The following is a 288,358-nucleotide window of genomic DNA, read 5'->3' on the forward strand; positions in this document are numbered from 1 at the left end:
TTGGTTGGTTTATTTTGTTTTACTAATACTACTTTAGTATGACGCTTACTATTAATACTACTACTGCAAGTTTTGTCTGGTAATGCACGCAGCAGATAACTTCTGTGATTTGATGATGAAAGAAATACTGTATACAGCGTTGAGTGATGTTCCCGTAATACGGACAGCACACGAGCCGATCTTCTTTTTTTTTCAACAAAGGAAAAACGAAAAATTAGCTTCACATAAACCAGTGATTCTCAAAGTGCGCGTCGTCAACCTTTGTCAGGGGTAACGTGGTGTGGCGGCATTGATGTGTTCAGTGCTGTAGAACAGTGGTTCTCAACCTGGGGCCATATGGCCCCTTGCGGCCCTGGATATTCTAAGGGGGCCACAGGTAAAAATCGGATGAAAGGGGGAGCCACGACAAGTGATGAAGAATAAATCATTTATTCTATGTCTATGGAAGAAAAAAAGCTTCCAGTGAAATATTTGGTGGGTATAAAATGTTACTAAATTCTGAATCCCCACACACACACATAACAGAGCTGTTCATAGAACCAGGGCCATCTCAACCCATGGGCAAATGTGTTCATGATCCAGGGCCATCTCAACCCATGGGCAAATGTGTTCATGATCCAGGGCCCCATATCCAAAGGAGGCCTACACGATGAAGATCTGGTACTATGATTTTCTAGTGTAAGTATGTAAATACGTAAGCTGTTACTTCCAGCTAAATGTGGAGCCATAAAACATCACTTTGCCCGAGGACCCTTGATGACGGCCGTGCATAATATCCCCCCCCCCTTCCCAAGAAGGAAGTTCACTGAACTCTAGACTAGGCTGATGTGTCGGGAGGGTCTATTTATCGTGTAGGTCAGTTGGATCGTTAGTTATATTTCACCTAGATATATTTTCACATATAATTGGGCTCTCTTGGAAGCGGTGATCGCCCACCTTCTGGATCCGTACCCAGCCCAGGATTCCAGACAGAGAGATCGATGTTATTCATAATTTTTTTTTTCATTATAAATTTAGTTTTGATTAGATTCACTTCGATATGTAGAAAGGGTCTGGCTGTTGGTCGAGACTAGGGGCCGTGGATAAGACGGGGGGGGGGGCACAAGAAAAAATATGGTTCAAAGGGCGGAGAAATCCACGGGTTGAAAAGGTTGAGAAACACTGCTTTAGAGGGTTCATTGTTAGATTATGGAGCCGCGGATGAACGTTGACCAAGGCAAGGGAACCACGAGTGACAAAATATTGAGAGCAACTGACATAAGGGGCCATTCAAGTATTATGTCAGCATCGATGGGGGTGGGGGTTCGGATTTGCTGACGTTTGATGATAAGGGGGAGTGGGATTTGAATGATGCTTACGTCATCAACTACCCTTTATAAAAATATGAAATATTCTTAACGACATCTACTCGGTGTGTCAAAAATACCTTTCACTAGTTTGTGAGCACCTGAACTAACATTCATCCTATTGATAAGTCCTCTACAGAGCCACTTTAGTGATCTCAAAATGTTCCGCGGATTCTTCAAGTCATCTGTAAATTTGTCCGGACCGCTTAAGTGCTCTATAAATGTGTCGCCGGCCACTTGAATGCTCTGGAACTGTGCTCCGCGTCACCCAAGTTATCCCATAGCTATGCCACGGGTCACTTTTGTAATCTAGGAATGTGCCGCTGGTAACGAGTGATGTAGAACTGCACTGGAAACCACTTAAGTGCTCTAAAACTATGCCACATATCACTCAAGAGATCTCTAAATGTGCCACGGACCCCTTAAGTGTTCTGAAGCTGTGTCGCAGTTCACTTAAGGATCTGTGAATGTACCACGGGCCTATTGAGTAATCTGAACTGCCACGGGTCACTTCAGCGATCTGTAAATGAGCCGCTTAATTCATTTTTACAATGTTAGGTTTGAGGTGGTGGGTGACATCAGATAACCACGAGGGCCACATTTGGCCCGACGGTCATGGGTTGAGCATATACTGTATATGGCTTAGAGCAGTGTTTCCCAACCTTTTGAAGTTTGCGGCACCCTTGGAAATAACATTGAAAACTTGTGTCACCCTTCCTTGAATACAGAATGGAGTTTACTACAACAAAAATCACCGAGTAAAAATACATCAATAAAGTTTTGTTCGATTAATCATTAATATGAAACTTGTGATTGATGCTTAGAAGAGCACAAATACTTGAAATCATTCGTTACAGTTGGCAACAACTGTACAGGCGTAAATTGTCCTGAAGGTCTTGCAATCTATTTATTGACAGATGACAGCACTACACATAACAATACAGTTAAACGACCGACGTTAGTTGAACCAAAATTGCAAGAAGGAACACGGCTATACGCGTTTCGGAACTATATGAAGTTCCTTCATCAGTAGCAAAAACAAAGAAAAACATAGTAAAATACTCCTTTTATAGCGGTAGTTACTCGCTGTTGTAGACAAAAGAGTCGAATTGTTGGAATTCGGATAGCCGTGTTTCTTCTTGCAATTTTGGGTCAACTAATGTCGGTCGTTCAATTGTATTATCTAACCCAAAAGGTAATTCATTTCTACTACACATATCAAGCATTACACAAAAACAAACTTCACGTTAGATTCACAACATATACGCGCACATTCTGGCATGTACCAATTCGATAGAGATTCCATAGAGGAAAGTGTGCAAGCTGCATGTACGGTTGAGTAGTAGTAGTAGTAGTCAATTTCTTGCTTTGTAGTTTATTGTCGCCATAGCAGAGAAGGCTTGCTCGCATAGATATGATGTTGAAAAGGACAAAAGTGCGTTAGTTGTTTCTTCGTTAGATCAAGATACTCCTCTCTCAGTCCAAGCCAAAAAAGCAGCAACCGACGCCTCACTCTTTTGGTGAACTCATCTTTGAGAGTGGAATCAGCGCAAAGATCAATAAATTCATCTCGTTCGCAAGCAGTGAAATTTATTTCCTCTTCGCTGATATCAAATGGTGAGACAACTCAGTCGAGATTCTCAGTGAAAAGAGATGAGATGGAAAGGTGATGTCACTCTCCGCTATTACTATGAAGGTTTCGACAGCTGGCTGATGGGAAGATGAATCCAAGAAAGAAAATTCATCCTGCCGGGTGAGCGCCCAAGACCATTAAACTGCAAAGCCAATGAATCCTCTTTCCTTTCGTGTGCGCTGAACCAACACCATCTATAGCAGAACGCATCCGCACGAAGCTTTGACGTCACTGTCCATTTCACCTGCGGCCATTGGATATAGCAGGCTGACGCATGTGGATATCTTAACTATTTTTTGCAGTATATCCAATGACTATAGATGGAATGGACTTCTTCATTGTCGTCACGAGCTTCGCGCGGAGGCTTTCCGTTATAGATGGTGTTGGCTGAACGGGGCCGTACATGGACAACTAGACCTAACTCAGACCAAAGTTCACATTGCTGACACTGCCACCAGATGGCGGCTTATCCGATGAGTCTGTCATGCATGAGAGTAATTAATTCGACTTGAAAAAATTTTTAAGACCTTAAGTGAACTGTCATATTTTTTTATCTGTTTCCATAATATCTCGCGGCACCCTAGGGTGCCATGGCACACCGGTTGGGAAACACTGGCTTAGAGGGTGGGTCGGAATACAAATACAAATACAACGCTACAACAGGCAAAATGTCCAAAGAGATGGCTGAGGAAAAGATGCCCATAAAAATATGGATGTCATATATTTCAAAATATCTTGACGATAAATTTCGAGTTCTTAGCCTTCAAATGGCATTGAAATTAAAAAAAATTACAATAACATATAAAGGTAAATTTTAATTTATTTAAAATTTTTTTGCATAAAAAAAATAAATTTTTGATCCTGAGAGAGAGCAACACCCCCCCCCCCTCCCGGTGTATGTCTCTGATTGATCCCAATGTTAGGAGGTAAGGGGGAAGAGCCCGCGAAATTTTGGTAACAAGGGGTCAAAAATGGCTAAAAATCTGCTGATGAACGATCCCTAAACCATTTGTCTTCTTTCACAAAAAATATTGTAACTAATTAGTTTCACTCAAAAACACTGAAAAACCAATTTGTCTGCCACAGTACTTGACGTAAGTAAAACTATGTAGACGAAAGAAAATTCCACTATTTTTATAGAAAAGGTTTTAGGAAAAAATCCACTCGAAGCAAATCCTTATGACGACATACATATGGTGTACACAGATTACGGTTGCAATGTAATAAGCATAACAATTCAAAACATTCATGTGACGCTTAATAAAAGGAATGAATACCATACTTTTTTACCTCTCAATATGCTATTTTTCACAAGTCGTGAAAAATAAATTCACATTAACCATCGGAGAAAAAAAATGAATAATTCAAAGGTCTTTTTAAGTAATCATTGTACATTTTATTTTCAGATTTGAACATGTTCGTTCGAGGTATTCGTAAGAAGCTTTATGTATTGAACTAAAATTATTTTAATTGAACTGAAAGTGGTTCGTTATATATCAGATGATGATATTCATTTACACATACTTCAGCTTTACGAAAAATGCTTTTCATACCTTTTGTCCCAGAAAACATTAGTCGCTCTGAAACGAAACTATTCTCGTGTAGAAAGTTTGTGAATAAAAAATTTCTGTAAAATAACTTTGTACTAAGTTTGTATTTGTGGAACGGTAATGTACCGTATTTGTACGGTTTTTTATTCAGTAAAATTTTTTAAAATTTCAGGTATTCGTGCACTTTTTTTTTATCTAATGCCCTCTAATTGCTCTAAGAACTATCCCGATGCAGTTTTTTTTGCTCCAAAAATCATCAATACTTCGTCACTCACCCACATTTTCATTCTTTGTTTTAGAAATGTGCAATAGATTACCGTGATGTACTTATAATCCTTATTTTACAAATTAAAAATACATATTCTTAGAAGCAAAATGAATGCGTTTTCATACCTCTTGAAATAAATCAAGTTGAAAAGATACATAGTTTACATAGTTACAATTGATGTTTCTCTTTCGTAAATGGAGAAGTTGGTCATAGTTCTTTTTTTAGAGTATTGAAATTTTAAAATTTTTCACGATGCAAAATTCAGTTGATATAAGAGTCAAACGACGTCGGATTTATTGACACAATTTTTTTTTAATTAAGTAAAAATCATTTCTTTGGTATGTAAGTATGTAACATTTTAATGTAAGTTTCGGTAATTACGGCATTTAAAATGACAAAGAATATTTTTTCGAAATATTTCAAGTAATTTACTAATAATACTCTTCTTGGACTGGGACAATAATTGAGTTCAAAATCATTGTTGTTCGTTTGTGATGCACAAAACGATACAGATACAGTAGGCTACTGTTTTTGCTAGATAAAGATAACCCACATCGTCCTATCTCTTTCTATCTCCCGTGGTATGCATCATAGGCTTCTATGTGCGTACTCCTTTCACAATATCGGGGATCGCGGAGACCAAAAATCAGTTGGATTAAACGGGGGATAGCACCCTAGATCACCCCTCCCATCAAATATGGGTAGCAATCCCCCCCCCCGTATCTTTCCGATATGTAGAGAAAGAACTGCACCACGTAAAGGGGCCACGCCTCTCTGGGAAGCCCCTACTGTTCACGCCTCGGCCCACACCCGCCATTGGCCGGGCTCGGGCCCATAACTCCCCTTCAACTTTCCACGGAGCCCTGGCTAGAGAGGCGAACCCCCAATGAGAAATGCACATTTGAAAAAATAGGAAAACTCGGTGCCAGAACAATGACGTTCTTTCGGCACCTTTTTATTCCCCCCCCCCTTCTCACAAATATGATTTTTCTGTCCCCTCTTTTCCCCTCTACTTCCTGGGTGACATAATAAATGTAAAATAAATTTTACATGATTTATATATTCTACGATCCCACGCGAAATCTTAACAATAAATCTCTCGAATCCTGTTCATTCTTTAAAAGTTCACGTCCTTTTTTTCCTCTGCATTTTCATCAGAAAAGAATCAGGACTTTATTATTACATTTTATTATATTTATTATACAACGCTGAAGTTTTGTTTTTTACCCCTGCTGCACAGTGTAAGAAGATATACGTAAGAAGACATCATGTTTGATGATTTGGTTTTTGTAGCAAAAAGTCTTCCCAATGGTAGATGTCTGTCCAAACACTACCTCAAAACACAAATAGAAAAATACTCTCGAAAACTATAACTTATACATTTTTCATCAAGAAGAATGAAAAGTCATGCAAATACAGTGATACCTCGGCTAATGAACCGAACGCCTCGGCATACGAATTTTTTTGGCTAACGAAGATTTTTTTCGTGATTTATATACCTTGGCAAACGAACGTTTTCGTTGATATGGATGCACGTGCTAATATAAAACAACCTTGTAAGGAGCAAAATTTTCACTCCAATCATCACATCAGGGTTAATGTCACTTGAGCTCGATTAACTCATGTCCACCTCGGAATATTTTTCTAGATGTATACCTGCACTTCTCGTTCTGAAACTTTTTCAATCATTTTATGTGCAATGAAAGATTCAGCTAATGCAATATGCTTCGAAAAAAAAGGAACCCATGTATTCAGAGCAGGCGTTCTTTCAATGCAAGATTCTTAGCATAAAACTGAACAGTCTAGGCATTCTAGGAGCTTAGCTTTTTCATCTGCAGACAGAAATGTTCAAAAATAAAACCGAATTCATCCAAAAAAAAATTTTAAACTCCACTTTTTATCTTATTTATCAAATGACCCTAGTAGATCATGGCCCCGACATACCTTGAGCAGGGCCCATATGAATAAAGTGGTGTGAGAACAATTAATACAATTCAAGGGAAAAGAATGAACGAATGATAAACACATAGAATAAACATGATCATAATATACCGACAAATAATAAGATAATATAGGTAACATATGTATTACGCTGGCAAAAAAAGAAAAAAATTAACAATAGAAATATATGGAACTCAATCCAAACAGAGCGAGCGTAGTCACATACACAAGATAAATACACTCTTTTGCAAAAAAAAAAAATAGAAAATACGAAGCACCATGAAGGAAGTGACTGTTTCTATTGAAATTAAATATGTGTAAAGAGTACACATATGTGTACAAATATGTACACAGATAATGAAATGATTAAAAATTCAAAGCCGTAGGATCCATCAATGACTAGCACACAATTGCACATCGAAAGTTCAAATCAGTAATTGGTGAACGCCCCCCCCCCCCGGTGGCAATACTAAAGATTCCTAATCTCATCTTGCGATATATTCTGCCAGGCATTCATCAATTGTTGCTACAGATCTGCAACATTTTGGGATGCGTCATGAGCGTAATCCCACCTCAGCCAAGTGCCGTGAGATGGTGTAAGGTACCACGGATGGTAAGGAAGAGGCTGCAGCACGTTGGATAGCAGGCAATGATGTCGTTGGGGTAGTTCGGGCCTGTAGCGCAATCTTGTAGCGATCTTGCCTCACATTCTTGCACCTTAGTCTTCCAGAGCCTTCATTCCGCTGATGAGTTCCTTGCAGCAACCATTGCTGCCAGCGCCTTTGCATAGCCGTGTCCGTACGGTGCAAATAGCGGCCTATTGCTCGTTATGACCAGCCAGAGCTTCACGTATCACGGCTGTGCAACCACGTTCGAAGTCGTCTAATTGGCTATAAGGTCTTCAACAAAGTCGTAACGGCGTTATTGGTTGTGTCTCCAGGGAACTGCACCGCCGACAACGACAAAAGATAAACCGTCTGCGATTGTTACCTGTTTTATACGATGGTAGTTTCACAGTCGAAACGCGCGCTATGACCAAAGTTAACATTCATTGGCCTTGAAAGTTTAACCATTTGCATACTTAGTATAAAGAAATTTGCATGCGAAATTTTGGGATGATCGGATTATTTTTAGGGCGGGGGGTGCTTCGTTGTTTTTTTTTCAAAAGAGTGTAGATATATTGAGTATACATTGTCAGTGATCGAAAGTAATTGAATTATATTAACGGGGCCTGAAAAGAGATTTAAATACTTGTATCGGATTAGAGTAAAAAAGTGCAGTGAAAAAATACATGATTCTAGTCCTCAAAAACCGAAAGGTTGCAATATGTATAATTGTTAATGGGATCTATAGAAACTTTTTTATCATTAACGAAAATTGATGTCTGATTAAATCTGAGTTGGGCAAAAACCCTTTTAATTGAGATTTGGAAAGGGAGAAAAAGTAATATTCCATCACACACAGGAAAGTTGTTTTTATATCTTTAGAGTGAAAATTTTTTTACTATTTACAATACGGGAGAAATCAGTTTCGACGTTCTGGTTTTTTACGTTCTCGATAATCAGTGGAAGATGAGCTTTTGCAAGACTTGGATTGTGTTGAACCCAAATAAAACCAAAGCCATCGTTGTCAAGAATATTTTTAACTTTTTTTAATCCAAATTATTTTTATTATTGGCGGACGAATTGCAAGAGTGAGATAGGTTTCCTTAATTTGCGTCACTGGTTTTCCTAATTTCACAAAAAACAATCAGTTCCGTAGGTTGCGAAGGTGATCTTGTTGTTTATTTTGGGTCGTGACTAAAAAAAAGGTTAAGCAAAATAAAATACTAAGCTGAAATACAGAATGAGACTAAAATCCTTGAAACCTGTTTTTGTTAAAATATATTGATTTCGAGAAACTGCATTTTTTTTTCCTTTGGAAATATTGTACTGACAGACAGACATGACCGCCCAGAGAGACCATCTTGGGAAGGTTTGCGCTCTTTCCCAAAGGGATGGACGGTCTCGGAGAGGGAAATATTGTACTGTATTTATAATCATTTACGTTAATGAACAAATTTCATCTTAAGAATTCTACTCACATACCATTTCGTGTGTGCTGTTGGTTAACCATTTTTCTCGTAACTTTAGCAAGAGCACCAATGATGTATAAAAGAAACATTAATGCCATTTTGACCTCTTTTCCGATTCGTGACAACTTGCACAATTTTTTATATATAACTGGTTACTTAAATAACATATTCGAGAAGTTTAAAAAAAATCAACATTACTTTAGCATATTTTTCTTTGTAATTATTTTGAATTAATTTAGTAATTATTTTCCAATCAACTAACTTAATTTAATTAAAATAATTAGTAGTTATTATTTCGAGAAACCTCATGTATCATGTGACAAAAAAATGTGGGAAAAATTATTTTTGTTCATGATCATGGAAAAAAATTGCAAATCGAAAATCAGGATAACATTTCCATAAAGTACATCTTTGAAAAGTCATAAAAAACCAAATTTCTTTGTAAAAAAATTCAAAAACATTACTATGGCACTTCATTAGAAATTTTGATTTCCATAAATGTTCGTTTCATACAAAAATTTGTATGAAAATGAATTGAAAAAGAAATTAAACAAAGCGTTGCGCAAAAGCAAAAAGCAGTCAAAAATGGGTTAGTTTTTTCAAACCGATGGTAATTTTGGAGTCTGTCGTTAGAAAGTCTTATCAATTTAAATATTAAAAAAAAAATTCAAAGCAGTAGCACTTTTGAACGATTCGATGAACTTTTTAATAGTACTGTAAGTTGGGGTTACTTGAACCCAAAACAAAAAAAGTGTTTTAAATCACTTCTGCTCCTGCTGTTATGAAAATATAGACGTGATTCACCATCTCTCTAACAGGTAGCAATACTAGCTAGAGTCTGAGGATACCACTAAACTACGTTCCCGCTCTTCTCGCGTTTTCCTAGTTTAGGTTATATTGCTTTGTGATGAAAACACTAACTTTTGTGACCTGATAACTTTCAACTTCGCTTTTTTACACACTGCAGTCACACGCAAGGTAAAGAGAAATTTACATTTCATATATAGTCCTTAAGAAAATAACAATAGTTTTAGCCAGATAGAGAGCCACTTAACACAGCAAAACTTATAAGTAATGATCAGTGTACAAATAAACAAAAAATGGGGTTACTTGGACCCAGCCAGGAAGTTTGTCTACTCAACTCTTAGCTATACGTGTTTAGTTATATATTTCCGAATTTCACCGTAAAAATAATTGATATCATTATTTTTTATCAATTTTCTTTCATTAAATGGTTTAGCCACTGTTTATGCGCATTTATTTGCAGATCTGAAACCAAAAATGCCTCGAAATTACAAGAGGTATCCTGGAACTACAAAGTTTGCGGATTTCAAAGCTGAAAAATTAAAGGAATATTTAAATGCTGTAAGGTCAGGAGAAATGTCTCAGAAAGACGCATCAGCCCACTTTAAAATAAGTAGGTCTACTATAAAAAGGAGAATGATTTATTAAAAAAAACCTGGACATCCACTCAGAGGCAGATTTAACGGCGAGCGCACCCCGACTTCTGAAGGGTCCCGAAAAACCCCAAACTTTACACTTTTTCCTAATTTAAGGGGGGCCAATTTTTCTCTAGCACCCGGGGCCTAAACCGACTAAAATCCGCTTCAGCATCCAATCGATTTTGCTAGTGAAGAAGAGTTGGCATTTGCCAGTCACATTTTCATAAAATTAAAACATTCTCACATCTTTATTAGGACTAGTTAGAAAAATATAAACGAGTGCTAAAATATATTTCATTTAACAGTACAAAATTTCTTAATTTATATTACGAAATTTCTTACTTTATACTACAAAATTTAGTTATTTCAAAAGTATTTTTTCAATATATTTTCAAATTAAATGTCAAATTACATAAACATTATTACAACTAAAATGTCTCCGAGTGTTTTTTTATAGATCCTAGGTCCTACTCTTTAGCCATCATTACCTATTTTAATTGTTTATTTCATGAGAAATGTAGCTTAGGTCCAAGTTACCCACACCCGGGGTTACTTGAACCCAGATTTCAATAATTTATTATGTATACATAAAATTAAAATTTTTGAAAAAAAACCTAGAATCTCTTAGAAAAATGTCACAAAAGTAGTAAAATTTTTTTTTATCACACATAATTAATGTTTTAAGGTTATCCTTTGCTAAGAAATATGCAAAAATTAAATTGGACCACTTTTTTTGGGTCCAAGTAACCCCAAGTTACGGTACAGTTTATTTGGTTGTCTTTGCAAGTACACTGCAGAACAGCACAAGTTTGCCTGTATGGGTTGGAAAAGTGAGTCTCTCTCTCTCTCTCTTTTGCTGAAAAGCCCAACTCTAAAATGGGGCATAAGAGAGGGAGGGGTGTGTTTGCTCATCCATCACGAGTGCATACATTGAGGGGAGTGAAAGGGGGGCAGTAAAGGGGCTGTTGATCGGGGCCCCCACGGGGCAAGTGGCCAATCTAAACCCCGTAGTATTGTTCAGCAAAGTGTATTCATCATTATGGAAGCTGTTCAATAGATATAGCGGAATAGAAACTACTCAGTTACACCATCTGCTCTTAGGATAGCCTTTAGAAACAAGATCCGACTTGAGTGTTGTGGGCCGCTCTTAAGAGGATCAAGAGTGTTTGAGCCTGAGTTTCTTTGATGAGCCACGCGTTCACATCTTTTCACTGGAATTCTAATAATGGCATTTAAACAGGTTCGTAAAAAATCGTCCCTTTTCCGACCATGGACTCCTGCTAATGCGGGGGAATGCTCATCTCAGAACTTGCAAAACCTTCAGTCCACTAAAGATCCACTTCAATCGTTGAAACAGTTTGTGGATAGTGAAACAGAAAGAAATGAAACTAAAATCTCTACCCCCGAATCTGAAACGCAGAAATCGACTTCGATTGAATGTAAACGCAGACCGGAAGACTGTGATACAAAGTCAAAGGAAATGAAAAATGTTGTTTTAAACTTGTATGAGAGTTCGTTAAGGTTTTCAAAAAAAGAACATTTAATAACTGATAGCGCATTCACTTCCGTGGCAAACACATCAAATTCTCAGGGTTACGGACAAACTATTCGTTCCAATACAAGTGATTCGCAAGAGATTAACGAATTTTTAACCGTTATTCCTCATAGCATCATCAACACGAATTCGTTGTTTTCATTCGCTTCCACATCCAGATATCCTCTGGGATCTGGAATAATTGAACCAGTGGTACAACCACTGCATAATCACTTATGGGACACGTCTGAAAATTCTTCTCTTTATCTACAAGCAGTGACCGGTGTGACGACAGCTTTAGAAAACGGCAGCATGCCTAGATTGAGGATGAAAAAGCAAAGACCGAAGCGATTCCAATGCACGCACTGTAACGTCTCCTTCAGCAACAATGGTCAGCTGAAGGGCCACGTTCGGATACATACAGGTAACAAATTGATAATCAGCATTAAAAAAAGTATAGTATGTTATTCTTTAGTGCAACAAAACCTGATGTATTACATTTTTGGGCTAAAAAAGCTAAGCTTAGTAAAAAAATTCGGCTCATCTCGTTATACCAAATAAATTTTTATTTTTCGTCTGAAAAGAAAAATACTAAATGAAATTAATGAACCCACCCAGGCAAATTTTAGTGAGAAATTTCTGATATTTGATTCATTTTACTAGTGCTTACAAATTCTTTGATGCTCAGAAATGTTTCACCTTGCATATGAAACCAAACTTCACAACAATACATCAGCACAGCAATTTAACTAATCAGAGTAGATTTTTTAATCAGATAAAATGGTTAATTAAAGGTAAACTATACACTTCGCCTTCATTTTATTGTTATTCATAAAAAGATAAATTCTTATTTAGAAAAATTAGAGAATTTTTACTTAGATTTTATTTTTAACCCCCCCCCCCCTCAATTTCGTGAGGTTTTATAAATCTCTGAACATGTAAAATTTCAGGAGTTCTCAAAAATGACACCAACAAGGGGAATCAACTCTTTCTAGAAAAAAATATTGCATTACACGTATTTTGTACTGAAATGGCACTAAAACATGTACATGTAGTTTTTAAAATACCAAAAAAAATTGAGAAAAGAAATAGGTATAACGAGTATATATTTTTGATCAGGTATTTTTGCTATGTATTTTCAAATATACACGGGACCTAGAGGGTATTTGATAAATAAATTTTAACAGTATTATTTTATATTGTGATGAATTCTTTGAATAATTAGAAAAATATTAGTTCGTTTCAATATAACTTTTTTTTCAATTCTCAGTATTTTTCAGTTTTTGTTTCTGCATGAGACTACTTTGCTTCATCACACTGAGCATTTTCCAATCATTACTATACTGATTTACACAAAGTAGAAAGTTAATTCATAAATTTAAATCGCGCTATTAGAATTCTAGTTTAATGAATTCAATCAAATATTTTTTAGGCGTTAGAGGTGATGGTGATTTTTTTTTGCGATAGAGAGAGATGAAAGTAGTTGATAAGCATGATAAATAACTGATTAATTTAATAGATTAAAAAGCATTATTTCTCAAGTTTTGGTCTCTGTCGAGAACTCTTTCAAGTTTCTGAAGTACGTAAATATTAAAATTACAATTGCAAGCAGTTCGTCATTTTTAGTTAAGTTCTAACTTATATACCCATCTTTCAATTATGAAATTCACTTTTTGCTAAAGCTGGAGAGAATAAAAGTCATTTTTATTATTCCCCTGATATGAAATACGTGTATGGAATACGCTGCAAGTATTTATTATAAAAATTTTGGGAAAGAAATTATCGAGGCACTTTTCAAATTTTGACATTTAGAAATTAAAATACTCTGTGCCTCATTATAAAAGAAACTTTCTAATAAATATCTTCGTGTGAAAATTATTATCTATCCATCTCTCTTGCTTTATGATTCATTCATTAATCATGGTGAAAAAAATAGAATCAGAATGCGAAAGGTTCTTTTAAACGCATTTTAAATCATGAAGTGAAAACTAATAGTTGAGTTAAAACTACAAAATGTATGAAGTAGCCTACCTTGAAACCTCACTACAATGACATGCTATACAACGATAAATCTCTCTACAATGATATTTTTGCAAATCTTATTTGTATTTACGTTTAATCTAAAGATAAACTTCTATTGATACAACTATATCTTATTGTACGATAAGAAAATTTCTCTATAACGAAATTTTTTACAGAAACTCTGATAGACCACAATGATATTTCTCTATATTTTGCTCATAATCGCCTTCAATCTAGTTTTAAACTTCTCGCTTGTTTTTGTTATGCTGAGGCTGGCAATAACATCGGTATTTTTCACCATCTGACCGAAAAAGTATTGATGAAATTCCGCTGTTACTAACTCCGCAGGGTGAAAAAACTCCAAGCGGTTAACAGTACTAACTACCGAAACGACAGAAAATATCCCGCGATCAAATATTTGGCGTATTAATTATCTGTCAAATCAATCGAATAAAAAGAGTGATAGTTGTGAGTTTGCTAAAGCTATTTGATTGGATGGTGCCATAGACATAAGATTACATTAGGTAGTTACATTATATCTATGGGCAGTGCCAAGTTTTTCAGCAGTAGAATTATTTAACAGCGACTATATAACACATAATGTATGTCAGCTATGTTTCTATGTTATGCATCAACAACGTATAAAAACGCATGTTTTTTAATCTATAAATTGACTAAGCAAATTTTTTTTTTTTTTTTGGGGATTATCGGTGTAATAATTTTCTACCAAGAATAAGACAAAACAGCACGAAAAATAAATCAGTTGACCATTAAAGCGAAACTAAAAGGTATTAATAATATTGATAATGGTGTCGAATAATTAGATGCTTTTAAATAATTAAAGATCATCGCGATCCACGATTGCTACTACTCTGAGAAAAAAACATTTAATTGGAAAAAGATGTGAATTCTAGTCAAAGCAACTCTTACTGGAAAATAACAAAAACTACAACAAATGAAGACGTACACGGAAATAGTGTATAACTCTTTAAGAATAGATTAATTTTTAAAGAGATGAATATGCCTTGGAATGGTTCTTAGAAAACGAGCATCTTATCATTAATCAACTGATTAATTATTTTTGTGTGACAGGAAAATACTCATAAGAATATTTGCTGGTAGTACCAACAATGCTGAACTTTTCAAGTTCAGATGCCAAAACAGCATAAATTTGGTGACGCGTGATAATAATACCTCTCGATGTAGATATACTCCCACAACAACGATATTTTTTCTTGGTCAACAGAATATCGTTGTCTTGAAATTTCACTGTACTCATTTACAAAATAAATATATTTGCTAAAAATAGTATAAAAGTGATTAATATGGTGATTATGTGTTATAAAGGTTTACTATGCATAACCACAGACCAATTTGATGCAACAACAAAACTCTATGTATAAATTTTGTTCATACACTGAGAATTTACCACATTAGGTGTTTAAGTATGATTTCCGGACATTATGCATGAACTTCAGTTTAAGAGGTTATGAATTCGACCCGTAATGTTGGTTTTGTTCACACATGTTGAAACCTGGAAACCTGGAAGAAAGCCACTATCACAAGACCGATAATAATTTTTGTTTTCTATCTTCATTATGCTTATTTTAATTTAATTTTTATGGCAAAATACGTGTAGTTCACGAACCACATGTGAGCTAAACTAATAAGTGGTTAAATGTAGGTGGTGAATTTTTCCATACTTATCAAAGTCATCAACAGCATCTATAATTATGCGTAAAAGTGATAGATGTGAAATCTATTAAACCGATACAACTGGGGTGATTATGCATGATTATTTCATCACTTTTTCATTAACATACATACTGTACTACATATACTGGAAGTCTCCTCTCTCTTAGAGGAAATTTCCAATTCCAAAAAAAAAAAAATTTCAAATGTTGTCACCCATGATAGTAAAAGCCGTTCTAAGTAAAAAAATTGCTTTCGAGAAATTTACGAAATTTAATTTGTATAGGTTCCTCTATATGTCATTTCTAGTAAAGAATTCTTCACGCATGACGTATTAAACAATATTAAATTCATTCTCTTATGACCAAAATTTGCCGTTATCAAACATTGATTTTAGGAAATATTTCTTTGTGGGAATGTGTAATAATTTTATATCTAATAACTACAGCTGGGAGTCGGTTAAACTTTTTAACTGTTCATCACAAAAATTTTTAATCTATTAATCGACTGATTGATCGAATTTTAATCGAATATATTTTGTAACCGTATAACATTAATAGAAGGTATTAAAAATATATTTTATTCATTTCTCACGCGCCAATTTGGAAGATGTAAACAAATATAGGAATAGATTAGAAATTAAGGCTGCCCGCTTGAATCAATTTAATATAATTTTATCAAAACCTGTAATTTCTTCCCTGGAATCTTGTGGTTTTTTTTTTGTTTTTTTTCCAGAAATCGGTTTCAGGTTACTCACTGATTTCGAAACTACTTTTGATCATATTGTTCCTTGTTTTCCTACAAACTCCTCCCGAATAGTACTTAGGAGAGGAGCCGATGCTTCCGAGAATACGAAAAACTACTGTTCATAGACAATAAATTTTGGTCTTGTCTTCTAAAACACCCATCAAACTCGATTTGAAACTGAAATCATCAGTTTCCGTTGAATCGGCTTATCGAAAAATGTGATAAAAAAATATTGATTAAAATATTTTTAAATATGGTCCACTTATCCAAAATGTTATGTAAAGGAACATTAATGTTTGTAAGACATATAATCAGTTTTTTTTCAAAAAAATCAATTCAAAAACTTTGAATAAAAATTTTGATCGAATTTTAATCGGATGATCGAGTCGATTATTACTCAACTAAAATTTTTAACTGCGATTAGCAATTGATCGATTAACCAACCCGATTAATCGGACCAGCCCTACTAATAACCTATATAATTTTCTTGAGATTACATTCAGCAACATAACATTAGAAGTTGTGAGGGTGCTTCTGATGAATAAATTAAATTAGTCAAAATTATTTCCCTCTGAAATCTGTATATATGACCTTTATTTCTCAGCGAAAGATTCTTCAACTCCAATTAGCTATAACTTGGTCAATATTTGTCGTAAGAGAAAGGTTTTTTTTTTTCCTTTTTGTTTCATTGTTTTCCTTTTTGTTGTATATGAAGATTTTTATCCAAGTATAATTTAATAACCCAGGGAGACCATATAAAAAATAAAATTTCGGAAGTTTTTCAGAAATATTTTTTTACCTAAAAAGCTTCTAGGATAATGGGTGACAAAACTTGAAAAATATTATTTTTTACAATTGGAAGGTTCTTTTCTAAAGCTAAATAATTCAAGAACTAGCTTTTGAACAACGATAAGTGTATATGTTACGGTAAATATGATAAATCGGTTCATTATGCGTAATAACCGGATTTATATCACATTTACAGTAACATATATTGTCGATAACCTGTATATACGTAGAAGAAAGGTGTTTAAGGGTGCACACTTAGTGTATTTTTGATTATAAAAATGAAGCTTGTATTTTTATAATTAAAGAATGGACGATTCTTTTTATAATCATGAAAGATTAAGTTTCAAAAATTTTACGAAACAGTTTATTGAATCAGGAATAGAGGTACAAGAAATAAAAGCGGTAACTTTATAAATAAATGCGTTACGAATTTTCTAAAAAAATGGGAGAATGCATACTTTTTCCTGCCTTGTTGGGTAAGAGTACGCAGGGCAGGCGGCCAAGAGTACGCATCCAAAGATCTAACAGTAACCACAAAAGAATGACCTCATAACTTCGTATATATATATAACTAGAACCACCACTCATTATATATTTCACACTGATTTTCATCGTAGGATAGCTCACTGTCTGGTCAAATGGACTTCTCGTCACATGCCAAACTTGTTGAAAAAATCGGTTTTTAGATGGAGTTTTTTAAAAACTTTCTCATGCGATTTCAGGGCTTTTTCATTGCAATTACCCTTTTTCTTCCTTTTATAGGCTCGACCCGGTCTTTGTTTTCTTCTTTTCAAGACTTCATTTCATTTTAATAGAGGAAAACTCGCATCACAGTCATGTGCGTAATCTTAGTCACCCGTATATTGCTTTTCTCTCTCTCTAACTTGCTCATAGATAACAACACTCTGGGATACAGTTAAAATCTAACGTCAGCAAATATTGTTTGGTAGAGAAATTTCATCATAATAGTTCAAAACTTAAAAGCTAACATGTGAATCTTTTATCCACAGAAAAATTAAGACTTTACAGAGAAATTGCGCACTAAAATGACAAAATTACATTTTACCTGATAAATTGGAGAGGATGTTATCAATAATGGGGGTATATTGAGAAACTTCAAAACACACGTATTAACTTGGTCATATTCGTTTTTACTTGGCCTGCTAACAAGAGCAAAAAAATTGCATATGTACTCTTACCATTGTGACCAAGAAAACAATATCCTTTTGGAGTAGTTTGCAAAATTAAGTTTAACTGTTTCATTAAATTTGCTTGTCGTGTACTCCATTAAGAAATTATGCATATATAGCTTTTTACTTATAAATTTCTACAAAAAACGAGCGTTTTACACGTATCGTGCAAACAGGTGGATAAGAGAATCAATAGAAAATTTCACTATCCTCTTAGTTTTATTCACAATGTGTGTGAAGATTTTATTTGTGACTAAGAACAGGCATTCATTTAAGTGGTTTTATGTATCCTCTAATATATATTCACTCATCCGGTTCCACGGAGATGCTTCAGTTTACGAATTTGATTCGTTGTTCAACCTATGGATGAAGGTGTAATTCAAAATTTCAAACATTTTTATCGTCTCTTGTATTTATGGAAAAAATGTCTTAAATCATAAATTTCAATATGAACATTAACTCCGTAACTCTTGAATGATTAGCAAAAATTGGAAACGTTTCGTAACAAACGATCATGAAATTTTTTCATAAAGCATACATTAAGCATAATCAAGAAATTGCAAAGTGATGCTCATTTCAAAATTGAGGAATAACGTTATAGCTACCATCTGTCTTTCTCAATAAGACACCTAACATCGCCTCAAAACAATGTTCCTTCTAAGCAGCTAGGTGAAAAAGCTTTCACGCACGCAAAATCCCTAAATTTACCATTGGTGTGTATGACAGATTGCCTTGCCGCGCATAGATCATAAAAAATTTGAGGGAACGTTTGTCCCAAAGCACAACATTCCTGATGATAGGCCAACATGACAATAACGTTATTTAAAAATTTGAAAAATTCTATCAGAATTGAAACGATATAAAAAAAAACATGATGCACTATAGATGCATGACAAAAACTCTGTGTTAATATTAAATAACGTGTTGGTGATGTAGTAGTGAAACCTCGGTATAACGGTACTCTGCGGGCCAAGAAAAGAAATTCGTCAAAAAAGTTGTTATCGTTACATCGAAAGGTAGCATTATCATCAGGCGTCGCCAAATTTACGCTGTTTTTATTTGCATCTCTTCTGAATTGACGCGCACGTTGTTAGTACCACCATAAAATTCATTTATGAGTGTTTATTCACAGCAAAAATTTCTAATTGATTAGTTGATGAATAAAATTCAGTTAATTGTTTCTCTCTGTGTAAAGTAGTTTACCACACAACACTTTTGTGTGCTACGGAGAAGCTAGCTCCACGGCAGCTTTATTAACACTTTCAGAAGGTAGATAGTGCAAAATACCGAAGTTATTAACCGCCCTCGAAAGAACAGAAACTGGCGAGGAATTTAATACTATATTGAAGGTGATGATTTTTAAGCGAAATACAAAAAATATCATTGCAGCCGTTTCAAAATCTCTTCAAAGAGATTGATTTATCATAGTAAAGGATATCATTATATCGAGAGGAGTTTAGCATTAGACTATATGCAATTCCAAACAAGATTTGAAAAAATATTGTTTTAGAGGGATTCATCGTTATATCGAGTATCGTTGTAGATAGTGAAGTTTCACTGTACATAATAATATATCTGTATGCCGGAAGTAAGCGGCCCATGTCACAAAAGAGAAATTTCACTGGAGAGCAGTTTAAATTCTTTTTTCTTCTTTTTTATCTTTCTATACAGCTTGCTTGTTTTATAAAGTGAATGTCTCTGTTACGCATTTATTGAAACGGGACTTGGTGTCCTATACTTCTGTATAGTGTGACGAAAATAAAGCAAATTAATAGCGTTATTTCATTATTGAAAAAAAACGACATAGTGCCCTTTACCTCCAGCGCATACAGGATATATTACTGTTTTTTTATTAAAATATAAAAACTTACATGTGCAACTTATTAAAAATCATATATTGATTTTTCTTCTTACATTTATATATTTTATATGGATCATACCCATGAAACTTAAAATAGGATTCAACACATTGATTAAATGTTTGCGCACCTTTTCGGTTGATAACTTTTGCAATAAAAACCGAATTCTTTTGCACGAATGTCGATTACTAATCTTTTTATTTTCTTCCGGAAAATTTTCCATACAAACATTAGCAGAGTTCTCAGAAACCATGTGGATCCCTATTGATTTCTTTTTTGCAAGTTGCAAATATATCTAACTTTTTTAAATCGGTGCATCTGTCATCTGCTTTTTAATTAAGGAATTCAGTCTAGACTCTACTTCATGGAACACGTCCGAGTGGCAAAATACGCTTATTTGTCATTTTTTATCATCTATCCAGATTTCTAAAAAAAATATTCTCAAAAACCTTACCCGGGGAGTGATGCAAGCTTATTCATTTTTGCATTAGTCATATTTAGTTTAACTCCTCGAAAATATTACAAATCTTCTCAATTCTTTAAACGAAATGCATTTCAAGTTTCTCTGAGTAGAAATTAGCCAAGAAAGGAAGATACGATTACATTAATGCGCGGTAATAAGGAGGAAAAAAAGAAATGTCTAGTTATATTGATTTTTTTTCGTGTATGGATTCCAAACTGGTTTTCATAATGCTATTTGTGCATAAAGATGTAATGTATAAAAATAGAAAAGGTGTAAAGTAACAAGATAACAACAATATATATAGATAATGTATAGATGCAGTACACGGAAACTGGGGGACGTTTATGAATGAATATTTGGTGAATTTTTATAGTTTTTTGCCGATCCTGAAAGTTGTATGAATAACATCAGTTTTTTGTAAGAACGCATAAATCAAAGACAAGAATAATATGCTCTCAGTAGGGACTTGTAATCAAGACCTGATGTTTTTATTTACCTTCAAAGGCTGAATATTTATGTAACATCCATGCGATTTTTTTTATTGAAAAGTGTGTAGATTTATTTTTATCAGTTAGTTTTGATAAGAGCTTTCGAATTCTTGAGCTATGCATAGCAGCATAGATGAGATGCAACAGGGCCGCCCTTCCCAGACGTGAGACCCCTTCACGATACGAATAGTGTTCTCTATAATTCCTTATACAGTAAAACTTCCCATAACGATCCTTCCCCGTTTTCGGACATTTTTTTTAGGCCCGTGAAATAGTATATTTTAGCTTTTTATAATAGTATTTTTTAGCTTTTTATAATAGTATTTTTTGGTTTTTTATAATAGTATTTTTTAGCTTTTTATAATAGTATTTTTTAGCTTTTTATAATAGTATTAAACTTTAATGCATAGTATTTCACTCTGTAATGACACAAAAGTTTTCAGTGCCAAGGGGGGGGGGAGGGTGTTTTAGCGCGAGATCTCATTGTATAACGTAGTCTTCTACTAATTTGGATAATCATTGTCAGACATGAAGAGCAGACAAATAATTTTATTCTTAGAAAAAAAATTCTATTTCGCAAGTGCAGAGCCCGTCAAAGTTCGGATCATGTGCTGCTGCAGCTTTCGCCCATCTCTGGGGAGGGGGGGCTCTGAACGCCGGACAAAGTATTAAATGAAACGGATAATTCAAACATTTGCATGATTTGATTTTTTTTTTTTTTTTGTTCTCTCTTAAATTCGAATCAACCGAGTTGAACTAAATGAGAGTAGATATATAAGTCAAGGTACAATAACATCACGTCAAAAATGACCAACAACTATTGTCATCACGCATAATATTTTAGAATTAGAAAATAATGAATTATATGTGATTTTATACAGGACTTCATATGATTTATGAGATCAGAAAATCATAAGTAAAAAAATACATTGCCATGATATGTTCGAGTCTTTTATCGACGAATTTATTTTAAAATACATCCTCTCAGACAAAGACCAGCGGAGAAAAAAGAAGATTTTGAGTGGAAAAAAGAACGTATTTTTAATCTTTCTCAGGAAATGTTTTTGGGTTGCTTTGTTATAGGCGCACACACGCGGCATAACAATAGCAGTGAAGAATGGTGTTTCTATTTCTTCCATTCAACTCCCGACGTAATATTACGTCAGAAACACTGGACTGGTTAAAGAACTATTTTATGGCAGCATCTAATTATATACAATTTCACACCAATTTTTTAAAAATCTCAACGTAAATACAACGGCAACTTGGTTATAACGGCACAATTCCATTGTCTATTAGATGTCGTTATGTCCAAGTTTGACTGTACGTTCAGGTTATTAGAAAGGAAAAGAATGTTTAGTGTGTTCGGAAACGATAACTTATTCCAAAGACATTTTGTGTTAAAATATTTGTTTAACATCGAATATATAAAACCTGTATTACATTTTTTTTACTCACTAATGGTGACTTGTTTATACAAATATGACCATAAAAACGATAAATCAATGTTTTCAAGAGCATTGGGGGATACGCTCTCGATTCTGTAATCGTTGAACTTGAGAGCTCTAGAAGCGATATAGCTTTAGCTACATCCAAAGTTTATTGTGCAATGGGGTTGCAAGACCTTGCAGCCCTTTTGAAAGTACATTGTCCGGCCAATTTCATAATTTACACCTAAGTTGCTGCAGTGAAAAGAAGGCTTTGAATGAATTGGCTATTCAAAAATGCCTTCTGAAGAAGGTCAGAGGCCGCTTTCTGAAGATCCAAGTCACTTTTCATGAACCGGTAAGAAGGAGGGCTTCAAGCTGTGTGAATGAGGGAAAGAAAGCACAAAAATGTCTTTAGAAGCTATTTCAAAAAAAAAATCTGTTCTTTCTGAGAGCATTGTAATGGACCTCTTAATAGAAATCGAAGAGAAGGTTGGAAAAGACGAGAAGGAATATAATAAATGGAAGTATTTTTTGCTTAAACGGTTGAGGGATTGAGATGTTTTTATCGCTTATAAGCAACTTTTCTTGAGCATTTCGAGCGAACTTAATTTGACCACACAAATGGGTTTTCTTCATTCTCCTGATTATAATTTTAAATGCCTGACAATGAAAAATTAATTATAAAATTTCATGATGCTTTAAAACTCATCAGAATACAAATTATAGGTTCTAAAATTATATATTTCTAAGTTATTATATTCATGTTTAAATGTGAAACAATGGTATCATAAATATAATATGCATCTCCTTCTTCTTCAGGAGAAAGACCTTTTGCTTGTGATAACCCAACTTGCGGAAAAACTTTCACCAGGAATGAAGAACTAACAAGGCATAAACGTATTCACACTGGTGTACGACCATATCCATGTGGGTTATGTGGAAAGCGCTTTGGAAGGAAAGACCATTTGAAGAAACATGTAAAAACACATCAACGAGTTCACGCCGTACCATTGCCAGCAACATTTCATACAATACCTTATTTCTTGGGAGACACGGTACCGTGGTTTTGAAATCATATGAATCATCAGAAATGATATTTAAAAAGCATATCAAACTTTCAACTATTTTCTGCCGAAGATTCATCTTTATGACTCAAATAGAAATACAAATGGCCAAATGTACTTTAGTTACTCTACAATGAACATTATTTAAGCTGCGATTTCGGCAAGGAGCTTATTCTGCCTATATGCAATCACGGACATTTTATTTGACTACGGCTTGATTGTACATATAATTGTGTATATGTATATATAAATATACCTATATCGTGTTTGTGCGTTTGCGTGAATAACAATGACTAAAAACTTAATCATATAAGAGTAAATTCCCGTGTAAGCATTTTTTTTATTTTAAACTTATTTGCTTTTTTAGGTTTTTCCGTAATTAAAAGTCACAATTATGAACATTAGAATCATGCAATATTTCGTTACTGCACGGTTAATAATATTATAATTTATCTAATCCGGCCCCTCAGGACCTAGGTGATCCCAGATTATGGATAAAGTTTTGTTTATTTCCCAAGTTTTCAAATTTGAAACAGTAATATATTGCTTTTCCAGCACTTTGATTCACAATTTCCTTTAATGAAAATTAATAAAATAATTCATATGCCTGTAATAACAGATAATTTAATTTTAAACTATAAGTTCTAATTTACATACCGTAACTACTTAATGAGCAAAAAAATCCCTTCACTCTTTTTCTTAATTTTTCTTTTTTGTAGGCATTGTGTTCTGATTCGAGAAATAACTAATAATTTTGGTTTGAAAATATATATGCATATTTTTTTTTGTTTCTGAAGATTGTAAATGCTAGATTTTTTGATTCCACATTCCTATTAATAATGTTTGGCGTTCTAAACTTTTCAATTTTCTCACTCATACTTGAAGCGTTACATTTCCGTTTACAGCGTTACATCACTTGACATTTTTGGTATGTTTGGAAATTCACTTAGATAATCGCAGAAAATAATACAGTGCTGAACAAATTCTAAAACACGAAGGTTAACTGAACAAGGTGGAGAAATGAAATGAAGAAAGAAATTTTTTTTTGATCCAAGCTGACTTTTTGAAAAATCACTTTCATTGCGACACGTAAGTGTCATTATTGTTTCCACTTTTCGAGAAGCCCAAAACAGCAGTGGACAACAACATTAAATCGGAAAAAAAACAAAGAAAATGGGTGAAAGAAAAAGCCGAACAGAATTTGGATAAAGGTAAAACATCAAAATCCCGGTTGAGAAAAAAATTTCTCAGCAGAAGTGCCCAGATTATGGATCCGTCCGGAAAAGAGAAGTTCTACTGCAAGGATGCTCAAGCTTTTGGGGAGTGAGGACCACTTAAGTGATCTGTAAATGTGCCTCAGGTGACTTAAGTGATCTGGAAGTGTTCCGCGGGATGATCAAGTGATCTGGAACATCACCCCAAGTCACTTAAGTAATCGTAAATGTGCCGCGGATCATTGAAGTGATCTGGAAGTGGGCCGGGGGTCACTGAAGTGAGCCGGTGACTAAATTGATCTGGTAATGTGCCACTTGGTTCATTTTTACAAAATTAGGTTTTGAGGTCACAGGCCACATCAGATGACTCCGAGGGCCACATTTGGCCCGCGAGCCATGGGTTTAGCATGCATGTTCTACTGCATATCATTTGGTGACGTTCATTCTTAATGAATTATTCAATTTATTTGTGATCACGAATCATTACATGTACATAATCTCTCAACTAATTTGATACATAATTTTTAATATTATTTTTCATTTTTAATTATTTTCATATGCGAAATGAAATTAAAGATACAAGTATTGCTAAAGATATACAAATTAAATTTTATAAAAAATAAACGTATCAAACGGTAATCAAAATTATTCCAATTAAAAAATAAGTTCGTTTTTATCATTTTCGAAAATACACACAATGATAAATATCGGTGAAACTGAGTAACCAGACATACAACATAAATTTGACTTAAAACTGGCCAATTCCCAGGATAAATAAAAAGAATAAATAAAGAAAGACTGTTAGGCTTGGATTACACTATAAAAGTTTGATAAAAGATGTTTTACAAAACGAAAGAACAACCACTAATCCTATTGGTTACATTCGCTCGAGTGTAACCGATACGCTTATAGGTTGTACTTTTTCAGTTTTATAAAAGAACTTTTATCAAACGTTTATAGTGTAATCCAAGCCTAACAATTTTTTTTTCTCTATACCTTCAGCGTGGCAAATTCTATATCATTTGTGTGAATGTCAAGTTTTAAGAAAATAATACTGGTATGCAAATTCTTTTCAAAAAATTATAAAACACCTTAGAAATTTACGAGAGCAGATCACAAAATGCTCAAATTGGAAAGCTCAAATTAACAGTAGGGTTGTAAATTGCATTTCATCTTCTAAGATGGTCTTCTTGAGCATATCGGTAACAAAAAACTTGCATTAAGTAGATTGAATGAGTCTTGAAATGTCAAATTACTTTTTCCTCTTTGTTTCAAAAAATTAGAACATCTGACTAAAAACGAATTATCACATGCATATTTCATGCAAATTTGCATCAACTTGATCGAATTCGTGTTTATGTCTGTCCTCGTTATGTATGTAAACCTAGAATCATTCAATCCGCGTAATATCCGGGTAGAAAAAACGTGATATTTCAGCAAACACAAAATTACTTGTGCATTTGCATGGACAGTAGGAGAAAACGCATGCTGATATTGTACGAATACATTGTGCTGTGCATCTTTGGCCTTGACCATGAAATTTATGCAGAGATTAATTAATTAATTAATTAATTTAATTTAAGATTTTGACCCTGTCCAAGGAGCTGAATCAATGCTACAGCAATTCACATAGGAAAAATTTTAATAGCAAATTAAATTTCCATCTACATACAAGTCTTCAACTTCTCGAATCAAAGCCTAATGTATACCTCCATCCATAGAAGTCTTGTGATTCATTTGTCTCTATTTTTTGGTTACAGCGGCTGAAAACAGTTTGAAGATGGAAAATGCAGATTGGATCAAGAATTCGGCAATGTCCATCCAACATCATCGATACTTTAGTGATTTCGTGATATCTGATAAGTGTACCTGATGCTGACTTCACCAAGAGATTGTGGAGCCGGGGTAAAAGAAAAACTAATAAATTGCAAGTCAGCTGCTATCGGCTCTAAAATAACGCCGATGGTATCAGATGAGGTCCGATCCAGATCTGTGCTACAGACATAAATTGAATGTCTTGATGCATAAAATCCATAGTCAAGGCCAAAGATGGACATGGTACAATGCATATGATATCAGCATGCGTTGCCTCATACTGTCCTACGAAATACGCATGCAATTTTGCGTTTGTAGAAATGTTCCTTTTTTCTACTATTGCAAAGATTGAATGATTCTGGGTTTACATACATAACGAGGAAAGACATAAAACATGAATTTCATCAAGTTTATGTAAATTTGCATGAAAATATTCATTTACTAATCCGTTTTAAGTCAGATGTTCTAATTTTTTGAAAAAAAGAAGAAAAAGTAATTTTTCATTTTAAGACGCATTCAATCTACTTCATGCAAATTTTTTTGCTACTGGTATGCTAAAGAATACCAGTTTCAATTCATTTCTTACAAGATGAAAATGCAAATTACAACCGTACTGTTAATTTTAGCTATGATTATCTCTCGTAAATTTCTGGGGTGTTCTAATTTTTTGAAAAGAACGCGTATGTACAGTATGTAAATAACTTTAACATTAGAGATTTTATTTTTTTAAAGGTTAAACTAGGAAAATGAGAACGAAGGTTATACGACTGAATATTTTCATTCAATGTGAAGTCTCATATTTTAACTGTAAGAACTTGTAAAATGATTTATTATGAGCCGATACATTTCATTTTACGTCAAACTTATCTGCGCAAAAATCAGTGTCAGTTTAAACAATGCGTTATAAAAAACTTGTAGTCTAAAACAGATGTGGTTAATCACACTACTGGCATGCCAAAGTATTAAGTAGGGGGGTTTCAGCAGGTTTTCCACAAAAACTTTTTCAAGTTTTAAACTTTCAAACTTAAAAACTTTTAAAGTATCAGAAAATTGAAAATTTTTCGTGTACGAATGTAAATATTCACGTGTAAGCAATAAACTGATAAAATAGCATATTGGATTTGTATGCTACAAATACCCGTGAATGCCATTCTTTATTGAAAAGACCTTGGAAGATACTGTGCATACCGCAACTAATATTTGCGGCTAAAAAAACCTCACAAATATTTTAATCGTTATCTGTAATCTAAATTTTAGAAAACCCCAATCATATCAAGCATTATTTGTCAGAATATGTCTCAGACAATATTGGATGCTACGTCTGTTCGGAAGAAAATTGGTGGGTTCGGCTGACTAACGGTACTATGTTACATTTTTTTCGAAATTGGGTTTTTCCTCTGAATAAATTCCAATTCTACAATTGGAACAACGGTCGATGTCACCATTGCGTTCATTGTTTTCTTCAGTCAGCCTCCCACATGGGAGTTTGACGGAATAACGGTGTTTGTTACTTCCAGGAAGGTGTTTCCTAATTCAGTGATGACTTTTATTGTGACTCATTTAAAGTTTAAAAAGACCCACAGAGACCGTTATTCTGCCAAACCCTTCAATTGATTAAAATTCTCTAATTTTCCAGAAAAAAATGAAACGAAGAAATTAACATACATTATTATTTATTTCAGGGCACAATTCACGGACTTTTTCACTCAAAAATACTTGAAAAATGAAAATGAAATATAATTTTTCTAAAATTTTCCATGGTTTACGTAAGCATATTCGATTATTTACACTTCGTGTTTAAAATATATGTTGCGTTTTGAAATTCTCTATTCAATACTGAATTGAATATATTCATAATTATTAAATATATTCTGAATTATTGAATGAATTAAATATATCTATTCAGTTAAGAGGAAAAAAAATGTTATATCCGCAGATCATGAAAAAGTACGTTTAAACGTACTTTTTTTTTACTTAAAGGAGGTTACTCTAGCTTTGCTCATAATCAGAGCCACGTAAGAGAGTTCTTATAGAGCTACACAAGTAGTTGTTATTAGTCTATTTCATGATGAATGAGAGATATCTAAACTCCCTTGACGTTTATTGAGCAAAGTGATGTTTTTTTTCAAATTGAATGACTTTTAAAGGGCTGATAGCTGACCTCAAACATCATTGAAATCCTGATATTCTATAGAAGAATTCGATACAGCTTACTGACTCGCGCCTCTTCAACAATAGCCGGAGTTTTTGTTCCATAAGCATCTAAATCTCGCACTTCTACAAGAATGCACCCTCTCACAACTTCTGGTCAATATGCTTCTAACTTTTCAAGCAAGCAGTTTGACAACAAAAAAAGTAAGTCAGATAAAGGGTGAAAGTGAAAGGTTTCGCAGGTGTGCTCTTTCACTTTATCTCACAATGAACGCGTGCTTTAATATGGCTCTTGTGGTTTCTATATATGCTTTTTTTTGGAAGTTCAAGTGATACAATATACTCTCGACTATCCAAAAATGCATTAAAAAGCTGCTTTTATGGAATAAGAAAGATTGATTTTCTTGACTGACGCACTCAAGTCTATTCATCACGAGAAATCCGCCTTCAGTTATCAAATGATACTTTTAAAAGTGTTACTTTTTTTAAATATAATCAGCTCATTTTTCGTTTTATCAATATTGCAATAAAAAGTCATCCAATTTCAGCTTTATTGAGAAATATTGCATCACACGAACACCATTTTGAGTGAAAAAATTGCAATTAAAAATTTGTATATTATATTTTACATATTTTACAGAGCATACTAGACTTACGTACTAAGGATTGCAATACATGCACTATACCGTATTATAGAAGTATTTTTTTATATTGCATTTTTAACGTGCAATGGCGACTGAATCTCTTGTATGACAATAGTAGCTGTTACCCGCGGCTTCGCTCGCGTGGATTTGGTAATCTGAAAATTATTCGGCGACGATTCCCCCACGTAATATTTTAAGGCCTCGTGACCCCCTTGGGGGTTGAATTTTCAGAAGTTCCGTCTTAGTGGTTGTCTTACTTCATACAACCTTTTAACTGAATCATGACACCACCCCCTCAGCGGATTCTGCTCGGCGTGATTTCTCCATGTAACCTTTGAACCCCACTTATGACCTCCCCTTATGGGTCTAATTTCAAAAAATCCCCTCTTAGTCAGTCTTACGTCATAAAGTGGAACTACTGACCAAATTTCATATTTGTAGCTTCAGCGGTTTCGGCTCGGTGATGGCGGATCAGTAAGTTAGGACATGTCATTTTATATGACAAATCGATTTTTCAAAAAGGTGACTTTAAAAATATTTCACCCACTTGCAAGTCAAATGCAAAAAATTTCGTGCCAATCCGTTAACCCCTCAAGCCCAGAGGAGATTTAAATGAATCCCATCTCGTAGGTCAAAGGAGATTAAAATGGAATCACACCGGTTTTTCCAGATGTTTAGTTAAATAATTAAAACTTTTAAGCTAAATATTGAATTAATTTGAATTTTTTTATGTTTATAAAATAACGTTTTATCTATAATATTATATAGCACCTGTGTGTGTATTGCCTTTTTTATATATATTTTCTTTTTTGGTAAAATTGTTTCTTTTTCCTTCTCCTACCATGGCCCAAAAATTGGATTTATCTTCTTTTTTATTTATGCAAGGCTTTATGCAACAAGGCCATCCCCTGTACAACATGAAAATTTTGATTGGATTTATGGATTTATAACTCGGCCTCGCGTTGCTATAACAAAGAACTACTAACTCAATTATACAGGACATTTTAGCGTAAAAGGACTTAAGCACGCTCTTTAAAATGATAATTACACAGGGCGTTTTAGCTCAACGGGCTAAAACATTCTCTTTTCAATAATATTCGGATCCCCACGCGTTAAGCAACAAACGTTCATTCCTCGCAATAAAATATGTAAATGAAAATAATTTAATTATCATGATTGTACAAAGCCACGTTATTCCTCTTTCGATGATACTAAACATGCAGAGATCGTGAATTAATATGATGGATTGAAAAATTATAAGGTAGCAGTTTGCCGCCGCGACGAACTCGACGGCATGTGAAGTCCGGGCCGCATATTTCGCCAGTATACCGCTATTCTGCGATTTTTTTCGTAATTTTTTCTGCACAGCCAATCACGTTGCTTCAGCATTTACGATAATTTGCGTAACTTTACAATATCTTCATTTCCGTATCTGATCGCCGAACAGCGGTGCAAGCCAGGTAGATATGGAACGAAACGATGAACCTCTCGACTAATTATATGAAGTACAGATGACTAGATACCAACCGAAGATAACACTGTTCAATACTGATTTTGCTATAAAGATATTTCAGTGATTTTAGGGTATATTGGGGCTGCTGATTCCGAATCTGACATTACTTTTGTCAGATTGTCTCTAGTTTTTGAGATAAAGGGAAAATTAAATTTAAATGGTAATAGCATAAGCAGCATTCAAACAACATTGGAATTGTGCGGTATAAACAAAAATAGTAAATGATTGCTAAAGATAATTCAGTGATTTCAGGATGATATTCGGGCTCTAATTCCGAATCTACCATTGGTTTTGACGAATTAACTTTATTTTTTGAGAAAATGCACTTTCAATAATATGATTGATATGCTGCTGTATTACTAATGAGAGAAAGAGAGAAATTTTTAATTTTCATTTTATCTCAAAAACTAAAGCCAATCTGACAAAACCAATGATTTCAGATTTGAAATCAGTGCGCCAAAATGACTCTAAAATCACTGAAATATCTTTGCCAATGATTTACTGTATTTATTTATAATGCACAGTTTCAACGTGATTTGTGTGCTACTTATGTAGAAATTTGATTCTTAATTTATCTCAAAAACTGGAGCCAATCTGATAAAACCTATGGCAGATTTAGAATCTCCAGTCCTAATATACCCCAAAACCATCAAAATTTCTTTAAGAACATGAAAAAAACATTTTTTTTTTGTTGAGTAGAGTAACATTTACATATGCTGTATACATTTTTTCTCAATAATGCGTTACACATTACAAAAAACCGTAGCCAAATCATCTTTTTCTTTGTCATATTCGTATTCAGCACATTAAATTATTTAGAAAATGGCTATTTTCATCTGGAAAGCAGAAAATGTTTGAAATTTTTTGTTGACCAGTGTAATTGGAGCGAAAATTCACGTTCCTCTGTGGGGAATCTCACCACCAGCCTCGCACTTTCCGGGCGCGTGCTCTACCATTTAGCTACAGAGGATAGGCAATTCCTTTCCTAAGAACACTGTTCCTTTTGGGTTGAACGGGACTGCGCAATAGACAGCCTCCCAACTCAGCAACAGCTCGTAATTAAATTAGCCCCGAGATGGCGACATCTGGGGGTGACCTTAGTGCCACTAAGGTCACTAAGGCGTCCTGGTGATGAATTTTATAATAAAGCAGAATCAAAGGGAAACTTCATTAGAAAAATCATACACAGATACACCACCTTTTACTCAAGCGACTACTTCATAGCGCTTCGGTACCCTCTGCTATAGACAAAGTCGTGCTATTTGAAAAGTACAAGAATTTGAGAATGCAATTTGTATTTGAATTTTGTTTGTCAAATCAGGCACTGATTTTTTACTCTTAGAAACTTGATGATATTTGTTATCTTGGAAAAAAACTGAAATTATGATATCCATCAACTCTGATATCATTTCAGGATAACGCAAAAACTGTACCCAGTATCGTAGATGTGGCATTTTGCGTGAGTGGGCCAGAATTTCGGTATCATAATGTATGGGTTCCACACCGCGAAAGCTGGGTTGAGTCCCACAATATCCCAACCTTGGGTTTTCTAACACGAGACACGAATCAAGCTTCTTTAAAAGGTCTCTCCACCAGTGGCGTCGGAGCCGGGGGTGCTGTGGGTGCTCAAGCACCAACGGTAATTTGTGGCATGGATCCGAACACCCCCAGAATTGATCCAGAAATTAAAATTTCCGATATAAAACTAAAGACGAGCACCCACAGTTTCGAAACACTTCTGACGCCCCCGCTCTCCACAGAGATTAGCTAATCTACGACACAAAAATTACAGTCATCCGCCGCTTTCTCACTTTCAATTTAGATTTCGGTGCTTGTAAATACATCACTAAAACCCTAGACACACCAGGTGTTTCACAAAAATATTTCAAAAGGAAGAAACATTCTACTGTTGATTCTATGTTTGAAATAATATATGTAAAAATTGCAAGAAGAGCGGGAGAATTTATTATGATGGTGGCTGTTCCACAAAAACAATTGGAAGAAACATAAAACTTGAAATTGCTCCCAATTCAAAAAAAAAAAAAATTCAGTCAGTAGAATTTTCCCCTCACTTTGCTGAAAGAAATTTACCTCGTGACATATTTGAGTAAAAATCTGCCGAGATATCGGGGATTCAAATTCTTGATTTTTTTTTTTTTTTTTGCCACTCTTTTCACGCTCATTTATCTTTTCAATACTTCGAAAAGTAGCAAAAACCCAAAATTTCAATCATCGATTCTCCTTCGAATTTTCATCCTTATGTGACGCGGTAAACATTTTTTAGTGCAATGAAGAAAGGCGCAAATTTTACTTTACCCTTGAGCTGAAATGACGAGTCCAGCTTGCCATGGAATTGTCTGTCTAAGCAGTGATGCCTGAAAATAAATTGATTCAAGGGGTTAATGGCGTTAATTTTATTAGGAATACTAATACTTTTTTGGAATTTAGATAGCTTGTAGATAAAAAAACTTCTCGATTCTCAATGCTGCGAGGGAAAAAAATTACTATATCAGGATTGCACAGAGCAGTGAAACTAACAAGCAATCACTGCATATCAGAATTTTATGGATATAGAGATATAAATACGGATGGAGTAAATAAATCTTTTGCATTTGTAATATGCATAAAAAAAATTTAATTACTTAATATTTCATGAGATGGAAGTCAAAAAATATCTTGAATTCTCTACCCATATCGCTGGGCAAAGGGTGACTTTTCCCACTTCAGAAATAATCTGGTACGTAACAAATTGACAAGTGGAATATACATTGGAGAGAGAAGTCTCTCTCTCTCTCTCTCTCTCTTTCTTTTCGTTTAACCTTTTAATTTGCAGCATTGAAATATCCAGAGAAGAAAAACTTTTAGGGGTCATATATATATCAAGCAAATGATGATGCTATTGCATGTGAAAAATATATATTTATTGTCAATATGGGACGTTGCACTTCAGGAGACACACTCTATAAATATGATTTAAGTAGATTTGAATAGTATAAAATGTCATTTATTGTTGGCCAACTTGCTTTTATCATTGTTGAAGAATGCACAACAATATGTCTCCTCCACACATGGTATTTCTCTTTAAAATGCAAAAGTTGAAAATCATTCTTGCTTGGCTTGTCAAGAAATAGGAGACGTGTACCTTTGAGCCATTCTGCTGTTAATTATGGAAACTTCATGAACAGCTCGCAAGTAAACACCTAATTAATGTTTAAGAGTCTCTTAGAAGCACCAATGCCGAAACGAGCTCAAAATATAAAATGTCTTTACTTGAAAAATATAAGAAACTCGTGTTGCTTTTTTAAGAGCAACGTTGCCAAATAAAGGGTTAAAAATAATCTAACAATCTAAATAACTCATGAATTTATTGGAATCAGCGTATTGTCGATGTATTTCTCGGACCAAGTCAAAATTTGTGGCGGATAAATTCAATAAATACGAGCTTCCCACTATTAATCATATATGCACACATGCTTTTATCGATTGGTGACGTTTATTTCCTGTGCAAAGGTTGTCGATAAAGCAATCTTTTGTCCCCTAGAGAGGAGGCCGTGTGTCAAGAGGAGCACCCACTAGGTCTCACCTACTCTCGTGTTATTTATTTCGAAGTGTTTGTTCACCCTGGGTTCTGGTTGGCTGCCCTGATACGAATTTATTCAGGGGGCTGTTCCCTTTTCTGATTCCCCCAACGCGAGTAAGATAATGATAATTCCTTTATCCACCCATTTTTTATTCGAAAAATTCCCACAACTATGTACGACTCAAATCATCTTCGATATCTGAAGATTTTTCAAATTATTCTTTCTAGAGAATAATGAGAATAATGTTCCCCAGTCGTTATTTAGGAAAATATTTCTAAAGATTTTCTCAGAAGAGTGTTTCGTTGGTACATTAACAATCTTCCTTCTGTCGCTGATGCACTGAGCATGCTTGACATGCTAAGATCAAATCATTTATAAAACGAAAGTTTTTCCGTCATCGACGAACGCCTTAAAAGAAACAACTCAACCTATGAACTCTTTCATTAGGGAAAAAAAGAAGCAACAAATATAATTCATTTATGTACATAATCTGTATATTTATTTATTTATATACAATATTGCTTGGCCGAGGCCTATACAAGGGAATGCGGTGGTGAAGTTTGATAGAGACGATTGATGTTAAAAAAGGAAATAAGAAAATATTGTACAATCAATATGTTTGACGGGAGGTTGTTCCAATCGGTTATTGTTCGAGGAAAGAAGCTAAATTTTAAACAATTTGTGGATACAAAGATGGGTTTCAATTTTTTTGAATGCTTAGTTCTTTTTGAAAAGTATGAAGCTGGAGAAAATTGGAAGTGTGTCGATATGAAAATGGCCATGAAAGATTTTGAAAAGGAAAGTTAATTGAGAGATATGTTTACGGGTGAAAGGCGGTTGGATATTGAGTTGGCACTTTTGAGTTCAGTGACGGAAGCAGAGGATGACCAACAGTTGAAGCGGGCGGATTTAATTTGAATAGATTCTAATTTGTCTATGTTTGAGAGAGTATGGGGGTCCCAGATTTCACAGGCATATGAGAGTACAGGAAGGATGTAAGTTTGGAAGCAGAGATGTCTGAGGTGACGGTTGGAGTTTTTGAGGTTTCGACGAAGAAAAAAAAAGTTTTTGGAAACACTTATGAAAGACGTAATCAACATGGAGATTCCCACGGAGGTCGGCAGAAATAATTACACCCAGATATTTATAATTAGAAACTTCGGTGATTAAAGAGTTATTGATAGTGTAAGAAGAATTGAAGGAAAGTCTTTTGCGAGTAATTTTCATAAAAACTGTTTTTGAAGAATTAAGGGGTGATTGCCAGAACTAGCACCATTCCGATACAATGTTGAGGTTATTTTGGAGAGATGCTTTGTCGGATTCGTTTTGCACTGATTGTTAGATGACGCAATCACCTGCAAAGAGTCTGATATGGCAATTTATAGAATTAGAAAGATAGTTAATATAAATCAAAAATAATAATGGCGAGAGGACCGAATCCTGGGGGGTGCCAGACTTAACCTGGAGAAATGGGGAGTTCTGGCCCTTGAAGAAGACAAACTGACTGCGGTTTGTGAGGAAGGCTTCCACCCATTTAAACAATTGAACACGTAGGCCAAGGTTTTGGAGTTTAAGTAGGAGTTAATTGTGGGGCACCCTGTCAAAAGCTTTAGAGAAATCCAAGAAAATTACATCAGGTTGGACGTTTTTGTCGATACTGCTTGATAAATCTTGTATGAAAAGAACTAATTGGGTAGTTACTGATAAAGATGATCGAAAGCCGTGTTGATGCTACTATGTGCTCAAAAATCTTGCATTAGGTAGAGGTGATAGCGACTGGTATGAAATTGAGGGGTTTGAATGAGATCCTAATTTATGAATAGGAATAATCTTATTAATTTTCCAGTCGGAGGAAAGTTAGATTAGTTTAATGAGACGTTGAAGATAATCAAAAGATAATTAGAGATTTCATCAGCGCAAAATTTGATAATATGATTTGAGATCCCATCGGGGCCAATGGAGTGGGGTTTCAGTTTTTTTAAAAGGTTCAGAAGGCCTGCTTTAGTGAAGAAGACAGGACTAGAGTTAGAATAATGAATCGGAAAAGGAGTACTGGGAAAGAGTGGGGTCAGAGGAAAAAGCCCGATTAATTCTGTGTCGATATCAAGATGAGAAGTAAGGTCAATGTTATCAATTTTAAGGGAAGAAGGGCCAGATGATTTAGGGCGAAGAAAATTCCAAAATTTTAACGGGTTAGTTTTAAGGTAATTAAGGTAAATAGTTAGTTACGTAATTTGTAATTTGGCGAAGGATGAGATCTTTAAGATCACGTGTAGAGACTGAGATCTTATTTCTGAGAGAAAGGGAGTAATTGAATTTTAGTTTGGAGACATTTCATCGAATTTTCGTTTTTAAATTGATAATATCACGATTGATCCAGGGGTTAAATATACATTTTGAACAGGTATTTTTGATGGAAACAGAGGCTTTTCATTTTTCGATAACAGCTTTGAATTTACTCCAGAGAATGTGAACATCATTTGAGGAAGATGATGAAACGAAATCAGGAAAATGGGTGCGAAGGATATTTTGCAAAAGGGAAAGTCGGCCTTGTCTAAGTTGAGTTTTGCAGCGTATGTAAAGGAAGGGAGAGTGTGATGGAGGGAAAAATTAACAAAAGGCATTTTGTGGTCGGAAATGCTATCAAAAACTGAGAAATCGGAAACCGGGATTTTATTTGAAATAGCAATTTTGTCTAATGTAGAGCTTGAGTGGTTCGAGATTATTGTCGGTTCTAGAATAGTTTGAACGAGATTAAACTTAAGGAAAAGAAAAAGAACTCCATATTATAGTATGTGTGTGTGTGCGCGAGAGAGAGAGATAAAGTGGTTACCCGAGAGGGACTCTATTTTGTGCCAGTCAATTCTGGGTGGGTTCCAGTCACCAGCTATAATTAGAAAGTGTGAATTATAAAATCTGTCTAAAATTGATTCCAATTCGACGAAACAGTGAAGATCTGGAGCGGGGGGGGGGGTAAATAAAAAGAAAATATTGCAATGGGAGTGCAGTTCGGCCAACGCCACTCAGCACCAACAATTTCAAGATTGGTGTCCAAAACAATTTCAAGAGGAATGGAGCTGGTAAAGATGAGGGCAACGCCCCCCCCCCCCGGAATTTCAATCTTTATGAAACACAAGGTAGTTAGGCGGTAAGAATTCGGTATTGCTAATATTTCTATATAACCAGGTTTCAATGACAGCAAGAAAATTGGGATTATGAACTAACAATATGGATTCGAAAGAATGAATTTTATTGGTAATGTTTCTAGTATTAATAGCACCGATTTTGAAGGATTTTTCCTGAAAATCAGGAAAAAATATCATTAGTGTTGGGATCCCAAATGTATTTAGTGTTATTGATGAGGGCAAAGTTATGAAATAATTTGACTTTCAAACTAGCATCGCGGAATTTCTGGGAAGCCCTCAAAATCTGTACCCTTCTTACCTTTTATTAGTAAATTTTTATAAAAATGAAATACTTCGCGAAATCGGAGTCACTCAAAGACATTCGCTTTTTTGACCGAATTTTTATTGAAAGTCACGTATATGTTACTGCCTAAGCCCGAAGTGTGGCCAATTCGCGACGGAGCCGTCCACTTCGTGAATTGGCCAAGAGTTTTGGTCAAAGCTCGAATTGCAGAAATGATTCGGAAACGAAATTTGAGAGAAAAAACTACAAAAATAATTATACAAACATATAGTTTTTTTTGCCAAATTTTGCAGAAAAAAATGATTACCGCATCGAGACTGCGGTCTGATGGGTTGCCATAACTAACGTGGACATAATTATCACGAAAAAATACGCCAAGTTGACGGTTATCCCGAGGTCTATATTTATGAAATTGACCAATTCACGAAGTGGACAGATCCGTCACAAATTGGCCAATTTCGGACTCTTTGGCAGTAACATATACACCAATGAGTCACAAGAGAAGCGCCGAGGTAGGTTTCAAAAATAATGTAATTATTTAAGAGTATGATATTATATGTATTAATAATAATAATAATAAAATGATACGTTTTGAATTAAAATACAGTGCAATAAATTACATATACAAATACTGTATATGTAATATGCATTGTAATTGAAGAGTCTAGTGCGAGAACCAGACAGCTTCATTCTTTTTCTATATTTTTCTTTGTATTTTGTTCATAAAAATGGACTCTCATTTGGTAAAACCCCACCAATTGAACCGAATAACATTCAACGAGATATGATAGTATACAGTGGATCCCGCTTATAATGTTTTTTATAAGAAACATCATGAAAATACGTTGTAAGCGGGAAAGCGCCTTAAACGGGAAGTGTCAATGAGAATTATAGTAAGCATTGTGACCACGATAGCGGCACTTGTGCTGTCACCGGTGGCAAGAATCAGACACCCCCAGCGGCTAACTAGTTATTACCTCGGTTTAATTCATGGTTTATCAAGCAAAAAAAAGTTCGAAAATTTAGCTGGCAATGAATTATGTTCCTCCAGATTACCAGCGGTTCCAAACAGTGCTGCTTAAAGTGCTTTGTGGACCTCCGGGTGGATTGATTTTTCTGAGGTTCTTTAGTTGACTCAAAATGCCTGTTTAACAGTTTAGGATGCTCAATCTCGAAAATCTTAACCAGTTTGTATTATCATGAAGCCTCCAGGCCATGCCCGGGTGTGCTCATGCGTTAAAACGGTACTGATTCCACAATTAACTAAAATAAGATTCCACAGTCAATGATGAACATTTGAGTGATGAAGCAATTGATACTGATAACTGTAATACTGGAGTGATAAACATAGTGAATGGTGATTCTCAGAGAAAGTTCTATAAACTTTTTTTATTATCTAATGTCAATAGCTCGTTCATTCGAAACGATTGCTTGCATAGTTTAACCATATGCAGTCCAACCCCGTTGTAGCACCAACACCGCTTACCGCCAAATTTTTTCAGTGAACAAATGTTTCATATCTGTGCTTCCCATATCTGTTTCCCGTATGATAAAGGCCGCATTAGTACTTGCAGGACAACCCCGTATATTGGGACAAAGTCTTCAGGCAAAGATTGAAAAAGCTGTAAAAACAGTGCCTCCTGTGACTTTGAATTGTCCATGTATTGTCGGATAATCAGCATGGGTTCAGGAAGGGGAAGTCATGTGTAACTAACCTCCTTTGCTTCTATGATTACGTGACTAAGGCTTTGGGTAAGAGCAAAAATGTCGACGTTGTTTACCTTGATTTCCAGAAGGCATTCGATCGGGTCCAACATGGCAAACTCTTGAAGCGTTTACACGAGATTGGAATAGGGGGCAACTTGCTGAATTGGATAGAATCGTGGTTAAGAGATAGGTCGCAACGAGTTATGGTGAACGGGGAATTCTCTGGTTGGGCAGACGTCACAAGTGGAGTTCCTCAGGGAAGTGTCCTTGGCCCCATACTTTTTTCACTTTTTATCGATAAACTCGATCAGGGTATCGATGGAATTACTAGCAAATTCGCAGATGATGTGAAGCTAATGGGGGTAATCGGGAATGAAAGCGATAGGGAGTTGCTCCAGACCAACTTAAACAAGATTGCAGCATGGGCAAATGAATGGAGCATGACGTTTAGCGTAGATAAGTGCATGGTCGCTCATTTTGGTTCGAACAACCCACGGTTCTCTTACGAGTTGAATGGTGTCACTATCCCGGATGCAACTAGAGTCACCGATTTGGGAATTCTCATTGACGAGCGACTTAAGTTTTCTGAACATTGTTCAGCGGTTGTCAAAAAATCGAATAGAATGCTTGGTCTCATTTTCAAAAAGGTCTCTTCGCGTTCTCCTAAAGTCATTCTTCCTCTTTTTCGAGGCTTAGTTCGTCCTGGACTGGAGTATGCTGTAAGGTTTTGGAGACCATACCTACAGAGGGACATAGACTTGGTTGAAGGGGTGCAGAGAAGAGCTACGCGTGTCCTTATTGGCACACAGGGCTTGAGTTATGAAGAAAGACTTCATTTTTTGAATATGTTTACATTGGATGAACGCAGGTGTCGAGGAGATATGATCGAAGTGTTCAAAATTTTCAATGGGATGGATAGGATGGACCATGAACTTTTAGTACACCGCCAATCGACTGCTTTTACAAGGGGACACCAGTATCGATTGGTGAGGGACAATGCAAGGTTATGGTGTCGCAGGGAATTTTTCTCCAATAGGGTTGTTAATAAATGGAATAGCTTACCCCCGGAGGTAGTAAATTGTAACACAATTGACACGTTTAAAAAGAAATACGATAAACATGTTGGGGTAAATCGAGAAGCTATCCATTCTTAGAATAAGACAACCATAAGTAATCTTTATGGGCATCGTATAATATTTTATCATGTGTATATATTGTTTGTAATTTGTGTTAATTGCATTTTTAATTGGGTTGCTGTATTTTTGAAACATATGACAACCATATTTTTATGGGCATCTTTTTATCAGCCACCTCGTTGGGCATTTTGCCTGTTGTGGCGTTGTATTTGTATTTGTATTTGTATTTGAACTGATTTCACCAGTGAATTTGATTTTTTTGCATTTAAAAAAATTGTGTAAATTTTTCTATTAACTTTTTCACTATCATTACTTACAATAATACGATGCTACGATATCCCGTTAGCATAAAAAAATACTTTATAAACACGAGATCTATTTTTTTATTCATTTAATCATACAATTACAAAACTTTTTGAGGGCTAAGCTGGCTTCTGAGCCCCCTATTTATCATCAACATTTTTGAAAATAAAACAGCATTGTGTTGAAAAGTATTACCAATTCTATTTTTCATGCGGAAAAAAAATTTTGATAACGGCTAGAATTTTTGTGATCTAAAAACTTATAGAGAAAATGCTCTAAAAAATGCATTTATTTTGTGTCTTGAAAAACTAAAATTATGCCCTGAAAAGTAAAATTATGCGTAAAAAACTAAAATTAGCCCTAAAAGATTAAGACTATGCCCGACAAAGTGAAAAAAAAACCCCTCAAATTATTCTTTTCTTTTTCCGGTAACATTAATTTCAGCAAAATAATTTGAGGATGATAAATTTTTATGTAACTAATACTATTTTACAAAAATTAGTTGTTGCTTTGACTGAAATTCTTCAGTTCGCTAATTACTACATGTGTATCACAGAATCAGTAGGTAACACGGAGGGAGAACCTAGGGATGCACCTTCGGGTACAATGGCCCAACGGTTATGGCCTTGTACAAAAGCAGCAAATGATGTGAAAATATTGAGGTCCTGTTATCTACGTGACCTGCCTGAAATTGATTGGATGGTGAATCAATTTACAGACATACTATTATTAGGGGGGAAAGACAGTTGCATAGGACCTTGAGGAACCACCAGGCAACCTTGACTGCATGACTAACTTACAATAAGTCTACTCCAGAACATTTTATCTCCAGCTTAACTCTTTGCTGAAGATACGCAAAAAAAACCCCAGAGGTTTTTCCGGCACTTCGTTGGTATAGTTCGTATTTTATAGTGCCGCCCTTGCAGTAAGGAAGACCCATGGATATTTTTTCCTTCTCAGTTTATGTATAGCTTATGGGTTCGGATAAAAATCCGAATGCACAGGGCCTTCCTATTAATGAAGTATCGTTGTTTCCTGATGTGGACCATATCGAATTCACCTCGACATAGGACCGCAAAATGTTAACGAAAGGGAGATTTAAGAATCGGTAAAGTCGATAAGATGAATGGGTACAGATGCGGCTAGAAAACCAAGATCCACCCCTCCCCCCCCGCCTTTATTATCTCAATATCATATAAGCCTTTCAGTGAGAAATAGAGATGGCTGGGGGAAAACCCCCATTTTCATTTAAAATGCTGATATATGCAAAACAAATGCACAAAAAGTAAAACTATGCCGTAAAAGGACTGAAAATGAAGAAAAAAATGCTCTGTCGTGTAAAAATAGCGAAATATGCAAAATCATTTAAAAAAAATTATGCAAAGTCATAGAAATCTAGCCCTAATAATGACTATAGCATTCGAGTTTGACAGGAACTGAAATTGAAAATTAGATATGGCAGCCATTTTTCTTTCAATTGTGACGTGCGTCGAAACTCGGAAGCTCAGCTCGCAAAATGAAGATAACACTGAAGCAAGCAGGCGATTGAGAAAGACTGAACAAGCAGAACGGATATGGTGCCACCCATACTCTAACTTCCGAAAAAGAAAACGAAAAGGAGTCAACTTGCATTCTTTTCTTCGCGGTCCATCCCCTCTCTCTGCGACTTCACAAGTCACGCTTGTCAGTTCGGTCACGTGGTATTGTTATCCCTACGATATAGATGAGTACCCGAGGACACACCTAGTTAGAGTGCTCTTGTAGTGCAAAAGTAGTAGATCGGAGTCACCATTACAACCATATTACAAGTCTGTCGGTTCTTCTGTGCGCTTGTTGCAACCCACTCAAGCAAGAAACTGTGAACGTCGCTGATTCCGATACCATTCTTGTTGAATGATATGTCAGGCTTTAACGAGCTCATACAAATTGCCGCGGCGCTTTACAACATGTGCGACTTTTCTTACAGAAGTTGGGTTCAATAAGAAAAAGAGTTTTCTTAAAGGTCGGCTTCTTTCTTCGGCGTTAGAGAACTACGATCAAGATTCGTACAAGCCATTCGACACAACTTTCCGCTCCTTGGAGCGAAATGGAATGCATGGATGGTCATGAGAACGTACATTTTACGAGTCCTCTGATGGATAGGATAAAGTTTCATGATCTGTTCTTCATATGTGAGATACATTTTCTATGAAAATAAACCCTTTCCGGCATTTTTCTCGGTATTTCACAAAACATCAATATGAATATTAAGAATTCAATTTGTAATATAATTGTAATAAGAGTAACTGTGTAATTTCTATGCCCGTGATTTCAAGTGTAACTCTTAATTGTTAGGCGTAATCAATGAATTTCATCGCGATCAGACAGTGTCGATTAATTTAATTAATTCGACCCACTCTATAATATAAGCCCACCCCATACATTTTTTTTTTAAATTTATGAAATTTGGTGCACATATATAATTTTATCCATATTACCTTTCTTTTTTTTTAATTTGACATTTAACACCAATATAAAATAAATAATCAAAGAAAGAAAGGAGAAAAAAAATAAAAAAATAAAACAAAGCATTAGCACACACATAAACGTTTACACATACATTTTATGACGCCGCGAGTCACAACAGTCTTTCTAGGAAGCAATAAATAACACACATTTATCACTGCTATTCGTCAAATCGAATGCGCAACATATTTGCTCATGTGCAATAAGAACAACATTTTTATAATTCCATATCACTTCAATTTGAACAAATGTTTTTTTCAAAAATCTCATTATTGTGTGACACATACTTACAATACGATACAATACACCATCAAAAATATTTTCCACAAAAAAAAAACTTTTAATTCTGATCAAACCAAAAACCACAATGTCACAAAAAGTTTTCAATTCAAATTATATTTCATATACCGCATTTTTTAACGTGTATAAGAAACCCCCTGATTTTTCGGGCTTAAAATAAAATTTTGGGAAAAAAGTTTTCGTCAAAGATATTTTTATATTTCAAGATATAAAAAGATATTTTTTGTTCATCATCTATTAAATTCCTCATCACTCTCATTCGATATACATCATAATCAGCGTATCAACTACTTTATTATCATCATCAGGTCCCTCTCATCGTAAATTGCCCAAGGAATTGGGTAATTTGTTTACATCGTTTGTGTATCGTTTGTTATATCAAACTGATGATTTAAAATTATCGTAAAATGATAATTTTAATTGTGTGTGAAATATTTTTATTTGAATAATCAAGTGCTGAAAAATTTTTAAAAATAAAGAGCCGCTGCTTTTTTTTTCTTGGAGTTGATTTGATCTCACGTGCTACTTGATTGTACTGCGAATTATGACATTCATATAATTTCGAATAGTGTGTGTATACGGTTTGGCGACAGATCCGCACAACGTCATTTCCACACAAGTGGAATTTGGGGACATTAACACGCACAACCATGGCCCCCACAAGGGCAGGGCTGACAGGACCCGTAATGATTCTTATCACTGAGATTTTTCACACTATAAATTAACGATAGAGGGGCTCCACCAACGATCCCAGCATAGAAGCCCAGCTGCAGGATTTGGGGGCCATGCACGCAACCAAGCCTTTACTTGAATTTCCTCTGGAGGCTGTTTCTACATCACATTGTTGAAGTTCAACTATTTTATCACTGAGTTGTCGGGAAATACTTTTGGAATATATTTCACTCCCTCGCAAGCTATTTTTTAATCGGCTAAGTCTTACGGAAAAAGTAGCAAATCAGTGATCATACATAATCACCAATCGCCTCGGTGAATTTTATGAATTTTAATGTGTTTGCCCCTTTCACCAGTGATTATCCCTACTTCCTGATTAAAGTAACATTCATAATTTTGATAAATTATGAATGATAATTTTGATAAAATAAACATGAAAAAAAATTATCTCATCTGTTCTCTTCATTTAATCAGTTTATTAGTTTGTGATACGTCCACGAGACAGGCATTTTGCCATAAAAATTGAATTAAATTAGAATGAGTGTTAAAACATTTTTTTCAACACACATAAACATTTATAAATCAAACTAACATTACCGATCGAATGCATAATCTATGGTAAATTCGCATAATTCATTGACGATTTATTACATGTACTAATATGACCTAAGACCGACCAACATAATCACCGATAAATGTGATAAATTCTTGGTATAAGAACAAAATCTATCATACCAAAATGATTATGTATAATCACCGAATTTTTCCCTTTAATTGTATCCACTAAAGTAATGAATATGAAATTTGGTCAGTAGTTTCATTTTATGAAGTAAAGACCCACTAAGAAATTATTTTTCGGAATTCGACCCCTAAAGGGGTCATAAGGGGGTTCAAAAGTTACATAGAGAAATCACGCGAAAATCACTGGAGCAATATTTATGAAATTTGGTCAGTAGTTTTATTTCATGACGTAAAGACTCACTAAGAAGGAGTTTTTCAAAATTCCACCCCTAAGGAGATCATAAGAGGGTTTCGAAGGTTATAAAGAGCTCACTAAGAAGGAGTTTCTCAAAATTCGACCCCTGAAGGGGGTCATAAAAGGGTTCAAAGTTTATACAGAGAAATCATGCCGAGCCGAAACCACTGGAGTAATTAATATTTGTGAAATTTGGTCTGTAGTTTGATTTCATAAAGACTCACTAAAAAGGGTTTTTTCAAAATTCGGCCCCTAAGTTGATCATGGGAGGCTCAACGGTTATATGGGACAATCATTGCTGAGCCGAAATCTCCGAAGCTATAAATATGAAATTCGGTCAGTATTATATTTTATAATTCAAAAACTCCACCACGACGAGATTTCTGGAAATGCAACACCCAAGGGAGTCACAAGGGATTCAAATGTTATTGGAAGGAATCCACGCGGGTATAACAGCTAGTATTAAATATAATACGTTGCTGCATGTTGTGTGTCAAATATTGTATTGTGTTTGATCCAGCCCACATGATGCCTCAGTCGTTCGCAGGAGAGAAAGAGAAGGGTCACACATGTGAAAAAAAAAAATTCTTGTTAAAATAACCTATCACCCAACTAGACATTAGATGTTCATGATGAATGCACATATTAGCATATTAGAATTTAAGAACTCATATAATCGATGAACCAATATTTTGCAGATTTAAAATCCGATTATTTATGCTGATAATGGGAGTCGTCATTCTTTACAAAATATTTGATCTCATTTTTCTTCACATGATCAGTTTTGTCACTCCGCCCATGATTTCTCTGGAATAAATCAACCGAACTTTTACCAGGATTTCGGAGGAAAGTTAAGAGAGAACACACTAGATGATAAACAAGATGCTGTTGACGTTATCGGAGAAATTTTTATCATTAGAAGATTTTTTTCCCAAAAGCTAAAACTGATAATTTTCAAAAGAAAACCATGAATAGTTTTGGGTGAAAACATAATAATATATACAAAGTTTAAAATTTATCGAGTAGCCTACACTCGCATGGTAGCATTGCGCTGGCTTCGAACAATAGTCAATAATTCCTACAAAAGTTAAATTGCAGTTCTTAGTAACTTGAAGAATTTCAAAGTTTGTTATATAGAGCAGTGGGGTCCTCTTAACCGGTGGTGCAGCGAAGCATTTTTAGGGGTGCGAGAAGGAAAAGAAACACTACATGCTGACTGATTATTCAGAAAAATTGAAATGATGAAAAAAATTGAATTTTTTTTCAATTCTTTAAAAAATGTGGGGAAGCATACTGTGACATTTTCATTTTGAAATGTGTCACAAAATTCGCTGCAAAAGTTTTTTTTTCGGTTAGCAATCGTATTTAATCATTTCGATGGAAGAAAAATACCATTGATACTCAAAACAATTTTCGGTGTGTTTAAATTCATACCTCGTGTTAAAACAGCGTGTTATGCTTATATAGATTTGATACTGTCGTGAGCATGACTCAGAAGAAAACTTCAAGAAATTTAATCAAGTGTCAAAAACTTGTATGTATTGTGTTTTGGCAGGAATCGATAAGTGAAAAACACACAATTCATATTTTTTTCTTCCAAAGTTAGAAAAATGTTAAAAAATGATACTTTTTTTGTTTAGTTTTTGAATTAAAGTTCGAAAAAAAAGAAACCGAAACAAACAATATAAAGCATAGTCAAAAAAGGATTTGGTAATAATTGCATGTAAAAGAATTTGTAAAAACTAATTGAGGGATAGCTAATGTAATTAATTACAAAAACTAAATTTTGTAAAAAATAGTAAACGCATTAATCAAGGGGTTGTTTGGAGGTAAATCGTATTGCGCTAGGGTTGCGGAACAGAAAAAGGGTTAAGAACTACTGTTTTAGAGATGATTTTTTTTCCCCTTTTCTAAGTGAAATAATGCATCAGACACAATATACTGTATTACTGATGTCATTTCCTTCACTTATCAATGCTACCGGAACGGCATTGTTACCAGCTAGCTTGAAATTGATACTGAAAATACTATTTTCTGGGGAAAATTTAACACCTTGGATCTAATTGAGGGAAAACTCTTTGATAATAAAGGCAGATTTTAATCGGAAGTGTTTCAGACCTATGGATGTTCAGCTTGAGTTTAGTGTGGGAGTTTTTAATTTCTGAATTAATGATCGAGGTGCTCCGAACAGAGGCGCATGCAAGTGGGCACGCAGGGGGTCCGTGTCCCATCCAAGACAATAAAAAATTTAAAATATTTTAAATATTTTCTCATAAAAAATTAAAATATCGAAGGAAAATACCTTCACAGTATGTCTGCTGTCTTAACCAATTTCTATTAATTTAAAATGCTTTTTATGTATCAGTAACTTGAAATTTCTCTAGAAGAAATTCCTGTGCTCCCCTCCCAAACCCCTTCAAAATTAACGGCATTTAATGGCATTATCGTATTGCGAGCTCATTACCGAGTAATCTAAACATAATTTCTGAATCCACCCAGGGTGCTGATGAAGTATTGAAAATCTGACCAAATAATAAAGTTGAGATATCATTGCATCCAATCCCTCATATTTCATAGAATGGAAAAATTAACAAAAACAATAATTCCAATCACAAATATGCATGAAAAACGATTTCAGCGGCCCAATTTCATGCAGAGATACAGCCCCCTTATAACTTCAGATCATTTATGGTAAAGAAGAACCCCATGTGTGTGGAAATGTGCCGTGCGGATCTGTCTATACACCATGTATACTTGGTGGTTTATCCACTTATTGGCCCTATATAATGAGGTTCCCTTTTCTGAAAAAATAAAATTAAAAAAATACACCGTTTTTTTGGGCTCGCTTTTTGGTTTTCTAGAGAATGATGAGAGGTCAGGTTTTTTTTTCAGATGTAAATATTGTAAATACTTATAAATACTCGCATTTAACCTACAGTACGTGTCGGATTGCATTTTATAATGCTGTACATAATCCCTTATCTGGATTTGAAATCATTTTTCTCTTGTTTATTTGAGAGACTCTGGTATGAGCTCCTATTTTTCATCGATTTGCATATTAATTTCTCTTGAATAGCCCAACCCGGGCATCAGGTGAACCTAAGTTTTCACCACACACAACCCAATTTATTTACTTTCTACATGGCTTATCGCACTACTGCTCGACAATCGGCAGAGTAATGATGATGAAGTTTAATGAGTTATTGCTCTCATTGGGACCTATATCACAAATTACGGTTTACAGATTTTCATAAAAAACTAAAGTTTAACTCATAAAATTTGATATACAGGGTGTTCTGTTAATGGACTGAGACAAACTTAGAGGGTTGTTAGTAGACATCAAGAGGAACAAAAATTGCAATGGAACATGGTGTCACAAACCACGTTGAGAGGGTGAAAATCTCAAAAAACGCATGCAGGTTTCAATGTCACGCTGGAACGACAAAAAGTACAATAATAACTACAAAAAGATTTATTTGTTTTATTATTACAAGAGTTGTTGTGGAAGTGGCGGCCGCTGACGTCATTGCATAGTCTACAACGACGAAAAAACGATTCCCGGACGCGCTCGAAGATACCAGGTATGCTTTTTGATGTCTGCCGCAGGGACTACAATCCGCGCTATGAGATCCTCCGGTGTGTCCACGGGCGTCGCATAAACGAGTGATTTAAGGTGACCAGATAGGAAAAAGTCACACGGATTGAGATCCGGCGATGCTGGGTGGAAGGATTGCACAATCTTCATGCTCATCATCTTCTAAATTTCGTTCGTAAACTTCATGTTCGTAAAAAGCCTAATTGTGAAAAAAAAATGGATTGGTTAAATCATGCATAAGTCGGGCCCTGGATCAGAACCACCCTTAAAGATGTGCAACAGATGCGGTCGCACCGGGCCCCGCACTTAAGCTAATAGAAGTGAAAAAAATATACACACATATGCATCAAATAAATTATTTTTTCGTAGCAAATAAGGTGTTTGAGCTTCAGGCGCGGATCTATGGGGAGGAATATGCATTATTGCACCCGATGCGGTAATTCATGAAATTTTTGGAACTTCTACAGGGTGGGCAAAAAGTCCGTAGAAACTTTAAAAATGAATAAAAACCGTAAAAATAACCGAAATAAAAAACGGTTTGCAAGGCTAGCATCGCTAGACCATGGGAATTTTTTAAGACAGGAAAAGAAAACAACAAACAGCCGATAGGTGGAGCTGGTACGATTGACTTCGGTAGAAATATGCAAATGAGATGGTTATAAGAACTTGCGTTCGTAATCCACAACCAGTTCACCGTTGCAAACCGTGTATGTGGACCTGCTGCACTGTGCAGTTGCTGGATTTTTGACTTGCCTGCAATGTGTTATCCCCTGTGGTGGAGGTCATGGAGAACACATTCTGCTGGAATAAACGATTTAGAGGTATTCTGTTCGTTATTTGCGTATCTTTTCTTCGACTTGTGTACGGCATCGCCAACTATCGGCTGTTTTTTGTTATTTTTTTTATGTCTTAAAAAAATTCCCGTGACCTAGCGATGCTAACCCTGCAAACCGTTTTTTATTTCGGTTGTTTTTCCGGTGTTTATGAATTTTTAAAGTTTTTACGGACTTTTTGCCCACCCTATACATAATAATATTGCATTCAATCAATCCGTTGCAAATTATCTGTATCAACGTTTTTGATTAAATAAAATATTCAAGAAAACTTCGACTAAAAAACGGGAAAAATCGGAACCGACGAAAGTAGGGAATGTTCCAAAAAATACGGGACAAAATGCGGAACGCAACGTATGGTCACCCTATTCACAACAATTTGCAAAATCGCCCTTCCCAACAGCGAGCTCTAGTCCACCCCTGCTGAGCTTCGACTGATTTGATTCTGAAATTTCCATCAATTCTTTAATTCCCATCAATTCTGAAATTATTTCTTTTATTAATTCTGAATTTTCATCAATTCCGGGATTTTTTTCCTCTCATTAATTCTGAATTTCCATGAAATCTGGATTTTTTTCATTAGTACTGGATTTTTATCACAATTCAGGAATTTTTCTTTCGTTAGAACTGGATTTTCATCAATTCCGAGATTTTTTTTCTCCCACATTAATACTGGATTTTCAAAATTCTGGGATTTTCTCTTTCATTTTTTCTGAATTTTCATTGGTGAGTAGATATTTTTCAGCATTTCCGTATATTCTGTGATAATCCACGAATCTTTGAATGAAAGCGCATTCCCTTTCCCTACAAATATAGAATTTGTGAAGAGCAAGCTTTAAAAAAAAGTCCCGAAATTATTTTCGCACCCGCGTCTGATAAGGGCGTCCCTGCCCTCGATTTAAGGAGGATGCCTGCTCACCAGGGCCGTCATTTCAACTGTTTCCAGGGGGGGGGGGGCAAACTTCTGCCGGGGGGGGGCAAATAGCACGTACTAAAGGTACGCATATATATATATATATATATACCATTTGTAGTGTATTTTCAAAAGCCAGGGGGGCAACCCCCCCACCCCAAATGATGGGTCTGCTGCGCACGCACCCTTAGTGACAACACTTATCGAAATTTTCGCAATAGATGGCACCACTATTCTGATCAATAAACCGGCCGCAGTAATAATGTTTCCTAACTTTAAAACAGAACCACTCAAAGCGTATCAATAATGCGTCTTTAATACGCTTTGGAACCACTAAAAAAAGCAGAAACAAAAAATTCTGGGAATTTCGACAGCCATTGGTGAATGCGTATAGGAAAAAAACACAAAAACACTCACATCAATGAAGAGATATATGTTTCAACTGGAGAAGCGATAAAATTTCCCTAGAAAAAAAAAAATAATTCCGGAGACCTGAAAAGTAGGACATAAGGGTGAATTTTTCAAAACGTAGGAAGACGCTCGAAATGACATCAAATAGGAGGACGGTTGGTAACCCTGTTGTAATTCCCCTCATTCATAGCTCCATGACATGTATATTTGTATTGCTTCGATCCGTCACTCCCATCTATTGGTAATGAAACGAATTGATGGCACAAAAGCATCTTTTCAATATTTTAATTTTAAAATAAAAGTAAAAAAATTTGAAACAAAATTAATATAGATTTATTTTAAAAGTATTTTATTAAAAATTTTAATTTTTCCGTTTCCATCGCAAGGGGTGGAAATGAAAATTTGATTTTTGTAGCAGCAAAAATGTTGTTCTTGTAGCTGCATTTATCAATTTTCTAGCACTTTAAAATTTTGGCAGTAAATAAAAAATACACAGTTTTTGACTATAAGATTCCATAAACGGGGTTGCGCCAAATTTGAGGATTTCCAATTCCGCCAAAGTTTTTCCTTCTTGGCGGCTTGGATTTTTTTGCTCGCCAAACATCCACAGCATCGTGAAAATGACCGACACACACAAAAAATTGAAATTTGGCATTCTTTTTTTTTTTTTTTTTGCAAGCTAGAACATCGTAAGGAGGAAATCTGGAACCAGTAACGAAAGCATTGGTTATAGGATTCACACCCGACCCATCACATTTGAGCTTCGAGTTCCTATTCTGGCAAATCCGACGCCACCAGAGTTTCTTGGTGCTATTGCTGTTTGAAACCATGCTATTGGCACATTTCGAGTGAGAAACTATAATTTTTTTGTAGTTATCGTGCTGAATTCTGTCAAAAACTGAGGTGTTTTTCGTCTGACTGAAGAATGCTCATCTATAAAAAAAAATTGTGAAATATTCCGAAGCAAAGGATGCATGATGACGAATTGGGCTTCGGCTCAATAAAATTTCAGTGATGACGAACACGATATAATGAGACTTGGGACGCTGGTGACAATAAGAAATGAAAATGGTGCAAAAATAGATAAGGGTAACACGTTAGCTTGAAAAACATTATTGTCACGAATGAAAAATTTTGAAAGAGCCATAGTGCCAAAGTAATCAGTTGGCGCCACAAAATAATCGCCACATGTGGCGCGACCCTGTTATGGAATATTGCCCAGTTTTTATATGCATATACGTAGTAGCGTACACAGGATTACTTTTTACTTTAAAAAACAGTGTTATCTCAGCTCAGAAAAAGAGGGTGTCCATGGCCCCCACAAGGGTGGGGCTGACAGTGTTCCAGCCCTGGTGCCCGGGATTATTCTTATAATTTTTTTTTCTCGCTATAAATTTACTTAAAGGGGCTCGTGAAATGTCTAGTCTAAGGGCCCGTCAAAGGTCTCAGCCTAGGGGCCCTGCTCCAGGATGTGGGACACATGGGGGTGTCCTTCCCCCCCCCCAAGGTACAAAATACATATAGATTTCCTCTAGAATAAATAATTTTTTTTTAATTTTTAAGTCAGAAAAAAATTTTGAGAGACTTCTTGATATTTATATTTTTACATTCTTTGCAATATCAACAAATGAGAGGCTTTTATCAGGCATTTTAACATAATATTTCAGATTTCAAAAATAATTTGAAAATGAGTATTTTTAGATCTATATACCTTGTAAACGTGGTAATCACTAATTAAAAAAACACTGCAGGAAAGACTTGAAACACTCATTAGAAAAGTAATTATTTTTCTTGTTTTTGCCGCTGATGCAAGTCTAAAAAGTTGTGCTTTTATTCTCTTCAGTTTCAAGCATTTTTGAACGTTTGATCTTGCTTCTTTTACCAGAATTTACCCATTTCATATTTAAAATGATAAGTGTTTCTTTTTGAGTTCGCTCTTGATCATTACCTCAGTTTGATTCAACATACTTCGAGATAACTTCTTTTGCTGGGTCATTCTTAGGATATTTATTAGAAATTCTAAGAAATTTAATAGATTTAAAACTATAGACTTAAATTATTTTTAACTTTAACTCTCTAGAAATAAGACTATTGAATAATGATTAAACTATTAGAAATTTAATAGAATGATGCACTCTGATTGAATTTTTTGTAAAAATAGAATATCTTTTTTCACTTATTTCGTTACTTTTCCGGGATTTCGTCACTTTTCCATGATCGTTGACACCCTGAATTTACCGACAGCTTTTGCGTCGCAGCTCCTGATGTTGAAGACAAATTCGTCATTGCTGTTTTTCCAGTGCGATAATACGTTCTTTCGCGAACTTTTCCATTCTGTTAAAGAATACACGAATGTTTCGTCAAATACAGCCAGTCAGGGAAAATCGACACAATTTAAGAAATAATTAATATAAGGAACACATGAATCAAAGGAATCAACTTTTTCTCGTAAAAAATATAGCTGGAAAAAGCGATTGAAGGGTTTTTTTTACATTGTTCTGTGGATGAGCGGCAATTTGCATAGTTTGACAAAATTGTATACGTTGTTGGAAGACTGTATCCCTCGCAAATACGAAAATTCTAGTTTCCTTAAGATCTTTTTCTTTGCAGGGCGGCTTAAGCGAAGATGCACCAGGGTGGCAGGTTGTAAAAGTAAAAATTCACATGGCAATCATGCTTTTAAGCCCTACGTTGATAGAGTTGGTGGAGGTGTTGAGTAAATAAGAGAAAAAGATGGCCTAGGACCGTAATACCAGAAACAAAAATGTAATCTATCACAAGGGGCAAATGTTGCATTTTGATGCTCTCAAACATTAATTTTTCTGGAACAGTAAAAAGCGAGATGTACCGTCAACAATTAGTGATATTACCGAAATTGAAGAAGGAATTAAATCTCACAGAATTAAATCTCACATTAATTAAATCTCACATTAATTAAATCTCACATTAATTAAATCTCACATTAATTAAATCTCACATTAATTAAATCTCACATTAATTAAATCTCACAGATTTAATTAATGAGACTGCTTCAGATTCGTCACGTACAGTTCCAACTAACAATTCTCTCATTATCCTTCAATGGATTAAAAACATGTGATCAAGCAAAAAAATAAATTTCGTCGTAAATGTTAGAAATGTAATCGCACTAGTTTATGTTATATATGTATGTGTATAGATGACGCTGCATGTCCATGAACCGGTCGTTTCTAGTTATCTGCGTAGGTGTGTATGTGCTTGTATACTGTGTCCTCTCTTGTATAATAAACATTCTTCTTCCTGACATAGAATCGTTCGAACCTCTCTCTTTAACAGCAGAGCGTGGTTTAGGTTTATGTTTTCGCGGTTTACGTTGGTTTCGTAAGCGATCGTCTCGTAGGTTTTATCGTGGCGGAAGGGAAACTTCAATATGTAGTGGAACCTTTCAACGGAGGGAATTATCCGTTGTGGAGTAGACGGGTGGAGGCTCTTTTTGCTGCGAAAGAGCTTGATGCTTACTTACTACGTGAAGCGGATGAGGCGAAACCAAGGGAGGTCAAGGAAGCCAAGCAAGCATACGCATTGCTGATGACTCTTATCAACGACAAGGTGTTGATGTCCATGTGTGAACAACGATCTGCCCTGCAGATATGGAACAAGCTGAAATCCACGTATACAAAGGATGGGACGGTGAGTCAGATTTTATGTCGCAAAAGGCTCGCTACCATGAAAAAGAAACGCGAATGTTCGATGCGTCAACACATCGATGAACTTCTCGGTATCGTGAACGAGATGAAATTCGCGGGGGCGAAAGTGGATGAAGCGGACGTTGTTGTTTATCTTCTCATGTCATTACCAGCGGAATATGATGTAATCAAGTCAGCGATAGAGAATCAGCCTAGTGACAATCTAAGTCTGGAATTTGTAACGAAAAGACTCGTTGATGCTGAAGCACTGATGCTAGAGAAAAGCTCATCGAAAGGACAATCGATCGAGAAAAATGCTACGTCGAATTGTGATGCTGCTTTTGGTGTTTCCAAGAAGAAAGGAAACTCATCGAAATTCCAGAAATATAAACCGAAGTGCTATGAGTGCGGTCGTGTCGGCCACTTCAAGCGGGACTGTTTATTTCGAAAAGATTCCGTTGCGAAGTAGTTTGAATCGGCTGCTGTGACTTTCGCTGTCGGTGGTGTCAACAAAGGATTCTTCATCGTGAATTCCGGTGCTACGTCACACATGTGTAGCAAGCGGGAATGGTTTGAAACGATGACATCATATAATGGAACTGTTGACTGTGCTTCAAAAACTGAACGGTTAAATATTCAGGAAATTGGAACCATCGTTGGTGAACTTGACGGGAGAAAGCTGACCCTGACCAACGTGCTGTATGTTCCGGAGCTCAACGGTGAGCTGATGTCTGTGAAACAAATTCAAGCAGCTGGATTTGCAGTTATCTTCTCAGAAAGCGGTGTTCGTGTCCGGAAGGGAAATCAAAATTTCTTCATAGCTCAACTCAACAGCAAAGGACAGTATGTAAGTGGTTTCGCTCCTCGCATAGCTTCATCGTATGTTGCTGAATGTAATCCGAAACTGTGGCATCGAAGGTTGGGTCATCCATCGAACTCAGCTGTAAAGGAACTTGGGTTTCCAGTTGAAGATTCATTTTGCGAAGTCTGTACATTTTCCAAACAGAGCGCTAAACCGATTGGGAAAGGACCGAGGAAAAGAGAAAACGAGCCTATGGTGATGGTGCACACTGATGTTTGTGGCCCGATCACTCCAGCGACCCACGCGGGTGAGGAGTATTTCATCACTTTTATTGTTGATCACTCACGATTCATGGAGGTTCGATTGCTGAAAAAGAAAAGTGAGGTTCCTACAGAACTGATAAAATTTCTCAAGCTGAATACTTCTGTGAAGAAAATAAGATGTGATAATGCTAGCGAATATGTGAAAGGCGAACTTGTTCGTTACGCAACAGAAAATGGTATCACGATTGATCCAGCTCCTCCTTATACTCCAATGTTGAACGGAGTTGCTGAACGTGCGAATCGAACTTTGCTAGACAAAGGGCGAGCCCTCATATTTGAAGCCAACTTGCCAAAACAAACGTGGGGCGAAGCAATTCGAGCTGCTGCGTACTTAAATAATCGAATTCCAAGCAATACCGTAAAGAACTGTACACCGTATAAACTGAAGTTTGGATCTGATCCCGATCTAAGCAATATTCGAGTTTTTGGATGCAGTGCGTACGTGTTAACTCCTGCAGCTCTGAGAAAGAAACTGATAAGAGATCGAAGAAAATTATCTTCGTCGGATACTCTTCAATGGGATACCGACTCATGGATCCAGAGACGAAACGTATCATAGTCTCAAGAAATGTAAAATTCAATGAAGAAAAGAAGGCCGTCATCAATGACAACATAGACGACCCGATCGATGATGCAACCGTGGAAGATAATTTCTCTTCTCAGGACAGTGATGACGATCCAACGAAGAAGGAAAGTGACGAAAACGGCCATCTCACACCAGAACCAAAAAGATCCGAAAGAGAAACGAAACAGCCGATCCGGTATCCTGATACCTATATGGCAATGGTTGCCTGTCAAGAAACTCTTGAATACAACGATATTCAATCGCTTTCGAAAGAGGAACAGCGACCCTGGAAGCAGGCCATGGACGAAGAGATGAAATGCATGATCAAGAACGACGTGTGGACTCTTGAGGAAATTCCTAGAGGAAAGCAGGCTGTCTCATGCAAATGGGTCTGCAGAAAGAAACGCGATGGTAAGCACAAAGCTCGGCTTGTAGCTCGCGGCTTCATGCAGAAAGAAGGACTGGATTACAACGAAACATATTCACCAGTCATTGATATCTCGGCTTTGCGACTTGTACTCGTGGTGATACTTCAAGAGAATCTACAAGTGTTTGTATTAGATGTGAAAACCGCGTTCTTGAACGGCGACTTAAATGAAGTGATCAACATGGATCAACCTCAGGGATATGACGACGAGAGTGGCCGGAAGTGCAAGCTGATGAAAAGTCTCTACGAATTGAGACAGAGCCCACGCCAATGGTATCAGAAATTTGTCAACTTCGTGGTCAAAACAGGCTTTATTCAATGTATTTCTGAACCGTGTATTTTTATCCGAAATTTTAATGATGCTAAGAAAATTATCATTGCTTTGTATGTAGATGATTTGTTAATTGCCGGCTCAGATGATAAGGAGCTTAAAATAATTATTGCTATGTTATCTAAAAAGTTCGAAATGTCACAATGTGAATTAGCAACAGAATTCTTAGGTATTCATGTGGAGTTCTCTTCTGATTGTTTATATCTTGATCAGAAATCCTATATTTTAAGATTGTTACAGAAATTTAATATGAATGATTGCAAACCTAGTGCTGTTCCAATGGAACCGAAATCAACATCTGCTAATTTTATTAGTGGGAATTTGTTCGAAGGACCGTACAGGGAGCTCATAGGTTCTCTGTTGTACCTGGCTCACGTTACTCGACCCGATATTCTGTTTGCTGTCAATTGTTTGAGTCAGCTCCAAGATCATCCAACTGATGTTGCTTTTAGTGCCTTGAAAAGGGTCCTCAGATATTTAAAGGGAACGGTTGACATGAAAATGAAATATAAAAGAAATCATTCCCCTGTTTCGAAATTGTCAGTGTATGTCGATGCAGATTGGGGAGCAAATCCCAATGATAGAAAATCAGTCTCAGGTAATATTATTATGATAAATGACTGTCCTATATCATGGTTGTGCAAGAAACAAAATTGTATTGCTTTGTCTTCTACCGAAGCAGAAGTTATTACTATGGTAAAAGCAGTTCAAGATCTTTTGTGGTTTAAGAACGTATCTTCTGAAATAATCAATGTTGAAAATGTTGTTGTATATGAAGATAATCAATCTTGCATTAAATGTGTAACAAATGAGAATAGTCATGGTAGGCTTAAGCACTTGGACATTAAGCTCAAGTTTTTACGTGATGTTATCAAAGAAAATAATATTCAAATTGAATATGTTTGTACTAAATTGCAAATTGCTGATATGCTCACGAAAGCATTGCCCAAATTGGTATTGTCTGAACTTATGCATTTATGCTGTCTGAAAATGTGCGATTACAGGCGGGTGTTAGAAATGTAATCGCACTAGTTCATGTTCTATATGTATGTGTATAGATGACGCTGCATGTCCATGAACCGGTCGTTTCTAGTTATCTGCGTAGGTGTGTATGTGCTTGTATATTGTGTCCTCTCTTGTATAATAAACAGTCTTCTTCCTGACATAGAATCGTTCGCACCTCTCTCTTTAACAGTAAATGGCAGAGAACACTGAACCCCCATATTTTCATAACAAATATCGAGAATTAAAAAGAGCATTATCTCGAGAAATTAAAGCATACACGAATGCAAGGGCGAATCTAAAGCTCGCTGTTGGGAGGGCTGATTTTTTTTTTTTTTTCATTGTTGTAAATAAATATGACCATACGTCCTGCATTGTCCCGTATTTCCCGGGAAGTCGCAATTTTTTCCTATTTGCCTATTTTTAGTCGTTTTCTTGAATTTGTTATTTAATCAAAAATATTGATACAAGTAATTTTCAACGCATTTATTAAATGCAATATTATCATATTCAAATTTCCGCTTGGGAGGAACACCCCCCCCCCCCATAGATCCGCGCCTGCATGAATGAGAACTTCCTTTAAGACGCCAACTGCTCAGACGGGACCCTTAACAAAATTTGTAAGCCAGCTCACTCAAGAATTCCTTATATCAGTGGCCCTAATGGCTCAACATATAATGATTGACAAAGCTGAGATTTTTACGGACATGTACCAACACCTCACAACAGCATATTTCTGCCACCGAAAGAGAGGTCGAAATCTATTTCACAGAAATATTAGGCCCGTTTATCCCACGGCCCTGTACCCAACAAGTAACGATGAAGTGCAAAAAATTATTAAATACCTCAAGAAGAAAAAGGCACCCGCCCGCCGGCCCAGATACTACAACAAATGATAAATACTCTGAAAAAATCTCTCAAACAATGTTCTTCAATACATAATCAAAATTTTCAACAAACTTCTAAAATTTAACTATCTTAATACAGTAAAACCTCCCAACAACAGCCACTGACGGGACCGTGAAAATGTGGCCGCTGTTGGGAAGTAGCCATTATTGGGAATGGTTGTTTTATTTCTTGAGGGGTCGTTCAAGTATTACGTAAGCAAATTTTTAGCCATTTTTGACCCCCTTCCCCCCTCCCTTGTCAGCAAAAGTCAGCAAAACTCTGACACCTCCCCCTGTCAGCAAAATTTCGTCATCAGCTTTGCCCCTCTGAATCTTAACGCGTATTGGTGGGATCAGAGACGTACACGGGGGGGGGGGGCATAGGGGCTCACCCCCCCCCCCTCCCCCACGATCAAAAATTTATTTTTTTAATGCAAAAAAATATTTTTTTAAATTGAAATTTCGGAAGAAAATACCTTTTTTTGTTATTATTATCAATTTCTGTTAATTTCAATGTCATTTGAAGGCTATGAACTCAAAATTTATCTTTCATAAATTCATTGCGACCCACCCTCTAAGTCATATAATGATAAATCGCATGAAGGCCCTTGGACGAAATATGACCCTGGGGGTTATCTGATGCGGCTTGCCCTCCTCAAACCTAATTTTGTAAAAATGAACTAAGCGACACATTTACAGATCGCTTAAGTGTCCCGTGGTACAATTCCAGAACATTTAAGTGGCTCGTGGCACATTTTCAGATCACTTTAATGACCCGGGACACAGTTCCAGAACACTTAAGCGATCCGTGACACATTTAGAGATCCTTGAGTGGCATGTGACGTAGTTTTAGAGCACTTAAGTGGACCCCCAGTGCGGTTCTACACCACTCAAGTTACCCGCGGCACATTCTCAGATTATTTAAGTGATCCGCGGCATATAATTACGGATCACTTAAGTGATGCGTGGCACAGTTCCAGAGCACTTAAGTGACCCGGCCACATTTCCAGATCTATTGGATCCGCGAAAAATTTAGAGATCACTAAAGTGGCTCTGTAGAGCACTTATCAGTAGGGGGGTTGGGGGAATGTTACTTCAAGTGCCCACAAACTATCGAAAGGTTTTTCTCGTTTTTGGCTCACCGGGTAAGATGCCATTAAGAATATTTCATATTTTCATAAAGGTTGCTTGATGACGTAAGCATCATCCAAACCCCCCCCCTCCCTCCCCCTTGTCATCAAAAGTCAGCAAATCGAAACCCCCCCTTCCCCCATCGATGATGACGTAATACTTGAACGACCCCTAAAAAACCACAACTAAAATTTGCAATCTATGTAACATTTAAAATGATAATCTATTCTGTAATTGATTATGATAACTATACAATTGATTATATTAAAATGTATGATTATACTGATATACTGTATTATAATAATACAGTAAAAAACTTCTCTAACTGCCACTTTGAACACGGTCGGGAAAAAAACACATCGCTTTTTAAAAAAAATAATTTTCAAGCTGATTTTCATGGGAGTTTTCCCCCAGAGCGCTGGCGAAAAAAAATTATGTATGGTTTTTCTTGGGTACAAATGCTAGATAGGTATATTTCCCCAGCATGGCCCGACCCACACGGGTAAAGGGCTTATATCCCGGAAGGGACAGAGCCCTGGCCTGTGGACAGGGATAAAGTGCCCTTAAGTGATCTATAGTTGTGCTGCGGGCGACTGAAGTGATCTATAGTTGTGCCGCGGGCCACTTAAGTGATCTTTAAATGCACCGCAGGTCACTTAAGTGATCTTTAAATGCACCGCGGGTCATTTAAGTGATCTTTAAATGCACCGCGGGTCACTGAAGTGATCTGAGAATGTGCCGCTTAGTTCATTCTTACAAAATTAGGTTTGGGATCGTGGACCACATCAGATGACTCCGAGGGTCACATTTGTTTGGCCCGCGTGTCATGGATTGAGTATGTATGGTCTAGTTAATCGAGGGTGGGAATAAATAACCATTTAGATTGTGGTACATCGTCTTGGTCCACATCAGTTTTTCTCGCCAAGTCGTTTCTGTTGTGTTCTACCTCAGCACACTGCAAGCCTAAATTTTAAGATACTAAAATAACGTGTAGATCGATTAACAGAGCCGCATCTAGATGCTTGGTCAGCCAGGACAAACTCAAATTTTTTTATGCCCCCCTTGTAATGTTTAAGAGAGGTTAAATGGTGAAATTTGTTCCTCCTTTGGTCGGGCACCCGAGGCACCAGACCCACCTGATTCTTCTCTATAGTTGCGACGTGTCGATTAATCAATTATTAAAATATTACAGTAGTGATTTAACCATACATTCTAATATAATCAATTATATAATTAACGCAATCAATTACGGAATGGATTATTATTTTATATGTTATACATTATACGTCGCAAATTTTATACAGTTACTTTTTTCAGAAATAAAACGACAATATCCAATAACGGCCACCTCCTAATAGCAACCACATTTTCACGATCCCGTTAGTGGCCGTTATTGGGAGGTTTTACTGTAATTGATTAACGACAAAGGGTGTGCTTGACCCTGCTGACCAAGCATCTAGTTGTGGTCTTGTAAATCGATCTACAAAGCTATTTTAGCATCCTAAAATTTAGGCTTGCAGTGATGAGGTAAAACACAACAAAAACGAATTGGCAAGAAAAACTGGCATAGACTACGACATGTACTAAATAGTTATTTATTCCCACCCTCATCAACTAGACCACACATATTCAACCCATGACGCGCGAGCCAAATGTGATCCTTGGAGTTATCTGATGTGGCCTAATTTTGCAAGAATGAACTAAGGGGCACATTCTCAGATCACGTCAGTAACCTGCAGCACATTTACAGACCATTTAAGTGACCCACGGTGCATTTAAAGATCACTTATGTGGTCCACAGCACAACTATAGATCACTCATGTGGCTTCTTCTCATCTTCACTACTTTCAATGTACCTATCTAGCATTGCATTTGTGTGTGTGTACCCAGGAAAAGAAAACATACATAACTTCCCCCCATAAAGTTTTGGGGGAGGATTCCCTTGAAAATTATTTTTCTCATAGCAATGTGAGTGCTATTTTTTTTTTTTTGACTCCAAGACCAATGGCCATTGTTCAGAAATCGTTGTTCGGAGATTACCTGTAATGTTAAGTCTGTGGGACGTGTTCGGTTCTAACAAAATGTGGCTGTTGTTCAGAGATTACCGTTGTTCAGACATGGCCGTTAGAGGAGATTTTACTCCGCCTTAAGTGTTCTGGAACTGTGTCCCGGGTCATTATAGTGATCTGAAAATGTGCCATGGGCCACTTAAATGTTCTGGAATTGTACCACGGGACACTTAAGCGATCTGTAAATGTGCCGCTTAGTTCATTTTTACAAAATTAGGTTTGAGGAGGGCAGGCCGCATCAGATAACCCCCAGGGTCATATTTCGTCAAAGGGCCTGCATGCGATTTATCATTATATGGCTTAGAGGGTGGGTCGCAATGAATTTATGAAAGATTTTTGAGTTCATAGCCTTCAAATGACATTGAAATTAACAGAAATTGATAATAACAACAAAAAAAGGTGTTTTCTTCCGAAATTCCAATTTAAAAAAATATTTTTTTGCATTAAAAAAATAAATTTTTGATCGTGGGGGGGGGGGCGCGAGCCCCTATGCCCCCCCCCCCGTGTACGTCTCTGATCCCACCAATACGCGTTAAGATTCAGAGGGGCAAAGCTGATGACGAAATTTTGCTGACAGGGGGAGGTGTCAGAGTTTTGCTGACAAGGGAGGGGGGAGGGGGTCAAAAATGGCTAAAAATTTGCTTACGTAATACTTGAACGGCCCCTCCTGGCCGTCCCCGCATGTCAGACAAAAATGTGCAACGCATCCGACAGTTTCGCACGTAGTTCACAGAAATACACTCGCAGCGGATGAAAACATGCTCGCAAAAGTTTGGGACGAATTTGACTACCGTATAGACATATACTGTGCATTACAAAGTGGACATATTGAGCACCTTTAATCTGATTTGTAAAAAGTATGATTAGCCATGTAATATAAAATTAATCTTAAGTGTCTATGTTCAATATTTTTCGTAATATACGCATTTCAAATCGAGTGATTCTTTTAGAAACACCCTGTAATTCTAGTCACCCTCCATCCTTCCCGATGTCGATCGCTATCCAGTCCGCTGCCTCATAGCCACGGCCGTAGCTGTAGGGTACTTGGGATCTGCCCCCCCCCCGAAATGACCGAAAAATGGGAAAAAGATGGCTAAATCTATTATCACTGTTCATCCCCGAACGAAATTTCTGGCTACGGGCCTGCTCGTAGTACATCAATTGTCAGCCTGATTTCGCCGTGCCTTCCTGGCAGGGAAGTCTTGAAAAGCATCATCAGCCCCCCCGGCCCAAGTGATTTTTCTGAGGCCCTTTCAGGAAAATTCTCAGAAATCTCAACCAGATCTCATTTTTGTGAGGCCCCTTTTCTCTTGAGACCTGGGGGGGGGCATGCCTTAAGACGGCACTGCTTCCTGTAACCTTGCCCGCGCCTTCCAAGGTCGTTATTGTCCACGGTGCACGTGTACCGAAAGTCGTTCAAACGGTTGTTACATTAGTGCAAATTAGTGCGCTTGAAAGTTAAGCAGCTCGCTCTTAAGCCGGATTTTCCTGGGAGTAGAATTTTTGCGCCGTGTGCAGCGTGAAAACACTGATTGGTTAAAAACCTGAAGTACAGGTTTTTTGACCAATCAGCGTTTTCACGCTGCGCGCACCATAGAAAACCTGCTCCTGGGAAAACCGGGCTTTAATGCAGCTTTGGTGCAAATGGACTAAATCAGTGGTACGTACGGTTGTTACATTAGTGCAAATTAGTGCGCTTGAAAGTTAAGCAGCTCGCTCTTAAGCCGGATTTTCCTGGGAGTAGAATTTTTGCGCCGTGTGCAGCGTGAAAACACTGATTGGTTAAAAACCTGAAGTACAGGTTTTTTGACCAATCAGCGTTTTCACGCTGCGCGCACCATAGAAAACCTGCTCCTGGGAAAACCGGGCTTTAATGCAGCTTTGGTGCAAATGGACTAAATCAGTGGTACGTAAAATTTTAGAAGCGCGACCCCCTTTTGACCAAAAAATTTATCGGTGACCCCTACATAGGATGACTATCCCGGCTTTTAGGGATATTCCGCTTTTTTGCCAGTAAATGTGTTACCCTGAAAGCCCTTTTTGGAACCCTTGTGTCGATTTTAATTAGGCAATATTGACTTCCAAAAGATATTCAATTTTTTTTAATATCATATAAATATTTACTTTGTTTTTTGATGTACTTGGTGTCCCTTATGCAAGATGGAAGTTTAGTGAAGTGTGGTCCTTGATTTTCGTATACAGGATGATTAAGAAAGAATCGTCCGATTTCAAAATGATTCTACACTTGAAATCGACATTAACAATAATTGTTCATAAACACATTTCCACCCGTATATTCACATATTATTTAGCATTCTCTGTGTTTATTAGCATCTATACTCTGTGTTTTAATTTTTAAGAAATATACAATTTTGAAATCGGGTGATTCTCTCCAAGTCACCCTGTAAAAAGTACTAACTTGATATTGTTGACCACATATGCCAGAAGCATGGATATACAATTTTTTTTTATCAGCTGTTTGGATACCTTGTTTTGATATCTAAGTTGTGCCTGAAACGCAAATGTATATCCCCTATTGAAACACATTTCAAAACATTTTAGGAAAATAACTTCCATAGAGTAACATCGACGCAGTAAGCATTCAAACGCCATATCCCACGATCTTTTTTTGCAAGGAACATTGCACATTCGTGATTCTGGCATGATGGAGCCGATATATTGGTTATTGTACACATAAGTAGAATTTTATAAAACTACATTGTATGATACATGGTAATTAGCTCTGCTGAATAAAGGCTTTCTTTAGTTTTGACAAATTTTTTAAATAAAAGTCAATTTCTTATTTGGAAGTTTCTATTTTGGAAAATATCTCGCGACCCCACTAGTCCATTGACGCAACCCACGATTTGCGCACTACTGGACTAAATTACGGACTGCTGCCATCGGTATGAGAAATCTTTTATTGTTTCCATTTTGTTTAATTGCAATCTAAGTAGCATCTGTTAAAATGTTAATAAATTTACGTTGTTAAAACTTAAGCAAAATATTTCTCGAATTATTTGTCTCTTTTTGTACCTCATGCACCAAATTCTCAAGATCAGAAACTGGGTCGTTGCACTCAACAATATTCAAGTGGAAGATGTGCAGGTTCGAAATCTTCTAAAAAATGTATGTGCAAGCAAAGCATCAGGACCAGATGATATCTATCCTAGGGTTCTCAGGGAATGCTAATGAACTGCTTGGGCCAGTCACACAGATTTACAGGAGTAGTATTGCTGAGGGTACCATCCCAAGGGATTGGAAGCTGAATGAATGAACGCCAGGGGCTCTGCCACCTGACTTATCCCGTTGCCGAGATCTCTTCCAGCCCGGCTTTGTGGCAGAGTCTGGAACAAAGTGAGTGCACCTAACAGTCTGAGTGTGCAGCTAGTGTTGTGCTTGATATTTCAGTGCTGCCATCTATACTTCGAATTGTAAGTGAAGTGTATTCATTGAATATGTGTTACGTTGTAGGCCTGTTGCTCTCTGTGGCGAGACTTTTTAATGGGGAGATCGGCTCGCATTCGCGGCTTGAAGTTGGAAACCACAGAAAACCAACTTCAGCCGACCACCACTGTGGCGCCGGTGGGGTTCGAACCCGGATCCTCGTGATGCGAATCCGTCACTATGACCACTCGACCACCACAGTGGCAGGGATTGAAAGCTAGCTAATGTTGTTCCGATATGATATATAGAGAAGCTGTGTCCAATTATTGTCCTGTGAGTTTGACAAGCTCCCTCTCAAAGTTTGGAAATCATCAAAAGGCTGTTTGTTAAGTGGATAGATGAGAATAATGTATTGTCGGATAATCAGCATGGGTTCAGGAAGGGGAAGTCATGTGTAACTAACCTCCTTTGCTTCTATGATCATGTGACGAAGGCTCGTTTAGCGTTGACAATTGGACGGTCACTCATTTTGGTTTGAACAACCCATGGTTCTCTTACAAGTTGAATGGTGTCACTATCCTGGATGGAATTAGGATCACTGATTTGGGAATTCTCATTGACGAGTGGCTTAGGTTTTATGAACATTGTTCAGCGGTGGTCAAAAAAGCGAATAGAATGCTCAGTTTCATTTTCCAAAAAGTGTCTTTGCGTTCCCCTAAAGTCATTCTGCTTTTCAGAGGCTTAGTTTGTCCCGGACTGGAGTATGCCGCAAGGTGTTGGAGACCATACCTGCAGAGGGACATAGACTTGGTTGAAGGGGTGCAGAGAAGAGCTACACGTGTCCTCCTATGTGGCTTGAGTTATGAAGAGACTTCATTTTTTGAATATGTTTACATTGGATGAACTCAGGAGTCGGGGAGATATGTTCAAAATTTTCAACGGTACGGACAGGATGAACCATGAACTTTTAGTACACCGTCAATCAACTGCTTTCACTAGGGGACACTAGTATCGATTGGTAAAGGACAATTCTAGGTTATGGTGTTGCAGGGAATTCTTCTCTAATGAGTTGTTAATAAATGGAATAGCTTACTCCCTGGGGGTAGTAAATTCTAACACAATTGACATGTTTAAAAAGAAATATGATAAACATGTTGGGGTAAATCGAGAAGTTATCCATATACTTGGAATAAGAACCATAAATATATTTAATGGGCATTGAATAATATTTTATTTCATGTATATGTATTGTTTTTATTTTTTTAATTGGGTTACTGTATTTTAGAAATATGACATCCATATTTGTTATGGACATCTTTTTCCTCAGCCCCCTCAGTGGACCTTTCGCCTGTTGTGGCCTTGTATAATTAAATTTGTGACAGTCTCTTTCTTTGCAGACATTCTGAATACAGATCAATAACTCAACCTCTAATTCACAATCTATCCATTCATCAATCACTCAAGGAAGTATCCTGGGCCCAACACTCCATGTGAACTATTTTCTAGTGGCCCTCACAGTACTTTATACTGATGACAATGCCCTCTGTGTAGTTGAAAAATCCCCATGGAAGATTTTATCTAATTTACAGGAACTTGTGGGACAAGTTGAACAGTGTTGTCTATGAAGCAGTGTTCAATTAAGTGCCGCAAAAACAGTTTTCATGTGTCATGAATAAAAGAGACCCTCCCATTAATGCACACATAGTTCAAGGAACACCCATCTTCCCTGTCAATCATACTAAGTACGTTGGTGTCATAATTGACAAGCATCTAAGTTTTGCCAAACAAGCAGCTGAGGTCATACGCAAGGCGACAACAGCCTTAATCATACTCAGTAAGATATAACACAAAAATACAAGGCTCCCCATTCACAATAAGTTAATCCTTTATAAACTGATAATGCAACCGGTATTATACGCCGCTCTGACCTGACTTCAAGCTGGACAATATAATCTAGTTCCACTAGAACAATTTCAATACAAAACGTTACGAATTTTCACAGCCCTCCTGTGTGTGGTTTTGGTGCAACATGCACATACGAAAGAACACAAAGGTGCCAACTACAACATCTTTTGCCAAAAAACTCGCCAAGAATTTTTTTAGAAGCTTACTTTTGAGAATCAGAACAAAATGACTATCCAGGCCCTTCAAACTAGAACGAAAGTTGTTCTCTGTTCAGGCCCTTCAAACTAGAGTGCAGCCAGAGTCAACCAGACCCTGTCTACAATTTTGTTTGTGCTAGACTATAATCTGGTCGATTTCAATCTTTTTGTAGTGCCTATATACACTTCTCCATGACTGCACAGGATACGTTAAACCCCAGCTGTTTTTAGTCCATCCCATTGATCCTTGGCCGACCTGAGACATTCCCTTAGCTTTTTGGTTGTCTTGAAGATGGTTTCAATGCCAAATTTTCTCAGGTGTTGTCCGATTCTGTCCGTAACTCGAGAAATGTAAGACAGGAATGCTTTTCCAGTCACTAGTTCTTCTACTCTCCATGAGGTGTTTTTATATGTATGGCCCTCATTACATTCCCTGCAGAGTATCCATTGGCCTGGAAGGTCCTAATCAGGTGTAATTTTTCATCAAAATGTTCTGGCTCACAGATTCTTCTTGCCCTTTCTACCAGAACTTTGATCATACCTTGCTTCTGGGCAGGATGGTGATTAGACTCTGTGTGTGTCTCTTTAAGGTATACAGTATGACCTAGTCTATTACATTTCATTGTTACCAAAACATCTAGAAACTGAAGGGTCCCTTCTTTCTCCATTGTCAATTTGATGTTATGATGTATACTGTTCAGATGAACTAGGGAGGATATATGTATGGTAGCACAGGTGACGGACATGATGGGTGGAGTTTTTCAGGTTATGATGAAGGAAAAAGAGTTTTGGAGATATTTATTAAAAATATAATCAATGTGAAGATTCCAGCGGAGATCGGAAAAGATTATAAAGCCCAGGTATTTATAATGGGAAACCTCTGAGATCAAAGAATTGTTTATCGAGTAAGGAAAATCATGGGGAATTCTTTTACGGGTAACTTTCATAAAAACTGATTTTGAGGAGTTGAGGGGCAATTCCCAGGTTGAGCACCATTCTGAAATAATGTTAAGGTTGTGTTGGAAAGATTCTCTGTCGGATATATTGGACACTGTTTCATAAATGACAATCATCTGCGAAGAGTCTGACACGGCAGCTTATGGGATCAGGAAGATCATTTATATAAATTCTGACAGAATCGGACAACACCTTAGAAAATTTGGCATCAAGACAACCAAAAATGATGAATGTCTCAGGTCGGCCAAAGATCAATGGGACGGACTAAAAACAGCTGGGGTTTAAAGTATCCAGTGCAGTCGTGGAGAAGTGTATATAGGCACTACAAAAAGATCGAAATCGATCATATTAGTCTAGCACAAACAAAATTGTAGACTGGGTCAGGTTGACAAGTCAAATGTAGCGGAGCATGACCTGACCAAGGATCACAAAATTCTTTTCGTGAACACCCAGGTGCTATCGAACAACACAAGATATTTTCCATGCATTTTTTGATAAGCATTCGAGATTCAAAAGTACTAGAACTGCTTCAACAGAAAAGAGAGGAGGAAAATATCAACAGTGCTTAGTTCCCATCTTAAAAATGATGAGATTGAAACCCAAGCATTATCCAGAGCCCTTTGAACAACTTCGGCCAATGGGGAAAATCTGGCTTAATGGACCAATCCCGACAAAGCAGCGTGACTCGGGGAGAAGGCGTAAGTAGTCGCCGTTTGCCTGCCATCATGTAATTCTTGAAAATGTTTGCCACTCATGCAAACAAAATGTCAAAAGACAAAAAGTATACATCACGTCGGCCAAAACACCCAAAAACTTTAAAATTGAATAGTAACTTTGTTTTGTTGTTGTTTAAAGTTAGCAAGTTACTCTTGAACCAAGCGGCAATTTTATGGATATAGTTACTAGCTGTAGAAAGATCCATGCTCGAGGATGTTATGGGTAGGTTTGTATCGTTGGCAAACAAAATTAGTTCAAAATTCGAATTTGAGGCTATAACATTTTGTATATCATTTATGAAAATTATAAACTATAAACAATAATGACCCCAAGCAGTTTTCTTGGGAAACACCATTACAAGATCAAAGTGATTCTGATTTTATATATCTCTACATACTGATATCTATTTTTGAAATAATTTTCAAGAAGTCACAATGGGATACCATGGATGCCAATGTGGGAAAGTTAATTATGTAGGATGACATGAGAAATTGTATCAAATGCTCTGGATAAGTCAAAAAATACTCTAAGACAGTAACGGTTTCTAAGTTGGATAGAAGGAAAGTTTTACGCATGTAAATAAAAGCAGTAGAACGACTTTTTCAAAAGCCAAATTGGCATGCTGATTAGAGCTTAAAATATTCAAGAAAACATGAACTTTGTTCATGTAAGAGAAGAATCGAAATAGGACAATAGTTTTCAACATTATGCCGATTTTCAGATTTAAACAGAATAGCATTAATCCAGAACAGTGTTTCCCGAAATGGAGAATACCACTTTCCCCAGGGACAATGAGATAGTCCAGGGAGGGCAGTAGAAGCTATAGAGACAATATGGAATCTTATGGATTGGCTTGAGTTGGAGGGGGGTGATGGAACAAAAACTTCGGGAAACTATATTTTAGGAAAACCAATTATGTTACAGGCAGTGGCATTGGGGTGCTTGAGCACCCACGGTAATTTATGGCATGGGTCTGAACAGTCTAAATTTATTTAAAAATCAAAATTTCCCACTTAAAGATCAAGATGCATGAGCACCCACAAATTCCAAACATTTCCGACTCCCCTGAGCCTAAGAATATGGAAAGTGGGTGAAAACCTATGATTTTTTGTGTCCAGTGTTTGTTATAATTATTCTAAAATGTTTATAAAGTGCATGTGCGATGATCAGTGGTAGTAATCCATCCTTAGTTTAATTTTTGGAGAAAGAAAGAAAAACTAGCTTTTTCGAGAATTTTGCTGTTATAATGAAAGCTTCCTAATTTTGCATCTCAGTATAAACACACACATATTTTTTTGTATCCTTAACATTAGCTCTTTGATAATCACAAGCAAATCAGTTGTAACAGCAAGATTCAGGTTGTAAGCATTACTTAGATATACCATAAAAGATATAATGTCTCATCCATTGTTAACAAGAGCAATTGTGATTTATTCATCGTTTTAACTCCCATTATCCTCCAGGTCCATAAATGTCTCACTGTGTAGATAACAGTAATTCATGCAAAAAAGGAATGATTGGATTGGGGGGTCGGCTGCCGATTACCCCTTCCCCCAAATGATGGGCTTTTGCAAATGTTACACAACATTGGAAACAGCTATGGAGCTGGAGTAAGCTGTCCTGGATATGGTTCAGCAATCATCTTTAGGAGTCTAACCACTGTTTGATATCTTCCAGATCAAATTCCTTCTCACAATTGAAGAAACAGATTTTAGAATCATAAAAACATTAAACTTGGTAACATTTAGTCATGATTTGAGTGCTCAAAAACATTCATCATACATTATAGAAAATGATAAATTTTATTGTTTTGTTTTTAAGTACAGAATAAAGTTCGTAAAAATACATACAACATACTGAAAGCATGTATTTTTATTTATGAGGAAAATATTCCTCTGGCATATATTATGTAAATGAAGAGATTGAACACAATTCAAAATGAAAAAGATCAGAAGAACTCTCTATAAACTTCTGTTGATGACACTGTGCATCTTTTTTTCTATGCGCAAGTATGTATTCTATCTTTATGCGGCATTTGACACAAATGTTTACATTGACAGCAACAATGATAGCCACACTTCAAATCTTCAGCTGAAAAAGATGAATATGGGACACTTTTTTTTAGCTTACTGGAATGACGATAGCAATTTTTACTTTTTTGCTCTTTCTCATATTTACACCGCTTTTTATTGTTGGGCAGAATGTTTGTTCTTACACAGGGATAAATATTAGAATCAAGTCCTAATGATGGGAAATTATTATCTTCTGAAGATGGTAACTTCATGCTCACAGTTAAGCACTTGTAATCAGAGGATGTCAAAGATGGAAGTTTATGAAAATGCATGCATGGAGCTTTTTTACTACTTAAGTTTTTAGATGATTTATTAAAAGATGCTCTATTACAGTGCATGGTATTAGAGGGCTCACTTCTACAGTCTGATATAGCAGGACTAGATTCTGATGTGTTTGATAATTTCAAATTTGTACTAACAACTGTCTTAGGTAATCCCTCTTTACGAAAACGGTGCATTTTTCGACGACGACATTTTTCAAAAAATCTTCTAGCAACAACATTTTGCCAGGGATCATAATAAAGTTTTGTAACATTCAATGAGTTGTTACTAGAGTTAGTGAAAGCTGATGTTGCAGGCAATGAGGATGAATCAAACGCACTTACTGTATCTTTTTCAAACATTCCCTCTTCTAAAGCCTCTTGATCAGCATTTGATGAGAGCATAGGCTCTCCAACAGAAACCATCGGGAAAAGTTCAATTTTAGTTTTTGAAATTTTTGATTGTTTCCGGCAAAATACTGCATTTGAACCAAAGCAGACCGCAGGACAACACCACCAAAAAAAAGTAAAACTATATATTCCAAGAGATAAACTTGAAATACAATATCCCACTGAAAACAAAAGTTCATCATAGGGCACGTGGTTTTCAAAAATGCGTGTAACTGAGGCAGCACCACTGACCCAAGCTATTAAAAAAATGCAAAGCAATGTGGCATGACCTTGAAGCAATATTTCATCAGATAATATATTTTTACTGCTGTCTGAACTTTCTATGTCATCATTACCTGGTTCACTTATTGCACCAGGGGTACCCAATGCACTGGGTGGGTAGCTACTATGTCTTACATTTTGCCGTAATTCACGAAAAATCAGAAGGTATAAACAACATATTCCAAACAAAATCAATACTGCTGGACAATATAGAGCTCCAAGACATGGTTTAAGTGACAAAAAACACCTACAAGGAAAATAATAAGTATAAATTAGGGAAAAATACACAAATTTGTCTTCTCTTCTCTACATATATACTAAGCAAGACAACTTAGATCAGTACAACGAAATACACATGTAATTTTGCGTTTGTAGAAATATCCCTTTTTTCTACTATTGCAAAGATTGAATGATTCTGGGTTTACATACATAACGAGGAAAGACATAAAACTTTATCAAGTTTATGTAAATTTGCATGAAAATATTCATTTACTAATCCGTTTTAAGTCAGATGTTCTAATTTTTTTTCAAACAACTTACGGGGTGTTCTAATTTTTTGAAACAAAAATGAAAAAATAATTAGACACTAAGAAACATTCAAATATGCAAACATTCTTTATGCAAATTTTTTGCTACTGATGTGCTCAAAAAGAACCTCTTAGAAGATGAAAATACAGATTACAACCAGACCCTTAATTTGGGCTTTTCAGCTTGAGCATTGTATGAACTGCTCTTGTAAATTTCTAGGGTGTTCTAATTTTTTTGAAAAGGACTTGCATACTGTAATCAACTGTGATAATCATTCCATATTAGAAATATGCTAAGTCAAATTTGCTCAAAGAAAAAGAAACACCTCCAAAAATTACGGCATTATGTCTACATGAATGGATGGTATTTTTTGAGTGTTTTAGATTTCAACTTCATCAAATCCCTTACACTTTGAAGAATAATAATTATTCATTAAAAGTATGGTTTTTATTTTTTGAATGAAAAAATTAATTTTGTATGGGTAAAATTAATTTAGAATGGTATAAATAACACAAAGTGTGAAGTGAAACTTACAATTTTTTACCACCATAATTTTCTATGTTCACAGCTGCTGAAATTCCTACAATAATGGATGGAATTCCCCACCCGACCAGATAAAATCTCAGCATAGGCTTTGGAGGCAGAGGGTACTCAGGAATCGAGTCATTGGATGGAGTATATAAGTTTTTGTACTTCTTGACTTTTTTGTATAGGTTGCTGTAATGAGTTCAAAATAAATAAGCAAAATATAATTTAAAAAATGACCTGAAATGCATTATTACTTTTTGGCATTAAAACCAATGATTATGAAAAAAATTAAAAAAAAACAAACTTATCCAATCAATAACAGAACTACCCTACTACAGTGGAACCTGTATGAAATCCAACATGGAAAACTCTTGAAGCGTTTACATGAGATTGAGATTGGGGGCAACTGCTGAATTGGATAGAATCATGGTTGAGAGATAGGTCACAACAGGTTATGGTGAACAGGGAATTCTTTGATTTTACAGGCGTCACTAGTGGAGTTCTTCAAAGAAGTGTCCTTGGCCCCATATTGTTTTCACTTTTTATCGATAAGCTCAAACAGGGTATCAATGGGATTGTTAGCAAATTTGCAGATGACGGGAAGCTAATAGGGATAGTCAGGAATCAAAGCAATAGAAAGTTGCTCTAGATCAACTTAAACAGGATTGGAGCTTGCACAAATGAATCAAGCATGGAGTTGACAAATGGACGGTCACTCATTTTGGTTTGAACAACCTACGGTTCTCTTACGAGTTGAATGATGTCACTATCCTGGATGCAACTAGGATCACTGATTTGGGAATTCTCATTGACAAGTGGCTTAGGTTTTGTGAACATTGTTCAGCGGTGGTCAGAAAAGTGAATAGAATGCTCAGTTTCATTTTCAAAAAGTATCCTCACGTTCTCTTAGTCATTCTTATGCATGCTGATATATATATACATTGTTTGTAATTATTGTGATTGCATTTTTAATTGGGTTGCTGTATTTTAATAATATATGACATCCACACATACTTGTTGTTGTTCTATTACTCTGAAAGAATTTTGACCACACTAAAATATTATTTTTGTCATCACACTGTGTTTTACCACATCATTTCGATCTGATTGATTTCTTACATATGTCAAATAATCCTTTGATCTTTCCCTTTCTAGTCTCATCATCTCTTACCCCTACCTATCTACTATCCTTTTATACATTTAGCATTCTGCCATCTTCTGTCTCACTTATCTTGTATTTTTTCTTTAAATGTATTTGTGTTTTCTCAAGAATCTGGTGCGACTCATGTTTGCACATTTTATACTATGTAAATGCAGGTGTTTTTTATAAATATTTTTGCAAGTATTTCAAGTACATAAATACATAATATTTTCGTACTTTTCCAGTCTCATGTTTCTTTTATTTTTCTTAAATAAAAGAAGCATGTCGCTTCTTTTTACTATCTTCATTAATGACGTGTATAAAATAGAATGCTGAAAGTGAAATCTTTGCATTCATGGATGACATGATTTTTTCTCTTTTCTGCTTCTGATTATCAATCTCTCTAAAATATTGTTAATAATGACATTTTATAAGTAAGATAGTGGTTCTGTGCTAATGACCTCCAAATTAAATTAATTAAGTTTACAAATTTTTCATTAAATCCCACTAACCAACCTGACTTTACTACTGTTTTCCATGGCAGTAACTGCAACAATAATTTCTCTAGCATTTGTCAAGATCAATAAATATTGCAAGTCAGTACAATAAAATATCTATAGTCCGTTTCAGGTTAACTTTGCAGTGAAGAGGAAGCTACGAGGGAACCGCATCACTCGTTGCTATGACAACGAAAGCCTCTTAACCTATGTATCGATGCGCGGCCTCGGTGAGGTATGGCTGATTCTCGCCAATCTCGCAGAAAAAAATATTTTTTACGTGTAACGTAATGCTTGTAGAAAAAATTAGCTAATGAAAAAAAAAAATCATTGTCGATACTTTCAGAAATCAAAGTAGTGGTTTTTGAAATCATTTTTTTTTATTGAAAAGTATCTTAGTAACTCCTATTAACCCAGTTTTCACGTTTGAATTTGGGAATAGCCCCAAATAATAATAATAAAAATGATAAGGAAAAATTTAGAATTCTTTTACTCACTTTTCTTGCCGAAATTTCCGTCGCTCACCCACCCGAACGCACGGTATACGTCGATGCCACTTATTATCACTACAGTTTTAGTCATTTTTCACGGATTCCCATTCTATGGAATCCTCACTTGACGTTGTAGAACTATCTGATTCTCTATTACTTATTAATTGTTGTTGCTCCAACATGTGTTCCATCAGGCCACCTGCAATCCAAAATTCCTCTTCTTTTTCAATAACGTGCTTTATGCATTATTGCCAAAAAGAACGGAGAACGTTTTAGCGTGTCTATCTCTGGTGAAAAGCAAGATACAACTGTCACAGAAGAAAAAAATACACTGCAAGCCTAAACCATTGTGGGTCTCTCTCTCTCGCTTATTTATATTTATCTGGAGAGACACTGAAGGGTCATCTGGAGGAACAGACTCTGCTGTGGGGGAGGAAGTTGGTGTGGGTGAAAAAGAGACATTACTTATGTCAACACCCTCCGCTATCGGCTATTGGAATTCAGAAACCACCCCTATCCTACGAACACGGCAAGAAATAGATATAAAAAAAGGGGGGGGGTCTGGAACCGTAACCTACCCCCATAAAGATATCCTCTCACAACGGTATCGGCGCTGTCGTGAAAGAGGGACACTTCCTGTAATCTATGAGTGATATCTGAATTCGTTGGAGGCTATTTTCGGGAGAATAAAAAAACCTGATTGAATATTCGTCTGGGTGTGTAGGCCTATAACTACATGCAAAACTGAATGAAAAATTGTATCGGAAAAAATTCAACAAAATGACGATACAATATATATATATATAACTCTCTCTCTCTCTGAGCAATCAAAAAAAAAAAAGCACGATAGTGATATTGGCGGGGAAAATTTCTTGGAAATCGCGCCAAAATGCTCTTGAGCTCGCCATGGATTTTTGATAATGGTAACCAATATTTTTCTAATTTAAAAATTTTAAACGAATATACATTGGTTCAAAACGGTATTTTTTCAGTATCTTTTTCAAAATCATAAAAAAATTTGAAATATTCTATATAAATGATCATCAGAAACCTCCGATGTATGGGAACTATATTTTGCGGCGAAGGAATACACTCTCTACCTTTCTCTCCACTGCAAAGTTAACCTGAAACAAACTATAGGTTTGCATATTGACCAAGATATCAAATGGAAATCACATGTCAAATATTTATTAAATAAACTTCGATTTGTACTTTACAAATTCTATTACTTTATACAATGTTCAACTAACACCTTTTTTATTAACACTTTACTATGCTTTTCTCCATTTCCATTTAATGTCCACTCTTCTTGCTTGGGACACAGTGACTACCTTACTAATCTTCAACCAATCATTTCTACTCAAAATAGAATTTTACAATTAATTACCAATGATTATCACTCGCCTACATTTGTCTTTTACAACCGCCTACAAATATTACCTCTTCGACAAAAATGTTACCTTCAACCTTAATGCCACTCGTTCATCTTCAAGAATATAAATAGCACTTACCACTAATTCACAACATGATAGATAGAAAACACTTTACATATATTATTCCAAAGTTCTATAATTCATTCTTTAAATTTTGATATAAATATTCCTCTTCCTACCTACAAATAATTAATTAAGTCCCATCTCTTATCTGAGACACATAGAAAAACACTTTTGAACTATTTTTTTTAAAAATTAATCTATCTACCAGGTGTACAAGTATGAAATGCGGATTTTTTTTCAAAAAAAAAATCTTTAAATTCAGAAGAATGATAAAAAGTGCTTTATTCAAAGTATGCTCCATTGCTTGTTATACATTTCCCCCATCTTTCCGTAAATTTGTGAATACCACGCCGGTAAAAATCTTCCCCTTTTGCTGCGAACCATTCATCAAGCTATTTTTTCACATCTTCGTACGAACCAAAGCATTGCTCAGAAAATGCGTGACCCATCAATGCAAACAAGTGGTAATCGGAAGGAGCCAAGTCTGGTGAGTAAGTCGCATAGGGTAGAACTTCCAGCTGAGTGTTTCCAATGTGTCGCGAACCGCTTTTGCCGTATGTGATGGAGCATTGACCATTGAACATTGTCAAGGAGCCTTTCACGTTGTCATGGGGCATTGCGATTGAAAAAAGCTTGTTGACTAACGCCCAATTGCTCTACGAATTGTTTTTGTGTCTGTGTAGTATCATCTTCGTCCAACAATGCTTCCAATTCCACATCTTTTTTTTTTGGTGGTTTTCCATGTTCCTTGTCTGCAACATCAAAGTCGCCACTTTTGAAACACCGAAACCATCATTCACACGTATCTTGCGATGAAGCATGTTCACCATAAGCTTCTCGAATTAATCGGTATGATTCAGCAGCAGTTTTCTTCAAATGAAAACAAAAAAATTAATGCTGTCCGCGAATGCTCTTTGTTCAGTATAACTTTCGACATATTGAACACAACAATGCAACACTATGCACACACTTTTCCAATTTATCACTCGTGCGCATCTGACACTTGTTGATGACACAACAAAATGGCGCAGTGTCAAATCTTCATAGCACAAACTGCATTGGTGCACCATCTGTTTTCTGAAATCCGTATTTCATACTTGTACACCTGGTATATATTACGACATGTCCTGATTCATCATTGCTGAGCCAAAACCACTGAAGTTATGAATATGAAATTTGGTCAGTAATTTCATTTTATGAAGTAAAGACCCACTAAGAAAGGACTTTTCGAAATTCGACCCCTAAGGGGGTTCAAAGGTTATATAGAAAAATCATGCCGAGCTGAAACCGCTGGAGCTATATTTATGAAATTTTGTCAGTAGTTTTATTTCATGACATAGATTCACTAAGCAGGGGGGGGGGGCTAAATTGGTCATGAGGGGTCTCAAAGGTTATATGGGACAATCATTGTTGAGCTGAAATTGCAGAAACTATAAATATGAAATTTGATCAGTAGTTTTATTTTGTAATGTGAAAAGTCACTAACGATGGATTTTTCAAAATTCAGAATGTAAGGGAGACATTGGGGGGGGGGGGGTTTGAAAAGTTATATGGGGCAATCATGACTGAGCCCAAACCGCTGGAAGCTATAAATATGAAATTCGGTCAGTATTATATTTTATTATTTAGAGACTCGCCATGACTGGATTACTAGAAATGCAATACCTAAGGGATTCATAAGGGATTCAAATGTTATTGGAAGGAATCATCACCAAGCAATTTTCAGATTACCAAATTCACATGAGCGAAGCCGCGGGTAACAACTAGTTATGTTATATATATATATTGTAATTTTACCCAACATTTATTTTTATGTACATACATAAATTTTTTTCTCCACCTAGAGCTTACATGTCTTCAGCACTTTATATACCTTTCAATTTCCCCTCTCCCATGTTAACTACTCAAAGCACCACCACCATGGTTTTCAGTTTAATGATATATTTTGTTCATTCCCCCTTTTTTTTCTTTTGTTTTCTTTCCTATAGTTATTTTATTGTTTGTGTATCATTCATAGTTCATATTCATTGATTTGTGTATGTATTAAATATCCAGTATGAGCATTTCCTGGCTCCTTGGACAAAATTCCTTCAATTGAATATGTATTTCTTTATGCTTGAATATATGAGTAAATAGATAAATAAATAAACGTACTGTTTTTAACTTACTGTGTGCTTTATCTTCCACTATACGTTCAATTTATATAAATTTGATTGTTTCATCAATTTTTTTTTCTTTACGTTTTCCATTTTGTTAATTCTGCTTGTATTGTCCCATGTTCTCTAATGGATTGTTTTTACAGACTATAAATAATTTTTTCAATAAACTGAGGATGTTTTCTGACACAACCTAGCAGTAAAGAGAGAAATTTGTCTCACATAGCAGCTCTGGAGGTTCATGGTTATAAATCAATGAATCATGTCTCACTGTTCATTTACAGTCATTTGAATGGGCTTCTCAGCTGTGCCCATTGTACTAAAACAGCCCTACTTATAAGCATTTCTGCTCATTCATTCTGTAAATTTACTGTATTTCTAAGTATGGGAGCTCAGCACCAGGCTCTACCAACTCTTGGTTATGATTAAATGGAATCAGCAAGTCTAACTCTTGTCTAATACATGTGGGATGGGATTATTTACTTTCATTAATGCTAAAAAAAACTTCATGTTTAAAAGATGAACACTGGCAATCCAATTTTTTTGCTAATACAAACACTGCTCTGTTCCAATTAGTTGGGTTCTACTGTAGTTGTAAACAACATTTGATACATAATGCAAATTTAAAAAAAATTATCATCAAAAGAGGTCATCTTGCATAGTCATCCTGCCATTCTACAATTAAGTATAAAGAAGCACTTGTATATTTTGATGAACTACTGAATTTACATATCATTTAACCAATAGTAAGCAATTGCACAGTGATTGAAAAAAAAATGAGTTTGTAAAACCAGATGGATTACTTACTTTGATGAAACCAACATCCACAGCAGTGCACATAAAGTAAAGTAGTGTAAAATGAAGCCAACAGCTTGGCAGATTATAACAATATCGTTTTGAAAAATTCCAAAGGTAAAGGTAATACATAAGAATATAAGAGCAGTGAATGAGTTCATAATTGAATGTTTAGTATCACTTGGCATTTTAATGTCCCTGGAAGAAACACAAAATAAAAGTATTTAGAATTTTTTGCTATACTTTAAAACATTAACTACAACTGACAACTGTGGTATAAAACATTTTCATAGATAATAAAATGTTTTTTCCACAAACTTTTGCATATAATTACACCTCAAAAATGACTGATACATCAGAAAATATCAGTTTTTTTAGAATAAAATTCCAGATGGAACTGGATTACAATAATGTAATTTGCTGCAAAACAATATAATTACTGAATTAATTCCACCACATGTGGCTATGCACCCAGGTAGCTTAGGGGGAACAGCACATTACAGCTATGATATTTGATGTCTATAGCTGTCATACCCAGATAACTGATTAAGCACATAGTTCCTTAGCAGTATACATTTTTTTCCCTTAAGAATAAAGTTAAGACAATTATCACTTACTTATAAGAAAAACAATATAAAGACAACAAAATAACCAGAAACATCACACAAGGAAGTGATCCCACATAGATTGCAGGATGGCAAAAGTGAAATTGTGCCATGTCAATAGCATACTGAGTCATCAATGCATTCACATTCTGAAAAAATGAATCGCATGAGAATGAATTACTAGAAATGCATAATGAAAACAAAATTTATTGCAACAGTTTATGAGTCAACTGAAAAAGGCTTTGATTGAGATTTTTAAGTCAAAATAAATACCTACTACATTGAAAGATAATCAGGAATAATTACATAATAATCAGACTTTTACATATAATAAACTGGGATTTGATTATAATCAAATTACAGTTCAAGTTGTGTTGTACAAACCGGGGTCGAGTGTATATTTTCGTGAGTATATCTAAGCTGAATTCTTCTAAACACCATAAGCAGGAGACGGGTGTTGGTTCTACCTTATCTTGCCAGAATGTTACCTATTCTTCAGTCACAGAAAGTGCACTTTCCTTTCCAAATGCGTGGGAGTGAAAATACATCATAAATATATTAATGCATAATACACACACAAAAATCTTCTGGCATGCACCAAAAGTTCTCCAGAGAAATTTTAATGAAGTGCATATTTTAGTTATAGTAATTAGTCGCTGTGGTAGTTGAGTGGTCATAGCGACAGACACACATCGCAAGGACCAGAGTTCGAACTCCACTGTTGCCACAGTGGTGGTTGGCTGAAGTTCATTTTCTGTGGTTCCCAATTTTGAGGCGCAAATGCGAGCCAATCTCTGTTAAAAAGTCTCTCCACACAGAGCAATAGGTCTATAATGATACAATTATTCAATCATTACACTTCACTCATAGTCACAAAAGTTGATGGTAGATGGCAGAACTACATATTGTAACTGTAGGATCCGCGGCGGGTGGAAAGGGACCACTCCATTGTAAATAAGTACTTATCAATTGATATAATTTTAATAATTTATGATTTTTCTCACCATAATATCACAATTATCCAGTATCTGTCCAATGTCATTGATCGTGATGCCATGCCATCTTTGCCCACCTGATTGGTTCATCTGAATCAGCATTGTGTTGCTACATCATCCTTCTAAAGTGAAGAAAGGGGATTTGCAAGATATGTAAATCTGGCTTGATCTGTGCTGATTGGCCGCCTTTTCCATAGCTGCCGCTATACAACGCCACTATGAGGTCGTCGCGGTGCTTACATTTCGTGATCACTTCTGTTCTCTGATGATCATGTAGTCGAATCTTGGCTCCACCTGGGAAGCCTGTGCCTCTGAGCTATGGATTAGTTCTCACATTGATTTTGTTTCTATGTCCACGAATGTCGCTTCTCAACGTAAGGATAATCGGATGAAAGGAACAATTGACTTGGTTTGAGGACGTCCGAAATATGGTCGAGACTGTACTTTCCATAGACTGGATTTGGAGATTGATTGATCATATCCGAGGACATGTTTGGTGATAAATTTCATTGTTAAATTCTAAATTGTAAAATTTAATTGTTAAACTTTTAATTTAAGGTAATTTAATTTAATTCATGATCTCAACTTGTTGTGCTGGATTGAATCATAATGATCGTATAGGTCCTGGATGTGGCAAGTTAGTTTGTTACAATATAACAAGCATTTCACAGAAACAAACTTCACATTAGGTTCACAACACATACACACACATTCCAACATGTAGCAATTCATTAGATGTTCCACAGAGGAATATGGACGAGGTGTATGTGTGGTTTAGTAATAGTAATTATCAGAAAGTGGCCAAGTGTGACACTTGTTCCTTTGTTCACATTTTAAAAACTGGGAAAAAGATATTGTGTTTGAAATCTTTTTTTTTTTCCCTTAACTTCGTCAAATTCAAGTCAGTGAAAGAATATGCACATACAAGATAACCTTGATATACAGAGCAGATTAACCAGGGTACAAAAATTTCTCACTTCACAGGAGGTAAAAGAGAGTAGTACACTAAATTATTGCTCTTATTTTATAACATAATGTTGAGGATACTATTGTTAATAGTATTGCCAAAAGTTGATATTACTTAGTCATCAGAACAAAGTTTTATTCTTGAAATTATGATCATTTGGTTAATCAAACTTGTTTCGAGTAATCAACAAGTCTCTAATAGCAGAAAAAGAACAAGGAGCAAAAAAAGAAGCAGAAAACAATGATCGTTTGTATTGTGGTCTTTGAAATTTTATCGCCAGTCAGGAATTTTAACTGGAAGGGGCTCTAAAATGAGCAGGCATTTAAGATCTCCCTTCTGAATAGGGTGATTCATTAACAAATACAATGGAACTTTGGTTTACCAGTACAGTTTGTTCTGCAAACATGCTCGTAATCCATAAATACAAATACAATGCCACAACAAGCAAAATGCCTAACGAGGTGGCTGAGAAAAAGATGCCCATAACAAATATGGATGTTATATATTTCAAAAATACTGCAACCCAATTAAAAATGCAATTGCAAACAATATATATACATGATGAAATATTATAAAATTCCCATAATCTCGTTTGAAACTAGGATTCTCATTTGAGACAGGGTTCAAGTGCCCGTGAGGACAGAGATGAATTTTCCTTTCCTGAAACATCAATATCTTCTCACTCAGCCAGTTTCCGTATCTGTCGTATTAACAAAGGAGAGTGACGTCTTTCGTCATATACCACCACCTGGTGGCCCTGATGTTATCTGCGAGCTATTAGCAGAATGTTGCCACCGTCCATTGCACTAAGCCATTCAGCATATACATATGCTCCAAGGGGAGGAATTCTATCTGTCTTCATAGCTTAGTTAATAGAACACTCATGGAGCAAATGAGAGACCGGGGTTCAAGTCCTTGTGAGGGCAGAGATGAATTTTCTTTTCCTGAAACATTGCTATCTCCTTACTCAGCCAGTTTCCATATCTGTTGTAAATGAATATGGACTAACTAGAAAAAGTGTTAAATGCCAATGACGCATTTAAATCACCACTATTACTATGACTTTATATATTCACTGATAGCAAAATTTAAACCTACCTGAAGAAGGCCAAAGCTTGCCAATTTGTTGCATGAAAAAGTTACTATGTTTTTTTTCACTTTTGAAATAGAACAGCCATCTTCTGACCAAGCACCTTTTCCACCTGCAAAATATGCAAAAATAAAAAGTCTTCTATTTAAAAAACTGATATTCATTCCAAAATCTCTGCAATGGGTACCAAATTAACATATTGTATCATTACAGTAAAACTTCCATATTGGCCAACCAAAATACAGTGAAACCTGTCTAAGACAGACACTGTATGAGACGGAAACCTGTCTTGAACGGAACAGAGAAATAGTCTAGTGGATGGTTAATGTTTTTTTCAATAATGGGAAACCTCTTTAAGATGAAAACTGTCTAAAGCAGAAACAGAAGGCATATTTAGTCTATTTTCAGATTAAAAAACCTGCAGAAACGGAAAGATTTTTTTGGCTAAGTGCAAGTTTTTGTCCTTTGAATGTGAAAAAATTAAGTTGTACTGATTTCCCTTTTGTTAAGGAACTCTTTCACTTTTTGGAAAAATGATGAATGCTTACTATTTTATCTCAACTAGTTCTGGAGGTAAGGGATTGAGTTTGGATGGAAGCAGATTTAGTAAAAGCCTGTTCAGCATTTCGTTTATGATGAAAACGAAGACTTTTGTTAGAAAGTATTCCTGTTTCCTAGAAAAATGTTGATTAATTTCCATTTTAAACTAATTCAGGAGTGGAATGGGGGAGGGAGACTGAATTATTATTCACAGTTTTAGGGATACCATGTTTTTTATCATTTCATTCAGTGTAGAGATGGCCGCCAGCTGCAAGAAACACGTGTTGAATTTGAACAAAACTGCAGGTCATTGAGGCTAAAGAAAAACAAAATTTAAGTGTTATAGAGTGTAACAATTTTTAAAAAAAAAGTAAGCAATCTCATTATTTTTTTTTATTTAAATACGAAAAAATTTTCACTTTTCACAAAAGTTCATTCTATTGCTATTCAGGAGAATGTTTTATATTGAATTTTGACAATTAGCAATTTAAATATGAAATTTCAAAGACATAGTAATTTGAAACAACAAACAAAAAAATTCAAAATAATAATATGCATGTCTCTGTTAAATACTTGGTTTATAGTAGTTAGGCTAGAATTACACTATGAAAGTTTGACAAAAAATATTTTACAAAACTTTATAAAAAACAACCAATGAGCCTATCGATTCTGACTTCAGGATGATATTCTCGAAATTTAAGTTTCGCAAAATGAAAAAATAAATCACTGCATACATACTTTTGTGTGCACCATTATAAAATGAAGACCTGTCTAAAACGGAAAATTTTTTTCTCTTGACATTCCGTCTTATACAGGTTTCACTGTATTTTTTTTCACATGCATATCCAAAGATAGGGGTGAACAAAGAAGGTGTATGCGATGTCAGTGACCAAGGAATTGGTACAAATTATTTGTTAGCTAATTTTGTCAAATTCATGTAAAATCATATAAGTAAAACAGTGGATCCTGCTCACTTTTTAAAAAACTACCATGAAAGAATGTTGTAAGTGGGAAATGCTTTAAATTGGTAGTCTCAATAAGAACAGATAGAGTTGTCATATTAACCGTTTAAAGGCTGAACTATGAACAAAATCACTTATTGTTTTGAAATTTGGAATTCGAGGTCCTTTTGCATGCCTATACATAGATCAACACTTTGAAATTTGAAGAAAAAAAATTTTTCTTCGTTTTACACAATTTTCCATAAATGGAACATTGGCACTTTGGGAAAGGTGAAAGCAAAAACTGGTATCACCTATATTATCACAATTTTTTATTTCTCGAGTACAGTTGTCAAACAAAATTTTCTACTCATATTTTCTACTACAAATTCAAATTCGCAACACATACCGATTTTTTTAGCATAAAAATGTGTGCAGAAAATTCAATTTTTTTTCTAATATCTGTAATAAAAGAAGGAAAACATCTTTGATGGACCCGTTGGTCACATTGATAGCATTTAGTGTTTTTCGGCAAAGAGCACCCCGTCCTTGCATCACAGACAAAATATAATGGCCATCAGATGACCTGGCATCTTTTTTCAGTTGACAACATGGACCTGGCTGAATAATTAACCCCTCCTTCATTCATTGCCACTTCTCTTCAGAATTCCAAATGTGAAATAAGATCCGCTTCTCGCAACTCAGAATGAATGAATTTTCCAATGTGCTATAATGGTCATATGGCAAATCTTTTCCAATGGAATCCAGAGCTGAGGCTTTGATCGGATTCTAGGAAGAATTTTTTTTTTGTCCCATACAATGGTTTTTTTTTTGGATTGCTCAAAACTGTCTTGCCTTTTTGTGAAATGTCACATGAGTGTTGCACTTTTTCTGCCCTACATCTTTTGAAGAACACGTTTCGGGAGTTTCTAATACCTCATCCTCGTTGTTGCAAAATATATCTAGCATTCCATATACATCAGTTGGAACTGTTATCACTAAGTTATTTTCACAAATAACACCTTCATCTGTGATATGTTCCATTTTCATCAGCAAGTAATTGGGATATATCTGTGAGTTATAAATATCCTACTAGTTATGTATATTTAAAAGTTTCTAAATATCCTACAGCTTCTTCTAATGTGAGATATTTTTTGGACATGGTTACATACAGCTGAACATAACAAGATTATCTACGATTACCAATCATGGTTTGATTAGTCTGCGGTTCACAAAAACATGTATTTCAAAGAATGCAAGAATAAAAAAGTACTCAACCAATGTAAATATAAACTATTCACCCCAGAAAGCACATTACCCAAAATTCGCCCCATACACATGTCGAATGATGACAACACCCTGGGTTTTGAATGGGAAAATTTAAGCAGCACACTGCACATTAGATATCTCTGGAATCCCACACTCTTGAAAGGCCAATGTTCCATAAATGTTTCCATAAATGGAACATGCATATTTGAACACACGTAGCTTGTGTAACAGTACAAAGAAACTAATTGATTTACTTTGATATATTAAGTAGTAGAAACACACAAAATAATTTTCAATTTACTTCAAAATTGAAATTTTGGCAAATTTTAATCGAAATGGGGAAAAAATGTCCAAAAAATATCAAAATTCTGTCAGAAAAGTTTACATTAACCTGAAGTTTCCAAATTTATTTCAAAAAATACTTTGAACTCTTCTCTAGATATAAAAAACTGGAAATATTTGAATCTATTTTTGCAAATAAAAACTATGTTCCATTTATGGAACATTGGCCTTTAAACAATTAAGTAATAAAATGTTCTAAGTAGGAACGTTATAGATGGGATTGACTGTATCTACTATATATTCTATATTCACTCATACAACATTATAAGCCAATATTATAATACATTACAATATTTATAATACAATAGTTTTTACAATAGCAGTGGTGGGAACGGGTGAAGTTTATTTTGGAGCCGCTAAATATAGAATTAGGAGCAGTAAAAAAATTGAATTTGAGAGCAAGCAGCATTAGAATTGAAAAATAAGTCATTAGTCCAATGGACCACTGATTACGAGAACCTGTTGGTCCACAGATAACATAACTGGTCCACTAAACAAAATCAGTTCTAAATAATAATTAATTTTCCCAAATATATTAGCATTTAGAAGAGTGATATACCACCGAGAGGGTGTTAAAAGCCATAAAAAATCTGCTGCCCCTTAATAGAAAGGAAGTTTTCAGCTACTGGTCTCGCGGACCACTGAAATTTTTTTCTCTGTGGTCCAATTGTTTAATCACTGGTGTCAGACCAGCAGACCACCAATGATTTCAAACACTGGCAAGTATGTATAAATTTGAGCAACAAAATTAATGTTACAAGAAAAAAAATGAATTAAAGCAACACTGATCATTGATAATTTTTGTTGCACCACGGTCATTTTCTACACACGAGGGCTAATTAGACTGGGACCTACAATTTATTGCAGATTCTGAACAGCAGTCTTTTTTTATACTCACTGAGAGGTTGGTGCCCTAACCCCTTGGTGTGGGACTCCAGTAGCAACCTTTTTCTATGGTCACGTCATCATTTCTGTTGTGCCCATGTCAGGAACATTTCTGACAAGAACAAACCAGGTATAGACCTTGTGACACCTCTAAACATGCTTTGGAGCTTTAAGCAAGTATTTTACCAACCTGGGCTATCACACCCTTTTTAAAGCAACAATATTTAGCATGGATAACTTTAAAAAAGCCTTTTTTTTCTTGTTGAACTTTTCACACCAGTCTGTTTAAGTTGACTCACACTTTTTGCTTTCTGAGGGCATTATTTGTTGTCTAGAACAGCAGCAGTTTGAACAGGCTGAAAATTTTCTATAGTAAGTTTTCAATTTTTTTCTTTCTTAAATTAGTAATGTATTCAATAGAAAAATCTTAATTTTTGATATTTTTATAATTTTGTGTACAGTAGTAATTGGTGCCACCTATCTTCCAAATCCCGATACGTGGATACGTAACTGGATGTATATTTGTGTTATGGGTCTGCTGATTGCCCTGACATTCTTTTTTTTAAGGAATAGATTCTAAGTCGCTATTCCTCGTCCTATTACTACCACAGAAAGTCGTATTTAACTAACAACTACTGGGAAGTAAGTGCACAGGTGTCAAGCTGCACCTTAAAAAGTTCTAGAAATGCTGAAGATTTTCCCCTACTATCAATATATTGATAAATTCTACATTTTATTCTGTTAGAATTATATTACAGAATAATTACATTATAAATAGTTAGAACTTTAAAGACAATTTTTTTCCACACTTTTTGACAATCATTTTCTTTATTCACCTCAGATGCAGCGTCACTCATAGAGCAGTGTCTGCCCTGTGCAAGGGATGGCCCTTGGGCAGAGGTGTACAGTTTTGCTGCCTGTGGGCTACATAAATTTGGTCTCACCTTTCTCCTATTCTATTCTAATTTTTTTGACCACTCATTCTTCAAATTTTCCACCTTAGGCTATAGCCCATACAGCCCCACCCCCCTGCAAATATGCTTTTGTCTCCAAGTCACTGTGTTGGTCACTCCCATGCATCCACACTCTCTAGGTTGCTCACTGATCTGGTCATACCCTAATTCTTTATTTTGATTATTCACAAGCTTGCACACTGTTTTCGGTCGCTCACATGCTTACGCATACTCTAGGTCACTATTTTTGTTACTCATATGCTTGCACACTCTTTTGGTCGTTAATTAACTTCACACTCTAAGTCACCTATTTTATCTCACTCCTATGCTTATATTCTTTGGTCACTCACTGACATGTTCCCCTCACTCTTAAAATCACTTTTTTGGTCACTCCCATGTCTGTCTGTTCACTCTCAAGATTATGTTTTTGGTAACTGCCCTATCTGTTTGTTAACTCTCAAGATCACTCTTTTGGTCACTCGCATGTTTGTACACTTTATTGGTCACTCACTGATGTAGTCACTTGCACCCTAGGCAGAGGAGAATTTAGGGTTTTTGCTGTCTGTAAACTAAAAAAATTTTGCTGCCCTTCTCTCATTCTACTAATATTCTTGCCCACTTATTCCCCAAATTTGCAGCCCTTCTGAACTTGCCACCTTGGGCTATAGCTTGCTAAGCCCAACTGTAAATAAGTTTCTGTCCTTGAGCCATCCCTGTTGACAAGGAGCAAATGAGTCCTTAAATGTTCTTCAGTAAATTAGGCAGTGTTTATGTGCTCAGTAGGGATGAGACAAATGATTTGGCAGAACGCTGAATATTCAGCTAATGTTTTGGCCGAATATCAGTCTTCTTGAAATTCATCATAACTATAAATAAAATTGGTGTTTTTAATTCAAATTATTGGTAATTTTGGATGATTGATAATGAATTTTAATTATGCAATTTATTTAAGTATATATCAAAAAATGGTAATTGAAAGATTTTTATTGCCATGATACTGACAATCAAATTTAATGCTGATGTATCACATTTTCATATTACTTGCAGAATCAATTAATTTTTCAACACTTGTCACAATTTTACATGTAATCAAGAAAATGCCAACCACTATTAACTGTGAACCAGTAATGCATCATAAAATTTACAACTTATTTTGCCTCTTTATATGTTCTTTACCCCTTTTGCCTCTTTCATTAGCTCAATACACTTCTTGTCTAGGTACATCCTTCAGTTAGTGAACTTGTGTAAGTGCAGTGGGATTTTCAGTTCATGTTTTACTTATCCCAGAAATTCACTCTGACATAACCCGTTTCTGTGAATGGGATGTACATCGCATAATAAAATACAAATAAAAGGCCACAACAGGCAAAATGCCCAACGAGGTAGCTGAGAAAAAGATGCCCATAACAAATATGAATGTCATATATTTATAAAATACAGCAACCCCCAATTAAAAATGCAAAATTTAATCCATAAATTTTTAACTTATGCTAAAATTCCAATTAACATAATTTTTTAAATTATTTTGTTGTGCTTAGATTTGCACAGATATTTGGCCAAATATCTATTCTAAATATTCGGCCGGGCCGAATATTTGTCCCATCTCTAGTGATCAGGAGGTGCTACCACTTATGTTCCAAATCGGAAGTGAGAAACTGATGAATGAATGAATATAAATTATTGATTTTTTTTCAATTTTATGGACACAATTTCTATTAGCTTCTTATTATACTCAGACAGAAATTGCTGCAAAATGGGAGAAAATTTCCGAAGAATAAACACAATGTTTGGCGATTTAGCACTCATAATTTGGCAACATTGGCAATTAAACACTTGTTATTTGGCAACATTGGAGATTTAACACTCGTTATTTGATGAAGTTGCCAAATTAGCATTAGCATTCGTAATTTGGGGGACTAGCTCTTTTACTCGCGGAATGAAATTTTTTTTCACGAAACATCAGGATTCGATGCAATGACGATCAACCATAGTAATTTCTGCTACTTGCAGTATAGCAACTTATATATATTTATTTATTTATTTATTTTTTAATGGAAACTGACATGCATTTGTGCTTTAAAGCATAGGCTGAGATAAACTTGAAAGTCTGGGAAAGGGGCATGATGATGATGATGTCAGTTCATATATACCCATATACATTAGATCAGTCGGCTTCATCTTTGATGTGGGGGGGGGGGGTTCACAATGCCCCCATGATACCCCCATATCTCAGCCCATGCTTTAAAGTTGAAAGACCATTGTAAACCATCTTCAGCTGCACGATCACAGATATTATCAGGGTTTGCAATAGAAAGCTCGATGAGGGGCCATGGTTATCCTAATCCGATTTTCGGCAACAAAGTTGAGTGTAAGAACTTGCTGGGAAAATCTGAAAACAACACCGATTCGAAAAAAATAAAATAAATTTGTAACCTCCTAATTTCACAAAGTTTTCTGGAGTTCTGGTAACTTTTCAAAGGAAAGACTGGGTAAATTATCGGTTCGACAGGTTTGTAATACTTGAAAAAAAATTGTTTTGGGGTAAAGTTATGAAGTATAAATATAAAAATTAAATATTTTTGGATTGAAAATTTTCGCGTTCGAATAGAAAAAATATCTTTGTAGTGCTTGCAAAGTGGGAAAAGTACACGATTAGCCCGCAAGTTTTTTTCCCAATACGGTACTGTACTTTGCAGTAGTCGAACTATCTTCCAACAGAGATCTCTACTTTTCAAGATCATGAGATAGTGTGACTATGGAAAATGGGAGAAGGGGAAGTACAGAGGAATAAAACACGCTCTCTCAGAAAGAACAATTTTGCATCACGCGGGAAAAAATTTTGTGCCGTCCATTTCTGAAATTCGGTGCACACTACGGCAAAATTGACTATTTGGCACAGTAAAATACAAAAATAACACTATTGGAGTGGCTCAATTGGCACCCCTGTTCCCACCCCTGCAATGGCTATAAGCAATAGTTTGTTATTGCAGGTTCAAAGGACAGAAAAATTTTAATAAATAAAACTTTATAATATCCCATTTTGTTATAAGCAGGACTGACTGTATTCGTATGAGCAAAATAAATCATACCTATTGCTTGACTATCCCACCATACCGGTCTAACATCATTTGTATATGCTGCAGTACGCAATGACACTACAACAGGTTCACTTAAATTTCTTCCATCAAGATGGGCTGAAAATAAAATGTGTATAAATGAGTGCATTAATCATTTTCATTATTATCAAAGATCCAGTTTTAGGAAAGTTCCTACACTAAATCAAGTGCAAAAATTAGCTTTCACTGAATTTTAAACAATAAATTGGCTCCTCTTTTCTAACACTCCCAAAGTAGTTTCAATAAATTAAAAAAACCTTTCTCATTACTAAGTCTCAAAGAGTGGGAGTGTTTCATAAAAAAAGGATGACATAGACAACTCAATATTCTCATAAAGCAAGAGTGCACAACTTCCGGCCCGCAAAAGGTGTTCCTGAAGAATAGTATTAATACACATAAAATGGTAGGTACACGTTTCTGGCCCCTGAGCAGTATTCATGCCACATCTCAAGTCCACAGATTGAAAAGGTTGGGCACTAGGGTCAAACGAAAAAAAAAAAAAAAATTGAAGTTGTCATTGTAATGGAATTTAAAATATGCCTTTATGTGAAGAAATGCCATTCATAATTTTTTTCCCCAAAATTCAAACTTCTTGAGGTTCCTCATTGCCCCTAAAGTTTTAAGCATGTGTGGAATTCTGTAACATGACACCGTAGAGGAGGTTTTCCTATTCCCCTGAACACATGATTCGTTCAGTGACCTCGACGTTTTCCCCTTGTTTTTGGTATTCATTTGCAATCTTACCCCTCAACTGAGAGAGTGTACAGCAGTCAAAATGACGACCAGAAGCTTTTATCATTGTGACATTTTAGGAAATCCTAAAGAGTTGGATTCTCGGGTCCTGTCCACTTATGGTGATGTTATGCTTTCTATTTGCTAACTCAACGCAAATATGAAGGCACAACAATCAGGAAAAGATCCAGCTATTGCAGACATTCTTGAAATTATCATGCCAAAGATAGAAAATATTTGGAAAACTGCTTCGATTCCTCCGGTTTCTCACCAACAGATATGCAAAATTTTCAAAGACTTTTACTGTAAATACAAGAATCTTCAGAAAAATATGAAAGCAAGGAAAGATTCTCAAACTTTCAAGTTGAACTTGAAATCTTTTCAGTGCGAAGCACTGCAATTGTTCGACATTGCAGCAAGACTAAGTGTGACAAGTTGATAAAGGTCCCAAATTTATAGCGAGATTTCTTGCAAGATCAAAGAAGTACATGCAAGATGGCCATTGGTCGAGTAGATGTCCTAACAACGAAGAAATTGAAAAACAATGAACAAAGAAAAATGAAAATAGTATCCCGTTTGAAGTCATCTCAAGAAGAAACGGCGGAAACTAGTTCATCAACCACTGAAAACTCATCTATATCCAACGATTTTGAGGAAAGTGATCTATATCAGCCAAAACACAGTTTACAGTTGAAGTTAGCATTTCCATCTACCAGTACTGAAGTTGGTCCATCAATCAGTGCCAAAGCAAGTACTTCATTTGCTTTTGAAGTTCTACCATCATCTTCACAGATAAGAACTAAATTACCAAATGTTGCTCTTGCTTGTGATAGAACTGGTGTGTCTGATTGATCAGCTGCAATTATTGCGAATGCTGTGCTGAAAGATGTTGGGTTATTGACAAAAGAGAAGACAAATATGACGATAGACTGGATGAAAATAGAGCGTGAAAGAGCATCACAGAGAGTTCTTTTGCAAGATAAAATTTCTAGAACAAAATGTGCAAGGAATATATTTTGATGGACAAAACCTTAGCCAATGTCAAGAAGTCATCAATCCTAGACGTTTTGAAGGAAAATTTTGATACGAAAGAATTGATGGCGATCGGATGCGACGGAACTGTTACCAATACTGGTTATAAAAATGGTGTTATCAGATTAATAGAGAAAGAAATAGGCCATCCCTTGCAATGGCTTGTTTGTCTTTTTCACTTCAGGGAGTTACCTCTAAGGCATCTTGTGAAGCATCTAGATGGATGTTTCATCAGTCCACACGGGTTTCAAGGTGATATCGGAAAAAGTTTGGAAAATTTTGAAAGATTACCTATTGTGAAATTTAAACCAATCTCTAATAGCCTTGCCTTCCGATAATGGACAGTGACAACAGTGATTTAAGTGCAGATCAGAGATATCTTGTGGAAATGGTACGAGCAATAGAAATGGGTGATTTACCTGCTTCGTTATCACACAGTGATCCAGGTAAACTTTCGCATGTTAGGTGGCTAATGACAGCTAATGCTATTTTAAGGTTATATTCTGCAACAGAAAATCCCAATGAAAATCTTAGCATTTTGACTGAGTACATAACGAAAGTTTATGCACTAATGTGGTTCAACATTAAGATAGTCATTGTGTGCTGATGGAGCAAGACATTTGTTCAATTTAGTGGAGTTTTCCCTGTTTTTACCTGACAAAATATTATGCATCATTGACTCAGTTATTCAAAGGAATGCTTTCTAGGCCCACCCAGAGAATTTATTGCTCTCATTACTCTCAGATGAGAATCGCAGCACATTCCATGTTCCGAATATAAACTTTTCTGCTAAGCACTATTCGAACTAATTGCATGGGATCAAGTGCGAGTGACTGAACTACCTATTATAAAAAATCAGGAGATGGACCCACAAAAATTATCTGAACCTGCTTTTCCATCTATACCAAATTTTCCGTGCCACACACAAGCAGGGCAACGGTGCGTACGACTCATAACTGAAGTATCTGTTGCTGTATCAACAACTGAGAGTCGTGAAGGCTTCATTCAAGCCAGAATAAAATCAAGGAGTACTCTTCCATCGTTTGAAAAAAAACAGACTATTTTGAAAAAAGTGAAATGTAATAACAGTGTGATAAGAGAGGAAGCAATAGAGGCATTCTTCTGACACCTATATCGTCAAACTGTTTTTTTGTCTTTTAATTTGGAACATGGTTATACTTTTGTCCCCATCCCCCCAAAAAAGGGTTTATTTTCATCTCCCTCTATCTATCACTATATTCGGAGTGCTTGAAAAATTCTCCTTTCAACTGCCATGACAGCTGCATATCTGCTTGTCAGTTATTACTTTCTATATGGAACTCTATATATATATTCAGTTTGATGTACTGAATAACTTTTAAGTTAAGTGTTTTTCTTTTTTAGAGAATGCTTTTTTAAAAATCATCAACTTCATTTATGTTTAAAAAGATTTTTATAATGTGAACTTAGAAAAAATTTTTGCTGGACCTTTAAGGTCTGTGAGAAACCTCAAGATATTAAAATATTTTCCTAGATTTTGGTATAAGTTCTTAAAACCTTGAAAGGCATCTTTTGAATACTAAGGCAACATCAATTTCCAAAAACAAAGTGAAAAACACCCTTTTTCGTTCCACCCTATTGGGCACCCCTGGGCCTAAAGGGACAAAACACTCACACCTATCATGTGTTGAAGGTATAAATTGCACCCATCATCAAAAATACTGAATACAGTTGCTGCTCGATTTTAGGAACCTACAAGTTTCAAACCAACATGTTTTTATGAGATTCCATGAGTTCTCAGGTCCCAAACAGTATGCCATTTCTTTGAATGCTTTCCCATTCACAGTCAGCTTGAGTTTGTGAAAATGAGTGCCGACTGTACAACCAGTATCATTAATCAAAAAGTCTCCACTCAAAACTTATAGCTAAATTCATCCCTGTTATAACTTAACCACTTTATGATCAAGGATGTGATATTGCACCCAAACACCAGTGGAATAAATTCAAACCCTCTGTTTTCTTTCCTCTCTCCTCATCATTGCGAAGCTTTGTTGCGACCCTATAATTTTTTTTTCTTCTTGGTTTATGTATACCTTGATAGTGATTTTTTTTTTCACGTATGTTTTTATAGGAGTAAAAGAGTGAGAAAGAAAAAAAGGTATGGTGAGGGTGAAAAGATAAATCTACTTTTTGCACCTACATTCTTATCAACTCGCCTATTATACTGTTTTACTTTAATTTTTTTTTTTCATTCCTTTTCTCTTCTACCTTTACTTTTCTAACATGCGGCTAAGTTAGGACAAGGTTACCATATTTATCGCCTATTTGTCAAATAGAAAGCATTCAAATTTCTTGCCAATCTCTTGTAAGCGAAGGGGTTAATATAGTTTTATTATGTCATGCCACAGGAGGTATGCTGTCGGCCTTACCTGGCTCTTGCTGTAGTGATGTATATCGTGATTCATCCGCTGACTTTTAAACTCTGTTCACTGTTTCCAATGTACATTCCCTACTACTACATTTTAATAGAGTGGTTTTTTTTCAGTAAACTTATTTTGAGTATTTTTTTCCTAATTTCCGGTAGTGAATAATAGAATAATTTAACTGTAAAATTATTTTAAATTACAAGCTTTTCAAAGAAAATCCATTAAAACATCAAGATATAGGTATAGAGATAGCTTTCACCTATATAAACAAAAAATTTGAAGAATGATTTACCACTTACTTACCTATTTTTCCTGAAATAATTGAAGATGTTATACCCATATAAGAGCTGTGAATTCCAGAATATGAGAATAACAAGCTATTTCGATAAATAATAAATTGTATTTTATGAGCATTATTGTGAATGAGTGCTTCATCTGTTCGTTGGAAAATGGTAGCAGGCAGTTGAAGTGATGCTTCAACCTAGAAATGGGGGAAAAACCAACTTACAGATATTGAAAAGAAAAATTGTTCTTGTAGATAAGTTTTGTGATAACAGCTAGACAGAGATGGATAATTTTAGTTTTGGTAGGAGCTTCAGCTATTCAAATACCAGTTGGTTTCTAGCTCTAAACAGTTGTTCTTTGTCAGCAAGATTCAAAAGACAGGATATCAGGGTGAACAAAAGTAGAGTATCGTGTTTAACCCTTTAACTGCTCAATCATCCGTGAGAGTAAGATGTGATAGTTTAAAAAATTAAATTTTTAATAAAAATAAATGATGTGACCTCTTAATAAAAATTTTGCTGCAAACCGCAGAGAGATAATAATTGCTTAATAAATATTAGTTTTAAACCAATTTTTCCTTTAAATAATGAGACTGGGGGAAAAATTAAATCTTTTTGCACAGTTAAAGGGTTAAAGAAATTGTTCCATTGAAGAAATATTACTGGTATGATCATTGTGACAGTAATATATTCCCTATGTCTCCATAAAGTTTTAAATAGACACTGTCACTTAATAATAATGATAAAATACCTTTACGCAATCAAGTTTGATTATCTCTAGATATTTTCAGAAATATGTAACACTAGCTGTTACTCTCGGTTTTCCTCGCGTTTATTCTGTAAAATAAAAATTCTTTGCTGATGATTTCTCCCATAGAACATTTGAACCCCTCATAATACGTGGGTTAAAATTTCAGAAATCCAGTCTTAGTTTGTCTCTATATTATAAAATATAATAATGATCAAATTTCATATTTATAGCTTTAGCGGTTTGGATGTGGTGATGATTGTCCCATATAATCTATTGAACCCTGCCTCACTTATGACTCCCTTAGATGCAGGGTGGTTTCAGAGACTCTGTCCAGGGGGATAATTTTTCTTCCAATGGAAGTTTATAGTTCCAGGTAAGGTTTACTACTTTCTGAGATGTGACACGTTTGTGCCGTTAATTTGTGCTGTGACTTTTCTCCCTATTTGATACTTCACCAAAACTGACTGTGTGTGGCTTCATGTTCTCATTTATTTCTCTCCCAAAATTACAAAAACAAATCAATTTAACCACATGTCTGGCAAATTGGGGGGGGGGGGGGAGAGGAGGGAATTAATTACCCTGATTACTCCTCTCTTATCACCCATGTGTGAGTCTCTACTTTACAAAATACAACTACTGACCAAATTAAATATTTACAGCTTCAGTGGTTTTGGCTCGGCGTGAGATTTCTCTATGTAACATTTGAACCTATTTATGACCCCCGCTTAGGATTTGAACTTTAAACGACTCCTTATTGAGCCGCTACATGATGAAATGAAAGTAGTGACCGAATAATTTCAGGATGAATTTTCTGAGATCCCATCTTAGAGGGCATAGACATTTTAAAATATAATACAGTGGAACTTCAGTTAACGAGCTTAATTCGTTCCACCATCATGCTCGTTATGCGAATCAAACTTCCTCATAGGATATAATGTAAAATTGGATAGTTTGTTCCACAATTATTCATTCACATGAAAATGACTAATAAAAATGTCATTCATTCATTCAATTATGCAACATAATAATAATATAATAAATAAAACACAATAACATGTTTAAAAAATAACACCATCAATAAATATACAATACAATAATGTGTGAGTGTTTACAAATTAAATTATTGTAAACGACCAGACAGAAGAAGAGGAGGACTACCGTTTAGGATGACTTACGCACTGCACTTGCCATCTGTAAACTTATTTGTGTGACTTAAAATGGAACCTGATCTATGGCACTTGCTTTTGCCTATGCGTTTTTTGGAAATGGGAGATCACACTATCCTTTATTGTTCGCACTGCTATAGCTTTATTTTGGGTGCTTCTCTTCTACAAAGTTTTACACAGATTCCCACGTTCGAAACATCTCTTAATCTCATTTGAAGTGAGGGACTTTTCATTTCTCTCTTCGTCTTCCTCAGACGAGATCATAATGTATTGCATTAAAATCATAATAAGCGAGATCTAATTAAGCTCTACATGCATAAGCTGTTGCGCACAATGGAGATCCATCCGTTCATCTATAGATATGATCATGTTTGTCCAATTGTTCTTGAATGTCGGGCTCATGCACCTCCAGTCTCATGCTCTTCCCCAAGGACACAATCTTCTAAGAAATGGTGGCTCTTGTTCATGAGCTAGCCCCCCAAAGTCATGGTCAATAAAGCAATCAGGCCAAAGTTTTTCTCCAAGCAAAATTTAAAAAACTTCAAGCGCACATACGCATGGTTACAATCTAGCTTCATATCCCAAACTGTCACGTTCATAGGGGTGTTCATTTGTCGAGTTAGACACGCTGATCGAAGACTGGACATTACCTACAATTTCACACCACTTGTGTGGATGAAAGCGAAAACCATCAGCTTAGTTATGATAACGTGAAAATACATAAACAAAGCCAAAAATTTTTGCTTTTAATGTGAATCATCACTCGTTAACCGAAAAAAATTTGTTTACAATTTTTGCTCGTTATGTGAATTGCTCATTAACCAAACCACTCGTTAACTGAAGTTCCATTGACTAAATTTCATATTTATGGCTTCAGTGATTTCAGCTCAGCAATGATTGCCCCATATAACCTTTGAACTCCCCTCCCCTTGATGGTTTGAGTTTTGAAAAATCCCTTCTCAGTGATTCTCTACATTGCAATACAAAAATACGGACCATATCTCATATTTACAGCTTCAGCTTGCCGTGATTTCTAAGTTGCCTTTGACCCCCCCCCCCACGACCCCCTTACTGATTAAATTTTTTTAAAAATCCTTCTTAGTTAGTCTTTAGGTCATGAAATAAAACTTCTGACCAAATTTCATGAATATAGGCTTCTGTGGTTGCTGCTCAGCGTGATGTCTCTGTTACATTTAAAACTCCCCCCCCCCCCCCACCCATGACCCCCTTAGTGGTCAAATTTTCAAAAACCCATTCTTAGTTAGTCTTTATGTCATGAAACAAAACTTCTCACCAAATTTCATGAATAGCTTCATCGGTTTCGGGTCTACATTATTTCTCTATGTTACCTTTAAACCCCCTCAGGGGTTGAATTTTGAAAAACCTGTTCTTAGTGTCTTTATGTCATGAAATAAAACTTCTGAAAAAATTTCATGGCTATAGATTCAGTGGTTTCGGCTTCTTATGATTTCTCTGTTACCTTTTAATTCCCCTTATGGTTTTCTTAGGGGTGGGTTAATTAGTTTGTATTCACCTCATAAAATAAAACTTCTGACTAAATGTCATGAACAGCAGTTTCGGCTTGACGCAATTTCTATATGTTACCTTTGGACCCTCTTTTGACCTCCTTAGGGATCAAATTTTGGAAAACCTGTTCTTAGTGTCTTTATGTCATGAAATAAAACTTCTGAAAAAATTTCATGGCTATAGATTCAGTGGTTTCGACTTCTTATGATTTCTCTGTTACCTTTTAATCCCCCTTATGGTTTTCTTAGGGGTGGGTTAATTAGTTTGTATTCACCTCATGAAATAAAACTTCTGACTAAATGTCATGAACAGCAGTTTCGGCTTGACGCAATTTCTATATGTTACCTTTGGACCCTCTTTTGACCTCCTTAGGGATCAAATTTTGGAAAACCACTTCTTAGTGAGTCTTTACGTAATAAAACAAAACTATTGACCAAATTTGGTATTTATAGCTTCCATGGTCCCGGATTGGCGATGATGAATCAGTCAGGACATGTTATTTTATATACACAGTGATTCAGAAAAGATGGGAAAAAGAGGTGATAGTACACACGAATTCAAACAATGCATGGTCTAACACGAAAAGCAAACGTTAAAATGACATTCCTGTTGAAATTTATTGGGGAAAAAAACATGCATGCAAATGTAACCTGGGAAAGAAGAAGAAACCGTATGCAAATCTGTGTCACAGTGAATAAAAGGCACGGGACACCAGCCCTGTGAAGTTATTCCAGCGTTATTCCAACAATTCTAACAGTTGTTAGGTACAGGATAATGGCACACTTTAGTAATACTGAAAAAGCAGACAGGCATTTAATTTATGGAGCTGCAAATGGAAGTAACAGAGGCAGTGCAAATGTACGGTGAGATTTTTTCCCACAGGCAGTTGCCCAATCCATATTACTAAAGTGCGCCATATTATCCCATATGTTACAAACTGTTAGAACGGTTGCATGCTGGAATAACTTCACAGAGCTGGCGTCCACGCCTTTTATTCACTGTAACGCAGATTTGCATACAGTTTGTTCTTCTTCCCCACGTCACATTTGCATGCATGTTGTTCTTTTTCTCCCAATAAATCTCAACAGGAATGCCATTTTAACGTTTGCAGAGTGGCCATTTAGAAACGCGCTAGTTCGTTTGCGTTTCATGTTAGACCATGCCTTCTTTGATAAAAATTGTTTGTTTTGTGTGTACTAAAGGTCATCGAAATTAAAATTACAATATCAACTACATTTAAAAATTTAACTGCATATAAAAATTTAATTATATTTGAAAATTCAGTTATAAAAATTTGAGATATTAAATAATTGATTTTTGCTGTGATAAAATTTCAATATCATGTGGAAAAATTTTGGTTCGTATGATATTTCCCAAATTACAGTGAGCCTATCTTTAACGGTAAATTTCTATCTGCCCCATGGGCTCGAGAGTTTCTCCCCCCCCCCCCCGAGAGTCACCAACATTTACCATTACAGTATCTCCACCTGAAATATTTTATTAATTAATAATTCAATTAAATTAATATTTAACTTTCACCATATAAGCCGCACTTCCCGCTTTTTTGAATCACCCTGTATATAGATTACATATTCCTTATTTTACATATTACACATCCTTATTTTTAAGCATCCTCATACATTTCTGAAGTTTCTCCCTTTTTGTCCCCACTTTTAGGTTTTTACAGATTTTTTTTTTCTTCATTTCTTTCTAGGAGAGAAGAAAGTTGCTCTGCAAACATATATATTTTCATGAGTGTGTGTCTTTGTATGTTTTTTTCACCATATGCTTTGACCAATAAAAATCAATATTTACAGAGAATAAGAACCCAAGATGCCTCCAAGCATGGCAGATGCTATTCTTGCCATGGCTTTACATATTATAGTAAAGTACAAAGAAGACAGTTCAAAAACAGCTCTGGAAGAAGAAAACCACAGAGAAGAATACCATTATTTGCTCAACTATATCATATACCGCTTTCTGATGGTGTGAAATGTATTGATTCATTAACAATTTGAATGTTTAATCTTTTTTATGACTATCTTGACATTTGCTTAAACTCAAGATCAATTAGGTGGGAAAGATGAAAACTGATTTATAATTTCCAGTCATAAAAGATGAATACTGTAAACTCTTGCTAATCCCACACATATCAGACCAGTGTTTGCCATATTACTGAAAGTTAAAAAATCTCATTTAAATACACTCATGTCCATAAATTGAGGATAATGCCAGCTACGGCAAATAAAGGTTCAGAAATAAAACAAACGTTACTTATTCATAAAGCCCATTTACTAAACAAAAGATAAAGAACAAAAACGATGGTGTATGTATGATACCATTCATAAAAACTATGATTTTTGCTCCCTGGAGCAATTGTAAAAAATATCTCCTTTACAAAAACTTACTATTACATGGTTGGTATGATGGTTAATACATTGTATGTCTCCCATGCGATGAAATACAGTCCGTACAATGCCTAGGCATGCTGAGTATCAAATTATCAATCTGATCTTGGGGAAGATCACTCCACTCAGCAAGCAATGCTCCCGAAGTTCCGGTACACATGTAGGAGGTGGTTGACGGGCTGCAACTCGTCAGCCAAGCATGCCCCACACATGCTCTATCGGATTCAAGTCAGGTGAGAATGCTGGCCATTCCATATGGGTTATATCCTCAGATTCAAAGCATTCGTTTACAATGTTTGCTCGGTGAGGACGGGCATTGTCATCCATAAACACAAATTCTGCGCCCATGGCACCCCTAAACAAACGTACATGTTGTTCCAGAATGATGTCCCCATAAATTTGGGCTTTCATGGTTCCGGTTTGAACATGCAGATCTGTTCTGGAACCCAGTATAATTCCACCCCAAACGAGCAATGCTGCACCAACGTAACGATGTCATTCAATGATGTTGTCTTGGTGGTAACGGGTACCTGGCGTTCTCCATATGAAAGTTCGATGTGAATCAGACTGCAAGCTAAACCTGGACTCGTCGGAAAACATCACACAAGCCCACTGTGACGATGTCCACATTGCATGTTCTCTACTCCAGGCAAATCGCTGCCGACAGTGAGTTGCCGTGAGCGGAACACATCTGATAGGTCTGCGAGCATATAGACCAATATCTCCCAAATGTCTGTACACGGTTTGCCTTGAAACTGTGGTACCCATGGCTGCAGATAGCTGACGAGACAGGTCGGATGCTGTGCTCCGTCTGCTTCTTTTGGCAGTTACTGCCAAATACCGGTCTTCATTCGGCGTTGTAACTCAGGGGCGACCTGTACTGTAACGTTTACTGACATTTCCGTTATCTTGGAATCGTTGCCAAAGCCTAGAGATGACACTTTGGGCAATTCCAAGTTCCTCGGATACTTCCATCTGAGTACGCCCACATTCCAGGTGGCCGATAATTCTACCACGTAAAAAATCATCCACATGCGTCCTCTGTGTCATAACTATTCGCTTATGGCACTGAGCGCCTTACAGAACTCTTGTGAACAATTTCACTTCTTTGCCACCATTCCTTATATACCCCCCTCTTACACTCTCGTCATTGTGACGTACTATCGGCATCATCTGGTGGTTTCCTGAAATTTGCATAACATTCCTGAAGATGTGTGTGATAATTCTACAGGTGAAATTTTTACTTTAGATTTCGATTTCCGTGTGATTCTGAATTATCCTTAATTTATGGACATGAGTGTAATATAAAATTCTGTATACAGACAGAAGTGGCATGTTTTCCTCTTCTATGCTTGAAGAAAATCTGCCTAAAACCAGCAGATCAATGGAGGATCTGGCCTAGAGCATGACCAGATTATTCAGAGTCTACTGTATATCAGTAACGCAATCAGGATGTCTGAGATCTGATGGTCAAAAATAAAAAAAAATAGTTCTATTTTTGTTAAAAAAATCTTAAGTGAATCACTGACAAAAGGGCATTAGTGTGTCTCCTCATTTCAGAGTTTCTGGATCTGGTAATACTACATCGAAGCAACCACCATAGGTCTTGATCTAGATTAGTATTGAACTCAATCATCATGAACATTGTGGAAGTGGGTGCATATTGTCTGCAGTGATGTGAGTCTCGCTTCTCTCTTGAAGGTTATTACACATTACCTAACTTACATCAAACACTGATTACTTAGTTTGATAAGTAGCAAAGATAATTATATTAAAATCAGATAAAATACTCAAAAGCTACAATTTAACCCTTTAAGCCGGTTCAGAAATTTAAATGCCAAGGCCCTATTCACTGCATTTAAATTTAAAAAAGATCAAACTTTGTGCAGATCTGCTGGAAATAATTTATACTTTCTCAATTTTAATTCTAAAACTGCAAAAAAAGTTACGATAAAATGTCTAGCCTATGCAATAAAAATTTTACCGTGATTACTTTAAAAAATAATCAGGCAGTAAAAAATTTCATCACCTGCAAGATACTGCGTACTGAGATCCGTGCAGAGGGTTAAAGCAGATTTCAAATATCTACTCAATTGCTTTCATGTCCTAGCCATGGCTCAGGCTTATTAAATAGAAAGTAACTGTCCTAACTACACAGTTGCCAAGCAGCAACAATATGATCATCTATAAAATAAATTGATGTATTTATTTATCTCTTTCTTTTTTCTTTATTGTTTATTTGTTTGTTCAGTCCTTCAAATTGTATCGTAATTATTCACTGATACTTTGTGTTCATCAGTACAGATCCACAAGATCTCTTGATGAATTTGTTTCTCACATTATTATGTAATATTTCTTCATTTTAAATGAACTTTTCAAAAAATATATACAAACATGAACACAAAGGTCACAACAAGCAAATTGCCCAATGAGGTGGCTGAAAAATGATGTCCATAAAAATATAGATCTCACAAATATAACCAAAATACAGCAACCCAATATAAAAGCAATTATATTATTGATTCATAACATACTGTATTATTATTGACTCATATTCAATATCAGAAAAAGAGTTAAAAAATCAATCATTCTTTCTTTTATATCCCTGTTTTGCACTCATGAATTTTTTTTTAACACTGAAAGCAAGTTTTATAAAAATATCTACCTCTAAGTTATCATCAATTGCATCAGCACTTATATTTGCAATATTGCAATTTAAGACTTTTTCATCTTGATCTCTGAAAGCTTTATTGTTTGTCCATTTTATTAGGCCTCCATAAATGTTATTATTTTTCATGAAAGATGAACATCGAATTCCATTAAAACCTTCAGCTTTAACAAAAAATTCTTCTACTGCAATGTTTTCTTTAACATAGTTCAATGGAATGTCCATCAAGAAATCTGGTAACTGTTCAAGAATCCATAATAACCTGTATTAAAAAAACAATGAAAAAAAATTAGATATTTTTCTGATTCATCTTAAAAAAGTTTTTTTTCATTAAATGTGTCAGGCAAGTATTTTGATTTCCTCAATTGAAAAAGTTCTAATAAGGATTACTTTTCTATCAAGAACAAAGAAAAAATCACCAAAACATGTTACCTAGAACAAGACTGGTCCTCTGCTTCAGCGGATATAAGCAGAGTGCTGTTCAGGTAAAGCAAAGTATTGATCACATCCACAATTATTTCTGCAAGCTTCAAAAAAGAAATTATTTCATTTATAAATTTCTTGATAAGTTTAATCTTTATTGATCAGAAAAAAAATCAAGCATTATCAAAGAGAAGTAAACTGAACACAGTGAAATCTGTATACAGTAAAATCTTGATATAATGACAGTCTGTGAACCACAAAAAATATTGTTGCAGAGGGATTATTAAGAGGCAACAGAAACACATTGTGGCAAGGGTGCTCAACATTTAGGAGAGGCAGGCCACTTCATTCATTTGATGACATGATGCGGGAAACTCAAATAAAACGCCACAACAGACAAAATGCCTAACGAAGTGGCTGAGAAAAAGATGCCCATAACAAATATGGATGTCATATATTTCAAAAATACAGCAACCCAATTAAAAACACAATCACAAAAATTATAAACATAAAAAAAAAAAAACCATAAAAAATATTATGGTTGTCTTATTCTAAGTATGGATAGCTTCTTGATTTACCCTAACATGTTTATCGTATTTCTTTTAAACGTGTCAGTTGTGTTACAATTTACTACCTCCAGGGGTAAGCTATTCTATTTATTAACAACCCTATTAGAGAAAAAATCTCTGCAACACCATAACCTGGCATTGTCCCTTACCAATCGATACTGGTGTCGATCGATACTAAAAGTTCATGTGGTCCATCCTATCCATCCCGTTGAAAATTTTGAACACTTCAATCATATCTCCCTGACACCTGTGCTCATCCAATGTAAACATATTTAAAAAATGTGCCCATGTATCAATAAGGACACGCGTAGCTCTTCTCTGCACCCCTTCAACCAAGTCTATGTCCCTATGTAGGTATGGTCTCCAAAACCTTACAGCATACTCCAGTCCAGGACGAACTAAGCCTCAAAAAAGCGGAAGAATGACTTTAGGAGAACGTGAAGAGACCTTTTTGAAAATCAAACCACATACACACACACATACAAGCATTCTATTCGCTTTTTTGACCACTGATGAACGATGTTCAGAAAACCTAAGCCACTCGTCAATGAGAATTCCCAAATCGGTGACCCTAGTTGCATCCGGAATAAAGACACCATTCAACTCGTAAGAGAACCATGGGTTGTTCAAACCGAAGTGAGCGGCCATGCACTTGTCAACGCTAAACGTCATGCTCCATTCATTTGCCCATGCTGCAATCCTGTTTAAGTTAATCTGGTCTATTCTATACAAAATAATCTGTAAATGTGCCACGAGCTGCTTCAGTGCTCTAGAACTGCGCCATGGGTCACTCAAGTGATCTGTAAATATTCTGCAGGTTGCTTGATTTATCTGGGAATGTGCTGTGGCCATTTGAGTAATCTAGAACTGTCTCAGGTAACTTAAGTGATGTGGAACTTGAGGGGGCCACTTCAGAAACCCTTGAACTATGCCACATGCCACTTAAGTGATCTGTAAATATGTCACAGCTCATTGGAGTGATTTGTAAATGTTGCATGGGTCACTTGAGTGATGTGGAACTGTATTACTGGCCACTTAAGTGATCTGAAAATGTGTCACTGGCCACTTAAGTGCTCTGGAATGGTGGCGTGGATCAATCAAGTGGTTAAGTGATGTGGAGCCATGTCACAGGCTGCTTACATGCACTGTAAATATGCCACGAGTCATTTAAGTGCTCTATAAACATGCCATGGGTCACTTAAGCAGACTTGCCAACGTTTGCAAGGAGGCTGTCAGTAGCAATACACATTGACTGGCTGGAGGAGGGGTGGGGTGGTGGTGTCAGTCGATGTGACACCCCCAACTTTTTTTTATGAATTTAAATATTTTTCGCAATTTGATTTTGAATTTAGCTCCCATGAACGCTGAAAATATTGTTAAATAATTATAAAATAAGTATTTTACATTGCTGTTCCATTATTTAAATTCAATGGAGTGTCATACTGAAAAGCAACATTACTTATATTGTTTTTTCAGTATGACACTTTCCCTAGTATAAGTAGGAAAGTTATGTTGGTAAATATAACATTTGATTCATTAACTTAATTGGCAATAAGCTAACACAATCTGGTTTTAATTACAGTTTTCTTAGTGGTCAAGTTCATTCATCTGCTAAATCCAATTCATGAAATCTCTGTAAAATGCAAGTTTATCAGAACTGATGAAGCTCTGTAAAACAAGCACTTTTATGAGTCTGCAATTCAAATTCACTGGAAGTATTTTGATAACATGTTTCCTTGTTCAGTTTTTTTATTAACACACTTTTAATGGGGACAAACTATTTTTGGTGTCAGGAGAGGTTATAGAAGTATCTTTTACCGCTTTTGCCTCCTCAACTAATGCTGATGCCCCAATAATCCTCCAATAACACCCCCCCCCCCGCAAGGGCCCTACCGGTTGCTCTGAGGGACTTGTTGAGCTTCTTTTCAATGTGAAGGGAATGATAAGTTATGATGATGTAGGAATAAAGCCAGGAAATGGCCTACAGAGCATCCCAAGCCATCAGAGGGACTTGTATCCCTTCTTCTTCGGGATCTTGTACAGTTAGTTCCTGGAGCAGCAACTTGTTGCTGCGTGGGTGGAGGATAAAAAAGAGCAAAAGTCAGACCAACATATTTATTACCCCTTATCCACACAAGAGCCTCCCCCAAACCCGTTCCCTCAGCATATCAGAGAGAGAGGCTCCACTTACACTCTACACCATTAAAACCTCTCTTCCCCCCCCCCCTCCCCATCTCAAGCCCATCCTATAAGGAAGTAAAACCAGCTATATAACAAGTATGCATGAATCAAGGTCAATTGAAAATTTTTTTCTCTCTCTCCACCATCAACCCAAAACAGCTATCACATGATACCATTCCTTTTTTTTTTAATCTTAAAGTAAAAAAGCAGCGGGATTTTTATCTCTTTTTGTGTGCTAGAACCTTTCAGCTGATTTTTCTCTGGCAAAAAAAGAAAAAAATATTAGCAGAAACTAAAAAAAATGTATTTCCAACAGATTTATGGATCTCGATTTATTATAAAAAGTTTCGTAATATCTGAGATACTTCCCCGTAACTCCATAGTTTAGTAAGTTCAACTATTGCAGTCGACAACACTGCTTAAGAGATCTGCAAATGTGCTGCTTAGTTAATTTTTACAAAATTACGTTTGAGGTCGTGGGTCACATCAGATGACTCAGAGGGCCACATTTGAACCGTAGCCAGTCAATTTGTTGTACTCAACTCATTGTGGTACATATTCTTGACAGTACAAGTTTGCCGCAGCTCCAATTCATAGTTGCACAAGTTTGCCGTCGCGTCAATTCATCGTGACGTAAATTTATACATTACAGCGCAGAATCAATCGTTGAACCGTCGATTCTTCACTGTACATATTCCACACGAGCTTGTATGTAGGTTTTTGTTTTACACATTTATTTATTTATTCAATATTGATTGGCTGAGGCCTATACAAGAGGATGCGGAATTATACATGGCGAAAGTGACGATTGATGGTATCTCCAATACTGGATGGTAGGTTCTTCCAGTCGATAATAGTTCTTAGGAAAAAGCTAAATTTGTGACAATCTGAAGAGGCAAAGATAGGCTGTAATTTTTTGGAATGATTGAGTCTAACAGAGAAATGAGAAGGTTTGATTAGAATATTGGAGGTGTCAATATTAAAAAACCCATGGAGGATTTTATAAAGAAAAGTTAAACGAGAGATAAGTCGAAGAGAGGAGAGCGGTTGGATATTGAGTTGTCGCTTGAGTTCCGTTATGGAGACAGAAGAAGACCAACAGTTAAAAATGAAACCAGTGGACTTATTTTGGATAGATTCTAATTTGTCTATGTTGGTTTGGGTGTGGGGATCCCAGGCTTCACAGGCATAGGAGAGGGCAGGGAGAATATATGTTTGGTAGCACAAGTGACGAACATGACGGGTGGAGTATTTTAGGTTACGGCGAAGGAAAAAGAGTTTTTGGAGACATTTATTAAAGATATATTCAACGTGAAGGTTCCAGCGGAGATCGGAAGAGATTATAATGCCCAGGTATTTATAATGGGAAACCTCAGAGATCAAAGAGTCGTTTATAGAATAGGGGAATTCATGGGGGATTCTTTTATGGGTAACTTTCATAAAAACAGTTTTTGAGAAATTGAGGGGTAATTCCCAGGTTGAGCACCATTTGGAAATAATGTTAAGGTTGTGTTGGAGAGATTCTTGGTCAGAAAGATTGGACACTGTTTTATAGATGACACAGTCATCAGCGAAGAGTCTGATGCGGCAGTTTATGGAGTCGGGTAGATCATGTATGTAAATTAGAAATAATAATGGCGAGAGGACCGAGCCCTGGGGTGTGCCAGATTTGACATGAAGGAAAGGGGAGTTTTGGCTCTTGTACGAGACGAACTGGCTACAGTTAATAAGGAAGGCCTCCACCCATTACAGCAGTTGAAAATTTCGTCCAAGGTTTGAAAGTTTTAGTAGAAGTTTATTATGGGGCACCCTATCAAATGCTTTGGAAAAATCTAGGAAAATTATGTCAGATTGGAGGTTTTTATCAACGGAGTCTGTTAAGTAATGTATGAAAAGTGTTAACTGGGTAGATACAGATAACGATGATCGAAATCCATGTTGGTTAGGGAAAAAAAAGTTAATCGAACGTAAGTAAGTAAAGTAAATCGCTATGGTCAGTCGCATAGATATAATATAACCATTAATCTTATGTCTATGGTCAGTCGCATATCTTTGGCTGGCTTGTTTGAATATTTTCACATAGTTTTCATTAGCATCTACGTTTTTGGTACAAGGTTGGTGTGCTTGGTCTACATTTTTCTGTTGACAAAAACATGGAATATTGCAAAACCGAATGTGGAAATGATATGTTGGTTTGCATGTGTGTTTAAAAGTTTTCCCCCATAATTCATGTTCCAAAATTAGAAAAACTTTTAATGCAATTGAATGATTAGCTTATTATTAATTTTCTTTATTCGAGTTTTTTGTTGTATCATAAAATAGAGATACAGATTATATGGATGACAAAAAATAATGTAGTACTTTTTAAATTAAATTGTTTGAATTCAATTTAAATTGGAATAAATTGAAATCTTCTATGTATCGTTAAAAAAAAGAAAAAAATTTATGATAGTTTAAAATAGCATCACTTATTATTCTATTAATCATTATCAGGCTTTTTATTGTGATATTCACGTTAGATAGGAGTTTAAATAAAATATTACTCAAAGGCACTGAAAATAAATAAAGGTTTAGATATTGTGGAATGTTTATATGTACCATATGAATTGTTTTCAAAATTAAAATTATCCTGATAAATGTAGGCTATAATCAGAGGCGCATTTATAGTTTTCCCACCTGTGGGCTATTTAAAAACCTTGCCTCCCTTCTCCCTTTCTAATTCGTGTTCTTGATCATCTATTACTCAATTTTGGTTACGCCCTTTCACTTGAACTTGTCATCTTAGGATAAAGATCGCATATCCCCCCCCCCTACCCAGGAAATATACCTCTGAATATAATCCTTTATTGTCTGTTAATGTTAATTCACTTGTGTTGTAAGAAGAAATTTTTACTAATCGTTGACTGGAGCCGTATGAGTGTCATGTACATGAAGTTACATACAGTGGGCTGATTAGAAAAGTCTGATTTCATTCTTTTTACTTGAGAGTTGTTACTTTACAGTTGAAAAAAAAAACCAATCAAAAATCGATTGACATTTGTAGTGGTGTCAGAGACAGGGATGCTGTGGGTGCCCAGGGCACTTCATGGAATGGGTATGAGCACCCAGAGAAATGATTCAGAAATCGAAATTTCCTACTTCCAGATCAAGACAAGAATCCACAAGTTCCAAACACTTCCGACACCCTTGGCCAGTCAAAGGTGGCAACATGAAGGAAACATTGAGGAAGGAGGGAGGCTGAAAATCGCCATTCATTCCGTATATAAGGGACTCAAACCCGTACTCAGGAGGCGAAATGGTGCATTGCATTGTATATTCATGAGTTATTGGAGTGAGGAGGGGGGGGGGCTCAAATGGCATCAGCCCCCAGTTTCTGGCACCTATGGTCGGAGTGTTTGAATATTATTTTGATGTGGTAATACAAAGTGATTTGAAATGTACATTGCATTGCAAAAAAATAATTTGAAAATAAGACTTTTCGCTGCTGTTACACATAAAACTTAGATACATTGTCTATAAAAAATTCCTCAAAAATATATTCTCTGCATGGATACATTTAATAGTGGATTACGGAAATTGCTGGGGGGAGGGGGGCATATTGATAGCAATTTATTATCTCGATGTGCACTCCCCCCCCCTGATGCCCCTCGCTCCAAGAAATGGAAATCCCTACAGAAAGCGGGACCTATACGATGGAAACTAAATTTTCAAAATTTATTTGATCCCAATTTATTATCTTGATGTGCTCCCCAATGCCCCTCACTGCAAGAAATGGAAATCTAACAAAAAGTGGGAAATGCAGCTTATACGGTGTAAATTAAATTTTAAAAATTTATTTGATCTCAATTTATTATCTTGGTTTCTCCAAAACACCCCTCACTGCGAGAAATGGAAATCCTGACAGAAATGTGGCTTATATGGTAAAAATTAAATTTTTTAAATTTATCAAATCACAATTTATTATCTGGGTTCAAGTTCCAATTTCGCTCTGATGACTTCAATGAATACTTTCCTCCATTTGTTAAAAATTAAAACAGAAATGGGAAGGGGGAATATTTCCAGCAAATGAGAAAAAAATTAGTTCTATGTATTAATTAATGTAAATATTAGTTTTTATGACTAAAGCAACTACCCTATTTATAAGATCACAACAAACATTTGAATATTAAAGCAGATCCAATTTGTCACGACGAAATGACTTCGCTACAACTTTGTAAAGCGACGAAATGAGTCTGCGACAAATTTATGCAGTGACAAAATGAGTCTGCGACTAATTTATGCAGTGACAAAATGAGTCTGCGACTAATTTATGCAGTGACAAAATGAGTCTGCGACAAATTTGTACCATGACGAAATGAGTCTGTGATGAATTTGTACAGCGACGAAATGAGTCTGCGACAAATTTGTACAGCGACGAAATGAGTCTGCGACAAATTTGTACCGCGATGAGTTTGTTGCACAACGCATTGACACTGCAACAAATTGAATGAGACGAATTGTCACGCAACAAGTTGAGCACGACGAATTGACCTAGACCCCAATTGAACCGCAAACCATGGGTTAAGCATACGTGCAGTACAACATACATTAGAGCAGGCGTCTCTACCCTTTCTGAGTCGTGAGCACTGCTTATGCTTATCATGAAACAGACAACACCCTTACAGTAAAGTTGACATACGCGAGCCTGAAATCTGCATGAATGTAATTCTTCAATGCAATTTTATAATAGGGTGTTAAATTCAATAGTCGATCAAGTGCTCACAAGCAGGAAATCAAACATGAGCATTGAGCCCTCTTAGTGCTCCAGAGAGCACAATGTTGCTCACAAGCAACAGGTTGAAGATGGCTGCATTAGGGTACGTCCATAGTGCACCGCTTCCCGCTTTATTGCTTAAACCGCGGCAGTTGTAGAAGGCGAGATGATCCCGCGCGATTCTAGCTGGTGGTGGTTATAGTGCACCGCTCGCGGGAGCGTCTGCCTGCATGGGCAGTTGGCATCATTGAGCTATCACGTGGGGATCTATTGTGTGTTTTTGTTGACAACAAAAAATATTTATTATAAAATTAAACATGAAAGAATGACGAATGTACATGAAATTAATAGGACTCGCCTTGAAGTTGCAATGGGTTTAGTGTAATCGCTAATTATAGTAAATTAATTAATTGATGATAAATCAGCGATTTCGCTTTTAGTGCCACAACAAATTTTCGATTAGAAAAACGAAAATTAATCGTTACAAAATTCTGTTTGATTTAGTTTTATCGTTAATTAGTTTATATTAATGATAAAACTAAATCATGATCGATAATTAACTAATCAACTAATAACGATAAAACTGAACTGGCCCATAATTAACTAATTAACAGCAAAATCCGTTGGATTTCGTTTTATCGTTAATTAGTTTATTAACGATAAAACTAAATCATGATCAATAATTAGTAACGATAAAACGAAATCCAACGGTATTTTGATTAATTAACGATATTGTTTTCATTACGTCAACTAATTAACGATTAGTATTAACAATAATTAGGCGTCATAAAAACTCCGTTGGATTTAGTATGATAATTAATGATCCTTAATTAATTAATGATTTCGCTTATTATGTCATAACTAATTAAAGATTAGTATTAGCAACAATTATCCATCACAAAAACTCCGTTGGATTCAGTATAATCGTTAATTAACCTTAATTAATAATTAACCAACGATATTGCTTTTATTATGTCATCTAGTTAACGATTAGTATTAATAATTAATCGTCACAAAAACTCCAATTGGATTCACTATAATTGGTAATTTTCTTTAATTACTTAATGATTAACGATTTCGCTTTTATTATGTCATAATTAATCATCGATTAGCAATAACGATAATTGATCGTTACAAAAACTCCGTCGATTTACTATTCCATTATAAAACGAACACTTAGAGGAAAGTATCCGTTCAAAACTGCAAGCGGTGAGCCGGTCAAGCGAGAAAAAGAAATAATAATTCATTCTGGTTAAAGCGGGTAAAAGCAGTTTGAGCCGGTATAAGCAGGTAGGCGGGCGCACTATGGCCGCCCCAATGAGTTTTCACGATCTTTTTTCAGTCGCGATAAAGCGAGAAGCGGTTCACTATGGACGTACCCTTAGAGTAGACATTTCCAAAGACTTGAAAAAATATTGTTGTAGAGGGATTTATCGTTATATCAAGTATAATTGTAGCAATGATTTTCAAGGAACTGAAGAAAGGACTTTTGACTATCTAAGAAATAAAATTAATGTACATTATGCTATGGGAAACCTCCAAATATTAATATCATTATATGCAAGATTATCATAATATATGAGTTTCACTGTGTTTATAAAATTAAACAGTTGGAACCACTTATAATGAATTCAAAAATAATTAAATGTGTACTATGTTGTAACTATACTGCTTGACAAATCCCAGCTGGGATTGGCAACTATAAAATTTGAATTGGCATCAAGAGTTTTCTGACTTTTAAAACTCAAAAACAACAATTCTGAATCATTTTTCTCAACAAGAAAAACAGGCTTGGCTTCAAAGAAATTTTGATGGTGCCCAATTTTTTTTCCCAATACGTCAAGCCCTACCGTACCTTAAAAAAGGGTGCAATTCCAAACTCAAATATTAATTGCATACAGAATATGAGATTTTTATTATAGCATGAGAATTTTTTTTAACACATAGAAATCAAAATAGCTTTAAAATAAAAATGAAAATATTTTTAATATTAGAAATGAAAATATTTTTAATATTAGAAATGGAAATATTTTTAATATTAGAAATGAAAATATTTTTAATATTAGAAATGAAAATATTTTTAATATTAGAAATGAAAATATTTTTAATATTAGAAATGAAAATATTTTTAATATTAGAAATGAAAATATTTTTAATATTAGAAATGAAAATATTTTTAATATTAGAAATGAAAATATTTTTAATATTAGAAATAAAAATATTTTTATTAGAAATGAAAATATTTTCAATATTAGGAATGAAAATATATTTTTTAAATTGGAAATGAAAATTTAATCTCAAGTTATTGAAAACACTGAAAAATATGTTTTTTTAATATTGTTTCCTTAAACTGATCATAAGAAAGCTTTTTCTTAAAATTCTCATTGTTTTGCATAATCATGAAATATGAAAAAGTAAAGACTGGGAACACTATATTTCTTTGAAACTTGACATTTTATAAGTTCAGAACTAGTTAAATACAGTCACTCCCCAACTTACAAACAAGTGACATTCCCACCATCGTGTGTAAGGCAAAGGGTTCACGAGTTGAAATTGTGCCAATTTGGCAAGAATTCACAGATTTCAAAAGTTTTTCCATACATATAATAAAGTCATTCTCATGAAATTAGACAAAAAATTTTTTTTTTAAATGTCAACCAAAAAAATTCTTAGGGACACTTCTTTACCTGCTAATAAACGAAATATAGTCAGTAGCAAAGTTTGTTCAAAATTAATGGTGAAAAAAGTTCATATAATTTTAACCATGTTAATAAGAGATAGGTAAATCTAACTAGACATTTTGATTGCTTCAGCACTTAACTTGATATTTATGATTGACAACTGCAACATGTTGCATCTATTTTAGTGGGTCATTTTCAACTTGGACAAGCGCTGATACTGGATTCGATTTGTCGATTTTTTTGTCAAGTGAGATTTATTACTTTTTTTATTTGTGTTTCTATTTTTTTGTTTCATCAATTTTATGGGGACAACAGATTTCTAATTTGTCTGTTTTGGTATAGAGAATGAGTTGCATTCTCAAAACAGTCTTTAGATAAAACATTACTGCAAATCGATGTTGCAATCAAGAAATTTGGATTTTGTTTACTTTTCCCCCCCCTTAACTTATAATCAAACCTTTCTTCTGATTATCTAATGCCAGGAGAAAGACATTTTTACATGTTTTGCAACATGTAAAAACTGATTAAAAACTAAGCATGTTGAAAACATGTGCTTTTTCAGAAATAATAGATGTATTTGAACTGAAACATGTGGTAAAGTGAAAATAATTTTCAATTATATATTTCTTACAAAAAAATAGCCAGGGGAAGGACATTTAATAAAAATATTCACCTCTTTTTTCCTAAATAAATCTAATTTTTGAATTAATTTACAATTCTAATTGATTTAAAAGGAGCTTCAAGGGATGGCTACATTCTTCTCTCTCATAACCCTTTCAACACAAAATTTGATAGGTGACAACTGGCATTGTAAGACTTGAACCTATGTTTTCCAAATATCCCGAATGGAGGAAAAAAAGCTGGGAAAATTTTCATTTGACTATAAACTATTAACAAAAAATATTTAAAATTGCAAAAAAGAAATATGAAAGTTGGCCTTAAAAATTTATATTATATATATATATTATATTATTGTATTAGTGAAAAAAGGAATATATATTTTTAAGATAGAAAATTATCATTTTAAAATTTGAAAAATGGGCTGGGGACAGCCAAGAGGACATTTACTTAACAAATGAAGGGACATAATTTGGTCAGAATATCCCATATTTGATTTCACTATCTTTTGCAAAGTCTTCAAAATGGTTCGTGGATTTTTTGAGTGCATTCTTTCCAAATACTTTTTATGTACTATGGTTTACCAAAGATCTCTGTCTAAGGGCCCCTCACTTTGTCCCATGCAGGTGCTATGATATGAATGGCATGAGTAAACTCAAATGCAGCAAAGGGGATCAGTTAATCTATATCAAATGCGTGTTATACTGTGTTCCACAAAAAGAAACTTCTGAAAACATAGAAAATAAAACTATGTAAGGGACCTTTTATTGCTGTATGTGACCACATCATAAATTAGGGGGGTGGCCTCCCCCATATCGGCCTATGGGATTCATGTAAAACTCCAAATTTATATTGAAATGGGTCATGCCTATGGGCCTCTATTCATGTAAAATTCAAAAAATATAACAAATTAGAAATTGAAGGTTAAATTTCAATTACCTTCACAATAGTCCCCCCTCCCCCAATCATGTTTTATTTGTGGTGCCCCCCCCCCCAGGAGCACAAGTACGCTTTTACTAATTAACTTGATTTCTTGCATGGCTTTCCTTCCATTTGATTTTTGCCCACAGCACTTCCTAGATAATCCCAGGGTATGATCCCAGATGGAATACATAATAATTGGTACACATGGTACACACATAAATTTTTTACAGTACATATTCCTTATAAAAACACATGGATAGGGCAACTATGGTGAGAAGAGTAGGAAGGGACTGATCAAACATTCTTGCCAAATGTCATCAGAGATTTGCTAAAAGCATCAAATACTTCAATTTGCAACTCAGAGTCTGTGAGTTGATGGTTGGTAAGCCAGAAAGTGGCTGTATACATTATTCCCGAAGATAGTTACTTATTTTCATTATAAGCACTTAAAATGATAGGGCAAACTTAACCAAATCCAAGAGAAATGAAAAAGTTTGTTATTGTTGGGGGAAAAAAAATTCTTCATGCCTTATGCAAATGATGGATTACGCTTGTCAGCAACCGGTCGACTTCCATGAAGGGAATTTCCCTGTCTATAAAAGATGATGTTTGTTCTCGATCAGTGTTCATTTTTTGGTTATATAATTATGCAGTATAGTTCAATTACAGTTCAATATATGTTCATTATGTCTCGTCACTATGTTATTTTCATGCTAAGCCTGATATGGAATAAAATGAAGTTTTCAATCAAATTGGGTTCTTATTGAGCAACATTGCACACTGTGCTGACAGTTATATCTCTGCTCATTATAAGCAGATTCAACTGTATCATATATAAAGCTATACTTACTTCTGGATGATGTGGAACAGCTGGTATGTAATTTTGAAGTGTCCGGCTTGTAAAAATTACATCCATTTTGTCATTGAATAATTTGTAATCGCTAGTGTAATTACGTAACAAATATGCACTAGCCAAAATACTTGAATGAGTGAAATTGATGTTTATCTGCAAAAAAATAAAAAATAACCTCAATGAATGGTGAATTGTAGTTTCTAAAAAGGAAATAAATCAAGTTGAAACCAGAATCTATGCAAAATAAGAGTTTTTGTAATATGTTTATTTATCAGACTTACATTTGTAAATAATTTACAATGATGAAAAATGACAATGTGAACCATTATACAGTAAAACCTTGATAAGTCATCACCTCAAGTTATCGAAAAATTGTGGCGACTTAAGCGGAGTGTCGTCAGTTTAAATGTGCATTACTGTAAAACTTTATAAAATTTAAATATACAGTTAAACCTCTGTTTTAAGGAATAAAATAAGGGACAATTCTATTTTAAGTCCTCTATTCCATGATCTGTCACCTTCAAATATGAATTAATTTACCTTTGATTAAGGGGACACTTCCATGGGTGTCCCTTATTGAGAGGTTACACTGCATAGCATTGTATTAAAGAATAACTTTCAGTTTACTACAGTAATAATTTTTTTTTCAGATCACAAAAAAATTAAAACTTACCTTTTCGAATTTTACTTTTCTTGTATAGTTAAATACAGATGCATTTATGGTTTTTTCCAGTAATTTTCTAATTTAGACTGAACAGAGCAGCTATTAAAACAAATGACTTTTCCTCTAACACATTTAGTGCTTTGAATTCTTCATCGGTTGTTCCTTGCACAGATGTAAGATAATCTCGAACAGTCTCTAAAGCTTCAAGAACTTTTGTTTTTTAGGTGGTAAACAAATTTCCTCTATGTCACTTTTGTCACTTGAACTGTTATGTTGTTTTTCCTCTGACAGTTTGGCACATAACGCTTTCATGGTCATTTCTGAACATATTGCAAGGTTGTTATCAATGTCCATATAATCAATGATATCAGGAATATTTCAGTTTTGAAGATTTGTCATCCAATACATTGGGAAAAGCATAGCTGCCAACTTTTGAAAATGAAAATTTGGGAGATTTTCGCGCAAACCCGTATTTTATGCTAAAACCACTCCCTAATAAATACAATAGGGATTTTTCCAAATAAAATAGGGATTTTCCAAACATAAAAGTTAAAGCGTAGGGAATAAAATCCCTACTCAAAAACTGAAGTCAAACTAAAATAGGGATTTTACACACATGGAAGTTAAACCCTCGGGAATAAAATTCCTACGCAAAAAACAAGTGAAATCGGAGGCCAAAACTTCAATGACGTAAAAATAAATATTGTGTTCAATCAGAAACGCTGGGAACAAACATTCTGCGCGAATGACCCCAAAATCATCGGAAGATGAAGGAAAACACCGTCAATTTTTGAAGAACACTGACTTTTTGTGACACTTGATTGATGTTTTTTTTTTCATTTCACGAGTGATGATGGCAGTCTTTCCATGACCGATGTTTATGTCCGTAACACAAATTGTACGAAAAGGAAAAGTCGGCCCTCTTCTAGAACGTTTGATGAAAGGAAATTCATCGGAATAAGTATCTTTAAAATTGATTAAATATGTTTTTGCTTATCATTATTCATGTTTTGTTATATCGCACGTACGTAACTTCAACAAAAGAAATTTTGACCATATGCGCGTCACTATAATCTTCGATTATTATCCAGGACTATTGGCTGCTAAGCCATTTCCCTGCACGATAAGACAAACAACTTTCTTGTTACCATCAGAGGGTTTGTAAAACTTCCTTAAAAAGGGAATTTCCCCATTTACGACGTGTGACGTCATTTCGAAAGGGAAAAAAAAGAAGCTTCATGCCCCACAAGAAATTCCTTAGGAATTGTTTTCATAAGCGGGGATTTTTTTTTAATGAAGCAGGGAATTTTTAGGGACAATTAGGGATTTTTGTGATTTTCGTAAAAATTCGGGAGATTTAAGAACTTTTCGGGGGATCGAGCGATGAAGCTAAAATTCGGGAGATTCCCGAAAAATTCGGGAGACTTGGCAGCTATGGAAAAGTATCAGAATCGGGGTCTTCATTTTCAACCATTCTTTGCTGATCATTACTCACAAACCCTGCATGTTTAAACACATTTTTCACTGTTTTCTGTGATATTAAATTCCAACTTTTGTGGGTATACTTAATTGCATCTAAAACAGACACTTCAAACTTTTCATTTTCTTTTTTTGTTGTGAGAAAAAAGTCTCACAAACAAAAAAAAATAGACTATTTGGCGCACTCAAGTGATTAAGGCATAATTGTTTTTACTTTTCATTGCTCAAAATGTTTCTCATTATACATTTATTACATTCTATTCCAAAAATATAGGCTATTTCAAAAAATGAGAAAACACAGATACTTTCTTACTTGGATTTATTTGTACTCACTCTCAGGACCGTAATTAGGATTTTTGCTGCCCGGGGCAAACATTATTTTGCCACCCCACGACTTTCAAATTTGATGATTCTATAACGGTGTTCTTTGTTCCCACCTAAAACTGCCACCTGGGGCAGTTGCCCACGCCCCCTCTAGTTCCGGTCCCTCTAACTCTAAACACCTCATATCTTTAACCACAAAGTGACAATTTTTCAACCAGTGCAGACTTAGATTGTGTTTTCTCATCTTTCACTTCGTGACATTTTATCTGACCATTGCAATGTATTCTGACCAAAAGTGGTCGTAAAATGATGGCGATGATGTGCACAAGTAAAAGCATGAGCAATGGTCAATGGACTTTGACAATGAGGGCACTCTGGTTGACTCTCTCATAATAACAAATACGATTGCGTGAGGCGACTGTGTCCTTATGTGCAACCGGGCAAGCAGAACTTCCTCCTTTGGGTTAGTTCTGCAGCTCGAACGCCAATGGTCAAGTGTGGGCTTGATAGCATATAGTTTATTATTAATTTGATTGTTCCAATGATCCTGCCAGTGGCGATGTATGACTTCTCTGAGGATTGAGGAGTGGTCACTGGCAGGTATGAAAAGGCTACTGTCAATGTTACTCGTTGTTTGAGCTGCGGTGTCTGCTTTCTCGTTGCCCAGTATTCCAACATGACCTGGTACCCAGTACAATTTAACTGTGGTACCATGATGAGTGAGGTAATGCAGTTCATGAAAAATGGCATGAATGAATGGGTGAGTGTGGAAAGTGAAGGAACACAGTGCCTTCAATGCACTATGAGAGTCACTATAAACTATGCATCGTCTGTGGCGTTTGTGTCTTACATGATGTAGAGCCTGAAAGATTGCGTACAGTTCTGCAGAATAAATAGAGAAGGTGTCAGGTAGTTTGAAAGATGTCTCCTCATAGCAAATGTAGGCAAAGCCGACATGCCCAGAGCTCTTGGAGCCATCAGTATATATGGGGAAGTACCAGTTGTACCTACACCTGTGGCTAAAGAATATCTGCTGTGGTGGATCTAGGAAATGATGATAATGATAGAGAGACATTGGGCAGAAACTGTTCCCATGTTGCCAGTTGACCAGCAACTGGGGCCACGCGACTGATGTCTATTTGTAGTTCTTCTACGAGTGTCCTCATATGGAGACCGTAGGACAGAACACATGAAGGACGAGCAGCAAAAAGTCTATGAAATGAGGGACTGAAAATGACACGAAGTGGATGATCTGGTAATGACTTCATTTTCATGTAATATTTTAAGGATAGTTGGTGGTGTCTTGATGTCAGTGATGGCTCATTGCATTCGACATACAGGCTCTCAATTGGAGATGTCCGGAAAGCACCAGAGCAAATCCAGAGAGCACTCTCAGATAGCTCCAAGGTGCTGACCCATATACAATGGAGCCATAGTCAAGCTTTGATTTTACTAGAGCTTTATATAAGTGGAGGAGCGACTTACGGTCTGCTCCCCATGATGTAGAAGAGATGACCTTCAAGAGGTTCATTGTCTTCATGCACCGAGCTCTTAACTATGCAATATGAGGCATGAAAGTGAGCTTCTTGTCAAATGTAATGCCCAGGAATTTTGTGTTTTCCACAATTGGTATTTGACTATTGTTTAGGAACATCTCTGGATCATCGTGTAGTGTAGGTCTCGACGCTGACAAAAGTACACAGCGACAGTTTTGTCAGCAGAGAATGAGAAGCCGTTATTATGAGCCCACTTACAGATTTTGTTGAGTGCAGTTTGCAATTGTCTCTCGGCTGACCTCATATTCACTGATCAGTAAGACATTAACAGATCATCCACGTAGAGTGCGCCAGTAACAGACAACAGGAGTTGGTTCAACACCCCGTTGAGTCTTAAAATAAACAGTGTAACACTTAAAATGCTACCTTGAGGTACACCTTGTTCCTGAATTTGGGGAGCTGATAATGTGCTTCCAATCCGTACATGGAAGATGCGGCGAGCAAGAAAGTTCTTAATAAAAATAGGCAAGTTGCATCACAAACCACAGTTATAGAGGTCGGAAAGAATTCCGTGCCTCCAAAGTACAGCCGTAGGCCTTTTCTGTGTCAAAAAATATGGCTATCATGTGCTCCCTCTTTACAAACGCTTGTCTAATTGAAGTCTCAAGGCGTAACAGATTGCATGTTGTAGACCTGAACTGTCTAGAGCCGCTTTAATGTTTAGATAAAATATTGTTAACCTCAAGGTAGTGCATAAGGCGATAGTTGACCATGCATTCCATGAGCTTACATAGACAACTGGTCAAAGCAATAGGTCTGTAACTATTAGGTTGCTGAGGACTTTTGCCAGGCTTCGGGAATGCAAGAATCATGGCTGCTCGCCAGTTGTCAGGAAATGAATGACTTACCCAGATCCAATTAAATAATATGAGTAAATGTGAGTGATTCTGGTGAGAGATGCCGAATCATGGAATAATAAATGGCATCAGTCAGGACTTCGCTGCAAGGCCATCATCAGTTCATGAAGGGTGAACAATGAATTGTACCCCTCCGATGTAAAAGGCTGGAAGGTGTGCGGTGTACGTTTGGCTGATGATTTAATGGGATGAAACGATGGGGGATAGTTCGCATCACTGGGGACAGCGGCGACAAGGGTGGCCATAGTGTCCGCAATATCCCTCACATCGCTGATGATAGTGCTATTGGTATTTAATATGGTGGTGGGATGAGACTGATAATGACCACTGATTTTTTGGATCTGGTCCCAAATGGTTTTAAGGCCCGTTTACACGACGCAAGCGCTTTAGTTGGTAACTTAATTTTTAGTTGCCAAGTACGATACAATGTATGCAGACGATAAGGGCCGTTTACACGGCTTTAGTTGGCAAGTGCGCAAGTGCATAAGTGATTTAGTTGGTAAGTGAGATAAGAACGGTTCTATTTTTTCCGGTTAAGTAGACCTATGCGCATGTGCCAGTGGGCGTGACCTGCCGCTCTGGAGGGGTCTTTTTGCTCTCTCACGGAGGGGTTTATTTTGATCTCAAGCGTGAACCTGTTCATACTCCGTCGTCTCCTGAAGTTTCGCTAGAATTCCGCCGAAATATTGGACGGTGAGGTGGCCAGAGGACACAATCTTCAAGTTTATTGAAAAATATCTTCGCCATGAATGTTTGTTGAACTATAGAAATGGAAATTACCTTGTTCAAACAAGCTAAAATTATTCGATGTTGGAAAAAGCTATGGAATATTCTGTCGACGTGATGTCAGGAGTTATATATTTTTGAATCTTCAATTTTTTTTATCTGGTGGGGAGCATTTATATATTAAAAACTGGAGAGGGGGGTTTCGAATATTTCTCTCGTCCAGAACGAATTTGCTGCCATCTGTTGTAAAAATACATGATCAAATATTTCACATAAAGATATCATCTCTATGGATCAAATTAAAAAATAATAATGATTTCGAAAATTTGGAAATAATTTTTGTTTAATGAATTTTTATTATTTAATTTTTAACCCTTAGAATTTCCTACGAATGCCAAGAATCTTCTCCCGTATTTTCGGCTTACATAATTCATAATTATCTCCTCTTTAACATCGATTAAAATATAATATAATCGGTATTTACAACTTAGAGGAGAAATAGAGAAATCTTATATTTCTTTTCGATGACTTACTTAAGTTTATAATATGTTGTGTGTTCTTTTTTCCCCTGTGGCGTCATCTCTCGCCCCCTTGCGTGGGTGGCAGAGGCGAAAAAAGGGGACAAGCGAACTGTTTCCCTTGCGTGACCTACTTCTTGCTCAGTGTGTTGCTCTCGCACAAGTGATATAGTTTCTCCTTTTTTATTGAATAAAATAAATTTATATTCTTTAAAAAAAATGTCATATAATGTGGCTGTAATCACAGTATTCGTAAGTTCTACCTGATCATCTTCATCGATCGTTACGAAAGCTATGAGCTTTAAAAAAAGCACCTCTCTGAATGCCAGATAAATAAAAAATTATTACTATTATACTCCCGCACGTTGTGCGTCTGTCTCTCTCCGTGGATTTGAGTAGACTGAAGCGCGCATGCGCTAACTGCGCTCACCTCCGTAAAAATTATCCAATGAGCGCCTACTTATCACTTATCGTGTGGACAGTTTCAAGAAGAATCGGTAAGTTGAAATTAAGTTACCAACTAAAGCGCTTGCCTCATGTAAACGGGCCTTTAGATGAAGTTGATGAATTGATTCCCATGGTAAACTTTTGCCAGGACTCGTGTTGAGCCTGGCACCTGGTTTTTCTCGCTATCGCCTTTGCTTTTAAAAATGCCAACTTGTTGTCATGGGTAGGATACCACCGGAACCTACTCCATGCTTTCTTTTGAGCTTTAATAGTGAGATTACATTCATGGTTCTGCCAAGGTTTAGGAAGTTTTGAGGAGATTTTTGGAATTGTTTCATTTGCTGCAGAGATCATACAACTGGTCACAAGGTCGACACAGTGGTCGACGCCAGGTTGCGAGACCATATCCTCCTTGATCTCTAAAAGCTATGGCGTCGATCAAAGAACTTAACCACTAGAGGAAAATGATTGCTTCCTTGGAGGTCCGGATCAACCGACCAAGAACAGTTTGGCAAGAGTGTACGTGAACATAACAGATTTTTAACATGATCTATTGCAGTGAAATTATTGTTTGGGGCATGGAAATGAGTGAAACTGCCATCATTCATGATGGTGAGGTCCATGTTGTCTAAAAGATGTTCAACCATTTTCCCACGAGGGCTGTTGCTGTTAGAACCCCAAATCATATTATGAGCATTGAAGTCTCCAAAAAGAAAAAATGGTGGAGATAATTCATCAATCAGATCTTCTAGTTCTCTCTGTAATATGGTGTCATTTGGTGGCAAATAAATAGAACAGATGGTAATTCATAGGCATGTAGAGATTTCCACCATGATGGCGTGCAGATTCATTCGCAGTGTTAAAATGCGCAATGACACGTGATGCGGAACCAGCAGAGCAACCATTTTTGCAGCAAGCCCTACTCCCATCATCATAGTCAATACGGAACAGGGAATGTCGCCTTATGTTCCATATCTCCGAGGGCTTCATGAAAGTTTCCTGGAGTGCCACGCAAACAGGATGATAGCGATTGATCAAATCCTTGAGATCTTGATAATTCGATCTAAGACCACGAATGTTCCATTGAATAATGTTGGCCATAAAATCAAATGGAAGCAGAAGATTCAACGTCTTTGAATTTATTCCGGTCAATCTTGCGGCGAGTTGTACCGGATTCTGTGGGATTGTAGAGATCCATGTCACCAATCAACGGGTCATAGATTAGTGACATATTTTTAACTATGGGATATTTCAGTGCTCTCTGTATGGCTTTTTTGGAATACCCATCTTGAATGGTTTCTTTTTTGATTTATTTGCAGAATTGATTTTGGGTTTAGTAACTGTGGATAATTTTAATGTGTTCGCCATTGCTTTTCCTGCTTCTTCTTCTTTGGAGGTAGACTCCCTCCAGAATCCAGCGGAGCAACAGCAGCCACAACTATTGCACGGTTGATTGGATGAAGTTTGAGTTGATATATCAGCTATGGGTTCGGTCTGAGTTGTTACAGATGCTTTGGTGACATTGTTAGTCTTATTAGCTGATGATGGATTTGTTAACATATTAGAGTATGATCGACTACCTATTGAAGCTTGGTTAGAGGTTATATGATGGTGTGCTTCAATATACGAGATGTTATTGAGGACCTTGATCTTCTGGATCTCTTTTTCTTCATTCCATTTCGGACATTTTCTGTCATATGCGGGGTGTTGGCGACCGCAATTGACGCACTTGAATGATGTTAAAGTGCAGATGTCCGAAATGTGGTCCTTCTCACCACACTTGGCGCAGGTGGGTTGACTTCGGCACGCTGTTCGTGAGTGACTGAATTTCTGGCAGTTGAAGCATCTTACAGGGTTAGGAATGTATGGCCGGATTTTCAAGCTATAATAACCGATCTTAATACCTTTCAGCAATGTTGGTGATGAGAATGTCAGGATTATATCACATGATGGAGCTGGCTTGCCATCTTTGCAGCTCATGATATGCTTGTCAGATGTTACGCCTTGAGACGCCAGCTGTTCCGTTAGTAGTTCTTCCCCCACGTTAATCAAGTTAGTATCTATAATTTGACGTGTAATAATCAATAATTCAACGTGGGATGGATTTTTACTGTTATGGGAATATTTCCAAGAGATGTGAGCTTTTGAATGACTTCGGATTGTTTCGGTATGTTAGTTTCAATTAGAAGGTCTCCTGAACAAAGAGCTTTCACTGATTTTAATGTACCTATTGTGCCATAGAGAGCTTTATCAATTAACAATGATGATACTTTGGACAGCGGTTTGTCAGTGTCAGTAGAATGCAGGAAGAAAAATGAAATGGTAGGAACAGGTTCAGTGACAATAGTTTCACTGATAGCAATTCGTTGACATTTGGGTGCATTTTGTGTTTTCCCCATTTTGGAGATAATGTGTTCGGCTCCTACCAACCATGCCCACCATGGAGCCCTACAAGGGGACACGCACATGTAGCCAATGAAGGTTAGTAGCAACATCAGGTTAGGTAAGAGCTATACGCCACCGAAACAGGCGAGCAGATGCATTCAAAATCCAAGATCAACGTGAAGCAGCACCAAGAAACCTCACGAAGTCCAGCAGGCCCAGCCCCTTTACCTGTCTAGTAATGTAACCAGGATCCCCATCTGCAGATTTACGGGACATACATTTTTAAACCCAAAGTTTTAAAAATGTAATCATCATTGTGACTAAAAAATAAAACAGTTTCATACTTTAATAATTTCAAGAATAAAGTTTTCCTAGTCAAGTTGTTTCATGATGAAACCACCTTTCCATTTCTTGTGTGACCAGTGATTTGAAGTTGGAATAAACAATGTTCCTGCATATGAATAGATCTTGAAGAGATTTACACCAGATGTTTTTTACAGTAATTATTTCATTTGTTAATTCCAAAATGTTTGAAAATTACTTTTTTATAGCTTTGTCCAATAGGGATGAGAAGCATCTGACATAGTGAGCAATGTAAAACATTTCTATTTAAAAATTACACAATAAAATAATCTGAATTATATAAAAAAAGCAGTAATTTGATTTAATTCTGTCTGTGTACAGTCCCTAAAAATGAACATTTTAGAGCTAATTCAAACCTACAAGCACAGCGATAAATTGTTAAAACATATTTTTCATCTTCATATACGTTCATATCGTACTTTCATATTACATTTAAAAGTACAGAGTTTTTTGTAAATTACTTTTCAGAGCAGGATCTGTATATCACTAATTGGAAGTTTTAGCAGGCAGGGTCCACATAAAAAGTTTATTTTTTTCCCATACATGACTCCTTGGGAAATCCAAGACATTATTTTAAGTAATCAGACATCATTTGGAAAAGGTTTGTAACTGGAAGTATGTTTCTGAAGTCAACAGTTTCAGAGATATCAGCTTGTATAGGAGTGTTTTAATAGGTGGGCCTAGATTCTGAGTATGGTGCAAGAGTAAGAGTAAAATGGGGGGGGGGCAGTAATTGAAGATTTCCATTCATATTAACTTACTTTCTTCTTATTCAAATATTTCATTTTATTTTGCTATTTGCAACTTGATTCAGTGTTTAACTGCTAAAAGGCATTTTTACACAATTTGAAAAAAAAATTAATGAGCATTTTTGGGCCCAAGGTCTCAGAACTTGCTAAGACAGCCCTGATTAAACACAATTATAAAATCTGTATCACTTGTCTAACAAGTAGGGATATCCATTTTTGCTAACTGATTTTAAAAAAATCATCCCCATAATCTGAATTTTTCACCAATCTGAACAGGTTTCAATCCCAGTTAGTTCAAATTAGAGGGTGTTCTACTGTACATTATAAGAATAAAACAAGTATATAACAAAAAAAAGTGATAAAAAATATAAAATCTTAACCTTATAATAAAAATCAATGGCTTTGATGAATTTAAAAATTAAAAACTATTATGAAATGCATTACAAATTGTTATTCAAACTATCATGAATTGAACAATGACTACGACCAAAATCAGTCATAAAATGATGATAGTGATGTGAACAACTGACAATAGGAGTAATGGTCAATGGGTGACTCTCAGAAAAAAGAAAAAAAGAGTTTTCAAGGGGACTGTGCTTTATATGTACTCAGGAAAACAAGTTTTTCATCACATATAGTCTTGCAACTTGATTGTCAGTAACCAAATGATTGCTTGATTGAAATTAATTATGTGTTTGATTACTCCAATGGTCCTGCCAGCAGCATGCATGTGTGTGTTCATCACTTCTTGTATCAGTGAGAAGTGGCCCCTGGCAGGAATAAAAAGGCTATAAATCAATGCTAAAAGCTGTTCAAGCTGTGATATCTACTTCTGATACTAATAGTAATGTGAAAGTCATTTTTGTTTCTACATTGAAGCAGGCCTGTCATTTGGGGGGACCGTTGCCCCCCTGGCTTTTGAAAATAAACTGAAAATGGTATATACATATATATATATATAAATACATAATTGAGTACATGTTCTTTACCCCCCCCCCCTGGAAAAATGACGGCCCTGCATTGAAGTTACTATTAACTCTTCACAGAGAATCTGAAAACATACTCTTACTTTTGAAAAATGCTCCAGGACATTTGTAACATCTGAGACATAAGGGCAGTTTTCAGTGTTTAAATTATTCCAAAAACCTTCTTTTGTACACGTGTAATATGCATGATGTTCTTGATGAATACTTGATTTTTTTCCACTGCATTCAACTTCAACAGTTATACCAGAGGGTGTTTCCGGCCAAACATGTTGTCCCTTATGAAATAAATTAATAATTATAATTAACTAAAATAATTTTAAAATTCATAAAATAAATTGCATGGAAATAAAAGAAAAACACATTTAAGAAAAATGCAAAAGTGAAAAATGCAAAATTACAGTAAATTTTTTTTTTTTTAAATTAGAAAATATAAGAAATGTATAACATGTAAATTAGAAGTAATAAAGGTGTGTAGTTCATCATTTGCAATAATTAAAAACAGTGCTGTGGGTGACACCTTGCACCTAAGCAGTAGCTTAATGATCAATAAAATTTTGCAATTAATAGTGGAAAGTAAAGGAATTTACACTGGTCAAAATCCACTCATTCATTCATTTAGTGAATCATTTCACATGCCATATTATGACATTGTTATGCTGTGCATCATGGGCAGATACAAAGGGGGGGGGTCTATTGGGTCCCCTTCACAGAAAAGTTTATTAGTGGCATCACCCCCCCCCCCGAAAGTTTTTGGAACTTTACTATATAGGAAAACTTAAACGGAATATGTGAATAACTGGTACACTTAATAGTTCTCTTAGAAATATAAAAATTCATTACCTTATTATCACTTGTAACAGTTTGAGGACATACAGTGCCATTATTTCCTACAACTAAGAGCTGAACTACTTTAGTACTGCTGCCATTGGAAGAGTTGACGGAACACTGCCACATTCCTGAATGATAAGAGTTTAACTTTTCTAGGCAGACAATGCTGGTAAGAATGCTTGCATCAGCTGATAATTGATAAGAGACACTATCATTCAATTTTATCGCTTCACCATTCAATGACCAAGTTATGTTAATGTCTGGAACTAAGTATGATACTTGACATCTCAGAATAAATGAATCTCCTTCAAACACCAGCTGGTCAACATTTGGGTTCAATTCAAAGAATGGAAGTTGTAGAGGGTATTCTAAAAAAAAATAAGTCAGAAAATTAAAACTTGTGATGTTGGTGTTTGAGAATTTCAAAATTTACATATATGATTTAATTAGTCTCTCTATATGCACTGTTACAAAAATAATTGTTGTGCCACTTGGTTTATGTTGGGAAGAGAGAGAGGTTTGGGTAAAGGGGCTACTGGATTCATGTGTATCCAGGATATAGCCATAAATAGGAGCCAGAGTCATTTTTTGTTGGAGGAGTAAACAATATTTTACAAATACAATACACATATAAGGCCACAACAGGCAAAATGCCCAACGAGGTGGCTGAGAAAAAGGTGCCCAGGATTTACATTCATCCTTAGAAGTACATTTATTCAATAAGAAAAAAATTTAAACACTAGTGGGCTGTTTTTTCTTGCATTTACTTTTCTGCATTTTTTTTTTCAAGTTTCCCTTTTTTTTTTCTTCATTAAATCCAAGATACAGAAAAAAACTTGCTGGCTGAAGGCAACAGAATTCCAATATAATTAACATTGCACCAAACAAAGTATATCAATTTCCTTGTTATGTAACCACTCCCTCTACTATAAAAGTTAATAATCTTATAACAGGGTTGGCAAGTTTTTGATGGTTTAAACCATAGTTTACCAACCCTTTTTGTCCCATTGCCCCCTTCTTGAGAAATTGTTTTCTCCCATCGCCCTCCAACGTAATCCAACCCATAGAATCCTATGTTATACTTGTAGCTTCTACCGCCCCCCAGGGGGCATTAATGCCCACATTGGGAATCACTGGTTTAAACTGTCACGTCTCAAAAGCCTTCTGTGTCAAAAACCTTAAATATGCGTAATGTTTAAAGTGACTATGTTAAACAAAGAATAGACACTTAATATGATTTTAAAATAATTTTCTATTCCCTACAGAATTATTTTGGACAACATATATGTATTTTTTCTGGTAAAATATACAATTTGAATAAAGCATAGCATAAAAGCTGAAGGGAAAACTATGGGATGATTTGATATTCTTCAATTCAAAATGATACTTGACCTTTCAAAATGATTGTTGACCCTCCAAAATTTCTCCAACTGCTTTTATATGTGTATAGATATAAACATCTGCTGTACTCTTTTTATAATAGATCACTGTTTAAAAAACTCTTTTACACCATATATGTAATGCTAATTTCAGTTATTAAATTATCTAGATAATCACCGATACTTAAAACAATGCCCTTAATGTGCATAACATTAGAATATATCTAGTAATCAAAATACTAAGTTGTAGGACTGAAATGCCCTTTAGTTTGGCAGTGTTCTGATTGTATATGATGCTTAAGAAACTCCTGTAGCTTATTCTTAGTGCAAAAGTAAGAATAACCGAGTTTGACCATGATATGGTGTATTTACTAGCATTTATATAATGCAATGGTTGGTTTCCAATTGAAGCTCTACCTGAACATACAAAATAATGCTTTGGGTATAAAGTCCTGCCAGCTCTGCTTTGATTGAAAATACTCTTTAAAACTCTGGATTTTAAGCAACCAACCTAAGCTATTTTTAGATGAGAATAAACAAATTTAATTATTGTATTAACAGACGTTGTGCAAGAATTTTTATACGAAATAAAATTTTGGGCAGATCACAAAATTTATGATATCTAAATAGATATTCTATACTCAGTATTTATAATTCAAATTATAAAGCATTTTAATCTACATAAAAATAAATGTTTTGTTATTTAACATACCTATCAGATTAAAAAGTATTTGACAACATTGGCAATAAGTTTTCAACTGTTTTAATACTGAGATAGTTTCTGACGCCAAAAACCTAACACTCACACTATAACAAACCTATATCTCACACATATTTTGAATAAACAGCTCTATTTTGCTTGCCAAATTGAACACAGGTAATCAGTAGTTTAAATAAAATAAATCATAAAATTTTATTTTATATGTTCTAGACTCTTTTTTATGTAGAAAAATTCAAAATTGCAAATTATAATTATTTTTTGTTTTAATTATTGTAAGAAATTGTAATAAAACAACAATTGCAATTGTAATATATTACAATAGGAATAACAACCTATTGATGTTCTGTTTCATACAGGTTTCACTGTATGTGGTTTTTTCCCTTATAAAATATACAATTTGAATAAAGCATAGCATAATCACTAAAGAAAAAACTATGAAATAATTTGATATTCTTCAATTCAAGATGATTCTTGACCTTCCAAAATTTCTTTAACTGCTTACATACAGGGTGCATAGGTAACAGGGTATATGTTATTTTACAGGTGAACCATTGATCCTAAAGAAATAATTTCAATTAGAAATATTATCTAAACAACGTGTAGTACTCAGATATATCATTCATGCTGCAAGGGGTTGTTTAGTTATTGAAATAAAAATGTTAACTTTTTATGCAGACACTCTGTGCTCAAGAACCAGATTACAAAGTTGTTGCCCTATCTCGCTTGATGCCAGCAAGAAAATTTCACATTTCTAAGTGCAATATTCACTGAGATATTCAAATTCGAAATATGGAGCAAAGTTTGGAAAAAACAGTGTTAAACACAGGTAAACCATTACACCTGCATTTTTAATGCTGTTTCTTTTCAACTTTCCACCATTTTTGAAATTTTAATATCTCAGCGAATATTACACTTAGAAACATGTTTTTTCTTGTTTTTGTTTTTTCCCCATCAGGACAACCTTGTAACTGGGTTCTTGAGCACAGGGTGTACATATAAAAAAGCTAACATTTTTATGTCACTAACTACACAACCCATTGCAACATGAATGACATATCTGAATACTACCCATTGTTTGGATACCTTTTCTAATTGGAAGTATGCCTCTAGGATCAATGGTTTGCCAGTAACATACCATACATCCTGTACGTGTATAGGTATAAACATCTGCTGTACTCTTTTTATAACAGATAAGTGTTTAAAAAGTTATTTTGCACCGTATATGTAATGTTGATTTCTGTTATTAATCTGTCTAGATAATCACTGATACTTAAAAGAATACCAGTGCATAACATTAGAATATGTCATTATCAAAATACAAGTGTCAAGCAATACAATATATCAAGCAATCAAAATACTAAATTGTAGGTCAAAAATGTCCTTTAATTTGGTAGTGCTGGCTCGTATATGATGCTTAACCACTTGCCTGATGGGTTTATAATTTTTTTCTGCACAGAAAATGGCAGGTTTTTATTTTTTCATTCTATTCCAAAGCTATGACTAGGAATAACAGACAATCACAGAAAATCATACTTAATTTTTTAATTAAAAAATCTTAGAATTCTGATTCACTCATTACATTTTTTTAGAAATTAAAAACTATTTGGAAAAGCTCTTATTAGAATTTTTTGCATGGAATATAAATAATCCAGTTATTAGATAGATTATGTGGCTGAACTAGATTATCTATCTAGATGCATCTATGTAATTACATTACAAGATTATATATCTAGATATCATTATTACTGTTGCATCAAGCCATAGCGCTTGTGCAGATTTAGTTAAATGTTTATTTTTCATTAGTGTCCTCCAGGGGCAAAGATTACGATACGTGCTAGGTACAGAAAAGTCAGTTTCGGGAAGAAGCTGATACCTGTGTCTGACACTGGCAAGTGGTTAAGCAACTCCTCTAACTTATTCTTAGCGCAAAAGTCAGAATAACTAAGTTTGACTTCATCACATAAAAAATCTTGGTAATAATTCTTTTCTGTGTTCCATATACTATGCTTGGGTTCAATCATCACTGCAATATGGAATAAATATTTAGGGATGCAGCTATAAAACCAATCTACTTCCAATCATAAACATTCAACAAAAGTTTCTTAAAATTTTGCACCATTTAATTTCAAATGATGATTCCACTGCAAAACATACCCTTGGTATATGGCAACTTGTTTTCTACAAATTGGTCCTCTTCCTGCACAAAAATAAATATTTATCCTCTGCAAAAAATAAATGTCTGAGAAGACCCAATAAAATTGATGAACTTCCTTTACATAAACAGGAAATACTCCGCAAACATTTCTATATTTAGCACCTAAAATTTATAATACATTATCTCATGATTTTTCAACTAACACTTCATATAGTATGTTCAAAAGCGAATTAATCCAATTTTTACTAACCATTTCAAGTATTGAAGTTTATTTTTAGATATGAATTTTATTGCAGATTTTTAGAACTCAAATATTTTTTCTTGGCATGACTGGCAATTATGTTTTTATATATGCGTTATTTTCCTATTTTATGTAACACATGTTCCCATTAGCAGCTTTGGTTGTTGTCTGATCATATTTCCATTATGATATTTTTATTTTTTGTAATCTATTTTTTTCCCCTCCTTCAGTATATTAATTTTTTCCCCAACTTAAAATACTGTTTTACATTTTATATATATTTGTTTTTTATTCACATATGTTCACACAATTTATATTTAATGAAAATTTCTTTTACTTCAATATCTATATGCTCTATATTTGCCACTGAATTTTGATAAATGCATTACTTTAAAAAATTATTTAGACATCAACTGTATCTAATTTTATTCTGGTGGTCAGTTTGGGTAACATCTTTAGTACTTGACCACTCATAAACTTTATTTTTTGTATTTGTTATTTCTATAACTAAGTTTCTGCATTTATTATTACTTAGTTATTGAGAATTGTATCTGTAATTTTCAATAAACAGTTACGGTTCTCATAAGTTTTTTTCTTACTTGAAAAAAAAAAAATCTTAAATATGAAAAAATATGGGGATGTTCTGTATATGAGTCGTATTTATAGATACATTTAACATTTAGGCATCAATAGAACAACAGACAAACATTGCTTCAATATTATGAGCTCTGATTATATGCAGACATGTTAACATTAGCACGAAGCAAGCCTCTCAGTAGTGATGAATGTTGAGCTTTACCCGGAGTGCGGGGGACCCCTATGATCACGATAAAAAAACCAACTTTTAAATTTAAAGTTCATTTAAATATAGCACACCCCATAGGTACTGGACCCTCAAACCGCATAACCTCCCCGCCAAAGCATAAGTGGAGATACAAGTTGCTTCTCGGGGGGGGGGGGGGGAAATGTTTACCTCTGGTCTTCTGCCAATGCAAATAATACAATTTTTTAATGAATGATGACACACCATTGATACATATTAAGACATGTGCACAACGGTCGTGTTGCATCACGAAGCACTGCAAGGCATAAAAATAGTGGGCTTAAAACAGAGCAAAAAGAGCAGAACAACTTTGAACGGAGAAAGGTGTAAGTGATCAAGCAGTGTCTTCCATCGGTTCAATGAATATTTCGAAGTCCAATATTAGACGCTTGTTATTTGGTCTATCGTCATGCTCAGGTGTCAGCCTAGATCACAAATTTGTCATCATATTCCAGTAGTTCTCAAACTTTCGTCAGCTATGGCTCCCTTGCCTAATTTGACTGTCAAAATCGGCAGTTCGCCGTAGAAATGGACACACACTGTCAGAGAGAAATGTGCATCAGAAGAAAACGTCATCTCAATACAGTAAAATGTGCACAAATGAGCCCATTTCTTCACTCATTGCATCACCAAAAACAGACAAAACATATTGATGCAGGTAAAATGAAAAAAAAAATAGAGGAAATGTTACTTACAAGAGCTGAAATCATTATGTGAGTATACAAACATAGTGCCAGCCAATGTTCCAATTTCAAGAGTAAGTGCTCCATTCACCCGCACAGGGAAGCATAGTAAGGGGCTGACAGGGGCCTAACATAATTATTAATTTCCTTGTTTCTTCACACTATAAATTCTTTATATACAGGGGTTCATGAAAAATCTGGCTTGTGCCCACTAAAAAATTCATCTTAGGGGGCCCTGCTGCAGGATGAGGGACCACTAGACCAACCAAGAGCCTTTACGGAAGACAGATTTCACATATTCCTTTTCCTATTCACATTTTTCGAAGTCCAATATTAGATGCTTGTTATTTGATCTATCGTCATGCTCTGGTGTCAGCCTAGATCACAAATTTGTCACCATATTCCAGTAGTTCCCAAACTTTTGTCAGCTATGGCTCCCTTGCTTAATTCACTTTTCAGCTGCGGCTCCCCAAATAGTTTGGCAGATATTTGCCCGTATAAAAGAACCACTTCAAAGCATAAATAAGCACACAAATAAATACCTCCTGCTCGCAGCGACACCCCTAGTAGCCACAGTACATACTTTGAGAAACACTGTCATATTCCTTTAAATTTGGTCTACATGTTGCAGTGCAACACAATTGATGTTGAGTGGTTCATCAGTTTCATCACCCACCCTATTCTAGTCCGAAGTTTATCTTCTCTTGAACTCCCTTGTTCTATCACATTCGTATACTGTACAATTTTATTATTCACTGTGACTAGTCTGTAAAGATCAATGCAATTTAAAAATAAAAAATAAATTATAATTAAAAAAAAAACACACCTTTCTTCCTTTGTGGAAACATTATTGCCCTTTCTCATGTCCCCCCCCCCCCCCGTGAAAACTATGAACTATGGCTTGAGGACCCACCAAAGATCCCAGCCTAGAAGTCCCGTTCTGCAATATGGGGGTCATGTCCTTTCTCATATAAAAACCAATATTGCCCCTGACTGCCATGGTCCATTACAGCCAACCCTCCCCCACACACACCAACCCTCCCCCACACACACCAACCCTCCCCCTCCTACAGATGCTGAAAGGTCAGAACAAGCAAAGAAAGAAAAGTTCTTTTTTGTTCATCCAGCTAAATAGCTTCCCCCCATATAATGTCTACCTCAATGTTTCAAGGGGTCTTTCAAGAATCATAAAAAATCTGTGACACACTCTCTTGACTTTTGGGACTTATTCAGGACTTCCGTGACCTTTTCTGATTTCTTGACTTTTCCGTGATGGCAGACACCCTGTAGAAGAGAGAAACGCAGCTTCTTGCAATACAACAGAACTATGAAAAACCTTACTGGATTCATGGGCAAAATTGCATGATTCAGCATGCTTGATGAATAAATAAATGTCTAATTGATTTTACTTCTGCGGTTCCGAATGCCTATGACAGAGCTAATAAGTATCCCCCAAAGCAGAATATTTTGCACTGTTCTGCAGTGAGCCCTCGGCTGGCTGAATTTTTTTTACAGTAAAATTTCCCATAATAATGTTTCTTCACTACACTTTTCTTGAAATCCTTCCAGCTTGTTCCGTGATGTACGCCGCAGATTTCAGCATATGGGTCATTCCCCAAACAAAAGTGTACAAACAGTTTCCAAGATTTTGTAATTTTTTTTACAAAATTTCAGAGCCCTCTGGTAGTAATTTTAATTTTTTTCTAGTACTTCATTTAATTCTCTGTCATATGGCATTTTTTAATTTGTTTCAGATGGTATATAATTTTTTTTAAATCATTGTTTGTAGCAAACCTTCAAAATCAGGCTGTCCCAGCTTGAAAAAGTGTTAAACTGAGACATGGTGCAAATCTAGAATTTTTTTAAAAAACTTCGAATCACATTTTATATTTGTGCCATAGGTAAATAAAACTGACAATAAAATTTTGAATTTTTTTTTTTATTATTGAAAACTTTTTTTTTGTTCGTGTCCCAAAATATTTCCCATTTTAAAATGTCCAATTTGTTTCTGTCATTTGAGAAATATATTTTTATTCCAGATTAAATCTGATAACACATTTGAGCTCATTGAAAGGTTTACTATTAATGCTTAATCAACAATTTTGGATTTGACTTTTGCAAAACAACTTAATATTCACGTTATGTCTTTAGTAGCAGATTTTTCTCTATTGGATATCCACTCTGTTAAGTCATTATCATAAATAATTATGATTTTTTTTTTCATCTATATCAACATCAAGTGATAGTACATGGAGATATGCTTCAAAATATAAAAAAAATTTTATTAATCATTTAAATTTATAATGAAAAAAATAATAATTTAGGCTAATTTGTCTCCACTCTGTTACATCTTCCAAAAACTCAAGCAATGCCAACAGAATGGAAACTATGATTTAAAGTAAATTTTTCTTAGTTAAACGTTTTTGAAAGTTTAAATTGAATTTAATAAGTTATCTATATATATTCCATTTAAACCCTTTACCACATTCTCCATCATGTTATTTTTTCAGTAAAATACAAACGTAAAGTAGTACAGATCATTAAAATCACTGCCAGGCACAGATTCAGAGAGATGAGTCATAAGGGGCATTTTAGTATGAGTGAAGGTCGTTATGTGGCAATACATTCTGTATTTTATGGGACAGAACTATTATCTTCCTGTATTTTGGTTTCCAGGCCCAAACCCCCCCCCCCCCAAGTCCACTCTGGATCACTAATGTGAGAGGCATAAACGTGAGATTTATACCAACATCAAATTACTATTCAATTTCAACAAAAAACTCTGAAATAAAAGAAAAATCATCCTGATGATATAATATACAGCTGAGCAAGTCCAGTATTCACTTCAGATTTTAATAATGTTACCAGACCTAAATTCATACTATGAGGGATGGGGTGCATGTTTTCAGAATTTGGCATGGGATGGACATTTTTCTAAGGTTATAAGAGAAGTTTCTGGTCACCTATCACATTTTGTATTTTTAGGAAAATAAAAGTTTATTTGAATGGTCTATTTAGAAAAAAAAATATTTGAGATATCTTTCTCCCAGTTAAACATTTCTGTGCATTTTGTTACAATGGTGCCCACTCTCTTACAGGAAGCATTTTTGCAGTTCACAGGCAGAAAAATTTAAGAACACTTCAAACTAAGATGTTAAATTATAAATTACCAAACCATTGTCTGTCATAAATAAAAAGTTTTCATTTTAAGTAATTAAATATATGTAAAAAATAAACTTTTCCATGTGCTGTTTTTAAAAAATCATGGAAACCATCAAAACGACAGAAAAAACTGGTCAAAAACATTTTAAACCATTTTTTTAGCATGTGTAAGAAATAAGCTGATTTAATTATTTTAAGAGATAAAAAAAGCAAAAATAATAATTTTTTTAGAGCAATATTTGTTAACAGAGTGGACAAAATCTATGACTTTCAGTAATAAAACACTAAAAATAAAATATTATTACAAAATAAAAGTAAAAAATATTTGTGAAACATTAAACTTCGCCATTGGCTATAATTTGAGATCAATTTTATTTTGAAAATTCAATTTTGAATTTTTCATTTAAAAAATGTGGAATGTACACTTTTTAGGAATGACCCATATTCTGCTTTAGGGCAAGTATCAAGGTCTAGTATACAGTGAAAGGTCTCAATAACAAATACCATAGGATTGAAAGTTTCGTTCACTAACAGGGAGTGTTCTTTATTCATGGAGCAAAATGCATTGATGCCCTATTTCACAGATCTTGAAAATGCCCATTAATGGCAGGTGGCTACTAACAAGAAGCATTTTTTATGGAGATTTCACTGTACCAGTTTTTTTAGTTTCACTGTACATGAAAACTGTTGCACGAAATATGAATAATTAGTTCTCTTCAACTAGAAAGAAAAATTATAACTCAACTGTTATAACTGATTTCTTATATACCACACTTTATTTAACTTACAAAACTAAAATTTCATCTTTGACTTTCTATATTTTTTTGTATTTTATTTTACTATTTAATAAAACCATTTAAAAAACTTACGACAGTGAAAACTTTTTTCTGATACACGGGACAAAGGAACACCTTGGAGATCTTTTGGGAACTGACATAGAGTCTTTGCTGGAAGACGTATTTTGCTGGAGTGTATCCATTCATTTAACCATCTGATGTGACAGTCACATACCAGAGGGTTATTACTGATATCCCTGTAGAAGTGAATAAAAACTTGTTACAAAAATATTTCAGAGAAAATACATGTCTGGGATTATAGAAATATCTTAAGAAAGATTAGATAGAAATATATTAGTTAGTTATGAAATAACTAGTTAATATATAACTATATTAGATAGTTATGAAATATATTACATAGAAATATGCACTGGTGTAAGAAACTAAGAGAATTTGATAGTTATATTAGATAATTATGAAATATATTACATAGAAATATGCACTGGTGTAAGAAACTAAGAGAATTTGATAGTTATATTAGATAGTTATGAAATATATTACATAGAAATATGCACTGGTGTAAGAAACTAAGAGAATTTGCAGACTTGGTCGATTATCTCTAGAACTACTGTACCGATTTTAATGAAATTTGATATGTACATACATTGATACAATACAAAACAAATAACCATTCAATAATTGTAATACACACGCATGATCGTGCGTAACACTCATTGGAGTCAGAAGGTATGAAACAGCGGTTGCAGAATAAACAAAAAAATGGGTTAATAGGGGGTCCCCTCTTACAGATATACAGGTCTCGCAGCGTGATTTCATACTTGAAATAAGGCAGTTTATCATTTCCTGTGGCAATTGGTCCCACTCGTTCAGCAACGCTGTTTTCATTCCCTGGATGGTTCCCGGAGGGGGGTTGCGAGTTGCAATTGCCCTCCCAGAGCGTCCCAGACATACTCTATAGGGTTAAGGTCTGGAGATCTGGCTGGCCAATCCATCCGGCGAATATCCTCACTCTCTAGAAAATAGTCGAGCAGAAGAGCTCTATGTGGCCTCGCGTTATCGTCCATTAAAATGAACTCAGGGCCAACTGCAGCCCTGAAAAGGCAAACATAGGGCTCCAAGACCTCATCCCTATACCTCACACCAGTCACGGTGCCTCTTTCAAAGACATGGAGAGGTGTGCGGCCATCCAACATGATGCCTGCCCAGACCATTAAACCTCTTCCGCCATAATGGTCTATTTCGCTGACATTGGAGGGTAGGTATCGGGTCCCTGGTTTTCTCCATATGAACGTACGGCGAGAATCTGTGTTTAGGCTGAACCGGGACTCGTCAGTGAAGAGAACGGCAGCCCATTGATCCATACTCTAATCTCTATGCTCTCTGCATCATGATAAACGGATTCTCCTGTCCGTAGAAGTGAGCAGGACGCAAACAGCAGGTCTTCTTGCAAACAACCCTATCTCATGAAGTCTTTTGGAAACAGTCACCCTTGATACACGGGTTGTTGTGGCTGCATACAAGTCACGAGAGAGCTGAGAAGCTGTAGCACTCCTGTTACGCCTCGCTATAATCGACAAATGGCGATCTTCTCTGGCCGTCGTGGCTCTTGGACGACCTTGCCCAGGCTTTCTCTCGATGGATCCGGTATCCTGGAACTGTTTCTATAAGTTACACACAACGCTGGGCGTTAAATTGAACTCTCTATAAATCTGGACTTGAGATTGGCCTGCTTCTAGCCTCCCCACAATTCGCCACCTCATTCCATCATCTAAACGTTGGTGGTTACTCATTTTTACTGTTACAATTTGAAATTAACCGATTGCTGCAAAATAACACCAAGAAATTTGCCGAGGTGTGCTAGCGAACGAAATGCGTCTTAACTTACGCACGCTTATAAAGCCTGTTTCTCTACTGGCTCCGCCTACACACATGTGTACGCTTATGTATTTGACGTACAAGATTTGCATTTTTGTCTAGAAGCAGTGGTTTTACATTCAGTTCAGTTCTTTTCATGAAATTCGATAAAATATGCAAATTCTCTTAATTTATTTCACCAGTGTATTAAGAAAGATTTTAAATGAAAAATTATAGGAGTTTGGCATATCTTTGTACAAAAATAATTTATATTTTTAAATTTGACAAAATACGTCCAGAGTTTAATACTTGCATATTTTGAGGAAAAAAAAATATTATAAGATAAAAAGATTATCAGATAACTCTCTAAAAAAGAGAGAGAGAGTGTGTGAGTGAGTGAGTATTGAGATTTTTTTTTGACGAGACCTACAACTCTCTAGAATCACAAAAATCAAAAGTAAAAAAATATTTTAACAATAGATAGCAAATTTTTGAGTTTAAACCAGTTTTTGGTGTCAAAAACACAACCCTGTTCATATCTTTCCATATCAATTGATTGCAAATCATTGTTTGGAAGAAATGCCTCTTGTCTTATAAAATGTCTGTATCTGGTAGGGTTGCCAGATTCTTAAATGAAAAAGCATATGCATGCACCACTTCAGCAATGTCGCTGTGCCTGTTTGTGATAGATGGTGCTATTACACTGGCAAAGACCAACGATAGAGTTATAACCGAAATAAAGAGTAGCTATTTTCTTTCTTTCAAACCAAGCACAACTCTGATACCGTGTTGTGAGTGCATTTTAGAGCTGTCATCTATATTCCTAATTGTGAGTGAAGTGTAATGATCAAATATTTGCACCATTGTAGGTCTATTGATCACTGTGGTGAGACTTTTTAATGGGGAGATCTGCTCACATTCACTATTGGTATCCTTGCCCTGGGTTTGAACCCAGTCATTGACACATTGAAATATGGAGAAACTATCACTACATCATCCCATGTATTTGAAGTTTTGCTCTGGAAAACAGACCTACCACATCCTAATTGCATTATCATATTTATCTCATGATTGGTAATTGTGAGCCAACCTTTATCTGTTAAATCTAATCAATCTTTAGTTTTTGAGTAGATCTAAACATCGTTAGTCATAAAATAAAGATGAGACATTCAAATATTGTCTGGAATCATATTTTATACTATCTAAAAGCAATATACTGTACTGACTTTTTGATACATTTTAATGCAAAAACAGGAAACATGATAAAATGATAAATTTCACTAAAACAGTGAGATGCTGATTAAAATAATTCTTTCTCATGAAACATGGTCACCATATTTTTAGCAGAAAACAAAAGTTTTAAAAATAAACTGATGACTCATGGAGCATCTATTGATTTGACCAAAAAAAAGCAAAATGCATGAAACGTTTTTTTTGTTTCCATGTATGTACTACTCCACTAGCCCTGTGGAGTTTTCACATTGAAAAACATGAATTAATTTTGGCTATTTTCCCAGGTTACTACTTTTCCATTCAAAAAAATTAAAAAAAAAAAAAAAACCTCTAACAAGAGAGTTACTTTTTTTTCTTTGAAAAATTACACAATATTCATGAATAATCACTTACTGATTAAAAAAAACGTAAAAAGGCTCATCCTGCGGTTTGGTAACATAATCTGAGAATCAAAAGATTAGTAAGAATAAATGTGATAAAGTAATGAGATGATGATGTAAGTTTTGAAAATGAGATGGCTGTACCACATATGAGTATGCCACATCACATACAGAAACATTACCAGAAGCATGTAGGGGTTAAGACGGTAAGTGGTTAAAGAAAAAAAAATCAATAATTTATGCCGTAAAAACTTACAATCAATGTAATTTATTCAAGTGATTCACAGTTAAATTTTCATTAAACTTACAAAAACTTCAATGATGGAATCATGTTCATGTGAGCTTCATCTAGACTACTAAGGAGGTTTCCTTGAAGGTTTCTGAAAATAGAAACTCTGAAGGTTCAAGAGGTAAAACATTAACAAAGAAAAGTTAAGTAATAATGCAATTCTTATGTGAGAAAATCTTTACAAACTAAGAATAATAATATATAACTAAGAATAATAATAAATAACTAAGAATAATAATATATAACTAAGAATAATAATATATAACTAAGAATAATAATATATAACTAAGAATAATAATATATAACTAAGAATATGAACTGAACTCTACAGACGCTTGAACTTTTGATGTAAACTGAACACATACTGCTGTCCATTGACCCCCTTAAAGCAGAATAGTTTGCATTGTTCTGCAATGAGCCTGTAGCTGACTGAAAATCTTTTGCTGTGAAAATTTCATAACAGTGTTTTATACACAGTAGAGTTCTTTTCTTAAAGTTTGCACCAAGATGGTTCTGCAACGTATGTCACAGTTTTCTGCATATTCTGCTTTGGAGCCATTGAAATAACTGCTCAAAACCCCATGAAGAAGGCTCCCATAGTCTCAAAATTTTCATAATGCATAAATAATAGATAGGCAAGCTAATGATTAACACTGCAGTAACTCATATTTCATTTGTGTATGGGTAAAATTTTAAATTTCATAATACAAGTTCTGTCAGCTAAATATTTAAAAATAACTTGATTTCATTAATCTTTAAATATGCAAATTTAAAACCGGGACAAACAGATTTCCCAAGAGAACTTTTCAGGGCAGTGCATTTTTTAGCAAAAAATTGAGATATCTGGCCACTCTACCAAAGCTACTTATTTTAGCTTTTCGATACCTCTAACAGAGATGCTTACTCATATCTAAAATGAGTTACATCCGCTTCATTTCAAATAAGAGTGGTACTAATGTATTCTTATTCATTTACAAGCTAGTCAATTTTATTTTTCATGTAGATACTATTAATCATAATAGTGTCTACATCAGATGCTAAGAAAACAATGAATAGTGCAATTAGGATATAGCTGTTTCAGTGGTCAGAAGCAGTAAACCTATAGCAGTTCTGCATCAAAAAAATACTGAAGTCTGCCAATATAGTAGCATTATCTATTATAAGCAGAGGGCAAGTAACTTTGCCACAAGGCCCCGCATGTGCATCTGCATTCTTTAGTTTCAGAATCTGGTAACTCTGAGATATAATAGAGCCCCAGGTAATTTCACACACATGTGTGTCTTGTTTTCTCTTGTAAAGCTTTAAAACAATTAAAATTTTTTTTTAAAGCTATATAAATGAAAATCTACAATTATACTTACAGTCTCATCAAAGACGTAAGGGGTTTGAATATCTCAGCATTAAAATTTTTTATTTTATTATAAGACAAGTTCCTGAAAATAAAAGTAAAAACAATGTCAAGAAACTTGTGACCACCAGTAACAGCTGAAATTTAAAAGTTAAGAATTGCAGATAATACCAGTTCATGTCATGTTTCCTTTAAAGTGCCCAGTGTAACTATGAGTTTTTGCCAGCATTCATAAAATATTATAAATGCAGATTGTATATATATGCTTCCTTTTTTTGCCACACCCTCCAGTGCTCACTGCACTTTTTCAGAACTTTAGAAGCATCTAACCTTTTGTTTCCACGATTAGCTTACTCCTAAGCAGTCACATAGGGTGAGATAAGCCTGTTGTAAAAGTATGCCTTCGCTTAAAGGGTGATGCTTCGCAAGTTCCAAAGAAGTGCAAGGAGAGAAATAGAAATACTAGAGCAGCAGTTCTCAACCAGAGGCCATGTTGCCCTGGGACATTCTGGGGGGGGGGGGGTATGGGTGAAATTCAAGTGGTAGAGGAGCCATAATATTTGGGGTTGAGTGGGGCCATAAAGAGGTGTTTAAAAAAATTGGGTGTGATAAAGTAAAGCTTTCAAGTGAATTATGGCAGAAGAAAAAAAGTGTAATTACTTTCAGAATTTAGCAGAACTGCCCCTAGTTAAGTGCTGTCTTAACTCATGGGCCCAACCAGAAGCCTCACAATAATGAGATCTGGACACAATTTTTGACAGTAATCATGTAAATTGGTAATCCGGTATTTATAGTCAGGCTGGGTGCCTCAGAAAAGTCACTGTGCCTAAGAGCCCATGTTGCTCTTTAGACAACACCCTACAGATAGAAATATAAAAATCTCGAAGCATGGTTTGATCCAGGGCCTCATGTCACTTGGGGGGAGGGCACATGAACTCGGGTACTATGATTTTCGCTGATACTTCCAGGCAAGTACTCTGCACCAGAACAGCACTTTGCCTGGAAGTCAGACCACCATGGGACACCCCTTCCCTCCGAGAAAAAAGTGCATTCTGACCTCTATGATTATTTATAAAATTTTTGTTCACCACAGATTCATTCAAATACAGTAAATTATTACATCAATAAAAAGAAAAGGTCTTACACTGATTAGGAGGTGGTACCCTAGAAAAGGCATGAAAAAAAATATGTAGAAGAGTTGATCAACTTTGCCCAAGAATATTAAGATGACACCAACGAATAAGGCAAATACACGAAAATAAAAAGTCCTAATGCAACAGCACCCACTGGTGTTGAAATGCATTAGGACTTTTTATTTTCGTGTATTTGCCTTATTCGTTGGTGACTTCTTAATAAAAAAAATATGGTCTAAAGGAGGCCATGGATGAAAAAGGTTAAGAAACAGTGTACTGGCAAAAAAAAAGTTGCAATTTTTCTTAGTAAAAAAAGGGCAAAATTGGAAAAATAATTGTTTTTCATTAACCACACTAATCAATTTATTTTTTCAAGTGAAGAGAATACAGGCGGTCCTCAACTTTCACACAATTCACTATTTTACACATTTTAAAATTTTAATTTTTTAAAGATTTTTGTTGATAATGAAAATATGGTTCACTTCCATGAGTCTCTCCCACGGAGCGCGGTAGTTCGCGCTCATTCACACATTACCTCCTAGAGTAGCAGATTTCTCAGAATCGTCGTGACATCACTAGGGTTCCAAGCCACAGTGGTGGGACCAAATATTAAAGCATGTTTAGTCTTGCATTAGAGTGTGTGTAGATGAATTGTTTGTTTTTGCCAATTTATTTGCGGACATGCCAACATTGGCTTAAAGCTTGTCAGTAGTGATGCATGTTCAGCTTTGCCATGGGAGATACCCCTTAGGACAACATAATCATATAGTACAATAAAAATTAATCACTCAAAAATGTAATTATTTTTAATTTTAATAGCAGGTTCATTAAATAGAACACCTCATTGGCACTGGAACCTAGAAGGCTCAGGACTCCCGAAACAACTTTACAAGGTTACTGAGTCCCTTAATAATTAATTCATGAATATTTTTCAATGCAATCCCAACCTGCATTCGCCCTTGTGGGCCATATATATGGATGTCTAGCAACCCTATAACCCCCGGCATCCCCTTTTTCTTCGTATCAGAGCTCCTATGGCACCTGTGACAAAAAATTCTTTCCGACACAAGCTTGACCATGCACTATGCAAATGAAGCTAGGTCTAGACTAACACCTTCTATAGCAGAAAGCCTCCACGCGAAGCTTTGACGTCATCGAAGTCATCCATTTCACCTGTAGCCATTGGATATAGCAGTCTGACGTATGCAAAATCGTTCCCTTTTTTTGCCATATATCCAATGACTACAGGTAATATGGACGACTTCAGTGATGTCACGAGCTTTGCGCGGAGGCTTTCTGCTATAGAAGGTTCTTGAGTTCATTTCCATTCCAATGACTTACAGCAGAGTAATATCAGTGGATAACATGTTTATTTCTTGGATAAACTGCATAAGATAAGGCAGATAATAGATTACGATAATAAATGCTAATAAAAATAGCCAGACTATATTTTACTGAACCTCCTACCTCTCCAATACACAATCAACTACTAATCTATGGATTTCTATAAAAAGGGAAATTTCCCCAGAATCCCCTGGGCTTACTCTGATTGGAGGATAATGAGTGATGTCACATAATTGCTAATTTACATATACTGATGACACGTTCTAAAATGTATATGTACCAATTATCTCTTCAAACAAATTCAAATTAAACAAATATTATCTCTAACTAGCAGGGTTGTTTGGTTTTAACCAAGTGGTTTTTTTCAAAAAATCAAATAAAAGTTGCCTAAATATCATTTTTTTTCTTGAAAAATATCATATTGGTTCATTATTAGCCAAAATGTTTCATTTTTACCACATTTTATATCCTTCGGGTACATTCTGATGGTATATCTTTAAATGACTCCATTATAATCTCTTCCGATCTCCGCTGGAACCTTCACGTTGATTATATCTTTAATAAATGTCTCCAAAAACTGTTTTTCCTTCGCCGTAACCTAAAATACTCCACTCGTCATGTTCGTCACTTGTGCTACCAAACATATATTCTCCCTGCCCTCTCCTATGCCTGTGAAGTCTGGGACCCTCACACCCAAACCAACATGGACAAATTAGAATCTATCCAAAATAAGTCCACTCGTTTAATTTTTAACTGTTGGTCTTCATCTGTCTCCATAACGGAACTCAAGCGACAACTCAATATCCAACCGCTCTCCTCTCTTCGACTTATAACTTTTCTTTACAAACTCCTCCATGGGGTTTTTAATATTGACACATCCAATATTCTAATCCAACCTTCACATTTCTCTATTAGACTCAATCATTAAAAAAAATTACAGCCCATCTTTGCCTCTTCAGATTGTCACAAATTTAGCTTTTTCCCAAGAACTATTATCGACTGGAACAACCTACCATCAAATATTGTAGATTGCACTACAATTTCTGAATTTTCTCATGCCATCAATCGACACTTTTGCCATATATAATTCCGCATCTTCTTGTATAGGCCTCGGCCAATCAATATTGTATAAATAAATAATATAAATATGTACTAGTGTTCAAGTTCATAAAAACGAGTGTCGACTGTACAGAAGTCCCCTGCTTTATGCGATTAATTGCTTCCACAAAATAGTTGTGTAAGAAGAAATCCCATAAAGTGAGTTGAATTTAACATGAAAAATTATGGATGGGGGTTGGTTTTCTTTAGAAGGATTAAAAAAATTAAACCCAACAGTGCAAAGGAACTTTTTCAAAAATTAATTATTGTTAAGTGGTATTTAAACTTATGAATAAATCTTGTGAATTTAGCCAATATAAATGAATTAAATTCATACCTTTTCTATCTCACTATTTCTGATTGGTTCTAGAGAGTGCGGATGTTTTCTTTCCTTAAGAACCCAGTATGATAAACTGATAACTATTTTTAATGAAATAGTTGAGATTCAGCTGACAAGCAGCATTTTTTGTATCCTTATGAATGCTTTAGTAACAAAGGCAGAGAATTCCACATATTTCTCGAAAACATAAAAATTCTAGTTTCACTGGAACCACTTTTTCCATTAAATTTCTCATGGCATTGTCAATGTGTTACCAGAGTAAGCTGCAGTGTAAGAATCTGAACTGACTATGTAACCATAAGTGGGATGTTGTCATCCTAAGTAACATAAGACACTCACCAAACCTCAAGGATGCTTCCAGCGCTGAGAGATGATCAAAGGGTGTTGTATACAAGATTTCTAAATTAATCATTGTTATTGGTACTGATTGCCCTAAATGTAAAATTATATTTCGAAGTACATTGTTATTTAATAAAATTTCCAAACACATCCATCCTTCGAGAACACTTCGATATCTCTCTGAGAGATGTGAAGTGGGGTGTGTCCGGTCCTTCAATGTGTTACCAAACCTTGTTCATCAGTGAGATCTGGTGAGTTGTATCGGAGAATTTCTCTCATATTTGTCTCGGCTACATCATCAAATCCAACATATTTCGCATCAAAAGATTTAACTATTCTATATTTTTAATTTGCACGCCCATTCACAGGGTTAAAGTTAAACTCCAAGCTGAATTTCGCAGGTTGGCATTCCTAAAACCGGGTTCATACAAAATTTTCAAAATGAAAAGTAAGGAGTTTTTAAGGACTTTTTAAGGAGTTTCAAGCTGTTTTTAAGGAGTCATGGCAAACTTCATAACTTACAAGTTTTACAGCAAAAAAAGGGGCGAGGCACATATGCAAATTTATTTTTAATTTTCAAACAAACTTTCCCTCTTCTCAAAAATATAGATGTAGAAGTGGTTCAAAAATTGCAAGTTTTGATTTGTTACCCAGCATCATAAGAATTCATAAAATAATCAATCCACATGAATGCTTTCTGTTGTCACCAAAGTGTTCTAAAACCTTCAAGTATTAGTCAAAAATATAACTCATAACAGCATCACATAAATTATAAAAATTCTAAAAGTGATATTCATTCCCCCTCCAATTATTCAAAATAAAAACAACAGCCGACAAAGATTTTTCTTACAAAATTATTTATATTTGCAGCAACCCTAGGCACACACACACACTTCCAGCACAACTTCCTAGATAGTAAATTGCCCATAGATGGTAATAGACCTGAGTTGTGCTTGGTTTGAAAGAAAGAAAGCCCCCCCCCCCCCGGAAATCACTCACTCAAACAATCTGGGAATGTGCCGCGGGCTGCTCAATTGAAGTAAGAATTTGCCAGGAGCCACTTGAGGCAGGCCACATTTAGGCCATGTGTTGAGCACATGTATGCTTTAAAATAAGGGGCTGTTCAAGTATTAGGTCAGCAAATTTTCAGCAATTTTTGACTCACCCCTCTTGTCAGAAAAAGTCAGCAAAACTCTCACCCTCCCCCTGTCAGCACTCTGCCCCCTTCCATCCTAACGCTTATTGGTGGAATCTGAATTGGGGGCTTCCCCCCAGATGATCAAAAATTTATTTTCTTAATCCACAAAATATTTTTTAAAAGAATTGTAAAAATATTTTTTACAATTTTGAAACAAAATATCTTTATATGTTATTATAATCAATTTTTGTTAATTTCAATGCTATTTGAAGGCTAAGAACCCAAAATTGCTCAAGAAATTCATTGCGACCCTACCTCTCTAAGCCCTTGGTAAGCCTTGACCTGCGGTAAACATTCGGCCTGTGCGGACCAAATGTGGCCCTGGCATTATGATGTGGCCTGCCCCTAAATCTATTTTTGTAACAATGAACCAAGTGACACATTTACAGATCGCTTAAGTGACTCGTGGCACAATTCCACACCATTTAAGCGACCTGTGGCACATTAAGAGATCCCTTGAGTGACATGTGACAAAGTTTTAGAGCATTGGTCCTGCCACCAGTGCGGTTCTACATCACTCAAGTTATCCGCGGCACATTCCCAGATTACTTAAGTGATCTGTGGCATAATCACGGATCACTTATATGATGCGCGGCACAGCTCCAGAGCATTTGGATCCGCTAAGTATTTGAAGATCACTAGAGTGGCTCTGTAGGGGACTCAATAGGGAGATTGTTAGTTCAGGTGCCCACAAACTAGTGAAAAGTTTTACTCGTTTTTCGCGCACCGAGTAAGACACCATTAAGAATATTTCATATTTTTTATAAAGGGTGGTTGATGACGTAAGAATCATCCACCCCACCCCCCCCCTCCACGTCATAAAGTCAGCAAATCGAAAATCCCCCATCCATGCTGACGTAATACTTGAATGACCCCCTAACATAAAGATACCCAAAAGTTATTTTCTGAAGGTTAAAAAAAAAGTGGGTTCAGCTATAGCGGCTGATCGGCTTGTCCTCCCCCCCCCCTCCTGTAAAACCAGACGTGGCTCGGGCTGTCACTTTTAAAAGCCGGGTTTTACTAGCAGGTTTTCTATGCCGTGTGCAACGTGAATCACCCAGCGCGACATGCCATCAATTCATCAATATGAAAAGCAGTACGACTGTTTTCCTACAGAGCGCAATACGGCTCACGACAGCGCTTTACGTCGGGCGTGATTGGCAGACTGCTTCTGGAGGAGTTAAGCGTCGTGTACCGCGCGTTTCAGTGATCTTCCCTTCATTTTCGTGTTGTGTCTCTTCCCTTTAAACCGGAGCATGCAGCCGATAGAATATATGACGCCCGGGTCATATACTATATAGCCGTCCTGAGCCGATGCACCATGCTTGGAAAACGCAAATGCGTAACGTCATTATGTAACTCATTTCTGCCGACACGAAATGATCCAGGTTCACGCGGCGCAAAAAGCCTACTCCTAGGAAAACCTGGCTTCAGGGATGAACGCTCGTTACGGGATCCTAGGAGAGAGAAACCCATTGTCTCTCATAGAATCTCTTGTGTGTGGATAGAGCCTGTTCCTCTTTTTTTTTTACTTTTTATTTACGGCAACCAATCTGCGAAACAGATTCGCTTTCCCCACTGGACTTCAGTTTTTAGCACTTTGAGGCGCGGCGGCGAAAAGATATGCTTGTTGTCGTCCCTTACTCCAGTGGAACTGAATTTTTTTTCCTTTCTTCCTTTTCAGTAGCGAGTTGTAATGTGAATAAAACACATAAAAAAACTGCGGAAAGCAGTGACATTTTGCGGTTTCTCGGAATTTTCGTAGTGAGATATTGGCTGTAAGCAAATGGGAAGGAGGGATAAAATAGGAATAGTAGGAGAGAATTGCAGTAAAAAAAAAGACGATTGCGGCGAAAGTAGAAAAATAGTAGGAAAAATAGGAAGGGCGAAGTCTGCACTCAGTATACTGCGTAATATAGGAGGTTTGAGACATCGTTTCGCCGCATAAGTAAAAACTTTAAAAAATCTTTCTCACCACTGGGCATGGGGGAATTTTCGGCTACTGGTTCAGCAGAGTGATGTCGTTCTACGGACCATCGATTTCCACCGCTGACCAGTTTGCGACATAGGCAGGAAAACACGTCAAAACTAGCGAGTCGGTAAAAAATCACATTTTTAGAAGCAAAAGCGTATAATCGTATTAATTTACTAAATACGACAAAATCGTAACGGTTGGCAGGTATGCACAACCATTGGATGTTCCAATCCCATCCCCTGCTTTCACATTTCCTATTACAAAGGGAGAGAGCGGTTTATTTTCTTTTTTCTTCCTCTTTATATTCGGAGGAAGCTTCCTCTTATTTTTCTAGGCAATGCTATTCATCACCATGGGGAATGAATATTCTAAGAAAGATCATCCATCCCTTCAGAGAAAAAAAAAAATGACCTTTTCAGGCGTGGCTGCAAAAAGTAAGGAGTTATAAGGGCCCTTCCAGAGGGAAATGAAAAGTTAGGAGTTTTTAAGGAGTTTGTAAGGATGTGCGAACCCTGTAAAATCAACTTTTAAAAATTGTGTTATAGCATAATCGCATAAAGCAAGAAATACCCGTACAAGGAAAATACTAGTTTGGAAAGAAATACCACAAATAAGACAAAAGAAGAATGGTGGCAGACTGAGAATAGATGATATAAAAAAAAAATTAACTGTAATTGTGTATTTTCACAATATTCTAAATACAAAGCCACTGAACTAAATAAATTTTGGAGATTTGTCCCTAGGATCTAAACTGAGGAATCTATTTTTGTTATGAAAAATGTATTGTAAAAAGTTAAAGTATTATGTGTGCTGGTTTGTACTTACAATTTTTCCAGAACTTCAAGGTTCAAAAAAGCATCTTTATCTATTTGGTTGATATTGTTCCTTGAAAGATCTCTGATAAACATAAAGAAAAAAATAGTGATTAATGAAAATTAATAAAATAATTCATTACATAATAAAATGTCATCAATAGCCCTTTATTACATCATAAAAATCACTTTACTGGTTTTTTTCTATCTTCTGAATTTAATGCTTATTTGTGAAAATTCAGGAATAAAATAGAGTATGGAGAAAGTATTAAAATTTAAATTAAATAAACAGTTATAAAACTTATTTAACCAACTAATAGGGTCTAAGGTCCATAAAATCAAAAATATGAGAAAGAATTATATGATATTAAAATAATATATCTGTATATTATGCAGTTGAACCCTTGATATAAAGTCAGTCACTTTCAACATATTGTTGATAGGCAATGTGAAAAGACATCATTTTTTGAATGCTTATATAGCAGATGTGAAAAGACCATTCTTTATTTTAAAAGGAGAGAAGACAGCAAACATGTAGCCACATCATTGAATATTCCATATTTACAACACAAGGCAATAAATTACATCTTGTGTGTGAAAAGTGCTCTTGTGTGAGTAGTACTCATTGTAATTAGTGAATTTTTTGTTTAAAATGTAGATGCTTTACATGCACTAAATTCAATTTCGAACAATTAATCCAATCATTAATAAAAAAAGGAGTGTCAATTTAATGCAATATAGTGAAGAATTTTCCGCCTCAGTATGAACCAATTTTCAATAAAAAATTTCACTTAATAAATATTTACATAGCTTTGAATAGGTGTATTTATATTTCACATGTACAGTAGAATCCCATTATACTCTGGGTGTTAAATTATACTCCCATTATACCCTCAACTCTTACTGAAATGTTTATTTTCAAATAGCAAATCTTGACGTGATCCCCTCATCTGTGTCGACTGAACTCAGTTTGGATAACTCAAACTCGCAATATTTGTAATGCTCAAACATGATTATGGATACGATATATATCATTTCAAAATCTCAATATTGTATCATATAACAAAAATATGCAAGAACTGAGGATGGCTTCTTCTTTTAGAAAACTGTCTAGCTGCTGTGATGTGCTGGGCTCACACTGCAAAGATCTGGGTCCATCCCTAGCAAGAAGCACAGCGATGATTGGCTGAAAAAGGTTTAATATCCTGTTAAATCTGAAACAAAATCCCTCTTGTGCCTTCTTCTGAAAATCATTTTTGTTTTCTAATAAACCATCATAACTTTTCAACTTCGAGAAACTTCTTTAAAACCTCATTGAATTATTGAATAGATGAGGCTGCTATGTTACAGCCACTTATATTTCAAAAACATAGCAAACATAGCCATGGGTGTACCCAGTGGGTGGGTGGGTGGAAGGTTCCCCCCCCCCACTTTTTTCTTCTGAAGGAGGGAGTTTGTTTCTTATTACAAAAAAAAACCCAAACCTCAGTTCAAGTGTGGACACAGTGTGTCCATATGAAAAGTTAACATTTTTATTTTGATAACTACACAACCCTTTGCAACATGAATGACATATCTGAGTAATACATGTTATTTGGATACTTTTTCTAATTGGAAGTATGCCTCTAGGTCTAGGATCAACGGTTTGCCAGTAAAATGAAATATGCCCTGTCACCTATGCACCCTGTACACAGGGTGATTCAGAAAAGATGGGGGGGGGGGAACTTTAAGAGGTGATGGTACACACCAATACAAACAATTGTCATCAAAGAATGCATGGTATAACGCCAAACGCAAACATGCTAGCACTTTTTGAAATGGCCGCTCCATAAATGTTAAAATGGCATTACTATTGAAATTTATCAAGGGAGAAAAAGAACACCATGCATGCAAGTGTAACCTGGGGAAGAAGAAGAAACCGTATGCAAATCTGCATCACAGTAAATAAAAGGCATAGACGTCAGCCGTGTGAAGCTATTCCAGCGTTATTCCAACAATTCTAACAGTTGTTAGGTACAGGATAATGGTGCACTTTAGTAATACTGAAAAAGCAGACATGCATTTCATTTATGGAGCTTCAACTAGAAGTACTACAGAGGCAGCACAAATGTACAGTGAGTGGTTGCCCAATACATATTACCAAAGTGCACCATTATCCCTAATGTTATAACTGTTAGACCGGTTGCACGCTGGAATAAATTCACAGGGCTGACGCTGAATCGTTTATTCAGTGTAAAGAAGATTTTCAGTTTCTTCTTTTTTCCTAGGTTACATGTGCATGGATGGTGTTCTTTTTCTCCCGATAAATTTCAACGGGAATGCTATTTTAACATTTGCGGAGCGACTGTTTCAAAACGCACTAGAGTGTTTGTGTTTCATGTTAGACAATGCATTCTTTGATGATAATTGTTTGTACTGGTGTGTACTATCACCTCTTAAAGTTCTTCCCATTTTTTCTGAATCACCCTGTATATAGTTAGCTTTCAAGACTTCATTTGCAGGTGCAAATAAAAAACTGCAAAAATTTGTCTATTGATATCCAGTCTTAAATCAAGGTCTTTTAAATCTGGAGTTTGCTGCATAAATAAAAATTTCAAGAGAGAGAGACAGAAATGAGTTCCCATGAAACATTTTCAGTTATGATAGAATTTTATATCAACTGAATAATAAAGTTTCAAACTTTGAGACAAAACATTAATTTTATATTCCTCTTTAAGGAGGTGTTTTAGTTGTAGTGAATAATTTATTAGAAGGAATATTTTTAATAAATTGTTAAAAATGTTTTTATTCATTGATAAAAGAAACCAAATAAACTAATTTTAACTTGGGCATACTCACAGTTTCTTGAGTCCATTCAAATTGGAAAAAGTGAAAGAAGGTATGACTGTCAACATTGGAGATTGGATGACTCTATACAAAATAAAAAATTAGAATCTATATATAACTCTATAGGAAATAGCCAATTAAATAATGATAATTAGGTTATGAAATATAATTTATAAAAAAATCTATAGTTTTCCTCTTGTGTATTCATAATTTTTTTCTTCACCAAAACTAATTTAAACCCTTACCTGTGTCGCCTGAAACCAGTTAGGGCAACTCAAACAAGCAATAGCCATTGCAATGCTGTCAGCTATTGTGATTTTTGTGCCCAAACCCACGAGTAAAATTAGTGTTTCTGTTCCATAATTCACGAATTCAGTCAAAAATTATTGAATCATCAATTTTTCATATTATAGAATATAGTGTGTACATATAGGCCTACAGTGAAAAATAAAAAGATCTTCATTTTCTTTTAAATTCTATTTTATCCAACTGCGAAGCTATTCATCTCAGTTTTTAATTATTTTTTTTAGTGCTTCCTACTATTTTATGAAACTAATATTACAATTTTGGGCAGACAGATCAAACAATTTAGCCCTAACAAAGCCCTAGATAGATGGCACCACCTACTGAACACAAAACATGCCATATGCTGGGCACACTGTTAAGTTTCACCAACACAAATCTGACATATCTCCCATATTCAGGGGTGAAAATATGTGGCAGTTAAATGGCGACAGATCCGAGTGGTGAACCATCAGGGAGGGAAAGAATTAAATCATTCTACATGGAAATCACTTTGCAAGGATTTATATGAATAGGGAATCAGAAGACAAGCATTTGAGAGAGTGTGTACTGAGAGAGAGGAGAGAGAATCTCATTAGCTTTAAATTTAATCAGAAAACATTGGAAGAGCTAAGATTTTTTTTAACGAAATGGAAAATCAATCACAAGAGAATTTATACATTGATTTATTAGCACATATATAAATGTATGCCTCTAACTTTTTAATTACAGTGGATCCTGCTTATAACGTTTCCCAAAAAACCATCATAAAAAAAGTTGTAAGATGGAAAACACTTTAAACGGGAAATCTTAATGAGTATTACTTAGAGTTGGGACCACGGAAATAAGTTGTAATAAGTGGAAAAACATTCTAAAAGGGGAACCTTATAAACAGGATCGACTGTATATTTGTTTTAGATTTATTACATATGCTAAATTTCATGTTAAATTCTCTGTGTTAATGGCCTTCTTTGCAAGCTTTTCCTACTAGTATACAATGAACGTAAATGAATCTTTGGGTAGAACATGTCTTTAGAAATGAATTATTTATTTGATTCACAGAGATACCTCCTCTTACCCAGAACATGGTCTACTGCTCTATCTCAACGAAGAGATAGAAGCAGGTGATCAAAGACCTGGGGCATGCTGGAAAAAAATTAGAGATACCAGTGAATTATAGGGAGCATATTTTTTTTCAAGATAATTTTTTTTCGAGAGGGACCCACTTTCACTCAAAAAGGACCCAGATTTCCCAAATAACCTGGGTCGCGGGACCCAGGCTAATTAGAGTACAGCAGCATCTCTGTATGTAGTCATAACATCTGGTTGTGTGTACTCCCATTTTTGGATTTTCTTCCATTTAAAAACGTAAAATAAATTCACTCATACTCACAAAAGAACTGTATTGTTTGGCACATCTTGCATCAGCATATCATTCCAAACTTTGAAACCACTATGAGGTGTGCAAACTACTTTTGTAGTAATTCGACTATGTTTTTCTGATGTTTTTAATGTATTGCAGATGCATACACTGGGGCAACAATGCATTAGTTTGAAAAGACAAGTGATGGGAATCATGTAAATTTGAATGGCCTGATACATTATTTAAAACCTGAAAGTAAAAAAATAGAAATTATATCAAACACAATAAAAACTTCATGCACAAAATAAAATGCTAACTTCAGAAAAACCATTTGCGGATCAAAAATTGGACTAGAAAATCTACATTCTCAACGCACAAAAATCAACCATTACACAACCGTGATATTTTTCAGAGTTTGTTAAATCAAAAAAAAGTTTAGGTGCTTAATTTTTTAGGAGCCATAATGTTTTGGAAAGTGGTCAAAAATCTCTTTTTCCTCCAACTTTTCTGGGACTCTAAGTGTCAATCAACATAGAAAAAAATTATAAACATGGATTTTCAAAATTTTGTGCTGTCCCTAGACTCTAATTTAGTAATCACTGGCTTACTAAATTGGAAGATAAATAAATATATTGGAAATAAAAAGCTGATAAAAAAATATCAAATCCAAATTTTATTTTGTCACCATGGCAACTTGCTACCAGGGATTTGTCAAGTTCTGATTTAGTTAACACTAATGTTTTTCGCGAACAATATACTAGAATGATGCTAATCACTAATTTTGGTCCCTGAAATACTGTGTATGTGTATATATATAAATTGTAAGTATAGTACAACACAGTAGAGAGAGAACCTCGTTTATCGAAACATCAATTCTCCGGACAACTTGGTCGACCAAACACCTTTTCAACCTACCTCATTTCCAGTTTTCTATAGTCAATGATGCTCAACAGTTGATATTTTCTTAGAACTTCAATTCTCTTATCTTGCAACTCAAGCCAATAAGTGTTGCATTGGATATTCTTCAAACAGATACAGCTACAATAGCTGACTCATACCGTGTTTGGCTAAGCCTTCTCAAAGAAAGTGCTCTTCAGCCTCACATTGAAAAGATACAAAACAGGATGAACCAGATTCTGAGACCATTTCATTATTTGGCATATAATTTGCACCCAAAATATAAAGTTGAAGGACTGACTGATGTGCAAAGTGATTTGGCTCGCACATGGGCAACAGAGAAAATTAACGGTTGTCTGCCATTGCTAATTTCATATGAAGCGGAAGAAACTCCTTTTCCACCTTCTTATTCCAGTGCAGCAGGAAGAATGACAAACCCTGTGATTTGGTGGAAAGGACTTTCTAAATGTAATGCTTTTTCAGCTGAGCCTGCATCTGAACTCATAAAACTAGCAATGCTTTTGCTGTCCAGTCCCACCAGCTCAGCCTCCATTGAAAGAGTATTTTCTAACTTTGGATTTGTCCATTCAAAACTTAGAAATCGTTTAGGTGTAGAAAAATGCGCAAAATTAGTTACATGTTATCGGATGCTACGTGGTAAAAATGAACCATACTATCAATTATATATTTATTCTAGACATTTTGTACTTCAAATTCAAAATCGCAAATTATAATTAATATTTTGTTTCAATTTTAATAAATTAGTGTTTGAAAATGAAACATTGTAATATCAAAGTGCCTCATCATTAAGTTATATACCTATTCTATTCAAAACATCCCAAAGCATTCATTTAGGTTTTTGACGGTTTAAACCAGTTTTTGACACTTGTCATGTCAAAAACCTTGACGTCAAAAACCCAACCTTGATTTTGTCCCACTCGACGTCACATCCTTCATAAGTATTTTTGCAATTTTCACCAGCTAAACATGGTTTGCGATACCATGTTCTATGAATACTTTTGTTCCTCTTGATGCCTAATATCCCCCCTCAGAGTTTGTCGCTAGTTCAAGGCAACACCCTGTATAATCTTCACATTGTCAAAATTGTCCATAGCTCTTTCCAAACATTGCATATTTTGAATCCATCTCATACTACAAAATTTTAGAGAAAACAATTCTCTTTCAATTTTACTCATTTTTGGAGTCTGTGAACTGTGTGTAGCAAGGAGGAGAATCTATAAACAAAAAATATATACCACTAACAAATTGTTAATTCATCCCATCCAGCTGTCTTCCATACAACCCACAGGTAGAAGGGCACCCCCCCCCCCCCTTCCATGTTGACATGATATTTGAATGGCCCCCTACACAGAGGTAGGGAAAAACAAGCAAGGATAAAACATTTTCCCAGAAAAGATGGAAAAGAAATAAGAGCTGGTATTGGCTTTGTTTTCACCAATGGAAAGGAGAGTGTCTCCCCCTTCATCCATTTACTTAGAAAGCAGCTTCAGTGACCTTGACCAACATTATGATTTCAAGTATGTAAAATCCCATTTTCAACAGATAAGATATTTTGCTCATGTATACTAAACTTTCAGTAGGGGATCTGGAGGAAAATGCAGATAAAGATTCTTTGATAAGGTTTTCTTTTTCTCTCCCAGAGGATCTGAAAGAAATAATCTTCTATGGAAGAAAGTGAAGATCAACCACTGGAATGTTAATTTAACCCCTTTCAAATTTTTTTCCTTCAGATTTTTTTTATGACTTTTCCCAAATATTAATAATTTTCCCTGACCATTTTCTGATTCCGACTTTCCAGGTTGCTGGAAACCCTGCAAGACATGAAATTCGTCAGCTCAGCATTGAAGGAGAAAAACTGTTTGTGAATTCAGAAGATACAGCTAAATTTGTTAAGGAATTCGAAAAATTGTCTAAGGCTAAGGTTTAACAGCCAATCAAGTTTACAACTGCAATGCGACCAGACTATACTGGGAAGTTTTCCTATCAAAAACTTTTGTTGGTAGAACTGAATCTACAGCTTCTAAAAAGGAAGAAAATAAAAGATTGTATTACAATCCTTGCATGTATAAATGTGTCTGGGATTCATCACTTGCCCCTAACTGTGGTAGGGAAATGCCTCAATACAAGATGTTCCAAAAATGTTGACTTTAGTTCATTATCAGTGAAATATTTGTCACAGAAAAATGCTTGGATGGATTCTAAGTTGTTTCTTGAATGGTTTCAATGCATATTTGTCCCAAAAGTCAAAACAATATTAAAAGAAAAAGGTTTAGACAAAGCAGTTCTATTAATGGATAATGCACTGGCACATCCAGACGGTTTGATACTCCAGAATGATGGGATAGTTTGCTTGTTTTTTTTTCCCTCCAAACACAACTTCCCTTATTAAACCTCTTGATCAGGGTGTACTGGAAAGCCTAAAACGCCAGTACAGAAAGCAGTAGCTGCAAAAAAAATTGCTGATTGAAGAAAAGAATTCCTTGCAGGATATCTTGTCTTTTATGAAAACACTGAATTTAAAAGACTTGTTACATGGTAGCAGAAGCTTGGAATTCTCTTCCTCAGGTCATTATCCTGCAAAGTTTTAGGAAGTTATGTCCATATTTTAATGGTTTTGATGCAATCAAAACCACTGAAGGCGATCAAAATCTTCAGGATTCGAAAGAATGCTTAGATATACTTCAGGAACTCCCTGTATTCCAATCTTGTGATGAAGAGGATGTGTCTCAATGGTTGAAAATTGATCCAGGATATTTTTTGAATGAAGAAAAATAATTACAAAAGTGAACAATTAAGTTGATTTGGATGACTTTGAAACTGATGAAGATGAACCAACGGCAGATGCAATAATGCACACTGAGGCAGAACAGTGTTTCACAAAATGTCTTGGGTGGTTAGAATCACGGCCTAATGCTGACCCGCTTCAATTGTTAATGTTAAAACAATTACAGGATGACACATTACTTATCATGCACGTATGTAGGCCTATTTGTTTTAACATTTTATTTTTTATTTTCTCTTTTGTGATATTCTGAAAAGTAAATGAAAAAAGCAGTATAAGTCAGATTTTATTATCATAAGGTTTTTGTTACTGAATTTCAATGTATTCCTTTGCATTATCAAATTAGTTTCGAAATTGATTTATGGTTTATGTACATATTTCTATCGTTAATTTAAAATTTTGAAACTAATCTTTCTTAAAATATTAATTTCCTATTAAAAAAGCAATTATTTTATTTAAAAAGAAAAAACAGAACTTATAGATCAAGAGTCCCTGCTTAAACTATTTTAAATTTTTCCACACCCTGAGCGTAAATGAAAGCTTGTGAAGTTATCAAAATAATAATAGTAATCTAACATATCTATAAATCCGATAATAATGTCAGTGGATAAAAAGAAACCAAATCAAAGTTTGAAAATTATTACAATAACCTAATAAATGTAATTACGGTGATTGAAACTAATTTATCATTTCTTTAAAATAACAATTCGTAGGAAAAAGGAAGAAAAATCATCAAATAGACTGAAAAAATATTGTAGCTGAAAAAAGTATTTATATTACAAATCTCTTTTTTAATAAGAAGGAAGTCGATGCAGGAGACAAGGGATTCACCTCGTTCTGCGTGTAGGGTTGGTTTGCATCTAGACGCTTGAGCCCGCAATTGAAAGCTGGAATGACCAGTTCCAGCATGCACTCCTATATGTACACTTTTTTCGCCTTTACAGGAACACTCTTGAAGGCGGTTCTGAATTTGCTTACAGCAGTCGCGAACTCAAAAGCATACATGTAAAGGGGCCTTAACTTTACCACATATTAGCAACATGCATACCATATCAGGTTACTTTTACTTCAATATCATTGAAGTTATGTAAAGAAAAAAACAAGATTGGAATTTTGTGATTTAAATCATGATTCAAATCAAGCTGATTTAAATCGGCATACGGGTCATTCCCAAAAAAAAGTGTACATTCTACATTTTTGAGATGATCAAATAAAATTGATCTCAATAAATATTTTTCACTATTATTTTGTAATAATATTTTATTTTTTGGGTTGTATGACTGAAAATGATCGATTTTGTCCCCTCTGTTACGAAAACAAATATCACTGTAAAAAAATGAATATTATCATTTCTGCTGTTTTTACCCCTTAAAATAACGAAATCAGCTTATTTCTTACACATAGGCTGAAAAAAAGTAGTTAAGAAATTTTTGACTTTTTTTTCTGTCGTTTTGATTGTTTTTCATGATTTTTTCGAAATAGCACATAGAAAAGTTTATTTTTTATATTTTTTCAACTACTTAAAATTAATTTTTTTTTATTTCTGGCAGACAATGGGTCGATAACTTATACAGGGTTCCCAGCAAAATCTGCTTGATCATTTCCCTGACTAAATTCAAAAATTTCCCTGACCAAACACTGTAACGCGCATAATAAAATCCTAAACCATCCAATATCACTCTAAATTATCATTCCCCCCCCCTTCTGTATTCATGGGGGTTGCATTCCGGGGTGGGGAAAATACGGGAAATCTGCGAATAACCGAAAACATAGTTTTATTTGTTTATCTCGTTTCTTGAACATCATGAGAAGAGCAGGATGCCGCAAAAGTATAAGGGAATGTAAAAGAGGGTGCAGCGATTGATTGTTGGTGATATTTTCTGAAAGAACATTTGTTGTTAGAACTGTTTGTTGTTTCTTCTTCATATCATCAAGTATGTTGGAGTGTGTTGACAAGACTCAGGGATCCCACCCAAAAAATAAGAAAAAGTAAGAAAACACAGGACTAAAAAGTAGGGTGGGGGAGGGTAACCCCCTTAGACTACATAATCATACGATAATGGATGAAAATTCCTAAAAAAAATTTTTTGCAAAAAAAAAAATAATAATTTTCAATTAACTTTTTTTTCATAGCACTATTTTAGTTTCCTATAAGATTGACTCAAGCCAAAGCAAAATGATAAATGACTTGGTTACAAAATCAATTTTTGGCCAAAACAGTGTACTAGCAACCACAGATGTCTCTCCTCATATAATTACATTACATTCTTTTTTTGGAGTCTTCCAAGGTACAGAGCTTGTCAACTCTCTTCGACAAGAATTTGAATTTGCTTACAGCAGTCGCGAACTCAAAAGCATACATGTAAAGGGGCCTTAACTTTACCACATATTAGCAACATGCATACCATATCAGGTTACTTTTACTTCAATATCATTGAAGTTATGTAAAGAAAAAAACAAGATTGGAATTTTGTGATTTAAATCATGATTCAAATCAAGCTGATTTAAATCGGCATACGGGTCATTCCCAAAAAAAAGTGTACATTCTACATTTTTGAGATGATCAAATAAAATTGATCTCAATAAATATTTTTCACTATTATTTTGTAATAATATTTTATTTTTTGGGTTGTATGACTGAAAATGATCGATTTTGTCCCCTCTGTTACGAAAACAAATATCACTGTAAAAAAATGAATATTATCATTTCTGCTGTTTTTACCCCTTAAAATAACGAAATCAGCTTATTTCTTACACATAGGCTGAAAAAAAGTAGTTAAGAAATTTTTGACTTTTTTTTCTGTCGTTTTGATTGTTTTTCATGATTTTTTCGAAATAGCACATAGAAAAGTTTATTTTTTATATTTTTTCAACTACTTAAAATTAATTTTTTTTTATTTCTGGCAGACAATGGGTCGATAACTTATACAGGGTTCCCAGCAAAATCTGCTTGATCATTTCCCTGACTAAATTCAAAAATTTCCCTGACCAAACACTGTAACGCGCATAATAAAATCCTAAACCATCCAATATCACTCTAAATTATCATTCCCCCCCCCTTCTGTATTCATGGGGGTTGCATTCCGGGGTGGGGAAAATACGGGAAATCTGCGAATAACCGAAAACATAGTTTTATTTGTTTATCTCGTTTCTTGAACATCATGAGAAGAGCAGGATGCCGCAAAAGTATAAGGGAATGTAAAAGAGGGTGCAGCGATTGATTGTTGGTGATATTTTCTGAAAGAACATTTGTTGTTAGAACTGTTTGTTGTTTCTTCTTCATATCATCAAGTATGTTGGAGTGTGTTGACAAGACTCAGGGATCCCACCCAAAAAATAAGAAAAAGTAAGAAAACACAGGACTAAAAAGTAGGGTGGGGGAGGGTAACCCCCTTAGACTACATAATCATACGATAATGGATGAAAATTCCTAAAAAAAATTTTTTGCAAAAAAAAAAATAATAATTTTCAATTAACTTTTTTTTCATAGCACTATTTTAGTTTCCTATAAGATTGACTCAAGCCAAAGCAAAATGATAAATGACTTGGTTACAAAATCAATTTTTGGCCAAAACAGTGTACTAGCAACCACAGATGTCTCTCCTCATATAATTACATTACATTCTTTTTTTGGAGTCTTCCAAGGTACAGAGCTTGTCAACTCTCTTCGACAAAGCACAGCAAATTTTGAAGACGTACGTTTTTTTAAGAATGACGCTCTTTCGAGACCACTTTCAAACGCACAGTGCAAAATGTGTAGATTACAAGATCCGATGTAAATAAGGCAAAGTGAACCTGTTTTACTGCATTGTCCATCATTTTTTAAAGGGATTTGTTCACATTTTACTGTTCAATGCCAGTGTAATCATTTTTTACAAATGAAGCACTTCCATTTCTAGCTCTTTGCTGAGCATTGTAAATATTGTTTATGCCTCTTCATGCCTTAAAAATACAGGAGACAACTGAATGCTATTGGGTAGTATCAGAATCACCAAATCTAGAATAGACCTATGTATCCAACTGCTTTGAAATGCAAACTGTTGTTTCACCTATTTGCACCGTAATTTTGAATGATGAATGTTAGTTACTGTCCAAGACCATGAAGTAATAAATGCAAAATTATTTTTCCCATCTAGATAGAAGTTTTTAATGACTACTATACTTGTTGAACCCTCAAACTAAGCAAATTAAAAATTAATCAACCAAATGGTCCACATACACCCCCCCCCCAAATAACATTAAAAATGATAAAATTTCTGCTTTGGCAGAATCATTAATTGAATTTTTCAACATTTGTAATATTTGGCAATATATCAATGATTTCCTGCTCAATTAAAATCAATTACACAAATTTTGTCAATAGGATTTGGTAAAAAAGTAGGAAAAGTAGGACAAAACCGAGAAAGTAGGACAAAAGTAGGACATTTTACCAAAAAGTAGAAAAAGTAGGACGAGTGGGAGCCCTGAAGACTTCCTCTACCAAATTTTCTACATGTGAAGAATGTACCATAGAGGGATCTATATCATGAAAATAATCTATTCAACTTGCGAAGCCCTCCCCTATGTTACTCATGGTGAACTTGTATTTTACTTCTTTATTTTGATTCGCTTGGTACCGCTTGTTTCATGAGCAATCAACTGCATTGATTCTTCCTTGGTCAATGCCTCTGAATTGCTATTAATTAGCTGTTCGACTTCTCTTCTATATCCATATCATTGAACCCTTCTCCACCCACCTGTTTCGTTCTCATGACAATGTCTTTTATAATCTCTTCAGTTGGCTCTGTAAAAATGGTTGTGTCCTAGAGTGCACATGTGGCCAAAGATCAATCCAACCGAGTTGATTGTTTCTCTCTTAAGAGCTGCCATGGTTCTAGTGATGACAGTAATGGCATTAGTGATAGCGTAATTCTTCCATACCTTCAAGATATTTTCTGCATTTGCATGCACAATCATCTTCATTGAGTGACATATATAGTGAGCCTTGAATGCTCGCATTACCCCTGATCAAGGGAACTAAATGATAGATGTTGTATTAAAAGACACATAACAGACTTCCACACCATCAACTTTGAACTAATTGACATCTGGGTGTCCAAGAGTTTTATTCAGTATCAAAAGAACTTTGAATGGCATGTCTTCACTCTCAAGGTACTTCCGGACTTTTGGAATGGAATGAAACATTGTTTAAACCAATCCAGGAAAAATGTTTTCATAGTCCAGGCTTTTCTAATCTTCATCAAAAATACTGTGAAGGAGATTTGACTCATCCTTTCCCTTCAATGCTCAGGGATTCATAGATTTAAAAATGATGGTGGGCTTTACCATGTACCCATACGTTTTGCACAAACAACATAGTAAGTCTACCTTAACTACCGTAAGTCTCCTTAAAACCAGGGGCTTGCTTTTCTTCATGGGTGATAAATGTTTTCTGCGGCTTCTTCTTCAGAAATAGTGCAGTTTCATCAGCGTTAAACATCTGCTGAGGTGAATATCAATTCTCTTCAATAATTTTCTACAAAGTCTTTGGAAATTTCCTAGCTGCCTCCTGTCTCCTGGTCAGCAGTGGCTTGATCACCAGTGATTTTTACATTGTGTAATCCAAATCGTTTCTTAAACCAATGAAATCAACTTTTACTTGCATAAAATCCTGATGAAAGAGACGTTTCACTACCCTTTATAGAAGAGTAAATTAATCCTTTCACTATTTCCCATTATAATATTATGATCAATTGGACTACCTTCTTTGTAGCAGAAGACTGCTACAAAGAAGGTCTGCTATTAAACTTTTTAGAAAAAAAACCTGAATTTTCGGTATGAGAAACACGTGGATTGCATAGGCGATGCAAAGTTTTCACTGCCACAGGTGAAGCTACACTCACGGCTGACCAAATTTCAGATTCCCTTTTCTTGATATATCTCACAGTAGATTCGTTGATTCCGTAATGGCGAGCCACGGCAGCAATTGACTTACTTTCGCCAAGCATAGCCAATATATTCAATTTTTCTTGTAAAGTTTTCCCTTTTTTTCTCCTTTCAGAGTTATTATCAGTAGTGCACTAGACAAATGAGCCATCCTAAACACGCACAACTCAAATCTTGTAAACAAAACATGTGAATGACGATTGTTGAGCATTGCTGAAAAAAAATTCCAATGAAGGGGAAAAAAACCACAAATACAGGAACCACGAATACGGGGAGGGCCGAATGTATAACATTTTGTGATAATATACCATTGAAAAGCACATTGGACAGAATGTTAATATTTTGCCACCAAATCAAATTGTGTATATGATCTTGCACACAATACCAGTTTCCTTGGAAATCTCACACAGAGATAATTGAATTCAAGTCATTCTTCAACATAAAAAGGTTAAAGGTTCTCTACCCACAGGCAGGAAAAAAAAAGCAAGAGGATAAAATGTTTTTTCAGAAGAGATAGAAAAGAAGTTAGAGCTGGTATTGGCTTTGCTTTCAACAATGGAAAGGAGGGTCTCTCCACTTTAGATCCTTTCATCTATTTACTCAGAGGGCAGATTGTTCCTTGGCCAACATTGTTTTCCAGTATGTAAAATCCCACCCTTCAACTTGATAACACATTTCTCTCAGTAGGGGATCTGGTGGAAAATGCTGATAAGGATTTTTTCCCTCCCTTTGAGAATCTGAAAAATAATCTTCCATTGAAAAAAGTGAAGGTAAACCACTTGAATGTAGATTTATCCTCTGATTTTTTTGTCCTTCAGATTTTCCCTGACTTTTCCCAAGTATTTAGAATTTTCCCTGACTTTTGACAAATATTTAACATTCTCCCTGACTTTCCAGGTCGCTGGAAAGACATCTATGACACCTGAAAAACATACACTCTATGAGGAAATTCAAAAAAACACGCCCCCCCCCCTCGTGGTTTGAATTTTGGCTCTGGAAAAATTTTTAAAATCTGGTCAAAGTGGATGTAAGAGATATCTTTGTCATCAGCTCTGAACAGCTTCCTAGCAACATTCAGTTTTGAGGCACATAACTTTGACCTCCCCATCATCTTCAATGTCATTTTTGGGCTACAACAACGTATCGGTATGGATTTATATACACCACCAGATTCAAATTTCCCGAGCATATGAACACCTACTTCAATTAGACCAGTTGAAATTTCTTCATTGCTGTTTCCTTTGGAGTCAATAGCATAGTTTTCACTATTTTCTTGAATGTCACTTTCCAGAGATTCAAACTTTGAAATCAGTTGTGGAACTTCCAGATTTATACTTCTTTGGCAAGAGTAAGTTTTCTTTTTGTAGTATTGACAGAGATTGGCATTTCTTTCACAAAAGCAAGAGACATCTCTGTATTGCAGCAATCCATTGCCAGTTGCTACTATTTGGTGGACTGCCACAGTGCCTTTCAGCACAGGTATATCATTGGGGATAATTTTTTTTATACCTTTTATTTTTTCATTTTTGATTTCAAATAATTTTACATTGGTGGCATCTTTGAGAATTGTGAAAAACTGAGTGGCATCTGATATGTCATTCCGACATGCAACCAATCTATCAGCTGTCCTTTTCAATACAGCACCAACACCATCAACTGCTCCTTTGCCATGGTTTGCTTCAAAAAAATTCTAAGTACACCACTTGAAATATTTTGTGACATATTTGTCCAATAAGTAAACATTTTTATTTTGTTTGTACTGAGTACAAGGTCCATCAGAAAAAAAGTGAACCACGTTTATTTCACATTCTTCTTTTTCATCATTTTCAAAATCGGTTCTAAATGAGCCCAAATAGATGAAGGTTCATGCTCCAAATTCGGTGACACTGAGCAGAACGAAATTGGCTTCTCACATTCCGCAACATACAGCACACAGGTATGAAGACATACTTGATTTCTTGACCCACCGAAATGATGACTTTGCACTCCTTCAGACAATTTGCAATTATAATTTTCACTGGAATCCACATGAAGAACAGCTTCATGCTTTTGTATGTTTCTAATGCACATTTGGTAAGCTCTATATTGGTGGTGGATGTTAAAAATGTGTTTCTTGAACAATTTCATTTTTTTTTAAAAACATTGATCGAGTCTGTTAGGTTCCACAATCTCTGCTCTTTTGTTATTTTTGTAACTTCTATCATTTGGCAATTCTTTTCCACTTTTTCTTGTTTGCGCTGCCATTCTTCACACTGTACAGTGCTATTATCATCCAGCGATTTAGAAATTTCATTCATAGATACCATCTTGTCATGATAACTCAAACATTTGCTATACATACAGGATTTAGACTTTTTGCTACATGTGATATCATCAACTATGGTTTCTGGAGATGTTGTTTGGATTAATCTGAGTTTATATAGTGCAATCAATTTATATTTCAAATTATTTATGAAAATAATGTAACAGAGTGGACATCAGACAGAAAAATCTGGTACTAAAAACATAATGGGGTGAAATGTGATAATTAACCCAGAGACTCCTCTATAAGCTTTGAAAAACGTTCACCCCATTAGCAAATTCTAAAAACCACACGCCCCCACCTCATAGTTTGAATTTTGGTCTGGTAAAATGTTTAAAATCTGGTCAGTGTGGACAATGGTCTTGCTCTCAGCTGTATATTATATCATCAGGACGATTTTTCTTTTAATTCAAAATTTTTTGTTGAAACTGAATGGTAATTTGATGTGTTGGTATAAATCTCGCGTTTATGTCTCTCACATTAGTGATCCAGAGTATATCCAGTGAGACTTGGTGAGGGGGGATAGAGCTAGGAAACAAAAATAATATAGGGAAATAATTATTCTGTCACTTAAAATACAGAATGTATTGCCATATGACGACCTTTATTCATACTAAAATGCCCCTTATGCCACATCTCCCTGGATCTGTGCCTGGCAGTGATTTTGACAATCTGCACTATTTAACTTCCGTATTTAACTGAAAAATAACAGGATGGGGGAGAATGTGGTAAAGGGCTTAAATTGAATAGATAACTTAATTAAATTTAACTTAAAACTTCAAAACATCTTAACTAAGAAAACTTTACTTTAAATCATAGTTTCCATTCTGTTGCATTGGTTGAGTTTTTGGAAGACGTAACAGAGTGGACAAATTAGCCTAAATTATTATTTTTTCATTATAAATTTAAATGATATGTGAAAACTTTTATTATATTTTGAAGCATATCTCCATGTGCTATCTCTAGATGCTGATATAGATGGTAAAAAAAATCGTAATTATTTATGATAATGACGTAACAGAGTGGACATCTGACAGAGAAAAATCTGGTACTAAAGACATAAAATGAATATTAAGTCATTTTGCAAAAGTCAAATCCAAAATTGTTGATCAAGCATTAAAAGTAAACCTTTCAATGAGCTCAAAAGTGTTATCAGATTTAATCGGGTATAAAAATATATTTCCCAAATGACCGTAACAGAGTGGACATTTTAATTTCGGGACAAGAACAAAAAAAGTTTTTCATAAGAAAAACAATTTTTTTCTCAAAATTTTATTGTCAGTTTTATTCATCTATGGCACATATATAAAATGTGAGATTCCAATTTTTCTGAAAAAAATTCCAGGTTTGCACCAAGTCTCTGTTAACACTTTTTGAAGCTGGGACACAGCCAGATTTTGACGTTTTGCTACAATGATTTAAAAAAGAAATTAGATACCATCTGAAACAAATTAAGAAACACTGCATGACAGAGAATTAAATGAAGAACTAGAAAAAAAAATTACCACCTTGCTCATTGCTCTGAAATTTTGTAAAAAAAAATTACAAAGTCTCGGAAACAATTTGTACACTTTATTTTGGGAATGACCCGTACCCTGTTGATTATTAAAAAAATTTTTGGCCAAAAAAGGGTACTAGCAACCACAGATAATTCTTTTGTCCTCCTCACAATATAAATTACATTCTTTTCTGGAGTTTTCCACAGTCCAGTCTCTTAACTCTCTTCGACAATGCATAGCAAATTATGAAGACATGTAAGTATTTTTAAGAATGATGCTCTTTGGAGACCACTTTCAAAAGCACAGTGCAGAATGTGTAAATTATAAGGTCCAATATTAATAATTCAAGGTGAACTGGATGGTTTTACTGCGTAATCCATCCTTTTTTTAAAGGCTTTGTTTAAATTTTACTATTCAATGCCAGTGTAATCATTTTTGACATATGAAGCACTTTCATTTTTAGCTCTTTGCTGAGCATTGTAAATATTGTTTATGCCTCTGCATGCCTTAAAAATGCGGAAGACAATGCTATTGGGTAGCATCAGAATCATCAAACTCAAAATAGGCCTATGTATCCAACTGCTTTGTTATGCAAACTCTTGTTTCACCTATTTGCACCGTAATTTTGAATGATGAATGTTAGTTACTGTCCAAGACCATGAAGTAGTAAATAAAAAATTATTTTTTCCATCCAGACAGAAGTGTTTAATGACTACTCAAAACATTGGCACAAGATGAGTTTTTGAACCCTCAAACTAAGCAAACAAAACATTAATAAACCAAATGGTCCACATACACCCCCAAAAAACCTTAAAAACAAAACAATTTTTGCTTTGGCAAATTCATTAATTGCAATCTACTACATTTGTATTATTTGGCAATATATCAATGATTCCTTCAATTAAAATCAATTACACAAATTTTGTTGATAGAATTTGGTAGGACAAAAACTAGAAAGTAGGGTATTTTACCGAAAATTAGGAAAACTAGAACAAGTGGGAACCTATATCAGCAGTTCAAATATCTTCTAACCTTCTAGCAGTTTCAAAATATCTTTGAAAAATATTATTATATATTTTTAATAGAACGTAGTAAAGGATATCATTGTATTGAGAGCTGTTCAACACCAAAAAATAGGTAATTCTAAACAAGATTAGAAAAAATATTGTAGAAAATTTCCTCATTATATTCAATATACATCATTGTGGAGGGATTTATTGTTATATCGAGTATCGTTTGGCAAGGTTTTATTGTAATTTGAAATCATCTTTGTGCAAAAGTAATTTTCCCCCATTTACATCTTCAGTTACTCAACTTTAAAATCTAATAAGGTCTACATTATCCAACGTAGGTCAGGTCCACATTAACTTGGATAATCAGGCCCTACTCTAATAATATTTTGAAGGTGTAGAAAGAATTTATGGTATCTCCATCATTTCATACAATATAGTGGGTGGCATGGACTTCAGATGCCCTTCAAAAAGTCACCAAATGTGACAACTTGGAAACGTTTATTTTCTTTGTGCTTGCTTTCTCGAACTGGATTATATTACCTTCTAAGGCTTTAAACCTGCTTATTGAAATAATATTGATAACAAGGGGTTATAAAAAAATTGAATTTTCTTTCTGATTTAATCAAATGTGGTTCAGGTGTATAAAGATGACAATAATAATGGTTTGCGAAGCGAGCGCCCAGCGAAGCTGGACCTCGCTATCATTTATTGGCTCACAAATATTCCAACACATTTGCATTGCGGTAAGCCACAGTATTTCTTATTAATTTTTTATTGTACCCTTCTCTATCCATGTCTCGATGACCCCCTATGAGAGTATCCGTGGACCTATCGTGAACAGCTACTAGAAACATCTTCCCTGAGTCCCTATCTTTATGCCACCAAAAACCCACTGCCCGTCCACCCTGTGACCTTCATTGTATTTCCTCTTCCCAAACTTCGATTCATCTATCTCTATTATCTTCCCTGTGCTGCCTATTTTTTCCAACTTGAGCTCAACACGATTCAGAATCATTTCATGGATGAATTGCTGCCAGTCGGCCAAGGTGCGAGATGAAAAAAAATACTCCTCTGCTATCCTACTGGAGCTTTCACCTCACACAATGGAATAGGTCAGCAGGAGATTCAACTTGCTGCAAGTGAACCACGCCACAACCCATACCTAACTGACTTCTGGGTTCTACAACTCCTCACTGTGCATTCCCAAATGAAATCATCAGAAAGTTTTTCTTTAGACATCCCTCATGGCACAGTTGCATTTACTGCAAAGCATTTCTGACTTAATGAGCCGTGATTCTCTCAAGAATTCTAAGAAAAGGGGCTTATTTCGGCACAGGTAAGACAAATAAAAAAACAATGTTGCCCACTTCCTCTTCCCCAAGGTTGCCCTACCATTAGAAAATGCAAGATCGAGATCCTTCGAAATTATGTCTTGATATTTCTTCACCACAATAAATATAGAAGGCATGACAATGGGTAAATGAAAAACACAACGGATAAAAAATAATTATAAGAGAACGGTACAACCTGATCAGTTAAAAGACGAATGTAATAATCTGAGTAACGCACTGAGAGAAGGATAGAACAAACCAAGAGATGCGCTGAAATAGAGATGTAAAATTCGCGAGAATAATCTTTCGGAGAATATTCTCATCAAGGAGAATATTCTCTGGTAGGACTACTATTATAAATAACTTGAGAATACTCTTATAAGTTTTTGATGAGAATATTATCCTGTTATTTATAATATAGTTACATATAAATATCTTTGACAATATTCTCTGAAAGGACTACTGTCATAAATTACTGGGGAATATTCTTACAGAAAATAATAAGAATTATTCTGAAGTTATTAATAATAGTCCTTTCAGAGAATATTCGAGAATATTCTTCAATTACCGAAATCTTTCCAGAGAGTATTATCAAGAATATATGGAATAACATATTATAATAAATAATCTCGATAAATAACTTGAGAATAACTATTATTTTCGATAAGAATATTCTCTAGTAACTTATAATAGTAGTCCTTTGAGAGTATTTGAGAATATTCTCTGCCTCGTCTCTCTTCCCGTCAAGAAAATTGGAATATTGAAGTCTGTAGACCACAATATTAAAGTTTGAAAGCAAGAAAATTAAACCAACATGGCTGAATTGCACAACTTTTAAAGAAATGTGAGTGATACAGAATTTAAGTGTATGTACATTTAAGAAAACAACAGTTCTGTATCTTAGAATGAAGGTTATTATATAAGAATAGCTTCCTTTATCAATCAACTTTGATTTAATTTCTTTTGTTGTGAACTTATTTCTGAAAATTTATCTTATTTCTGAAAATTTATCTAATTTTAAAATAATTTTTTAAGGTTTTAATCTAAAGGTTTCTAAAATATTCATAACCAAACTTTTAAAACCTCTCATTATGACCTGGAAAATATTCTGAGAATATTCTCGAACTAAAAGTTGTCATTCGGGGGGGGGGGTGATTATACCAAAAATTGTTTTATAGTAAATGTTTCAGGCAATGAAAACTAATTTATATTTCACAATATAAACCAAATTAGTAAAAAAATTTAAATCATTTAAAAGAAAAATGAATATTCTCGATTATTCTCCAATTTTTACATTCAGAATATTCTCATTCTCCGGAGAATATTCTCACCTCACATCTCTACGCTGAAAATGGGACAACAGCTATATCAAATTTTTGAAAAATACTGCGAACAAAAGAGAAAACCCGTTTTGGGAAGCAAGCAGCATCTAAAATCGAAAATTCTGGAAGACACAACAACCCAGAGCCCTATTATGCAATCTTGGTGACTTATTGAGTGGATTAAAGTCACCAAAGTCGTGGTGGACCATACTGCATCTGTTCCTCATGAATTATTACATGTGTGCATTAAAGCATGTGTGTGCCTTAAGGATTTTTTTTTTGATTTGTGGATTATTGCTACGCCGTGGTGGGAGGAGGATAAAAAAGAAACAGCTTCAGTATAAGGGGCAGCTTGGCGATTTTCTGAGACTTTTTTTTCAGTGCCAAACATGTCCAATGACCCAATCAGAAGTCGCCAAGACCGTCACACATTACGTGCAGGAGCCGGAAAAAAAATCGCCAACATAAAGCATCCAGACGCTTTTAAATAAACATCAGCCCTTCCTCTGTTGTTTAAAAAATAAAACTGGATAAAAATAAATCTATCAGGGTTTAAATAAAACCAGGACTGTTGTTTAAATAATAAATCGATCAGGGTTTAAATAAAGCCTGGGCCATTGTTTAAATAATAAATCGATCAGGGTATAAATGAAATAAGGGCACTGTTTAAATAAAGGAAAATATTAAAGGTACAACCTGAGAGACGATAGAAAAATCTGATGTTTGTTTCCGTTGTTTTTTATGCTGGCGATTCTTTTTTTCGGCGCGATATATCCAATAATTAATCCCATCCACGCACTACATTGTGGAGATCAAGCTCTCAATCCCAAAAAATGATCTCATCTACCAACGGTTTTCAAAATGCCGTGGCTATGGGGTGACGTCATTTGGAAGAAAAGAGAGGGAGAGAGAATCAGTTATGACAAAATGGCAGTTGGAAGTTTTAAAAGCCGCGCTAGGAACAAGAGAAAAAAAACAACCAGCGCCATCTATCAGTATTTTTTTATCATGAACAGAATAGAACATTCTGCTACAACCATAACCCAGCCGAACAACAAGGAACCCGAGTGTGCAGATGATGGCAACTTATCGCCGGAAAAAAGTCGCAAACTTGGCATGTCCCTTATACCGAAGCTGTTCCGTATAATCCAGATCGCCATGGTGCTATAAGTCACCAATGCTGGCGTAATGGTGGTGGGTTGCTGTTTCTTCTCTCTCGCTTTATAGAAGCTTCCATTACCCATCCATTATAGATGGCCCTTAATACGCGGGCGATTCAAACAGATAGTGGTGTTTTTCCCTTTGTTCAGTAGCGTCGTTGTCTTGGATTATTCCTGATTACCTTCCGCTGTTGTTGTTTTTAGCACATCTTTTCAAACGTTTGAAAAGCCATTTAGTCTTTTTTGTTCTGAGCGTTAGGATTCCAGGAACCAGATTACATTTTTGTTGACTGGCAAGGTTGTATACTTTTTATTTATTTTTCTTATTTATAGGAATCTAGATACCCAGAAAAAGTCAGAGTTTTAATTTTTTTATACATAGAATACGCTTATTTATTCTTGCGACAAGCCTAGCTTTCACCTTGTCAAGCGATCCGTCTGCTTTTGGTTTGATTCGGTACACCCACTTGTTGTCAAGAACTCTTCTACCGATAGGAAGTTCTGTCAGTTCCCATGTTTGATTCTCTTCGTGCGACCTCATTTCTTCCTCCATGGCATGATGCCACATTTTCGATTCAGGCGAACTTACAGCTTCACTATAACTGCTATGAGTGCTAACACCAGTCAAGGTACTGACCAACAGCACATAATTTTCTGTAAGAAAAGGAGGTGGTCTACGTTCTCAAAGAGGATATTGCCTTTCTAAAATTTCTGGTTTCTCTTGGCATTCATTATCAGTCCTCAGGGACACGTGGATGTTGTCATATTCATCACTGCACTCATCACAATTTTCGATGAAATCCACAGTTTCTGATTTGAATGATGATTCTTACAGGTTAATTCGACAGAATTTTTACATGGTATGTACACACGATATCCATTGTGAGCCTGGTAACCAACAAACAGTCCTTCCACAGACTTTCTGTCCCATTTTTTCGACGCCTTATTTTGATTGATGAGCATAACACCTAGTACCAAACACTTGTAGACGTTTGAAATTAAAATTGTCTGGCTTACCATACCACAGCTCATATGGTGTTTTACCATCTACTGGAGTCTGACCTGCGTGGTTGAGAACGAATACAGCAGTATTGCATGCCTCTCTCTGCCCACAACTTCTTAGGAAGTTGCTTATGATGAACCATGGCCCTGGCTGTTTCCACAACTATACGATTTTCACAATCAGCCGCCCCATTTTGTTCAGGTGTTGTGTTTCTACCATGACACGCATCTCAATACCACGATCATTAAGAATTTTCTTCACTGCATTATTCACGAATTCAGTTCCGGAATCACACAGAAATTGCTTCACAACATGGCCAGATGTTTTAATTTTGTTGAGAAAAGTCTCGATGCAAGAGGCCACTTCACTTTTAGTTTTCAAGAAGAAGACACGACGAAACTTGGTGTAATCATCTTTCATAAACAGCATGAAACGAGAACCTCCAACAGAGACTTCTTCCATGGGTCCTACAACATCAGCATTGATTTGTTCACCTGGTTGTGTTGCTCTAATCATTCGAGACTTGAATGATTTTCTATGGGACTTCCCATACGCACACCGAACACAAAATTCAGTGTCACCAGTAGACACGGAAATCCCTTTCTTATTGAGAAATTTTTTACGGTGTTTTTTTATTTTGATGCACCAACCTCTCATGCATTAACTGGAGAGTGTCACTAGAACTTGAACGAGTACTGGTACACACACTTTTGGTTTCTCAATAACCATGTTCTGATGAACAAACCATTATTCGACTTTTCTCCGACTGCAAGTCACGTGGTTTCTTTTTACATAGCAATACCTATTTACAAAAATCACACACAGATTTTTCTCGAGAGCATGCATTACAGAGAAGAGCTGATATTTCAAATTGGGAATGTACCAGACACCAGTGAGAAAGTTGTGATTCCATTTACCGTTGACTTTCGTTTTTACATTTATCTGACCGCATCCATAGGCGAGAAGCTTCTCCCCATCAGCAGCAATGACAACTTCCGGAAGTTCGAATTTTTCGAAATTCACGAACACATCGCTATTCGGTGTCATGTGGTGTGATGCTCCTGAGTCTGCAATCCAGCTATCGGCCGCTTGTAGTAACATACACGACATCGCAGAGCCCGAATTCGGCGATGGCGATGAACTTTCGTTGATTTTTCGTTGAGGGCAGTCAATTTTCTTGTGACTGATTTTTCCGCACAGGAAACACGTTATTTTTGCGGTAGATCCGATTTTCCCGTGATTTTTCTGTCCTTGTTTCCATTTCTCGTCTTTCCTTTTTGATCCGAGTTTCTTTTCGCCGGGAAAGGAATCAATTTTCTCTGCGCGTAACGCTGAGCCGTCTGAACCCCTTTGTAACTTGCTTTGTTGTTCAAATCCACACAACCGTTCTGTTAAGAGCTCGATTGACTGTTCATCCAGCGGTACACCATCCCATATCGTCTTGAAGGCCAGGTACTCCTTCGGTAGTCTGGACATAATACGAAACAGCAACATCGCGCTGGAAACCTCACATTTTAAAAATGCGAAACAAAAAAGAGAAACAAAAACAAATGTTACATGTCGTTTAGCAAATACACAATACACAACTCAATCTCTGCGAGTACAGATCTCGACTAACGACGAATGAACCGATTTGGCGGTGACTTGGCGACCAAAACATGTAGTACCGCCAAATCGCTTCATTCGTCGTTAGTTGAGATCTGTACTCGCGGAGACTGAGTTGTGTATTGTGTATGTGCTAAGAGTCATGTAACATTTGTTTTTGTTTCTCTTTACTCTCTCTCTATTAATTAGAATAATAATTAAGTATGAAGCACTCCGTATTATTTTGCAATCTCCATTATCTACTCTGCTACACCTTGCGTCTGTAGAAATCGTGAGATTTATACAACATGCAGGACCGTTGTTTATTTAAAAGAGTGGATACCTTATGTTGTTTTGATGTTTAGTCTTAGATAGTGATATTTTATTATAATTATGTGCTTGTTGGTTTTTTAGCATTCTTATGTTTGCTTGGGCGTCCTACAGCCTCGTATCATATTAACCAAAATCATATTTATAATCTATCTACATAGATATATTCCTTACGTTTCATGATATTTTTCATATTTGAATGGGTTTTTATTATTGTTTTCTATGCTGGCGATTTTTTATTTCGGCGTGTCTAACGGCCTTGGCAACTTTTGGTCGGGTCGTCTGACATGTTTGGCGCCGAAAAAAGTCACCAAAAATCGCCATCTCTGGATTATACAGCACCTGTTCCAACTTTTCTGTTTCCTTACGTTATGCCTCACAATGAGCTAGGGTTGCACCAAGACCTCGAGTTGCAACCCTAGCGCATAGCGATTATTTAACCTTAAGGGTAATTAAACTCAGTTTTCACCATACTATACTATTTACCAACACAATCCTGAACTACTGATAAAACTTTAATGATTTACAACAGCATATAAATGACATGATAACAGCAATTGCTGCCAAACACGGAATTCCCCAAACACTCATCTACCAGTTATCAAATTATCATTAAATCATTATAACTATTAGTCACTAGTTACATCGACTGTACTCGTAATTTAAAAATGTATTGCACCATTGACCATTAGTTTTAATTTCTTATTTATTTTTAGTCTTGCATTGCACTCACACGAAAATTATATACTTACACTACATATCACAAAGGAATTTTTAAAATACGTAGGTCCTTAACGAAATTCCCGCGCTTACACAATTGTTAAAACTACATCGGTAAAAGCTTGAAGATGGATTAATGCATTAAAAAGAAACAAAAACCAAATCATTCATAACGAATGCACGGGTTGATACCACCACGATTCATTTGGCATTGCAATGATTGCAATTACTTCAACAGAAATCTTCCACAATAGGAAAAATAAACATTTCAAGCATTAGGACGGCCTAATCCCAACTCTTCTTCTTCTTCTTTAATTATACAAGATTTTATGCCTGAGAGCCATCCCCTGTTTGAGACAAATTATACCAAATACATAAAATATAGTTCATAGAAAGTCTCAAAAAACTGAAACACAACTCAAACTCAAACAAACTCAAACAAAAACTCAATCACCTTCCCATCTTTTCCTTCTGAGAGAGATAGAAGAGATTAACAAAAATATATAAATAAAATAAAAAATAAACCAGACGAAAAAACGCAGATGGAAATGTTATATGAAATGAAGAAGAGGTCTTCAGGCTTAAAAGACGATACTAAGCCACTTTTGAATGAAATAATCACGCAACTCGTGGTAGCATAAGTTGGGATATTACTAGGGTGACCATACGTCCCGTATTTCCCGGGACAGTCCCGGTATTTTCTCTTCTTTTGGCCGTCCCGACTTTTTGGCAAAAGTGTCCCGGTTTTTCCCGTATTTCACACGACACCTACTTGAATTTTTATTCTTTATTGAAGTCGAAGATTGAGATTATTTTTCAACTCATAAATTATTTTATGATAGTTACAACTATATATGGGATATTAATCTCGCACATTTGCTTTGGTGAACGTTTTTTTTTCGTGGAATACATTTTAATCCACTGCAATTTGCAGTAATGCATCATTTCCCATCATTGTGAGTTTTCCGTAATTTCAACAATATTTGGCAACTTTGCTTGGTTTTGGCATCGTTTTTGGCGATAATTGGCGATGTCCCCGTATTTTCCCGTATTTGGAATCCCGATGTCCCGTATTTCTCTCTAGGAAATATGGTCAGCCTAGATATTACTGTACAGTGGCGGATTACCGCACAGGCGCATGAGGCACGCGCCTGGGGCCTCGGCAGAGCGGGGGGGCCTCCAAATAGTTGTGTGCTTCATCCTACATATGAATTTACATGCGCATCAACAAATCTCATTTGGTCATTTTCAAACAGTATTTCCCTAAGGGCACAAGCAGGAGGAGGGGTGAGAACAGCAGGTCCTAATGTCTGTCCGAAATGAAAATTGGAGTGAAGGCATAAACAGATGTCTCATTCCACAGTATTAAATGCTTTTATGGGCGCCGATAATATGACAGCTTTGGTGTAAGCTTTTGTATACAGTATAATGGATGGCAAGATGGCTATCGGCAAGCGGCGACGTCGACAGGAAGAGACACTCCTACTAATTAAAATGAATGTAGTAGAGCTCTTATTGTGATTTTGTCTCCCACTTATTTGAATGAAATATTATAAGCTGGTTCAAACAAGATATACATTTGCAATCTATGACTGGAACCATACGACAAAAAAAAAGTGGGGTTTGAAATGAATGCTGAATGACATGCATTCTGAATCACGTGATTTTTCTGTTTTTCTTTTAACACTCCCTCCCCGGCTGAAAAAAATCAAGGGGGTTTCTTTTCCTTCTTTCTAAAAAAAAAAACTACATTTTTGGATTGGTCAAGGAGGCTTGGGTAGACAACATGTTTGTGTCAGACCGAAAAGTGTTCATTGAATGTAATTGTAATGTGTGTTATTGTAATGAAAAAAATTTTCATGCCGATCCTCAAGATTTCCTTTAGGATTTAGATTGCAGAATCTCCAAAAATAACGGTAAGCAAAACTAAAAATATATAAATTATCTGATAAATTTTTATTTGAGCATTTCAATTCAACTACAGTAGTCTCTCGAGAATTCGGTCGTGCTCTAATCCAGCACGTCCATTAGTCCAGGATATTTAGGTGGTGTGGTGTCACTTTTCTCCCGATGCCCTAACCCCTTAACACGTTCTAATATTTCTTAATTGCTGATCAAGTCCTGACTATGTCTTTGCACGAAATTTCATATATTATTTCAATGGGTTTCTTCAAAGTTAATCCAGCAATTTCGGTAAAATCTGGCACACCGTGGTCTAATACGTACCGGATTAGCGAGAGTCTACTGCAGTGGTCTTCAACCTTTGAGGCATAGCAGGCCATATTGAAACATTTTATGAAGTACGCGGGCCACAATGTTATACTGTGGCATTTTTCGTTATTAAACGAAACGGGGGGGGGCATAATATAGAAGATTTTAATTCACTCTGAATACAAATAATACAAAGGCAAAGGCCACAACAGGCAGAGGGCCCAACGAGGTGGCTGAAAGAAAAAATAATAATAATTCATATAGTAATAGTAAAAATAAAATAGAATAAACAAATAAAAAATAATTTCTAAAATAAATTTTTTAAATAATTTTCGTTCATTGACAATAATTTTAATTCATTATGAAATAATTTCTTTCATTAAATTTTATTCATTCTGACCTAATTTCTTCCATTAAAAATATAATTCTTATATTTACTCTGATATAATTTCTTCCCTCTATTGAAGAAATGTTTTTCTATTAAATATTATCAGTATCTTTATATCAAATCAAATATATTATATTTGAGATATTATCAAATCTTTATTAATCAGTAATATTAAATTACTAAAACTATGACGGATCTCCATTTTTGCCGTGTGTCTGAAGGCACCAGGACGGACATCTTAGATTACTAAAAATATGATGCAGAATTTTACTGTGATTTTTTTTTTTTTTAATGGAAGTGTGATTATTTTTCATCTAGTACCAGAGAATATCATTATATTTCCTTATCTTATTTTTGTGTTTATGGTTTTGGTGATGCAAAAATAAAAAAAAAGTTATGATTTTCATAATATTGTTCATTTTAGTGAACCATCTCGTTCTTATTAGGGCCAAAAGGGTGCAGTGGTGGATAAACGCAAATTTGTGGGTGGGGGCGGTGGTTGTGACAATGTGTTTAATTTTTCAGGACGGTTCTGATTTTTTTTGGAAAAAATTCTTAATTTTCCCCCTTTTTTAAGCAAATTTATTTTCTTGGTTTGTTATTCAGTCAAAAACGTAGAAAACATTTTTTTTTCCATTTAACTTTTCTGCTCTCGGGGGGGGGGGGGGGGTGACAGCCCCTACCTTTAATCCGCCCCTGATAGGGGGGCCTCCAGATTAGGTTGTGCCTGGGGCCTCCCAAAATCATGATCCGCCACTGTTACTGTATCATTGTAGAAATTACAATTGCATTATAATTTATAATATTTTGATGAGGTAATAAATATAAAGGAGGGGAAATGTTGGCTTTTGTTATACAAAATATAATAGTAGTAATGTGTTCTCTCTCACGGAGGAAGTTCAGAGACGGCCCCGGTTGCCCCAGCCTAGTTACCCACCAGCACGATAAGTTATCTTAGTGTAAACCGCACTTTTTTGATTTGTTATTAATTTGATATTTATTCTTTGGTAGTGTAGTCTTTTTGTGTGACGTAAGTTTGTACACGATAGGGTAATGGAGTTCAAAGAAATCCTTGAACAAAAGAAGTTTCTAAAAAACCATATTTCCGTAATTTTTCACGATTTCCACAGTAGTTTCATATTTTGTGGTGTAAATCCGTAGAAACTAAGTAAATTTCATAGTAGTTGGCAAGTATGCTTATAAATAGGGCTAGGGTTTTCATGACCTAAAAACTGATAGAAAATGCTCTATAAAAAATGAATATGCCTCGAAGGACCGAAAATTTGCCTTTGAACTTAAAAATGATACAAAAAAATTACTTTTTCTATTTACAATAACATTAATTTTAGCAAAATGATATGAGAATGAGGAATATATTGAGATGCAGTTAATTAATATTACACAACATAGTATATGAAACGACGTTTTATGTACAGTGCTGAAAGAAAATTGCGGATTCCAAGAATAATCCGGATAACTAGAATCCTTTTAAATTGGGGAAGGTTTTGTACAGCCGTATTTGTACGTGACTAGCCGTGTATTGAGAGAGAAAAAAAGAAAATGTCAGATAGGTGTGTACCTCTGTAGCAAAGCGCTTGAAGAGGACCGATCTCTGCAAGCGCTTTGCTCTGTAGTAGATAAACCGTAAAAAGTAGTAAAAAACACCCCCTACAAGTACATACTGAATTCTTCTATTCATTGACTTATCCATGAGTCTATACAACATGTATTGAAAGTAAATGGAATTTCCTTATCAGTTGGTATGTGTGTTTGTTGTCAGCAGCGAAGAGTAAAAACATTCTTTCAATATTATTATTATTATAGACGCATTTTACAATATATTTTAATGTGCTACAAAACTGAGTTAATAATAACTTTACTCAGGTTTGGTGTGCTAGTTTTCAACCTTTTTGAGACCATGTCCCGGTGTAATTAAAACAAATAAAATAAGCCAGTGTTCTAAACCTTTTGTGTTTCACGGATCCTTTGTGCCAATAACGTAAAGGTGACGATATAATATCGTGAATAATATACAAAGCCCACCAGAACAGTATAAGGCCAATGGCGGTCTTAGGGCAGTGAGACCTGTGCAATTGCACAGGGCACCAAATAATAAGAGGCGTCGAAACAAGTTGAAATATGTGATGTACATCAGAGTAAAAAATAACTTTTTTTGGTATTTAAAAAAAAAATTACCGTTCAAAATAATGCATACATGTAAAATGACCGAGAGAGAGAGATGGGGGGGGGGGGGAATTAAAAGTTTAATATATGCAGTTGATTTTTTAGAAAAATAATCTATAAGCTGTGCACCTATATACATGTTACTGGCAAAGCCCGAACTGCGACCGATCTGAGACCGATCTGAGACGGGGCCGGCCACTTCGCGAATGGGCCGAGAGTTTTGGCCAAAGTCCGTCTGAATTGCATAAATGATTCGGGCTTAGATTTCAAAGATCCCTGGCCAATGCTTGATGTGCTGATGGCATGAACAAGAAATCATTGAGATCGATATTCACAATTGATCTTGAACAATATTTGACAGTTAGTCTGTGGAACATTTTGCCCAATTCATATAGTCACTACGCAATTTTCGATTTGATTTTCAATTTAATTTTAAATACGATACATGGTATATAGTTAGTAGATATTGGTTTTTATTCCTATTTTACCCGTCAGCAGAACTACAAATTAATTATTTCTCTCATTTATTTATTTGTTGCCGGTACACAAATTATTTCTGTCATTTAGTTTTTGTTCGTCCGAAAAATTATTTTCCTATTTATTTTTTGTCGGGAAAAAAATTTTTGTATCTCCCACCCACACACACATTTTTGTTTTCTTTTAGCAAACACAGTATAAAACCGAACTGAGAAAAACGAGCCGATGCTTATATTCTCACTAATAGACATGTATTGTCCTCATTTACGAAACGTACTTTTGTATAAGATAAGAAAAATATCTTCCCTCTTTTTTTTTTCTTCAATACTATTCACGAATACGTACTCATTTCTATATTCGCGTTCCCCCTTCCCCTAAATACTTTGATCCGTATTGAACCAACACTCCCAAAAGAACTATCCCTCTTCTTTGATGGTGTTGATTGAGCTCTTGATTCTTGAGTCCTGATAACAGTTAACTTTTGACAATGGCAAAGATAATCCGGCACTGTTTTTTTTTCAAGACGATCGATACACGCCTTAGCGTGAATTCTTCGCGTATCTAAACTTTGAACCAAAAATGTGTGGGTAAACGATAATCCCAGCATTGTTCTGTACTAAAGATATTTTGCTCCACAGGTGGAAACGTATAATAGTTTTCTTTGTTAATTTCGGTAATATGTGTGGACGCATCAGATTCGTTTCATTTCGTTTCCACCAAATTAATTGAATATTAATTCAGTTGGCTCTCATACACCAAGATGCTTTTGTGTGTGTTTCTTCCAGAACGTTTTCACAGAGTCACAATTTTTTTTCGATAGCTAACGAATGTATGCCTGGGCAAACAATCCGTTGCCGGGCCAGATAAGCGAGAAGACTACCTGTCGTGGGCACGACCTCCCCGCCCCCAATTCCACACACACATACAGACAAACAACGGATACGTACTCATGTAGCATTCTCCGAAGGTTCATCGCGACTCATAGAGGCATAGTGGCGAGCTCGAGATATTGATTTGTGTGCCTATTTATGCACTTTGAGGTGGTTCTTTAAAAAGTCAAAGTACAGTATCAACAAAATTATTGATGGGCAAACGACGGTCCACTTAGAGGTTCTGTACGGCCCGCCACAAGTTTCAAAATAATAGTATAGAAATTTTCAGTTTCAGGTGTTTTAAAAAAATCCATTCGGGGGGGGAGGGGGGGGGAGGTGTTCCCTTTCTTGAATATGGAAAATATGACTGTGAGAATTTGAACAGAAATTTATTTAAAAACGTTGCATATACAAAATAATAGAACGCATATGCAAAATAAATATGCAGTAAAGTTATTAAAATATACTTATTTGTTTTTTTACAGTTGTGTAAAAGATAAACCATTGCCTCTCATTTGCAACAAGACCGCGGGACTCTTCAATGTCTACAACACATTCCCCTACTTCATTTCTAAGCATAAAAATTCCAATTATGAATCAATGTCCGAATATGTCAAGACCGTCAAAATTTTTTCTTTTTGTTTGGTAACCCTCATATGAAACAGTGTACCCATCACTGTACTGAATGATTCTGGGGAGCCGCAGATGAACCATGAATTTTGGGCAAGGGTGCAGCGGGTGAAAAAAAATTGAGAACCACTGTCATATAGAGTGGAATATCTGGCGTGTTCCCAGGCAAGGATTCATCAAGCCAAAACAGACTTGAGATAGGAGGAAATGCTTTTAGCATTTTAAGAATTAAAAAAAAATGCCGAAAACTTTCGAATTCTCAGAAATTAATTCATTTCAAATAATCATATTGTAACTATTGTTGAATACAATTTTTCTTTGAACTTAAAAATTTCTTTCCTAAGAAGGAAGCAGTGACGGAGAAGATGAGTGCTTTCAGTTCGGTGATCAACGGACAATAGCGTTTACAATACCGTTGATTTATTAATAGTAATGATTTAAATATAGCTTAAATACTAATACTTATACCATTTAACCAGATGTTCTATCTAAAGAGTTAATGGTCAGAAACTTGCACTTTTTCGTTGAATAAAAAACCTAATTTCTACAATTGGTGTCATTCAGCGATTATTTTCAACAGTAACCAACACTTACCATAAAGATCACTATCATAAAGTAGACTCACAGCTTTATGATATTTTTTTTTGTCACTCGAAATTTCCTTGCCCCCACTCATGGTTCATCGGTGGCTCCCCGGAATATTTTAGTAGGTAATGTGCATTCATAAAAGAATCACTTCGAAGCATTAATAGGCACACATATCGATACTTCCATCTTATTGCGACGCACACTTTGAGGAGCAGCACTGCCACAAAGGCCATTGCATATCATATAGCATATTGATTTTTTTTCTTTCTGTTTATGGATTTGAATTTCTGCATACAAGTGAAAAATATATATATTTCACTTTATTATCGAAAATAATGATTTGAGTGGAATAAAAAAAAAAAAGAATCATCTGCTACATATTATGATCTTGATTTAAACTTCAGTAAAATGTATTGTTATTTATCTAGAATATAATCTCGTAAATATTCAATTCAATTGACGTGATTTCTGGTGAAGAAACCACTTTAATGTGTAAGTGCAGTCTCTAGAAAGATGACCAGAAAGAAAAAAAAGTTTTCGTATAAACACTGCAACCGACACACAGAAGCTTCGTATCAGCCTACTGAGATAGAAAAATTGAATAAAACTCAATTATGAAAAATCAAATTAACTTCTGGATACATCCCCCCTATCTTGAAGCAGGGCCCCTAAACACGGTCGCCTTAAGAGCATCGTGAGCCCTCAGGTAAAGTGATCTTTCTAGGGCCCTCTACGTGTTTACTTTCGAAAATTTTAACCTGATTTTATTTTCGGCCCCCCCCCTACACACCAGGCCTCCGGGCCGTGCCTGGTTGGGCTCGTGCGTTAAGACAGCACTGTCCTGAGCTCAGGGGCCCCTTTCAAAGTGAATTTATGGCATTGGAAAAAGGAAATGATGAGAGTCATAAGAGACCCCAAGGTTGGAGTCGTATCAGCTCCACCCTTGTGGGGATCATGCTTCTGGTTTCTTTACAAATTTCATAAAATTACCGATTGAACACTAATCCATATTCTGGGGTGTAAAAATGTTCATAAAAGTTCATTAGAATCATCGAAGCTATAGTACTAAAAAAAATTGTCGGATAGGTTGTGAGACCTAGAATTGGTGGCTAATTGGAGCTAAAAATTGACTGTAAAAGTTAAATGTGACACCGCTCCATTACGGAAAATTATAGCTATTGTTTATACATTTTTGTATACGAATCCGTATCAGATGTATCCATACAGTGATACGTAATTTAATTACACTGCTGGCCACCCAAATTGCAACACCAAGAAAGACAAGAGATATCGCAACAATATTTATTTTGTAGATAACATGTTGACCAAGCATCAAATGATTAAATTTATAGACTTCTGTGAAGTGTGGTTCCAGCCAAAATCAGTAGCCAGAGTACCCGCCATTGTTGGAGATCACCGCTGTCACACGCCTGGGCATTGATTCAAAGAGACTTTGGATGTGTTCTTGGGGTACAGCAGACCAAGCTGCTTCCACGCGTTGCCAAAGTTGATCTGGTGTGGCAGCTGGGGATGTAATCTGGGTCAATCGTTGAGCAACCATGGACCACATGTTTTCTATCGGCGAAAGATCCGGAGAGCGAGCTGGCCAGGGAAGCAATTCAATCTGGCAATTGACGAAGAACCTTTGGACAATGCGTGCCACGTGTGGTCGCGCATTATCCTGTTGAAATATGGCTGTGGGCAAGCCCTGAAGGTAAGGAAGGACAACTGGCTCCAACACCTCGGAGATGTAGCGCTGGCTTTTTAAAGTACCGGCAATGCGTACTAGAGGAGTGCGAGAGTGATATCCAATACCGTCCCATACCATAATACCCGGTGCAGGACCAGTGTGGCGGTGCATAACGCAGCTGTTCAGCATCCTCTCTCCACGGTGTCTCCAGACTCGAATCCGACCATCGTCGTGTTGCAGACAGAAGCGTGACTCGTCAGTAAAGACAATTTCATTCCATTGTGCCGTCCACATCCTTCTTTCATCGCACCATTGGCGGCGGAGACGTCTGTGGTTCTGCGTCAATGGTAGACGAAGCAATGGACGTCTTGCGGACAGACAACTCTGCTGTAAACGGCGTCGAAAGGTACGCGCAGACACTGGATGATGCGGTACAGACTGAATGTGCTGTGCTATGGTTCGTGATGTGGCTGAGCGATCCGTCACTGCCATACGCACAATACGCCTGTCATCACGTGAAGTGGTGCACTGAGGTGGATGCGATCGAACACGTCGGTCCGTCGTACCCTCCTGAATCCAACGATCACATATCCGCATTACAATTGTTTGGTTTCGTCCAACACGACTACCGATTTCCCTGAAAGATAATCCACAATCTCGGTAGGCCACTATCCTTCCTCTGTCGAACTCGGATACTTGATCAAAAGATGATCGCTGTTTTCTACGAGGCATAATTGATCGTTTTTTTGAAAAAACCACAAGAAAAACACAATTGCCGTACTTCAAGTCGTCGAAATCTCCAAGCCTTAAATAGCGCTTTGAAGTGGCGCCACAGGCGCGCGTGATGTGCGTCTGCGCTGAAATTCTAATCATTTGAATCATAATTCTAAATCAGAATTCTAATCATAACGAACCTAATCTTCCCCCCCCCCCCACAGGAGCATCGGAAGTATTTTCGACCCGTGGGTGCTCACACAGGTGTTTGCGAAACTTTTGTGGTTGCCTTTTAATCATATCAAAAATTGAAAACGTATTTGTAAAAATAAAAATAAATATCAAAATCACGCATCAGTGTTCACCCATAAAAATAACTGGACCATACGTCCCACTGTAAAGATACTGTCCCGTTTTTGGTGCAGTATTATTTTACCATTCTTAATTATGACAGATAACTTTATCTGCATTAAATTTTTTGCTGATGAGCCATCATATTTTTTTTTTATTTTGGGGTTAAATTTTTTAATAATTATAAGAAAAATTACTCTAACGCTTCCTTAACACCAAAATACCTACTCTACGCAGCGGTCAACCTTTTTAAAACACGGTCCGGTGAATTAAATTTCTATAAGTCTACGGCCCAGTCTGGAATAGTTTACTCGTTCATAAGGCTAATAATTAAAAACAACCAATTATTTTTTAATTGCGTGATAACTATTTGATTAATTAATTAAAATCCCTTTAATTGATTGATTAAACCCGATTATTAAGAAGACACCGACGAATAAAGCAAATACACGAAAATACAAAAATCCTAATGCATTTCAACACCAATGGTGTCGTCTTCAGAGTAAAAATATTTAACCACTAGCCACACTGACCGAGTTTCTCACTTAGGTTGAATACCAAATCTTAACGCTTGGTTGCTCAGCGGAAAAAGCACGCCTCTTCACTTCAAACGTCGTAGTCAGAATAAGCTGTGAGTCTGAGGGTGAGATACTAATGCAGCATTCTGACTGGATGCTTGCGGAATAGTGCTACCCGATTGGTCTATTCGAATTTTCTTAGAATTCCTGCTCGAAATGAATTTAAGCCATGGTGTTCACAGCCTCTTGAAAGGTCTTAATGCAGCTTTGAAGGTGTTGCGATCGGTGGTGTGGATTTATTATCCTTTACTAGTATATTTTTGAAGGCCCGAATATATGTGCCTTCGTAGAAATCTAAATCAACTATGAACTTGACTTTGTAAAAAACTCTAGCTTCTTGAAATTTAAATCTATGGCCCTCTTGCTAACAGTGAACGGCGATGGTCGATTTTTCACATTCGTGATTCTTAACACAGCGAGCGTGTTCATTTGATCTCGCTTTTATGAGTCTCCTTGTCTAGATATACCCGGAATGATTCTTATCACTTTTTTGATTTTTCCCGTCCGTTATAAATTAACCATAGAGGAGCCCGTGAAAAGTCTGGTTTGGAAGGCCTCGCTAACGACCTCAGCCTAGGGGCCCTGATGCAGGATGGGGGTGCTATGACGATGTTCTTTGTTCCCACCTGAAAGTGCCACCAGAGACAGTTGTCTCTCCCCCCCCCCCTCCAGTTCTGGCTCTGAATTACTATTTGCTTAAAGCCGGGCCGTCTTAAGAGTACCATGGGCGTCGGGCCAAGTGATTTTCCAGAGACCTTACCTACCAAATTTACATGCATACTCTCGAAAATTTCCAGATCTCATGTTTGTGGTGTCCCCACAAGGGTGGTACTGACTTGGGCTGTAGCCCTGGGGCCCTGAACGATTGTCATTAGTTTTTCCGTTAAAAATTAACCATACAGGGGCCCGTGAAAAATCTTGTCTGGGATCCCGCCAAAGGTCCCAGCCTAGAGGCCCTGCTGGATCGCCCCATTCCATGCAGGATGTCATTTATTATAAAACACACTTTTACCCTGAGGCAAAGGAAGGATGCCTGTGTGGAAAAAAAAGAAAGAAAAAGAGGATGTGAACTCTACAAAAGTACCCATCGTGTGCCTGAGGCCGTACAAATAACCACATTTGATAGTTCCAGCAAGATTCAAGACGCATAGGGAAGAAACAGGCAACTTTCAATTCTTTTTTTCGTGTTCGATATTTCCTAAAAAATATCAGAAATCTATATAGGATATTTCTATTTCGTAACCAATTCTGTGGGTGCTCTACTACGTCTCACAAAGCACTGAGGGTACTCGAGCACCCACAGCGCCCCCGACTCTATTGCCACTGCCTCCCCTCTCTACTCTTCGTCTTATTTCTTGACTAACCCTGTTTTATAAGACTCCATGGTCATCTCAACTTTGATACTTCTGGTAGTCTAGCCAAGCCATCCTATATCTCCAGAAGACTCGACCATTCCCTTAGAATAAAACCAATTTTTGCCTTTACTGACTGCTTTAAATACAGTTTCTTTCCTCATACCATGAGTGAATGGAACAAACTCCCCAGCTATATTGTCGAACCATACCCCAGCTATCTGAACTATATCGTTATACAGTCGAAACTCAATATAACGACTCCCTTCGTCCCATTGAAAACGGACGTTGTATTGAGAGAGTCGTTATATCGAAAGGAAAACATATATGATAGTCGTTATATCGAAAGGAAAACATATATGATAGTCGTTATATCGAAAGGAAAACATATATGATAGTCGTTATATCGAAAGGAAAACATATATGATAGTCGTTATATCGAAAGGAAAACATATATGATAGTCGTTATATCGAAAGGAAAACATATATGACAGCAGTTATATAACAACGTTTGGGAACCGGTCGTTGTAATGGAGCGATCGCTATAGCGTGGGGTCATTATAAAGAGTGTCGACTTATATCGATATGTCAGAGGAATATCAGATGTCGTAACTAAATATAGAATGATCTCATCTTATTATTTACGCTATTCATTGATTAAATCTTTATTATCACAAAAATGAGAAACTTTGCCTGGTTTTAATTTATACAAAAATTGCCACGTTTTCAAGACAAATAGGACCAATTGAATTTATTTGTCTTGAAAACGTGGCAATTTTTGTATAAATTAAATCTTTAATTTTTCAGTCGAATATGTATTTGATTCCATGTGAATAATCTTTGCTTTGCGTGAAGGAAAGCAATTTGGAACAATAAATTATTTTAATATAGTTTAAAATGCATAGATCTATATCGGAATCTGACAAAAAGATCTATATCAGATTCACGATACAGACCTGTGTCTCTCAAGATAGGTCTATCTTAGGAGACATAGATCTATGTCCTCCTGAACCTGACATGGCTCTATATCGTGAACCTGACAAAGATCTATATTACATGTACAATATAGACCCGTGTCTCTCAAAATAGTAGATCTTAAATCCATACTGATAATCTGACGAAGACGTTATGTAGGAACGACAAAGATTTGTATACATCTGGGATGTCATTGAGGCCCAAGCGCCAAATGTTCTAGTTATTAATTGTCAGTAAACGATAAAGTAGTAGGAAGCTACCAGTGGAAATTTTATTTTTCAATTGTTTGTTGAGGTCCACGGTAACCTCAAAACTAGAACATAGTAGGGAATCCTACCCCACTTCCTCGTGGTTTGGGCCGGGTGGCCTTGCGGTCAGCCAACGGGGTTGGAGGCGCTAGTAGGAACTTCAGTCTCACCCTACGAAACTGAAGATGGCGGAGAGAGAGAGAGAGAGCATCTCAGGCTTGGCTCAGCTAAAACTACAGATGAAGCCTATGAGGAGAATCAAGAAGTTAGAAGAGATTGCGAATATGGGACATATTTCCAAGATTACCAACCAGGACTTGAATGCGAAAATAAAAGAAATAGTAGAGGAATATAAACAAGTGGCCAAGGCGTTTCAGGAACAAAAAAAAGAGATAGTGGAGTTGAAGAATGTCAGGGCCACCTGACTACGCGATTTCGAGAACTTCAAGATACAGGTGGAACTGCAGATGCGGCCACACTCAGGAGACAAGAGGAATTATCCCAAGAATTGGAGGAGATAAAGAAGACTAGGGATGAGGAGATTATTGGACACGAAGGTGTAATTTATGATCTTAGGAATAGATTAGATCAAAAGGAAAGGGAAATAGTCAAGATAATTGAATAACGCGATGACTTGAAATTGCAAGTCATTCGCATGAATACTGACTTTATCAGAAGAGAAAGAGTCAAAGAGAGTTAGAGGATAGTTTTAACAAAAAATTGGAAACCGAATTGAGTAAAGTAACAGCAGAAAAGGAAAAGTTGAAGGAACAATTGCTAACAGGACTCACAGAAACCCAGACCAAAAGGCTGTTGGAACATGAAATGCGAAAAACAAGTAAAATCTTAGCGGAAAAAGAGGGACGTATTAGAATACTAAATGAGAAGGCTAGTCGAATAGATCAGCTAGAGGAGATCCAAAATTTATATCTCGAGGAGATATTTGTTAGGAGGGAAATATATCAGAGAGAATGGAGCAAAGTTTTGAAAAATTCATACGAGAAGAGGTTGAGCAAATGGTACAGGAGGGAGCAATAGAAGAGGAGCTTGATTTAGTGTGTTTAACGCAATTGCATGGCATGATTCAGAGGGTTCTAGTGGAGGTCGGTTTCCTAGACCTAGGAGAGGAAGGCTCTAATATAGTGGAAAACTTAAAAAATTATACGGAAGAGAGTATCCGCATAATGATGAGGACAGTAGGAGAAATTATTAAAATAGCTAGGAAAACTCAGAGCTAGTCAGAAACAGAGCAGTCCAAAATCATTCTCAGAAATAATGAGAGAAGAGGAAGAAAGACAAGAGAAAAGGAGAGTAAGACTCGAAAAAGTAGCATTAAAGATAAAAGGGGACGAAACCTTCTCAGAATAAGGTCAGTAAGGGAAGTTCCTAATCCTTTACAGGAGTTAAAGAAAGACTTTAATCCAGGAACTAAGCAAATAAAAATAAAAGATCATTGGTTAACTAAAAAAGGCATGATTATGTTAGAAACACAAGACCAGATTGAATTGGCAAAAATTGACAAATAATTTAGGGAGACAAATTTGCAGGATAAATATGTGGTAGAAAAGCTAAACGGACAAAACCCAAAGATAATTGTCCACTCGGTGGATAAAGAAACTGAAGAGGAAGACCTCTCTATTGGCGACTTTAGTGGAGGAAGCGAATAGAAGAACAGAATTAACACGAGAAATTGGAAAATTCCAGACCCCAATGGAAACAAACTGGATTGCGCAAATTAACCCTAAATAATTTGAGGACATTGTGAAGAAAAAAGCAATTTACTGTGGGTGGCGCAGATATAGAGTGAGTGAGTATCTGCGGCCTCTACAATGTTTTAATTGTTGGAGATTCAGCCATTTAGCGAAGAACTTTTCAGGACAATCTAAGTGTGAAAAATGCGGTGTGGAAGGACATAAAAAGGTGGAATGTTCAGAAGTAATCCAGTGCGCGAACTGCATTGACTGGTGTAAAAGGAAAAACTTGGCTCGGAAAATGGATCATTTGTGCACTAGTACAGACTGTAGGACTTTCCAGAAGAAGATTGCTAGGGTGAAGCAGAACACGAACTATCAATATTGATAGCAAATGGAGATCTAGCCCAGCAGGATTTTAGAGCAAAATTACCCACATTTAAAAGTGTAACATTGTAAAAAAATTTGAAAAGAATAAGCTATGTAAAAACTGTAAAGCTTGTAAATTGTAGTAAATATGTATTTTAATTACGAATAATTCAGTTACGGGGATGAGTGGGACCCGGGACCCAGGAATTAATAAGTTTAACTAATTTAATTTGAGTTAACTAATTAATTTTACAATATACTGGTTTGAGTTGAGGAGCACGAGTTGTGCTCAGCCTCTCGTGCTGGGGTGGATTGCCTTCTCGGCGTCCGATCACCAGAATTAGTCGCATGTCCTAAGGGACGGGTCGATATATATAAGCAATACCAGAGCTTATCGAGCAATAATATCTTGAATCCATAAAAACCTGGACACAATCCTTGATCATCGTTTTTCGACCCACGGGTGCATAAATATTAATAGGAACTCAAAGAATTCTTTGAGCGCAAATGCCTTCAAAAAAAAAAAAAAATGGAGAAAGTTTAAAGTCGAGTGTGCAAGTTTGTGAGAATAGAAATTAAAACGATTGAATGAACAATTGTTCACATGGGGAATTTTGATTTTAATAAGATAAAATATGTTGATATGTATTAAAAACATTTCATCAATTATAATTGGATCCATATATTACTGTGTATGTTTTATATATCGTAAATGTTGGTATCTTAGGAGCAGCAAGAAAAAGTCGGAAGTGTTTTAGACTTGTAGATGTCCAGTTAAAGTTTCCTGTGGGAGATTTCGATTTCTAAATTTGTTATAGAGGTGCTCAAAACGAAAAAAAAAACAAACTGTTAAATCGGTCTTGTTCAAATTATGATTTCAAAATCCACTTCTCCATTAAGGAAAATAGCAAAATTTGTGTGTACAGTATTGCTCCTTGTAGCGTGTTGCTCTGGTAAAGAATTAATTTCGTATAATACAGTGCCTAGGAAAAAAGTAACACATTTCACTGCACCTACTGTGAAATATTAGGAAAGAAGAGTCCTTTTGATCAGCGTCCTTTTTCTGAAGTTCTGGCGTAGCAATAAAATGTCATCTACTGAATATTTTATCATACTTAATGACCATATTTATTCATCAATATATGTTTTCTAATCTGAAGACGACGGCATGCTCTAGATTGACGATAACAAAACACTTTCGCCTGAAAGTGTGAAAAATTAGTTGAAAGAGAGACAAAAGGGACAAAATATCCAAACCTATTAAATACACTCGAGAGTTTATCGAACTTGTTACATTGGTGTCTGAAGAAAATAAACTGTTTTTTTAACGATTATCTCTAATTTAAAATTTTGGAAACACTCATAAAACTATACATATTAATGTTAACATATTTAATTCATTAGATGCACAACATCAATTACACGGCGTTTTTTTCTGTAGGTAGCAAAAGACGTCACTGAAATTAATATTTTTACCAATATTATCACCAGAAAAACCATAATTTTTAGTATGATTGTAAACGGATACATAAACATTCAGCAAGCTGATGTCCCCTTTAAAGTGGGCTCTAAAATGGTTTGTTTATTGTAAGTTTTTGAGAACTACGGAGAGAAACGCGGCGACCCATAAACAAAATAATGAGGCTTTTTGGATCACGTGATATTTCCCTCTTTTTGAGGGACATACAAGCATAGCCCCCACATCCTGGAGAGGGGCCCCCCAAGCTGGAATCTTTTGCGGGCTCCCGGTCAGACTTTTCACGGGCTCCTGCTGTAGTTAATTTATAGTGTGAAAAAGCAAAAAATGATGAGAACTGTTCCGGGCCCCAGGGCTAGAGCCCTGTTAGCCCCCCGCCTTTATGGGGGTCATGCATACAAGGTAACCAATATGGTGACTTGTGCAACTCATGAAAGAAACAAATCTAAATTAAAGAAACATAGTAATGAATCGTTTTCTTTCTTCTTTTTAATGGGAGCTAGATATTTCGAATTTTTTTTTTAACTTCAAGTTATCGATCTGCCGGTTTTTCCTTCAAAAAATGCTTGATTAAAATTGCGGAATTTCTTCAATGTAATTTATATGCTCCCATAATTAATTTCAAAACATCCTAAACTATGTAGATTGATGCAATTGGATAATATAAGACAATACGGAGACGTTAATTCTCATTTTCGTGCTTGAGAAGATATAAATAAAAAGCTGAAATTAATGTTATTGCATGGATATCCACCTCAAAAGTGGGTCTGACTTAGGGTGACCATACGTCCCGTATTTCCCGGGACAGTCCAAGTATTCTCTGTTTTTTTGACCGTTCCGGTTTTTCCCGTATTTTACACAAAGCCTACTTGAATTTTTATTCTTTATTGAAGTCAAAGATTGACATTATTTTTCAACTTATAAATTATTTTACGATAATTACAACTATAAATAAGAGTATTAATCTCCCATATTTGGGTGAACTTTTTTTTTGTGGAATTCATTTTAATCCACTGCAATTTGCTTCATTTCCCGCCGTATTGGTTTTCCGATAATTTTTGCAATATTTGGCAACTTTGTTCAGTTTTGGCGACAATTTTGGCGATAATTGGCAATTTCCCGTAGTTTCCCGTATTTGGAATCCCAATTTCCCGTATTTCTCTCGAAGAAATATGGTCAGCCTAGTCTGGCTCATTATTTTATATTTAATTTTCTGGGCTTCGTATCTCTAAGCGAACTCAATACTTCGAAAATCAAAAATTCAATTCAGTTTTTAAAATTATTGATGTGGTGGAAGACCTCACTAAATTTCTGCATTTCTACGCTAAAATCGGCAATTTCAACATTGATCTCTATAAGGGGATCATCTAGTGTTTGTCCCTCAGAGTGATGCTGATGATGATTATGACGTCTATTCTAGAAGCCTCATTTACATTTGCCGAAAGGTAACTATTCTAGACGTACAGACCATACTTCTTCTCATACTACCATATTTCTCCTCTAAACTACATGTTTTTTCCATTGTGTTAGTACTTTGTTTCCCAGAGTTATTGCTGAAGCATTTGCAACTCGTCTGCTGGTGAGAAACAAGTACAATATATGAGTTCGTTCTTTCATTTTCAGTAGAATTTTCTTTGGTTGTGGTATCTTGCTTGCTAGCTGGCTGCGGGGAATCAGCTTTTCTTAATTTCTGAAAAAAGAAAAGCCTCCCCGCTCCCCTTCTCTCTTGAACATAAAATGAAAATTTCGGCGAAAAAATCTGGATCTATGAAAGAGTGAAACTTGTGAAGAAATTAAATATGCCTAGTTACTTTTGGAGACGGTTGCAAAAAAAATATAATAAAAATAATAAATATAATAAATATAAACAGAATTGTTCGCTGAGAAAACAAAATTGTTTTTAAAATTCTTTTTTTGCCATTTGTAAAATAATCGTAAGAATCCTGAAGAGAGATTAGGGTAAAGACAAAGTCATCATTGGATAAAATTTATCAAAAAATCATAGTCTCATGACCTTTCTTTGTTTTCTTCCTACTCGCATTACTTTAAAGCATAATCCGAAAGTTAAATAAAAATTATGGGAGAATCACGGCTAAATAAAAACTATGTCATGATTTGGTCTCTCGAAAGTCAAGTAAACGGGTTTCTCTCTCTCCACTGTATTTTCTTTTTTCTTCATTCCCCTCTCTTCAGATCTGAAGACTACCCAATGTCCGAATTTGAATGGTTTTGTGCTACTACACTGATGTTTATCTACATCGCTCTAAAACAGAATGTTGTAACCCCGGCATCTGATGACAACCCGGTAACTTTAGATCCTTTCTATTCCCAGAGTTATATTACTGAATCGTTTTCACTTTAATGAGCATCAAAAAAAAGAAAAAAAAATCAATCAATTATCATATCCTTCGCCTTGGCCATCCTCCATCTGTTCTTTGTCCGACTTTATGAGAACAAAAGACCAATTCCAGAGAAGTTGGTCCCTGGAAAACTTATCTTTCCCCGGGTTCGAGCCCCACCGTCACCACAGTGGTGGTCGGCTGCAGTTGGTTTTCTGTGGTTCCCAACTTCAAGGCGCAAATGTGAGCCGATCTCCCCGTTAAAAAGTCTCGCCACAGAGAACAACAGTCCTACAAACAGTACAAATATTCAGTCATTACACCTCACTCACTTCACTTCTGAGATATAGATGGCAGCACTGAAAAATCATACACAACATTAGATACGCACGCAGACTGTTAGGTATACATACTTACACTTCCGGCACAACTTACTAGATTGTAAATTGACCATGGCGATAGACCTGAGTTGTGCTCGGCTTGAAAAAAAAAAGTTGAACTTTCCTTTTCCTTCTTGGAAAAAAAAGATCAGTCATAAAAAATCAGTTTTGCAAATGGCGAATCTTTTTGTGTGATTTTTTCTTTGACTCCCTTCATATTGGTAGGGTTTGAAGTTGAAGCTGCTTCAGGAAAACAAGAAAAGGGCTTTGTCCCACCAGTGGTAATTTTTCATCTTCACTAGTGGGACAAATAGAAAGGCTAGTGGAGCAAAATCCCCACCAGTTAACATGTAAAAAAAAAGGCGTGGAACAATAGATTTGGCCATCTTTTTCCCTTTTTTCGGTCATCTTCTCACATTTCGAGGAGGGGGGGGGGGGCAGACCCCAAAGTCTCCCCCCCCCCCCACTACCCTTTTGGTGAAATGAAGTCAACGAAATAAAACGTTTAAAATGACAAATATGTTGAATGAATATTCTTATTTATAGTTGCAATTATCATAATATGAGCTGAAAAATAATTTCAGGAAAAAAAATTCAAGCAGGCTTCGTCGAAAATACGTGAAAAAAGGGACATTTTTACAAAAAAGTTGAGATGCGTCGATTTTATGTTAAATTATATTACATTACTCGAATAATGTAAGTTCGATGTTGGGATGACCAAAAGTACGTAGAAATACGGGCTGTATGGTCATCTGATCTGTTACAGACATGAATTTTATTGTGGTAATGTTTTGTTTGGTAAGAGAGATGATTTGATACACATCTTAAGTTGTAGTATCATTCCTACTCTGTATATTTTAATTTATAAATTATGGATTTCATCTTGCGATGATTTATTTAAATACGTCTGGTTGATACGGCCAATAAGAGAGCCCTTTCTAGCTCAATGTTGTTGATAACGAATCTGACATTTGGCTTCGGTCGATTGGCGTCGTGGAAACCGCGGCAACGAAACTGAGGCTTGTAGTGTGAAGGATAGCGATGTGAGTTAATCCTGACGTTATCAATGTTTCAAATTATTTTATCCATTTATATTTAATGTAGCTGTTTACAAAACTTTTGTAATTAACTTTTTACCCCCGCAGTTAATCAATTCGGTCATTTAAATATTATTTAAGAACTGACTGGAATTCAATGTTCTAATCCATGCTAAATTCAAGTATAGATATTTTTTGTTCATTCCAATTTCTAATTATTGCCTTAAGATTGAGATGCTAAATCAGTGATGTTGAGGGATCAAACTGATGTCTTCATCTTCCACTAAGTGAAAAATTGAGTTGTGTGGGTAACATTTTCAAATTCCTTGCCGATATATTGTTTACAATCAACTTGGGTGGGGGTATTTTATTCGATTAGCATATATTATACAAGATGTGTATATTTTGACTAAAGCTTGCAGAAATTGGAACCTCTTATCTGGTCTAATTGAAAGGTAAATAAACCAGTACAAAATGAATTGTGTGGGCCTATTTATAGTAGGTCTGCATTGAATCTGCTGAATAGTTTGGAACCGTGCTAGGATAATCCTTTTTCTTTTGGCCGGAAAGTACCAGTTAGGGTCTATTGTCCAAGACAAAAAGATTACTTAAAAAGTATTTGAAGGAAATTGGATAGTGGGGAAGCAATATTAGACTAAAGGGGCCTACACACGTTCAGTTATGCCTGCACAGTTATACCTGTACAGGCATAACTGAACGGTTCAATGCATCCACACCATTCAGTTATACCTGTGCAGGCGAAGCTTCTGGAACCGGTTGTAGGCAATCTGTGGGGATATTTTCATTCTTCGATCTCTGTCTTCGCGGTCTTTTGATCAGTTCGGATTTTTTCATAAAGTTCGGAATTTTCTAGTATGATTTCCACAGATGATGCTTTGGGTGTAGTTGGATTGGTTATGGCACTGAAAGTTATTAACTCGAAAAAAAGAAAAATATGGGTAACGCGGTGCAAAGATTGGTTAAAAAAAAGGCAACAATATTAGCACGTTAAATTATTACAGGAATTTAGATTTGCACCAAAAGATTGGCATAATTTTCTCAGAATGGATCAAGATACTTATTCAAAGGTTGTTTTTTTTTTTTTTTCCCCCAATTCCTTTCAGAAATTGCTTTGCAAACTGTTTATTTTTTTAATAACACCGTGTCTGTTCGCTAGAGGATCTATTTCTCTCATTTTCCACGCCAATCTCTCGTAACTATCATCTTTCTTTTGTTATGGTAATCTTTAGTTTTCACCTGCCACAAGCATTTCTTATTCTTATACATTTCAATGAATTCTTCCAAACATTCGCGCTGCGCGTTTCGAAGATCACTCGTCATTATAAACCTCGAGTCGTGAAAACTAAACTAAACTGAACTCTGAACTAAACTCTGGTGGAGTGTTGAAATCATTGTTTCCCAAAGTAGGATTATTCAGGCTATGAATGGACACAAGGGGGTGATGGGGAGACGAGAGGAAAACATCAGTTTTCGAAAACTTGGACCATTTTACCAAGGAAGCCTTTGTAAATATGGGCCTTGGGCAAAAAGAAAAGAAAACTAATATTGCACACAAATTCGTACTTGTTTCATCAGAGCTAAAGTGTTTTTTTCTCCCTTTGAATGTGCACTGTACATTCCAGATGTATTGTAACTGTAAATTGATTGGTAAAGCCTACTGCCCCAGATCTCCACACCATCTAAGGTCCTGCATCCCCGGGGGCTGGTTTTACTAATGAATATTGCCATTATTCGAGCCATTTCCCCCCAACCCCCACGAAGATGGGATTGGGATCAGGATTCTGGTTTCAGAGCCCGAGATGATTCCAATCATTCTTTTTTCCCACGTTAAAAAATTCACTATAGTGGCGGCTCGGCAAAGAGAATAGCCTCTGTGCCCTGCGGCAGGATGTGGGTGGGGAGGGGCAGGGGGGGGGGTGACGCCCAAGAGCCGTGATGCACACTTTGAGGAAGACTGCTGTAACGGAAGATGTTTGTTGAATCTACACCATAAGTACAATAATGTATTTTGATGTTACTAAAACCTCTCATAATGACCGATTTTCATGACTTAAGTAAAAGGCACTACTGCCTACTAATGCTTATCAAGAATGCTATCCATATCTACAGTGATTATGACAATACTTATAGGCAATAAGAGAAATTTTGGTATTATAATCGACGCCCGATATAACGACCCCTTCGTCCCATCGAGAATGGACGTTATATTTGGAGCAAGGTCGTAGCGAGGGTGAGACTTGGGATTGTGGTCGGGCCCGATTGGGACAGTCGTTATATAAGTAAAACATAAAACATTTGGGACTTACCCTACCAGTCTTTGTCGCTATAACGTGAAGTTCTCATAACGAGCGTCGACTGTATCTTCGAAAACAAGCATCGTTTCTCCTCTGAATATACAGATAGGGGATACATGCTCCTTCAGCATCGTATGATAGCATTATTTTTCTCGCGACAGTGTCGATTTAAAAAAAATAATTTCTTTGACTTGAAAATTTTTATGGTAACTTACGTAGTGTTTTTCCTCGAAAGAAAACTGCATTTTCAACCGACCTCTTACGATTAATTCAACTCAATTAGAAATTGACTTATTAAGCATAGTATGCATATTCATAGTATTATTCAATGATATAATTATATTATCAATCGCATCTCTCTCAAAGAATTTTTCGATTGTTTTCTTACGTTTTTAACTAGCGTAATTTCATCTGAATTTTTTTTTCTTTCAATGTTTGAGCTGAAAGTTGAAATTCGTTGCAATCTGACGAGATGTGTCCAAAAAACAAATTCAATGAGATTCATTTAATGTAAAAGAAAATTATAAATTAGTGATTTTTGTCCTGTTAATGCTTGCTGGTTTTCGGTCAAGAAAGGAGTAGGAATCCTGCGTTTGAAATTGCAAACATTAACTAACTCGTATAAACACCTGTTTGATTTCTAGGAATCTTGATTTCTAAAGGAAGTACATGTGAAAGAATAATAAAATAATCTGATGTCACGAGGTCCCTAAAATCTCCAAGAACCCTGGTTAGAGACCTCTTCTCTAAATAATCAAAAAACAATTAATAGTCATAGCACATTATTTGAATATAGTTAGTGTGTTTCGGTGCATAATTTCGGGCAAATTTATTGAAAAGAATGATTTCAGAAACAAAATTGTGAATTTTAACAATGGTCGAAATATTTCTAAAATTTTATTTCGGTTTTTTTTTTTTTTTTTATTCGATATGAAATTGTAAGAAAATATCATGAAAATTACGCCATTAGAAAAATTTCTTCTAATTAAATGGATTCCCTCTCCAAAACAAGTTATTCAGTTATTATTGTTCTATTACATTATCACTGAAAAAAGAAGAGGGAAGAAAGAGAAAAAAGGGTGAATATAAGAAAGCGGGAAAAAATAACTGCGCAGTTATACCTGATGGCCCATACACACGCTCAGGTATAACTGCGCAGGCATAACTGTACAGTTATACCGAATCGAAATACCATTCCCTTCAGGTCTCCTGTGCAGGTCAACTGACGGCCTTTACACACGCTCAGTTATGCCTGCACAGTTGGCCTGCACAGGCATAACTGCACAGGTATAACTGAGCGTGTGTAGGGTCCTTTAATGTGTAATTACAGGGTTTCCAGCGACCTGGAAAATCTGAGAGAATCAGGGAATTAAAAAATGGTCAGGGAAAGTGGGGGGAAAATGTGAAATATTTGTCAAAAGTCTGAAAATTCTAAATACTTGGGAGAAGTCGGGGAAAATCTGGAGGGGGAAAAAGAAAAAAAATCAAGGAGGATAAATCTACATTCAAGTAGTTTATCTTCACTTTTTTCCATGGAAGATTCTTTATCAGATCCTCAGGGAAAGGGAAAAAAATCCTTATCAGCATTTTCCTCCTAGGATCAGATCCTCTACCGAGAGAAATGTGTTATTAAGTTGAAAGGTGGGATTTTACATACTGGGAAACAGTGTTGGCCAAGGAACAATCTGCCCTCTGAGTAAATAGATGATGGGATCTAAAGTGGAGAGACCCTCCTTTCCATTGTTGAAAGCAAAGCCAATACCAGCTCCAATTTCTTTTCTATCTCTTCTGAAAAAATATTTTATCCTCTTGCTTTTTTTTTTTCCTGCCTGTGGGTAGAGAACCTTTTTAACCTTTTTATGTTGAAGAAGGACTTGAATTCAGTTATCTCTGAGATTTCCAAGGAAACTGGTATTGTGTGCAAGATCATATACACAATTTGATTTTGTAAGGGGTGGTTGTGGCAAAATAACATTCTGCCTGTGATGTGTTTTTCAATGGTATATTACCCCGAAATGATATACATTTCCTTCCTCCCCCCCCCCCCGTATTTGCCGTTATTTTCCTTTATTGGAATTTTTTTCAGCAATGCTCAGTAATCGTCATTCACATGTTTTGTTTACAAAATTTGAGTTGTGCGAGTTTAGGATGGCTCATTTGTCTAGTGTTACTGATAATGCTCTAGAAAGACAAAAGTGACAATTTTACAAGAAAAATTAGATACATTGGCTATGCTCAGCGAAAGTAAGTCAATTGCTGCTGTGACTCGCCATTACAAAATCAACTAAGCTACTGTGAGGTATATCAAGAAAAAGGAATCTGAAATTTGATCAGCAGTAGCTGTACTTGTGGCAGCGAAAACTTTGCATCGCTTACAGAATCCATGTGTTTCTCGTATCAAAAATTCAGGGTTTTTTTGTGGGTACAAGACTGCTACAAAGAAAGTAGTCCAATTGATTGTAATATTATAATGGGAAAAAGCAAAAATATTAATTTACTTTTCTATAAAGGGAAGGGCTAGTTTAAGAAATTATTTGGATTACGCAATGTAAAAATCACTGGCAATCAAGCTATTGCAGACGAGGAGGCAGCTAGAAAATTTCTAAAGACTACCAAAAATTATTGAAGAGAAGGGATATTCACTTCATCAAGGTTTTTAACATTAACGAAACTGCATTATTTTGGAAGAAAATGCAGCAGAGAACATTTATCACCCAAGAAGAAAAGCGAGCTCCTGGTTTTAAGGCAAGTTAAGGGTAACTTACTATGTTGCTTGTGCAGATGTGTTTGGGTACATGGTATCATCATCATCCTTTGGTGTCCCATAAGGGAAAAGCCTAGGCAAATTTTGTCCATTGCTCTAACACCAAGTGGTTTAACACGAGTTGTGGGTCATGTGAATATAAAGAGAAACATTATTTTGACGAAATTCCCAGAGTTTGGTGGCCGCTCTGGGGACGAAAGTTATGGTATCTGGTTACCATTATATTTAATCCCTGTATGGGGGAGATTATGGGAAAACTGCAATTGGTAAAGGCCATATCAAAAAATTTAAAGCTGCTCCTGTCTGCGGTATTTTTTTTTTAGAAAAGGAGCAGAGGAGGTCTTGGAGAGATATGGCCGAGAACTCGACATGAAATTATTGAATAATAACGCATGAGAGTTCAAGTTAGTGCAGAATTGAAACTCGTCACTAGTTCAGGTGTTTAGTGTAATTGAGAAAATTTACCAGGTTGTAAATGCTCGCATTTACAACTTCACCTAGTGTCACCTGATGATCACCAAAACAGTTCTTTCTCAGGATAGAGAAGGCGGGACATCGTCCCACATAGTGAAGTGGAGTTTCATCTTCTCCACATGCAAGGCAAATAGGTGAATCTGTATAGCCACAGTTGTGTAGGTATTTCGCTAGGTTAGCGTGACCAGTGATGTTCTGTATAACCTGTTGAATTTGTTTCCTGTTTAATGAGAAGTTTTTGGCAATATTCGGGTGGGTTCCCAAGGCCAGCTTGGCCTGTCTGCAGTCCTGCCTTGAGTTCCATTACCGCAAATGTTTGTCTTCTATCTATTCTTTGACATCTCCTTTGATGGTTGACATCAAAACAGGATAGTAAGGTTCAGGTCCAGATAGCTTCAGTTTCGCTGCCTCTTTGGCTATCTGGTCTGAGAGTTCATTTCCTTGGACATTTTCGTGACCAGGAACGGTTGATGTTGCTCAATGCTGCCAAGTTATTCCGCATATCAGTGTGTTTTTACACACAGTTGAAACTTGAAGTTGTCAAGAGCCAATAGTGCTGCTTGGCTGTCAGATGTTTTTTTGCTACGATACCTTTTAGAAATCGGGTTTTCAGCCAGTATGGCTATTACTAATACTTTAGCTTGAATGGGTACGTGGTAAGGCCCACCCTCATTTTTAAATCTACAAATCTGTGAGCATTTAAAGGAAAGGATAAGTCAAAACTCCCGCACAGTATTTTGGATGAACAATAGAAAAGCTTGAGCTATGAAAACTTTTCCTGGATTAGTTTAAACGATGTTTTGTTCCAAAAGTCAGGAAGTACTTGAGAGTAAAGACATGCCATTCAAAGTTCTTTTGATACTAAATAAAACTCTTGGGCACCCAGATGTGAAGGAGTTCAAAACTGGTGTTATGCAGGGGTGGGAACTCTGCGCCAATTACGTCGCACTGCGCCAAAACTAATATCTTGCGCCATCCTGCTCCAATAGCGTATTTTCGTATTTTTCTGTCCCAAATAGCGAATTTTGCTTCAGTATGCCCGGAATTTCGGAAAGGACGCCAAAAAATTTTTGTTCCTGATGCCACGAAATGTTTCTTTACGAGAAGAGCGTGTTTTATTCCACTATACTTAAACTATCGCCTCCTGATCGGGCTTTCCATCGTGAAACCCCGATATTGTCCGTGATCGTGGAACTGAAGATGGTTTGCAATGCCTTTCATCTTTAAAGTGCAAATTCGAGTGTTTCCGTTTAAAAAAAAAAGTCGTCACTGGAAGCAGCAGAAATTACTGTAGTCGATTGTCATTGTGTTAAATCCGGATGTTTCGTGAAAAAAATTTTCATTCCGGGAGTAAAAAGCGCATGTCCGCCGAATTACGAATGTTAGTTTAGAGACTTTGCCAAATAACGAGCATTAAATCGTCAATATCGCCAAATAACGAGCGTTAAATCGCCAATCTCGCCAGATAATGAGTGCTGAATCGCCAAACATAGAGTTGATTCTTCCGAAATTCTCACCCATTTTGCAACAATTTCTTTCCAAGTATAAAAAACTTATAAAATTTTTTTAGCTCATTTGAAGTGCTGCTGTTCAAGGCAGCAAATAGTGTCGTCAGTAAGAAGAAAAAATCTTAAATAGACGGGTGCAAAAAATTTTATGACAGCCGCTCTTTCAAACAAGGTGTCAAAAGCCTAAAACACCAAAAACAAAAATCAAGCTGACGAAAAGATGTTTGATAATAAAAGACAGTGCAGTTTTATTTTGAAAAGGGTTGAGGGTTAACGAAAATATTCTTGTTAATTTCACTGCTCCAATTTGTAAATATCTGCTCCAAATCCTGAATTTTGCTGCTCCAAAGCTGCTCCGAAATGGACTTAGTCACTTCCCACCCCTGTGTTACGTCTCTTAATACAACATCTATCATTCAGCTGCAGATGATTGCGCATGCAATAGAAGATGCAAATGCAGAAAATATCTTGAAGGTGTGGAAGAATTACACTATCATTAATGCCATTACTGTCATCACTAGAAACATAGCAGCTCTTAAGAGAGAAACAGTCAACTCGAGTTGGATTGACCTTTGGTCACAATATGCACTCCAGGACACAACCATTTTTACGGAGCCAACTGAAGAGATTATAAAAGACATTGTCAAGTTAGCGAAACAGGTGGGTGGAGAAGTGTTCAGTGATATGGATATAGAAGAGAAGTCGAACAGTTAAATTAATAGCAATTCAGAGGCATTGACCAAGGAGGAATTAATACAGATGATTGCTCGTGAAACAAGCTGTATCAGATAAAGAGGATCAAAATAAAGAAGTAGAAGACTAGTTCACCATGAGTAACATAGCAGGAGCGCTTAACAAGTTCAAATCAACAGTAGATTGTTTTCATGATATAGATCCCTCTATGGTACATTCTTCACATGTAGAAAAATTAGTAGAGGAAGTCTTGTCAACATATTCCAATGTACTTGATGATATGAAGAAGAAATAGCAAACAGAAATCAATGTTATTTCAGAAAACGTCACAAAAAATCTATCGCTGCACCCTCTTTTACATTCCCTTTATACTTTTGCGTCACTCTGCTTTTCTCAAGATGTTCAATAAACAAGATAAACCAAAATCTATGGTTTTGGTTATTCGCAGATTTCTCGTATTTTCCCACCCCCCAGAACTTAACCCCCGTGAATACAGTAGGGGGCCCGATAATAATTTAGAGGGGGCTCATGATATTGGATGGTTTAGAATTATATATGCAGGTGACAGTATGCGCCTTTGGTCAGAGAAATGATCAGGCAGATTTTGCTGGGAACCCTGAATTAACTAGATTGAAAATAAAATAATGGTCAAGATAATTTTTTTTCTTCAAACATGTATTACAGCAAAAAGTTTTTTTTTTTAGTACGCATGTATAATGGTAAAAATTTGCTAATTCTATATTATGTCGAACATCTGAAATCAACCTTGTTTTTGAAAATCTTCCATGAACATTGACACTTTCTATATTTCATTGAATTATCTCCATTTTTGTAAGGCCGGTATTACACTACAAAAGTTTGATAAAAGTCCTATTATAAAACTTGAAAAATGCAGCCAATAAAGTCAACGATTGTATTTTCTAGAACGTAACCAATAACCTTATTGGTTAGATTTTTCAAGTTTTTTATAAAATGGATTTTATCAAATTTTTATAGTGTAATACCAGCCTAAGGCATTTCATTATTTCAAGAAACTTTTATTTTCATTATAAAAAGTTGATACGAAAACAGGTTAACAGGCATCTCAAATGTTTTCTTCAATTACTTCCCACTTGGGGCTGCTCAAGGAAATTTTCACCTGTACAAGATATCATTTTAGCACCCCTCTGTTGTGTAAGCTACACCAGTAAAATGATTAAAAACTGGCAGCTTTATTCCCAGCTAGATGAAATTCATCAAAAATTGGTTTTCATCATGAATCATTAAATCTAATATATTCAATGTTTCAAATTTTAGACAAAACATTTTTTTCCCCAAATTTTCCTGAAAGTATTTTTTCTTTTACCGCTGATTTGGTGTCCCATGCAATAGTATGTGTCTCAAGTCCTAGAGCCACCCCCTGTAATACAGGGCCAGGAAACTAGGGGACGGGTCTGTGCCCTGGGCGCCAGACCAGATAAGGCGTAAATTACACCCTTTAACCCCTCCTTCAATATTACAAGGGGCACAGAAGTGTGTGCGTGTGTGTGTGCGTGTGTTCCATTTAGTTCCACAAGCCATTCTAAAGAGTTGTAGCTGGAGGGGGAAATGACATTTATCTTCAGTGTTTGGCTTGGATGTGATGTACTGCTGGTTCTTATGTTTCCTGTCAGGGTCTGAGCTAGAGGAAGGAAGGGGGCAAAAGAAACAATTATACCCTGCAGGGTACATCAATTTAAATCGTGATTTTAAGTTTTATTTCATTAATCATGCTTCGTCCATTTAAATTTAAGTTCAATAAAGTAAAAGAGTAATCTATTAGCCTATGGTATACATGTTATTGAAATGTATAGTAAAGTTTTTGATTAAAAGAAATATATAAGATCTCTGGTAAAAATATACTCTTAACTTAATCCCTATAGATAGCTGTTCTATCTTTCTGTACTGGAGCTATTTCTAGATTTCGTGCATAGGAAAACTTGCATAAAAATCCAGGGACTTAAACTTTGATTAACTGTGTTAAGTATTTGCAATGGAGCGCCAGGGTTTCTCTAGTAAAAAAGTTTTTATATAAAGCTTTAAATATTACTTGTGCTCTAATTGCGGATTAAATATAATAGATATTGTACCCATATAAATACCATTAGACATTTTCATTTTTTGTATTAAAATTTTGAGTTTGCTTGTATTTTACCAAATCTGTAAAGGAATAAAAATGTGTACATTATTAAGTAACATCATGCAAGTTGGAAACGCATTATAAATATATCCATAAATCGTGCAAGAAACAATTTTGTGAATAGAATGTGTTTTTAATTAATATTAAGACCAGACTGACTCTAGTTGTGCATTGTGTGAATTGAGAAACCTGCACCATATGCGATATTGAGTTGCCACCAGGCATTTACTTTAGGGGGTTCTCGTACATAAATACACTCTACAAGGAAAATGTTAAGTTAATTAGGCTCTTTTTACGTTACTTAAACAGATTTTTGGTGTTCATATTTCTTGTTTATTTGTTTTGTTAGTTCATTAATGCTGAATTAAATTTGCTCATTTTTTTTTTTAATTTTATCATTCTCACTGATTAAGATTTGTTTTATAATAAGCAGTCGGTTAATTAAAAATTTTTTTTTTTTAAATTGTGATTATCTTTTTTTGTAGCTGGTTATCCTGGGTGGAAAATTTTAAGAACAAAACCATTGTATAATCAAGTTCTAATAGTAATGGGAGTTCACCAAAAAAATCCTAGTTAAAGCCCTGTTTCCTGTGATGCCAATATAGGTTTCAACTCTGGCATCTTCAAGAATCTTCATTTGCTTTATGGGATATTTTTCTGAATCTTATTTATACCCAGGACTTTGCATAGAAGGGCAAATTCAGGTGCCCATCAAAATTCTTCAGATATTTTTTTCTCTCCAGAACTTATTTGACACCTTTTTTGTATTAGGGATAGGATGAATAGTGATTAGCCAAATATTTAGTATGCGGCCAAATGTTTTGGCTGAATATCATTTTCATAAAATTCATCTAATAAATGAGAATCTGAGAATCTACAGGAACATTATCTTTTTTATTTTACAGTATGTACACAACCAACACCAGCATAGTCTACTGAAGCTCGAGTTAACACAACCCAATAGAGTTTGTAAGTGTTCCTATTTGTGATTTGGTCAGCTTGTTTCTGTGTCTGATGTGCAGATGGAAAAGATAATCTTTTAGAATGTCGAGATTGTTTTTTGTCTTGCACTGAAAGAATGTGTTCTGAAAACATGGTCTCTTTTTCTTTTTTTTCCCCAATGCATTTTCTATCTTGGTCTTCCATTTTATATGAAATGGTTCAAAGAATTTCAGAAAGAAAATTTCAGAAATTGGTTAATCAGGCTCTAGTGACAGTAATTCTGATGATTTGGTACAAAAATCCAGTTCACGACATGGTCCCCAAAGCAGAATATTTTGTGATGTTCTGCAACGAGCCCTCAACTGACTGAAAATGTTCTGCGGTAAAAATTCGAATATACATAATAGCGTTTTTCTACACTTTTCTTATTCTTCCAGATTGTTCTGTAACAGCACTGGTTGTTCTGCGACGTACGTCGCACATTTTGGCATATTCTGCTTTGGGGGACATGGTTATCTTAGATTAGTGCATGCATACATTCTTATCAAAAATGCTTGCTAGCTGAACCTGTATTCATTAGCCGAGGCAGAAAAAGAAAAATCATTAAAAAATCTGTTAGCCGGAAAATCTAAGTGATAAAGACAAAGTAAATCTAAACGTACAGTGGGGTGTGTGTGTTTGTTTGTTTTTTTTTTTTTTACACACTTGTTATAATTTTACATCCAATTAAAAGAATGTAGACTATTATTTACTCTCAACTAGTAATTGCATCGTAAAATTTGACTTATTTTCTTCTCCTAGATGGTTTTGTTCCTTTCAGTAGCTAAATTCGTATCTTGTATAGGTACATCCTTCAGTTAGTGAACTTGTGTAATTTATGCTTGCTTCCACATTACTGCAGTAGGATTCTATTTTGTTTCACGTTTCGTCCTGGCATAACCTTTCACAGAAAGGAATACACATTGTAAAATATAATCGGTAAATTTTTCATTTATGCATAAAGTTCCAATTAATATAATTTAAAATTTGTGCTTTGCTTTAGATATTTGGCCAAATATCTAAATCTTTCTTCTTCCAAACAGAATATTCAGCAAAACTAATTTATATTGCTTCATGTGTCTTTTGAAAGGTTATCTTTTTTCAATCAGTGATAGTTTCTTTTGATGGGTCTCTAGATCTCTTGGCGCTTTTTTTTTCCATCTTGTATTTATGTAAAAAATTAAAACAATAAAGGCTGAATATTCGTCCCATCTTTACTTTGTATGTTGGCGGACATGTTGACATAATTGGTGACAAATTTTCAAATTTTGTGTTGTCATTGGATTCAAATTTAATAATTGTGCATGGAAAGTAAAGTGTCAAAACTAATTTCATAATCTTGGGTGCCAGATTATCAATGAACTTTTTTCAAGACCTGCGTGTAACATTGATATTGAAGTAACTTGAATATAAATTTTTTATCTATTTCAGATAAAATGAAGCTTAATGGAACTCCACGTCATTACATGCCACTTTCTCAAAATCAGAGTGATGATGAAGAGAATGGAACAAAAATTGTCAAGTACTTGGAGAAATGTTGCCAGAACTCTGATTTTCCAGAGAGTTTTGATAAGGCACTGAAGTTGCCAAAGCAAAATAACATGGTTAAAAAATGTTCACCCATGTCTCCATGGAGAACTGTAGCCTTTTCACTTTCACTCTGTATGTGTTTTGTGTTTATTGCTGCTTTCTTGTTTTTGGTACCCTGCCGACCTGAAGCATTAGGTGTTGGAAACATAGGTGATCTTTTAGAAAAATGGACAACACTATTGCCAAATATATGTGAGCCTTTTTATTTTTTAATTTCTAATACAGTTGCCTCTCGGTTTTATAAATTGACATGTTTTTCTGAACTAGCCATCTGCTCTTGACTAATAGGTTATTTACAAACCTATTTTATTTGAATTTGTAAAAATAAGCATAAACTATATAATTTGAATTATTGATAGGGAGGTCACACAACTAGTAAAACGACTGTTATACAATGAAACAGGTTTAACTAGCATGTGGAAATATACAAATGTATTGCTTTCCAAGCATTAGCTGCTGATGTATTTAATTATTCCTTAAACCAGACTAGTTAGTTTGGACTTGCATTAGCAAGTTAGCTGTTCTTCTCATTTCATGTCTTGGTGTGCTATATATATCTGGATATGATGCTCTGCACATCAAGAGAAAATATTGATGTAGAGGAATTATCACATTGAGTCAGCAATTTAACCTTACAGTTTGGCATCATAGCAGAGATATTTATCGTTATGTCTGGTATCGGTGTAGTTAAGGTTACTAGATTCAAAAACAAAAAGGTGGATACCTGTGTATGAACTTTTAGTGACATCACATCCCAATTTTCACACATGGTGCCACTATTCTGACCAATAAAACCAGCTACAATTTTTCTTAATTCTAAAACAGAACTGTTAAAAAAACAAATTCTGGGAATTTCCTTGGCTATTGGTGAATGTATAAGGGGAAGAAAAACTCTTATCAGTGAAGAAATGCGTGTTTCTCTCAAAGTGGGGGGGGGGGGAATTTTCCCCAGAAAAAGTTCCGGAAACCTGAAATGGAAGGTTAAAATTTCCAAAACTTCAAGACTTGAAATGACATTAAAAAAGACATGTTGGATACATAAAGGAGGATGATTGGTAACCCTAGGTGTAATATTTTATTGTAGATAAATGAAGTCTGTTGCTTTTTGTACAGTTGGACTCGTTTATAACGAAGTAAAAAAAAAAAAAACTAATTTGTTTGTTATATATGGGAACTTTGGTAAATTTGTACTGGCTAGGAAAATGGCACGACTATGCAAAATTAAACATAATTTATAAGCCCATGCCCATTTTTTAATAATACAAGTAATTTTTAAAAATATTGTTATATAAAGATTCTGTATTTTTTTTTTTTTTTTTATTATTTAAATTTGATTGAAATTTTATATAATTGAATATGTTAATCGTTACTAGTTTATTTTTCCTTTTATGATTTCAGACATTGAATGTTTTGAGCTAAAAACATATTTGCCTAATAAGCACGTCAAATATGATCTTTTCTTTTTGTAGGGGCTCTGGTCAGTGAAACATATTTACAGAGCATTTCCTTCTCACTTTTTTCGAGCAATGCAAGAGTCATCTTTGTATCTGTGTCGGCTCCTCTGAATCTCTTAGATGTTCAGATCGCCATTGCATTCCTCTTGTCTCTCGATTTAGAATTTATCTTCAAAATCATGAATAACTAACTTCGTGTAATCTAGAATTTCTTTACCTCACTTTTTGTTTGTTTTTAACTTTAAGTCAACTGTATAGCTTTAATTTTGAAACCAATAGGAAGCATTTTGTGCTTGCATATTCTCAATTTACTCGCACACAATAACACTGTTACAATGAATGTCGGAATCTAGCTAAAGAAAAGTGACACAGGCATCAGAAGTGTTTCAGACCTGTGGGTGCTCTATTAGTTTTATATAGGAAACTTTTTGATTTCTGAATCAATTCTGGAGCTGCTCCGATACGTGATAAAAAATATTGTAGGGGGAGCACCCACAGGAATAAGGAGACTGGAATAAGCTATATCTAGTGGCTATATGAATAAAAAAAACCTTACTCATCTTTGCTTATTTTTTTTACTGTTCTACGAGTTAGTTTTCTTGAAGAGAGATGATTTTACAATAAATACCAAAAACCGCATCAATAGACTGTATTCTAGGGGAAAAATATTTTTTTTAGCTGTAGCTAATACAGTAGATGGCTAATATTATAGAAAGGTAAATTTTCATATAAGATTTAGATGAGAATGCAAAGAAATTTTTGTTTGAAAACCGGTTGAAAATTCATTATAGGCATACTTTGGTGAAATCTGTGTTCTTTATAAGCAATCAAAATAACATGCAAGCAATAAGAAATTTACAAGACATGGGGGGGGGGGGAGAGAAACTGTTATTGAAGTCAAAATTTGTTACGTGTTCGTTATAACCGGGTCCGACTGTACTAGGGATAGGGTGAATAGGAATTTGGCAGAATACCGGCTAATGTTTTGGCTGAATATCGACTTAAAAAAAATTCACATAATTAATAAAATTACTGTTTTTTTTTATTAAAATTAAATGTTTAATTTCAAATGTTAGATATTGAATTTTAATTAGTCAATTTAAATATTGACTCTTAATTGAAAGATTTTTATTGCTATGATACTGACAATAAAATTTAACAGTATGGTGCATTTTAATATTTTACTTACAGAATCACATTTTTTTTTTTTTTTTTTTTTTTTTTAACACTTCACAATTTTACATCTAAGAAAATGTTGACCATTATTTATTTTTAACTAGTAATGTATCATAAAATTTGACTTTTTCTTATTTTTTCTTTATGGTTTGGCCTTTTTAATAGCTCGATACATATCTTGTCTAGGTACATTCTTCAGTTAGTGAACTTGTGTATAATTCATGTTAATTTCCACCTTATTGCAGTAGGATTATATTATCTGTTGCATGTTTTCCTTATCCATGTATACCTTTTGTTTGTTTTCAATAAATTATGTTGCCCTGACATAACCTCTCGCAGAAAAGGATACGACACAATAAAATATCAGTAAATTTTAATTTGTGGGAAAAATTCCAATTAATATATTTTTTTAATTAGTTTATGCTTTTAGATTTACAGGTATTTGGCTGAATACCTAAACATTATTCAACTGAACTGAATATTTGGCAAAAGGACTAAACTAGGACATGGGATGAATATTCAGATATGCATTGAAAGTAGAAGTAATCAGAAGTACAAAACATTTTCAAGAGATAATAACCCTAATCATTGAGCTACTGTGATCTTTCAATCTGGCATCAGCATGGTGTAGTTAGAAACTTTTTTTTTTTTTTTTTATCGTCCAGATTTTAAAAAAAAATCTTTTGTGTTTGTGTGTAATTAAATTGCACAATAGCACATAACCTTTTTGCAAGCCATTTTTTTTTCATTTTAAAATTCTATTTTCATGATTATAGTTTTGAGGATATTCAAGGAAACAGTTGTAGTTTGTTTTCGATAAATTTTTAGTGGGTGGGTAGTATTTCTTACCAGCACTATCTGGAATCTATCTCAATAGTTACTTTCTATTGAAAGCCTGGAAATACGCAACGATACGTGAACCATCACATTCTGAACAATATATTGTAATATATAATTTTTGTTCCTGGACCTTTTTGTGTTGCATTTTTCTGTATCTTAGTGAGGAATAGATTTTGATATGTGTGCTCTGACACACCACCTAAACGCATATCATTAAGATACCATGCATAATCAGATAAAAGCTCCTCGCATGGGAAGGAGAAATAATGCAATCCCCCTTCTGTATTAGAATATGCTTCTTGGCCTGTAAAAAATTTATTCTTAAATGTAAGAATAAGAAATATTAGCTGATAAACAAATAGGTAAAATGTTAGCTGGTCAAATTTTGTTTGCACTCTTACCATATATTTTTTTTTTCTTGGTTGATGTCTTATTTAATGGATCTTTTTCACATTTTTCTATCGTAATGGCCAATCCTGCAGAAGATTTCGTTATATACTTTAATTGCATTTGGACCTTACAGAATTTTTTCAATAACATTATCTAATGCATAATTTTAAAGTGGCAAGCAGTGATCCCACTAATGTAATGGCAAGGCAAAACTATTATAGTGGGAAATGCACTTCTGAATGGAGTATTAAACAGGGTAAGTCTGTGTGGGAAGTAGATTCCACAGCCCATAAAAGGTTAAAATATTAAATTTTTTAAATGTAATTTTTTATGAATTAATGTAGGATTAATGTTTAAAACATCAACTTTTAGTGATCCGATCTTTGGATTAGATATAATTCCATGTTCATATTTTCATTTTTATAAGTTTGTTATTCTTGTATATAAGCTGTTGTATTTGTCTCAATTTATTGTTTGTATATTTTGATTTCATATATGAGAATTGTTTTCAGAAAGCAATGATATTTAAAATTACCTTTCTGCCTATACGTTATGTAGGTTAAAGGTTTTATTGCATATAGTGGCAATGCCGACTTTGACAATGATCCTTTAGCTTTTTTTTCTCAGTCTTTTATCATTGTTACACTGAGCCTGGACTAGCAATGGTGGTAACTATGCAGAAAAATAATGCATGAACTAGTGAACAATTTGCAATAGATGTTTAATAAACCAAAAATGCTAATACAAAGGACATAACAGGTAAATTTTCCAACGAGGTAGCTGAAAAAATTCCCATAAAAAAAAAAATATATAGATGTAAAATCTTATCGGAACAGCAACTCAAAATAAGAGTATCACAAAAAAACTAATACACATTCAAATAAGTGTGTGAGAGAGAGAATTTATCCAGTACCAGGTTTCAAAACTGGCATTTTGAGTGTATTAATTTAAATTTCAAAATTGCCTGGAGTCGAAGGAAGGCTGGTATGGTAATGCTTATATTCAATGTATAAATCTATATTGAATAGATTCATAAGAAGGGTGAGATTTTGATTTGTGCTGTTCATCTTCTCACCAATTCAATTGATTTCTGCTGACAGATGAGTAAAAGTTACTACCAAATGTTTACAACATCTAGAATTAATTTTAAGACCTTTTTATGAGCATTTTATTTAGCTAGGTACATATTTTTGAAAGTGTGATGTAATTTCTCCCATATGCGACACAGGGACCGAGGAGGTCAAATAGTAGCTGGTATATTTTTAAATATAGTGATCCTTGTGTATTCTCAAGGATAAGAATGATCTGTCTAGGGAATTCGTTGGTGTTAATAGACTCCCATTCCCGAACAGGGCTTCAAGCTCAGACCCCTGCAGTTAGAGGCCAACTCCCTATTAACCACTTTAGTTCTAGGCGGCTAACTTCCCATAAACCCCCTTGTATTTATAAAATATTCTTGAAAACATTGTGCAGCTCTCAAATACAGTTAAACCCTGTAATGTACAAACCTTGTAATGCCACTCTGTCCCAAAGAATTATGGTGCTATAACGAGTTTGGCATTATATCGGATCGTAGTCAGTGTTTCAGAAAAGCTATTACAGCAGCTCGTAATAGTTGTGAACTTATGTATCTGTCTCATTAGTGTTATTCTATAAATAAAATAACCTAGGTCTATTTCATACACATTTGTGATACCTTTTTAAGATGGGAAAATTTGTAAAACACTATAGAATTTAAATATTTCTTGATAGAAACTTAACAGGAAAACTTACTTTTCACATTGTGTTAATTCCACATAAATTTAATGATATATTTTATGAGCATAAAAAAACAAAGGGAAATAAGTGGCTTTTTTTTAGTTTGCATTGGTTTTATAATCAAATTTCCCATTTCTTAGATATTGAAAGAACTCCTTTTGACATGATTTGAATAGAGTAAATTGAGCGAGATGATAGCACTTAAGAAATGTAATGACCAGTGAGTAAAAAAACACTCACTGTTGAAAAATTTTACAGACTGGTGCAGTACGCTCATTATATATTTTCCATTATCAATAGAATACATCTTTGAATACATTGGTGGTTTTGGTCCTTGCATAGGCTGATATTCAATGTGTTTTTTAAGACACCTTGATGACATCATTCTTTGTGTCATTGGCTCTAAACTATTATGCGAGTGATAATAAGTGGAATGAAAAAGAATAGTATCCAACTTTTTTCGGAAAAAAAAGCTAAAGGATGGGAGGAGAAATATGAAAATTCTCTCTTGGGGAAAATGGCACGTTGACTTATAATGCCAACTCTTGTTTGGATGCATATAGAGTTGGCGCTAAAATGGGTTTGTTATATTATCTCTATAGGGAAGATTTACTCACTGAAAATTTGTGGCAATATATAAGTAGGGTTGGCACCACAACGGGATTCTATAACAGGCTTAGACTGTATTATCTAATAACTTATGTAAAAATTGAAGATTCCAGGTCATTAGGCACAAATGCCAATTTGTAAAATTGTATAAAGTTTCTAAATAATTATTGAATTGGAGTGGCTGTCATGAGGCGGCATGATTACAGGGCTGTATTTTTTTTGATGGATTTATTATGACTGTTTTCACTCTCGCGCGCACAATTTTTATATATCAAGAATTTTTAACTTTTGGGTCTGTGCTATTTCGACTGTTTGTCCCTGTGGACTGAGGGCTTTGACACTTTTCATGGATATATATATATATTTTTTTTTTTTTTAAATACTTAAGATATATATTCTAACATATTTTTTTTTTAGCTAGAAATTTCAAACTTTTCTATCGTAATATAGCAATTATTTAAAGGTAATAATTAATATTTAATGAGAAATAATTAAAGGATGTTTTAGAGTTTAAAAAAAGTTCCACATAAGTAAACATAATTTTTCAATATAAAATTGCAAACAATTCTGAATAAAAACTTACCCAAATGTTCTACAAATATCTAAAAATAGTTTTTATTTAAAAATCTTGTAAAATTTGCTTTCGTATGGTAACTTCAAAACACATTTTCGTACAGAGCAACACCAAAAGGTTTGTAATGAGTTTGAGTTTCTTTCCTTAATCTTTTTCCAGTTTCTACCTTTTTTGATTTGCTCAGTTGCTCTTTCTCATCTAAAATGAATAATTTTGTAAAATATTTACGTCCTAAAACATTTGAAAAAATAAGTTTTTTATGTACACAAAATTGTTTAAAAAGCAAAAATATATATTTACCGGTGCTATCCTTATCTGAGAACTGCGATTTTGAATCCTTTATACAAACTGGCTAGTATTCAGGATCAATCTGAATGATAACTCTGACAAAGAATTGTGTAGTAATATATACACTGCTGGCCACCGTAAATGCAACACCCTGAAGGAAGCATGCAAATAATATGAAATTTACAACATGCATTAGCGGAGGTGAGATATGCAAATGATTAGAATTTCATCGCAGACGCACATCACGCGCGCCTGTGGCGCCACTTCAAAGCGCTATTTAAGGCTTGGAGATTTCGACGACTTGAAGTACGGCAATTGTGTTTTTCTTGTGGTTTTTTCAAAAAAACGATCAATTATGCCTCGTAGAAAACAGCGATCATCTTTTGATCAAGTATCAGAGTTCGACAGAGGAAGGATAGTGGCCTGCCGAGATTGTGGATTATCTTTCAGGGAAATCGGTAGTCGTGTTGGACGAAACCAAACAACTGTAATGCGAATATGTGATCGTTGGATGCAGGAGGGTACGACGGACCGACGTGTTCGATCGCATCCACCTCAGTGCACCACTTCACGTGATGACAGGCGTATTGTGCGTATGGCAGTGACGGATCGCTCAGCCACATCACGAACCATAGCACAGCACATTCAGTCTGTACCGCATCATCCAGTGTCTGCGCGTACCTTTCGATGCCGTTTACAGCAGAGTGGTCTGTCCGCAAGACGTCCATTGCTTCGTCTACCCTTGATGCAGAACCACAGACGTCTCCGCCGCCAATGGTGCGATGAAAGAAGGATGTGGACGGCACAATGGAATGAAATTGTCTTTACTGATGAGTCACGTTTCTGTCTGCAACACCACGATGGTCGGATTCGAGTCTGGAGAGACCGTGGAGAGAGGATGCTGAACAGCTGCGTTATGCACCGCCACACTGGTCCTGCACCGGGTATTATGGTATACGGCAGTATTGGATATCACTCTCGCACTCCTCTAGTACGCATTGCCGGTACTTTAAAAAGCCAGCACTACATCTCCGAGGTGTTGGAGCCAGTTGTCCTTCCTTACCTTCAGGGCTTGCTCACAGCCATATTTCAACAGGATAATGCGCGACCACACGTGGCACGCATTGTCCAAAGGTTCTTCGTCAATTGCCAGATTGAATTGCTTCCCTGGCCAGCTCACTCTCCGGATCTTTCGCCGATAGAAAACATGTGGTCCATGGTTGCTCAACGATTGACCCAGATTACACCCCCAGCTGCCACACTAGATCAACTTTGGCAACGCGTGGAAGCTGCTTGGTCTGCTGTACCCCAAGAACACATCCAAAGTCTCTTTGAATGAATGCCGAGGCGTGTGGCAGTGGTGACCTCCAACAATGGCGGCTACTCTGGCTACTGATTTTGGCAGGAACCACACTTCACAGAAGTCTATAAATTTAATCATTTGATGCTTGGTCAACATGTTATCGCAACAATATTTATTTTGTAGATATCTCTTGTCTTTCTTGGTGTTGCAATTTGGGTGGCCAGCAGTGTATATCAAAGATCAGCCTAATCATCTGATAAGTCAATCATTTATGAGACATCGCGAAACACAGCAAACATGGCTACCTTACCTAGGAAGACATATTTCAACTATACTTGCTTCTACATCTTTTCATAATGCTAGATTCTTTGGTTGTCATCTAACTTTTTTTTAACTAGAAGATTTATAGATTGTTTAAAAACACTGGGAACACACATATTCAGCTATTTTATAGCTGCGAGATTAAAAGTTAAGACCTGAAAGTGTTAAGGGGAATTGCGAATAGATAAATAAGCTCAGGTAAATACAATTGTTTTCAGTATTGAAATGCTATTCAACTTTGTTATTCAATGCCTAATTCATCTTAACACACTCCGCTCTTGCACTTCCAAAAAGTATCTCCAGAGAAGCTGGTTTAGGGAGGAAAAAAATAGGTTTTTTTAAAGATCTTTTTGTTCTCTTTAACAATTTTTTTTGATTGACTTTCATTGAATGTTCCAGAATGCTCCAGAATGTTCTGGCTGCCCATTTCTGTTCACCTATATCTGTTGTCTACATCAGGTTTCCCAACGTAAAGTTTCTTGCAGAGCCCTTGATAGTTATAAGGCAGTTCCGCTGAACCTTTGATGTTCTACAGTACTCAAATATTTGAATATCTAAAAAGTGTCCCTACTGCCGTCCTAACATCATAGTTCCAGGGCAAAATAACGGGGCCTAGGTGGCAGCACTTTAATTTACATATTGTTATAAATCATTGTACCAGATCTTCTCTTCACTTTTTAGGTCCCTGCATGATCTTTACTAAAGAAGTGAGTCTGGCAGGGACTCGATGATTCTCATCGGATGGGATTCTATTTTTTTTTTTTTGGACCACAAATGTATAATAGAGGGGGCCCTGCTGTGGGATGAGGGTTCCATGGGCATATTCACGAATCAAGAGATTTGATTATAACCATCACCAGACGGAAAGCCCTGTGCAAGAACTGACATATAGCTTTGAATGAAATGATCATGATAATCATTGAACCATAGGGTGGTCATCTGAGTTCTTGATGAATATCGGGGGCAAAATAAAGCATCTATCTCCAATTGTTTAAGTGAACACTATGATCCCCTACAAGGGTAGGGTTGGCAGGGCTCTAGTACGAAGGTCTGGGACAAACCTTTTTTTTTTTTTTTTACTTATAAATTCACTACAGAGAAAGACCCCATTGAATATCTGTCTTAGTGGCTGAGAGATGCTCGCAGTTAAAAAGGAAAAATTTTATTCTTACCTGAAATGAGCCCTTTAACTTTTTCCGAATAGCAGGCACATTACCCTTTTATTTCACCTGCACAGGCCTGTTTCTCTGCTCGCAGAATTTTGATATTTGTGCAGAGTGACAAAATAACATGCTGCCATATGCAAAATACAGGGAATTTTTTCTGCCCAGCAAAAAACTACTGAAGTATTCCCGGACTCTAAAGTCCATATTTTGTTGCATTATTTTTTCATGTGGAAAGTTTCTTTCTCGCGTACTTTTATCTTTAACTAATAAACGGATAAAAATAAAATTTCATCAACAAAAATATGCCTTCTAGAAAATCTTAAACAATTATACAGTACAGTATTATATCGTGTGAGAAAATTAATGAACTAGAACTTCTTCCCCGCCACCTATCAAATAAAACTTAAAATTCTTAGATTGAAATTAGAGCACGAATTGATTTTGATTATGCTGCATGAAAAAAGTAATATACAATATTAATATTTTTTTATAAACAATATCAGTTGGATTATTAAATTTGCCTCCTGAATTTTAAGTTATTTGTATATGGTAAAATGTTAGTGAAACTCAATATTTATAATTAAAATCACTTTGCGAGTTTTACTAATGTTCTTTTACCTCACACCAATAACAAATGTTAAAATTTTGAGGCAAACTCTAATATTTTATAAGCAGTAATATTAAATTAACTAATACCATATATTATTGTTTTTAATGAAAATCTTGTTGTGCTAATTTTAGTTAAATTTTTTAAGTTTTATTTCATGGGTGGTGGGTCAGGTCAATACCTTCTAAAGCAGAAGGCCTGCCCCCGAGATTCGTGACGTCATCGAATTCCGTCCTACGAAACCTATCTTCCCTGTAAGATCGTTTTCCAGCACCACACTAACGCTGATGTGTTATAACACATCGACCCACGTTGCTATATTTTTTCTTAATGTTATATAAAAAAAAGAGGCTAAATTATTAAAGACTTGCACTCAAATAGACAAGTTTATACTTATAATTCATTACTTCCAAGTATCAATTAGGGCCAGAGTTTTGATAAAAACTTAATATTTGAAAAAAATTACCTCTTGACCTCAAAACTTCCCCAAGAGCATTAATTTTTCAGAACTTCATTTCTGTTGACTTTAACCAAAAAAATATCCATTGAATACCAAAAGAAAATTGAGACCAATTCAACTATATACTATCCTTTATTTCTCAACACATACAATATATATTTTAAGTCATTTATAAAAAAAATAAATATGTAAAAGGAACTTTTCGTGAAATAAATATAATAAATAACGTGAGACTTATGAGTTCTTGATGAGAATATTCTCTTGTTATTTATAATATATAGTTACATATAATATCCTTGAGAACATTCTCTGGAAGGACTTTCATAAATTACTGGGATTTTCATGTAGAAAATAATTATTCTGAAGTTATTAATAATAGTGCTTGCAGAGAGAATATTCTTCAGTTACCAAAATCTTTCCAGAGAGTATCAAGAATATATGTAATAACATGTATTACAATAATCTTGATAAATAACTTGAGAATATTCTCTAGTAATTTATAATAGTTGTCTTTTGAGAGAATATTTTCTGTCCCTGTCTCTCCTCCCGTCAAGATGGGAATTAAAAAAATTAAATTTAAAAGAAAAATGAATATTCTCGATTATTCTCCAATTTTTACATCCAGAATAATATTGATAATATTCTCATTCTCCGAGAATATTCTCACCTCGTATCTCTAGATTAAAGTAGTAAAAATCAAAAATAGTGCTTTTTTGAAAATGTCACCACTTTTTTTTTTCATAAAATTTATTGACAATAATTTTCCTTTAAAAGTGCATTTTTATTTGAAGGTTCTTTAGAAATACGTCACAAAAACTCCACAGAAAATTACCCCCTCCCACATACTAAAACTTACCTCAAAGATATATTGTTAGTACCTGTCTATATTTCCCAAACCTGGCTTTTGAATACGTATTTGTACATATTTTCCAGTTAAAACATGGAAAACCTAATTCATCAATACAGTATTTTGTAATTTCTAAAGAACTCAAAGTTGTTCATCATAACGCACTGCAAGTCTATTTCGAAAATGCCCCTTCTGTACCAATCACTGAAAACGTAGATTAATTTTAAGAATTATATTATGAAGCAACATGTGATCTATGGTCAAGAAGGCCAAAACATGAACCTCACGAAATTTATAGGCAGGACGAAATTCTATTTGAAAAAAAACCCTCAGTTTTTTTAATACAGCCAGCTTTTCTGATAATTTTAATCAGATACACTATCAGGGCAAAAATGGTCTGGCCCTATATGTTGAAGGGCGAGGATGAACATGGAAATTTATATGGGGACTAATAGACAAACCCAGTATTTTGTTATTAATGCAATTAATTATCAGTTGCAATGGCTACAACAATAAAGCCAATAACATCCGAAGTGGATCACACAATTTTGAGAATTACATTATGAAGCAACGAGCCATATATGTTCAAGACAGGTAAACTATGTATCTGACCAAATTTATATAGACATGGGAAAAATTCTAGTTAATATTCTATGATTATACACTACTCTCACGTTGGTATCAATATAATCATCACTCAAATATTTTAAGTTGTTTTGTGTATTGAGAAATCTTAATTTATATGGAAAAATAAATTGACATTTTTTTAACCTAATAGTCTAGCCCAGATATAATTCCACCACCCCTGTCCCAAAGAATTTTGGTATTATAACAGGTAATATGGTTGGAATAGTGTTTCAGAGGGGGCTTCATTACATAAATTCACACATTTATAATGAAACACTTTGTCTTCTTAGTTATTCTATAAATATTTCAACACTCATTTAATTTTAAGGGAAAATTCATGAAATTTTAAAAACTGTGCATCAGTACTTGAATATTTCTTGATATAAAACTTGAGACACATATTTTACACTTACCTTTGAAGTTTATTTTAGTTCTACATTACATTGTAATCCCAGTATAGATGTGTGCACTAATCATATTTATATCAAAAATTAAAAAAAAAAAATCACCCTGGCGAATAGGGTTGGTTTGACTGATATTTGAGTGACTATTGTATAACATCTTTACAAACTTTGTGATTTGACTGGTGATGGTGGTGCCTGCTTGGTTTCACTGCAAATTAAGGTTTTTGTAAAAAATGATATCTTTACCTAGAAAATGAGTTATACAGAGCTTGCTTTAAACTCTCGTGTAAATGACCACTGTATCATCATTTTTCTTGAACTGTTTCTCTCCTTAGGAAAAGGCTCAAATGTTGTGGTGGCATGTTTTTTTTTTCCAAGGCTAAAATTTTCATTAGCAATGACCGAACAGGCCCATTTATCCCGAAATTATCAACTTTTCTCTTTCACACACATCCATACACTTGCACAAAACACATATCTCCCCTTCTTCATAGGCCTATCTGGGCCCGTCTGTAGTCCCACAGTCAGCCCTTATGGAGCTGGCCAGTGGGAAAACTTTGATTCTGGTCTGGTGGTTCTATCCAGTCCTCACTCTTCTTGGGCGCTCAGCAAATTCGCATGATTCTGGTCTCATCCCATGATACTGTCCAAGTCATACACACCTATTGACATGAAATAAAAGCATCATTGGACGTTTGAATTTTTTCAAAATTTGTGAAATTTAGCTGAAATTATAACATTGAAAAAAATTTAGAATTTTCATTGCTTTGACCCTAGCAGATCTTACCAAGGGACCCAGTTTCAGGAGGGGGCATCAAATAATTATGTGATAGGAAATATTTTATTTCAAGTTCCATCACAAAGGCTCCAATGAGAAATATTAGAGTGGGATCCACTAAAAATTTTATAGAACCCCGGCTCCTGGATGTGAGGTGGCGGCAAATGAAATATATTTTCTGTAATTATTCTAAATTCCCTCCAACTGTTTATTCTTCAAAAACTTCTTACGTTTAAGGATAACATAAAAAAAAAAATAAATTCAAATAGCACAGTGCCAATTATCAATTAACTTAATAAAGCCCTATCCCTATGTAAAGCACTGAGTTTATGAAAATTGGGCTTATGAAATTAACTATGTTTGCAACAATAATATTAAAGAATATTCATCAATGCATTTCATGTAATAGTAAAAAATGAACTAACCTGTGTGATTTTATATGCAGCTGTACAGATAGGCCTATACTTCCTTCCACGAAGCTCGCTGGTGGCCGGATTAACTGTTGTTTTCTCCAACTTATTCTTTTTAAAGGGCTTGTGCAACAGTATTGTTTATTACCTTGCCCATAAATTAATAAAATGTTTAAAATAGAAATTTATCACTAAAAAACTGCGTGCACGTGAGTGCTTACTGTTGTCACTTGTCAATATGGCGGTCAGGGAAGAGGGAAGAAAAGCGGGGGAAGAATCGACGGGGGAAAAAACAGGCCGGAGTTTTAAGCCGGAGTGTGATGACTTCACAGCATCGAAAAATCGCGAGCGAAGGCTTCTTGCTCTAGAAGGTGTTGGTCAGGTTCCAGTTCATTGATGTTTCTCGCGTGTAATATAGGGTGATTCTAAATTCATTCTTTAAGAGGTGATGCAAGACACCAAAAAAAAAACAGGCAGTTTTGATCATGTGCAGTCAAATCTCAATAATAAAAAAGGGTGATAAAGGTCACAATAGCACTTCACCAAAAACTAATTTTGTATTTTTTCCGACGGATTTGTTATTTTCCAACAACCAATTCAATTGTTTTGGAGTTCGTTTTTTTTAATTGGTACACACACACACGTAAGTATCCCATCTAGGTTATGCTGCGCCAAACAATGATCAAGCCCTACAATGACTGGTGGTAGAATTTGTATTATCCAAGTTACACCATGAGAAGACCTACCATATTACGATACCCTGGTCACAAGCATTGGCGTAAGCAAGATCAACCTTTAGAGGGGGATACATTGGGTTTGGGGAGCGCAAGAGGAATCTCTTGGAGCAATTTTTTTTTTGAGCTATTAACCTTCAAAAGCATTTGAAATTAACAGAAATGGATAGATATCGGAAGAAAATTATATATACTGAATGTTATTTTAATTTTTCACAAAAATATTTAATTTTTGATCATCTTGGAGGGCACGGGTCCCCATGTTCTTTCCTGTATACGCTTCTGGTCACAAACATGTGAAATTTGGGATGTTACTTTGCTAGAAAATTTCACAGCAATGTATGAATAACAAGGTAGGAAAAACTTATCTTTATGTTACGCAACACATAACATGTAAGCAACATAACGTGGAAAATCGCAATTTTATTTAGGAAATTTTCTTGCAACATCTTAAATCATCGTTACCCCCCCTTTCCGGGGGTCATGATTAACACTTCGGGAACCACTATCAAAATAATAGAGGCGAAGAAAGAAACCTCTTTTCAGATTGTGTCGTACCTTAAGAGCAGCAAAATATTGTTAGTCTCGGGCAGTAGAATTTCTAGGACTGGCCCTGTTCAATGTTGATGGATATCTTAAGTTTTTGGAAAGTCAAGGTAAAAAGTTGGACTCCTATTCTCAATTATTCTTGGCTCTTAAAAAAAAAATTTTGAGTGTCACCTAATTTTTCTTTTGATTTGGTACTCATCATATTTAGACGAGTGTTTATGGGATGTACTTGGATCTTTTCCGCCCATTTAGAACGAAGTGATCTGAAAGCTTTGTTGCTTATAAATGATGCCTCTGCTTGCTCCTTAAAGCTCAAAAGATTATTGGATGAAGAGTTTGGTACTTGTCAATTTTTTGACACTAGTCATGAGTTCAAAGGTACCACAGTATTATGTTCTTCTGATACCTTCTGTGAAAATAATGTTTTTAACAAAGATCAGTGTAAATTTCAGTCATTTTAATTATACAGGATGATTATAAAAATAAATTTATGACCACCACAGGCAAATTGCTCAATCAGTTGACTTACAGTAAAAACTTCTAAGACAGCCACTCAGTGTTCCATAGAGAAATAGCAGTTTGCAGAAGTGACTGCTGAATAGAAGTTTTCAGCAGTCGCTTCTGCAAATCACTTCTTTTGGTGATACAGCAAAAAACAAATTCCTGGGAGGGAATTGAGGATTGCGTGTACAAGAGGGTTGGCTACTTTTTTTTAATGAGTTCATCAATTATGTGTGGTTTAACGTTTTATATCCTGAAAGTACCAGGTTAAATAATTTGAACTAATTGTTTCAAAAACTTTTTTGAATGACCTATCAAATAATTTGCAATGATAAATATTTATCATTGCATTTATACTCTTATTTTAATTTATAATTTTCTTATTCTACTTTTTATGTTGAATATAAAGGGTTAATTGGACTTGTAATTTTTTTTTATAGCATTGTCATCCAACGTAGCACTTGCTGTAACAAGTTATTTTAGCAGTCCTTTGATTATATTTGGCTATTTGAGATGGGAAAATGCAACATATTTTACTAAAGGTGTGCTTGCTATTCGAAAGTCTGATGGTATTGAGATTTGGAGAATACCTCTCCATTCTGTGGCAACATCGGTGTCGTGTAACTCTATTGATGTTAATAGTGATGGTGTGTATGATTGTTTAATAACTGGTAAGAACGGACTTTTAACAGCTGTGGATATTCAAAAAGGTAACTAAGATTTTAAATTATCAGAATAAAATAGAATATTTAATTTTTTTTTTCTAATGCAATTATGTTAAATATGAAAGTTTAATTTTTAAATATTTGCAGATATAGTTCATTATTTTTATTAAATGAAGTTAATAATTAAATTTTGATTTTAAATTTGTATATCTAAGGTTATGATGACATTAGCTGTTGCTCTCTTGTGTGTATATATATGTTTGGGGCGTATGTGACGGTTGCGGGAGTTAAATTCAAGACATACATACATTTTATCTTACATAAAAGGACAGACTTTATTTACACCACAAACTGACAATGAGTGATAGATCAAATAATGACATGATTGCGATTTGAGTGCGTACATCAACCACTGCTCTGGGGAAGTGAATTTCTTTTCCCACACGTGTTGGCAGCGACGGCACAGACTATCCCCCAGTGAGCGAGCAAACGCTAATGTAAGAAATACAAGATTGAGATTCACATATTGATGATACAAAAATTTAACAATGAAATAATAAGTAATGCACATATGTGTATAAATATATGCGACAGGTTAGAATTCAATATTTTGCAAATACAAATGAAAAATATGAATGTATGCAATGTAAACACATTTGTAACGATTTTAAAAAACAATGTAAAAACACGCGCGCACGTGAGAGAGGAATGTAAACAAACACTAGCAAGGATGCGATAAATAAATGACGCATATGCAAAAAAATGTAAAGGCATAAATACAATGTAAATGGGTGTAAAAACATGCAATTAAAAATAAGTTCATTTTCCAGAACAAGTTCTTTTCATCCATAACGAGTTTTCTATAGTTGACACTGGAGTTTATAGAACCAATTTAATTTGGTAGTTTGGTGACTGAAGGTGGTTCTGTCATCCCTTGTGAAAGCAGGTTTGATTCTGGCAATAGACTGAGATGGATTTACCATTCACTTTGATTACAAAAACTTTGTCGGGCCTTTGCACTACATGATATAGTCCAGTGTAGGGTGTATTTAATACAGGCCAAACTTTGTCTATGCTTAAGAACACATGAGAACAAGATTTTAAGGATGAACATAAATCTTGAAAGTATTCTTATGAGATGGAGAAATAGGTGATAAATTTCTCATAAGCAAAGACAGATTCGATGCATAGGTAGTGTCTGGCGCCAGGGCCGTCTTAAGATTATCATGGGCCCTGGGCCAATTGATTTTTCTGAAGCCCTACCAAACTTCTCAAATTTCAACCAGATCTCATTTTTGTGAGGTCCCATTTCGCTTGAGGTGCCCAGGTGGGCCCATGCCTTAAGACGGCACTGTCTGGCGCAGATTTAGACACCTCGCAAAAAGTAGGTCTGATGGCAATCGAAGAGTGGTTCCGTACACCAGTTTGGCACAGGTAGCTTGAAGATTCTCCTTGAAAGCGGATCGTAGACCCAGGAGGACTATGGGAAGCGATTCTGACCATTTCGTATTGTCGTGAGCACTTTTTAGGGTGCAATGAAATCACTCGATCAGACCATTGGCAATCGGATGGTATGCAGTAGTTCATATGCGATCTGTTCCAATAAGTGTTGTGAGCTGCTGGAAGAGACTAGATTCGAATTGAGATCTGTGGTCATTTGAGGGACAACCAAAGTGACTGTTCCATGAATCAAAAAATGCTTTGCAGATGGTTTAGGCACATGTCCGGTATCTGTGTTACTTCGGGCCATCTTGTAAATCTATCGTGGTGACACAGTTGATGTTCCCATTTGGTTGATAAGAACCTATGTGCACCTGAGAAAAACGAGGGTCGGGAAGTGCGGAGGTGCTTTTGTGTGTCACTGGATTTTAGACTTGGATTTTAATTTTTTTGCAAAATTGCACTATACTCTCGACTTGGGGGGGGGGGGGGTTAGAACCTCAAAACCTCGCTTTTGCATATGCCAATGATTGGCACGAGCAGAAGGATGACTTTATTTTTGGCCTTCGAGAAATTTTATTAATGGATGTAATGAATCGGCTGCTTTCAGAATAAAACATCGATAATTTTTTGGTATGTGTAATTTTCATTGAAGTTGTGTCAAGGTCGTTGGCTGTGGATAATCCAAAATACACTGAACACTCAATCTGTCAGTTGTTTTCCACTCAATGCTTGTTTTCTTGGTTCAATGCTGCCTGTAGATAGCCAGCATCCAAGGAAGTCTGGTCTCTTTACCAAAGTTGTACTTGAAGACATTGATGCAGAGTCTATATTCTTGAAGTCTGTTGAAGAGTCTTGATGATGGATGTGTTCATCAGGATCTTTTGATGCAATCAGGATGTCGTTGATGAATGCGTAAACTCCAGGAAGTCCTCTGGTCATTTCATCTATGAATCGCTGGAAGGTTGCAGAAGCGGTGCACAATCTGAACTGCATCCTAGTGCTTTCGAACAATCCGAAAGGTGTGCATATTGCTATTTTATGGATATCCTCAGGATTGATTGGGATCTGATGGTAGGCTTTTACGGGATCCACATGGCTGAAAATATTTACCATGCAGTTCAGCAGTAAAATAGAGTACGCATGGGATGGGATATTTATCTTTTAATGTTTGTGTATTTAAAGCACTGTAATCTCCAGCAGGTCTCCATTCCAAGGTATCTTTTTTTGGAACCATATGAAGGGGTGATGCATAATTACTCCTTGAAGTCCCAGTAGCAGCATGTTATGGAATTCAGATTTTATTTGTAATCTGTCTGGAGCTAACCTACCAAAGAATGAATGCCAGAACTTTGCCACTAGACTTATCCCGTTGCCGAGATCTCTTCCAGCCATGCTTCGTGGCAAAGTCTAGAACACTTTATTTTGTGTAAAAAAAAAAAAAAAAAACATATAAAATTTTTACAATTTATTTTCCCTGGACAATTATGTACTGTCGCAATTAACAAATTTTGTGATTACTAAACCCAGAAACTTTCCAACTCCTAATCCCATCTCATCTGTAAAGTAATTGAGGGCCCCCTATATGCCATCTCATCTGTTATCTTACACTTGACATATATACACAGGATACAAAAAGAAAAAAATGAGAATCTTATTGTGTGTGTGAAATAAAAAAATATATCCACATCGAAGCGAGTCATCTCGCTTAACCTTATTGGTGACAAATTGGTTTAATAACTTGCGAACTAGAAGCCAGCATTAGTTTTATTGGGTTGAGTTCACTCACTCCGGTGGATTTAATGAAAATATACAAAATAGAAGTATTTTGCGGGGAATATATACAATTAAGGATCACCCGTGCCATCTCGCTTAGCACCTTATTCAGTGAGCAACATGAATATGACAATATGAGTACGTATGTTGTGGACAAACTTGAATAGAGGAAAGAAATACACATACATATGTGTGTGTGTGTGTGTGAGAGAGAAAGAATATAATCTATCTATATATCTGCCAAGTCTCGAGTCATCTCACCCTAACCCTATTTTGGTAAGCAATGTGGACTTGTTTAGAAGACACCAACGATTAAGGCAAATACACAAAAAATAATAAAAGTCCTAATGCATTTCAACACCAATGGGTGCCGTCTTCAGAGGAAAAATTTAACTACTAGTTTTGCTGACAGTTTCCCATTTGGGTTAAATACCAAATCGTCACTCTCTGTTGCTCAGCGGAAGAAGTACGTCTGTTCACTTCAAACGTCGTGGTCAGAATGAAGCTGTGAGCCTGCGTGAGATACTAATGCAGCGTCCTGATTGGACATTTGCGGAATAGTGCTATCCGATTGGTCCATTCGAATTTTCTTAGAATTCCTGCTCGAAATGAATTTAAGCCATGGTGTTCACAGCCTCTTGAAAGGTCTTAATGCAGCTTTGAAGGTGTTGCGATCGGTGGTGTGGATTTATTATCCTTTACTAGTATATTTTTGAAGGCCCGAATATATGTGCCTTCGTAGAAATCTAGATCAACTGTGGACTTGACTTTGTGAAAAACTCTCGCTTCATGAAATTTGAATTTATGGCCTTCTTGCCAACAGTGAGCGGCGATGGTAACACAGCGAGCGTGTTCATTTAATCTTGCTTTTATGGGTCTCCTTGTCTGTCCTATATAACCAAGAGAGCAATCACCACATGGAATGTAATAAATGCCCCATTGTTTATTCTGCGGTATAGCATCTTTAGGGGGCATGAAACCAAAGTTTTTAGTGGGTACGTCTATGGTTGTTAGATTAAACTTTTTAAGAATCCGCTTGATCTTCAGTGAGAGTATTGGATCGTAGGGTATGACTACACTTTCTCTGAGTGGTCTCTCTGTAATATTTTCTAGAGTAGTTCCTCGTTCCGGTTTCAAGACTCCAGGGTGAACAAAGACAGCCTGAGACATATCATATCCAACATTTTGGTGGATAACGAGCGAAAGAACAACAAGGTGGTCACTGTAGGCTACTCACCGGACGAACGTCGAAGCATCAAACAACTGCAAAATGATAATATCTTAATATCTAGAGCAGATAAAGGTGGGCAAATTGTGATAATGCCTGAAGAGCAATATTCGGATGTGATGACATCACATATTTTGAGTGGTCCTTATAAAGAATTGAAGAAAGATCCATCTGATTCTCACTTGAGAAAATTGAAAGAAGTGGTAAAAACCAGTGTCTCTCTTCCCGAGCATGCAAAAAAGAGCGTAATTCCATCAAATGCCATTTCGTCACGGATCTATGGCCTACCCAAAGTGCACAAACCAACACTATCTCTCCGCCCTGTAGTCTCTAACATTGGCACAGCGTCATACAAGCTTGTTAAATTCCTTGTCCCAATTCTCTCTCCACTCACTAAGTCAAATAATAATACAGTTAGAAATTCATCTAGCTTCGCTCAGATAATATGTACAATTGAACCCAAACAGCTCAACATGGTGTCTTTCGACTTAGTGTCAATGTTTACGAACATTCCCATAGGTGGTAGTATCGGTTGTCTAGAAAGACTACTTAAAACCCATAATTTTTCACAGCCTGAAGTAGAAAAATTTGCAATCTCACCTTCACATGTATCTCACAAACAGTCTTCAGTTTCGATAAGTTTTACACCCAGACAGATGGTCTAGCAATGGGCAATCCCATCTCGCAGATTTTATGCGATATATATATATATGGACGACTTTGAGAGTAAGCTATTGAACGTTGTGCCCTTCTCATTTTATCGAAGATACGTGGACGATACTTTTGTGCTTTGGGACGGCTCTAAAGATGACTTGGAACAATTGTTACTCGTTATGAATGACAGACCCTCACGTTCAGTTCACAGCCGAATTTGAAACTAACAATGAACTTTCTTGGACGTATTAGTAACGAAACAGAAATCACAGTTCCAAACCTCGGTCTATCGTAAGCCTTTCGCAGTCTCATTACCACCTCATTTCAGATCTTGCCATCCCATGCAACAGAAACTTTCGTCTTTTTGCACCTATGTAGCGAGAGCATTTAACATCTGTTCAGATCGGAACACTTTAGACCATGAACTTGAAACCATCAGAGCAATTGCGATAGACAGGGGGTTCAACACCAAGATCGTTGACGAATTAAGTAGAAAGTTCTTGAAACCGGCACGAGGAACTACTCTAGAAAATATTAGAGAGACCACTCAGAGAAAGTGTAGTCATACCCTACGATCCAATACTCTCACTGAAGATCAAGCGGATTCTTAAAAAGTTTAATCTAACAACCATAGACGTACCCACTAAAAACTTTGGTTTCATGCCCCTAAAGATGCTATACTGCAGAATAAACAATGGGGCATTTATTACATTCCATGTGGTGATTGCTCTCTTGGTTATATAGGACAGACAAGGAGACCCATAAAAGCAAGATTAAATGAACACGCTCGCTGTGTTACCATCGCCGCTCACTGTTGGCAAGAAGGCCATAAATTCAAATTTCATGAAGCGAGAGTTTTTCACAAAGTCAAGTCCACAGTTGATCTAGATTTCTACGAAGGCACATATATTCGGGCCTTCAAAAATATACTAGTAAAGGATAATAAATCACACCACCGATCGCAACACCTTCAAAGCTGCATTAAGACCTTTTCAAGAGGCTGTGAACACCATGGCTTAAATTCATTTCGAGCAGGAATTCTAAGAAAATTCGAATGGACCAATCGGATAGCACTATTCCGCAAATGTCCAATCAGGACGCTGCATTAGTATCTCACGCAGGCTCACAGCTTCATTCTGACCACGACGTTTGAAGTGAACAGACGTACTTCTTCCGCTGAGCAACAGAGAGTGACGATTTGGTATTCAACCCAAATGGGAAACTCGGTCCGCGAAACTAGTGGTTAAATTTTTCCTCTGAGGACTGCACCCATTGGTGTTGAAATGCATTAGGACTTTTATTATTTTTTGTGTATTCGCCTTATTCGTTGGTGTCTTCTAAATATTCTTGGGCAAAGTGGATCAACTCTTCAATGTGGACTTGGTTTAAATGGGGGATTGTCTGGAGAGAGCCTTAGCTAAGGATCAGCTTGGTGTTTTGGTTGACTCGCTCTGGCTGGTTATATTTATATTAAAAAAAATGTGTGTGTTATATGAAACCATTCGTGTATGTCGCCCCGCCCTGTGATGTTATAACGTTTACATCATTGTAACAGGAATGTCTTAAAAATTCTTGTTCGGGTCTCGTTAGTACATGCTATATCTTGTACATGTAATGGTCATGTATTAGTAGTGGCAGTGATGTGGATATGATTTTGTTTTATCCATTTGTTTTTTTTCCCCTTTATTTTTGTAACATTTTAAAATATTTTATAAATCTGGTGGACAATTTTTTTTTTTTTTTTTATTGATTTGGTGTGTATATATCTGACAGGGCTTGCAATCCTTGCTGCTGTGTTTTTGTTTTTGAGTGAACTATTGTTTTCGGAATATTTGTACATGTGTAGATGTTTTGTAAATTTGCACTCTGTGGCATAGTGAACAGGAGTACCCACCATACCGCAGGCACATTTGTCTGTTCATCTGTGTTTCCGTTCATGCAGATATATAGGGAATGGGCCGTGTTCTGTTATGAAAATAGTAACCTCCCTATTCCAGTTTAGTGTGTTGTATGTGACTCGAGGGACAATTTTGTGCACTTTCTTAGCTGTTGTGTGTGTTCTTTGGTCCCAAATTTGCTGACATTTCTGGAGGATTGCTTGTTTCATTTGTCGCTTCAGGAGCGTTAATGGGAAAGGGTTATCAAGTTTATTATCACAGTTGATTGCAGCTTTGGCTAGAGTCTGCTCTCTTGTTTCCAAGATTACCTAAATGGGCCTTGGTCCAACCTAGGAAAATTTTTGGGTTATTTAATAGACGGCGCTTCAATACACATACTATCGTGTTTCTATTTGTTGGATCTCGAAGTGCTTGAAGGGAGTAGCAGCTATCAGTTATTATTAGAATTCGTTCTTTTGCTCCCGCTGCGTATTGTGTTGCTGCTTCTATCACTATCAATTCTGCTTGAAAGTTACTATTGTTTTTATCTAGCACTGCTTGCCACGTTTGCTTTTCTGTATTGTTTGTGTATATACAATAGGCTGCCCCGACGCCTTCATCGGTTTTGGAGCCATCTTCTGTATATATGGGTGTTTGCTAGTTTTATATCATGGCCGTTAATCGAAATTTGATTGGGGGATAGTTGAGCAGGAGGAGTGGTGGTGCCAGCCATGCTCCTGTGCTTCAAAGTTATTGGGGTCAAAGTCTAGAAGTTCTGGTTGAAGGTTTAGGAAAAACATTACTGCGTTTGTGTAGACTGCTTTTATTTGGTACTTCAGGTGTAGTGAGCAGTTGCCTGTGATCACCTGGAGTCCAATCGTGGCTGTTGTGTCAGAGGCTTCGGTTATTGTTAAAAGAAATTTCCTCTGTGCACTATCTAGGACCTGTTGTTTTTTGGTTGGATGCTTATATCAAGCTGAGGCGCCATGGGCTAAGAATCTCTCAACTACCGTCTTGTAGATGGTGTTCCTAATGCTTTGTGAGATGTCCCAGGATTTGCCTGTTATTTTAGTTAGTTTAAGATGGAAGCAAATAGCTTTCAGTTTACAGTTATTATGAGATTCCCAGCTGAGGTCTTTTTGGATGGTTACGCCTAAATATGAGACTGTTTACACATTGAATATTTTTATCATTAATTTTGATCCTGGGGATATTTATTTTTTGTGAAACATTGTGTTTTTTCTGTTGAGATTTTCAGATTATGTTGGCTGTACACCTTGATGGATGATGAAGTTGCGGTTGCAAACGCTTGAACAGGCTGTTGCATGTGCTGAGAGCCTTGCTGGCAAGATCGAAACATCACTTCCGTATCAACGAGGAAAGATAGGTTCGTTTTCGTGTCTTTTACGAACAGGCGACATGATGTAGGTGGCAAAGAGAAAGTTACCCCTACTCTTTTCTGAGCTTGTTCCCCAAATATTTAGAAAGCAACACATTTCGTGGCATTGGTGCTGAATTGTCGATGATACAAAGCCGAACACTCTGCGTGATTTTTCGATCTGTCTACACTGTCGCGGGTAGTGATTTCAGTATGGGTCAGACTTCAACCCTCGGGAAATTTCGTCGATTCGCAGATGTAGCTTTTTGATTTCCGACAACAAACATTCCTCTGTGTAATTCGCGGAAGAGTTAGAACAGGCACTTACCGCTTGTGGTGTTACGTCCATGACACAATCATCGATGTCGGCCGCTTTGTCCAACGTGGTGTGACCGCAGACAGGATGGGTTGTACAGATGTCTGTAAATGCTGGAGAAACAGTTCCAACAAGAGTTCATCCTGTATGTGATTCGGCACCATGCCGCATAATACATAAAAGTTCACTTGGGTAATGATTACCAAGTTGTTCCCCACTGAGAAGTTTCTATACATCTTGCTGTGATGATTCACCACTGCGCTTGATCAAATACAATTCCATATGTGTCTGTAGGAATCGTTTGCCATTGGATTCGGGATGACATTGCAGATGATGAAAGCGGCTTCCGGTAATAGATGGGCCACGATGTAGTTGAATTTTGTGCGGCTGTCCATTACCGGTTTTGGAATCCCCAGTTTCCCAGTACTTTATTAATTATTATTGTATCATGTATTCACATTCTATGATAATCTACCTGGATTTAAAACAAGTGTTTGATAACGTTGATCTAAGTATACCAACACAAAAGTTACATAAAGCTGGTGTTCGAGGAAGTATTCTGGAATGGTTCAAAACCTATTGTAAAAGACAACAGGCAGTCCTCTTAAATAAGCGAATACCTACAGGTTCAAAAGAATGTCCCTCAGGGATCAGTTTTGGGTCCTTCATTATTCTTGATTTATATTAATTACTTCTGTTTGCTGACTCTGAATGGACAACTTATATTATTTGCTGATGATACAGATCTTTACGTGCAAGATGACAACTTTGAGAACCTTATAGAAAAAACAAAGCGACGTCAGATACATGTGTTTTCAGTCATCCACTGATTAAAACTCTAATTAAACGTACACAAAATCCAGTATCAATGCATTAAAACAAGAAACAAACTCTAATTTCGAGATCTCCATTATAATACACACTTGCCACCGAAAAACAAAACGGAACTGCAATTGTAATGAAATACAAAGAGTGCACCAATATGAATACTTAGGAGTTACTATACTGGATGATTTAAAATGGAACTTGCAATGGGATAAATTAACTAATAAAATCTGATTTTATATACGCTGAAGAGCCAAAAAACTGGTACACCTGCCTAATATCGTGTAGGGCTGCCACAAGCCCGCAGAAGTGCCGCAACACGACTTGGCATGGACTCCACTAATGTTTGAAGTAGTGCTGGAGGTAATTGACACCATGAATCCTGCAGGGCTGTCCGTAGGAGTAAGAGGGGGGTGGAGATCTCTTCTGAACAGCACGTTGCAAGGCATCCCAGATATGTTCAATAATGTTCATGTCTGGGGATTTTGGTGGCCAGCGGAAGTGTCTAAAGTCAGAAGAGTGTTCCTGGAGCCACTTTGTAGCAATTCTGGACGTGTGGGGTGTCGCATTGCCCTGCTGAAATTGTCCAAGTCTGTCGGAATGCACAATGGACATGAATGGGTGCAGGTGATCAGACAGGATGCTTACGTACCTGTCAGAGTCGTATCTAGACGTATCAGGAGTCATATATCACGCCAACTGCACACACCCCATTCCATCACAGAGCTTCCACCAGTTTGAACAGTCCCCTGTTGACATGTAGGGTCCATGGATTCATGAGGTTGTCTCCATGGGATCCAGAACTTTTGTCCCCGACATCTCGCCCCTGGAACGTTTCGTCCCTGTTACATTAGGCCCCCGGAAATTTCGCCTCTGACGCGTTTGGCCCCCGAAAAATTCACACCTGACATTTCACCTGCCCTGAACGTATGAGTGATTGGCTGTATGAGTGACCGTGTGAATGATCGATTGACCAAGTGAGTGAAATGAACTGTAGGAGTGCGTTAGTGACCGTACTAATGACTGAGCGAGTGGCAGAATGACTCGCCACGTGAGTGACCATATCAACTAGTGTGCAATTGACTTTATGAGTGAATGACCATATGAGTGACTGACCAAATGGCCGTATGAGTGAGCAAATGAATGACTGCATGAGCGACCAAGTGATTAACTGTATGAGTGATCAAGTGAGTGATAGTGGGATTGACCGTGTCAGTGACAAAGGGAGGAATTGAGCGATGGAACGTTTGAGTGAATAAGTGACTGACCGAATGAGTGACCAAGTGAGTGGCTAATTAAATACTGGTGTAAGTTTCCTAGTGAATAATTGAGTGTATGAGTGACCGAGTGGCTGACGGAATGAAAGACAGAGTGAATGCTTGAATGAATTTGCGAGTGACTGAGTGATTGAGCATATGAGTGATCAAGGGAGAGACTGAGTGATTAACCGCATGAGTGACCGAGTGACTGACCGCATGAGTGACCAAGTGAGTGACCAAGGGAGTTACTGAGTGATGGAACGCATAAGTGAATGTGTGACCAAGTGAGTGACTGCATGAGTGACCGAAAGATTGATAAAGTGAATGACCGTATGATTGACAAAGTGAGCGAGTGAGTGATTGACAAAGTGAGTGATTGACAGAGTGAGCGATTGAGTGATTGGCAAAGTGCGAGGGTGGAGTGTCTGCAAAGATGATCCTCCTCATCCCCTCCTTTTTTATAGGTGGTTACGTAGCACTGAGTGACCAAGTGACTCACACTTGGATTCTAAGAATTTAGAATTTTCAGTTTAAGCATAAAATATTTTTCCCAAATTTACGACTCACACCGGTGTGGTCACTCTCACTATCATTCATATATTCACTCATATGGTCAAGGTAAGCAAAATGACGGGGGGGGGGGGGGTCAATTTCCGATTCACTTGATTACTCACTGAGTAACTCATATGATCACTCACTGGGTCACTCATATGGTCAGGGGAGGTCAAATGTCTGGGGATAAATTTTCAATTCACTTGATCACTCATGTATTCATTCACTTGGTCACTCATGCGATCAGGGGAAGCAAAATGTCACGAGTAAATGTCCAACTCACTTGATCACTCATGTGGTCACTCACACCATCATTCATATGTTCACTCATAGTCACACGTACGATAAGGGCTGGCGAAATATCAGATAAATTTCCGATTTACTTGATTACTCACTGAGTCACTCATATGGTCACTCACTGGGTCACTGATATGGTCAGGACAGGCGAAATTCCTGGTGTGAAATGTCCGGGGCGAAATTTCCGGGGCTCAACTACTTAAAATCAACGTCTGGAAAAATACTATTTATTTTATTATACACAACTGGTAAATCTTAACAACTTGTTAAACGTTTTTCTATTGGACCACTAAAAGAAATAGATCCAGAAGTTGGACCGTCAAGGGCAACCATAACTTTCCTAAGAGGCAATTCGTTTAAATGAAGCAAACAAACCACTGCTTGTACTGGATGTTTTAAAGCATTTTCGAACAATGAAATTAATCCATTAGAGACTCCAGTATTTGCAGTAACATCACAACCAAGAGCTTTAATTTCTTGTCAATGCAGTTTTCTTTCATAAATTTTAATATTGATAACTGTCTTTTTCCCAGAGCCACTATTTAAGTTATGTGTCCTAAATATGTTGAACCTGGTTCTTCAATCAAAGATGTGTTCTCCTAGTAGTTTTCCTGACACATTTATCACTTAAAATTTCTTAACTCATTGTTTCATTATTTTGACCATCAAAATAGAGGGCAATTACACTGCTGGCCACCGTAAATGCAACACCCTGAAGGAAGCATGCAAATAATATGAAATTTACAGCATGCATTAGCGGAGGTGAGATATGCAAATGATTAGTATTTCAGCGCAGACGCACATCACGCGTGCCTGTAGCGCCACTTCAAAGCGCTATTTAAGGCTTGGAGATTTCGACGATTTGAAGTACGGCAATTGTGTTTTTCTTGTGGTTTTTTCAAAAAAACGATCAATTATGCCTCGTAGAAAACAGCGATCATCTTTTGATCAAGTATCAGAGTTTGACAGAGGAAGGATAGTGGCCTACCGAGATTGTGGATTATCTTTCAGGGAAATCGGTAGTCGTGTTGGACGAAACCAAACAACTGTAATGCGGATATGTGATCGTTGGATGCAGGAGGGTACGACGGACCGACGTGTTCGATCGCATCCACCTCAGTGCACCACTTCACATGATGGCAGGCGTGTTGTGCGTATGGCAGTGACAGATCGCTCAGCCACATCACGAACCATAGCACAGCACATTCAGTCTGTACCGCATCATCCAGTGTCTGCGCGTACCTTTCGACGCCGTTTACAGCAGAGTGGTCTGTCCGCAAGACGTCCATTGCTTCGTCTACCCTTGACGCAGAACCACAGACGTCTCCGTCGCCAATGGTGCGATGAAAGAAGGATGTGGACGGCACAATGGAATGAAATTGTCTTTACTGATGAGTCACGTTTCTGTCTGCAACACGACGATGGTCGGATTCGAGTCTGGAGACACCGTGGAGAGAGGATGCTGAACAGCTGCGTTATGCACCGCCACACTGGTCCTGCACCGGGTATTATGGTATGGGACGGTATTGGATATCACTCTCGCACTCCTCTAGTACGCATTGCCGGTACTTTAAAAAGCCAGCGCTACATCTCCGAGGTGTTGGAGCCAGTTGTCCTTCCTTACCTTCAGGGCTTGCTCACAGCCATATTTCAACAGGATAATGCGCGACCACACGTGGCACGCATTGTCCAAAGGTTCTTCGTCAATCGCCAGATTGAATTGCTTCCCTGGCCAGCTCGCTCTCCGGATCTTTCGCCGATAGAAAACATGTGGTCCATGGTTGCTCAACGATTGACCCAGATTACATCCCCAGCTGCCACACCAGATCAACTTTGGCAATGCGTGGAAGCTGCTTGGTCTGCTGTACCCCAAGAACACATCCAAAGTCTCTTTGAATCAATGCCGAGGCGTGTGGCAGCGGTGATCTCCAACAATGGTGGCTACTCTGGCTACTGATTTTGGCAGGAACCACACTTCACAGAAGTCTATAAATTTAATCATTTGATGCTTGGTCAACATGTTATTTACAAAATAAATATTGTTGCGATATCTCTTGTCTTTCTTGGTGTTGCAATTTGGGTGGCCAGCAGTGTATTCTTGAGGTGAGAGTTGAACCAATACCTTTATGATATTTCATCCTTTCCCGAAAAACCTTCAATTTATCAATTGCTCTGCCTGATTTTCTGGCATAACATTTAAATCCTGCAAAAGAGCACTTGCTAGCTGAGCTCCTGCTCTAATGGAAATGGATCTATGGTCACATGCCTTGGAAAAAAAAAAAACAGGTTTTCTGGCAGCCCTTGTTTCACTGAAACACTTGAACTTTCTGGCTTTTCTCATTGTGAAAGCATTTTACTATCAAATACTTTCATTGCTCAAATTCTCTGACATTGAATAATTTTCAATAACGTTGCCTTCATGTCTCAAAACTAGTCTTTGTTAGTAGGAGACTTTTTTTTCTATTTAGCTCTGTTTGGAAAGACTTTTCCTTTCTTTTATTACGTTTCTTGAGTTTTTTTACTCTCTAATGCATCATGACGTCAGATAAGCATAACCCTCGGGCTTCTTTTGTCATTCAAGAACTCTTGTTCCAATGGTGGCACTTTTCTTCGAGCTGGACACAAACAATTCTCTAAATCACTACATTTACAGGAACAAATATCAAAAAGGTTATTTAGAATGTCTGATTTGAAGTTTTCAAATGTTGTTTTGAATCTATTTGCCTTTTTTGTTACACCCTGATTTTTTTTGTATTTTCACATCGCTCGTGTAGCTTTAAAATCATAAAAACAATGTTTGTGCTTTAAACAGGAATGGAAGCCTTCTTCCAAAAAGCCACTCGCACTGCAATTACCTTTTTTTTTGGTTGACATCCCTGTTTTCAGTTGACTTCTCACCCATTCAAAATACTGTAGCACATCACCTTTAGTAGGCAAATTATTGATATCACTTATCAATAGGTTGGCCTATTATTGGTGCATCAGTAGTTTTTCTTGTAGAATAAGTTTTTTTTTTACTCATGACTATGAAAAACACCACACTGAATTCACCACTCACAAACTAAAAACTCGTTAACTATCAACGTACGATGCACATATACTTAACTTTAAACATAAGGTGTTGAGAGCCGACTGACAAAGGAAGTGAAGGTGATCATCAAGGGGTAGCAGAGAAGGAGTGGGAGAAGGATCGCGTGTCTCCCATGGCGCATGCGCGTTGCACTTGTCTCCACTCCTGCGTGGAAGTGACTTGACACCTGAGTGCAATATTCACCCATTACATAAAATATTCTCACTTTTTTCAAACGTTGTACTACTGTACCTAGACTATAGGTTGATTTCAGTTCCTTCATTTAAAGGATGGACTAAAAATTGAAAATATGTGTATATGGTAAAAAAAATTAAGGTCTCCATATAGATTCCAGGAGACTTAAAAGTTACATGACAGATGATTTTTTTTTTTTTTTTTTACTGTTAACTAATATTCTAAGCTTTACATTTTTGTACTTGATAACAGAAATTTGCTTTATATTTGTTTCTAAAAATTTAAAATCTACATTTTTGACAAAAATAACTTTAGGCCCATCCCGGGAGACCTAAATATTTTTCAATTTCACTGAAATTTTTTTTGGTAAATATGTGACCATCGACTTGAAATTTTGAATTTCAAAGTTTTTGTGATACGCCCTAATGTGTATAGGTTTTTGGTTTGACAAGTCAGTGAGGATGTGTTATTTGCTAAGCCAAAACTGCTGAAGCTATGAATAGAAAATGGGCAGTAGTTTTACTTCATGACATAAAGGCTCACTAAGAAGTGGTTTTAGAAATTTGACCTATAAGGGGATCTAAAAGGTAGATAATCACAGAGCCGAAACTGTTGAAGCTATAAATACAAAATTTAGTCTTAATTTTAAAACCCTTCATTAAAAAATAAAAATACAACCTCCTGGGAGGGTGGGGTTCAAGGGTTATATGAAAGCAATCATCGCTGAGCAAAAATCGCTGAATCTGTAAATATGAAATTTAGTCAGTAGTTTCATTTTATGATCTCAAGACTCATTAAAGACTTTCAAATTTCAATCTCTGAAGGGGGAATCGTAAGGCTGTTCAAAGGTTATATAGGGGTAATTGTGGCCAAGCCAAAACCGTTCAAACTATGAATATGAGTCTATTATATTTCATAATATACAAGGTGTTTCATGAAGGACCCTTAACTTTGAAAATAAATAACTCTGAAACGGTGATAGATAGATGATGAAACCGGTGGCATGTTTATTTATAAAACCATAAATCTGATACAGAAACCTCAATTTTAGTTACAAATTATGCCAATAGATGGCATTTATTTTCAAAATTATAGGGTGTTTCATGAAGGACCCCTAGGTACCCATTAAAATGAGTTTTCTGAAAATTCAACCTCTAAAAGGGTCGTGAGGCATTTAAATATTATATGGGGGAAATCATCGCAAAGTAATTTTCAGATTATCAAAGCCGCGGGTAACAACTATTATTATATAACAGTAGACCTGAATCTGATGTTCCTGGGCACCTTTCCCCTTTGTCCTGGAATGGTTAGAAAGTTTTTGGTCAAGGTCTCGTAAGAAAATTGACAACTACATGTTCACATTTTACTTTTAATGGCACCAATATGTTCAAGATTCAATTTTCTTTTGTGACAAGTTTTTGTAAACTTGAAATCTTGTGCAGCATATTGATGGCAGGTCCTTAAGCACAAGATACTGAGAGAAAATTATGAAGTATGTTGCAGAACAATATCTTAGAATTTCTAGAAAAGAAATGCTTCTGCATAGAAACATTATTATGGAGAATTTTTACCACATAACATTCAGTCGGTGGAAGGTTCATTGCAGAACATTACAAAAAATTCTGCTTTGAGGGATTGGCTCTGATAAAAAAAAAAATCAGGGTATCACATTTTTGCTGGTAACAAACCTATTATTGAAGTAGCAGTTTTTTATTAAAATTTAAGACATTTGCATTCACTGTTCGTGTGAAAAACTGCCTGTATCTTGGTACATAAAGGAATGGCTAGTATGTGAGGTAAAGGTGCATTTTTCTATGATATACATATTTTTGTATAGCAATGTTTTGTAATCATAGGTAATATTAAAGCAAAAGTTGGCAACCAAATGTCCCCTCTAAATTTTTCACCTATGCAGGTCAGTTTTCTGTATACTGAAAGGCAACACTTTCAATCCTCAGCAATCTGGTAATTGTAAAAAATTTGTTTTGGAAGTAGTATGTATGAATTATATGTGGAATGTTAAAAAACAATTTTATCACATGAATTAAAAGTTAGGTTTTCAACTGATGCTTTAAATAGCATTTTCTGCACACCATGTTTTGCTAACTGACTGTAGGATGAGGGGAAATGTCAATGCATTAACAAAAGTACATAAAAATGTCACTTGCAGCGATTTTAAAAATTTTGCTGGTTTGATTTGATCGATTTTAATAGATCATTTGTTAATTACAATTAAAAAATTTTAATTGATTTATTGGACTAGATTAATCCAGTTTCAAAACTTTAAGAAATTAAAACAATTTTTTAATAAAATCTATTCCATATTTCTTTAGCAAATAAGTGCATGAAATGTATATTAATCAATTTTACAAAAATGTATTATATAGTTGATAATAAACACAATGGTTAGTATTTAAAAAAGATTCAATTTTGATTTGAGAGTTGAACATTTTTAGATTCGCAGCCCTAGTTGAAGAGTAAAGCAGGTAATTTTTTGTATCTAATTTCCCAACATAAACTTCCATATTTCATCAGTGTTTTTATTCATTTTTAATACTTTGACATCACATTTTTACAGCATAAAATTTTTTTCGCAGGTGTCAGTATATGGTATATTCATAGTCACAAACTAAAGAAACTTACTGACAACATTTCTGATCCTATGCTGTTGCCAGATTGTGATGAAGATGCTATACCAGATCTTGCAGTTTCTTATTCATCTTCTGTGGGTGAAAGTTCTGTATTTTTAATATTGGTGTCTGGAGCAAAAGGAGAAGTCATTGGTTTGCCTATCCCACTTCTGCATTGTACATCTCGTATTATTGGTCAGACAACTATGAATATAAGGAATAAAACTGGATTTATGTTTTACTGTCATAGTGGAAAAGCAGGTGTGTTATCTTTTTGTTTTGTAAGATACATGCTGATTTAGTCTTATCAGTATGTAATGAAGTTGAAGACCATAAAATATAATCTTTCATTTTTATAACATATACAATAGGTTTATTTTGTCAGAAAAGTTTAATCCGTTCAATATTTTAACTCTGTCAGGCTTGATTTAAAAGTTTATAATCGGGTGCAATGCATTCACTAGATGTATGAATGAAAATTTAGTCAGAAAAACTTTAAGCATGTTTATTTCTTCAATCTGAATGGATTAAAACATTTTTTGCAGCCATTCCTCTTGTGAATGATTCATCAAAGAAGTTTATTTTCAAAAGAAATTTCTTTTTTCAAAATTCACATTTTAATGGTTTCTGAATTTCTAGGACCAGCTCTGTCGGATTATGTAACATTTTTTTCTTCAAACTGGAAGGTTTTGATAGAAATCACTATGTAAAGTTTATCGTTTCTATATCGAAAAACATCCATCTCGTTCATTTTGTGACTTTTCATTCAAAAGGGAACATAGTGGTTATCCTATATGTTAAAGGATTTTTTTCAAAATGAAAGCGCTTCTGGAAATGTGTCAGTCTAATTTTTTAGAATGACCAAATTTCTTATCCTTACTCTCTTGTCTGTCGCATAACTTCCTGTACCAGGTGAAAATTTCTGGAATTTACAAGTGGTATAAAAATTTAATTTTTTGGACTTGACCAGCTCCAACTGTATTCAAAAGGTAACATTTCCAAAATTTAAATATAAATACTATTTCTTGATCAAAGGAGTTAACCCTTTTGGTTGGATTTTTTTTTTTTTGAATTTCCGATCCAGAAACATTTTTTTTTTTATTATTATTATTGCTGAAAATTATACATCCTCTATCTGGAATTCGAAAATGCAAAATATTTTTGTCAGTAAAATTTTTTTTGCTTGACCTACTAGTGGTCATACATGTAATATCTTATTCACTGATCTCCAGTTTTTCCTGCAATGCACCCAAGTTTTAAATTAAATAAGTCCAATATTATATTTATCAAATCTATTGCTTTGAGGAATTAAAGATAAATATCTACATAAAAAGAATTTTATTAAAAATGACCAAAATGTTTTGGAAAATGGTTTTACAACCTTACCGTGAAAACAGCTTTATAATCTTTCTTGGCCATCAAAGAAAAAACACATTGGAATCATTTATTGCAGATTGTTTTATTGCTTACTTTAAGATATTTTTTATATTAAATTTTTTTTTAGTGTACGTTGTAACAGATATCGTGCTGCGTGTGAAAAATTTCAAAACATGGAACAGCCCAAAGAGTCCCACATCACACTGCTCACAATAGTATCTTGTTTCGTTTCTTATCCTTTTGCCTTTACTGTCTCATTAGCTGCAACAGATGGTACATTTTCTTGCTGTTTTTTTTTTTTTTTTTTTTTTTTCTGTTGGTGGAATAAATTTTACAAAATGTGTCTCGGTTAGTCTGATTGGTGTTTTAAATGACAGCCTACCTCTTTTGCTGGACATTGGTTATAAAGTACCACTTGGAATAATTTCATTTACCAAATCTAATCAAAACTAAAGCTGCGTTATAGAACCCCCATTTTTCTTAAATAGGAATAAGAATTCCAAATGCATTGATCAAATAAATGGTAAGGAAAAAAATTATGAAAAATATTTTATTTCCTTAGGATGGCGTAACATGCCAAATTTTGGTCTGTATGATCGACGCCATCCATGGTGTCAGTTTAGTCAACAACCACCTTTTTGGTTTCAGCTTTTCTGCAAATGATTTCACAGCACTCGTCTCTGAATTATGAATAGTTCAAATAAGTCATCTTTTTTTTTCTTTCCATTTTAAAAATGCTTTCCGATGTCGAAATGCTACAGTGTCACCTTTTTTAGTTTTCACATTATTAGGAACTTTTCTATTGAAATTGATCATCCCATAAGTATTTATGTTATGTATTTGACAAGTGTATCAGTCGAAATTGGAAAAGAATAATAATTATCCAATGTTAGGGTATCCCTTATTTAGTAAAGGCTTTATTAGCATCAGAACCACATGCATAGATTCAGAAAATTCTGGCTTCAGAAATCCTTTAGCAAAAATTTTCTTTGCCTGTAAAAATCGCATAACGTATATATCTTTACACCAAATCGGATCCTTTTCAAAGGTAAGCTGCTTCCAATCATGTCTGCCTTTTATGACGGGGTTGGCAAAAAAGTTTTTTCCTAAATCTGTTTTTGGTTTAAATAGCATTTACCTTGAATGATTTTTAAAAAATTTTATTGTTTAAACTTCAATAACCATTTTATTTTAATTATTAGATGCAATTAACACAATTCCCATATTAATCTGTAAATATTTCTTAAATTTTATTAAAAACCAACTTTTGCAATTATTTTATAGCTTAATTCAAGGAATTTATTTTATTTTTGAAAATTCTCTATATATAATATTAACCCTATAATAAAGATGTTTTCTCCAGTTTTAATATGCTTAATTAGGAAGGCTTTTGAAAAAAGTGATAATTAGGCAAATACAATGTGTTTAATAGAGCATTCTAAATGCAAATTAATTAGCGATGATTTATGATATACAGGGTGATTTTATATATAACTGAAGTTCGGATTTTAAAGCAATGTAAAATAAGAACTGGTCAGAATGATTTAAATTTGTTCAAAATATTTCTAAAGTAATGGAATTTTATATGGTGAAGGGGGAAAAGTACTTTAAAATGTAAAATAGAAGAAGGCGCTATACTCATCCAGCAAATGGGGGGGGGAAATTTTCTCACACAATGGAAACAATAGCCAGTCGGGACAAAATGATAACTTGATTAGCATCGCACTATTTCGTAATTCATGGAAACCACAAAGATGAAGTCATTTGAACAAACTACAACTTGCACAAGAAATGTTAAATATGTTGTCCACCATGTTCTCTAGCTGTAAAGTGGAAGTGCAAAAAATGCTTGTTCAACAACAGATCAGAATATGTCATGGTAATGATGTAGATGTGTTTTCAATTCACCGAAGTTTGCAATCCGACCACTGCACATAGCATTTTGGGGTTAGAAGCCCAAAAGTTACAACAGTTTATAATAGCATTCACCTGTCAGGTGAACATGGCGGCCAGGTGTCGTGTCATCATGTTATAGTTAAAATGGTTCTTCTGCAGCTGCTTTGCTGGTGCTGCAATGTGCAACTTTATAAAAGTTGTGTTATCCACCAAGGCTGAACAAATCAAAAAAAATTATGCGTTATCCAAATTTGTTTGGAGCAAAGCATGTTTTTCCCCAAGAAATGCAGTCCTGAACATTTTTATTTTTCCAGGGCTTACATTATTAAAACATCGAAAAAATTGTCATTGTCATACTTTACTTCATTTTAGCAATGATGCATGTGAAATTATAGGTTCCTAAACTGATTTTCTAGGTTCAGGTCTTCGTGGGGTAGGAGCCAGACTAAGGTGTCTAGGAGATGGTAGACCGATTCCAAACTATCCTGACACTAGGCAGCAGTAATGTCGGTACTGGTCTTTGACCAGATGGCTATTCACAGAAATGTGGATAGCACTGCGAGAAGAAAGCAATGGCAAGCTACTTCTCATCACTGCCAAGAAAACTCTTATGGATAAGGCTCAAAAAGGAGATATGTCATGTTGGCGGAAGATGGCACCAGGTCGGAAAGCAACCACTTTATTAGTGGGAAGATACAGGACTATCCTGGCAGATCCTGGTCTTTTGACCATAATGACTTAGATAGATCAAAGCTGTTAGTTTCTTTCATCATTAGGTAAAATTCCTAGGAAATCTGAGTTTTAACAAAGAAAAAATACAGGAGTAGCAATAATTATTGAAAATAACATCGATGCATCAGTGTTAGGGTACAACCCTGTTAATGATAGAATTATGTCAATCAGAATAAAAATTAGTCCAATAAATATAACGATCATGCAAGTATATGTGCCAACAACTGATGCTGAAGATAGCGATGAATTCTATAATGCACTACAACAAATTATTGATCATACACCCAGTAAAGATATGTTGATGATCATTGGGGATTTAAACGCAAAGGTTGGAGGTATGGCAGTTGCAGGTACAACAGGAAACTTTGGGCTTGAAAAATAGGAATGAAGCTGGACAAATTAATTTAATTCTGTTCATCAAATGATCTTTTCATTGCTAATACTTACTTTAAGCAGCCTAAAAGAAGAATGTACACATGGACATCACCAAATGGCATGTACAAGAACCAAATTGATTATGTAATTGGCAGAAAAAGATGGAAAAGCTCTGACAACATGCAAGACTCTGCGAAGTGCTGTATGTGGGTCTGATCATCAGTTACTCATTTTAGAGATGAGACTTAAAATAAAGAAAATCAATAAAGGAAAAGCGCCAGCAAGGTACAGGTTAGATAATGTACCAGAGGAGTATAAAATTTCAACAAGAAACAGTTTTAATGACCTTGATCTGGTAGATAGGGAACCAGAAGAACTCTGGTCTGATATTAAAAATATACTAAAGAAAGGAGCAGAGAAATAGTCCAGTAAATAAAAAGAACACTCTGGCTGTCAGAAGAAGCTCTTGAAATTGCCGAAAAAAGAATAGCTAACGCTGCTGGAAAAGTAAATGAAACCAAGGAATTTTTAATGCACAATTTCAAAGATGCGAGGAAAGATACTCTTGTCTTTAATTTCTCTGCATTTTGAATTAAAACACTAGAGAGAACTACAGGAGGATTAATGAAATCTCACTGGTAATTTTAATTCACGTTTTCAGTATCATAAAAGACAAGAATGGGAAATGTCTTGAACTCTGAAAAGGAGATTGTAAACAGATGGAAAGAATACACAGAAAATCTTTTTAAGAAATCAGATAGAAAGATAGTGAATAGCAATATAGAAATAAATCATGAACCAACAGTTACAAAGAAAGTCAGATAGGCAACAAATCAACTAAAGAATTGCAAAGCTCCAGGTATTGACGATATTCCAGCAGAGCTTCTGAAAAAGGTAGGGGATAATATTATCAATGCACTGACATCATTCTGTCAACAAATCTGGAAGAAAATAGTGGCCCAGACTGGAAAAGACCTATATTCACAAAAAAGGTGATATTAGCGAATGCTCCAATTACAGAGCAATCTCCCTAATACCACATGCTAGCAAGATTCTGAAAATTATTCAGGAAAGACTCGAAACCATTATAGAAAGAGTGGAGCAAGCAGGTTTCAGAAGAAATGGAACTAAAGATCACACACAAATTGCCAATATAAAATGGATAATGGAGGCAGCAAAAAAAATGTCAAAAGAAGTTATTTTTGTTTCATGGATTATACAAAGGCCTTTGACTGTGTTGATCATGATAAGCTTTGAGATATTCTTGGAACAATGGGAGAGTGTAATCACCTCGTCTGCTTGATCAAAAATTTATATATTAACCAACAGGCAAGTGTAAAGAACAAACTATGGCTTAACTGAATGGTTTAGAATTCAAAAAGGGGTTCAACAAGGATGCATTCTTTCCCCAAACTGTCAAACTCCCCAACTTTTTCCTAACTAAATAGATTCATTTTGACTGATGTATGATCACTTGTCGACATTTTTATACTGTGTTTAACACTTCTGTCTTATTCATGAAGAAAAGGTAATTATATAAATATAATAAAGTAAGAAATATATAAGCAATATAAAATAATTATGAGTTAAGCTTTTACTTTCCCAAAACCTTTTCTTGAGTTCTGTCAGAATTCCAGGTATTCAAGTTTACGAAGGGAAAAATATTTAGTTCTACTTGCCATTCCTTCATTGAAATAAAGATAATCTCCCCGGACAATGAATTTACCTTGTAAGACCTTTTTATTCTTCACTATCTTCATTTAGAAACACTTTAGAAAGGGTAACCACTTCCAAGAAAACTATACACCCCTTTTTCCTATAGTTGGGTCAAAATAACCCAAACCGCGGTTGTAGGTGTAAACGCTTATAGCTCTGAAACACGAAATGTGAAGATAATAAAATTTTCGTGAATTTTTTAATAGTTGTATGATATCGTGAAAAGTCACTAAATTTTTTTATCATCTGAGCTTAAGTTTGAGATAAATGAAAACAAAGTTTGATTTTGGTCAAATTGACCCACTCTGCAGGTCTAGTGTTAAAGATATACCATCAGAATGTATCCCCAAAAAATAGAAAATATGGTAAAAATAAAATTTTGTCTAATGAACAAATGTATTTTTAAGGCAAAAAATTATATTCAAGCCACTTGTCATTTTTTGAAAAAAATACCATGTGGTTAAACAACAACCAAACAACGTTACTTTATATAAAAGGGGCCGTTCAAGTATTACATCGGCAAATTTTTACCCCCCCCCCCCCTCCCCTTGTCAGCAAAATTTCGTCAGCTCTGCCTTCTAACGCATATTGGTGGGATTAGATGTATGTGGGAGGAGCACTAGTCACCCCTCTGATCAGAGATTTATTGTTAATGCGAAAATATTTTTTTAATTATCATTTCGGAAGATGCCTTTGTTATTACAATTAATTTCTGTTAATTTCAATGTTATTTGAATTCATTTTTAAGAAATTCATTGCGACCCACCCAGCAATGTATGATAAACCCATGGCTGCTGACCAAATGTGGCCCTGGGGGTTATCTGATGTGGCCTGCCTCCAAACCTAATTTTGTAAAAATGAACTAACCGTCACATTAACAGATCACTTAAGTGACCTGTTGTATAATTCCAGAGAATTTAAGTGGCCCGTGGCACATTTTTCAAATCGGTCAAGTAGGCCCGTGGCACATTCACAGATTACTTAAGTGACCTGTTACACAGTTCCAGAACACTTAAGCGATCCGTGGCACATTTAGAGATCCCTTGAGTGACATGTGGCACAGTTTTAGAGTATTTAAGGGGCTCCCAGTGTGGTTCTACATCACTCAAGTTACCCGTAGCCCATTACCAGATTACTTAAATGATCCATAGTTACGGATAATAAATAAAAAGAAAATGAAAAAAACGCAATAACATAAATAGAAGAATGAGGCCATTCTCAAGGGGGAACCCCCATATTGTCACAAGAAGCAAAAATGTTTTTAATGATGGTAAACCAAAGAAAGGCATTGAATTATCATCAGTTCCCCTGACATTTTTGCAAAAACAAGCTTTAGAAGTTAAAAAAGAGAAAATAATACAAAATTTAAAAAAAAAAACTAGAAAGACCACGAAAAATACACTAGTAGCGCAATATTTAATGGACACCTCCACAAAAGCGTGCTTAAAAAGTTGGTAATAATAGGAAATTAAAAATGTGAAATCTTACCTGAAATTCAATTCTTTAATAGTAATGTGACAAATTGTGACTTTTTCTAATTGGAAGTATACCTTTAGAACCAGCAGTTTGCCAGTAAAATGTCTTACTCCATTTGCTATGTACCATTTTGTGCGTTTATCACTATATAATTATTTATATTTATTAATCTTTTAAAAATAGATTCAACATTTCACGGCACTTACATATGTATACTGTTTCAGAAAAATTATATCTTAGCTACTTTCAAGCTTTCCACATAATTCATTGTCATGCCCTGTCTGGGTGCCTTAAGTGCAAAAGGAGCTTCTTAAAGATGAGATCCAGTTAAAATTTTCGAGAGTAAACTGCTAGGCTGGGCATTTCTAAACAGCTAGGAGGGGCCTCCAGAAAAATCTGATGCTAGCAAGATGGATAGGCCCTGCGTAGACAACCAATGTGTTGAGAAATACAAAAACAAATAATGCTTGAAATTCTGCTTTAAAAACTAACTAGTAAATATAGTGTATTTATATTTTATTTTGGAAATATATTCCACAGATCCTCAGTGTGCATCGCACTCGTGGCTCCCATGTTCATCACTAACCTTTTTTGAGGGTGTAGCAATGCATTGGTGTTTTGATGCTTGTCCATTCAGTTCTTCGCGAGAAGTGGGCCAGATAAAGTGGGCTTTAATAAAGGTGGGAACAAGGGCCTGTTCTAAATATGCTCTCAAGCTCTTCATCTGAAAGCAATTTTCAAAATTGGTAATGGCAAACCTTCACTTTTATTTTTTTTTCTCTTCTCTCAAATTCGTACAAACACTGTAAAACTGCAAGAGATGCATATATAAGTGGAGATTTTTTTTTTTTTCGCTTATTTTATGAAAGTCATTGAATTTTTCATTTTCTACCTTTAATTTTTTTTTCATCGCATTTTCTTAGAGATTGAAAGTCATTTAGGAGAGTGTCGGTAGGCAAAATTTTGATTTTTGGGGGAGCAATCGTTCCCCTGTTCCCCTCCTCTAGCTACACCACTGAGACCTAGGACTAGTTCATAAGAATCTGTCAGTTTGTAAAAGTGAATGATGAATATTTTCTATTTCCCATTTTACTATTATCTTTTTGACAGTGAAAACAAGTGTTAAATATTTGTGAAATTTTTCCTTATTGTAAAAATTAGTTCTTGAAATATTAATTGCAAACAGTGATTTGAAATTATTGATCATGTTTCTCTAATTTACTTCAAAAATGTTTTGATGAATTATTTTATTGTAGGGCAATTATTCTTGTCGTTTGTTAAAGATATTTGTGATGTTGCATATAACAAAACAGACAGTATGGGCTTGACTGTATTATATAGGTATGTAATTTTTCAAAAAGTTTTGTCCAAATTCAAATGATGTGAAACAAACTGTATTGACTTGCTTTTTGTTTGCCAAGAAAGATTCTTATGTATATCTGCCATATTTCAATACCTTAACTCTTTTTAAATACATAGCTTTGCACATGTGCCAAGTATTTTTAAACTTTTATTACAGCAGAAAATTTTAAGATTAAGAATTTCAGAAAAGTGTGTATGTGTAAAAGCTACCATAAATGATAAAAGCATTAATTATCGATGGCATTATTTTTAGATTCTGTTAAAGGTGGATTAACGGTCAAGTTTTTATTTCCTTAAAGGGTCTGTCTTGAGCGGGTTTCACTGTACTAATGCAGGGAAATCTCAATAACAATAATTTGCAGGCCAAGAAAAAATATTGTTGTAGAGAGATTGTTGTATATAATATATATAAATATATAGAGGCTGCATTACCACATACCACAAATGTTAATGTTTTTAGTCTTATAGGATGTTCCCTTATAGATTGGATGTAGTGAACCAAATGTTTGGTCGCTTGGAGTTGTTATGGGATATATCATAATTGCTTTTAAAATTTATTTTATGCACCCATTTGTTGAATATTAACAGGAAGGACAAGAAAATGCTACAGAAATAAGAGGAAGTAATTAAATATGCTAAACTGTTCAATTCTCAAATCTTGTTTTTAGAAAATTGGTCGATTCTGCTTAGTCATGTTTCAAAAACATGAACAATTGCGATATGTGTTTTTTGTCCTGGATGGACCTTTTTCCCTACATTGATCAGTTCACAGAATCCTTGCCCCAACATTTCGCCCCCGTTACATTTGGCCCCCGGAAATTTCGCCCCTGTATATTTGGATCCTGGAAATTTCACCACTGACATTTGCCTGCCCGGACCATATGAGCGACACGGTAAGTGACCCTATCAGTGATTAAGTGAGTTGGACATTTACTTACCCCCTGACATTTTGCCTGCCCTGGCCGTATGAGAGAACATATGAATGATGGTACAAGTGACCAAATGAGTGACCGTAAGAATAATCAAGTAAGCTGGACATTTATCCGTGACAATTAACCTGCTCTGACCGTGTGAATGACTGTATGACATAGCTGCCAAGTCTCCCGAATTTTAGCTTCATCGCTCGACCTCCCGGAAAGTTCTTAAATCTCCCGAATTTTTACAAAAATCCCTAATCGTCCCTAAAAATTACCTACTTCATTAAAAAAAATCCCCGCTTATGAAAACAATCCCTAAGGAATTTCTTGTGGGGCATCTTTTTTTCCTTTTCGAAATGACGTCACACGTCGTAAATGGGGAAATTCCCTTTTTAAGGAAGTTTTACAAACCCTCTGATGGTAACAAGAAAGTTGTTTGTCTTATCGTGCAGGGAAATGGCTTAGCAGCCAATAGTCGATGATGATAATCGAAGATTATAGTGACGCGCATATGGTCAAAATTTCTTTTGTTGAAGTTACGTACGTGCGATATAACAAAGCATGAATACTGATAAGCAGGGTTGGTAAAAAAAACGGTTTTTTTGAAAAAAACCAAAAAACCGGGTTTTTTTGGTTTAAACCGGGTTTTTTTGGTTTAAACCGGGTTTTTTTGGATTAAACCAGGTTTTTTTGGTTTAAATAGTATTAACATTAAAAACGGTGAAATTTCTGAAAAATCATTCAAACTTCCAATAATTAACAAAAATAAAATGTTTATTAATGTAATTAACACAATTCCCATGCTAATTAATCAATAAATATTTATTAAATTTTAACAAAAACCAACTTTTGCCATTTAATTATTTTTTGCTTAACTCAATGGATTACTATGTGTTTGAAAATTCTTTTAATGTTATTATTAATCATATAATATATATAAAGGTTTTTCTCCAGTTACTTTCAGTATACTTAATTACGAAGCTATTTTGCAAAAAGTGGGAAATTTGCTCGCAGAATGGAAATGATAGCCAGTCAAGGCAAAATTATAACTTAATTATAGCATTGCACGAGTCCATAATTCACGGAAACATCACAAAAAAAAATGAAGTAATTGGTTAAGGTGTCAAAATGGGTCTTCAGCAGCTGCTTTGCTGGTATTGCAATGTGCATCTTGATAGAAGTTCTATCCACACACTGATGCTGTGGAAGTGCCGAAATGATGTGGTTGCACAAAATAGATTATACTGCTGGCCAAGTACAGCATCATCTACTTGCACATTTTGCACTTTTTTCTTTTTCGAAAGAAACGTCCATTGCTTCAGGAGTATCCATGCAAATTTTCAGGTCATTTCGATCAGTACTTATTGTATAGTTTTGGAATCAAAACTTAAATTATAATCACCCTGTATATAGCTGATTATTTTTTATAAATCTGTTACTACTATACAGTAGAACCTTGATTAACTGGGCTTAACAGTGTGTGTGTGAAAGTATAAAAAAACAACTATTGAATATTAAGACTGGGAGATATACAGTAGATGTGCTACTTCTTATGGGAATGAAAATGTATGTGAGGTAATGTGACAACTAGTACACTAGTCTTTGTCCTTTAAGGACAGCTGGTGTCTTTATTGGATTATAGGACCACCTGTCCCTAAAATGATGGTGTCACTACTGTAGCTGCTTCTTTGTGAAGGGAAAAAGAAACCCCGTGAGATATGTAATACACCACTACATTTAGATGTGTGATGCAATCCTTATTCATGAATTTGCTAAAGATAGAGCATCAGAATGTAGCCAAAGGTTAGAAAATGTTGTAAGAATGAGAAGTTTTGGCTTTTATATATAACTTTAAATGACTAAGATACTTCATATGAAAAATATATATATATATATTCTGGCCACTTTTATGAGACTTTTTGAAAAAAATCACTTATAAAATCTTATGTCATTTAAAGATATACCGTCAGAATGTACCCCAAGGATATAAAAGGAGGTAAATATGAAACATTTTGGCTAATAATGAACAAATGATATTTTTCAGGGAAAAAAATAATATTTAGGCCACTTTTATCTGATTTTTTGAAAAAAACCAAAGTGGTTTTTTTAAAAAAACCAGTTGGTTAAAACCAAGGTTTAAACCAAACAACCCTGCTGATAAGCAAAAACATATTTAATCAATTTTAAAGATACTTATTCCGATGAATTTCCTTTCATCAAACGTTCCAGAAGAGGGCCGACTTTTCCTTTTTGTACAAGTTGTGTTACGGACATAAATATCGGGCATGGAAAGACTACCATCATCACTCGTGAAATTAGAAAAAAAGCATCAAGCAAGTGTCACAAAAAGTCAGTGTTCTTCAAAAATTGGTGTTTTTCCTTCATCTTCCGATGATTTTGGGGTCATTCGCGCAGAATGTTTGTTCACAGCATTTCTGATTGAACACAATATTTATTTTTACATCATTGAAGTTTTGGCCTCCAATTTCACTTGTTTTTTGCGTAGGAATTTTATTCCCAAGGTTTAACTTCCATGTGTGTAAAATCCCTATTTTAATTTGACTTCAGTTTTTGAGTAGGGATTTTATTCCCTACGCTTTAACTTTTATGTTTGGAAAATCCCTATTTTATTTGGAAAAATCCCTATTTTATTTGGAAAAATCCCTATTTTATATGGAAAAATCCCTATTCTATTTATTAGGGAATGGTTTAAACATAAAATACGGGTTTGTGCGAAAATCTCCAGAATTTTCATTTTCAAAAGTTGGCAGCTATGGTATGAGTAAACATGTAAATGATGGTGTGACCGTATGAATGGTCAAGTAAGTTGGACATTTAGCTCCCTGTGGTATTTTGCCTGTCCTGACCGTGTGAGTGACCCTATGAGTGATCAAGTGAACTGGAAATTTACTCCCTTCATATTTCATTTGCCCTAACAGTATGAGCAATGGTACGTGTGAACAGATTGATGGTAAAAATGACCATGTAAGTGACCGCATGAGTGAAAAAGTGAGTTTGACATCTACTTGTGACACTTTGCCTGCCCTGACCGCATGAGCAATGGTATGAGTGACCATATAGTGAACATATGAATGATTGTATGAGTGACTGCATGAATGATCAAGTGTTATTTTATATCGGTAGACATTTACCGACTAGCATTTCACCTGCCCTGACCGTATGAGCAACCGTAGAAATGACCACAGGAGTAACAAAGTGAGTGACAGTGTGAATGACCAAGTGAGCAACTACGTGAGTTGAACCGGATCTCATTTCAAACCTGACATTTCACCCCTTGTGTAAATGTTGGGTGAGTATACGGCAGAAATTTGCACAAAGCATAATGTCTATTGCTCTCACAGATGCATTGCTGTACGTATTAAGTGTGACGGGGAGGGGGTAGTTTGGGGAATTTTAATGTCTTTCTTCAAGACTGTTATACTCCAGCTTATGTTAAAAAATTTCGCTGCAACGTAAATTTTGAAACAATTATTTTATGCTTCACAGCAAATTCCAAATTTTTAGGGCCCATTAAAGTTATTACATGACCACCTATAAGATGGGGGATCATCTTTGCAGACAATCATCAGGTCAATCATACGGTCACTTGATTGGTCACTCACTTTGTCATCCACTTGGTTATTATTAGTCACTTGCTTGGTCACTCACACGATCATTCAATTGTTTATTATGGTCACTCACTTGTTTATTATTATGGTCACTTACTATATCACTCATACAGTGAACCACAGTCACTCACTCGGAAACTCAAATCAGCACTCATTCAACCACCCATATGGTCAATCACTAACTCTCTTGGACACTCGTACCATCACTCACCTGGTCACTCATACAATCATTCATATGGTCAATCATTTGATCACTCCTACAGTCACTTACTTGGTCAATTATTCATATGGTCAATCACTAACTCTCTTGGACACTCGTACCATCACTCACCTGGTCACTCATACACTGAATCGCTCGGTTAATCACTTGGTCACTGATACAGTCAATCACTCACATTGGAACTCGTACAAGCAATCGCTCAGTTACTTGGTCACGCATACGGTCATTCACACGATCAATCACTTCATCACTCGGAAACTCACGCAAGCATTCAGTTGGTCACTCATGCAATCATTCATGGTCAATCACTTTCACTCTCTTGGACACTGTCACTCACTCATACAGTCAATTCCACTCATACTGTCGCTGATGTGGTCAGTCATTGTGCCACTTAGTCATTTGTATGGTCACTAACTCACTCCTAAAGCCGATTTCACACTCACATGGTCACTCACTCATACGATCAGTCATGCGTTCAGGGCAGGTGAAATATCGGGTACGAAAATTTCGGGGGGAAACGTCCTAGAGCAAAATGTCAGGCAAAATTTCCGGGGGTGAAATGCGATTGGGATGAAACGTTCTAGGGGCAAAAAGTTGGGGACAAAATGTCGGGGCAAAATTTCTGGATCCCAAATTGATCTATGGCAGTGGTTCTGAAACTGTGGAACGAGCCGCAAAAGGTTTTCACAAAATAACTTTCTAATAATTATAATTATTTATTAAATTCTAATTATTATAATTTATTTTTATTTTTTGCAACTTGAGTTAAAATATTTGTGAAAACAAACGTGTCTTTACTCGGCTGAGCTACTTGCTGTACAATTAATGATATAAAATTACATTATATCATCATACAATGTAATTTTATTCTATGTGTACAATAATCAATATATTAAGTTGATATACAGGATGATTCAAACAGAATCATCTGATTCCAAAATACACAAACTTCCATAAGCCGCCAACTTTCCTTTGCGGCCAGTTTTTCTCGGAATGGACAATAGGCTTCATAGACATAATACAAAAGTCACTCCTACTCCGCTATCAGTGACCAAACTGTCTGTGGCCACTTTCTTATAAATAAAATTTCAAAACAAGCAAGTCTTTGTGCGTTTCCCCCCCCCCCCCGATGCATTCAGAGCTGGTAGTTCTCTTTTTGTATGATCTTTATATATCAGCATAAATACCTTTTTCAGATCAATTGGATTTTCTGTTCGTGTTACACTATCAGGTTCGAAGCATATTTAAATAGGATAACAAAGGTTAATGATGTATTTATGATTGCTGCAGGCTGATAAGACAGTTTAAAAACTTGCTCCTGGAGTGACGAAGTAAACCAGACAAATAACCTATGATCTTTACTGAATAAGTGAAGGATACAGATTTTTTGGCTTTGTGGATACTACTATTTAGCATGTAGAGATTCAGTACAACAACAGTTAGGGAGTAAACAAAATGCGATGAAAGAACATGTACAGTGCTTGCTATAAAAAAGACCCCGGATAACATAGATTAAGGAGTTGATCAGATGATCTGGTATTTCTGCATAAAATACAGTGAACCTCGATATACATAATACCAGACCATGAAAAGTATATTTTGTAAAGGAATTATTATATAGAGAAGCAACATTATCACGTGTCATCAAATTTATGCTGCTGTTGATGTCTTTTCTGAAATGGCATTGTTAGTACCACTAAAAAACTTTGCTTTTGAGTATTTATTCGCTGCAAAATATTTTAATTGATTAGCTGGTAAAACAAATTCAGTTAGTCTTCCTAAAGGGGTTTACACAATACACTTTGGTGTATTACACAAAAGTAGCAATGCCGTTGACTTTTTGTGATTAGGTGATGCCCAATATCAATATTAGATGTCCGCGGAAGAGCTAAAACATACTAAAACATAGGAGATGAGTTAAATATACTGAAGGGTATTTTCAAGCAAAAAATAAATGAAATAATGTTATAGCAGTTTCAAAATCCTCCTAAACATATATATTGTTGTAGTGGGGTTTATAGTGAAGGAATATATCGTATCAAGAGGTGTTTAACATTACAAACTATAGGCTATTCCAAACAATTCGAAAAAATACTGTAGTAGTAGTAGGATATTTATATCATTATCTTTGTTGCGAGGCTTCACAGGCGGTCACCTTTGCAGATGGCCACTTTTAAGAGGAGAACAGAGTGGCAGTCTTGGAGTAGTTTCAATGTAATTATCATTCTGAAATTTCACTTTTAAAAATTATATAAGTAATATAATATAAAGAGAGAAAATGTCTATATTTTAGATTATAAGCTATTAATTCTCTAAAATATTGTGGGGAGGGGATATTTATTGTAAAACAAATCAAATGACACCCTTATTGTGAATGTGTTAAAGTTTGGGCAGAACCACAGAAAGACAAGACTACACCAAGTACTCTTTAATAAATATTATAATTGAAAAATTTTGTATAACAAAGCATATAAGGATAACTGCACTGCGACCATGAAAGCATTATATTTTGAATATTAACTAATAAATTAAAATTCTTTCTATAAAAGCAACCAGAGAATATTTTTCTCCCTGCATCTGGTAATAGTGACCCTGAGTCAGTGCCATCTTAATGCATGGGAGCCTTAATAAGAAAGGACCTCAAAGTTTTCGAGAGTAAGCTTGTAAATTTACCAGGTAGGCTCTTTGAAAAATTTATGCCCTGGGGACTTGAGATAGTGTAACAAATTTTTCATGAAAAGAAAATCCTTCAATTCCTTATATGTTAAATGTGATAGATCATCTAACCTGGTACTTTAAAGTATCAGTGGATAAAGGGTTAAGTAAATAAAAGCGTGGATGAGAGTTTATTCATAATTTGACAACTGCAGAAGGTATGCCATTGAAGGGAATATTTTTAGAACTACCCAAATATCCAGAAAAATAAGACTTTTGGTAAGATGTATGTTATATAAGAAATCTGCAGAAGACATTGCTGTTCTGTGGTGGAAAAGAACATGTATACATTGGAATGAATTTGACAAAAGTTGTATTCTGAATTGCTCTAAAAGAGCTTTCAGAACCTCGTACATGCAGCAGAAAGGAATTGTCAATAGAAAGACGGAAAATTGGAGTTTGTAGCCAACAATATTAAACTTTAAAAGCTAGAAAATGAAACCGACAAGGTTGAATTGTTTAACTTGTAAAGAAATACATGTGAATGTGTGACGTAAAAAAAAAATTTAAGTGAATGTACATTGAAGAAAAAGTTCTGTATCTTCTAAGAATGAAGGTGATTATGAAAATAGCTGCTTTTGTCATCAACTTTGGTTTAATTTTTTGCTTTGAACTTATTTCTTAAATTTATCTAATTTTAAAATTTTTTTTTAATCTTTAAAGGTTTTCAAAATCTTCATAACTTTTCGAAACCTCTCGCTATAACAATTTTTTCGGAATATTCTCTAACTAAAAGTTATTATAAAGTTATTGTACCAAAAATTGCCTGAAACATTTTTTCATTTTGTTCTAAATTATATTTAACGATATAAACAGAATTAGTAATTTTTTTTCATTATTTAAAAGAGAAAATATTTTCAATCATTTAATTTATACATGTAGGGGAAATAGTCTCACCTCATCCCTAGTCATTGTGATTCACTATAGCATAACAAAATCTTAGAGTTCAAGAGAAGACAAACATCTGATTAAAATAGGGTTGGTGATCAAATTGATATATCGTTTTCCCATTAAGTTGTTTCCAAATGTTGTGTTGCAACACAACATTTGGACTGAATTCGAAGGAAATACAGTGAGGTTTGCGGTCCAGGCAGATCTTAGAGCAAGACTATTTGTAAAGGCAGTTTTGGATTAATAAAATTAACAATGATTGGTTTCAGGGCTGATACACGGAGAATTTAGATGAGAGAACAAATTTTGAGTTCTCTTGCGTTTTTATTATGTTTATCTATCTTGTCAAAAGTAATAAGCTTTCAGTGCCTCCCAAGCACTGAAAGCTTATTACTTTATTGAAGGGAAATGGCAGAAAAGCGTGCGCAATGCAAATGACCATCTTCAGGGTACGAACATAGTGTAGACTAGTTTTCAGATTCCAACCGTCAGTATGACAGTTCAGGCCTGTGGCGGGGGGAAATGAAGGGGGGCACTCCATCCCTAATACGTGCTATTTACCATATTTAAACATGTATAACGAGCCTTTTTTGGCCAAAAAGTGGGGTTTTTTAATACATGGGGTAGCAGTACAGATAAATCTTCTTAAACTTTTTTTTTAATTTTACGCCCCCAAAAAAAAATTAAGGGGTCCCTATACATGAGGGTTCTTACACACATTAAAATATGGTAATTTTACATTTCTTAATTCTAATTATAGTTTCACCGGTCATCACAAGTTAGTATCCAGCATTATCAGATGAGATGCCTGCATTATTGTTTACGCAAAAAATGGTGTCTTAGCTGCTAATGCTATTCGGTGGTTCCAAAGTCACAGAAGATATAAGATATGCGGTTGTGTTGATTCATCATTTTGTCATTACTTCTAATAAAAGTATCCAAATAACGTGTAGATTTCGGATAAGTCATTCATATTGCAAGGGGTTGTATAGTTAAACTTTTTATATTGACGCCCTGTTTTGAAAATTCCATTAAGCTGTCCCTGAGGCAGCAACAAAAGTCTCACGTTTCTAAATGCAATATTCACTGTAATAATTGAATTCAAAAATCGTTGGGAAAAGTTCGAAATTTTTTTAAAGTTGGGAAAAACAATATAAACTAACGGACAATGCTTCTTTATCTTGTTTATGCTGTTCCTTCCAACCATTCTCCAGTTTTTGAATTCAAATATCTTTGCAAATATTACTTGGAAATGTGGAACTTTTTGTTGGCTTCGGGAAAGACTGGACAAGATGTCTAAAAATTTTTTTGCAATTTTAATAACTACACAACCCCTTGCAACATGAAATGACATATCAGGTCTACATATTATTTGGATACCTTTTTCTAGTTGAAGTATGTTTCTAGGATTAACGGTTCACCAGTAAAATGTGATGCATACTGGCAAAAACTTTCTATTTGCCCTGCAGAGTTGCAACTGCCTATTTTACCCTGTCCTGAGAAACCAAATTAGATCGTTGTCCTGTCTCTTTCCCAAAGTTAAAAATAAATGTCCATATCTCTAAGTGCAATATTTGAATTGAAAATATCACTGTTGAGAAAGACCAGCATAATGAGCTTGTCTATTAGTTTATGCTGTTCTTTCTCTCATTTGTAGCAATTTTTGAATTAAGCAAAAAAGAGCAATATTTAGATATATCTGGCTTCTCTGGATTGAATATTCCTGAATGACAGGCCTTAGAACACACCCAAGCAACTTTTCGAGTTTATCTATTTTCAGTGAATTTAAAATTCCTTAAAAATTGATATTTTTAGTGGTTTTATTATATTACAATTACTGCATCTTAACAATTTAAAAAGTATTAGACAGATATTTTTTTATTCATTATAGAAACCATTGAATTCCCCATGACTCTTCATTTGATACTTCATAATCAGCTATTTCATTATCAGTCATTCTTATTGTAAATTCCAAGGGATTGAGTAATTTGTTTATAATACTATCCATGTATAAGAAACCCTCTTTTATTTTAGGGACCCAATTTTTAACAAAAAGGGGTTTCTTATACACAAAGTATATTATGTTTTGGGGAGTCCAATGTCTGAATGTAGTGAAATCTTTTTTCCAGATATCCAGATATTATCCAGCCAACAATAAATTTGGAATTTCAAATGATTACAACTTCTGTTGGTGACCTGATAGTTCTAATTGGAGGATCACAGATATCTGTATTAGCTATAGAAAAAGTTGGAAAAGTTAGAGTTATGTGGCAAAAGACTCTTAAAAATGATTCATTATGGAGGTTAGTTCAAAATAAATCTTTTTTTAAACAATTTTATTTCAAAGGTTTGCAAGCTGAGCCTCTTTCAAGATGTGCAAGTTTTTTGATGCAATACTGAAAATGACCTAAATGACACTCTTTTAAAATTTAAGGAGAGGGTCTGTTAAAATCATTGGATTCATCAATAGCAGCACTTGATGCACCAAAAATTTAATCCAAGTCAAATTTTGTAAGGCAAGCATGATAAAACTCACTTTTGTAAACATCTCTTTGGGTTTGTACAAGCAGACCCCTATAATTTGAATATATTTATCAAGGTTTTTTTCTTAACTTAGACCTTTTTTTCCTACTTGAAATGATTTGTCTGGTTTTTTTACTTTAATTTTTGTTAGAAAAACAAACATTTTCAAAATAAAATTCTTGTTTTGAGAAAATTCACTACTGAACTGTATTTGCCTGTAACCCATAGATATGGAAATTTTGCGATCCATAAAGTTTTTTTATAACAGATTACTTCTGTCAATCATTCTAAGATTAAATTAAACAGATCAGAGAGTGAAAGATGTGGATTATCACACAAGCTTGGGGAAGTATCTTGTCAGAACTTCAAGGATTTGGTTGATAAAATATGTAGCCTATAATTTTGCTTGTTAAAAACAACCAGTGATGCAAAATTTATTTCCACCAAACGCGTAATGATTATAGAAATTTTGGTCTTTTTTTTGGGATATGTCAGCTGTATAATAAACTTTAATTTTTTTGAATAGATGGTGAAATTATAAAATTCATGACACGGTTTAGAATTTGGTAAAGGAATCTATGCTGAAGGGGGGGGGGGGTGCCAAGTGATAAAGAAATGGCTCTAACTGTTCTGGAAGATCAGACTATTGTAATTAAGTGGGAGAAAGATTACGATTCTTTATAAAAAAAAAATCATAAGCTAAAATAAACCAGTCCTTATCGAATCTATACGACACTTGAATTTTACTAGAGCTTCCACTATACCTAGAATTACGCAAGTTGTAATTTTGACAACCAGTTTTGAATAAGCATATTAATTTCAGTCTCTTGACATTCCATTTTATACAGGTTTTACTATATTTATTTTCTATTCGAGGCAGGTTTGTTTCATAAATATGCACAGAAAATATATCTGAAAATTTATTTCTATGGTTATGTGAAATTTAAATTTTGATATCACCCAGACTATCATAAACATTCATATATTGTTGGTTTTTTTTTTCTTCAAATTGCTATACATTTGAAATTTAATATTAATGCATTAGTCGTTTATCTTCATTATACAATATTCTCCTGAATAGCAGTAAGATGAACACTTTTATCAAAAGAGAAATTTTTAATGTTCAAAATAAAAAGAGAAATTGCATACAATCATTTAATGTTTGTTAAAGAAAGATTCTACATTTCTGGTCGTATTGTTATGAACTATAGGCGATAGATGGCGTAATTTTTTTGATGGCTGTCAGAAATATCAATCGGTTGATGACGGTTTCGGTCCAACGGAAAAAGGTCCGATTTGTGAGAACATCATAGAAAGTCCCGTCCCTCCAGACATTGGTTCAACCCCTCCGTACAGTGGCGCCGCAGACTAGGAAACTGTAAAATGGAATTTTGTGGAATGTTCTATTTCTCGAAGTTTCTGTCGTGGTTATAAATAGTCTGGTGCTCACAAGAGGGCAGGCTAAACAGGCTGAAGGAGACCCGAATAGAGAGATTCTATGAAAAGTCAGTCGTGTTTAAACTTTGCGAGAAAGTTGCTAGCTCTCTGATTAGTCTGTAAGTACGTGTAAATTGCTGTTCTGTAAATAAATCTGTGTTTGTCCATCGAACCGCTTCTTGTTTTGCAATCTCGAAGTCTTGTGGAAAATTACCCAGAACAATTTGGTGTCAGGAGTGGGGTAATTCAAGATTTGCATGAAGACAAAAATGATGGACATGGATGAGGTGTGAGAACAGCTGAACCAGTTGATAAAATTTGTGGGCCAGATGGAGTTGAACATCGTCGAAAAGATTAAGAAATCATTCGCTGTCATGATCAACAAGATAGAGACTACGAGCGCAGCTGTGAAAGAAGATGTCAACACCTCCACTGCTGCCGACAGAGAGCTGAAAGATCTAAAGAGTGCCAAGAACGATCGTGGGACCCGGAAATACAAGTCATTGGGAACCTGGAAACACCACGAAAAAGGCCACCTGCGGCACGCATGCTCAGTCACTGCTACCGGTACGAAAGATGCGGCATGCCGAGTGTACCACGTCTCGCAGGTGCACGGACGAGACCATGGGGTACACGTGAGAGGTGAGATCGATGGACTGCCGTGCAGGATGGTCATAGACACCGGAGCCAACGCGAGCATCGTCACGATGGACCTGGCTTGGAAATTCCAGCAATGACTTCTCTATGTACCATCACCATTGACGCTGCAGACAGTCACGGGTGAGAAAATGACTGTGCATGGAAAATTGGAAGTCTCACTGAAGTTTGCCATGGTCACCTATCGGCACACAGTCTTCGTGGCAGACATAAGGGATCCATGCATCATCGGAGTGGACTTCTTGAGGGAACATGGATTTTCCTTGGACATGAGGAATGATCAGTTGTACACTCCGAAGGAGTGTATCGCCTTGCTCGGATGTGGCCCCTGACGAAGTACCTCCAATGAAAGTTATGGACATTCCAGAGGCAGAAAAAGAGTGCATCGCTGATGCAGAGAAGACCAATGGTAGGACCGGAACTGTTCTCTCACGAAACTCAGATGGCATGAAGAGGACGATCCAGCCTCGTAAAGGAAACGTGCATGGAAATGCCGATGCCCTGACGAGAGAACAGGGTCCACAGAACCGTCGACGTTCCCAAGGTAGAAGAGAAGTGCGGACCGGTGAACTCTATAGTGAGACGGTCTCAAGTGACGATCCTTGGAACAACAAGAATACTCGGAAGGCCCAGCTAGAAGTTCCCGACATACGACCAATCATGGAGTGGAAGGAATCCCCCGGGAGTAAACCAACATGGCAAGACGTCGCCTCTTCCAGTCCGACGACCAACAGATACTGGGCGCTATGGGACTCTCTGGAGATGAGAGATGGCGTGCTGTACCGCAGATGGTAGTCGGAGGATGGAAAGACGTTCCGGTGGAAACTCGTCCTGCCAAGGAGCCGTGTGAAAGAATTGCACGAAGGCCCGACTGGTGGACATTTCGAAGTGATTAAGACTCTCTCCAGAAGGTCCATGAACAATTCTGTTGGGACAAATCCAGGACCGATGTGCACGAGTGGTGCAAGAACTGCGACGCCTGCGCTGCCCGCAAAGGAATCGCCCCAAACATCCTGTGCCCGTTACCAAGGACCGCCCACGAGAGCACCGGGTACTCGTCATTGCTGATAAGAGAAGACCTGCAACAGCCAGGCGATCTGATGTTCTGGCGACCGATAGATGCTGCTCTTCTACCAGAAGAACACGTCTAGGTCCTCCAGAAGCACCTCGAGGACATGCATTGAACGCCAGGCACCGGATCAACATCGGCCACGAAAAGATGAAGAACAGCTACGATGTGAGGTCTCATGACTTCAAGGATGGGGACCTCGTCTGGCTGTGGAACCGGAAGCGCTGGAAAGGACTGTGCCGGAAACTTCAGACATCATGGGAAGGACCCTAGAGTCTTGGAAGAGGCTGAACGACGTCATAGCTCGGATCCAGAAAACGCCATCCTCGAAGTGCAAGGTGGTCCACTTCAACAGACTGGCCTCTTACCACAGTGACAACCCGCCGAACTGAATTGTCAGGACGAACAATTCTAAGAGAGGGGCAATGTTATGAACTATGGGCGATAGATGGCGCGATTTGTTCGATGGCTGTCAGAAATATCGAAATCGGTTGATGCCAGTTTTGGTCCAACGGAAAAAGGTCCGATTGGTGAGAGCATTCTAGAAAGTCCCGCTCCTCCAGACATTGGTTCAACCCTTCCGTACGGTGGCGCTGCAGACTAGGAAACTGTAAAATGGGATTTTGTGGAATGTTCTATTTTTTGAAGTTTCTGTCGTGGTTATAAATAGTCTGGCGCTCACAAGAGGGCCGGCTCAAGCAGGCTACACAGCTCAAAAAGACCTGAATAGAGAGATTCTATGAAAAGTCAGTTGTGTTTAAACTTTGCGAGAAAGTTGCTAGCTCTCTGATTAATCTGTAAATACGTGTAAATTGCTGTTCTGTAAATAAATCTGTTTGCAAAACAAGAAGCAGTTCGACGGACAATCTCGAAGTCTTGTGGAAAATTACCCGGAACAGTATTTACCTATATGGAAATCTTTTTGATTTAGCAAGTAGTTTTTCTGTGTTAGCGCCATTCTCAGTTTTTCACATACTTGTACTAGAATAGAATATGCTTAGAAGTTCCATGTCGTCTTTGGGAGCTGTAAAGTCCTGTAAGTTTGAAAGATGCTGAACTTTACTTTGTGTATGAATTTATCATGATCTTTTTCTGTAACTGTTGGGTTTCCCAGGGGTGGGAATTCTGCACCATAGTGCGCTAAAATGAATATCCTGTCCCAAAATTGATGGTTGCTCATTGATTTTGCGCCAAAATCGCACTGCGCTTCTAAGGCTTGCAGCTAATGTAGAAGCTTCTAAGGCTTGCAGCTAATGTAGAAGCTTCAGCTTATTTCTCAGTGTTTGTGATTGGCTTACGGGAAAACATACGTCACCCACAGAGGAAGACGTTGCTGTTCTGCTGACGAATAGAGTGGTATCTTTCACAGAGCAAAGAATAAGTGTATTGCAACCTTCTTGGGTATTTTTATTTCAGGAAGGAGAAGCAGAAGTTGACATTTTTTAATTTTTTTTTTTGGTTATCACGTGTTACGATGATGCCGTGTTTTTAACTTCGTGAGTGAGAAAAAAAATCAAGATGAGTCTTTTGAAATTGAAAGGTAAGATTTCGATTCTTTTATTTAAATTATTTGAGGTTCTTTTGTACAATTTATGATTTTTGAAAATCTAAGGCAATGATTGACAGGAACAAACGTACGCACGGCGGAAATTAAGAAATAGCAATCTTTTTCTCCATCTCTTTTCTCAAAAATAATTATTCAATAAATTTCATACTATTAAGGCGCAAGAAATAGTCATTTTGTGATTTTCTTTGAGATTTTTACAACCCCTTGACAGTAATTTATTTCAGAAGAAATGCACCAGAAACGGAAATTATTTTTTCTTTTTTGTGCCTCATATAATTAGAAAAAGATAATGAACTCTTCGGGCTACAAGGAAAAGAAAGTTTGCATTTTAAACACTATTTTACAAAAAACATCAAATTTGAAAAAAAAATTTCGCCCTAACTGGACTCGGATGTCACAGTTAACGGGTTAAAATGGGTAGTGAATAAAATCTATTGCTTTTTCTGTTTGTAAACTTTTGTTTTTTCAATTTATTTGAATTTTATGAATTTATTTAAACCAACCAATTATTGCCTGTACAAAAGCCGCAGGATAGGAGAAAAAATTGTCTTATAGTCCTCAGTCGTGTATTTGATACACAAATGTCATGTATCAAGAAAACCTTAAAGGGGAATGAAAGGAATTTTTGACAAGGTTTTTCTTCTATGTATGTCCATAAATCTTCAAAAATATTGGTTTTTACTAATATTAACTAATTTTGGAAATATTTATTTGTCCTAACCTATCGGAGAAAAAAACAATTAACAGATAAAACCAAGGCCGTTACAACTTCGCTTTTTGTGAAGAAACAAAGGATTTCACCCCCCCCCCCTTCCTTCCCCCATGAAACTCAATTATTTCTTCAATGGTATTTTGTTCCCTTTTTAAAGTTTCCGCCTGGGACAGTTGTACCCCTAGTTCCACCCTTGGATAAAACGTATCTGTAAATCTGCACTAAGAAATTCCAATATTTTTTTTTTAACATAACACATGGAGGAAGCAATTAAAATCGTTAATGTCAAAAATCCTCAACTTAAATATATAAATTTGATAGGGAAAAAAATCAGCATTGTTTCGCTGGACATTTTCAGATCACTGAGCTATCAGGAAATTAAGGTTTTCTAATAGCCCAGTGTTTTAAGCATGACATATTATCCTCATGTAAAACCTAGAGAAAAGCTATAACTGGGTGACCATACATCCCGTATTTCCCATGACATTTCTGTATTCTTGACGCGATTCTGACTTCCAGTTTTTCGCGTATTTTCATGAAAGACTACTTGAATTTTTATTTATTGAAATTATTTTCCAAGTCATAAATTATATTACACAGAAACTACAATTTTAAGAATATTCATCTTGGATATTTGTCATCGTTAATGTTTTGTTTCATGGAATTCATTTTAATCTATTGCGATTTGTAATGCTTAATTTTTTGTCAGTAACTTTGGAGGTAATTTATGTAATAATTACAACTTTGCTTACCTTTAGCATAATTTTTGGCTGTAATTGGCAATGTCCCACATTTTCCATCCCAATTTGTAAACATGGTCAGCCTAGTAATTGGGAGTCAGAAAAATGTTCTGGGGGTGTGGGTGAACAAGACTGGATTCGGGTATTCCGGGCGCTAGACCAGAGTGTACTCTTTTTCTGTTCAAAATAATGGGAAGTGGGGGGGGGGAAATAAATAGGTATTAACTCCAGGCGACAGTGAATTTCCATTTCTAGTTGCGATGCTGAGGGTGAACGTTATCCCATACCCTTGGCTGTGAAAGTCACTAGATTTATGCTGTTTCTTTCCCCTCAAATATACTGCGGGAGCAATTGTCCCTTTCCGCCTTTCCCCTGGTTCTGGCCGTGTGCTCGCAGATTATATGTTACATTTCATTCAGTTAATGTATCGTAACTTTTTAAAAGAGCATATTCTTAAATGTTGTATTTATGTTGCAGGAAGATGCACAGAGTTTAATCCTTCCGTGCTGGGTGAGATTGACAGTAATGGAGACTATATTTGCAGCTGGTGTTTGGCTGGATTCAAGCCCGAAGCACAATGCATGATTTGTAATGTCTCAAGTTGCAAAAATGGCATATCCGCTGTAAAACGCCATGCACTTGGAAAGAGACATGTTGAGCTATGTATTATTGTATGCAGCAGCAGCAACTCTATGAATTCATGGAATAACTTGAACAATCTGAATCAAGGCAAAGATGATGTGGTTGCTGCAGTAACCAGATTCACTCTCACGGTTGCACAGAAAGACCTTCTACATACTCTTGGTGATGTACCAAGTGATACTTTTTATAAAATGCTCCCCGATTCTAAAATTGCAAAAGAATTCTCTTGCTGTAAAAAAAAAGTTTTTTTTTTCATGATTTTCTGATGGAATTGGACCTTATCTGAAAGAGGAAATGATAACGGATATATCAAAATCTGAAGCCTTCTATTCTATTAATAGACGAGACACCTGTATCTGAGAAGAGTGCAGCAGCTTGATATTCTTATCCGTTATTTTAGAAGTGTCAGCAAATTGCTGTTGAACATCTAGAATCATTTCATATTGGACATGCCATATCACTAAATATGTTGGACTGTATTGTTGAAGCCCTAACAAAGCTTCATCTGAAAAACTTCTAGCCTTTTATAGCAATGGGCCAAATGTCATGAAGTCGCTGAAGAAAGTGAATCATCATTTGCTAGACATTAGGGGAATGTTCACTCCATAAAGTCAACAATGTTTTTTCTGCTAGATTTAATTAATGGCAGTGATATCAAATTGTTAGTAATGGACATTTATTACTTTTTCAAAAGGTCAGCAGCATAAACTGATGACTTGCAATCCGCGAATTAAATTTGCAATCTGCGATGGACACATCTTTATGAGGCATGTAAATAGTAGATGGTTGACCTTAAGTCAATCCCTTTGTAATATTATAGAACAATTCCCTGTATTGGAAGCATTTTTTTAAATAAAGAATTTAAAAAAATGTAATGCTTGTGGCGCCCAGCGATGGAGTAGACTTTGTCAGGCCTTTACAGATAAGACTAATATATGCAAAGATATTATTTTTGCAAAATATATCGAACTTGTTCACAAGTTTTTTTACTATTGTTCCAGAAAAAAATTCTCTGAAGATTTTTGATTAGCACCACTTTTATAGAAAAAAATGGCAGCCAGCTTAAGGAAATTGATCTGCGTAAAGGAGAAAATTGGTTGAAAAACCTGAGGTTGGGAGTGATACTCTCAGGGAGATGGCAAACTGGAGTAACCCAGAAAAGAGCTCAAGCTTCTTATCTCTTGAATCGAACACCTTTTGAAATCTTTGCCACTGGGTAAAAAGTTTGATGTGGCTTAAATGCCTATATCCATTATTCAAGTACGAGGCATCATCCTTGACATGCATTTGGTGTCATCTGTACCCACCATCATTGGACCCAGTAGTGCATCAAGCACGGAGTAGATGAATGGTCATCTACCAATCAGATCCTGAAACCAATGAATAGAGTTCTAAAAGAATTGATAAATATTGGTCAGAAATATTCAGTCATAAAGATACATTGGATAATGCCAAATACATTTTGCTCATTTTAATCAAAGCGTGCTACTAACATTGGCCCATGGGAATACAGATTGTGAGCGAGGTTTCAGTCTGAATAACATCTTGCAATCCAAAAGCAGCATTAAGAAAATCAAATCTGCGGCTAAGAAATGTGGGGAAATTTTTCTATGAATATAAATCTTCTAACTGCTGTGACAATGTCATGGCGACGCTATGAAGATTGAAGAATTGAATAGAAGGTTGCAGTCCACACAAATTTTGCCAAAGAAGCAGAGCAATCCATAAGTGATGGACTGAAACAAATGTTGTAGATGCAGAATGGGGAGTTTTGCTATCAGATTCAAATAAAAAAATTGCGGAAATAATGTCCCGCTTAGAAAAAAACAAAGGAGCAAATGGGAAGCTGTGTAAAAAAAAATATGGTTGTCAAATTATTAGCATTCCACCTCTCTTTAACCTGGTTATTAAGTATTCATGTATGTACACTGTAGTCAAAAGTAAAGCGTAAAACTGATTAGTAACAATGATTTTTCATGCTTTGATGCAAAAACAAAATTTCCAGATGGTTTTATGACAGCTGCTTCTTCAAACGAGGTGTCCAAAAGTATGAAACACCAGACTAAAACAGGTTGATGAATAGATGTTTGATAACAAGACTGTGCAGTTTTATTTTGAAAAAGGGGTGAGGGTTACCAAAAATATATTCTTGTAAGTGAAATTTCGCTGCTCCAGTTTATAAATATCTGCTCCAAATTGCTCAGAATCCTATATTTTGCTGTTCCGAAATAGACTTCGCCATTTCCCACCCCTGGTTTCCCTTTATCACTGCTGCTTTCATCGGTGAGCTGTCCTGGAAAAGTAATTTCAATACATTTTTCATATGGTGCTACTATAGCTATTTCATCATTTACCTTTACCAAATCTATTGCATTCAATTTAGCCATCTAAAAGTGGCATTAGATGCAGTTTATCAATTTCATGATTTAATTTGATAAAAGAATCGGTCATTCTCCTGGGAAATTTGCTTTGACGAAACTGATGTTATGGTTTCAGTATCAACTTTTTTCCCTGCTTTTGAGTCACAATATCCCATCAATTATGTTAATAGATTGTTAATTATGATAAACTTTATGCACTTTTCATCTTTGCCAACAGTGATTGCATTGCAAAGCTTTAGTAATTTTTGTTTCACGACGTGAATCACTTTGATTTGACACTATGTGCCACTAGTGCTAGGTGGAGAAAAAAGCCAGTCACTGCAAAGTTCAACTTGAGGATGGCAAGGCCCATTGTTAAGAAATAACAATGTGTGTACGAGTCGTTTTTGATTCTATATTGAAGGCAGCAAGCCACTCTTCCATGAAAGTCCCAAAAAAAGTCACAAAATTTGAGTGAAGGTCACTGATTTTTTTTATTCTCCAGAGATTTTTTAGATTTTTTCCTTAAAATCTAGGCTTTGCAGAAGCTTTGGCATCCAATATTTGTTTCTTCTCTCTCAGGTTTCTTTTCTATTTCTTTTGCTGTGGAGATATGGAGGAGCGAGTAGCAACAGAAAAGAACAATGTCAATGTGTAGTCACCTACATCAGGGCAGACATTATATGGGTGAAGTAAAAAAAAAACTATTTAGCCTGGATGAGCAAAAAAATAACTTTTCTTTCTTTGCTTGTCCACACCTCTGAACATCCATAATATTCCCCTAAAAGCAGTGTTCTCGGGATCGAGTGTTAATTCCAAGAGGGGTGTGTTTACTAGCAGGACAGTTGGGCGTCCTCTTGGGAACAATATTGGTTTTCTGTAAAAAGGCACAACTTTCCCCGCACATTGTGAAGCAGGTCTGTTGGATTTTTGGCAGCTCTGCAAGCCAGGATTTTCATGGGGGGGGGGGGGGTTCTGTTGTGAATCTACAGCATGAAAAACAATGATGGTGTGATTGTCCCAGGCTTTAGGGCTGCAGCCTTGTCAGCCCTATTCTTGTGGAGGCCAGGTGAAAAGGCGTTAATTTTTTTCCCCCACGAAAGAGTTTTTAAATAATTATAATCGATATATATTTTTTTTTACTTGCATTGATCTTTACCGACTAGTTACAGCAAACGACAAAATCATACAATATACGCATGTGACAGAATGAGAGTTGAAGAGAAGACAGACATCGGACTCATTTGCCATTAATTGTGTTGCAATGCACTATTTAGGCAAAATTTAAAGGAATACCACAGTGTTTCCAAAAGTGTGCGTCGCTGCTCTTAGGAGTGTTGTGGCGAGCTGGAAATATTGATTTGTGCACATATTTATGCTTTTAAATGGTTCTTTTATATTCGAAAATCTGCGAAACTTTTTGGAAAGCTGCCGATGAACCATGGATTACACAAGGGAGGCAGCTGACAAGAGACCCATTGGTTGCAACGCATGTCTCTGCCAATGAACAAAACAGTTTCGAACAATCTATTTATTACTATTATTACAAACTAAGACATGCATTAGTCAAGGCATTAAATCAAGGAAAAACCTTCTCTAACAGGAAAAATGCAATGTATACTTATGATGAAGATGCCGGGGTGGAAGTGACACTCGACCATGGTCATCAGGAAACAATGCTCGACCATGGATGCCAGTAGTCACACATGGAACTCTGTTATGAACCCAGGGCGTTGACGAGGAGGCGGTATCAGATCACGGCTATAGACCAAACCAGATCGCAGTCTGCAAGATCTGTGAAAGTATTAAGATCGAGAATGAGCATTAGACATCCTTGAATGGCATTCTTAAAGAACTTCCATGATGGGAACATCGGACCAGCCGAGTTGTTTGGTTGACTTCTTGGAGTTTATTGCCACTTGAGACTGAAGACTGACTTGAAGCATGGACGTGATTTATAAATTTATAAAAAATAGCAAAGTTTGGCTGTGGCCTATTCTTACAAGTACAGTTCTGTTAAGTTCATCTGTAATATGAATACAACAGCACACATTTACAAAGGCCTATAACCTATTCGCGTGGTTGCAGGAAACTTGTTTTCAGTATACACTTGGTATAGTCACTGATATTGACTGTAGGGTAAAGAATTTTTATTTGGCTTTTTTTTTTCTTTTTTTTTTTTTTGATGAACAGCATTACATTCTGCCCCATTTGTGAATATGAAGGTAATGTTTCTTAGAAAAAAAATTGTAATTTCATGTCGTTTCAACACTTTTCATAATTCTAGTATTAATACTCAAGATTTCTGGTTCTATAATTTTTAGGTTTGTAGCGCAAGGAAGTTTTTTAGATAGATCGTCATCTGAATTGGTTTTCTTGGCCACAGATAGATCAGTTTCTCAAGTATGAATATTTTTCTTAATGAATTGTGACAATATTTAATTTTTTCTTGTATTAAATATTGTTCTTTTATGTCTAATGATTGTGCTTAGCAATTTTTAAAGTGTGGTATCTATTATGCGTCAAATAAATTATCAGATAAGCTGATGTAGCTATTAACCTTTTTATGATCACTGGTATAATATTACATCCACACAAACTCCAGTGGAATCAATTCGAACAAGTTTTCTTCCTTTTTTAACCACTAAAGCTTAATAGCAACCCTATTATCTACAAAAGATTTTTTTTTTCCCACACACATTGTGTATCTTTCTACTATGTAAGAGCGAAAGAGAACACGTAGGATGAGGATGAAAAGAAGACTTAAGAGGTAGTTTTTTATCTATACTTTTTCCTTTTTTATATATTTCCTTTCTACCCTTCATTTTTCTAATGTGTGGTTAGGTTAGGACAAGGTAACAATATTGATTTTTTTAAATAGAGATGATCTTAATTTCTTGCCAAACGCTTGTACGTGAAGTGATTAAAAGAATTTTTCAACAGAATTAAACATGTACTGATTCAATGTCTTTTTAAATAGCTAAAATATATGAGGGTTGCCAATCATGTGCTAGTCGCTAGGTTTTATATTTATATTCCCTCACCACATGAGTTATCTGTTTGGGTCGCTACATGCTTGGGAATTAGCATGTATTTGAAAAACCACGTATGCTTTTACTCTATACGTTCTATAAGTATATAACAAATGTAGCTGTCAACTACACAACTTTTTTAAGCTCGCAGCTAATGTCTCGATTGGGGATTCACAAGTGGAATATAATTTTAGTGAACTTTAAATTTCCATTAAAGTAAAATCAAATCATAGAGCTGGCCTAATATATCAAGTGATTAAACTTCAAATTATTGCAGTTCATAGTTCAATCGCTTGATTAGGACCATGTTACAAAGAGAGAGGAAATATATGAGGAGGATACTCTCCTTTCCAAATAATTCTGCATGTGGCCTTTAGTCTTTTTTCCCCAAGTAAAATAAAATTAATCAGCTAACCACGTTTGACCATTCTGAAGATTGTTGTTTGAAATGTAGAAAACAATTCTCTATATGGGTGAAAAACTGACAAGTCTTTGACAAAAACCCCCATTAATACAGTATGATGCACAAGATATATTGTAAGACGAAGATACAATTTGTTTTTCTTGTATTGACATATAGATATGTTTATGTTCCTTTACTTTGTTTACTGACTAAAATTTCAGTCTCAGATTCTATCACAGCCATAAATCAAAGCTCTAATTGAAAATAGAAATTATCTGGCACTTCTAAGCCGATTGTATTATTTTCTAAAGTATTAGCAATGCATGTGATATCAAATACAAACCAATATTGGTTGTCGTATGGGTTTTTTAAAACTCATCTGGTTCAGTTATACAGACCTCGCAGTGCTCCTACTTTTCCTATTTTTTAGAAATGCCCTCCTACTTTCGTCGCAGTTGTCCTATTTTATTCCAATTCTCTCCTACTATTCCTATTTTGCCCCTCCCTTACTTTTGTTTACAGCCAATATCTTTCATTATATTATTTCTTTCAATATGCTTTCATTATTCCAACCTTTCTGCTGTGGTTCTTTCTTGCATTCAGAGATTTTATGCCGAATGTTACATCTGAAACATTTCCCTTTAAAGGATTTTTTCCCTTTTTAAATTTCTCAAGAATACACGCTCTTTACTGTCATCATTATGAGGTTTCTTCTCAGCCATTAAAAGAGTCCTGATGCTATCAACTGTATTTTTCCCAGTTTTTCAGAGCCATTATAAGGCGTTCAAATCTATCTGGTAAATGGCTGAAACTATCCCAGCTACCAATTCTTCATCAGCATTGAGCCCAGTTGATTTCAACTGTTGATGAGCTGAAATTACTTTGTGGAGATAATCTGACATATCTTTACATTCCACATAACGAGTGTTTACCAATTCTTTAATGATAGAAACTTTCCTAGAAACACCCTTATCATTAGTCTCAGCTAGAACTTTCCAAGCTTCCTTACCACTAGTTAGTTCCCTAATATCATTGAAGATGGTTTCACTTACCCCTTCTACTATATATAATAGAGCTTTGGCATCTTTTGCTACATCTTCAATTCCTGTTGCATAAGCCCATAGATCTCTTTTGATCAAATGCATTTTCATTGCAAACTTCCAATCCATATAGTTTGCTCTGCCAGTCAATTGCTTGTGGCTAAATGCACCTTGGTCCCCAGACATTTATTTCTTATCTCTCAATTTGGACAAAAGGATAAAAAAATTATTTCAATTTTGAAATAATTTGGAACAATCTTAATTTAAAACAGCTTTATTTCGCCTCATTCCCATTCTACCAGTTAAGCATAATGTGTACATGGTTACTACTTAAGCCTATTACCAACATGTGGTTACATTGATCCCCTTATTTAATTCTAAAAGTTTATCAATAGAATTAAACTTAAGCATAACATTTACTACTGTTCACGCATATTTATTCTAAACCCCCTTTGGGCTCCTGGGCCCATAACCTAAAAGGACTCCTTAAGGAGAAGAGAGCTAAAAAACACAACATACCTCTATGATAGTAGCCTGAATTTATTAAAGTAACACCACAGTAAAGATGCATAGCAAAGCGTATTAATAATTTGTTATTAATAAAAGTGTTTTTAATATGCTTTGATGCATAGGTACCCATAACTGCATAGTGGTGACATCTAGTGGGCAAACTTATTTTTAATAACATTCTCAGACTAAATAAGGGATCAAGGTTAAAAATAAAACATTCTAGACTAAATAAGGGATGCAAATTATAAATATTACACCTTAGACCAGGTACTGGATTGAAAATGATAAAAACCAAGCCTCTCGTAAGGAACCGTTCAAGTTTTATGTCGGGAAATTTCTAGTCATTTTTGATCTCCCTTCGCCCCCGAATTTCATCAGCTGTGCCCCATTACCTCCCAACACACGTCGGGGGGGGGGGAGGATCAGAGACTTACAAGAGATGCATGGAGGGCTCGTGTCCCCAGACAATCAAAAGAATTTATTTTTTGATGCCAAAAACATTTTTAAATTAAAATTTTGAAAAAATATTTTCTTATCAATTTCTGTTAATTTCAATGTTATTTTGAGGCTAAGAACTCTATTTCTTTTTAAGAAAAATACATTGCGATCCACCCTGTAAGCCATATATGGTAAACCCTTGGCCTGCGGAGCAAATGTGGCCCTGGGGTTATCTGATGTGGCCTGCCATCTCAAACCTAATTTAGTAAAAATGAACTAACCGCCACATTAACAGATCACTGAAGTGACCCGCGGCACAGTTCCAGAGCACTTGGATCTGTGAAATATTTAGATGTTATTAAAGTGGCTCTGTGGGGGACTTATCAATAGGGAGAGTGTTAGTTTAGGTACCCAGAAACTAGCAAAAGGTTTTTTCATATGTAACGCACTAAGATGCCATTAAGAATATTTCATATTTTTGTAAAGGATGGTTGACGAGGCATCATCCAAACCCCTTGTCATCAAGTCAGTAAATCTGCCCCCATCAATGCTGATGTAATACTTGAATGATCCCTAAACATCCATCTCCTCCCTGGAAATTTTTCTCTGGGATATTTCAAAATTCTCTGGAATACTTTTTGAAAATAATTAGTTTATAATTTTTTTTATATAAACCGGGACTCCTTTAAATAGTACATCAGTCAGGACAAAACACTGTGGGTTCAATAAAAACACAATTGTGGGATATAACTGCCAGTTCGCAAAAAATTAAAATACGAAATATGTACAACCTGAGAGAATCCCCATAAGTTAATTCAGAAAAAATATACGATAGAACAAATAGGTTCCAAAAATGTGCATGTGGAAACTAACGAACTAAACTCAAATGTTGTGACCTATTATCACAGTGAACTTCTAGAGGAAATAATAATAGCCGGTAGGAAACTCATTTGAAAACCCCATAGAATAGTTCCATCTGCACCATGTGCAGATGGAACTATTGCACATTGTGATATTTACATACATTATTTCCATGAAAAGAAAGTTCAAAAGGATCTAGAAGGAAAGTGGGAAAACGGCAACCCAGCACCAACAGAAAAAAAAAAAAAAAAATACCTGCTTCCGGTAAGGAACTCTCCAAAAAAAGTTGCTAAAGGAATGTGGGGATTATACTATAGCTTATGGGTGGGTGGTTTCACAGAACCTAGCACTGTGACCAGAAGTCTATTGTACTACTATAGTTGTTACAAGGTTTCACCAACCAGGGTGAAGCAAATATGGATTTCCTGTATGGTGCTGTAGACTCTGAAAGTTCAAAGACTAACAGAAATGGTTTTCTGACAGCTCTCTTGTGTCAAATAGAAGAACCTTTTTGGCAAATTGAACCAGTGTCTGTGAAAAAAACTGGCTTCTCGTGACATCCTGACGTAATTTGTATCCTGCATGCTGCTGACAAGGAAGCCTGTTTCGCACAAACGCCTGACTAATTGCTCAAAGGTTTTGAGAATCTTGTCAAACGCTCCCAGTATAATCTTTGAGCTTCCAAAGCACTCCTGTCCGCAGCACTGTGCGTGAAAAGCAAGTCTGCTTTTTCTGTGACCCTTCCTGAAAATTTTTGATTTTCTCAAGACTGAGTCTACGAATGAAACTTATATGTATTTCATTGGTTACTTACTATTACTTATCAGCTTCATGTAACTAATTGAGCCATTTATGTTGGTATTAAAACTTTTGAGATTATGAATGAAGGTCCAAAGAAAGAAATTGACTTGCAAGGAAAGGGTCTGAAATGTCATCCTCAAAAAGCTTCGAAAAAATTACCACTAATTCTACTCATTTAAATATGCACAAAAATATAAATATCCGGCAGATTATTATAGGTCACTCAAAAAATATTAATTTTGAATGCTAATAGAGGCCAAGAAATTTGAAAAGCCTGAAATATGAAATCCCACAACCCTAGTCTTACTAACATCATTCAAACATATGATTAGGTACAGTAAAGAAAAAGAATAAGTATAACCTCTCTTTTACGTTTATACAACATTTAGCTTCCTTTGCAATTGGTTCCTAAACATTTTAATATTAAAATAATTCATTTATTCAACACAACCTCAATTATTCGACATTTTCCACTTCGACTCTAACTCAATCTTTTGAAAAAAACATCTATCAAATGAGCATAATTTTTGTATGCAGTGAAACTGCATTGCTACGCCAGTACTTCTTGCTTATTGTCACCGCAATTGTCAAATTTTAGGGATGATCGCTGACATATACGAAAATAGCCAGTGTGCTGGCTAATGGATATTTAGAGTGGACTTTTTAATTTTGTGTGTGCGTGTGCGTGCGTGCAGCGTTATCCTCAAAAGGTAAAGTCCACACATTGTAAGCATTTGGAGGGTACAGGTCTGCAGATAAAAGATCCATATACGGTACACATACACAGTAAGTTTTTTGGATTGTTTCCTGTGGAATTTTCTTTTGTTATGGTGCTTTGCTTGCTGGCTGTGTCAAATCCTCCGTTCATGATATAGACAAAACGAAGTGTTCTTCTAAAAACTCAATTTTAGAAGAATTCAACAAATTTTAAATTCATGATGAAATTCGATCTTGCAAAACAGTTGAATATCCCTGTCAACTTTGAAAACTATTTTTAAAGCACAGAAACAAAAAGACCAAGATGGTGGTTGCAAATCATCTACTGGCAAAAATAATTAAAGATGGGAAATTTTCCCAAGTTGAAGATTTTTTTGAAATTTTTTACCCAATATTATGCTGCAAAGGTCATGAGATCGCCTGGATTTTATTTCTTTAAGTGATTTGAAATTATTTTTCCCTCAAGTGTTATTGAAATATTCTTTAAACCAGATGGAGATGCAATTAAACACACTGAATTTTATAATATTTTAATGCCTCTGTGTGGCAGGGGTGGGGGAAAGTCATTCTCTCTTTAAAAAGTCTCCTAAAAGACCTACACATTAATAGGACGTTTTGGCTCTGCGTGAACAGTGGGAGCCACTGTTGGTCTGGAAGCTTCTTGAACGTCGTATAAACGAGGTTCCACTGTTACTAGAGTTTCTACGGGGGAAAGGCTGGAAAAGAAGTTCAACACTAATATAAAGCCAATAAGCTCGAGAGGCGACTGTTGTAATTTTTAATAGTTTTTTGCAACTTTAATAATTGAACTCTGCTGCTAATTTTGTTTTTATGTTTCTGCGTGAGATGAAAATGTACTTAAATTTTTTCATAATTTTTTGAGGATGACGCCTTCTGACCCTTTCCTTGTAAGACCAGGAGTACACTGTAAAAGTTTTAGAAACGTTCTTTTATAAAACCTTGAAATGTGCAACCAACATATGTCGCATTCAAGCAATTTTCAAGTTGTGTAGATCTTTTATCAAACTAATATAGTGTAGAGTGTAATCCCGGCCTGATTCATGGAATATTCTAATTTTTGGATTAAATTTTAATAATTGTTGGTATTTTAAAACTTAAAAATAAAAATTTACATAAAAATTTATCAAATGAACTTATTGTAATGGCTTTCACATTACAACTTTTTCCCAAATTCTAAGCTATCGGTGCTAAACTAAACACTTCTACTTTGATTTGTAATATTTTTCAATATGTGAAAGTAATTCAATTATACATGAAGATATAAACCATTTTTTGAATAGAATATTATGACTTTGAAACATTTTCTTACATCCATAAGCCTCTCCTTTTCAGTTCTTCTAAATAATTTTGCTTACTTTGAGTTCTGAAATTCCGGGTCTCAGGATGTTTCCCCGGCATAGTTGTGGTCCTGACCCTTACTTTATCAATAGGTTTGAAAAGCTTGTCTCAAAAGTAAAAATGGCAATACTGATAGTTCAATAACAAAATTCTTGACTTCTTGATATTAAATAATTTACATGTTACAACAAACTTCAGTTTCAATTACACTGATGAAAAGGCCTTCATTATCAACATATTAGTGGAAACTTATGTTGATGTTTAAAATTTTTTCCATTCATATGTTACTTTTCAGCAGTTTCTCAGCAAAAAATGGTTTTATAGAATCTTAAATATTGACTTTAAAATGGTTTGGCAGTGTTTTAAAAATTATCTTGTGAATTGAGAACACTTACTGATATCATTTCTCAATATTCCAAGTGCACTTTTAATTTTTGCTTAAAATATTTAATTCCTTTAAATTGCTTTGAGCTATTTTGTATATCTCTATAGCAAAACTTTGAATTCACAATGTATTTTTCATCAGATGGTAGGATTAGATGTCAACAGTGGTTATCAGATATGGTATGGCACCTTCAATAATAGTGTAGTGACCTCTGTGTTAACTGTTCCAAAATTTTTTAGAGATGACGATGGTATAATTCTGAGACTATTAAAACCAGCACGGGGACGTATGGAGAAAAATCTGGTAAGCCTTTAAGTTTATAAAATGATTTCTAATTACAAAGTTACCAGATTCATTTTTATATATGTGTGTGTGTGTGTGTTATAATTAGGATAAAAATATAAGAGAAATGAAGATGTATATAAAAAAGAGGAAGTGAAAAAGTATCTTTTTGAATGACAAGTGCTAGTGCTGCTCACTTGTTCTATCAAAAACATGTTACGGTCTTGTTCCATCAAATAACTTTGTATATATTTTTCTCATGCTTTTTTGAGCTTATAATCTGAAGGTGTGTGTGTGTGTGTGTGTGTGTGTGTGTGTGTGTGTGTGTGTGTGTGTGTGTGTGTATATATGTATATATATGTGTATATGTATATATGTATATGTATATATGTATATATGTATATATGTATATGTATATGTATATATATATGTATATATATATGTATATGTGTGTGTGTGTAAAAATATATAAAATTATTTATTTCAAATATTGCATTTTTCATTGCTTTTTTTAATCCATGTTTTTGAGAAGGCGGGAACAAGGGTTGGCATTTTTAATTCATTTAGGCATAGCCACCCTTCAAAAATGCCTACACTTTTCGAACCATGCATGGATTTCCCCCTGATGACAACCCACTGCATAGGTTCTATTTCACTCTCAAAAAATTCTATTTAGAACTTGTAAGAATGTTTCATCATAGGTGGCATAGGACCTCTGATACAAAGTGGGAGAGGGCTCATGTGGCCCGAGCCCTCTAGGTTCCACTGCTACTGAAATATTGTATTTAATGAACTTTGAATTAAAATTAAACAAAATAAATTTTTGAGTAATTTTATTTTTTATTGTATTATATGATTTTGTCCTGGGGGGTAACCCCGCCGCATAGAAAATTGAACATTCATCACTACTGACCAGCTTCAAGCCAATGTTGGCTTGTCTGAAAAAATATTTAAAGGACCACATCTACTAACATTCAGAAATTATGTGAGAAAATAATTTTCATACACCACTGTAATCGTTAACTATTTCCCATGATTTATACATCCATGAAATAAGTCATCAGGCAATTCAAGAAAAATACTTGTAAATTTCAGATCAATTCATTTATTCACGTACAATTTGTGATTAAATTACTTAGCTTATTATTACCTCCATATTACTATTAAATCAATTTAACCATGATCTCAACATTTAGCAAAAAACATTCTCACCAGTTTGTCGACGACATTCCTATTAATTGGAGAAAACTACATGATTTCTCAGCAGGATCAGACCATGATCGCGTAAACAATCCACATAGATTGTGTGCTTAGTCTTCAATGCACTGATCTTTGATACAGCGATCATGAACTCTCAACAATCACACCAGGATTTTAGTAGATCATCTCGGGATTTCACCAGATTATGACGATGGCCATCACTATTGGCACATAGCTCCATGAGGATGGCGGGAGACAGTCGTTGACAAGCAGACAAATCACATCACTGTAGGACTTGCAATACTCGTATCAATTATTTTATCAATAGAATTAGCGAAATCATTGAATTTTAACAAGAGAAAGTAACTGACCAACTCCCCCCGACCAGCCAGATTTTCCATAGAAACATATGGGAAATCATGTTTGAGCTAACTATTGTATTTCCGGAATAAAGAGCTTGAAGGAGTTGACTCTTTGGCTCAACGGAACAAAAATAGTTTGTGTGTACAGGGTGCATAGCAAACGGGTATGGCATTTTGCTAGTGAACCGTTGATTCTAGAGGTATACTTCCAATTAGAAAAAGTTTCCAAACAACATGTACTCAGATAAAGCACATTCATGTTTCCCGGGTTTGTGTAGTTAATAAAATACAAGGGGTATAAAAAGTTAATTTTTTTTTGTCTCCCAAAACCCAGTTAGAAAGTTGTTGCCCTGTCTCTCCTGATGCGAACAAAAAAAAAAAAAAAACATACACAGTATGTGCATTGTACGTACAAAAATTCTGTATATGGTCTCTATATAAACTTTATTTTTCATTAAATGAAAAATTGAGAAATTAAGTAAAATTGTGCAAAAAAATCCACAAGGTTGATTTTATCTTAGAGTGAGCCATCCTGTGAGAAAATAAAGAAGGGAAAGCAAAAGTTTTTTTTCCAGTGATGGCCGTAGTTAACCGCCAGGTTTTCTGTAGAAGTTGCACTTTATCTTTTAATCATCTATCAGATGCCACTGTACTCTAATTTACCTGGGTCAAGGGATTCAGGGTATTCAAAAAGTCTGGGTCCTTTTTGAAAAAATTATCTTGAAAAAAAGATTTCCCCCCCCCCCCCATAATTCACTGGTATTCTATGATTTTTTTTCCAGCATGTCCCAGGTCTTCCATCACCTACTTATCTCTTTGTTGATACAGCAGCAGGCCATGTTCTGGGTAGGAGGAGGAGGTATCTCTGTGAATCAAATAATTCATTTCTAGAAACATGATCCATCCAAAGGTTCATTTACTTTCATTGTCTACTAGTAGGAAAAGCAAAGAAGCCCATTAACACTGAGAATTGAACATGTGGAATTTAGCATGTGTAATAAATCTATTGTAAATATACAGTCTATCCTGCTTATAACGTTCCTATTTAGAACATTTTGCCACTTAGTCTGACTTATTTTTGTTGTCCCAACTCTATAAATAATTTTCATTAAGATTTCCTGTTTAAAGTGTTTTCTTGCTTACGTTTTTATGGCAGTTTTTGAAAAAAATTATAAGCAAGATCCACTGTAATTAAAAGTTAGAGGTACACATTTATATATTTACTAATAAATCAGTCTAAGTTCCCTTCTGATTGTTTTTTTTATTTCTTTACAAAAATCTTAGCTCTTTCAATATCTTTTTGATTAAATTTAAAGCAAATGAGATTCTTTCTCAGTGCTCTCTCAAATGCTTGTCTTCTGATTCCCTATTCATATAAATCCTTGTGAAGCGATTTCCTGGTAGAATTTTATTTTCCCTCCTTGATGATCCACTACTCTGATCTGTCGCCATTTAACTGCCACATATTTTAATACCTGAAATATAGGAGCTGTATTAGATTTGTATTG

At 35.6% G+C, this 288,358-nt stretch overlaps 3 protein-coding genes across 8 annotated transcripts in view; 2 read left to right on the forward strand and 1 right to left on the reverse strand.

Annotated features, from left to right (window-relative positions):
- The first annotated feature begins 11,359 nt into the window (after positions 1–11,359).
- LOC149080568 (uncharacterized) lies at positions 11,360–23,798 on the forward strand. The gene is made up of 2 exons (XM_089238665.1): positions 11,360–12,212; positions 23,288–23,798. Exons 1-2 carry the CDS (start codon positions 11,480–11,482, stop codon positions 23,536–23,538), a joined length of 984 nt encoding a protein of 327 aa, XP_089094791.1. The 5' UTR covers positions 11,360–11,479; the 3' UTR covers positions 23,539–23,798.
- Positions 23,799–49,002: 25,204 nt separating this feature from the next.
- On the reverse strand, positions 49,003–179,768 carry Remo (Remoulade). Of its 4 annotated transcripts, XM_089239698.1 has the most exons (19): positions 179,488–179,768; positions 157,597–157,815; positions 155,934–156,005; positions 153,109–153,180; positions 144,870–144,941; positions 143,528–143,599; positions 139,825–139,988; positions 129,804–130,159; positions 129,047–129,238; positions 117,907–118,062; positions 105,340–105,434; positions 104,905–105,169; positions 96,407–96,584; positions 91,908–92,012; positions 83,897–84,000; positions 80,849–80,985; positions 80,244–80,429; positions 73,662–73,844; positions 71,381–72,846 (listed from the first exon to the last, which is right to left on the reverse strand). In XM_089239698.1, the coding sequence occupies exons 2-19, from the start codon at positions 157,803–157,805 to the stop codon at positions 71,595–71,597; spliced, it is 3,870 nt and encodes a 1,289-aa protein (XP_089095824.1). In that variant the 5' UTR covers positions 157,806–157,815; positions 179,488–179,768; the 3' UTR covers positions 71,381–71,594. The 4 variants fall into 4 exon arrangements, with proteins under 4 accessions (XP_089095827.1, XP_089095824.1, XP_089095826.1 ...); XM_089239701.1 differs by lacking the exons at positions 71,381–72,846; positions 73,662–73,844 and adding an exon at positions 49,003–49,272 and having other exon boundaries at positions 179,488–179,742; XM_089239700.1 differs by lacking the exons at positions 139,825–139,988; positions 143,528–143,599; positions 144,870–144,941; ... (2 more) ...; positions 157,597–157,815; positions 179,488–179,768 and adding an exon at positions 135,315–135,554.
- Positions 179,769–199,762: 19,994 nt separating this feature from the next.
- The window catches only part of LOC149080570 (uncharacterized), a 106,048-nt gene continuing 17,452 nt past the window's right edge, over positions 199,763–288,358 (forward strand). Inside the window, exons 1-9 of one of the 3 annotated variants that reach the window (XM_089239704.1) lie at positions 199,763–200,012; positions 210,824–210,887; positions 212,331–212,681; positions 228,726–228,995; positions 246,415–246,708; positions 255,276–255,360; positions 265,883–266,056; positions 277,785–277,863; positions 285,148–285,309. In XM_089239704.1, coding sequence (XP_089095830.1) covers positions 212,336–212,681; positions 228,726–228,995; positions 246,415–246,708; positions 255,276–255,360; positions 265,883–266,056; positions 277,785–277,863; positions 285,148–285,309 — 1,410 coding nt within the window. In that variant the 5' untranslated portion in view covers positions 199,763–200,012; positions 210,824–210,887; positions 212,331–212,335. The remainder of the gene's footprint in view (positions 200,013–210,823; positions 210,888–212,330; positions 212,682–228,725; positions 228,996–246,414; positions 246,709–255,275; positions 255,361–265,882; positions 266,057–277,784; positions 277,864–285,147; positions 285,310–288,358) is intronic. The other 2 variants (XM_089239702.1, XM_089239705.1) reach the window with 2 other exon arrangements.

The sequence above is a fragment of the Pholcus phalangioides genome, unplaced genomic scaffold (assembly GCF_987345545.1).
Source record: "Pholcus phalangioides strain wild (caught in Gottingen) unplaced genomic scaffold, Ppha-v1.0 ptg000011l_1, whole genome shotgun sequence".
NCBI lineage: Eukaryota > Metazoa > Arthropoda > Arachnida > Araneae > Pholcidae > Pholcus > Pholcus phalangioides.

What these genes read in the sequence shown, in the direction of transcription:
- LOC149080568 (XM_089238665.1), top strand. Translation starts at nt 11,480, where the DNA reads ATGGCATTTAAACAGGTTCGTAAAAAATCGTCCCTTTTCCGACCATGG. An exon ending in CCACGTTCGGATACATACAG is followed by an intron (nt 12,213 to 23,287) that starts GTAACAAATTGA and finishes CTTCTTCTTCAG; the next exon opens with GAGAAAGACCTTTTGCTTGT.
- Remo (XM_089239698.1), bottom strand. Translation starts at nt 157,805, where the DNA reads ATGTATCAGGCCATTCAAATTTACATGATTCCCATCACTTGTCTTTTC. An exon ending in GTGGGATAGTCAAGCAATAG is followed by an intron (nt 84,001 to 91,907) that starts GTATGATTTATT and finishes CATATTTTGCAG; the next exon opens with GTGGAAAAGGTGCTTGGTCA. An exon ending in AATTATGGTGGTAAAAAATT is followed by an intron (nt 72,847 to 73,661) that starts GTAAGTTTCACT and finishes TTTTCCTTGTAG; the next exon opens with GTGTTTTTTGTCACTTAAAC.